The sequence below is a fragment of the Phocoena sinus genome, chromosome 3, assembly GCF_008692025.1.
Source record: "Phocoena sinus isolate mPhoSin1 chromosome 3, mPhoSin1.pri, whole genome shotgun sequence".
In the NCBI taxonomy this organism is placed as follows: domain Eukaryota; kingdom Metazoa; phylum Chordata; class Mammalia; order Artiodactyla; family Phocoenidae; genus Phocoena; species Phocoena sinus.
Genome location: NC_045765.1, coordinates 58,458,057 through 58,746,414, shown reverse-complemented (window position 1 = coordinate 58,746,414; position 288,358 = coordinate 58,458,057). Strand labels below are relative to the sequence as shown.

The 288,358-nt window shown below is 42.9% G+C and overlaps 4 protein-coding genes and 1 pseudogene across 9 annotated transcripts; 1 reads left to right on the top strand and 4 right to left on the bottom strand.

Annotated features, from left to right (window-relative positions):
- Window positions 1–25,332: 25,332 nt before the first annotated feature.
- SMAD5 (SMAD family member 5) lies at window positions 25,333–77,264 on the top strand. Of its 6 annotated transcripts, none has more exons than XR_004349241.1 (8): window positions 25,349–25,472; window positions 45,344–45,897; window positions 52,423–52,674; window positions 56,039–56,158; window positions 67,505–67,726; window positions 69,488–69,744; window positions 71,185–71,547; window positions 73,494–77,264. XR_004349241.1 is itself a non-coding variant. In XM_032627191.1 (8 exons), the coding sequence occupies exons 3-8, from the start codon at window positions 45,495–45,497 to the stop codon at window positions 71,326–71,328; spliced, it is 1,398 nt and encodes a 465-aa protein (XP_032483082.1). In that variant the 5' UTR covers window positions 25,398–25,472; window positions 42,243–42,415; window positions 45,344–45,494; the 3' UTR covers window positions 71,329–77,264. The 6 variants fall into 6 exon arrangements, 3 of the variants coding, with proteins under 3 accessions (XP_032483083.1, XP_032483082.1, XP_032483084.1); XR_004349240.1 differs by having other exon boundaries at window positions 71,185–73,160; XR_004349242.1 differs by having other exon boundaries at window positions 71,185–73,532; window positions 76,097–77,264.
- A 7,336-nt stretch (window positions 77,265–84,600) lies between these two features.
- On the bottom strand, window positions 84,601–86,274 carry SMIM32 (small integral membrane protein 32). Its single transcript, XM_032628617.1, has one exon. The coding sequence runs from the start codon at window positions 85,670–85,672 to the stop codon at window positions 85,361–85,363; it is 312 nt and encodes a 103-aa protein (XP_032484508.1). The 5' UTR covers window positions 85,673–86,274; the 3' UTR covers window positions 84,601–85,360.
- Window positions 86,275–104,892: 18,618 nt separating this feature from the next.
- On the bottom strand, window positions 104,893–248,251 carry TRPC7 (transient receptor potential cation channel subfamily C member 7). Its single transcript, XM_032628614.1, has 12 exons — window positions 248,027–248,251; window positions 229,386–230,163; window positions 195,745–195,927; window positions 162,760–162,924; window positions 157,242–157,458; window positions 142,189–142,422; window positions 136,571–136,835; window positions 120,326–120,521; window positions 114,963–115,184; window positions 114,243–114,323; window positions 107,164–107,239; window positions 104,893–105,184 (listed from the first exon to the last, which is right to left on the bottom strand). Coding segments are annotated over exons 1-12 (2,589 nt in total). The 5' UTR covers window positions 248,029–248,251; the 3' UTR covers window positions 104,893–105,014.
- On the bottom strand, window positions 198,485–201,943 carry LOC116750517 (annotated as a pseudogene).
- On the bottom strand, window positions 240,474–241,498 carry LOC116752041 (neuronal vesicle trafficking-associated protein 1-like). The gene is given in 2 exon segments (XM_032628615.1): window positions 240,474–240,623; window positions 240,626–241,498. Coding segments are annotated over 2 exon segments (555 nt in total). The 5' UTR covers window positions 241,035–241,498; the 3' UTR covers window positions 240,474–240,477.
- Window positions 248,252–288,358: the final 40,107 nt, after the last annotated feature.

Sequence of the window (288,358 nt, the reverse complement as noted above, 5' to 3'; positions counted from 1 at the left end):
CTGGTGGAGCGGACAGGTGCCTGTCTTCTGGTGGATGAGGCTGGATCTTGTCTTTCTGGTGGGCAGGACCATGTCCAGTGGTGTGCTTTGGGGTGTCTGTGAACTTATTATGATTTTAGGCAGCCTCTCTGGTAATGGGTGGGGTTGTGTTCCTGTCTTGCTAGTTGTTTGGCATAGGGTGTCCAGCACTGGATCTTGCTGGCCGTTGAGTGGAGCTGGGTCTTAGCGTTGAGACAGAGATCTCTGTGAGAGCTCCCACCGATTGATATTACGAGGGGCTGGGTGGTCTCTGGTGGACCAATGTCCTGAACTTGGCTCTCCCACCTCAGAGTATCAGGCCTGATACCTGGCCAGAGCACCAGGACCCTGTCAGCCCCACGGCTGTCTCAGTTCTGCTCTCCACCTCAACTTTGGAGCATGGAGAAGGAAGACTGGGTTTCCTGATGCAGAGTTTTTAATTGTGCTTGTTTTATAGAGGAGGAAATTGATGAAGTTTAGAGAGGTTCAGCACCAGGTCCTCGGTTATGGGACTGGTAGCTGCCTCTACATACTAGAAGCTGCTGCTCCTGATGTGAGAGCTGTAGGCATCTTTTCTAAACCTTTTTCCATCCAGACTGATCAAACAGAAGCAAAGCTCCCTCGCTTCAGGAGGGGACTTGATCTTTCATTTTCTGAGCCTCAGGAAGCACTAAAACACCATCTGAGGCTCCACCAGTAGAGCAAGGGTACATCTCAAAGATACAAAGCAAGTTAGTTTAACTAGAAAAGACTCAAAATTCACCCTCATCTTCTCGTTTTAGTGAGCAAAACTTTTCCCCATGACAACCACCTCCATATTTCAAGATGCCACATTACACCATAACGATACAGAGCAAAGCTGGGGCCACTGAGGAATTCATGACTCCAGTGTCCATATCTTTTCTTGGATCCAAAGGAAAATATCTCGCCACTCTCACATGCTGCTTTGTAAATGCCAAATAGCAAGATAAACAGCATGTTTTGAAGATACAGAACACATTGGAATTATTAAAAGTTTAATCAAGTGAAGAAAGGATTATCTCCTCTTGTGCATCAGGAGTAGCTGGGAGTTTCCGGGAGGGGGTGAACTGGTGCGAGTGGCTTCCAATTTAGGGGAAGGAGGGGAACGGGCAGCTGGTGGAGAGAGGGTTTTCTAATTAGCATCTGTAATCAGTAGGGAGTGGGAAAGAGACGTTGAAGGCGTGCTGTTTAGTACAACTGGTATGAACTTCTAATCTGTCACAATCCCCCTTAATGCAGGATTCACACACCAAAGAAACCAGTGCAGCTCGGGGTCTGTGTGCCAGTTTCTTAACTGGGGCCCAACTCTCGCATCATTTGGGATAATAAAAGGGACTGTTTCATAGTGTTGTCATGAGTGGTACATGACATAAGTAAGCAAAGTGCTTAGCATCGAGTCTGGTTTGTCATAGGCTTTCTGTACATGTTAAGCATTATTATTTCATAGCAGCAGTGAAAATGAGCCTTTCCTTTCTATTTTCATTATTTTTCTTCATACCTTAGTTATATTTTATGGAAACATGCTAAACTGGAGTGCATTGTCTTCCAGGCTTTTTCAATGGAACATACGAAATATAGTGAAGGCTTTTGATTTTGTTGGGCACTTGTGCTTAATATACTTCACTGTACAAATATAAGCAATGCAGGAGGGTGAAAAGTCGAAATTGCAAGTCTGCTGGGTCCGCTCCTATTCTCCAGATAAACACTCTTCGAGTTTGGGACGTGTCCTTTCTGATTTTGAATGTTCTTGAAGGTTTCATCAAATGCTGTGATGCGGGGCTGCTCTCATCTACAGCTGGGACAGTGTGTGGCACAGGTTGCCCGTATACTAACTGGTACCAGCCAGCCAAGCCCTCCAAGCTCCAGCCTGATTCTCAAGTCTTTCTGCCCCTCGATGGGAGCCTATGGCTTTCCACCTACTGCTCCTTCCCACACTAGGTATAGTTTATCATCCCCGTTGTTTAGAAAACAAAAATTCAAATCTATTATAAGAGTAAGCTACTAGGATAGCCATTTCAGCTATTTCAAATACATATTTCATATTATTTCTGAGTTTATGATTATACCATAAAAATAGGGGTAGCATCCCAGGAAAAAGCCTAAATGAGACTCTTCTGAGGAACTGATTTCTAGTCCTGGCCCTACTATTTAGCATATTGCATGAACTTGGAAAAGTCAGTGAATCTTATGAAGCCTCCGTTGCCCCACCTATAAAATGTGATTCGTTAATTAACTCGCCAAACTCATAGTTACTGATTCCTTCCTATGGGCCAGGCACATTTCTAGGTGTTGCACACACAGCAGTGAACAAGACAGCCAGGGTTATCAGGCCTTCCAATAAGTTTCATCAAAGGGTTTTATAAACTCTAGCACATGATATAAAGTATAATTTAATTCTTGAAAAACAAAAAAGTACTCATATATTTGTAATACCGAGCACCCAAGGTTCTGTGATTCTGAAAGGAGTGAGAAAGGGGAAAGGGGGATCCAGAAGACATGCAGCTGAGAAACGTCGCTTTACAGTTGATAAAATGCTTTGTCCGTACTTACTTCATCCCTTAAGTTTTCAAAATGTCTCCCAAATACAGTGGCAGAGAGTGAGATGAGAAAAGGAAGAACTTTTTTCCTACGTACAAAAGCCAGCCTTGTCTATTACGTGAGCTGGACCCCTCCCCTACCATTAGCACTGGAAAGCTCACCAACAGGAAATTGGAAGGTGACCCTGGACTGAAGCTCTGCAGTGTCCTTCGGCAGTGCCACCTCTCACGTGTTTACGGATCGTTTAGCACTTTAATGGTGGGAGAAATTCAAAGCAAAATGCTCCAGCCACCACTGATGAAGACCAGTGAGACATTACGATGAAGCAAATCTGGTAACATGATAGAGGCAGGTTTGCGTACCTCAGGTTAGGATTTCCATTTTATTGGAAAATAAAATGATCGTTCTCTCAAATATCCAGTGATTTTGGTATCACTCTCCAACTTTATAGGGGATAAAACTGAGGTTCACGGTAGAAACATCCTCCAAGCTGTGTTGCTGAATGTGCTTCTTGGTTTAGCAGCCTCTTTCAGAGTCTCCCAGGAGCTCAGGTCACACTGGTTTTCCTTTCGAGTCTCTGGGCCCCCTGACAATCTTGCCTGTCCCCAGAACTTCGCTCCTCATGCTTTCTCTCCTGGCCTACTTCCCCATCTGAATACAGGTCCTCCTATTTTTCTCTACCATAACACTTTCCTTCTAGGCACTTATGAAGAAGTAGCATTGTATTTTCAAATGCGTTAATTCGTGTATTGTCAGTCTTCATCATGAAGTCAAAGTTCATGACTGTTGGGTTCACTGCTGTATCCCCAGCACTGGGCACAGTGTTCAGTAAATATGTGTCAAATGATGAATGGAAGAAGGGAAGGAAGCCAGGCCAACTCATCACTTTTGTTTATTTATTTATTTATTTATGGCTGTGTGGGGTCTTCGTTGCGGTGCGTGGGCTTCTCGCTGTCCTGCCTTCTCTTGTTGCGGAGCACGGGCTCTAGGTGCGCAGGCTTCAGTAGTTGTGGCATGTGGGCTCAGTAGTTGTGGCTTGCAGGCTCTAGAGCTCAGGCTTAGTAGTTGTAGCGCACGGGCTTAGTTGTTCCGTGGCATGTGGGATCTTCCTGGGTCAGGGCTCGAACCCGTGTCCCTTGCATTGGCAGGCAGATTCTTAACAACTGCGCCACCAGGGAAGCCCCAACTCATCACTTTTATTTGAAGGTTCAAACATAGAATAAAAATTATTTCCCCTGATATCATGTTATGAAAATGTTCAGACGCATAGAAAGTTGAAAAAATTGTGTAGTAGCAATTCATCCATTGTTAACATAAGTGAAGGGCTATCGACTACAGTTCACTTCAGTGAAAATGGAATTTCAAGTTGGGTTGGTTGGTTGTGACACAAATAGGCACTGGACCAGCATCACTAGCAAATGCTTTGGAAAGCTCTCAGTTTCAAAGAATTGGTTCTACACCTTGCGGCCCAGAAACGGCACCTTGGACAGAAAGTTCCCCATGTGCCCACACGTGGGGCTCAGGCCTCTTCACAGTTCCTGGTGACTTATGAGGTTGGGCATTGTAGGGACAAGGACAAGTCTGGGCCTGGAAGCCTAATCAAGGCCGAATTACTTCTCTTTTCTGAGCCTGTTCCTTCTTCTGTGAAATGGAGATTCATATCCCAGGCCTGACCCTCATGCCTCACCAAGATGGGATGATGGGAATCACGTGTAGGACATTATCCTTTGTAAACGGACGAAGTGCTGTCGTGATGTAAGGGATTATTGCAGTCGGGAGCACACACAGAGCATCCGAGTATCTGTTTATTTTCCTTCTTGCTAATTTGCACTGTTAATGAAGAATCCCAGGTTAACTCCCAGCATCTGTTATCCGGCAGGACTTCGGATCAGAGCTGTACCGGCTCCTCCTGCAAACATGGCAACGAGCCAAGGGCAGACCTGTGAGGGCCGCTTAGATACCGCTCACTCCCCGGAAGCCGGAGTGCTTTGAATGTTTTGCCAAATTTCCATCCCACTCTTGGAAGAATATTTGAGCTCAAAGAATACCAGAACAGTTGTTTTTGCCCGCCCCTTCCCCCCTCCCCCAGCTGCAGGATTTCTGTCTCACATCTCCCCTCCTACTCTCTTTCTTCTCCTCTCTCCCAGACTCAATCTTGTAGGGGAACTTTTGCCTTGAATTTTAGCAGGAAACACAACCAGCAACCAGATGTCTGACTTCTTCACCCCATTGGCAAGGATTAGCCGTCTTCCCTGTAAACTTCCGGCCTTTTCTCCCCTTTAGCTCTTTCAGCTTCTTCACGCCCCATCTCCTTTGGCTCATACACATGAACACCCTCCAGAGGAGAAACAAAAGGTAGCCTGCAAAGTCCTGCAAATGTGCTGAGTATTTATATACCCAGTTCAGGAAGTGAGTGTTGCTGGATGTCATGTCGGAGGAGGTGGGGGTGGGTAGGGTCAGCTCTTGGATTCATCTGGTCCATCATTAAATTCAGATCCCATGAACAATAGGTGGCCTTGATCAAAGACAGAGGTAATTAAGTGAATTTGCAACTGAAAATAACACACAAGTGAAGATCAATGCAAATTCTGTTATCATCGAAGTGTTTGGGTGTGAAAAAATAATAGGTAAGGCAGCTTTCTCAACTTCTGGAATGACGAGAGCCCCGGATCTTCTTTGACCCAAAGCAGAGGACTTTGGAACTGGGAGAGACCTTAGGGAGCAGCCCAGCCTGTTCCTTCCCTTTGCAGGTGGAGAACCTGAGGCTCTGCCTGGTTAGGAAGGACTTGCCCTAGGTCCCTGTGTTGATGGCAACTCACAGGCTCACTCTAGGCTCTATTTATACCTCCCCTGAGATGTCTCTGGTAAAGCAGACTGACAGTCAAAGGTCTGGGCTTGGCCTGCCTACTGCCTCTGCCTCCTGTCCTCCTGCGCTTGGTGGTCTGGGTCTCCTTCTCAGGGGTCACCCTGATCTAGACAACCTCCGCCACGCAGCAGCAGCGGCTGTGATGGGGCTTCCAGCCACTCAATAAACACCTTTAGGGGGAGGAGACACAGAAGCCTTTGTTTAAACATAAGAGGAAATATACCTAGAAAAGACTCTGGTTTTCAAGTCAGCATGCTTGGACTATCTACAGGCCACAAGGATCAAGTGTTTCCCAAAGAAATCCATGAAAAGCAAGTGGTCATCACAGGAAGCCTTTCAAATGGGATTTTAAGGAATTTCACTCAGTTGTACACAGTCCTGTGCCCCGATTCCCCTTTCCCACAGACGTCTGTGTTCCCTGGTGTACATCCTCTTTCCTCCAGCCCCGGGTGTATGACTCCAGTCAGGTCTGCCCTCTCTGTGCCTTAGTTTCCTCACCTATAAAAGTGGAATGATAGTTGTTATTTGATATAGTTGCACAGGGATTATGTGAAATGAGGGCAATCACACTTAGTATATGTTTAATACATTTTAGTTCTCTTCCAGACCTCTTCCTTCCATAAGGGAGACGGTACATGCGGCCCTGAGGCCTTGGGTCCTCCCAGGACAGCCAGGTGTTTCTTCAGCAAGCCCCATAGTACTCTGTCTCCTCACGCACCTGCATCTTTGTCCTGCAGCCTCAGCTGCCTCCAACAAGGACTGATCTGGACCCTGAAGGATGTGTTTACCTTGTCTAGGTGGCCAGGGCCACCTGACAGCATCACTGTGGGAAACGTGTATCCCCTTCTGTCCTGGGCCCACAACCAGGGACTCTAGCCTGGTGTTTCTAATTGTTCACTTCACAAAACCTGAAATTTTCTTCTAAAAAAAAAAAAAAAAAAAACGAAGGAAAGAAACCAGGGCCCCAACATTAATATAAATGAATCCCAAGGGGTTCCTGTTAGCTTTGGGCCCACAACAATGAGTTAATTGAAAGTGGTAATGAGAAAAAACAGCTGGCACTCATAAAACCATGCGCCAATGAGCAGTTCAGTCCCTGGGCAGCGGGTGACAGCCGGGCTTTCTAGCCAACCAAGATGTCAATGGCTTCTGAAAATAATTGCCCTAGGAATACCAGGCTGCCAGCAGGGACCAGGCTTATCTACAGATCTTGTCACCTGTCTGGGAGCTACCTGTGATGGCTGAGTGCCCAGGGATTCAAGTCCTGAGAATACCCTGTGCTTTGAGGAAATATGTGAGAACTAAAGACAGTCAACTGGGGTGTCATGTGAGAAACCCCAAAGTCAAGGGACTTGCCTCATGGATTTCTTTGGGTGCATCTCCAGGCCTCAGCTTTCCCAGCTATCAGATAAGCCTGTTAATATGTTTCCTCCCAGACTCCCAGCATTGCTTTGTTTGGACATCAAATGAGATGATGTTTTTGGAACTTGGAATGCTCTATAAAATGAGAGACATGATGTGCAAACAGGAGAGCTTAGCAGGGTGAGCTGAGGGATCAGACTGACTGTTTCACTCAGGTTAGACTCAAAAAATAATTCATAACACCTAAGATTGATGAGAGGATTAAATTTAGTTGTATATATATATATATATAATATAAATATAAAACATATTAAATGTATTTGGAATGGTACTGAATCAATGTTAACTATTGTATATGAGTTATTATTTTCAGAGCTGCCTTGTCTTTTTTTTTGCGGTACGCGGGCCTGTCACTGTTGTGGCCTCTCCCGTTGCAGAGCACAGGCTCCGGACGCACAGGCTCAGCGGCCATGGCTCACGGGCCCAGCCGCTCTGCAGCATGTGGGATCTTCCCAGACCGGGGCACAAACCCGTGCCCCCTGCATCGGCAGGCGGACTCTCAACCACTGCACCGCCAGGGAAGCCCTGCCTTGTCTTTTAGTGACTAAGCCAAGCTCATGGCCAGAGGCCCAGTTTGGGCTTGTACTTTGCTTCTTTATCTAATCATTTCTGGTCACGTGGCTCAGATGCCAGCTCTTCCCGCAGCAGTCCTGCATCCTACAAAGAGGGGTAGGCGGAATAGACAGGGCAGTGGAGGATTTTAAAGACACCATGGTTCACAATGCAGCTGAAATCTAACCAGTCAAGATGCCATTTCTTTCCAGAAGCTGACAATCACACTGCATTGCAGGCTCACTACGCACCTGTCTACTTGCAGGGCCAAGCAGGGATATAATGGAATCTACATTGAGCCTTGGACTGTTTATCTGGATAATTGATGGAGTCCAGGGCACAGGAAACTGGGAAAAGTGACTGTGTGTGTGTGTGTGTGTGTGTGTGTGTGTGTGTGTGTATGTATGTGTATGTGTGTCCTGGAGGGGGAGTGCAGAACATCCAACAAGCAAACGTGGTTAAGCTCCTTGGATAAGAGAGAGGACGCAGGGGTCTCCCCAGCTATCTGTCTGTCCACCTCCATTCTGCCTGTGTCTCTCTCTCAGCGTTTCTCAGAAGTTTCCTAGGACCTTCTCATTACTTGCGTGCAGCCTCAAGTGGGACTTCCCGGCAGGTGCTGAGTGATGTCGCCCATACTGTGCTGAGCAGAAATCCCATGGCAAGGGTTAGAAACGGGGTCCATATAGTTGTGTTTTAGCACATCCCCCAGTAAAGCCAAGGATAACACTAAAGCACAGCTGAGTAATTCACACACTGCTAGTAGGAGTGAAAACTGCCACAGCCTTCTGAGAGCACCATTTGGAAGTATTTCAAAACTAAAGATGCACCTACCCTTTAACCCAGCTTTTATTTTTAGAAATCTGTCTTGTTGAGAAACAAACACACGTATGCACAGAGGAAGAGGCACAAACCTGTTGACTGCAGCAGGCCAGTAAAGGAAAGGAATCAGAAACAGCCCAAGTGCCCATCCCAATGCCATGTTTGGAATCACAGAAAAGAGGGAGATCATGCAAAATCCATTTATACGAGCTGTTTAAAATATTGAGGTGATTTAGTATACAGACTAGAAAGGCACGGAAAGGTTCCAAATATGTATTAAGTAGAAAAAGGTAGATTGCAAAATATTAAATGTAGTGAAATCCCCTTTGTTGGTATATGCTTGGAGACAAGGTCTGGATGAATAGATGTGGAACTATTAACAGTTGTTACCTTGATGGGGGAGGGCGGTAGCATACAGGAGCTTTGCACTTTAATATTTACTTCTATAATGCTTAACTTCTTCAAGCTGAAGATATATTAATTTTGAATTTTAAAAAACCCAGTAAAGATGATTAAGGAAATGCACATCAACAAACCTGAGGGTAAATAAATCTCAGGGGCTGAGGCTACATGTCCAGCCTTGGGATATTCGGCTAGGTTGGAGTGCAGTGTCAAGGATCCAGAGAGGTGGTTTGATTCAGGCTCTTTTGTGGGATCTTTGGTAGGAGAGGTCAAGTTTTGCTGGACCTGGAGCACAGGCAGCTCAAGGATCTGTTCCCCCACTGAGGGCAGCAAACGCCAACCAGCTTCAGAGCAGAGGTGCGGCGCAGATGCAGGGACAACCCCCTCCTTTTTCCTCCCGCGGAGCTGGCATGTAGGGAGGTTGTGGTCAGAGCCTGCTCCCCGTCAGGAGCAGATCTGGGTCTGAGCCAGATGGGAAGGAAGGGCTTCCTTAGGACCTGATCCATCTCGCAGGCTGGGAACTCAGCACAGCAACTCTTTCCTTCTTCCCTTCCTCCCAGAGGCCCCAGAAAAACTTCTGTGTTTCCCCTCATGACCCTCTAATTCTTAACATTTGGGTTCCAGATGAGCTGGTCTAGAAAACTCTGACCATACACTGGGGATCATCAGTTCTGGGAACTGACCTTCAGTCAGCATTCTGAGTATATAATAGCAAAGGGACATATGTGCTCTGAAAGATGAAACAGGTTCTATGGGAACCAAGAACGAAGGAATCCCTCTAGTCTGGGGATCGGGAAGGGCTCTCTTAAGGAAGTGATGCTGGGCTCTGAGAGGTGAGTGCAAGTGGGCAAGGGTGGAGGGGCGTGGGGAGGGAACACTCTGGTAGACCCTCCAGACAGAGAGAATGGTGTCATGAGCTGGGGGGGGGCAGCAGGGAAGACGGAGAGGGGTGGACAGGGGTGAGAAGGCGGGCAGTGAGAGAGAAAAGAAATTATTTTTATGGAGATACACTTGACTACAAGCACCACGAGCCCCTCTACACACACACACACACACACACACACACACACACACACACACACACACAGCCCCTGAATATCTTACTTGGAAGCAGATGGAGGGTGAACTGGTCAAGACCAAAGGATTCCTCACAGGGCTGGATCCCTTCTTTTACTATTCAATCCTTTACTGAGAGAGAAACTAAGAGTTGAATTGACTCAGGTGCCTGCTAATTAAGAACCAATGAGAAATCTACGTAAGAGGATCTGAAGTAAATATAGTAAAAATATACACCTGACTGCCTAGTTTTAATTTTCATCCTTTTTACTGGACAGGAAGCTGAAATGCCAGATGGTCTGGTTCAAGGCCATGCACTCCTTGTCCGGACTCCTGGGCCTCCTTCCTTCCTCAGGAAACGTAGGCCGTTGCCCTTGGACTCAGATGCCCAGACCCTTTTCCTCTTGAACCCAAAAAGCTCCCCACTCCAAGCCTCAGGGGTTCTCTCTGCCAACTTTCCTCTCGCCCTCGCAGACCCTGGCTCCATTCCCTCTGGTTGACGCTGCACAGCCCCTTCCTGATAGCACCTGCACCCAACCTCCAGCCTCCTCTAGCTGCACAGAGTCCTTCCTGGCCCAGCGCTTCACTCCACCATTTTATTTCCTTTGTCCCAGACCAAACTCCAAGGCCCCTCTGACCAGATCCCCCCAGGCTATGAGTAATGAGAGGGGAATGGGAAGGACTCTCTCAGGACCCCTGGGCCTCAACTACCCACCCACGTCCTGCCCCTTTCTCTCTGCCTCTTCCTCGGTAGCCAGCGGTCCATCAGATCCAGAGTGCCACCTGGGAAAGCAAAGGTGCTGTGAGTATCTGAAGATGCCTTCTTAGAACTGGAATCTCGGAGCTGTTTGGCCTGAGGAGTGGCACAGGTAGAAGGCCTGGTCTGGGGCTAGAAAGCACCTCTCTGTGAGTTCTGCTTCGAAGGAGCAGGTATCTCCCAGGGAGAACGCCTTCCAGCCCCATAGGAAGCTTCATTCATGGATTCGGTGGGCCACCGTGAGCCGGCTCTCCTTATGAGGAGATGGTCTGAGACGGTCAGACCAGAATGAGGCCACGGTCATCTGGGTTTCTGCAAGATGAAATAAAATATAAAGAATCTCTTTTATAAAGATAAGAGTTTCTTAGCCTCTTGGCGATCACAAACCCTTAGAATGGATGAAGGGTCCTCTCGCCAGGAAGATGTCCATGGGCAAAAGTGCCCAAAGCTCTGCACACAGCAAGGGGTCCACCCTGCAGAGGGCCAGGGAGGGACCGGGCCTCCAGATAAGCTGTGTGCCAGTGGGCAGGCAGGCACCCGAGTCCCTTTCCCCAGGCCAGAGAGGGCAAGGGTGACCTAGTCTTATCCTGGGTCCGGTGCCCAAGTCCTGGCTGCAGGGAAAGAGTGAGTGAATGAGCACCTTTCTTTTCTCTTTGGGGACAGTGCCATCACATAGGGGCCCTTGCTGTCTACCAACATTTCACTGCGGCAAGAATTTTCCTCCAGGTTGAGAGGTGAGTGAAATGCTATTTCCAATGCTTTCATAAGGGAAAAGTCTACAGAATTCACCCTATGGCCTTGAAACAGTCTGTTGACTCCTGACCAGCCAGCCAGATCTAGGGCCTTCCTCGGTCACTCTGAGAGGAAAGTACACTCCTAGACACACACAGGGGTCAAGAGACCAGTCTCTACAGTAGAAACTTGTCTGGGCTCCAACCTTTGCTGGAATGCTGACCAGGGCCAAATAAATTAGGTCTCTGCAATTCAAATAAACAAGCAAACAAACAAAAAAACCATGTCTCATAAGCGAATGAGAGCAAAGTCTACAGGAGCCCTGGCTTAGTCTAAGACTTCTCTATCCATTTAAATTTTTAAAACAATTTTATTGAAGTATAGTTGATTTACAATTTTGTGTTAATTTCTGCCGTATAGCAAAGTGATTCAGTTATATAATATCCTTTTTCATATTATTTTCCATTATGCTTTCTCACAGGGTATTGAATACAGTCCCCTATGCTATACAGTAGCACCTTGTTGTTTATCCATCCTATATATAATAGTTTGCATCTGCTCATCCCAAACTGCCAATTCTTCCCTCCCCTGCCCCCCTCCCCCTTGGCGACCACAAATCTGTTCTCTATGTCTGTGTGTTTTTTTCTGTTTCTTTGATGTGTTCATTTGTGTCATATTTTAGATTCCACATATAAGTGACATTATATGATATTTGTCTTTCTCTTTCTGACTTACTTAGTATGATAATCTCTAGGTCCATCCATGTTGCTGCAAACCCATTTCAATTTATAATGAACTTACCCTGCCCCAACCCAGAGGATAAGAAATGAAATTGTTTTCCCTGTCAATTTGGGACGTTCCTCCCACATTTTTCCCTCAAGGTAATAAGAGAAAAAATTGCCTTTTGTATGTTTTGCATTAGGATTCAATTAACAAACATTTACCGCGGGTCTGCAATGTACCACTATACACCAGGCATCACAGCAAAGAATTGGACAGATGTGTCCCTACCCCTTCCCTACACCACAGAAATAAGTCCAGGTGCAGTAAGTCTTCCCACAGGCGCTCCTGGAAGTCTTGTCATCTAGGAGTCATGGAGGAGTCCCCACCACCACCTTGGGAGGAAGTGACATTTAACACCTCCCAGAAGGGTGAAAGAAGCACGTGGGGCTCAGTCTTCCATGGGGCTTGTTTGCCCCAGACATACTTTCCCAGCTCTCCAATGTTCCATCTCACTCCTGCCCTTCCCATCAGTAGGTGTGCAGGGGAGTGAGACACAGTCCATACAGTTATGGGGCCACAACAGGAAGGTGGTACAAAGCCCCAGGAGTGCCAGCTGGGGTGGGTCTGGGCTGGCCTTGGATAGAAGCCACAGGTAGGACAGAAGTCACAGTCCTGAAATGTTGGTAGAGAGCTTGTCCTTCGAGTAACCCCATCTTCCGTTCTCCTTCCCCCCAGTAGCCCTGTCTCTTCTCGGGGAAGGCAACCACCTAAGGCGCAGCTCTGACATGTGGAGCACGTTAGGATAATGCCACATGCCAGCCACGGCCTACAAAGCCCTGGGTCATCCTGCCCACCTCTCTAGGCCCAGCCCCACTGGCTGTCTGTGTCCAACGTTGGTCTTCTCTCAGTCTCTAATTGTTACCACCACGCTCCTGTCCGTGGGGTCTTCACACACGCTGTTCCCTCCTCTGCCTAGAAGGCTTTCCCCTGACTCATCTGCACCCAACCTTCACCCTCACTTAACTGCCTCCTGTTCATCCTTCAGATCTCAGCTCAAGCACCATTTTGTCAGAGCAGCCTTCCCTGCCCCCTGCTTCTGTGTGCTCCTTGGCCCTTGTTCCTTTTTATACAGCATGGTTATTTGATCGATACCTGTCTGTCCTACTAGTTCATACAATCTGTGTGGGCAGGGACTGGTCTGTTTTTGGTCACTGTGTGTGGCATCTGTCACAAAGCCTGTTGCATAGTAGGCTATCAGTAAAAGTCTGATGAATGCTTGGATGGATAAATGGATCAATGAATGTCTTTTATGGAGGAAGCTGTCTGTACCAAGCTGATCCCCTGGCGCTTACTTTGTGTGCTGGGTTGGCAGTGGTGGAGTCCAGGGAGCCCAGGGTGTCTGCCATGCCCACAGCAACCTTGTCAGGAAAGTGGCCCGAGCCACTTCATTCCTGGAGAGGTCGTTGTGACTTGTGCCCTGTGGTTTGAGTGGAAGCAACCCTATAGCTCTGGCTACGGTTGCCCAGATGAGGTCTGACGCCCCTGCCAAGTGGCAAATGCGCTGGATGCGGAGAAGCCAATACTTTTTGAGGAGGATTGGCATGAAATTCTACCCAGTAGAATTCATTTTGGGTGATGGCAGACTTGGGAATTTCTCTTGAGAAGTCTAACTACCAGAAATTCTGGAAAAGTGAAAAAACAAAAGAGGGTCACTTTAGGGCTGGCTCCATCCCCAGCCATGCCCTGAGTTTTTGTTCTAGAAGACTGCTGGATAACCCAGCCTTGGTAGCCCCGGGAACGGAGTGACTCTGTGGCTGAGGAAACCACATCCCCTGCCACACTGCACTGCCCCATAGCCTTGCAATATGCCTCCTTTACCACTGGTGATTCATGTCCATCCCTTCCTTTCCATTTTAAGGAGTAAGAACAATCCTACTGTGAGGATGAGGGGTGGGTTTCTCTGTGTGTTTGTCCTCATAGTGTGCTGAGTAGAAAAAAAAAAAAAAAACGGACTTCTTTAGTTACTTCTTAAGGCTGTTCGGAGTCTCTACAGCAAGCAGCTAGGGACCACGCAGCACAAAGACCTGTGTCTAGTGTCTTTTCTTCCTGATATGCTCACGTAGCTGCTGCTCCAATTGTTCATGGCACCCTAGTAGTTCCAGAACTGTTGGGGTCCTTAAGGTGACATATCACAGCCCGGTGAGGACATGGCCTGTTTGTGAGTCAGTGGTAATCGCCAGCCCCCCAGGCGCTGAAGCTTTCAGGAGTCGATGCAGGTGTGGGTGCCTGGGTGTCTGGGTGCCTTAGTTACTCCAATTTGTTTGCGGTTATGTCAATGTTACAAAAATCAAAAAAGCAAGCAAGAGGTGAGTGTATCTATGTCCATGAGGTTGCTTATAGACCTAAAACATGAATTCCAGATGTGTGATGATGAGATGCGTAGAGGGAGGAAAATAATTTGCAGTTTAAAAGTTTAGCTCAGGCAGGACTTCCCTGGTGATGCAGTGGTTAAGAATCTACCTGCCAGTGCAGGGGGCATGGGTTCGATCCCTGGTCTGGGAAGATCCCACATGCCGCAGAGCAACTGAGCCCACAAGCCACAACTACTGAGCCTGTGCTCTAGAGCCCGCAAGCCACAACTACTGAGCCCGCGTGCTTCAACTACTGAAGCCCACGCGCCTGGGGTCCATGCTCTGCAGCAAGAGAAGCCACTGCAATGAGAAGCCCGTGCACCGCAACGAAGAGTAGTCCCCACTTGCTCCAGCTAGAGAAAGCCTGCGTGCATCAATAAAGACCCAACACAGCCAAAAATAAATAAAAAAGTTTAGCTCAGACAGTGCTGATCAGAAGAATAAAAGGGTGTCTTGGATCCATCTTAGTTAGGCAGACTGGAAAGGGAGCCATTTACGCCTGTTGTCCTGGCTTGTTTGCGGTCCATGTGAGCAGGGGCCCTGCCTGGTTTTGATCTCTAAGGCATTCCCAGCGTCTGGCCCAAGGCCTGGTACATGGCAAGCCCTCTACAACTGTTTGCTGAGTGAATAAATGGATCAGAAATTAGGTTTCAATCCTGAAGCCAGAGGTCAGAATAGACAACTGACTGAAGGAAGAGATAGGGAGGGAGGGTCAACGAGAGAGGCGAGTATTCTTTTCCACTGATATCTTTATCTCCAAATAGCCTTATTTTTCATGAAAAAAATAGAGGAATGTTTGGGACCTTTTCCTTACCATTATAGTGCCTGGCATATAATAGAAACTCATCCAGCAAATCATAAGCAAAGAAGATAAATATTTTAACCTGTATGACAAGTGGACTCCTTTCCTGTGGTCCTGAAAACCGGAAGCATTCCCAGATGGTTTTTGCTCAGACCCCAGAGACATCATAGCCAGGACCACATTGGAGCTCAGACATCACATTTTTGGCAGAATGACCCGGCAGGGGGCTCCCACTACTCCATCCACGACACATTCAAGGCAGGCGACTTTGTTGACTTCTTACCTCATTTTTAAATCGTTTGAACTCTGGTTTTTAGCACACAGTGCGATAGCACTCTTAACAAAACAGGTTTGTGGAAGCAACACAGATGAGATCAACCCCCCTGGACCGCTTAGCACAGCGCCTCTCTGCAATGGAAACATTACACCGCATGACTTCGGGTAGCCAGAGTTGGCTTAGAGGAGCTTAACTGATTTGATTCATCAGTTCAAATCACCTTTAATGTGGCACATTAGTGATGCCACCATATTGTAAACGATACATCCACAGAGGCATTAGTCACTATACAAATAGAATGAATAGGTTTCACTACACTTTAAGATAAACATGTTGGAACAGTAACTCCATTCACTCAGGGCCTTTTGAGCTTGTTCCTTCAGGGTCCTTACCTGACTGTTAGAATAAACACAGAGTTTTATGGCCTACTTGCTCTGTGTGACTTCACCGTCACCAAATGACACACATCCAGTTTAGAAATTGCATTTGTGTTCATCCACACGTTTATTTATTTGTTCCTTCATTCTTTTATTTAGTAACTGAGATTGTTTTCCAGCTCAGTTCAGAGAGTATTGTGGTTCCCTGGCTATTCTCATGAGTCACAGAAACCATTCTGTTGGAGTGCAAAAGTTAAGAATACTTCAATGCCGGTGAGTCAAGAGAGCAGGCAGCGTGCGTAGTAGTTAGAGCAGGAGTTTGGGTGTCAGACACGCCTGGATTTGAATTCTAGTATCATTACTAACAATCTGTATGAACTCAGACGTTGACTTCACTTCTCTGAGTCTCCATTTCCTTATTGTAAAGTGGCTGTGAAACATCTCACCTCCCACCATCTCTACATTGTATATCTCTTCCTTCTTATGCACCTCTCATAGGGTCAAGAATCACGTGAAGTCCATTCTCTATGTCTGCGTCTTTGGGATAGGGAGGGTGGGAGGGAGATGCCAGAGGGAGGAGATATGGGGATATATGTATATATATAGCTGATTCGCTTTGTTATAAAGCAGAAACTAACACACCATTGTAAAGCAATTATACTCCAATAAAGATGTTAAAAAAGAATCACATGAAGATCCCTGAGAGATCAGGAGGACCAAGCAGGCCTCCTGAAGGAAGCAATTAAGTTGCCCTGGGAAGGAAAGGTAGGACAGGGTGTCGGAGGGGCCATTCCCTACAGAGGTTACTGTGAAAGCAGGAGTGTGTTGATGGGAATGTGATGGCATGTTGGAGGGAGTGGGGACAGCAGAGACCAGCTTAGTGACGGGAAAGGCGGGTGGTGCAGGGGCATGGTGGGAGGAGTCAGAAGACACAGGGTCGTGGAAAGCAGAGTGCAAGACTTTGTAAAATGCACAGTGAGGATTGGGGCCTAGGTACAGAATATTTCAGCCAGATTCTGTTATATCTTTCAATGATCAGCAAAGCGTTTTTGCAAACATCAGTGCTTAAAAAAGACACCCTCCGCTGAGATGGAGTCAGGAACATTTCTGGGAGTTATAACCCCTAGCAGGCTGTAGAAAGATGTGCATTCACAACAGGTAGTTACTTAATGGCTTGTGCCTTAGTTACTTCATTGAGAAAAAGGAGGATGACGGTGTTAGCAATAGTAACTACATTGTAAATTTTCTGTGGTATTTAATAAAATATATAAAGCACACTTCTGTACTTAGCATAAAGTATGTGTTTGATCAATATTAACTATTATTGTACACATGAAGAGATGTCTGGCAAGATTTTCCATCAACTGATTAACCATGGTTATTTCTGTTTGTGTGATTTCAAGTAACTTTTACTTTTTTTTGTCTTTATAATTTGAATTTTTCTAAAAAACGTGCAATATTTTTTAAAAACTTTAAAGTATTTTTTTTAAAAATCCATACTTAGCAATGAAACATTTCAGGAGATGTAGTCTAGAAGGATGCAACTCTGTAACAGCCTTTCAAATGATCAAACTGAATAGTTTAACCCTTTAGCACTAAAAACTCCATTTCAGAAAAGCGTCTTGGTTTTTCATTTTCCTGATTGAATGGTCTATGATATGTGGGGAGGTTTTTACAAAAGAAGAGATCCTCAAAGTATGAAAAATCTCCTCCATTGTAAATACTTGGGCTTACAGCTTTGAAATGACAGATTTTGATTTTCTAGTTTCTGATTTTTCCATCAAATGTTCGAGGATTGTGAAGATAGAAGACAACCAAACATTCCCCCTGGAGACTATGAACTTCACTTCACCAGGGCAGACCTTTGTAGTCCCAGTACTTGGCCCAGTGCCAGAGACATAGTTGGTACTACATAAATATTTAAGTTGAATGAATAAATGCATGAATGAAACCTAAATCTAAGGGCTGAGTTTTTGCTTGGGAGGTGGGGGGAATGACACCCTATTACATATTAAAATTTGATTGGGAAATTTTAAAAAGTTAAATGCAAGCAAAGTGATTTTACTAGGAGTAAATGTAAAACCAAAATTGAAGGAGAAAATCCAATGACTGTTTATTGAGGGCCTATGGCACTCCAGGCCCTGATCTAAGTGTTGAGGATTCAGTTGTGAAGAGGAGCTTAACTCCAGTGGGGAACATAAACTTTGATCAAGTCATGACATGTGAGAAGAGAGTCCCATGAGGGAAAGGGCTGGATGCTCTGGAAGTGTACACAGGGGTGGAGGGGCAGGTGGAGTGGAGTGGCAGAGAAAGCTTTTGTAAGGAAGGGACCTTTAAGCTGAGACTTGGGTTGGTGAGAAGGAGTGAGACAGGTGAGGAGTGGTGGGCAGGGCATTTCAGAAGTTACCAAGGTAGAGGGCGAGAACAAGAAGAGGGAAGCACAGGTATAAAGCCTTAAGTTGGGGAGTAGCTCGTGGAGTGTGAGGAACAGAAAGAAGGCCAGTGTGGGCAAGGTGCATGTGAGAGTGTTGGCAGTGGCAGGGACCACATCACTCGGGGCGGGGCCATGGTAGAGGGTTTATCCTAAATGCAATGGGAAGACCTTGAAGAGCTTTGCTTTGAGAATGACCATAACCTCATTTACATTTTCAGCATGTGGTATCTATTGGGTGATCAAGGGATTGGAGCAAGGCTGAGTAGAAGCAGATGATGGTCCAGGTGAGAAATTATAGTGACCTGGACGAGGACGTGGACCTGGCTATTGGTGGCTGGTAGATGTGGAAAGAAGTGGATAGATTTAAGGTATGGCTTGAAGGTAGAACTGACGAGGCCCGATGCTGGATTGGAAGTAGAAGGATGACCTGATTGAACCCTGACTACTCCATCCAAACAGCAGCCGTTGTTCTTCCTTATCCCAGCACTCTGGCCCCCGACTCCCATTCGTGGTTTTATTTTTCTACCGAGTGCTCATTACCACGTGATATGCCAAATTTTACTTGTTTTCATATTTTTTAAAAATTATCTGTTTACTATCTGAGAGCCGGGATTTTTGTCTGTTTTGTTTAATGTCTTTTTCCTGGTGCCCAAAAGTATGCTTGATGCCTAATGGGCATTCAATAAACATCTGTCACATTCTTAAAACAGGGAGTTAACAAATGAATAAATAAATGAGGGTGAGAGATAGGGATAAGCAAAGAATGTTTTAGTTGGTTATTACAGCATACCAAACAACCCCAGAATATCAGTTGTATACCATAACAAACATTTTTTTTTCCCACTTACGGGTCTGTGAATCAGCTTAGGTAGCTGAGCTTCAGGCTGCAGGTCTGTCGAGCTAGGCTCCAGGCTGTGGGCTGGGATCAGCTCTGTTCTTTGTGTATTTTCATCCTCCTTGGACCAATGCCTACCTCAGGTCTATTCTCCTAATGGTAGATGGCGAAAGCACAAAAGACCAAGCCAAATTACCAAGCACATCTAAAGATTTATGTTCATGTCATGTCTACTGTCCGAAGTCAACATGGCCAAAGTCAACATCAAAGAGGCAAAGAAGTATGCGCCACCTTTTCTAGAGGAAGTTATGGCAAAGTCACATGGCAAATGGTATGGATGTATAGTGTGTACTCCTTCCACAACAGGGAGGGAGTGACGTTTTAGAACAATAATCCAGTCTATCACAGATGACTGCCAGGTATGAGCAACTATGTGGATAGAGCTGTTCATTGATATGGCAAAGACTGGAGAAGGACCAGGTTGGGGAGGAAGAATGAAAAACATCAGGAGTTACATTTGGACCTGATAAATCCAGTTATACTGCCAAGGGCAGACGTTACAAGTGGCAGACACATAACTAGCTTAAACTAAAGCAGAATGTATAGGGTAATGTGATTGGGAAGTGTAAGGGAGATCTGTTGATCTTCAGGAACAGCCAGATGAAGGGGCTTTGTCAGGGCTTTGTCTTCTCTCTATCTCGGCTCTGATTCTCTCTTTTGGCCTCATTTTCAAGCAAACTCCCTCTACATGGTGGCAGGATGGCCCCTGGTAGCCTCAGGGTCACCCTTAGCTTAGCAAGCGTGACAATAAGAAGGAAGGCTTCTCTCTCTCAATATCCATACATCAGTCTAAGAGATGACACTTGTTACTTTGCTTGAGTCGTATGTTCTTCTATGAACCAATCACAGTGGCCTGGCTAGCGGGGAACTATGGTAACCCTCCTGGGCCATGTACCCACCTCTGGGGTAGGGTGTCTGGTCCTGTGGTTAAAATAGAAAGGAAATGGTACCACAGAGGAAGCAGGAGAAACTAGATTGGAGAGTATGGCATGCAGACAAAATCCACAACTACTGTAGCTCAGCAGAGACGTTAAGAGCATTTAGGTTTAAGGGCATTTAGGTTGCTTCCGTGACCTGGCTATTTTAAATAGTGCTGCAGTGAACATTGGGGTGCATGTGTCTTTTTGAATTATGGTTTTCTCTGGGTATATGCCCAGTAGTGGGATTGCTGGGTCATATGGTAATTCTACTTTTAGCTTTTTAAGGAACCTCCATAGTGTTCTCCATAGTGGCTGTATCATTTTACATTCCCACCAAAAGTGCAAGAGGGTTCCCTTTTCTCCAAACCCTCTCCAGCATTTATTGTTTGTAGACTTTTTTTTTTTTTTTTTTTTTTGCTACGCGGGCCTCTCACTGCTGTGGCCTCTCCCGCTGCGGAGCACAGGCTCCGGACGCGCAGGCCCAGCGGCCATGGCCCACGGGCCCAGCCGCTCCGCGTCATGTGGGATCCTCCCGGACCGGGGCACGAACCCGCGTCCCCCGCATCGGCAGGCGGACTCCCAACCACTGCGCCACCAGGGAAGCCCTGTTTGTAGACTTTTTGATCATGGCCATTCTGACCGGTGTGAGGTGATACTTCATTGTAGTTTTGATTTGCATTTCTCTAATAACAGTGATGTTGAGCCTCTTTTCCTGTGTTTTGGCGATCTGTATGAAAATATATGTTTTTAAAATAAGTGCTTAAATATCGCTTGCTATATGCCAGGCACTGTTCTAAGTCCCTAACAAGTCTCTATTCATTTAATCCAAATAATAATCCTATTAAGTTAATTTTACTGTTACCTCATTTTACAGATGCCAAGACCGAGGCACAGATTGGGTAAGAAACCTGTTCAAGGTCACACACGTAGTAAGCAAGAGAGTCTATGTTCAAACCAGGAAGTCTAGCTTTGGAATGCTCACCACTACGGTTTTATCTAGTTAAAGGGCATCCTGGAGAACGAGAAGTTTCTGTCTCCTTCCCCTCTCCCCAGTTCCACAACACTTCCAGGTTTTCACCTGCTGCTCTGGATTTGCAACAGAGTGCACATGTGGTTTGGCTCATCAGAGACTATGTGTCTGAGGTTGAAAACTGAGAATGTAGAAGCGGGGAGGTCAGTTGAGTTAACTCAGAGGGTGTTTGCCATCAGGAGGGACAGATGCTGTTTAAGTCAGGAAGAAATGAGCGTTCACTCCAAGTCTTGCTTTAGAAAGCCTCTTTGTTTTATGACTCTGGGTGCATGCAACCCTTTTAATTTTGTGTTTTGGATTCCAGCCATAGCAGGCCTTCTTTAATGTAACAGATGGCTGGAGACGGGCAAGCGGGTTCCTACTCTCTACATGAAGCAGCCTTCCCTAGAGAGGAATCTCGCAATTATGTTGCTCTGCAAAAGAAAGGAGAAGAAAAGATAACTTAAAATGGACACATTAAATTTACACCACACGTAAAGTAACCACGGCTTTATGCATCTGCAGACATTTGGAGGTCAGGAAAACTTTTGAAAATCTGATGAAAACTACAGACCTTTTCTGCAGAAACTTTGTACATAGGTATATATACAGAAATGTGCATTTTCATTCCAGGGGGGCTCCTGGAGGCTCTGATGTCTATCCCTGAAGCTTCAGGGAGTCTCTGGCCCCAAGATTCCTGTGCTGCCAGGGGAGACAGCTGTTACTCTTTTACTTTACTTTTCCTTTTTCCGATACATTAAGATTCTCAAGTTCTGTGTTGTGAAAATAAAGGACCTGTGGACTATTAAGGGATCATTTCACACCAGGACACTCACATTTTACTGGAAAAAAATCCTGTCAAATATTGGATAAAGTCACTTCAGTGTATTCTCTGGTTGACACAGAACCTTGGCTCATTCTGTTAAAAACTAACGAAGTTTCTTTTGAAAATTGTAACATGATTTTTTTCTCTCTGGGATCGTGGGGTATGTCTTTGCAGATCATTTCTTTGCGACTTCACTCTTCTCAGAACTTTTCTCAGTTTAGCTCTGCCTTCTACACCGTTTCCAATATTAAGGATGTGGGGTGGGGCTAGTTTGTCAGTTGAAGAGCATAGAATTTTCAGAACTTGGAAAGGTGGCTTTATTGTTTCCTGGACAATGTCCAGAGGAGTCACACAAACTTAGACATTTCTTCCTTTGATGTCCACTTGCCACGACTGTGTGAGGAAGTGAGAGGTTTCTTAGGTGGCTACCAGGACGCTTTATGGATCTCTGTGATGTCATTCACTGATACTTCCACACTGGGTGACCCCTCTGAACATCACCACGTTCTTCCACTTCTACTGGGTGTGCACTGGTCATTTAGGGAGAATCTTCTGAGCTATAGCAAAGGGTCTAATTGAGATCTATATTAAATATATGGAAACCAAACCCAATTCGCCTCAATTACCCTACATTTAAAAATAAAAGTTTAAAAATATGGAAAGACTGAGTTAATTATTCCAGTTCTTCTTTTTCCATATATACTCCCACATTTCCTGAAAATTATCTCCATATTGGATCTGCAAAATTCAGGGTGGGAGTAGGTCATTGACCAAACATTTAGGCTGGTTCTTTACATCAAATGAATAAATAACACAGTTACTGGAAAAATTCAAAGAAAGGGCTCATTTTCTCCCTAAACATCAACTGAACTAGAGGGAAACTGTTTCGGGCTTAAATCAGGGTTTGTGAACCTCAGCACGATTGATATTCTGGGCTGGATAATTCTTGGTAGAAGGAGGCTGTCCTGTGTATCGTAGAATGTTTAGCAGCATCCCTGGCCTCTACCCAGTAGATGTCACTAGCACCACCCTCCTAGATGTGACAACCAAGATTGTTTTCAAATATTGTCATATGTTCCCTGGGGGGCCACAGTCACCCCTGCTTGAGAAGCATTGGCCTAAATTATCCAGAATTAGGTTTCTCTGTAAGTAATATAAAATTGAGTACTGAAGCTGCTTCTGTTTGATCTTTCTGATCAGGTGAATGCTAAACTGAAAAAGCAGATTGTCTATTTTGATGCCGCACTAACTATATGTATCTGTTCAGGTCATCCTGTTCTGCATTTGCTTTTAGATCCCATTTGATTGCCCAAAACAGGGACTTCCTTACTCCCTTCCTATGGCTCTGACAGGCCTGTTCATTTGCTGTTTGATAATCTTTTTCACTATACAGATCTTTAATGAGCTGTCTGATTTTTTTATGCCCTCTGAGGTCTGGGTAATGTCTCAGTCCTTTGGAAGGAGTTTGCCTTCCTGTCTTCTATGTTATCATCTGTTCCGATTTAAGACGTAAGCTGAGCCTACACAGCAACTTGGAGAAGTTGGTGTCTCTGGTTGATTTGATCAGTATTTGGACACATAGTTCAGGAAGCAAAACTGTTGGCTTTGAGATCAACATGTGATTGTCAGAAGGAAGCCCGTAATCACAAAATGTTCTCTCCATATGTAGGTGCAGTGACTGCAAGACAGCAAACAGTTTGTTTTGGGAAGGATTTTACTGGCTGTTTGAAGGCAGGAGTGGCTGAAACATACAAAATATTTAAACCAAATTTTTATGTCTTATAATGTTCAACAAAGCTCTCTGCAAACATCAGTTCTGGGAAAAAAATTTAAAAAGGCATCCTCCAAGGCAGGGTTATGGGCACTTTTGGGAGTTGTAAAGCCATGCAGGCTCCAGAAATATGTGCTTTCCAAGGGCTGGAAACTTCTGAATTAACAACAAGTAATCAGTGAGTGTGACAAAGAGTTAAAGTACACAGACTTTACTTTCACAAAGTTTATGATGTAGTAAAGAGTTTTAAGACGTAGACCTGAGATTGCAAACTGATGGCCAGCAGGCTAAATTGGGACCATGGATTTGTTTTACTTGGCTTGTACAGGGTTGGCCTCTTGAATGTCTAAGAAAGAAAAAAGAGTGAAAGAAGTTGCTAAACTGAGATTTTTGTATTAAAATCTGGATTTCCAGCTGTTTTTGAAAAATCAGAAGATCTGCCAACACTGGGTCCTTATTCCCACATTTCCCCATGGTGACATTTGGCTGGAGTGAAATAGCAGGTGCCCTCTCTAGTTCCCCACCCTGGCGCACTACATTCCCTCACCAGGCCTCTGTCCCTATCTGAGATGACTACCCTTAATGCAGAGACTTGGACAACATTCACCACGCCTCTTCACTGTGGAAACAAACTGCTAAAGCCTGGAGCAAAATAGCAGATTCCCATTTGTTTCAGGAGAGATGACCCTGGCTCAGGCCACCAGAGGCAGTGAGCAGCGGTCAGATTTGGGATATATTTTGAACATGGCATTGGTAAGATTTCGTGATAGTTTGGTTTAGGGAATGAGAGAGAGGATTTGAAAATGACTCCAATTTTGATTTTTATTTAGATTAATTTATTTCAAAAGCAAACCTACAGTGGAATATTGGAAAACCAGGATTGAACTTTTAAAATGAAAACAAAATTATTTAAAAGTTTTTCTTCACTAGTACTCTCCGAATTGGGTGCCCTAGATGGTACTATTACCCTTTTCTGGGAAATGCTGACACTTTGGGGAATTGGGGAAGGGGAGAGCATTGAGAAGAGCCCCAGTAACTACAAAAAGAGAATTCGGCTCTTGCCCCCAGAGACGGAGTAGAGGGACATCAGTCTATGGATGGCCTCTGTGCACCTCAGTGTCCCCACCTGTCCAGGACGGTGTATCTTGAACTACTGGGGTGTCAGTACGTGGGCAGGCCTACTTCAGGGAGCTACAAGGTCTGGCACTGCAAGAGCTGTGGGGATTGGTAGAGGCTCCAAGATTTCCACGTGGGAGGGGGCTTAGGGCATCCAGTAAGAAGCTGCAAGATGTTCAGAAGCTTGTTTTGTAGCTACTTTTTCACAAAAAGAGGACTCTCTTCTCTCAGATTTATATTACAAATCATTAAGAGTAGCAAAGTTGTATCCGAAGATGTTTTTATTTACACTTTATACGTGACTGGGAAAATCTCCAACTGTCCGTGTCGAGGACAATTATTTTATAATGTGGGTTGATTTGGTTAGTGGAGACTACTAGTGGCTATCAGGACGGTGGGAACTAGCCGACTGCCATTTCTGGGGCTGGCCATGGACGAGAGAAGCCTCCGGCAGATCGGAAGCCAGAGTTTGCGGGCACCGAGCCAAGCGCGGTGGCTTCCTTCAGCCGCTGTAGCTAGGAGGCCCTTCCCTCGGTGGGTCCCACAGCGGTCACTCGGCGGCTTGCGCGCATGCGCCGACCCCGCGGCGTCCTCCCCGGCTCCTTCCCTCCTTCATCCGGGTCCTGGGCGAGCGGGCGCCGTGCGCGTGTCCCGCGGCCGAGCTGCTAATAAAGTTGCGCTGTGGGGAAGCGCAGCTACGGCGCCGGGAGAGCGCGCGTCGCCGGCCCGTGAGTGAACGTGGGGTCCCGGGAGGGGCGGGCGAGGGGGACCGGGGTTGCAGGCTCTACCCGGACGCGGCTCTGCCCTAGCGGCCGGACTCGGGCCGAGGCGGGGGCGTGCGGCCGCGGGCGGAGCGGAAACCACCCGCCTGAGGGGCGGGAGGTAGGCCGAGTCCCGGCCTGCCGGGGTCCAGGCGGGCGGCGGTGGTGCGGCCCGTCTGGCTGCGGAGGCCTCGCCTGCCCCGGGGCGTCCCCGGACTGTGGCGGGAGGCGTTCAGGACGCCCTCGCGGGGATCCCCGGCCCCTCTTCTGTCCGGAGGAGCGGTTTGTTCTCCCTCATCCAAGCGCCACCCTCAGTACACACCCCTGGTAGAATTGCCGAGCTCGGCGGAGCAGCCTGGTCGGCTACATTGCAAAGCCGTCCAGTGGCTTGATGAATCCGTGCCGCCGTCGCTTTGTGTTTCAAAGATAAGGATCTACGCTTATCGGTGGAAATTACACTCTGGGCAGTTGTGACCTGCTGCTGCGCTCAGCTGGTAGTTAGACCCGGTTTCTGCCACTTGCCATGCCAGTTTTCATTATTGCAAAGATTTCTTCTACTTTATGTAAACTTTAGCTGCAAGGAAAACGACTAGCGAGGTCTGTTTGCCTTCACCATATTCACCCCCTACCGGGGTCCTTCACTTCAGTGTCTGTACTCATATTCCGGTCTGTCCCCCTCCCCCTCCGTCTTTCCTGCCTTCCCCTTTCAGCTGCTGTTATTACGTGGAGTTTGGAGCCTAAGCTTTGAAAACTCCCATGTGGCGCCTGTCTTAAGTCGGAGCATGCTCAGTAGCCAAAACAGATTTTGGTTGCAAAAAGAACTGGGGCGAGGATAGTCGGTTATTTGGACGTTTGCCCGCTTCCTAACAAAATGTTCCAATTCTGGTTTGGATGGCATTGGAGAGTGGAGCTGTAGGCCAGCCTAGAGGTGAGGAATGCCTGAACACCCTGGGCCAGATCTCTATCTTGATGGTAGAGACATTGTTTCCTGACCAGCTGGAGGTTTAGAGAGCGACTGGGGGGCCGGGGGAAGCATTCCTGGCTGCCTGTGAGTTTATATGGGTGTGGCACTCACTGTATCTTGTTTACCTTATCTTTCTGTGGAAAAAGTTTTGAAGTCTGGTTGGGTTTGTCACATCATGCCTGTTGCCTAGCACCACCAAAGGTGTTCTTATCTAACAACGAAGACTGGATAGGTGGAAGGTTGTGGTTTGGCCTCACAGAAGTTGAGAGGAAGGGGTGCTTGAGTTGCTGTTTTTTTAATTCTTATTTATTTTTGTTGTTGTTGATTCGGCAGGTGAGTTGTTATAAATTCTTTTTTAAATTATGTTTTTAAACGGCAGTAGTTAAAGTTCCTTAAATTAGAGTACCTGAATTGCCCAGAATGAATTAGTTTTTAACTTTAATTTGAAAGCTGAAAGGTTGAAAACCTTAATCCCAATAGATTAGTAACTTTCCAAGCAGTTTAAAGTTGCTGCTAGATGCCAGTTTTGTGGGGAAGACAGTACCTAGTAGACATGATGTGAACATTTATTGATCTGAATGTTTTTATGCAATTGGTGTGTTCCAGATTCAGTAAATAGGAATTATTTATAGCTCTGAACAAATTATTTTATATTCTTCCTTTTACCGCTACTTTGGTAACTTTTTTCCTCTAAGATGAATCAGAGGTTACAAGAATATGAAACAGTTCTTAAGAAACAAGTTAACAAAGTGTAACCTTCGTAAAGGTTGTATTTATTATGTTTAGATTTTTAAAATTTAACCTTTGCGTAATTGTCTCTATAGCATCCTCCGTTCTTCCCTCTCTACCTTGCTGCTCCCTTAGTCAGTGTGCCTTTCCTTTTCACATAGCTGCTGTTATCGCATACACTTTACCCCTTTATTTTTGTTAATAAAATCGATTTGTCATTTATGCTTCCATTCCTTTCCGATCACAGCTGAAATAGGCAATAAAAGTTTGATGAACCTTCCCAACTAACTTTCCTCTTAGATTTTTAAATGCATCCATATGATATGGTCTGGTTAAAAGAAGAGAACAGTGAACGGGAAGAGAAAAGAATAAAATATTTTTGTAGGTTCTGTGCAGATTTGATGGAATTATCTACTTGTCTGGTTCACTGCGATAGGCGCCACAAAAATGGGTATATTGATGTGTGTTGCATTTCTTTCCCCTCTGGCAAAGTCAGTTATTAATTTCAGAGGGAGACAGTGGCAGAATGTTGTTACTAATGAGGTTTGAATCAGATTGACTGGTTATGTAACATGTTGCTGGGAGTATTATTAAAAGTTGCCTTCTGTAGCAAGGTAGAGGCAAGTAAATTCTGCTTACCCTCTTCACTGGGTTTTAATTCTTGGCTGAACCTGAAGGCACATTAGACTATAACCATAATTATACCTGGGCAGCCTGTCTGTTTCCTGTTTTCATCATGAACCCAAACATTATGATTTGCAGTGATGATCTTTTTTGTCCCTTGCATTAAGCAGAGGCAGTACGTTTTTGCCTGCTTCTGAAAACAGATTTGTAACTTGGTCAAATCAAAGATACTGGCGTCTTAGTGTTTTGAATACTAGGCAGTAAAATATCAAAGTTTTAAATTTCTTTGTAACTTGAAATACTATCTTAAAAAATCTGTTTCACACATATTAATTGTAAATTTTAATGTTACCAGTAGTTTGTAGAGTCTTTGAGTAAGAAAGCCCTTTTTGTTTATGACTTACCAGTGTTTATTATTAACCAGATGTATATGTTGATTCAGGCAGTGAGCCATGCATTTGGGTGAATTTCATAGCTGACTTGAGTATTCTTCAGAATATAGCTGCCTTTATTCCCCTGGTTTATCAGTCTTCCCTGTTCGCTTTACTTCTAGAGGGTCTATGTTCCTTGTCTCTTCTTTTTTTGTGCTCCATACTAAGCACAAAAAAGAGACTGAAATAGTTTCTTTACTTCAAATGTTACAGGTGCTGTATACCCTATGGGTTTGCCAGTGTATTGATAAGGTCAAAGACATTGGAGAAGATTTCCTTTTGTTAGAGACTGTTATAAAAGGAAATCTTATAAACAGCCTGGGGGATGATTCTTATTTCTACCGGTCTGGATATTTTGGGGAAAAGAATATCTGGGAGGATAGGACCCAAGAAGACTGTACAGAGATAGTACGCATTCTCCACCAAAGATGATGATGAATGACCTCACAAAGTCTCTCCATGTTTTTTTACACCTTGTTTTTCTACTTCCAAAGTTAATAGAATAAAAGTGATTGAAATTCTTAGTGCTGGATTATCCAGTTCATTGCCATTACCTAGACCTTTGAATCTGAGAGGTGCATTTACTACTTGGAAGGTTAAGATATAAAATTCTCTTTGAAGAATTGTTAAAAACTAGATTGTTGTTAGGACCAGCTCGTTTTTCAGTCTCATATTCTAACAGCTTTTGTTGTTTCACAACTTTGAAAAGATGGCATAATTACAGAGTTACTAGGTTTTTCATAAATAATCAGCTAGTTCTAGGCTCTGTAGTTTTGATACTTTTTTGCCTTGGGCACCTAGGTGGGAGATTTTTGTTCCTTTTCTAGTAGAGAGGTGGTTTTAGTGACTTTTCTTATTGTATCCCTAACTTGGTTATGATAGTATTTTAGAAGAAGGAATTCTTTATTAGATGGTTCTGTGTGTGCAATACTATAATTGTAATTCACTATTGGAAGATGGTTGTTAAAGTACATATTGTAAATAGGGTTTGCTCTTGAATTCTTTGGTACACCAGTCTCTGCTTATTTTATATATATATATATGTATATATATTCATATGTGTATATATATATATATACATATATATATATACATATATATACATATATATATATACATATATATATATGTATATATAAAATTTACAGACTGGTATACTTTGGAAATTTGAAAATGGCCTTATCTGTTGTGAGATTTAACTGGATTTTTCTTTTTGGTTTCCGTTTATGTTGTTTTGTTATTACTGAAAATAATAGTAAGAAAAAAACTAGTGTCACCTCCCCACCTTTCTTTGAGCGTAGCAGCTGGAGTCCTGTGAACAGTCTTACACTTTTCAAATTTAACTGTGATCTCAGAATATGGCTGGTACTTTCAAGGCAAGTTTTGTTCTGTTCACTTCTGTTTTCATGATGTGTTAGGATTTGCCTAGCATCCTATCTGGTAGGCTGTATAACTTGAGATCTAGTTATTCTGGTTTGTGTATTTCCAGGAAAAGTGGGGTGCTGCAGAACTTTTTCAAAGCTAGTCTTCTGTTTTCTTTCCCCTTCCTCACATCATTCTGCCCACTTAGGTGAGTAGGTGACTTGACCTCTGGGGTACACATGAGGTATCTGGAAAACATCTTCATGAAGCATTGGAATATATGTTATGTACACAAGTTAGCACTTTGTACTCCAGAGACACATTTTATAAAGTAATGATTTGGTATCTGCCCTTGATGATTTTATAATTTAAAGGAAAGCACTATAAAGATTGACCAGCTCTGTGTCTATTCCTGTGCCTACAAGCCTCTACAGGTATACTCAGACACATCTGGCAGCAGTGTCAGAAATCTTGCAGGCTCTGGCGGTGAGTGATACATCTAGCTCAGGCTCTGCTTAATTAGAGGACTTAGAGGAGCAGGCGAGGTTTAAAGAGTGATTAAAAACTGGGAAACAAAAGTCTGGATGTAGGAGATTAAAAAGTAGAGACTTGTGTAGTCACAGAGAGAGACTAGGCGAGAGTATAATGGTGTGAGAAGTGTCAGGGATCATGAGTTCAGCTCCTGAATGGCTTTGAAATCCACTGTGAGAACTTTGGATGTCTTTGGAAATCGGGAGCCACAATTGGGAAAAGTGGTGATTTAAGTGTTTCTCTAGGAAAATGATTTTGATTTTACGATTGTGATTGTATTTCCTCCTCTTTTGTAGATGTTCCAATAAAGAATAGGATTTCTGAATCTAGGAGAGTTTTGGAGCCAACGTGCTCTTGGTTTCTTTCTGTTACTTGAGTGTAGTCATGGATGTGGCTTACGTGCTTTATAATAATTGTATACCTAGATCTAGGATTGGTTTGACAGTGGTGGTGGGGTGTCTACTTTTGCTGATACTTGGTGACTAAGGATGTTAGAACCACAGGGGTAAGACATTTTTAAAGCTTTACCCCTGCCAACCACAAAATGTTATCTTTGAATGTATATAGGCAAGTGACTTTCTCCCATTGCAGATGGTCCTAAGGGCCTTGGCTCTCAAACCTACTGCAGAACCTGGGACGCTTGTTAAAAATATGGGAGGTTGGGCTTCCCTGGTGGCGCACTGGTTGAGAGTCAGCCTGCCGATGCAGGGGACACGGGTTCGTGCCCTGGTCTGGGAAGATCCCACATGCCGTGGAGCGGCTGGGCCCGTGAGCCATGGCCGCTGAGCCTGCGCGTCCGGAGCCTGTGCTCCGCAACGGGAGAGGCCACAGCAGTGAGAGGCCTGTGTACAGCAAAAAAAAAAAAAAAATATGGGAGGTAGGGCCCTACTCTCAAACCTAATGAATCTGAATTCTGTGGAATGGTTATGAGGAATTTGCTTCTTTAAAGCCCCCACCTGTAATTCTTCTGTGTAGGTTTGCCTGAGACGATGGTGGCTTGTGACCCATATGCACATTTATTTGCATGGGTTGATGTGCTCAGGAGATTGCCTTTTGGCTAACAGTGTTGGGTGAAATTTTTGGATTGGTTTGCTTGCCTTTTATTTTGGATTGAAACAATTAGAGAGATGTCAGAGCAGAAAGTGAAGGAGCTGTTTCTATGAATTTACCACTGAAGTCTGGGCATGAGCAGTGTGTGTCTATGTGTCTGTCTGTCTGTTTGGGGGAGACTGTTGAGGGAAGTTTGTGTGTGTGTTTATGGCAGGTCGGAGGTTCTACTCAGGTAGTTTGAAGTAAGAACAAGACTTTTGGTTTTTTGACTTTAATAAAAATTCATTTGAATGGAAGCCTGGTAAAGTTTAACAACATTTTATTCATACACTTAATGTATGTAAAATGTAACTCCAGATCATCCTTTAGCTTCCCTATCAGCCTTTCCCAAACCATTTGATGACAAATCCTACTCTTTGGGTAGCTCAGGCTGACGCCTTGTAATCATTATTGACTCCTCCGTTCTCACATTCCCCGTTCTCTTCCATCAGGAAACCTTTTGTCTCCCAAAACATGTGAAATTGTCCATTTCTTACCACCCCACTGCTGTCCCCCTGTTCTGAGCCATGATCATCTCTTACCTAAATTGCTTCAACTCTGAACTGATCTCCCCACTCTTTACCCCTGCTGCCCACCCCGCCCCCATTATTCTTAACATGTGGACCAGAGTGATTCTTTAAAATAATAAAAGTCTGAAAATGTCATGTCTTCACTCAGAGTTCTCAAATGGGTCCACATTTCACTTACCATAAAAGCCAAAGCTCTTATCATATCCAGCATGGCTCTCTTACCTATTTGATCCCATTCCTTGTTTTCCCCTTCTTGTTTACTTATTCTCAGGCTTCATGGTCTTGCAGTTAACTTGAGTGTGCCAGGCATGCTCCCTCCTTGGGATTTTCACATTGCCTGTTGCCTTTGCCTGTACTAGTTTTCCCCTAGATATCTGCCTGGCTTACTCTTATTTCCTTAAAGTATTGACTCAGCTGGTACCTTCTCAGAGAGGCTCAGCCCAGCCACCTTAAAATTACACCTCCCCCACAGTGCTGCCCATCCACCTTCCTCTGCTTTATTTTTCTCCATACCATTTTTCACCTAACAAACTATACTGTATCACTTATTTATTGTCTTTTGTCTGTCTCCCTCCACTGGAATGTAAGCTACATGAGGACAAGGATTTTGGCTCCCTTTATTCACTTGTATATTCCCAGCTCCTAGAATTCTACTTCAATAAATAGACTTTTGAATGAATAACTTGAATCAATTTAACAAGTTCTCTGAATATGCTTAGTACTGTTTTTTAAAAATTACATTCTAGTGGGAGAGACAAAAATCAAGTAAACCAACGAATAATTACAAATTGGTAGTACAGTGAAGGAAATGAATATAGTATTGGATTAGAGATTAGGGAAAACTTACTTTATATAGCGTTAGATGATCAGGGAAGGTCTCTGGGATGATAGCTAAAGCTGAAGCCTCAGTGATGAGAGAGCTAGAAATTAGTGGTTGGAGCTTGAGGAAAGTGGTCCAGGCAGAGAATGGCATTTGTAAAATCTGTGAGGAATCTGTATGGTACAAATGCCATACAGATTCCAGTACAGGAAGATAAATGCTTTTGAAAAATGAATTCTTACTATTATTTATTGGAAGCAGAAAGTATTTGCCCCTAGTTTTTGATTGACTCTTAAATTTCAGCCTCCAAATTTAGTTCATGTTTATTTTAAGATGTACAGAATTGCATGAAGCAGAAAGTAAAAAGTACCCTGAACCCCACCCTACCCCCATGGCTAATATCTTTTCAAATGCTTTGTATTCACATTCTCTTTCATTCATTAGACAAATATTTATTGAGCATATGTATCACTAGGCTTACAGTGATGAGTGAAACAGATATGGCTCTTCTCATTTACATTCTTGCCAGGTTGTACAGGTAAATGTAAAAACATAGATATGTTAAGTGCTACGAAATAGAGGTATGTGAAGGAGTAAGTGTGTATAATAGGGGAATTTCACCTAGGCAAGGTAGTCTGGGAAGGCTTCCCTGAAGAAGGGATGCTTGAGCTGAAATAGAAGTAAAGTATGTGTGTGTGTGTGTGTGTGTGTGTGTGTGTGTGTGTGAGTGTGTGTATGTTTTGTAATGTGAAAGATTCTTTTGTAATGAATGATATCTCTTAATTTTATAAGATTTTCATTTATGGTTGAGATGCCACTCTTTTTCTTTGGATTTCCAAGGTACTGCTCTGTATTGTTATTGTCCAGTTGATAGCTGCAGTTTTTCAGAAGAATTTCAGGGAACCTAATACACACAGGGATTTCTGAAGCTCATAATTAAATCCCAGTTTTCTTTCTAGCTGTCTGTAATTAAATCCCAGTTTTCTTTCTAGCTGTCTGAAATGACAAAACCCATTAGTGAAAGAGTCATCTAGTTAGGTCTTCGTAAACCAGAGGTGAACTATAAAAAGCCAAGGTAGGGCTTCCCTGGTGGCGCAGTGGTTGAGAGTCCACCTGCCGATGCAGGGGACGCGGGTTCGTGCCCCGGTCCGGGAAGATCCCACGTGCCGCGGAGCGGCTGGGCCCGTGAGCCATGGCCACTGAGCCTGCGCGTCGGCAGCCCGTGCTCCGCAACGGGAGAGGCCACAACAGTGATAGGCCCGCGTGCCGCAAAAAAAAAAAAAAGCCAAGGTAATAGCAGATAATGTGTTCACAGTTTTCTTAAGTCCCTCCAAGTTCTGATGTACGAAGTAGCACACATTCCTATCTACTCAGTTACTGGCCTTCTGTGCTTGCTGTATATATTTTTTACTCTGTTTTAATACCCCATCTCTGTTGAGTATCGTATGGAAATCTATAGTAAAACTAAGTGATGTGCTAAACAGCATATGAAGCTCTTCATAACGTCTTCTCTTTTTCCCATTATTCTTTATGATCATTGAGATTACAGATAGTATCTTTTAAGCCTCAGTTCCTAGCACAGAGTATTCCTGGCTTACTAGGCACCCAATAAATTTGAATAAATCAAATTCAACTCTTCTCTTTGTATCATCCTCCAAATTTTTATATTCATTCCTCCTGTCTTGAGCTTTAAGTGTCACATCTGCTTGGACTTGGATCAGTACTTGCTTCCTTGTACCCCTCCACCATCACCTTTTTGCTTCATCTTGGCCATAACTAGAATTCCCCTTTTTGGGTGAGCGGTGTCTAATTCTTTCAGCTTTTAAACCTTTACTTGCTTTTTTTTTTTGGCTGTGTATGTGGTCTTAGTTCCCCGACCAGGGATCGAATCCGCACCCCCTACATTGGAAGCGCAGAGTCTTACTGCTGGACTGCCAGGAAAGTCCTCAACCTTTATCTTTCTTGACTGCCCCATTTCTCTTCTTGGTGGTCAGCAAGTCCTATGGATTGTTTATCTGTAATGTCCCTCATAACTCTTCCTTTTCTGTCTCTACTACCGTTACTACCTGGTCTGTGTACCACCACCCTGGTGCGACTTCCTCTCATAGTTGGATTACATGTTTTCCATTTACCCTCTCTGCCCCTTTTGGTTAAGTCTTTTCTTGGCTATGTGCTATTGCCATTTTTGTCTTCTCAAAATGGCTCTTTGAATATGTCTTTCTGCTTAGATAGAACTCTGTACTGCATATAGGATTACTTCTAGCAGCCTGACTCCTTTGCCTTATATTGTCTTTCTTTGTTTGGCTCTCATTCTGTGGTAGTATCTTTCCCTTTAGCTTCACGATCTAGCTGATTGTCTCCTCCTAGTCTTTCTTGCCTCATTTGGCTTAATGATACTTGGTTTTCCTTATTCTTTTCCTTTATTACCAACTGGATCATGAATTACAGATTGTCATATTCCTTTTTGGATCTTGTGATAGTCATTCCTAAAATCTGTGCTAATATCATGAGCAATTATCCACACCTAATCATTAAGGCTTTTTTTTTTTTTTTTTTTTTTGGGATACGCGGGCCTCTCACTGTTGTGGCCTCTCCCGTTGTGGAGCACAGGCTCCGGACGTGCAGGCTCAGCGGCCATGGCTCACGGGCCCAGCCGCTCCACGGCATGTGGGATCCTCCCGGACCGGGGCACGAACCCGCGTCCCCTGCATCGGCAGGCTGACTCTCAACCACTGCGCCACTAGGGAAGCACATTAAGGCTTTTATTCACTTAAGTGCTATGTGTGTGTGTGTGTGTGTGTGTGTGTGTGTGTGTGTGTGTGTGTGTGTGTTTGGGTGGGGGGAACAGGGAGCCTGTCAGAGCTAGGTTATTGTACGTTTGCTGAGCCCTCCCCTTTTTGTTGTCACCAGCCATTTGAAGCACAGTTAATTCCTTCTTAAGCAGTCGTATTCATAAGTGTGTAATCTTTTCACCTTTTCCTCCCGTTTTCCAGTTATATTGGCATAATTCCTCTTCCTTTCTGTTTTTATGGTTCCCCTAAATAGGTAGAAGTTTGAAAATGTTTGATAACTAGATATCATTATATTCACTTAAACTGCAATACTGATGAGAATTGACTTACTTTACACAGATTATCCTGTGTATTTCCTAATGGGATATTAGATTTTGGGGGAGTCTCTGGGTTTTAAGCTAGAAATAGAAATTCTCTGAAAGATATCTTGGGCATTGTTCAGTTTAGTTTGTGAGATTTGTTTGTTTGTTTTATTGACTTCTTTGTTAGCCTCCTGTGCATTGTTTTAAGAAGACTTGGCTTTTAAGAAGGCTCAGTTAATATTTAGCATTCAAAAAGGTTGGGTTAGTATGACTCCAGAAGAGCAAAAAGAAAACAGAATTTGTCTCTGTGCCCAATTATGCTATTGAAATATGGCTTTAACATTTATAAATAATAACTATTTTGAAAGAGCTTCTCGTGGAGGTTTATTGCAAAAGAAAATAATTCCATGATTTAAGTTCCTTGAAGCCTACTGATATTTTGGTTTTTGTAGGAACGAAATAAGTCACCTTTAAAGAGTAATAACAAATATTTTACTCCCAATGGTGTACTTTAGGAAAGCTTCAATGTATTAGGTGGCCCAGGATGAGGATGACAGAGGCACAAATAGAATTTGCTCAGAAGCCAGGTTTTCATGTAGGGTATTGTCTTACATATCTGGGCTGTTAAATGCATCTTCTCTTCTACTTAGAAGAAAACTCGGAGGTAAGCAAGCCCTGGAGCACTTGAAAGTACCAGAGGTACAAAATACGTACTCTGTGCTAAGTAGGTCCTTTTGGAGTTAGAAGAAAAGTTCATTTTCCTTAGGTAGTTTATACATCATTAGGTAGTAGCCAAGCTTCTCCAAAATCAGCACTCAGGAATGTGGGAGAAGCGGTGAGGAATGGAGAAAGGGGAGGCAAGAAAGGAGAATGAGAACAAGAAAGAAGGGAGAGCAGTAGTATAGTGGGAAGTGATGGGGAACGTCAGAAAAGACTTTGGGACAGGAGGAAAGAAAAAGCTGCCTTACTTCTTCTAGATATGCATTTTTCCCACCTCATAATATCTCTGAAATTGGTATGTGTCTTAGAGCCGATGGCATCTGAATATTGGTTTCGGCTAGGTGGCAGTTTTGATGTTGTCATTGCACGTGCATGATGTCTGCCTTTGCTGTTTGCATTGCTGTCATTTCTTTCATTTACACCTTCTGGGAAGATCAAGGAAGCAGCAGTATCAAAACTTGCAGGATGGGTGTCAGTGGCTTGAACAACAATCCTGGAGAAATATTGGAACACTCTTCAGACCTACAGTCTTGATGGCAGAAGGATGATATTATGAAGAAAAAAATCTAAGCGATGAGAAAGCATGGTGTGATAGTTTAATTTGCAGCCTTTTCTTCCTTCAAGGTTCATAAAATAATGGAACCTCTTAAGTAGATGGCTTTGTATATTTGATGAAATAAAGTAGCCCAGGGCTTCCCTGGTGGCGCAGTGGTTGAGAGTCCGCCTGCCGATGCAGGGGACGCGGGTTCGTGCCCCGGTCTGGGAAGATCCTGCATGCCGCGGAGCGGCTGGGCCCGTGAGCCATGGCCGCTGAGCCTGCGCGTCCGGAGCCTGTGCTCCGCAACGGGAGAGGCCACAACAGTGAGAGGCCCGCGTACCGAAAAAGAAAAAAAAAAAAGTAGCCCAGCTGTGTATTTAAAATCCTGAGCCTGATGTCAAAAAATTTCATGATTATTGCAATAATAATGACTGCAGTTTCCCTTTGCTCAGTATGTACTATGCCAGGCATTAAGTGTGTATCTCATTTAATTCTCAGAACTGATACTCATTATACAAAATAGGAAAAATGGATATTTAGGTGTGTTAGATTCAGAATTTGAACGCTAGTTCATTAGACTTCAAATCTGGTGTTTCTGTGTGTTACAATACGTATATTAATATCCCTGTGTAGATTAGCCTTATTGTATGTATCTAGTCAGTTTTCTTGTTCTACCACCTATGTTCCAGCAAACTGAACTGTAGTTTTTCCCCATCCTGGTAGATAAAAACTCTGATTTTATGTCTTTATCAGAATAGCATTTATGCCTAAGATACAGCTACTTCATGCTTTTTGTCTCCCTCCACTCCCTTCCCCCAAGGGCCATGCTCTGAATTTCTTTTAGCATCCTGTACACCCTAGGAGATCTGCCATTCTCCATGGTGTATTGCAGATAGGAATGGGCACATCTCAGTTGATTATTAATTTGTAATTCTTACAGTTAAGGTCTGGACCTGATTTATCTTTTAACACTTTAGCATCTAGTTTAGTGGCTTGCCCTTTTTAGGTACACTCAGTAAGTGTGTGTTGTATAAATAAGAGTATAAGTCTGCTCTTGAGTTTAGCATGGGTGGTATATACTTGTGCCTCAGTAGACCCTGAAAGCATTGTAGAAAGGGAGTACAGAGGGCCAAATTTAACTACCCAGCAATCTGTAACCTCTAAAGGCTGAAGTTAGTGAATATAGCCTTTTTGGACTTTTCTCTATTACTGGCATAGAGATAATATAGAAGAGTATTGTTGTTGGTTGTGAACACAATCAGCTGTTTGAATTGAGGATGGGTGTTCTCAGTGTTTCTAAATTCATTTTATTTAGTGAAAGGCAAAGGGGGTGCGAAAAATTGAACCAACTTTTCAATAAGAGATTTGAAATTAAACCGTTTGGGTACTCGAAAACCTAATCATACTTTTATTTTCAAAGGTATTGCAAGTTCACTTGGGACTCATATTGCATGTGCTAGTATTTGCAAATCAAAAAATTATTACTCTATTTTTTGTATACGTAATGAAAAAATTCTATCGTAATGGAGGACTTTTGTGAGGGTAGTAAAATAAATCTATTGCTCTATCCCAAGCACTCTGATACTTTTATTTCAATTTGTGGACCAATATCTGATTTTAAATATATATTTTACAGAAAAGATGACAGGAGAAAATTGATCTATCACATGGGTACCATAAAACAGTTTTACCGGGACTTCCCTGGTGGCACAGTGGTTAAGAATCTGCCTGCCACTGCAGGGTACATGGGTTTGAGCCCTGGTCCGGGAAGATCCCACATGCCGCGGAGCAAGTAAGCCCGTGCGCCACAACTACTGAGCCTGCGTGCCACAACTGCTGAAGACCATGCACCTAGAGCCCCTGCTCCACAACAAGAGAAGCCACCACAGTGAGAAGCCCACGCATTGCAACAAAGAGCAGCCCCCGCTCGTCGCAACTAGAGAAAGCCCATGTGCGTCAATGAAGACTCAATGCAGCCATAAATAAATAAATAAAATTTAAAATTAAAAAAAAAAAGAAAAGCTTATGCTATATTTAGGTCTTCACGAGCCAATGATAATTGGTTCAGGAAAACACCCATTTAAAATGAAACCACTTAAAATGCAGACCAGTATTTCATACTGAATTGTGAATAAAAGGTCTGATTCGGACTTTATCTTAAAAACTTAAAATTTTGGAAAATCATTAGGTTATAATTGTAAACATGCATTAAGTTTTATAACGAACAAAGGCTGAATTGAGTATGGATAGGCTTAATTTTTCTCACAAAACAATTTAGTAGCATGATATGACATCCTTCGTGTTTGACATTTGTGGTACTAATATTAAGAGCATTTTTATTTTTGTGAAAATATTCATAAAAATATTTATGGATTTTCCCATGGACTTCTGTTAATCCATTGACAGTGAAGTTATTATTGCTTACTGATAACTATAAAAGTGGTGAATTTCCCAAACTCACTGTTCATCATAAGTGCAAACCACTGCAGGAGTACCGTCCATCTGGGTCATATTGCAATATTCCTGTGGGTCTTAGCGGCAAAGGGAACCGCACATCTGACGCTTACATTGCTTGATGGGCCATGATTAATAAAGGAGTCTCATGTTCTTTGACAGTATGCATGAAACAGCAATAGACTTATTTGTTCATAGGATAGTAAGGTAAAATTAAATCCCAGACCTTGCATCTTTTGCTCTCATTTTAATAAACTTTATGAAATGTTACAATTTTTGCAGAGTTTGCAGTTTCATTTGTGGTTTAGAAGCTGTTACAGTAAGGGAGATGCTAGTGAACAAGAACTAATTATAAGTGATCAGTACACTAGTAAATTTTTAAAAGATTTTTAAAATTGAAGTATATCTTAAAGTGCACAAATCTTATGTGTATAGCTCAGTGAACTTTTATGTATGTGTACATCTATACCACCATCACCCAGATCAAGATGTAGAAATTTTCTAGCTCCCCAGAAGGCTGTCTTGTCCCCTCTTAGTAATATTCTTGCCTCTGATGCCATAGGTTAGTTTTGCCTGTTTTTGAATGTCATGTAGTTGGAATGATAAAATGTGTAATCTTTTGTATCTGACTTCTTCAGTATATCAGTGAGATTCATGCATGTTTTACATGTGTGTGTTCTTTTTCATTGCTGTGAAGTATTTTGTTGTATGAATTTATTACTGTGATTTATCTACCCACTCTACTGTTGATGAATATTTGGGTTATTTCCAATTTGGGACTATTACAAATAAAGTTGTTATGAACATGTACTTGCCTTTGGGTTGACATAGCACTTGTTTCTGTTGGATATATACCTAGGAATGGAATTGCTGGGTCATAGGGACCTATGTTTAGCATTAGTAGATGTTGTCAAACAATTTTCCAAAGTGGTTGGGCTAGTTTATATTTTTGCTAGCAATATGTAAGAATTGTTCTGATTGTCATGAACACCTTCTCTCTCTCTCTCTTTTTTTTTTTTTTAAGTCTAGCTATTCTGGTAAATGTGTGATATCTCACTGTCTTTGTTTGTTTTTTAAATTTCTTTGATAACTAATGCTGTTGAGTCCATTTTACCATCTAATGGCAATTTTGATATTTTTTGTGAAGTGCCTGATCAGGTCTTTTACTTATTCATTAGTGAATTTTTATGATCAATTTTGCTCCCTTTTTAAACTTTAGATAACAAGTACTTGGATTACTTGCGCATACCAGTTATGCAGTTTGGAAAGTTATAAAACATTTTTTAGAAAGAATTCAATTAAACATGTTTAAAATTTTTAATCATTTCATATTTAAAGAAGTGAGTGCAAAGTTTGTCCCTTCCCCTTTCCCAGTGCTAGAAGTTCATGTGTGAATAGCATGTTTGAGTTTATAAAGCATCTATTACATGTATGTATATGTATATGTGTGTTTTCAATACTTCAGGCACACATTATTTTATTACTTCATCATTTTAATGACTTGGGAACCATCATCCCTATTTTATAGAAAAATTAATAGGCTTAGAAAGAGTGATACCTGGTCATGGTCATATACCTAGTAAAGGACAGAATCTGATCCTCTTCTGTTTTCATTACATTGATAATACTTAAAAAAATTAAAAATAGTGCATTTTTGAGTTATAAAATATTTACATGTAGAAAAGTAGAGAAAATAATATATGTGATGATTTGTCAGATTTTCTTCAAATCTAGTTTTAAAAGAAACACAGCTAAAGCTTTTCCATTTGTTCTTCCACCTTCTTTCTTCTTTCACCAGAGATAGTCAGTATTCAGTATCCTGAGGTTGGTATGTATCATTTCCATGCATACTTTTATTCTCTTTTACTATATCTGTGCATGTCCATAAAGAACTCCTTTTTTATGTTTTAAATTTTACACAGTTGCTCTTATAAAGGTATGTATGTTTTTACAAATTGCTTTTTTTCAACTCTCTACTCACTCACTTATTTAATAAATAAGCACTATTCTAGGTCCAAGGGAATATGATGATGGATAAAGAAGACAAGGCTACCTGCCTTCTAACATTTCTGTGGGGAAAGCATGTAGTTAATAAATAAAATTGATATGATATCAGATTATTATAAATGTCATGAAAGAAAATTGAGCAGGACCAGGGGATAGAGAATGATGCAGGAGTGGGATGTATGCTATTTTAGATAAAGTGGTCAGGGAAGTCCTTTTTCAGAAGGTGACTTTTGAGCAGCAGAATTAATTGAGAGAGAAAGCCATGTTAAGATCTGGGAGTGGAGAATTCCATGGGAGGGAACATCAAGTGCAAAGGCCTTGAGGTAGAAATGACTTTGGAGCATTTGAGAAATGGAAAGCCTTCAAGTGTGGTTGTGTGCAAAGTTAGCTAGGAGACTGCTAAAAATGAGTTTGGAGGAGAAGCCAGAGGCTGGATCATGTAGGTCCTATAAAGTAATGTTAAAGAATTTGGATATTGAGTGTAATGGGAAACTGCTGGATGATCTTTGAGCAGAGAGATGACGTAGTTTGATATACTCTTAAGATTACTTTTACACTAGAATTCTGTGTATTAGAAAAGAATATGGAAGCTGTTTCTATATAGGTATGGAAAGATCTTGAAGGTAACATTGTTTATACATTTTTCTGTACCTTGCTTTTTTTCTTTTCAATATACCACTATTTGTGTGAAAAAAAGGTTATGATTATTTATATATCTGTATTTGTGTAAAATTTCTCTGGAAAGACATAAAAGACAATACAAGAGGGCTTGCCTGTGAGAAGGGGACCTGAAGATGGGCAAAACATAGGAAGGGAGCTGACCACTCTGCACTTTACATAACAGGAAAATATTTTAAAATTGTTAACAGAAAGTGTGTACATCTTCAGTATTCAGCCAGCCAAATTTTCACAAAGTGATTCTCTCAAAAAATCACCCAGAGCAAGATGAACTTTACCAGGATGGCAGAAATCCTCAAGCTCCCTTTCAGTCAATACCCCCACCCTTCCCTTTAAAGGGTAACCACCATCCTGAGTTCTAGTAGCATGCATGAGTTTCACCTGTTTTTTTGTACTAGCACTCTTAACTCCATTCTGTTCTATAGTAGATAATAGATTCTCTCCTATTTTATTTATTTATTTAATTTATTTGGCTGCATCGGGTCTTAGCTGTGGCACTTGGGATATTTGTTGCGGCACGTGGGATCTTTCCCTGCGGGGCACAGGCTCTCTAGTTGTGGCACGTGGGCTCCAGAGCACGCAGGCTCAGTAGTTGTGGCTCACGGGCTCTAGAGCGTGTGGGCTTAGTTGCCCCGCAGCATGTGGGATCTTAGTTCCCTGACCAGGGATCGAACCCGCGTCTCCTGCATTGGAAGGCGGATTCTTAACCCCTAGACCACCAGGGAAGTCCTTCTACTATTTTTATCTTAGCATTATGACTTTGTTAAAAGGTTAAAAAAATACAGAAGCATATAGAACAAATCATGCAGGACCCCTTTCTATTTTGCTTGTCTTCCATTCCATGCCTCTCCCCAGAGGTAACTGCAATGAATAATTTAGTATGTAGCCTTTTAGTCCTTGTTTTGGGTTTATATACACAAATAACTTTCCCCTTTTTTCTTGTTAGTACATAATATGGTTAGTATTTAATAGTAATAGTGATACTAGATTAGTAGTTAACATTTATTAAGCACTTTCTGGTGGTTAACTACTAATCTAGTATCTGGTCTTCAAGCTCCTCTGCTTTTGTCTCTCCGTTCTTCAACATATCATTGCTCATACATGCTCTCTCTCATACACATGCACTACTCTGTTTCGCTTCTGTTATATTCTAGTATTACAGAATAAGATCTCAGTCAGCCAGGCCTATCTGCTCTCTATCCTAGGAAATGCTCTCTTCATATCTGCCTATGGATTTTTTGGCTTGTGCCCCTTTTCCTTTGAAATTTTCCTTCTCATCTCAGACAACCAAATCATGCCTTTACTTTCGGACCCAGATGGCTTATCCTATATCCTTAATGTTGCTACAACTGAAGTAAGCCTTTCTTACAGTTTGTTTAACTCATAACACTTTATACTCTGTGACCTGTTACTGAAAAACGTGCTTTCATCTTTTTGTTGTATTTCTTTGGTTTAAGGTAGGCAGTTTTGCTTACCTGATGAAAATTATCCTGTGCAGCATTGGGAAAGATGTCCTGCATAGGGTTAAGCATATCCATACATACATAAGGAGTATACCTTCACTTCCCTGTACCCTTCCTCCCATGGTTCCAGCATGGCAGTCTGGATAGCCACTACTGAGCATCTGAGCACATGTGACTTCCCAGTGGCAGCAGGTTGAGTGGAATTTGAGTTTAGTGAAATGGGATGTAAGTTGTTCTCTGCACTTTGTATAGTCTGGCCTTGCAAGTAGGGAGAAGTCAGTCTAATTGAAGATTGTGCAGTTCCTAGTGACAGATGCCAAGAGGTTATGATACAGGTTTCTTGGGTGTGGTGTACAGTGTGAATAAATGCTTGCAGCTCTTAGCCCTTTTTGGTCAATTAAACACTTTTTAAAGGAGGAACCGTAATGTTCCATAGCTCTACATGTAACCCTTTTCTTCTAAAGAGGAGTCAGTCAGTGCTCCTATACTTTTACTTTTCTGGATCAGCACCTAGAACAGTGCCTGGCACTTAGTAGGCTCTTACTAAGCACATATTGAAAGAACGAATCAGTTGGCTCTTAAGATGAAATTATTTGGTATGTGACTTCTTTTTTTTTTTTTTTTTTTTTTAAAGTACCATCATGGCTGTTCACAGTACATGGCGACAAGCAATCAATACATATTTGATGAATTTAACTCTGTTTTATTTTACTTTATGTTTACCTGAGTTTTAACTGAGCACATGTGTTCTTTTCTGGGAAGATGCACCCCAATCCAGAATAGGCTTGATGCTAGAATTTGCTAGTATTTGTCAAAGACAGAGCTTCAGCATTATTTGGCAATTTTAGGCATAAGAAAGGAAGCATCTTTTGTTACTGACATCCTTTTTCCAAACATTACTCCTGCTATTTCACTAGCTACTCATTGTCTGTGGTTGGCTGTATAGTGACCACAGGGGATTTGTACCACTCTTATCGGTGGAGTACCACTGCATATTGCTTCCTCTTGTCACCATCACCAAGGGCTTCTTCAGGGTGTAGAATGGTGGTGTGTCTGGAGCAGGTTCATTAACTTAACATGCTTAAAATATCAGAGAAGACAATAGGAATTATGAAATTATAAACTATCTTTTTTGGGATTAAACTTTGAATTTATTCTCTTTAAATCTAGCATTCTTCATTTTAAAAGTAGATACCTCCCATTTTTCTGGCAGTTAAGTATGTTATAATTTAGTTGAGGGTTTGGTACATCTTACGACAACGTCTCATAAAATTTGCATCTATAATAATAATGTGACTTGAGTACTACTATGACTTTTGCCCAAATCTTACAAGTCTGTGGAACATTTTAAAGAGAATAATGACCCTAGGGAAGAGCTAGATTTCTCTTAAGACTTTTGTTCAAATCAGGATAATATCACATTCAAAACTGACACAGCACATAACCTGGATTTCAATGAAGAAAAATACATTAGAATCAAACCTTAGATTTGGGAGCTTCTGACCAAAAGAAATAAAGGTCTAGGGCTGTTTTTCTTTTGGTGGGGGGATAATACATAGAAAGTAGAGCACCCTACTTTGCTTTTGGTTATCATTTGGCATTGCCAGTGAATTATTTGTTCATATTATGAAGAAGGAAGTGAGTGGTCACAGGACTAAGAAAATTTCTCTTTCTAGACGTAGGTTTTTTGTTTTACTTTGTAATCCTTTTCTGCTGTTATTTAAAAGTAATATGCTTTTCAAATTATATTGATTTAAATGTATGTTAATTGCATTCATTTAAATTTTCCCCCTTTCTCTTTCAGGACTTGAACCCATGAAAGAAGCTTATGGCACTTATGAAGATAAATGTCACTCCTCCCTTTTTAATTGGAACTTTTGTTTAGGACTTGTATATGACTTTTCACTTGTGATCTGACTTTGAGTTGCAGGAAGGTTTCTGAAGATTTCAATCAAATGACGTCAATGGCCAGCTTGTTTTCTTTTACTAGTCCAGCAGTAAAGCGATTGTTGGGCTGGAAGCAAGGTGATGAAGAGGAGAAATGGGCAGAAAAGGCAGTCGATGCTTTGGTGAAAAAGCTAAAAAAGAAAAAGGGTGCCATGGAGGAACTGGAGAAAGCCTTGAGCAGTCCAGGACAGCCAAGCAAATGTGTCACTATTCCCAGATCTTTAGATGGACGCCTGCAGGTTTCTCACAGAAAAGGCTTGCCCCATGTTATATATTGTCGTGTTTGGCGCTGGCCTGATTTGCAGAGTCATCACGAGCTAAAGCCATTGGATATTTGTGAATTTCCTTTTGGATCTAAGCAAAAGGAAGTTTGTATCAACCCATACCACTATAAGAGAGTGGAGAGTCCAGGTAGGTTTTAACTCCTCTGGGAAAAATTATAAAAACTTTTCTCTTTCTGATTTGCATTTGACTGAATTTAGTAATTAAGAAGGTTGTTTTAGCTTTATGTTTCCTTCTTAGAGATTTTAATCTTGGGAGGAGTACTGGATTTTAAATTGAGCTTAATATATGGATGATACAGCTCCCAAGTGGCTTGTTCTAATTCATTGTTCGCTGTAAGCAGCCAGTCGTATATACACTCTGCCATTCCTCTATTTTATCTGAAGTCTAAGTTCCATGTGTGTACTACATCCCACTCCTTTTCGTTTATTTTTTATTTATTCCAGCATTGTACTTTCCCTCTCTGCTAGACTTTTTCTGAAAGCATACAAGCATGTCATGATACAGCCCAACTTCAAATAAAAGTTAAGAAAGAATTTCTGTCTTGACCTCAAGAATATGCCCCCACCTTCAGTCTACCTTTTATAGTAGTCTCCATGTTTATTATCTCCACATTACTTTCTTCCTGTTCTTTCTTGATACCCCTCTAGTTAGTCTTCCTTCCCTACCATTTGACTTGTCAAATTCACTAATGACTGCCTTGTTACAGATAGAGGGGTCATTCATTCTCAGTCCTCATCTTACCTGCCCCATCAACATCATTTGATACAGTTGCTCTTTTTCCCCGCCCACTCAAAACTTTTTTATATTGGCTTCTGAAACATTACACTCTCCTAGTTCTCCTACCTCACTGGCTGTTTTTGCTTAGTCTCTTTGTTGGCTGTTTTCCTGTTTTCACAGGAGTCAGTCCCTGGACTTTTTCTCCATCTATATTTTTCCTCTGTGTACTCTTATGTTATCACATGTCCTAAAACTATCTATAAGCTTATGTGCACATTTTGAACTCCAGAGTCAGCTTCTCCTGACTCTGTATCCAGTTGCCTACTTAACATCTCCACCCGAATGTCTAATAAACATCAGACTTAATATGTCTAGATAGGACTTTGGATTTGTTTTTCCCACCAAGTCTTTTATTTCCTCCAGTTTTCCCAGTTGAAGTATATGGCACTAGCATTCATGTAATTGCTCCCTAGAAGTCATCTTTTATTTCTCTCTTAGGTCCTGTGTTTGAGCTATGAGCAAATGCTGTTTGCTGTACCTTCAAAATATATCTTGAGCATATCATCTCACCATCTCTAACACCACTACTCTAGCACAGACCATCATCATCTTTCACCTTAAGTAGTCTCCTAATTGGTCTCTCTGTCTTTTTTCTTTCCCCCAACCCATTCTGTTTTCTATTATAGCATCCAGAGTGATCTTTAGAAAATATATATCAAATCATGTCAGTCCCTGCCCAAAACACTTTAAAGGCTTTCTGTCACACTTAGAACAGATTTCTACAAGGGCTTACATAACCTATCCTCAAACTTCCTCTGTTCCTTGGACTTGCCATATTCCTGCATCCAGGCTTTTTTCCAATGCTGTTTCCTCTACTTAGAGTACTCTCCCCCCAGGATCTTTTCGTGTCACATTTTCTCATTTCATTTTGTCCTTGCTCAAATGCCCCCATCACTACTTGACTCTATTAGGTATTTATTTTTTTATTGACTGATGTGAGAAGTACCTTCCTCTGGCTCATTCTGTACTGCATTCCCAGTGCCTAGAATAGTATTATTAACTTGAACTTAGTAGGGAGTGCTCAGTAAATATTTTTTTGTATTGAATAAATTATATACGCTGAGATACTAGCTGGGTACATTAGTTATCTATTGCTGCATAACAAAGTACCACAAGGTAAGTGGCTTAATACACGTTAATTATCTCACAGTTTCTGTCAGTCAGATGTCCAGGCATGGCTTAACTGGGTCCTTTGCAAGGCTGTACTCTAGGTATTGGTCAGGGCTTGGGTCTTACCGGAGGCTCACCTGAGAAAGGGTCTCCTTCCCAGCTCATGTGATTATTATCAGGATTCAGTTCCTTGCAGGCTGTTGGACTCTGTCTGGTTGTTGACTGGAGGCTGCCTTCATTTGCTTGCCGTGGGACCTTCTTCATAAGTAGCTCACATTCATGGCCACTTACTTCTTCAAAGCCAGTAAGAAAGTGTCTTCTCGCTAGAAGGAACATTGTATTCTTGTGGAACGTTATCGCTTACATCCTGTCACTTTTGCCATATGCTATCGGTTAGAAGCAAGTCACAGATAATATACTCAGAGGGAGGGGGATTACTCCAGGGGTAAATACCCAGAGGCAGGAATCATGGTAGCCACCTTAGTCTGCGGGCCTCGCTGGATTTCACTGAAGATAATATAAGAGCCCAGTATGGTAAAAAAAAGCTATAAAAATAACATTGATTGTGGAGACTAGCAAAAAAAAAAAAAATAGTAGTAATGGTGCTGTCAGGGAAAGTTCATTTTAAGGGCTTTAGAGCTGCCAGGTGGTATTTGAGGTGATTCTCAATTTCTTGTTGAATCCAAGGAGAGCTGTAGCCTGAGGAATTGATGAGGAAAGGAAGATGTGAAGATTTAATAGAGAAATGTAGTTTGAAAAATTCCCAGGCTTGATATTTGCTAGAAGTTGTTGGAAAGAAACTCAAGGAATTTAGTGTATTCCCCCACAGCTAGGGTGTGTCCAGTAATCAGTCAATAGAAATGTCTTATTTTTGTAATATGTTTTTCTCAGCTGTGATTCATTCTGTAGAAAAGACTGGGGCTTAGGCCTGGTATGCTTAAGCAAGTTAAGCAGCTGTGGCACAGGATGGATCACTTTATAGTACCAGTATTAATAAAGTCATAATAATAGTAACAGTAATAGTAATAGTAATGAACATTTATTGATAACTTAAGGACGAGACACTTTCCTAATACTATGAGGTTATTCCTTCATAGGGTTAGAAAATGGTACTAACATTTTACAGCACTCTAAGTTTACCAGTAAGTTTACAGATAAGGAAACCAAAACTTAATAGGGAAGTACCTTATATAAGATCACATAGTTACTTATAGGGAAGTAACTTATATAAGATCACATATAGTGGAGCCAGAAAGTATTGCAGAATGGTAAAAAAAAAAAAAAGGTTGGAAAATAGTTGGAAAGTGATAAAAAGAAAAATAGAGGGCCAACCCAGGTGATCCAGTGTTTAATAGGCAGTATTGTCTACTGGTTAAGACTATGTTCTGGAACCAGACTTTCTGGATTTGAATCCTGACTTTACCAATGCTATCAGTGTGACCACAGGCAAATTAATTAACCTTTCTGTGACTTCGTTTCCTCATCTGTAAAGTGGGGATAATAATATGTACTTCAAGTTAGTTACGAGAATTAGATGAGTTAATGCATGAAAAGTGCTTAGATAAAACATTAACTGGCTCAGAATAAGTTTCAAAGTAAATATTCCAATAAAATAATACATTCTAGAAATCAAGCATTGGAGAAAATGGGAAAGAGAAAATTATCAAAGAAATCGTCTAGAACAGTTCCCAGAACTGAAAATCGAAAGGGCCCAGTGACTGAGTAACCAGAACAAGGGGCAGAAAAAAGACCCACACATGAAATTATAGCATATCATGGATAAAAAGAAGATTTTGAAAGGTCTCAGAAAAGTCAGGGCACATAGAAAAGACTGGGAATGAGAATACTGGATTTCTCAATGCAGTTTTAGATTCTAGAAGAAAATGAAGCAGTGCCCCCCAAATTCAGAGATAAAAAGTTATCTATTCTGGAATCTGTCTGCAGATAAACATAAGACAAGGTATTTTCATATAGGCCAGGGCTCAAAATTTCTCTTCCTTACATCCTTCCGTAGGAAGCTCATAGAGAATGAGGTCCAGGAAATGGGATCCAATAGGAGAGAAGAGAAGGGGAAGTCCAAGGACCTCAGATTTGTAGGAGACTTAAGTAGCAGCCAGTCTAGATTATAGCAAAGGATGGGGGATCAGGGGAGAAAATGGAATTAATAGATTATTTGTATATTTGTGGGATCTGGAAAATAATATTGATGGGAATTTGATAGATCTGTTGGACTTCTGGAAATTAGTGGTACAGACTTGAGATTAAACAAATGAAGGACCAAGGCAATAATTAATAAAAACATTGTTCAAGGAAAAATATAATCATAATATATACTTGTATTTATTATTTATACATAATAAGTACAATTCAGCAGTGAATTGTATTTATATAATTTGTATAACATATAAACCCTGGATATTGATTTAACCAAAATTTTTTGTGTGACTTTATTGTGGCGAAGGGGAAGGGGAGTGGGATAGAATGGTTTAAGAAAGCTACTTCATTTGCCATAAAAGCAAGTCTACGAATAATGTCTTGACCAACCAATAACAACAGTATAAGCATATTACTTAGTAGTGCACAAAGTGAATGTTAGAAGAAATGACTAAGAGTTTAACTTTGTTGTCTCTGGAAGCAGTATGGGAGGAGCCTTAGAAATTGTTCTTTTTGTTTATAATCTCAAGTAGCATCTATTTTTTTAAACTATCCATGTATTATTTTTGAATGAAAATAAAATAATTTCTAAAAAAATGATGTGTATAGATAATATACAAGTAAGAGAGAAATCAGTGATTTTAGTTCTGCCTCAAAAAAAAAAAAAGTAAAGAAATCCTTACTGGATTGAACTCCTAAGTAGTTATTTCACTAAGTCTTTCAGATTACTAGCCAGCTACACATAGACATTCTTACTGTCTCACGCCCTACTGTCCAGTGGCATCTGTCCCATCATTTTGTAAGGGGAACAGCAGTTAGTAATACACTGTAGAACAAAGCGATTGTAATCAGATGTTAACTACATAATCACGACACTAATTCAGTAAAATGAAAAGAGATAAAAAAACAGTACAAATTACAGAGCTTCTGATTCCTCAGGTTCATTCTTATTTCAGGGAGGGGAAGTGTGACCCAGTTAACTTAAAAACAGATTGATTTTGTTGCTGCTGACTGATGTCAGAGTCAAAGTGAGATTTTCGGAAGTGAAATTACACTGACAAATATAGGAAAGTTATAAAAGAGATGAAATAGTACTGTAAGAGTTTAGAGAAATCAGGTTTGTTTCAATTTCCTGTAGGGAAAGGTGATCGGATATTTGTATGTGGTTGACACTTGGGTCTTTAGAGAAATTGAATATTTGAATAAAGTGAATGTGCTAAGAAAAAGTGTATTTCTTAAGATGTTTAGGCTTTCTTGTATATATTTCCATTATGGTCGTGTTTAGAAAAATTATTTTGAATGGAAGACCTCTACCTAGGAATTGTTACTGTTTTCAGTTGGGAGAACTTTACTGAAGAACATAAAATGCAAGATCTCTCAAAGAAAGAAAGATAAAATGTCCAGAATTGGAAACATGGAGACTTTCAGGGCATGTGCATAGCTGATCTCAACTTTAGTCTTACCTCCCAGTTCAGTGCTTAGGCCACCTGACTGTTCTTTCTTATCTTTATCCATCTCCTCCTTTACATTCTTTACACCCTCCACCCCTAGCACTTCTGTGTGAAATGCTTCCTGGTCTTTAAGGTCCAATCAGATGTTCTCTTTTCCATGGTATTTTGTTTGATTCCTTGCTAGCTGGGAATACCCACCTCTGTTCAACTCTCAGTGCATTAAATTCTCTGTATTATGATTGTTTTTAATCTATTTTTTAATTAAAAAAAATTTTAAGTTATATTAATCCATTATTTTATTTCAAATTAATATTAGCTTCTTATTTCATTAAAAGCATCCACAGTCTTCAATGGTAAAGAGCAAACATGCAAAGCAGTAATGTCATGGAAATAGCTACCTTGGTTGCAAACTAAGGGATGATACTTTTGTGCACATGGTTTAGGATGTGTTCCCTGTTGCATGTAGACAAAGCAAGACCAACAGCAGTAACATCTAAGGAGATGATGACATATTTACCTTTTTTTTTTTTTTTTTTTTGCGGTATGTGGGCCTCTCACTGTTGTGGCCTCTCCCGTTGTGGAGCACAGGCTCCGGACGCACAGGCTCAGCAGCCATGGCTCACGGGCCTAGCCGCTCCACGGCATGTGGGATCTTCCCAGACCAGGGCACGAACCCGTGTCCCCTGCATCGGCAGGCGGACTCTCAACCACTGCGCCACCAGGGAAGCCCCCTTTTTTGTTATAGGTATAGTTGATGTACAGTATTATATAAGTTTCAGGTGTACAACATGGTGATTCACAATTTTTACAGGTTATTCTCCATTTATAGTTTTTATAAAATATTGGCTATATTCCCTGTGTTGTAATTTTATGGTTGTTCTTAAATGTGCTTGATCTCTTACAGAATAGGAGTGATATCTTCTCTGCTTTGGATGTTCTGTCTTCTAGAGTATTTTATATAGGCTGAGTGCTTAGAGAATTTTTGGTTTAGTTATTTTGTAAATATAGATTGAAGGTTCTACAAAGTAGCCCTTCCTAAAAATAAATTGTTTTAATAGGTTTACAGTCTTCCCTGAATCCTTTCTGTCTTTCCCTTCATGTGTATGAGATATTTGTTTTAGTCGTTGCTGACAGATGACTTTTGATTTTTGTCTTTCAGTCTTACCTCCAGTATTAGTGCCTCGTCATAATGAATTCAACCCACAACACAGCCTTCTGGTTCAGTTTAGAAACTTAAGCCACAATGAACCTCACATGCCACAAAATGCAACGTTTCCAGATTCTTTCCATCAGCCCAACAACACTCCTTTTCCCTTATCTCCAAATAGTCCCTACCCTCCTTCCCCTGCTAGCAGCACATATCCCAACTCCCCAGCAAGTTCTGGACCAGGAAGTCCATTTCAGCTCCCAGGTAAGAATTTATTTTATTGATACAAAAAAATAATTCCTAAGAGTTAGCAGTTGTTTTAATACTGCTGATCCTCTGGGTGAACTGTTAATATGCCAAGAGCCAACTATTTTTGACTATTCTTTGGTAATTGGTTGATTTCCAGAAGAGTTTGGGATTTTATTTTGCCAAGTGCCATAAGTTTAAAAAAATGTAAGTAGACATATTTTTCACAAAATATAGAAGCAATCCTGAAATTTGTATAGAACCATAAAAGACCCCAAATAGCCAAAGCAGTTTTCAGAAACAAGGACAAAGCAGAAAACATCACACTCCCTGATTTCAAACTGTATTACAAAGCTGTAATAATCAAAATAATGGCATAAAAACAGACACATAGATCACTGGAACAGAATAGAGAGTCCAGAAATAAACTCATGCAAAAATGGTCAATTATTGGGCGGGCCAAAAGGTTTGTTCAGTTTTTTCCATAAGATGGCTCTAGTAGCACTTAGTTGTCTTTAACTTCAGTTGGAACAGTTTTGTTAGATTGTATTTGACAGCCGTCATATCAGCGTGCATTTAAAAAAAGACTTATCAAAATTGGTCAATTTGTGTTCAGTCATTTTAATATCGAAGATGGAAGGAAAAACAACATTTTCAGCATATTATGCTTTATTATTTCGAGATAGGTAGAAGTGAAACTGCAACGTGTTGGAAGTAACAAGTGTTGGTGAGGATCTGGAGATATGGGAACTCTTGTGCACTGTTGGTGGGAATGTAAATTAGTACAGCCACTTTTGAAAACAGTATGGAGTTTCCTCAAAAAATCAAAAATAGAACTACCATGTGATTCTGCAGTTCTACTTCTGGATATTTATCCAAAGAAAACAAAAACACTAACTCAGAAAGATATCTACCCCCCGCCCCATGTTCATTGCAGCATTATTTACAGTAGACATGATTTGGAAGCAACCTAAATGTTCACTGATAGATGAATGGATAAAGAAGATATGATAACACACATACACACATACACATGCAGTGGAATATTATCCAGCCATAAAAAAAGAATGAAATCTTGCCGCTTGTGACAACATGGATGAACCTTGACAGCATTATGCTAGATGAAATAAGACTGAGAAAGACAAATACTATATGGTCTCTCTCAAATAAGATATGTGGAATCTTAAAAAATAAATAAGAAACTAAGCTCACAGATACAGAGGACAGATTGGTGGTTGCCAGAGGTGGTGGGGGAAGTGGATGAACTGTTTTTATTTTTTTTAGTTTAAATAAATTGAATTTTTTTAAAAAGCAAACACAATTTGGGGGAGATCAGAGATTACCCTTTAAGAATAATGACAATAAAATAAGATAGAATTTAAAAATTGCACTCTCTCCTCCCAACCCACCTTCCCTCTCTCATTGCTTGATCTTTCTCTATAGCATGTATTACAATCCAGTATAGTATATGTTGTCTTTATTTACAGTCTGCCTTTCCCCAGCCTCCCCCGTCTTGACTATAAACTCCATGAAAACAGGGATTTTATAGCATCTTTTGTTTATTGCTACATACCGACTACCTATATCAGAATCTAGTATGCAGTAGATCCTCAGTAAATATTTGTTAAATGAATAGACAAAATTATAGCAACACATAAATACATTTACTGCTAACTATAGATATACCCATGTGTCAAGTGGTTGCCAGTGCAGCTTGAGAGATTGAAGCCAAATGGAGTTAATTTGAAAGGTTTCATAGAGAGGAGTCCTATATACAGTAAAGGCAGCGTGTAGTAAAAGCTTATCAAAAACATAAAGACAAAATGACTGATGAATGTGAAGTAAAGTAGCTAATCTGGAAACAAAATGTTGTTAGATGTCAATTGACCATTTATTGGACCAAATTACTAAATCCATATATACCATCAGGCATTAAAATTAAGTTCTACCAAAACAACAGCAGCAACAAAGGAAGTAGCTATATTTGACGTAAAGTTAAATATTTTCGTATAATTTATAATACCAAGTACCATTTATCAGGTGCCTTTTATGTAACTAATACTGTGATGAGAGATACCACATTAAATTTAATCTTCAGAACAACCAAGTGAGATAGATTTTTTTTGTTTTATGGATGGAAAACGAAACTGGTATTAACCCCAAGAGCTTAAATACCTTGCATAAGGTCGCACAGCTAGTAAGCGGGGTTCAGGCCCAGGTTTCTCTGACTCTAAAGTGTGTGCTTTTTTAACTTTGCTACATTGCTTGTCAAATCATTTTGTACTTCGGTAGGTTAAAATGAACCCCAGTTATCTTTAATTAGGTAACTGATGCGCCGATTTGCCTGAAGAAGGATCATAAGTGGATTTTTAAAGTTGCTAAAGTTTGTTAATGGCATGCCTGTCTTACGTGAGTAAATCATGAGGTCACTGTGTCAAGAAATATTGGGATGCCTACTGTTGTAAGTAGGGTCATATGTAAATATATACTTTGTAGTTTCTTTACTGCAGTGAAGTAGCAATTGATGAAGTTGTATTTTGTTGTGTTGTGTTTCTTTGAAGAGGATTTCAGTTCCAACTGTTTAACTTGCTGTTAGGTGTCTGTTCAAAAACTAATTTTCATCCTTTGTCCTAGATTCAGTGCTGACTGTAGCTCTGTCTCAAAATACATCTTATACAAACATTGAGGTGAAAAACAAGTTAAATTCAGTATTTACAGTATGAGACAAATAAGTATAGCTGTAGCTTTTATAAAGGTTTTCAACCACAAATGTTGGAACTCAAAAGATATTCTAGTTAACTTTCAGTTTCCTAAGAGCCACTTAATAGGATTTAGCCATTTAATAGGACAGAGCAACCATTTTAAGACATTGCAGAAGAATTAGACAGCTGCTGTTAGTGTTGGCAAATTTTGAAAGAGCATGGTTTTATTTTCCAGTTTTAAATAACCATACAGTATGTGATGATCTTGATAATTCAGAAATGTCTCTGTAGATATCTATCTAAACAAGGATAATCTGTGGCCTTCAGATTGACCTGCAGTAGTTGCAGTTTCTCTGAGCATATGATTCTAAGCAAATGGAGGCAAAATTCTTGACCCTGAATTCTATTTTAGTGAATTTTAGCACTGATCTTACTGTCCTGGATTGGAACAAATTCATGTGGACCTGCAGTAGGTTTCTGGTAGCTAATGGGTATGCTGTCTTTTCTCCTTTTCCCTTGCCCTAAGGTAGCATCCTACATTTTTGTGTGTCTCTGATGTTTAGTAATGAATCCTGCTGGTAATCTTAAGAATTTACAGATGCGTTTAGATTAACTTTGAGCAGGATGAAGATTTTAACTATTCTTTTGGGACTTAACTTGTCTCATTTTCTTCCCCTTAGCTGATACTCCTCCTCCTGCATATATGCCACCAGATGATCAGATGGGTCAAGATAATTCCCAGCCCATGGATACAAGCAATAATTTGATTCCTCAGATTATGCCCAGCATATCCAGCAGAGGTAAGAGAAATACAATACTTTGTTGTTGCTCTTTTTTTTTTTTTAACTTCTTAGCCACTTTTAACAACCAGCTTTATTGAGGTGTGGTAATTTATTTTTTAAATTTATTTTTTATACAGCAGGTTCTTATAAGTTATCTATTTTATACATATTAGTGTATACATGTCAATCCCAGTCTCCCAGTTCATCCCACCACCCCCCCCCACACACACACCCCCGCCGCTTTCCTCCCTTGGTGTCCATACGTTTGTTCTCTACATCTGTGTCTCAATTTCTGCCCTGCAAACTGGTTCATCTGTACCATTTTTCTAGGTTCCACATACATGCGATAATATACGATATTTGTTTTTCTCTTTCTACTTACTTCAGTCTGTATGACAGTCTCTAGATCCATCCACGTCTCTACAAATTACCCAATTTCGTTCCTTTTCATGGCTGAGTAATATTCCATTGTATATATGTACCACCTCTTCTTTATCCATTCGTCTGTCGATGGGGATTTAGATTGCTTCCATGACCTAGCTGTTGTAAATAGTGCTGCATTGAACATTGGGGTTCATGTGTCTTTTTTTTTTTTGTTTTGTTTTTTTGTGGTACGCGGGCCTGTCACTGTTGTGGCCTCTCCCGTTGTGGAGCACAGGCTCCGGACGCGCACGCTCAGCGGCCATGGCTCACGGGCCCAGCTGCTCCGTGGCATGTGGGATCTTCCCGGACCAGGGCACGAACCTGTGTCCCCTGCATCAGCAGGCGGACTCTCAACCACCGCGCCACCAGGGAAGCACTCGTGTCTTTTTGAATTATGGTTTTCTCTGGGTATGTGCCCAGTAATGGGATTGCTGCGTCATATGGTAATTCTATTTTTAGTTTCTTAAGGAATCTTCATACTGTTCTCCATAGTGGCTGTACCAATTTATATTCCCACCAGCAGTGCAAAAGGGTTCCCTTTTCTCCACACCCTCTCCAGCATTTGTTGTTTGTAGATTTTCTGATGATGCCCATTCTAACTGGTGTGAGGTGATACCTAACTGTAGTTTTGATTTGCATTTCTCTGATAATAGGTGATGTTGAGCAGCTTTTCATGTGCTTCTTGGCTGTATGTCTTCTTTTTTTTTCTTTTATTTTTTAAATTAAAAAAATTTTTTAACATCTTTATTGCAGTATAATTGCTTTACAATGGTGTGTTAGTTTCTGCTTTATAACAAAGTGAATCAGCTATACATATACATATATCCCCATATCCCCTCCTCTTGTGTCTCCCCCTCCCACCCTCTCTCCCTACCCCACCCCTCTAGGTGGTCACCAAGCACCAAGCTGATCTCCCTGTGCTATGTGGCTGCTTCCCACTAGCTATCTATCTTACATTTGGTAGTATATATAAGTCCATGCCACTCTCTCACTCTCTCCCAGCTTACCCTTCCCCCTCCGCTTGTCCTCAAGTCCATTCTTTACGTCTGCGTCTTTATTCCTGTCCTGCCCCTAGGTTCTTCAGAACCATTTTTAAAAAAATTCCATATATATGTGTTAGCATACTATATTTGTTTTTCTTTTTCTGACTTACTTCACTCTGTATGACAGACTCTAGGTCCATCCACCTCACTACAAATAATTCAATTTTGTTTCTTTTTTTGGCTGAGTAATATTCCATCGTATATATGTGGCACTCTTCTTTATCCATTTATCTGTCGATGGACACTTCCATGTCCTGGCTGTTGTAAATAGAGCTGCAGTGAACATTGTGGTACATGACTCTTTGAATTATGGTTTTCTCAGTGTATATGCCCAGTAGTGGGATTGCTGGGTCGTATGGTAGTTGTATTTTTAGTTTCTTAAGGAACCTCCGTACTGTTCTCCATCGTGGTTGTATCAATTTACATTCCCACCAACAGTGCACGAGGGTTCCCTTTTCTCCACACCTTCCCCAGCATTTACTGTTTGTAGATTTTCTGATGATGGCCATTCTGACTGGTGTGAGGTGATACCTCATTGTAGTTTTGATTTGCATTTCTCTAATAATTAGTGATGTTGAACATTCTTTCATGTGTTTGTTGGCAATCTGTATATCTTCTTTGGAGAAATGTCTCTTTAGGTCTTCTGCCCATTTTTGGATTGGGTTGTTTGTTTTTTTGATATTGAGCTGCATGAGCTGCTTGTAAATTTTGGAGATTAATCCTTTGTCAGTTGCTTCATTTGCAAATATTTTCTCCCATTCTGAGGGTTGTCTTTTCATCTTGTTTATGGTTTCCTTTGCTGTGCAAAACCTTTTAAGTTTCATTAGGTCCCATTTGTTTATTTTTGTTTTTATTTCCATTTCTCTAGGAGGTGAGTCAAAAAAGATCTTGCTGTGATTTATGTCATAGAGTGTTCTGCCTATGTTTTCCTCTAAGAGTTTTAGTGTCTGGCCTTACATTTAGGTCTTTAATCCATTTTGAGTTTATTTTTGTGTATTGTGTTAGGGAGTGTTCTAATTTCATTCTTTTACAGGTAGCTGTCCAGTTTTCCCAGCACCACTTATTGAGGAGGCTGTCTTTTCTCCATTGTATATTCTTGCCTCCTTTATCAGAAATAAGGTGACCATATATATGTGGGTTTATCTCTGGGCTTTCTTTCCTGTTCTATTGATCTATATTTCTGTTTTTGTGCCAGTACCATACTCTCTTGATTACTGTGGCTTTGTAGTGTAGTCTGAAGTCAGGGAGCCTTATTCCTCCAGCTCCGTTTTTCTTTCTCAAGATTGCTTTGGCTCTTCGGGGTCTTTTGTGTTTCCATACAGATTGTGAAAGTTTTTGTTCTAGTTCTGTGAAAAATGCCGTTGGTAGTTTGATAGGGATTGCATTGAATCTGTTGATTGCTTTGGGTGGTAGAGTCATTTTCATAATGTTGATTCTTCCAATCCAAGAACATGGTATATCTCTCCATCTGTTTATATCATCTTTAATATCTTTAATCAGTGTCTTATTGATTTCTTCTAGTGTATTTTTCATTTCAGTTATTTTATTGTTCATCTATGTTTGTTTGTTCTTTAATTCTTCTAGGTCTTTGTTAAACATTTCTTGCATCTTCTCGATCTTTGCCTCCATTCTTTTTCCCAGGTCCTGGATCATCTTCACTATCATTATTCTGAATTCTTTCTCTGGAAGGTTGCCTATCTCCACTTCATTTAGTTGTTTTTCTGAGGTTTTATCTTGTTCCTTCATCTGGTACAAAGTCTTTGCCTTTTCATTTTGTCTGTCTATCTGTGAGTGTGGTTTTCCTTCCACAGGCTGAAGAACTGTAGTTCTTCTTGCTTCTGCTGTCTGCCTTCTGGTGGATGAGGCTATCAAAGAGGCTTGTGCAAGTTTCCTGATAGGAGGGACTGGTGGTGGGTAGAGCTGGGTGTTGCTTTGGTGGGCAGAGCTCAGTAACACTTTAATCTGCTTGTCTACTGATGGGTGGGGCTGGGTTCCCTCCCTGTTGGTTATTTAGCCTGAGGTGACCCAGCACTGTAGCCTACGTGGGTCTTTGGTGGGGCTAATGGTGGACTCTAGGAGGGCTCACACCAACGAGTACTTCCCAGAACTTCTGCTGCCAGTGTCCTTGTCCCCACGGTGAGCCTCAGCTGCCCCCCTGCCTCTGCAGGAGACCCTCCAACACTAGCAGGCAGGTCTGGTTCAGTCTCCCCTGGGGTCACTGCTCCTTCCCCTGGGTCCCGATGCTCACACTACTTTGTGTGTGCCCTCCAAGAGTGGAGTCTCTGTTTCCCCCAGTCCTGTCGAAGTCCTGCAATCAAATCCCACTAGCCATCAAAGTCTGATTCTCTAGGAATTCCTCCTCCCGTTGTTGGACCCCCAGGTTGGGAAGCCTGACATGGGGCTCAGAACCTTCACTCCAGTGGGTGGACTTCTGTGGTATAAGAGTTTTCCAGTTTGTGAGTCACCCACCCAGGAGTTATGGGATTTGATTTTCCTGTGATTGCGCCCCTCCTACCGTCTCATTGTGGCTTCTCCATTGTCTTTGGATGAGGGGTATCTTTTTTGGTGAATTCCAGTGTCTTCCTGTCAATGATTGTTCAGCAGTTAGTTGTGATTCCGGTGCTCTCACAAGAGGGAGTGAGCACACGTCCTTCTACTCCGCCATCTTGAACCAGTAATAATTTATATACCATAAAATTTATCCATTTTAACTGTATGATTCGATGATTTTTAGTAAATGTGTAAAGTTTTACACCATCACCGCAATCTAGTTTTGGAAAATTTTCATAACCCTTTAGAAATATCCCTTGTGCCTATTTGCAGTCTATCCCCTCCTATCCCCAGCTCCAGGAACCTTCTAATCTGTTTTCTGTACCTGTAGATTTGCCTTTTCCGAACTTTTCATATAAATAGAATCACAAAATGCGTTGTTTTCAAGATTCATCCATGTTGCACCATGTATCAATAATGTTCTTTTTTATTGCTGAACAGTATTTTATTTTATGGATATACCACATTTTGTTTACCCATTTATCTGTCGATGGACATTTGAATTGTTTCTAGTTTTTGGCTAGCATGAACAATGCTGTAATCAACATTTGCAGATAGGTCTTTTTTTAATTTTTCTGCGTCACAGGGTAAATTTAAGTATTTACGAGAAACTACAAAATTACTGTAAAGTGAAAGCACCATTTTACATTTTTACCAGTACCATATAAGGGTTCTAGTTTCTCCGTATCCTCCTAAGACTTGTTATTATTTATCTTTTTGATTATAGTTATTCTGATGGGTGTGAAGTGGTGTCTCATTTGTTTTAATTTGTATTTCCCTAATGAGTAATGATTTTGAACATTTTTAACCTAGCCATTCATGTATCTTCTCTGGCTTATTTAAATCTTTTGCCTTATTTTTTTAATTGGGTTGTTTGTCTTATTGTTGAGTTGTAAGAGTGGTGTATATATTTTAGATAGAAGTCCTTTGTTTGTCTTATTATTGAGTTTTAAGAGTTCTGTATATATTTTGAATAGAAGTCCTTTTTCAGATATGTGATTTGCAAATATTTTTTCTCAGTCTGTGGATTGTCTTTTCATTTTCCTAATGGTGTCTTTTGAAGCACAAAAGTTTTTAATTTTGATGAAATTATCAATTTTTTTCTGGATTATGCTTTTGGTGTTACATCTAAAAAATCTTATGTCTATCCCAAGGTCATAAAAATTATTCTCCTGTGTGTTCTCCTAGAAGTTCTTTAGCTCTTATATTTATGTCTATGATTCATTTTGAGTTAAGGTTTTTGTATGTTAACGGTCTAAATTCATCTTTGCGCAAGTAGACATCCAGTTGGTTCTAGCACTGTTTGTTGAAAAGAGTATCATTTCTCTACTGAATTGTCTTGGCATCTTTTTCAGAAATCAGTTGACTATAAATTTAAGAGTTTATTTCAGGACTCTCAATTTTGTTCATTGATCTGTATGTCTGTACTCACCATCTTGATTACTAAAGTTTTATAGTAAGTTTTGAAAACAAGCAGTGTTAGTCCTCCAACTTTGTTCTTCTTTTTAAAAATTGTTTGGCAATTCTGCATTCTTTGCATATTTTCATATAATTTTAGTATCAGTTTGTCAATTTCTGTCCTCCACCAAAACTCTTCCTTGGACTTTGATAGAGGTCACATTGACTCTTTAAATCAACTTGGGGAGATTTGCTGTCCCCTTCTAGTACACAGACATGGAATGTCTCTCTTTTCTTTTCTTTTTAAATTTATTGCTAGGTGTGTGGAAGAATTTTTTAATTTCGAGTTTGGATTCTTCAGTGGTAGCTAGAAATAAAATTGATTGGATGAAGGCAGTCAAAAGGCACATACTTCCAGTTATAATATAAAGAAGTACTAGGGATGTAACGTACAACCTGATAAATGTAGTTAACACTGCTGTATGTTATATACGAAGCTGTTAAGAGAGTAAATCCTAAGAGTTCTCATCACTAGGAAAAAATTTTTTTCTGTTTCTTTAATTTTGTGTCTATATGAGATGATGGGTGTTCACTAAATTGATTGTGATAATCGTTTCATGATGTATGTAAGACAGATCATTATGCTGTATACCTTAAACTTGTACAGTGCCTTATGTCAATTGTATCTCAGTAAAACTGTATGAAAAAGACTTAAAAAAAGACTTGCGTCACCTGCATCTTTAATTGCTTTGCCAGTTTGAGCTGTAATTTTAGACATAATTTTTGCTACAAAGATTTAAAATATAAGAGCATTTTAACCACTCTAAAATTTAGAAATAGGAACTTGAGACAAATTAGATTTTTCTAATAGAAATATTCTGAGCCTAAAGCCTTAAAGGAGAGTAAGGAAACCAATTAACTTTAATTTAAATAATCATGTCTTAAGTAGTGAATGAACCAAGTTCTATTGTTAAAGAACAACTGTATTAAATCCCTGAAAGGTTAGTTTCAAAATGGCATTAATGCAGTGGTTTCAGGTCTAACTAATGAAATAAATTTCTATTGGTCACTGTAAAAAAATTTTTTTTAATTAAAAACATACAGTTGATTTTTGTATATTAATCTTGTAACCTGAAATCTTGCTGAATTCATTTATTAGTTCTAGTGATAGGTTTTTTGTGTGTGCATATGTGGATTCCTTAAGGTCTTTTAAATATAGGAGCATGTCATCCATGAATAAAGAATAGTATTTTTTTTTCCTATCCAATCTGAATGCGTTTAACTTCTCCTTCTCTCTTATTATTAAAGGGAATATATGAAAAACCTATAGCTATCATAATTAATGATAAAAAACTGAATTACTTTCCACCTATAATTGGGAGTAAGACAATGATGTCGGCTTTTATTACTTTTGTTCAGTATTGTTCTAGAGAGTCTAGCCAGCAAATTGTTAGTTCTCTTCTATTCCTAGATTGAGAATTTTTATCATGAATGAATGTTGGATTTTGTCAAAAGCTTTTTCTGTATCTGCTGAGATGATCATGTGAGTTTGTTGTTCTTTTTTTCTAGTAATAAGGTGTATTACATGAATTGATTTTCTGATGTTAAACCAACCTTGTATTCCTAGGATAAAACCCATGTGGTCATGGTGTATAATCCTTTTTTATATATTGCTTGGCTAGGTTTACTAATATTTTGTTGAGTATTTTTGCTTGTATATTCATGAGGGATATTGGTCTGTAATTTTCTTGTGATGTCTTTGTTTGGTATTGCTGTCAGGTAATAATGGCCTCACGGAATGAGTTGGGAAGTGTTCCCTCCAATTTTTGGAAGAGTTTTTGAAGTATTAGTATTATTTCTTCTTTAAATGTGTGGTAGAATTTACCAGTGAAGCCATTTCAGCTTGGACTTCTATTTGCGGGAAGATTTTAAATAATTGATTCAGTTTCTTTAGTTATTATATTGGTCTATTCAGAGTTTGTTTTTTCTTGAGTCAGTTTTGGTAATTTGTGTCTTTCTGGGAATTTGTCCATTTCATCTAAATTATCTAATTTGACATAAAGTTTTTGGTAGTATCCTTTATAATCTCTCTAATTTCTGTAGGAGTTGGTAGTGAAGTATTAATTCCTGATTTTGGTAGTTTGTGTCATGTTCTTTTTTTCTCGTTGGTTTAGTTAAGGGATTATCAATTTTGTTTACCTTATTTATTTATTTTTTTGCGGTACGCGGGCCTCACTGTTGTGGCCTCTCCTGTTGTGGAGCACAGGCTCCGGATGTGCAGGCTCAGCGGCCACGGCTCACGGGCCCAGCCGCTCCGCGGCATGTGGGATCTTCCCAGACCGGGGCACGAACCCGTGTCCCCTGCATCGGCAGGCAGACTCTCAACCACTGTGCCACCAGGGAAGCCCTTTGTTTATCTTTTGAATGACAACTTTTCCCTCTTCTATTGAATTCCACTCTAATCTTTATTTCCTTCATTTTTCTTGCTTTGAGGAATGCAAGTTTACTTTTAGTTTACTTTTCTTTTTGTAGTTTCTGAATCTTACATTATTAACTTGAGTTGTTTCTTTTCTAATATGGGTGTTAAAAACTATTTCTTTCCGTCTAATCACACTTTTAACTGCATCCCATAAATTTTTATTTTTGTTTGTCTTTATTTTTATTCAATTGAAAATATTTTAAAATTTCTGTTGTGGTTTCTTCTTTGACCCATGGATTATTTAGTAGCATGTTTATCAATTTCCAAATATTTCAAGATTTCCCAAATTTCTTTTTGTTGTTGATTCCTAATTTAATTATTTTGTGTGCTTTGAACATATTTGGTATGATTTCAGTTCTTTAAATTTGTTGAGACTTGTTTTATGCTTGTTTTTGTATAGCCTGTGACCTAAGAATGGTTTCTAGATTATTAAAGAATTGTTAAGAAGAAGAAGAATATATGACAGATAGTACGTGGCCTGCAAAACCTAAGGTATTGCATCCCACTTGGTCATGGTGTATAATCCTTCTTATATGTTGCTGGATTTGCCCATTTGGGTGGGTAGAAAAGGTTTGCCAACCCTTGGCAAAACATATAGTCTCTTTTAGACAATACTCCATGTGCCTTTGAAAAAATTGTATTTTCTGATGTCGTAGGGTGTCATAGGATCTCTGGATTTCAGTTAGATGAAGCTGGTCAGTAGTGTTCAGATCATCTGTATCCTTGCTTATTTTCTTTCTAATTGTTCTATCAATTATTGAGAATGGGAGATTAAAGTCCCCAGCTACTACCGTTGAGTATTTATTTCCACTTCTAGTTCTGTTAGTTTTTGCTTCTTGTACTTTGGGAGCTCTGTTGTGTACAATTCGGTAGCATTGAGTACATCCACAGTATTCAGCAAACCATCACTCCTATCCATTTCCAGAACTTTTTCATCATTTCAAATAGAACTCTGTACCTATTAAATAATGACTCCCCATTCCCCCTCACCTTACCTCCTTGGTAACTACCATTCTATAATTTACATTAGGATTCATTTTTTGTATTAACATTCTTTGGGTTGTAACAAATGAATAATGACATGTAGCCATCATTATATTATCATATAGAATAGTTTCACTTCCCTAAAAATCCTCTGTGCTCTGCCTGTTCATCCCTCCCTCTCTCCTAACCCCTGGCAACCACTGATCTTTTTATTGTCTCCATAGTTTTGCCTTTTCCAGATGTCTTGTAATCGGAATCTTACAGTATGTAGCCTTTTCAGATTGGCTTCTTCACTTAGTAATATACATTTAAGTCCCCCACCAACCATGTCTTTTCATGGCTTGATAGCTCATTTCTTTTTAGTGTTGAATAATATTCCATTGTCTGGTGTACCACAGTTTATTTATCCATTCACCTCTTGAAGGATATCTTGGTTGCTTTCAAGTTTTAACAGTTATGAATAAAGCTTCTATAAACATCTCTCTGCAGTTTTTGTGTGGACATAAGTTTTTGACTCCTTTAGGTAAATACCGAGGAACACATTTGCTGGATTGTATGGTAAAAGTTTGTTTAGTTTTGTAAGAGGTCAACAGACTGTCTTCCAAAGTGGCTGTACCATTTTACACTCTCACCAGCAGTGAATGAGAGTTTCTGTTGCTCCTCATCTTCACCAGCGTTTGGTGTTGTCAGTGCTTTGGATTTTGGTCATTCTAATGGTTGTGTAGTAGTGTCTCTTTGCAATTTTAATTTGCATTTTCCTGATGAAATGTAATGTGGAGCATCTTTTTATATGTTTATTTGCCATGTGTATATCTTCAGTGAGGTGTCTGTTCATGTCTTTGACGAGTTTTTCTCATTACCTTGTTCATTTTCTTGTTGAGTTTTAAGAGTTCTTTGTATATTTTGTGTAACAGTCCTTTAACCAAACGTGTCTTTTGCAAATATATTTTCCCATTCTGTGGCTTGTCTTCTCATTCTTTGTGTTGTATCTAAAAAGCCGTCACCCTATTCAAGGTCATCTAGATATTGTCCTCTGCTATCTTCTAGAGTTTTATAGTTTTGTATCATAGGTCCGTGATCCATTTTTGAGGTAATTTTCATGAATAGTGTAAGATATTGTGTCTAGATTCATTTTTTTGCCTGTGAATGTCAGTTGTTCTTATACTATTTGTTGGAAAGACTATCTTGTATCTATTATTGGGGAAGTAACCAAGATCCTTCATCAAAGATCAGTTAACTATATTTATGTGGATGTATTTCTGGGCTCTCTGTTCCTTTGATCTCTGTTCTTTTGCCAATACCACACTGTCTTGATTCCTGTAGCTTTATAGTGAGTCTTTAAGTTGGATAGTGTTAGTCTTCCAGTTTTGTTTTTCAATATTGTGTTGGTTGTTCTGGGTCTTTTGCCTCCTCGTGTAAACTTTAGGATCAGTTTATCAATATCCACAAGATGATTTGTTGGGATTTTTATTGGGATTTCATTGACTCTGTAGATCATGTTGGGAAGAACTGATATCTTAAGAATATAGAGGCTTCCTATACATGAACCTGGACTATATCTCTGTTTAGTTTTTCTTTGAATTCTTTCTTTAGAGTTTCATAGTTTCCTCATATAGATTTTATATCTATTTTGTTTGGTTTTTACCTAAATATTTCATTTTTTGAGTGCTGATATAAATGGTAATGAATTTTTCATTTCAAATTCTACTTGTTCATTGCTGGTATAGGAAGGTGATTGACTTTAGTATATTAACCTTACAACTTGCAGCCTTGCTATAAGTGCTTATCAGTTCTGGGAGGTTTTTTGTCAGTCATTTCAGATTTTCTGCATAGACAATCTTGTCGTTTGAGAACAGACAGTTTTATGTCTTCCTTCTCAATCTGTATACCTTTTATTTCCTTTTCTTGTCTTAGTGCCTTAGCTAGGATTTCCAGTGTGTTGTTGTAAAGGAGTGGTGAGCACAGCCTTGCCTTGTTACTGATCTTAGCAGAAAAGCTTCTAGTTTTTCACCATTAAGTATGACGTTAGCTGTAAGTTTTTTGTAAATGTTCTTTATCTCAAGTTGAAGAAGTTCCCCTCTATTCCTGGTTTGCTAAGAGGCTTACTTAGTTTTTTAGTTCAAATTTTTGTTTAAAATAATTTTACAGATACTGGTATAGTTAAGTCTTTCAGTTTGCTGAAACAGAGGTTTGTCATCTCAAATTTAAACCTGGATTAGATTCTGCTAGAAAAATAACTTAAAATGTGATGTTGCCTATCCGTGTATATGTATAATTTTGAAAATTGTTATGATCAAGGCATTTCTGATGTTTGTTTTTTTGAAAACAAACATACAAACAGACTGAAAGTCAGGAAGGACAGTGAGACTTAAGTGAAATATCTGAAAATTTTCTTTTTCATATAGTGCTTGGGTTGGGTTAAAGGAAACACAGAGTCTGGAGTTTCTGATAATCATTAAATATTTTTTCTGTCTGGTTTGTTCACAGATGTTCAGCCTGTTGCCTATGAAGAGCCCAAACATTGGTGTTCAATTGTCTACTATGAATTAAACAATCGTGTTGGGGAAGCTTTTCATGCATCTTCTACTAGTGTGTTAGTAGATGGATTCACAGACCCTTCAAATAACAAAAGTAGATTCTGCTTGGGATTGTTGTCAAATGTTAATCGTAATTCAACAATTGAAAACACCAGGCGACATATTGGAAAAGGTAATTTTGTCATTTTCCTACTTTCAGTTGAATTCAGTCATTTGTTGTGCTTGCTATGTAGTATGCATTGTGTAAGGTTCTGGGGCATACAAAGAAGCTTAAGGCATGGTCCTGCCCTCAAGTTGGAGATGTTGAAGAATGTATTAAGTAAAGACAGACTTCTTTTCTTTATCCTACCTACTTTTTCTTCATAGTACTTAGGGTCTGAAATCATACTATCCTGTGTTTATTTTTTTAATTTTCAGTCTTTTTGACTGAAATACAAGCTGTACAGAAATTTGCGTTGTTCACAACAATATCTTCAGCAACTAGAATGCTGCCTGGCTTATAGTACATACACAAGAAATACTTGTAGAATATATGAACGCTAGTGAAGGATTAAAATTTTAAAATTATGGTATTTGTGGAATATTTTGGGTTGATGACTTGAAAGAATTTCCATTATGTTAGAGGAGCAGGGTTACTGGTAGGATATCCAGTTTGAATGACGTAAGTCTTCAATGGCTTCACTGCCACTTCTCCCAGCTTTTAAATTCAGGTAACAGGGTTTTATGTATAATTCATCCTGCAAGATAGTTGCCACAGCAAACAAGGAACTTTTCACACTGCAGTGAAATGTCTCATGCATTAAGTGGTCAGAAAGGAAACCTATCCCAGGTAGAGCTGTTTGCCTCTCTTTTAAGAAGTTTTGTTTTTACCACTTGCTACTTTTTGCTTCTTTGACTTGAGAAAGTCTTGGTCCAAATTAGGAACAAAAGGTAAATAACTTTAATTGTAATATGATTTCTTATAGAAGAGATTCAGAAAAATAGTATGTACAAAAATAAGTTGGAAAGAAAGTTTCCATTCTTTTTTGACAGAACTGTCAACTTGCCATGATTTTTTTAGGTAAAATGCCTCACTTCTATGCATTGATACTTCATTCTGCAGTAGAATAATTTAAGAGAAATCTACTTGGTGAATTCTTAAATTCTAGAATCATTTTCCTCTTTTTTCCCAGTATACAGTTCTAGGATCCTTTCTTCCACGGCTCATTTTTATTTGCCCAGAAGCAAAACTAGTTTTTAATGTCATAGCCTGAAACTAGTCTGTGACTCACATGTGTGTACTATGATGGTCTTTTTAGTACTATTTGCAGTAGAGAAAAGTTGGGAACAACTTCAGCTCTAGCTATATAATTTGAATTTTTAAATATTGAACATTCATATATTATTTATATATTTTTTAAATACCCAAAACATTTTTTTAAAGGAAAGTAAAATACATCTGCCATTTAAAGGCTTTTCCTATGACCTGAAATTACATATGTGACTTAGCTTTTTTTTTTTTAAATGCTGCAGACCTTTCCATTAGCAAAAAGAGTGCAAAACTTTTTGCCAAACAACTATTCATAACAGTTGATAGCACTAAGAATTCCTTTGAAAGGACTCATCATAAGGTGCTTTTGGGGGACTTTTTTTTTGCCATTGCTTTCTTTGAGATGATAAATGATTGTTGGAAAAGGAAAAAAAAAAACCCTGAGAACTGATAACCTAATATGCTGCCAACTTGAGGCTTAAGTCTTAGTTGTTTGAGGATGATTTTAGATCTAGGCACATTAACCTCTTGATTATCTTTGGCAGCATAAGGCCATCTAGTGGCAGCTTCTGTCTGAAGACTTGCTATAGTGGAGTAGTTATTCTTGGTTGCACCTCATACAACTTCCTCGATTTCATTATACTGCTTTGTTAAGTTTACTCTTGTAATGCCTGTCTTTTTAAGGTGTTCATCTGTACTATGTTGGTGGAGAGGTGTATGCAGAGTGCCTCAGTGACAGCAGCATATTTGTACAGAGTAGGAACTGCAACTTTCATCATGGCTTTCATCCTACCACTGTCTGTAAGATTCCCAGCAGCTGCAGCCTCAAAATTTTTAACAATCAGGAGTTTGCCCAGCTTCTGGCTCAGTCAGTCAACCATGGATTTGAGGCAGTATATGAGCTTACCAAAATGTGTACCATTCGAATGAGTTTTGTCAAGGTGAGTGGGTTGTGACCTGTAGCTTAATTTGAGTCACTGTAAATATGTGTATTATATGTCTGTAGGTCATAATTTTAAAAAGTCTTTGTTAAATGAAAGGTAGTAACTATTTTTTACCTGATTTAATAGGTTTTTAAATAAGATTCTTGAATTTATAACTTAAACCACATGATTGGTCTAAGATTTTATTTTATAATCCAGACATTATAAAGTGCTCAATATTGATATTGAATAGGGACTGAGTTTATAAAAGAATTTCAGTTAAAGGCTAAATCGCTAGAAAGCATTTAATATTAAAATTGCTTTTTAAGTTCCTTAGCTTCAGCAGTTTCAGTCATTATTGGATCCCATTAGGTAGATGTAAAGAATTCTTTACCATACTAAAATTATTTTCCTTGTTTTAAGCTCTGTTATTAAGGATTTGAAAAGATCAAAGAACTTTTCAAATTTATCATTTGCTCTTGGCCTAATTTTATTGGTATTCCAAATGATGGTGCATAAGCAAAATTTAGAAAGAATTTTGGTGTTACATTTCAGCAACCTGTCCTGTACCTGCTTGTTCCTTAAGGATTTAGCCAAAGAAGAGCAATTGTCAAATGCTCTGTGTACCTTTTTTTCTTTTTGGCCCACAGCCCCACAGCCCAGTGTTTTCTTGCTATAGGCTTTGTTATAGGCCTGTTTATGCAGCAGTTTATCAATAGCCCTGAAGGCATTTCCCTTGCCTTCTATAGAAACATGGCTTTTGCATATTCAGTTTAGTCTCCCAGTCCACCCCTCATCACAGCTGCTTACTTTTCCTGGGCCAGGACTACTGTAAGCAGTAAAGCAGAGAGCTAGTTAAATTCAGGCAAGTAGAAGTGAAAAAATTCTGTTTTACTCTTTGGCGTTTTAGGCTAAAGTGGTCCAGCTCAATTCATCCCAGTAATTTCCCATCTTAAAGGATAATGATATGTGACTGCCACTTTAATTACATTTGTATGCATTGATCAGATTTACAACGCCTTATCTGATGTTTAAAAAGAACCCTGAAAATCAAAAACTTTTTGTTTACAAAATCTGATGTGAACTTACATGAGGCTATATTTGAGTTTTATTTATCCCATTAAGAGAGAATATAGCTCACTGCAGGAATATTAATATTTTAATTATAAGGTATTTTACCATTATTAACTTCCTAAAAGTAAAAAAAAAAAAGAATTCTGAAACATATCTTGTTCCAAGGGTTTCTATTAAGGGATTATATGTTATTATAACGATGCAGCTATTGTGCTGCTTTTAATTTCATGGTGAATGCTAAGATTGGTTTTGTGATAGTTTTTCCTTTAGGTGTGTCTATATAGCTCTACTGTTAAAGTTTATTTTTGTTAGTGTGTTGAAATTGGTTTCGACTGGCTGACAATTTAAAACGTGGCTTGCCATGTTATCTGTTCATTTTCATAGGGCTGGGGAGCAGAATATCACCGGCAAGATGTTACCAGCACCCCATGTTGGATTGAGATTCATCTTCATGGGCCTCTTCAGTGGCTGGATAAAGTCCTCACTCAGATGGGCTCCCCTCTAAACCCCATTTCTTCTGTTTCATAGTGTAGAAGTATTCTTTTTCAGTTATATTATTAGTGGACTTGTTTTAATTTTAGGGAAAATTTCAGTACAGATACTGTGAGCTTACGTGGAAAACAGATATTACAGCTTATTTTTTTTCTACATAATTGTGACCAATACATTTGTTTTTGTGATGAATCAACATCTGTTTGTATTCACGTTCATGTGATTAACTCTCAAAAGTGTTGTGAAAGACGCAGAGTGAGTATTGTGCCCCAGTTCAGAAGTTTGGCATTGATCTTAAACTGGAACATACTTTTGCCTTATTGTCCCAGCAATTTTTTTACTTGTTAAATTTTTTTGGAAAAGTAATAGATCACATGATGAAAATTATAACAGTGTAAGAAGGTGTTCAATGAGAGTCTTCCGTTCTATTCTTGATTCTCCAGAAGCTGTACTTTTACCAGTTTCTTAGTCCTACCAACTTTAAAAAAGTGTAATTCATTGTTTTTTAAAAGCATATGGTAGGGGCTTAAAGGAAACTATAAAAAAAAAAGTCTTTTATTTGAAGGAACACTATGCACTGCTCTAACAGGTAGTGTTCAGTAAAAGCCCAGTGATAGTTTTCTAAGTTACATAAAATTTACATTTAGTACAGCTAAATGTTTGTCAGTGTATTGTGACTTCACTCAATATTATCTTTTGTAAAATATTTCCTTTTTTTAAAAAAACTTACTGCAAACAACGGATCTCCAGTATATGTCATTTACTCAAATCTGTCATAAGTACTACTTTATAGCTAGTGACAGTGCATGCACGGCCTTGTTCAGTTGTGTTTGCTGCTTTTGGCCAATGTTGCAAGAACTCTAATTTTGACATGCATTAATCTTTTATTTTGCACTTTGATGGGTGATAGTTTTTAGAGTAACCTTTTGTGAAACACACTCAAGTGACTTGGACTTACATGTTCATCCTTGCTTCCTTGGTACCCCTTTTGTATTAAACACTGCAGTTTATAGATTACAGTTATAGGAAGTTATGCTTTTTCTAGCTTTTGTTGTATTTTCAACCTAGATTATAAGACTGTTATTCTGTAGCTCCAATTGAAGGTGCCTTTTTAATTCCCTGCAGGATGATATTAATGTTGGAAAATCATGTACTTCATCCCATTGCTCTTACTTGCGTCTCTTTCCCCATGCAAGGACCTGTGTCCTGTAGCCATAGGAGCCTCTTCAGTCTGGCCCCAAGGATGAGGCCACTTGTCTGATGCTTAAATGAATTGAGCTAGCTGATTTGAAAACATTCACATGTCAAAGAATACAGACTATTCTCTCAGTTACCATGGGTGCTCTTTTTCCATTTTTTTAGCACCTATGTGGATACCAGTCTCCACAATCCTCAGAGAGGAAAGACATGAAAACTCTAAAATGTTCATTTAATCAGTCATGCTTAAGGGCTTTGAGTAAAGGACTCTTAACCTCTTTTTCTAGGGAGCAGTCAGATGGACACCTAGTTATGGCATGAAGAACAAATACATTATTTTGGAAAAAAAAATCACCTAACTTACCTATTAGAAGAAGCTTATTTTCCAGTGCCTTTTAAAAATATGTGGAGCCATGTCAGTCTTCTGTTTAAAATGTTAGTTTCATTTGACTTTCTACTTTGCCCTTTGTGCTCTTATGAGGAAAAAAAATGCATTTTTTGAGTAAAGGAGAATGCAGTTCCTTTTGTTTTCCATAACATTATTTATTGCTTTTATAAAGTGCAGCCAATGGATGGTTTTAGTTCTCTCAGATGAAGTGCCACATGTGTTTCAGCTCACAGTCCTTTGCTAAGTAAAAGGAAATTTTCTGACAGTCACCTGAGCCTTAAACGTAAGTTTTACATGACATGCATTCTCAATCTTCCAGAATTGTGTCAGCCACACAAAAGAGGTTTATTTGTTTAGTGATAGAACTTAGCTACTTACATCATTCTTCTACTTAACAGGCTCATGGCACAATCTTTGGAACAAATTTGTAGAATAACTACCTAGGTTGACTGGCAGATACATGTAATCAACTTCAGTGGGCTTGAGCTGGTGGAAACTATTGAATTGTTTTATTGATGCTTACAACTGAGTTAATTAAAAATTGTTTTTATTCATGTAACAGCCTTTAGAGTTAGCAAGATTTTATGTGATTGGCTTTCTCTGTGTTTTCTCTAAGGAGCTGTGTCTCGAATGACAGTACTGAAGCAATTAACTGGTAAGAGTTTCATATAGAAGTATAATTAAGCCTGTTGTATTTCCTAAAAGTTGTTAACTCCACATCCCTGAGTTTTATATGAAAACTTCATTCAATCCAGCTGGTCCTCTAATTCCTGAGGATGCTCAGTACAGGAATGGATGGGAAATAAAAATTAGCCAGTGAGATTAAAAAAACTAAGTAAAATTCTACCAGTGAAAAAAGCACCTCTGAAAGAAACCATTTCGTAAGATTACAGTTTTAAGCTTTCATTTAATCTCCAGAATGGTTTATAGTCAAATTTATGAAAACATCATCACAACCAGAAAAATCACATTTTATAGCATGTACAACATTGAAATAAATACATGCCAGCTGAAAAGACAGAGTCTGGGAATGATAAAACTACAGCCAGTTTGGTAAATGCAAAAAGAGGAATAGAATCGAAACTAATCTCAGTAATGTAGTAAAGCAACAGAAAGATGCTGACTGGAAAAGGTAATTTAAGAGGTGCATTTGACTAACATCTCTACATAATTACCTGGCTTACGTTATGGAATATAAACTAGTAGGCATGTTACTGACCTACTGAAGTGAACGTTTTTTCTTTAGAGAAAATTTAAGGAAGACATCAATCTAAATGTCAAATATATATATCAGACTATAAATCACTTTTTACATTTTCTTGTTATGTAAGTAAACTATCAGTATGATAATAGAATTGTCTGGGTTTCTGAGGTGAAATCCACAGTAAGATTACTGTCAATAGGTAGTTCAATAAGTTATACTTAATAGTATGGAAAGAGGGTGTAGCTATTTTATACTTTTCATAACATTTGAGAGTAAGACATTCTTTTAGGATGTAAAATGATCAGTAAGTATTCAGATTTGGAATCTATTGTTAAGATAAGGACTGGGGCTCACATTATATAACCTTCAGTATTATCTTAGAGTACCTGTGGGAAACAGTTCCCCTGTAATAGTGTTCTTTTAAAGGAGAAAGTTTATACAAAAATGAAATCATGCCAGTAGCAGAGAAACTCTAAATTCAACTTTGATAGTACCTGTTTAAGTGTTGTATTTCTATTACAGAGAGCATCTAATATACCATTTTAGTTCCATTTCTTTATACTTTCTCTAGTTGCTTGCTTAATATTACTTTGGATCGTTATCATTCTCCTACTTAAAATATATTAATACCTTTTATACTTTCTGAAGAAGGAAAAATCTTTTGATAATTATTAAATTCAGCTTCCGATGATGGTTTAAATTTTGGACCTAGTAACTTTTAAGAGGCTCAGAGCTCTTCCTTGTCTTATTAGTTAAATCCTCACTTAATCTCTCTGGTAGGAATTATGAATGTGTGTCCTCATTATACCCATCAGCTAGATAAGCAAGAATCTTTTAAGGTAGTAGATAGCCTGCTGGTTTTAGAAGTGTTTGGTGATTTTTATTGGCGGGAGTTTTCCTAAGTATTGGTTTATGGGCATCTCCTCAGGTATTCAGTAGCGCAGCTTTTTGGGTGGTAATCTCAGGTTTGATGCCTGTTTCAACCCCTGGAGGGTAGCATTTTCCTCATTAAAACAGGTGGGACTGGGGAGGTTTACTTCTCACAGAAGATGCATGTATGGAGAGAGAATTTGAGGCATTTCTTCTATGTAAACAATTCTATTCAATACCTGCTAAACAGAAATTTAGCTAGTTCTTTGTAATTCACTGGATTGAAGTTTAGCATGTCCTAATTACAAGAGGTAAGAGTATTTGTCAAGCCTTTGTTATATTGGATTTTTCATAATAGAAACTTCTCTTCTAAAATGCAGTTATTATGATTGAGGTGTTACCCTAAAATTGGATGATTTACAAAAACCAATGAGAAGGATTTTACATATCAAATTTTTTTAAAAATAAGAGCTTATGCTGTAATATTTGCTGGTAGCAATTGCTGTAAAACATGTGGTGAATTGTTTTGTTGAAAAGATCTAGTCTCAGAGCAGGATTCTTCTGTTATTTATGACAGAGTGAAAAAGGTTTGTGTGGTTCTCGTCCAAATAATTCAGTTCTTAAAATTCCTAAATTCGTCATAAACCATTGTCCTTTAAGGATTTATTTGAAGATAACTGTTTTTTAAAAGTTTGAAATTTTGTGTAGAGGTAGATTTTGTTTTACCCCGTTGATAGGTAGTACCTTCTTAATACTAGCTGGTGTTAGCTATAACAAAACTCCAGTGAGGCCAAACAATCTCAAGTAAAGAAGAAGTCTTTTAGAGTCAGATTTTCCCTTCTAATACCATTGGAGATGCTGCTGCTTTGATTTATTCATAAAGTATTTTAACTGTAGGGACTCTTGGAGATAATAGTTGGGCAAGTGCTTTTCTTTTCAACGTGGTTGGTTAAAGTTGCATTTTGAAAATCACTTATGCTAAAATTGGGTAGGACTGTAATCATGAAAACTGGGTATTTGTATGTAATCCTGCCCATGTTCTCTTAAAAAGATATTTCATATGCAGATGATAAAGACCAAATCACTGGCTGCACTCTAGGTCTGCTTCTTACTTGTACTTGTTCTCCTTCTGTTTATGTTTGTAGAAAATGAAATTCTAGCAACATGCTTCAATTCTGTTATCTTTTTGATACTTATAAAAATGTATTAGGTTTTACTATATTGTGCTTTTCAAAGCCATAACTCTTAAGAACTTTGTTTTTGGATATTGTTTGCTAATACTTTATTTTAATAAATCTCAAAATCTGCTTAATGTGTGTTTTTGTTTGTTTTGGGGGCTATTCTTTTTTGATTTAACATGTTTCATTGAGTGAAGTTATAAAAAAGGATGAGATTATCAGTTGCTGTGACCGGCTGTGTTATCTGTTTGTGCACTAGCGATAGAAATTGAATATACTAGGCCTTTCCACCCAGCATGAGGTTTCCTCAGAAGGATCAGTATGTTTCTATTCTGTTTATAAGAGAGTTGATGTGTTTTTCTTTGTTAGTTTAGTTTTGTTTTGAAAAAGGATTTGAATCTAGAGTCTGGGGTTTTTTAGTTTAACCACTAATTTCCCTTCCCTAGCTCTATCTAAAATTAGAGGTCTTGACCAGATGATTGAGAGACAGAATAGTTGTTGGCAGAGCTGGCTTTGGAGTCTGCTTGCCTGCATTTGAGTCCTGGACCTCAGAGCTTCCTTAACTCTGTGCCCTTAGGCTTAACCACTCTGTGCCTCAGTTTCCTGATCTGTAACGTAAAAGTCTACTCGTAGGATTTGGGGGAAGTTTAAATAAAGTGATACAAATATAGTACTTAGTGCCCGCCACATCAGAACTCTTTTGTTATTATTATTATCATAACCATCATCTCTTACATTTCTGCTACTTCTTTGAATCAGAGGAATTATTTCTGATGCTACTTGACCTTGGTAGATTAATCCTTGATTACCCACTTTGCGAATTAGCCTTGCTTTTCTTAATTTTCTCCTTTTAAAAGAAGCTCAAAATCACAGATTAGTTTTGTCATCCCCACCAAATGCCTGCCTACTTTTACCACCTTCTGTGTTGTATATACAAGAAGTACAAACTTATTCTAATTAGAAGGGGATGGTGAAAATCCATGTGTCCCCACTAGAAAAACCCAAACTAAATATTTTAACCTGAAAGAATAAATATAAAAGCTCTTATTATTCTCTTTAGAGAAAAGGCTTCATCAAAAGATGAACTAATCTGCAAATTAGTTTCTTCTTAGGTTTTTTTTTTTTTTTTTTTGAAGTGTAAGGCGTTTAGTAGCAAGTTCACTGTTTTAGAAGCATACTTTAAAAACATTTGTTCTGGCAAAAGATTTCAGTGAACAGTGAGAGGTGGTGTTGGCTTCTCTCAGATTTAAGATAATTAGTTTTCAAATTGCCGTAGCCAAAACCGTTCAGGTGACAGGGATCAATTGTGACATCGGCTTCAATTTTCTTTTAGACACGAGAACTCAATGGCTAATGCTATTCCATATTACAGCAGTTTTGATGCAATTCATATTTTATAAATATTTATAAGAAGGCTATCAGCGGGCTATAAGAAAGTATTTCCCCCTCCCATTCAACATTTTAAATATTACTGTGTTTTTTGTTGTTGAATTTGTAAGCCTATCTTAATAAACTGACTTTTGTAAAAAAAAAAAAAAAAAGTCCTGTGTTCTTTCCGTCTAAATCACTTTTTGTGGTTGTATTTTAAAGGGGCTACAGGGAAAATATAAAGAAGAGTTTTTGGCACCTTGCTTAACTATCTCCATCTTAAAGTATGTTGCATGGGGGTGGAAGGAGGATTTAGGTTGGTGGTTAAGATTATTATCAATATTGTTTCAAGTGGACGTGTGTTATAGTTGCTGTGAGGGGTGTTTCGTGAGGCAGTTTTTTGATGTTTGGGATGGATTTTGAAAGCCTTCTTACACTTTTTCTTAATCTCTTACCCCTTTCCTGTCACCTTTTATTTCATTTTAAATAATAGTTTTATCTGAGATAAATGCTGAGAATTTTAATAGTACAGAAAAGTATGAACTAAAAATCCCAAACCAATAGTGAACCACTAAACATCTGTGCATGTATCCTTCTAAACTATTCAGGTAGTCATTCTACATCAGTCCTTTCCTTTCTTTGACAAGAATTTAGCTGATTATGGGTGAAGCTATAGCTCCTTTTTTGAAAGGGTTCTAAGAGAAATTGGTTTGGTTCCAAAGTGTTTCTTGAATTCTGTATCCCCAAGAGAGCATTGTCCTCTGAGCTGTCTCTTATTTTGTTGAATGGCAGACCTTTCCAAAACATATTACATCAAGCTTAGCTCTCCAGATATTTTAATGAGACTGCTGAAGTGACAGAAGAAGCCAATTGGGATTAATCTGGGAAGGCTTTCAGAAAGAAGGAAAATAAGACTTTGGAAAAGAAGGAGAAAGAAAAAAAAGTTTTTCATTCTCCATAGCATTTATCACCATCCAACATTCTACATGTTTTATTTCTCTACCCTGTTTATAGACTGTGTCATCTCATGGGAATGTAAGCTGTGGCCAGATATGTCTTCCCACTGCTAGAACAGTTTTTGATATATTGTAAGCAGTCGAATATTTGTTGAATGAATGAGAGTACTGAAACCAGATATGATTTTTTATACTAGAATTTAGCTTTAAATTATGTAATAAGACAATACTTAATTGAATGGATTGGAGCTCAGTACTTTATTAGATCTCTTTATTACCCACCTCATAGGAGAAGAAAGGGGGAAACTCAACTAAGAATGTTCATATTTATTCTTTCTCTTTGAGCTTTTGGACCTTTGCCCCAAAGTTATCAGGCTCCTGGACTGTTGCTTAGAGAACCTACAAAACTAACAGGCAACTTGGAGCTTTAACCTGTTGACATTTAATATTTTCCCAGAGAATCGAAAGGGCACAGTTTCCTTGATGTATTTGACGAGAGAAAATAACAACAACAACAAAAAAAGTGTGCTTTTTAGTTCATGGCTTACAGGGGCAGCGGCGGCAGTGTTAAGAACCCTGTAGTTTGATTTTAGTGCCCTGGTTTAGATTCCATAATATCACCCCCAACTGTTGTGCCTGAGGGTCAGGCCTTTAATTGCATTCAGGTGGGGCACCCTATGCAGTGCCTTTGAGAAACAGAACAGTGACCTGTGTTTGTACTTCAGAATAAAAGATTCATTTTGCTAAAGAGAGAGCGTGTGTGATTGTGGGGGGAGAAAAAGCAGAGGAGGGTTCGAAGGGCTATGCAGACATTAGTTGAGATTAATGGTAAACATCCCTTGGTTGTCTTTTCTTTACATAAAATTCTGTGAATTTTACAGAGTTTGTTTAGGCCAAGTTAGTGATGGCAGTGAAGGTGAAGATGATGAATGCAAGCACAAACTCGTTGTGTATGAACAGGGAGCCTGCAAAGATGATCTTCATATGAAAAGAAAGGTGCTGTCCTTTTACTGTCTGTTTAATAAACTGCTAGACGTTTACCATACCCGTTTTCTCTCCTTAATCGTTGGACACCTCTGTCCAGCTGCATACCACATTTCCCAGCCTCCCTTTCAGCTGTGGCCAGTCATGCGACTAAGCTGTGACCATTGGCATAATAGCAGAAATGATACGTGTCATTTTGGCATAATGCTCCACAGAGGAACCCTCTTGCTTTTTCCCCCCTTCCCTGTGGCTAGAATGCAGATAGGATGGCAGGAACTAGAGTAGCCACCTCAAGGTGGACACGGGAGCCAAGGGACGAGGGTGACAGAGTTGTGCTACTCTTGGAAGGTTATGTGGAAAAGAAACTTGGAGGTGGGGAGTGCTCTTTGTTGTAACAGTCAGGCTGTAACCTGGTGAGTCCTTACTTGCTTCTTCACTTACTCTCACCAGACCCTTATTGCGTGCTTACTGCAAGTCAGGCTTCAGGCTCGGCAGCAGAGCTGTCGCAGGGAGTCATTCCTGCCCTCGTGGAAAGTGAAACTGTAACATAGTTTAGTGGTTTCAGTCTCTATCTAGTTAGGGTCATTTGATCAATTTTGGAGGGTGGAGGAGGGGCAGAAATGGAGAATCAAGGAGACTTTAAAAAATAGGCTCTACTCCTGTTTTTCCGAATATCTGGATTTTCTTCTGGTCCTACGTGAGCAGGATCAGGTTGTTCGTTCACTTGTTGAACTAATATTTGAGGGCCTATTAGATGTCAGCTGAGGAGAAACTGAATAGAACAAAAATACTTTCTCTCAAGCATCTTCATTCCGGTTGATGGAGACAAAATAAGCCAAAAAATATACAGGGTAGTGGTAAGTTCTGAGGAGAAAAAGTAGGAGAGGAAGATTTGAAATGTCAGGGGTGGGAGAAGGAAGGTGGCTGAAGGTTTAGATCCAGAAACCAGAGACGGTCTCATTGAGAAGGAAATCTCTGATCAAAGTCCAAGAAGAGGGCTTCCCTGGTGGCGCAGTGGTTGGGAGTCCGCCTGCCGATGCAGGGGACACGGGTTCGTGCCCCGGTCCGGGAAGATCCCACATGCCGCGGAGCGGCTGGGCCCGTGAGCCATGGCCGCTGAGCCTGCGCGTCCGGAGCCTGTGCTCCGCAACGGGAGAGGCCGCAACAGTGAGAGGCCCGCGTACCGCAATTAAAAAAAAAAAAAAAAAAGTCCAAGAAGAGGTGAGGGAGTCAGTATGTGAAGTAGTGATTTAGTTGATTCTTAAGTCAAGGCAATTCAGAAAGCATATGAATGACATGGTAAAGAACTCAGCTTCCCTACAGGAAAAGGAGTAATTCAAGCAGATATAGCTAAAGGTACAGACTTTTTAGTCTCTGCAGGATACAATAATAACTGAAGTGTTACATAGATGGAGACAGGAAATGTCAGTTGCTAACAACTTGGTGGATTACTACCTCCAGGAAACAGGCCAGTCGGAGGCCCGATCAATGAGGAGCGTTCAACTCAATATTTCATCTGATGCAAGTTTAGTTTAAGGCAGCAAATCAAAGGTCAAGTGTTCAGATGAAGAACCCACAGGCAAGAGTTTACCTTAACCTCTAGCTGTCTTTCCATTATATTCCAGTCAACAAATACTTATTCAGTGTCTATTTTGTGCTTAATGCTATGCTGGGCCTTGGGAGAGCAGCAGTGAGCAGAGCAGGCACATGCTGTCCCTGACCTCATACAGCTTACATGGCAGTAGAGGGGAGACACTAGGCCACGAACTACAACACAGTTACTTGATGGCTGCGGTAAGGGACCTGACCGGCGGCTGTGAATGAATGTAACTGACCTCCTCTGAGAACTCAGGCAGATCCATTTTGAGGAAGAGATATTGAGACCTGAGGGATGAGGAGGCATTAGCTGGATGAGGGAGGGGGGACAAGCAGCTTAGGCAGAGGGGCTTTAGGGATCAACAGGACACTGTGTCTTGAGCCTGGAGTGCAAGAGGAGTGTGAGGGGATGAGGCTGGAGAGGTTGGTGGGGGCCGGAAGATGCTGCATCTTGTGGGCCAAGGTTAGAGTTTTGTTTTAAATCCTGAGGACAAGGAGAAGCCACTGGAGTGTAAGCCGGAGCTGGAGGCAGATACTGGGATTGGACGCGTGCTTTGGAGAGAGGCAGAAGTGAATGCTGGGCTTTGAATTCAGGTCACGTTGGTGGAGATGGAGGGGAGTAGATGGAGCAGAGTGGTGTCTAGGATGGACTGCACATGGCAGGATGAAGAAGAGTTCGGGGTCAGGATGACCACCATGTGCTTTTTACTTTGGGCAACCAGATGATGGCTCAGTTTACTGAGATGGAGAAGACTGGAGGAAGGTCTCATTTATATGGAAAGGTGAGGAATTTTAGTCACTGAGGGAAAGCAGTTGCTATTTTTGCTGCTGCAAACACTTCTGAAATGGTCATCCTGATGGCGAATAATAAGGATAGCTCACATTCGAGCACTTACCACATGTCAAACATGAGCTGAACGCCTTACCTCCAGTGTCTCCCACAATGGTGAAAATCCCACGAGCCAGGTACTGTTATCGTCTCCATTTTGCAGATGAGGAAGCAGGTTTTCGGAAATCGAGAAGCATGAGCGTGGCATGCAGTGGATGGCCAAGGTCAGGTTACCGGGCTCCAGGATTCTACATTATGCTGCTTCTCCTGGTTCCTGGCATCTTTAACCACTTCCCTAATTTCCACCCTACCCACCCTCTTACCCCCCATCAGAAATGTCTTCTCAACCCTCTCGCCTGCCCCAGTGACCGGTTACGGAAGAGCAGCCCAAAAACGTGTGTCATAGGTCCTATTCCTCAATTTAGCTTGCAGGCCCAGCCCTTCCAAGGTAACTCCAAGACATCATGGGCTTGATGGAAGAACAAAGGGCAGGAGGATGTGTGTGCATAGATCGACCTTCCTGATATCCATCTAAAGGTCCAGTTACCACGTTATAGTCCACTTACCCTGCATATCAGCAGAAGACAGACATGAACTCAGCCACATCCTTTCCAGGGGAGAATCTGGGTCTAGGTCCCACATGACAAAGGACCCATTACTGCTCAACTAGTCTAACACTAGCCTAGAGATGAGAATGCAATTATTTAGGGTCACCGTCCTGGCAAAAATCAGAACTCTAGTCCAGTTCCTCGTACTGACCCTGCTTGGTTTCTAGATTCCAGATCTACACAGCGCAATTCCTTAGGAATTTCTTCCAGAAGTACCTGTTCATTTGAAGAGGGCAAACCTTTGGCTTAGGTGGCTAAGACCACTGAAACCCTGTAGAGACATCAGAAAGATGGTTTCCAAGTTATCTCCATCTTAGCATTTTTTAGCTTTAACCTCTTGATGCCTTGGGACAGTATTGTATTAAGGGATCCCAAGAGCCTCCTGGATCACTCTGGCTTCAACTGGTTCTGGTCCAGGAACTTCAGATGACCTCTAAGCCAGAAGTCCACTGATAATCCCCCCCGACCCTCACCTTTTTTTGCCGTCACAGTAGAGCTGTGGTGAGAGCACATCCTGTTCGTGGGTCAGCTTCTCCCTTCGGCAGTGCTGCCTCAAGCCTAAGGCTCAGTTACAATAACAGCTAATATTTGAGTGCTAGCATGTTACACTGATTATGTCATTTGACATTCAACCCTGTAGAGCTAGGTGATATAATACTCATTTCACAGATAAGGAAACAGGCTGGGATAGATTAAGTAATTTGCACAGGTCACACAACCAGTGAGCAGTGGAGCTGGGGTTTAAAGCCAGACAGACTCCAGAGCTTGTGCTTCTGACCACTCTGCATACTGCCTTGAGATCTATCCATGGGGAGATGTGGAGGCGGAATACGCTGTCTCTACATTAGTCTCTTACCCCTCACAGACCCCAGACCAAAGCTGGAGGGTCCCGCATATCAGCAGTGTGTGATTTCATTATGCCAGCCAGGGCTCTCATACCTCCTTAAAATTTATTCCATTTTGTCTTCTCTGCAACCAAGGGTCACATGGATTAGCTGAGTTACCATTACTATAGGCTAGGAAGGTTTGGCTACATTTCCAAAAACCAAACTGTTCTGTGAGGTTATCATAGAATTAGCTCCATTAGGGCTTGGTTGGTGTTAGCTCTCCAAGGCATGGGTAATCAAGCCCAAGATGAACTGTCAGCTGCTCATCTCTGCTGCTTCATGGGATAGGAGCAGGAGGGGATCTTGGGCACTGGCTGAGGAGAAGTGGTGGTGAGGAGCCCTTAGCCTGAGACTGGAGCCGTAGCAAGTCTTTTCCCAGCCTCAGCTGGGGTCCTTAGATGGGTTTCAGTGTCAACCCTCACAAAAAGTTTGTAGCACTGTGTGCCTGTATGCATTTTGCCTGACAGGCGTCCTTAGTATTCTTCAGATTCTCAAAATCGGAGTGACCCCTAAATGGTTTAAAACTACTCGATTAGATAATCTACCAAATCTCCTTTAAGTCAAACATTCTCTAAGCTCCGGTGTCCTAATGAGCCAGGTGACTCCTGAAACTTTTAAACCCACCATAAAGAATTCTCCCTAGAATTAGATTAACTTTGAAAATGGTCAAGGTTATCACAATTCTTTCTATTCCCTCTCAGGTTCTTTGAAATCTGCTCCTCCAAGCTGGGGCTTATTCATCCATTGCTTTCCTGCTGTGTTTTCCAGAGCTGGCCTCCCTGTCTACCTCGGGCAGAAGTGCTGAGCAGCTGCCCCCGTTGCCTGACCCTCAGGCCCTTCCTTCACCAGGTGGTTCTGGTCCAGAAAAGGCTCCTGGAAGGGCTCAGGCCCAGAGAGGCTCTGAGAGCGACGGAGTGGATGCCGGGTGGGAGGAACCACCCCACAGGGAAGGTCTCCATGGAGCCCTATAAGAGGGATTTTTTTTTTTTTTTTTCAGCAGCTGAGGCAGCAATTCCTCTTTGAGACCCACTCGGAAGACACTTGCCAGAGCAAGTAACTGACTGACCCTGGGGAAAGGTGGAGCTGGAGAGGAGCAAGCATCATTAAAACTGACCTGGGCCACAGGGAGGTGGGAGGCGCGCTGCGCTTGGGTCTCAGCCTCAGCTCAGGATCGCCCTGCCCTTTATCCCCCTTTCCCAAGTGGCGCAACCAATGACCAGAGCGTCGTCAGCACTGGGTCTAATTCGGTGAGGTTTTATTGTAGAAATGCGGCCTCTGGAGATGGAGGACACTGTTTCCTGACCACAGGGTGCTGCAGGTGGGACCCTGCGCCTCTAGACCGGCTTCCCCTTTGCGCGTGCGGGCAGAGAAACTGGGTCCTCAGACCCGGGCGGGACCCATTGAAACTCGGGTCCCCTCCTTCCCCAGGGGACGAAGCTTCCGAGAGCCATCATTCCCAAGTCCGGCTGAGTTCACACTCAGATCCTAGTGGGACTCTCGGTGCAAAGAGTGGGAGAGGTGGTAATAGCCGTAAGAAGACGGCTGCAGGGCCGGAGACTCCGGACAGGCAGCTCCGGGCTGGCTGCGCGCTCGGGTAGTTGCGCGCTCACAGCGCCTGCCCCTTGGGTATGCAAAGTAGGGAAGTCAGCGCGCGGCGAGAAAGGCTCCCTTGTACGGGCAGGAGCGCCGTCTTGCAGGAAGGCATCCCCTGCCCGTCCCCGCCCCCCCCCCCCCCCCCCTTCAGCTGGGCCCGCTGTCCAGGGAAGACAGAGTCCTCCAGGGAAGCAGAACCTTAGTTCCCTGCAGCCACGAGGATCGGGACCTTCTACAGCCTCCTAACGCCTCCTACTCCCTTGACGCCGAGGGTGCTGCTCGAGGGCGGGAAGGGTGTTGGGGTCAGGGCGCAGTGTTCCCAGGGGCGTCAGATGCACCCTGCCTGGCTCACACCGACTGCTGGTGGCGAGACCGGCACCGGGCGCCTGCCGGCGTGGCTGGCTCCGCCGCTACACCGGCCGCATCTTCCAGGGCGCGCGGGCGTCCCGCAGCGAGCGGTCGTGGGGCAGCGCGGCGAAGGCCGAGTGGCGCAGCTGGCAGCCGATGAAGAGGACGACGAGCGCCACGGAGAGCAGCAGCAGGAAGAAGAGCAGCAGGTAGGTAGGCAGGTCGGGCTTGGCGGCCGCGCCGTCCCGCATCCCGCGCGCGGTAGCTAGCTCCAGCGGCAAAGCGCCCTCCGCCTTGACCGTGGTTGCCAGGGCCAGCGCGCCGCCTACCGCCGCTTCGGGGCCGCCCGTGGCGTTGAACACGTCGCCGTACATGGCCCGCGGGGCCGCCGACCCCGGCCCGACCGCCTCACTTCGCTTTGCGCCGCCCGGCGCCGCCCCGCGCTTCCATGGCGTGCCCTGCTCTTCCCGCTACGGGTGACTGACCGTGAGCCAGGTGCCTGCGGGGTCGTCGGAACCGCGGAGCCCCCGGGCCGCCGCCGCTCCGTAGCCAGCCGCGCTCAGCTGCCCTCCCCGTGGGGTGGTGGACCCCACGGTTCGGAGCTGGACGGCTCGGCGCCCGCGAACCCCGGACTTTTCGGGTTTTTCGCCGTCGCAACCCGCGGTCCCGAATCAGCGACCCGGGTTTACGGCCGCCCTCTCAGCTCGGACCCCAGCTCCGGTGAGCTCCGGGCTCCGGGGCGCCCCTGGGCTACAGCGGCGGCGAAAGCTGAGTGGTGAGTGTGACCGCAGCTCGGGATCCCTGCTGGGCGCCGCCAGAAGCCGAGTGCACTTAGGGCGCAGAAAGGGAGTCCTCGGAGTCCTCCGCGTCCTCCCTCGCTGCTGCCGCTGAGTCTCAGAGCAATTCTGCAGCCTCGAGTCCCTGTTGAGATGCCGGGTGTGCGGAGAACCTGTCCCCGCTGGCTTCGGCTGCTGCGCTCCTGTCTCGAGCTGGAGACTGAGCTCTGAGGCGCCCCGCGCGCTCAGGTCCAGGGCGGGGGGTGGGGGGGGGGTTGGAGGTTGGAGGGGGGCGGGACTGGCGGCGGCTGTCCCCGGGGAGCGGCTGCGAACCAATGAGAGCGAGAGAGGACAGGTATGCACCCCCCCCCACCCCCGCCGCGCCTGTCGTCACATCACTCTCGGACAGAAGGACACACAGAGAGGGAGGGAGGAAAAACACAGGGTCATGGAAAGACAGACAGACAAAGAGACGATTACAGACCTGAGAATAGAGACACACGCAAAATAAGAGACAATAAGGACAGCCAACCGGTTCAGAGACCAGGCTTAGATAGGCATGGATACCTGTGTTTGTTCTCGTGGACATTCTCCTTCCAGGCACAGCCTGGTTGGCTCCGAGTCCCAAGACTGTAGTTTGGGGAGGGCAGGGAGGCCCTGGGTAAGGGCAGAGGGCTCCCAGACAAGCTGGGGCTGGTTCCGTGGGCCCAGGCTCCTCTCTAGCTGAGGACACATGTGCTTCCCCACCATGAGCTCACTTTATCAGCGCCCTTGGCCTGTTCTGCTCAGGCACAGAGGGCAAGAGGAAGACGTGATGCTGGCAATGGCCCACCTGCCCTTGGCAGCCCTGGCAAAGGCTTGGTGGCCAGGACAGGGGTGAGCAGTCAGCAGAACCAAGGGGTATCTCCTTTCCAGGAGTCCACACTCTTCACTTCCTTTGCGAAGTTTTCCAAGCCCCCCAGATTAGAATGGGAACCAGTGGCCTGGCCACCGCAGCCCCTGCACTGTTCAAGAAGCACTGACTGCCCTGGACTGTCATGGTCTGGCACGAAGCTAAAGGAGGCAATCGCCCTCAAGGTTCTGCAAGTGTAGAGTCAGGAGGGAGTGTGCCTCCTTCCATTTTGCACCCTGGGCACCTCAGTCCTCACCCTAGTCCCAGCTCTGAGACCCCTACAGGGTCAGCCAAGGTCACAGCCTTGTCTCCCTCCCCCACACCTCCTTCTCCCATCAAGGGGTACAGGATATGGGAGAGCTTGGTGAGCACTGGCTGCAGGAACCTGTGGGAAGATGAGTTCGTTATTCGCCTCTTCCCCACTGCACCTCGCACCTGCCCACAGGCTTAACAAGAGCAAGCAAGGTGTGCAAGGCCATCCTCGGCCAGAGCGCATTCCCACAAAGCCCAGCTCAGCCCAGGAGAAACACCTCTGCGAGCTCTTTGTATAACACTGAATTGTGGGCCTGTCCTGACCCTACAGAGGGTTTGACTGCTTGCTAAGTGAGGTGAAGAAATGCTCCGGAGACCCTCCTGCAGTGTTTTCCTGCAGTTCCATGGACAAGGCCTGTGGGGAGCCTCCCTGAGCATGGGGGTGGGTGTGGGTGTGAGGTGGAGAGCGGGACCTGGCAGGACTTAGCATGACCCCATCTGCCCACCTTGGTCCTGGGGCGCTGCCCAATGTGCTCCAAGGGCATAGGGCCCTGAGCCCCTGTGCCCGGCCGCTGCTTAGGCCAACTTCTCATTTTCCAGATGGGAAAGCTGGCTCCGAGAGGGGCAAGGTTTATCCATGTCGGCACAGGACAGCCTCCATGTTAACAGTGATGCAGCAGCCGTGGATGTGGGCTGCTCAGGCAAGGAGTAGAGTCCCTTTCTCTGAAGGCCTGAGCTATTTGGGATAGCATTTTACTCAGCCAGCAGGATCTCAGGGACATTATGTGAAACCGGAAAAAGCTTCCTCAGGGACACTGTCAGCCAAGGGGAGAGGCAGCATGTGGATTGGATGGAGGGGATTTTATCCAGGTGAAGCCCCTGCTGTCAGTAACTCTCTGGGTCTTGGGTTTTTTGTTTGTTTTTTTAAGGTACAACAAAATTAAAATTTTCTTTTTCATTAAAGATTGTGCCCATCTGAAAAATATAAAATGAGGAAAAACATCAAAATATTTTTGGTTTGTAGCTTAGTTTGTGGTTTGGCCTGGAACTTCCTCCATATGTTTGTGTGGGGAGTCATGGTGGCCCTGCCGACCCCTGGCTTCCTCTCCACCCTGCTCATGAGGTCAGGGAAGACAACCAGGCAGTGGCAGGAAGGCTGGGTGCCTCAGCTGGGAGGTCCTAAGTGGAATCTGGGCCAGGCCTCAGCCTTTTGGGCTATAAAGTAAGGGTTTATGGTAAGTGATTTTGGGTTCCAAAATTGTGCTGTGATCATTCAGGAAGTGGGCAAAGAGCAGGGGGTGTCTGCAGAGGGCTTGGTGTGGATGGAGGGTTGCTGCAGCTCCATTGCTCCTGGTGGGGCAGGGAAATCTCTGCACCTGGGGTCCCTGGCAATGTGCATTCCTTCCTCAGAGCTGCTGCTTTTCATCATCATTTTGCATTTTGCAGGCCTTGCAGCCTGTGAATGGAGGAACTGGGACTTGAACCTGGGCATTGGGTTCCAGAGTCCGCACTGAACCACTACCGTGGGCCACCTCCAATTTAGAGCAGTTCTAGTAGCCACGGTTCACACCTCTTTCCGAAGGCCAAGCACTTGCTGCTCACAACAACCTGTGAGACAAACACGCTAGCACCTCCATTTTCCCAAGGAGGAAGCTGCCACCCCGAGAACTGGTGTCACCTGCCAAGGTCACACGGCTGGGTCAGGGTGCCATGGAGCCTCAGACTTGGCAGTCTGTACTCATCTACTCAGTCTTAAGCTGCTTTTGCTAGTGAGAAACTTAACAGAGAGTGTGGTCAAACTGCCTTTCCTGTTGGTAAAGTTGGAGGAGGTATCTTGCCCTTTTTAGGGGGTCCTTTGGTCCCAAAGTGGGAGGGCACTGTTTCCTTTCCAAAAGATGTTCAGAGAGGATGGTCACGTTCCCTGAACATCCCCAGGCAGGAAATTAAACAAGGTTGGTGCTGAGTAAATGCAGAGATGAAGTTTACACAGCTCTTTACACAAGCCAGAGCGACCTTCCATTAGGAAGCTTTGTGTACCCATACATTGAAGTCTCGGGAAAGATTATAAAGGGGCTTGGAGGTTGGCTTTGACAGGCAGAGGTCACAGGGCTGGGATCCCTGCGGGACCTCTTCCCCATTACGTGGTCGCTGAGTGACACACGCTCCCTCCCTGCTGGCCTGTCTGCGGAGAGACCAAGCGAGGCGAGGCAAGGGTGCCTTTCCTGCTGCGATGGGGCCATTTGTTAGCTGTTAAATGGAAACTTGGGAGACTGCAAGCATTACAGCCCCAGGATTTCATAAACTGTTGCACCGGCCCTTGGTGCCTGGTAAAGCTATTTTTATTTCTTCTGCTCACTAGGGGAATTATTATTAAAGCACTCAGCATCACCAAGAGGCTGGGGTGAAGATCAAGGGTGAAGTGTTGCTGTCTGAGGTTGGAGTTCATTGCTGCTGGTGTTGGTTTCCCTGTGTACTGTGAGTATTCAACCACTGTGGAGTGGTCTCCACATCCTCTGTGAACGCTGGTGATGCCCTTGCTTGCAGACTTTTATTTTAACCATCACCCTTGGCAATGTTTTTGTTTTGTTTTGTTTGGGTTTGTGTGTGTTTTTTGTTGTTTGTTTTCGTTTTTGTTTGGTACAGATGGCTTTGGCAACCATAGTGATTTGTGACTGAAGGTTGCATTTTAGAATGTCCATTTTAAGAACTGAATAGCAAGTAGGCCAAGCCCAGGCTCTGAAATGAAGTGATTTTCCAAATGGAAGCAGACAGCAGTGGGTTTGGAGAATGGTCATGCCAGGGCTTTCGAGGGGTTGCAGTCTGGTTTGTGAAGCAAGGAAAACTGGAGAAAGGATGGGGTATGAGGGAGAGACGGTTCTGGAAGGAAAGAGCTCACAAAAGGTCTCCAATCCCAGAAAGGGCATCTCCACCTCTGTCCTCTGATCCCACGGGCCTGTGGGTCTCTTAAGGTCAGGGGGTGAGATGGAGAGTCAGTGACATGATTCACGGGCTGCCTGGGACCTGGATGTGCAGGCTGTGGGTGCTGGCTCTGACTCTGGTGATGGGGTGACTCTGGGCATTTTTTGGACAAAGTCTCACTGGTTAGTGCCTCAACATCCTTCTCTTTGGTTTCAGTGACATGTGACCTCGCCTGCCTTTCTGAGTCCCTCTAGCTGTGTGGCTTCCAGCCAAGTGGGTTCCAATGACACAAGGCTTGCAGGCTGCTGAGACATATTGCCACCCCCGGGCGCCATCACCTAGCCTCCTGTGGGAAGGACAGGGGTTTGCATGAAGGTGAACCTGCACTCCTGCTGCTGCCTGGGCCCGACCGGGTGTTGGGTGGAGTCAGAGTAGGGTCATTGCACACTAAGGAACAGGCCACTGCTCTGGCCAAGAGTGGGATGTAGGAACAGGACTGTTGTTTGAGATTAGTAGCCAGGCTCAGGGGTACCTGGCCTTCTGGCTGGGGCCCTCTGGTCCCTGTATCAAGGCAGGGGGTACCTGGCCTGTGAGGTTACACTTGGAGGGACACTGAGAGCCAGAGGGGATGCCTGGGGCCCAGAAGTGGTGACCGGCAGCAAGGCAGGGTGGGGGTATGTTCAGTCAATTAAGAGGCCCCCCAACCCACCCCATCTGTGGCATGTTGGAGAACTACTTCATGCAGATGTCTGGGACTTGGTGGTGAGGCCAGGGCAAAGGAACTCACTCAGGAAGAGCTGGCTCTTTTTGGATTGAATTGCCTAAGGTCTGGTACGCATACATCAAGTGGGATGCAAGATTATTTTAGATGGCACGTGGGTACGGCATTAAACATCATCGAATCACCCAATGCGAAAGTTAATGTCTCATAATCAGCTTTAATTATTCTGATGATGGCAAGAGGAAAAATCCAGTTTGGTCCTGTGTCAGTTTGGATCCTCTGAGAAGCACATGCAAGAGATTTACTGGTAGAAATGCCTGTTGAGGATAAAAGGTGTGGGAGCTGGAGTACACTGGGAGAGCCTCCAGGTAACAGTGCGGGTCTGACACCTCTAAGAGGAGAGGGGTAGGAAGGACTTGGTAGGAAGCGCCGCAAGCTAAAAATGTCTCATGCAGGCCAGTGGGCGGGCTGTCAGAAGAGCCCCGTCAGGCAGGATGTATGCAGCTTTGCGGAGTTGGGCTCAGAGCGTGGTCAAGGGTAGCATCATCTGTCCCCTGCTGGGACTGGTGACCTTTCACCTGGGACTCTTGAGGCCTGAAGGAAGGGACAGCTGCCAGAGGTTGAAATCCTAGCCAGACTCACCTCTCCTCAGAAGCCCCCCCTCCTTGCCCCCAGCCCCTGGTAACCTTTCCTCTCTGGCCTCGCCCCCCGACAGTCTCCAGCTATTTACTGATGGCTTTGACTGGGTGCCTCAGATTCAGAGTCTTCCAAGGGTGAGAGTTGCACCCTTGGGTTCTGAGTCTGGGCTAAGGGCAGAGAGCCCTGGGTCCCAGCCAGACCCCCTCAAAGCCAGTGCTTTGTTTTTGTGGTCAGTGGTATAAAGTTCACGTGTGTCCTGTCATTGCCGTCGGCATTGCCGCGGGGGCTGCTTCGGCCCGGGTGCTGAGCCCCCTGCCCTGCCCTGTGCTCTGTGGTCCATCCTTAGGGGCAGATGCAGGTTTTGTGGAGCCTGCAGCTCCTGCATCTCAATATACAGCACAATATTAGTTTTTTTTTGTTTTTTTTGAGGTGCGCGGGCCTCTCACTGTTGTGGCCTCTCCTTTTGCGGTGCACAGGCTCCGGATGCGCAGGCTCAGCGGCCATGGCTCACGGGCCCAGCCGCTCCGCGGCATGTGGGATCTTCCCGGGCCGGGGCACGAACCCGCGTCCCCTGCACTGGCAGGCGGACTCTCAACCACTGCGCCACCAGGCAAGCCCCCAAATTAGGTTTTAAAGTAAATAATTATTTAGAATGAGAAAGAATCAAAATAAATGAAAAAGCTGACCAAGATCCAAAGTACAGGAAAACAATCCAGACTGGCTTCTGGGGCCATACGATTCAAACCATAGTTCCCTTCCATCATCACATTCCTTGGTACCCGGTGTTTGGTGACAACTCCATATCTGGTCCCCCCTCTGACCCTGCACCTTCGTGTCCTGATACCTGTGAGCTGAAGTGGTGGGAGTTCTCCTGGGATCCCCAGTGGAGGGCTGGCGGTACCTTACCTCTACAGTAACTGGAAACCACTTAGTTACATGCACTAACACTTGGAGGAAACGTATCTCCAACTTGGCCTCCTCTTAGCTGGATTGCCCAAGTTTCCACGTTCCCTTCAGCGCCACCCAACCTGAGGAAAAGTGTGATGGGGGAATTCGTAGTGGAAAACAATAGTCTTAGCTGTTGCTTTTGCAAATTTTATAAACCCACGACAGGTCAATGTGAGCTGCGGGGGGGGCGGCCCTGAAGCTTAAGCTTCATTGCCTCACCGTAAACCCAGCTGGATCCATCCTGAACATGTTCCTCTACCAGAGGGAACCTGTTATCCTTAGGTAACTGTCAGAGTCAGTGACCTACAGTGGCTCCCACTGACCTTTCTAAAATGAAACTCATTCCCCTTGATTTTTATTCTGGTTGTAAAAGTAGTATTTGGTCGTTACTGAGAAAATATAAACAAGGGTAAAGGAGACAATGAACGTCATCCTGGAGCAAACCCTGCAGGCAAGCAGTAACAATTTAGTTTCAGTCTTCCATCCTCTGCTAGGGGTTTGACAGGACGTTGAGACAGGTTGGAATGTCCAGACGTCAGCACGTGGGCTCGCATTGTGCTCCCCCTTTCAGCCTGGCTGGTTATTCTAGCACGGGGAGTGACAGGGTCCGGATCCTGGTCAGAGGCTACGAGCAGACGGGACCATGGATGTGGGGACAGGCCAGAGAAAGGCCCCCTGACTGAAGAAGCAGCACATTGGTGCTAAAGAAGGTGCTGCTTCACATGAAGAAACCTGAGAGAATGTCCTTTTTGCTCTGTCAGTTCTTCACAGGGAGGGAGGGACAAATACGCCCATGGCCTGATTCATGAGGAAATGTGATTATTTAAAAAAAAGTTTTAAGTGAGAGAACTGAAGCTGTCCTTTAAGTGGCATTTTAAAACCTAAATTAGAAACTACATTAGCATTGCCATTTGATGCTGAGGCACAAGAAATTTGACCTGTTCCTCCCCTGGGACTCAGGCTCCCAGGTCAGAAGTTAGGGGGTCTCCATCTGAGAAGGTTTCTTCTGGAGAGTCATGCGTGGTCCCTGCACCTCAGTACTGCTGGGGAAGGGGCTTTTCCCACCACTCCCTAAGGAGGCTGCCTGCAGGCTCTCTCTGCTGGATGGGAGAAGTGGGCTGGATGACTGGGAATCATCTGGCCCTTCTTTGAGAAAGCCTTTAAAATGACACTCCCCCAGATACAGTGTTGAGTGGATTTTCTCAACTGCAACCAAAGAGGGAAAACAGGAAGATGCATGGGGGTGTTAAGGGCATTTGAGAAATGACAGTCCCCCATCCAGCCCAGTGGGGTCCTGAGTTCACCGGCCCGGGCAAGTAAGGGAGGGTCCTGCACTGCCCCACAAGGGTTGCTGGGCCGTGGGGTAGTGTTCTCCAGAGACTGGGTCTGTTTCCCCTTATGGTACCCGTTCTCCCCAAACTCCTTCACAATCACCTGGGAGCTTTTAAAATGCAGGTTCTGTCTCAACCCTGAAGATTTGAATCTAGCATTTGGAGCTGGGAGTGCACATGTGTGTGTGTGTGTGTGTGTGAGATATGTCCTCAAGCACTGACCAAGGCGTCCTCCTGCGTGCCCTAACACCTGTGATCCTTGCTTGCAGGCAGACGGCAGTCAGACTGCCCAACATTAACTGCCTCAGGGAAGGGATGACAGATTTAACAGAGGAGTCAAATTACTGGTTTTTGAGTACCAAAAGTCTAGGCCTTGGTATAAAGTTTGGAACAAGACATGATGAGAAAAGGCAGGGCCGTGGCTGGCGCATAGGGCACCTGTGGGTGAATTGTGAGAAGGTGCCTTTCTGCTTGCCAGGGCAAGGGCAGATTTTAGCCTCTGGTTGTGCCCTACCCCACAGCAGGCCACATTTGTGCAGTGCACACACTGCTCAACCTTATGTGGTAGCCCTTAGAAGAGATCTCCCTGATTTGGGGGCACGGCCGGGAGGGAGGTGAGGAGAAGAGAGCTGGTGGGAAGACGAGGTGACCTTAGATGCTGGTGGGTCCCTGAGAAGGGAGCGCAGGGGCTCTCTGCCTTGGAACAGAGAACAGAAACGCAGAGGGTTTTGGGGAACAGGGTGCAGAGGGAGATAATAGATAGCTTTCTTGGGTAGAGCCCTAGGGAGGCAGAAGCCCCCAGAGTGTGGATGGCTCCCCCAGCCCCACCGGGTGCGAGGTGGTAGAATAACTCCTGCAGGCTCACCTTAGCATATGTGGAAGTGCCAGGGGAGGGGGCACAGCTAGCTTCCTTTGGCTCTACAGCGGTTGGGAGACAGAGGAGGGCTTCTGTGCCAGTGCTCCAAGGAGGCCATGAGAGTGGCAGGACGTGCCTGAGGACGTCTTTTGGATGGGAATGAGGGTCTGTGTAGCAGGGACTTGCAGGGCTGACCTTTCAGAAGCAGAGAGAACAGCGGTGGTGGTTGCTGGTGCAGGGAGGACCACCCACCTTCAGTCCGCAGAATTTAGCTCAGGGCCAGGAAAGTAGGTGTGGGGACTCGGAACTGAGATTTCTACCACTTCAGGGGCAGGATCCTTGCAGAAATCGACTCATGGAAAAGTAGCGGGACATTTCTTACCCACTTGAGGTTGTGGATTAAGACTGATATAATATGCAAAGAAAACCATAAGTAAACACCTCCTAATAATGATCTCTGCATGGTAGGATTAAGGGCAATTTTCTTTTTCTCCTTTTTGAGTGCTGAGGTTTTTGAAAATTTTTCCAGTGACCATGTTTGCTTATTTAAATGAGAATAATAATGTTTTAAAAACTGTAATTTGCTTTTTTATCTCTCTCCCCTCTCTGGGGTCCTCGTTCCTTAAGTGCCTCATCCATCACGCTTCCTTCAGCCCCTCTGAGCCTCCTCCCTGCCCCGACCTGGCAGGCACTGGCTGAAGGTGGGGCTGGAGCCCAGGAGGGTAGCGGCCCTAGTCAGGAGTCCTGGAGTCATGATGACACCGACAACACCGTCACCAAGGACACTTTCCCGTCCTCTCTGCACCCACTTGAGAGGACAGCCAGGGTGGAAGAGATACTCTCATCATTTTTGGCGTTGGGGAGATTGTCTCTCCTCCCCCACCCCAGGTAGGAGGGTCTAGGCTGGGCTCTGCTGAGCCAGAGGGTGAGTGGGCTGGGCCTTTCTACTGTCCAGACTCCCAAATGACACCCTTTCTCAGAATCTGCTCCTCGGGCCCCTCAGAGCCCTTGCTTGAGAAGGCCCATGTGGGCCAGTCAGGCCATTTGGAGAGAAAGGGAGAAGATGACAAGCCAGTGGGCCCCTTTAAGGCATCCCTGCCTGGGACGGGGGCCGGGATGAAAATAGAGTGGTGTCAGAAGCAGGGCGTAGTGAGCTGGAGGGAGAAACGTGCTGATTATGAAAGATCGAATTACCTGGGTCTAATTACAAACACACTTAGGCAGCACATTTCTTCCTGATACACAACAGAAGTGGCTCAGATTCTATCACAAAGAGTCGGAAAGGGTGATAAAAATAAAAAATGGATCTCAGCCCGTGTGTCTTTCCCCTCTCTCCCCCACCCCCCAATTAGTTGTGGTGGGAAGAGAAGTGGACCTCCCCCCGACCCCCAACCAACTTGCTCAGCCTGGTGGGAGCTTGGAGCGTTCTCCCTGCCATTTCTGTTGGCAGAACCCGCCTGCATGGGGATGGAGGAGATGGAGGGATGAGGGGTCCCTCCCAGGTGATCCAATGCCAGGACATCCAGGAAGCTTGCTGTCCTCACTGGGGCAGGTTGTCAGCTCAGGGCTCTGCTCTCTGACTCCAGGTGGGCCCTGAGATCCCAGGACAGAGGCATCTCTCTGCCTGTGCCCCCGTGCAGCCATGACATTTCCTCACCTCCAAGAGACAGGACACCAAATCCAAGCAAGGCCATCCCTGGAGAATGTTATTACCCAGCCCCTGTTAGTGTTTCCAGTCCCTTTACTGTGTTTTCACTTCATAATGATGCTGTTTGATAATGGTTATGCAACACGGGATAGAGTGGGGTTGAACTGCCCATCCCTACTTTTTTTCTTAGTGCCTCCAATTCTTTATGCCCCATCTTCTCTACATGTCCAAATGTTACACATCCTTCCAAAACTTCACCTTGGTGAAGACGAGAGAGCTAGCAAGAGCGCTAGACCACGAGTGCCCATCAGTCAAGCAACGTGACAACTAGACTGTTTGGCAACGGGGCTTCTGTAGCAATGGCGTCCACATACAGTCGACCCTCAGGAGCATCTTAAAATATAGATTCCTAGGCTCACTCCCTGTCTGGCAATCTATAGTATCAGCAAGTGTCCCCAGGGATTCTGAGGCAGGGAGTCCTAGGACTGCACTGAGAAATGCTCTGAAAGACTTGTCCCTCCTGCCCCAGGCTGCCTCCCAGGACAGGGCTTCTACACATGTTGTCCAGCCGAAGGGCACCCCTCCCATTCACCTGTGTTCCTGGGCACCCACCCTGCACCCAGTCCCGTTCACCAGGCTCAGGGGCCCCGGGGGTTGAACTTCCACTCAATGGGACCCTTGCATCGCATAAGCTCTTTTCTATGCAAAGAGGATAACAAATCCTGCCCTGCCCACCTGGCTGGGTTGTTGTTTTAATTGAGATAAGGGATGTGAAAGTGCTCTGAGAGCTGTAAGGCTGGGAATCGAAGGGAAGGTTATCTGTGCCTGCTAGGCAACGATTCACTGACTGTCTTGTGACATCGCCTCTGTACTGTCCACCACGCCTATTAAAAATCTCACAAATCTACTTAACCACTCCCAGCCGAGGGCTTGGCTTCGTTGACTGGCTGCATTCAGCTTGTTCAGCAAAGCCTGCCTCCTTCCACAAGATGGCCAGAGCGGCGTTGTTGGTTTCTGTTGGTGGACAGAAACAGGATTTCTTCCCAGGTGGAGCAAAGCTGACCTGGGTAGATGGGAACCCACACTGTGGCTTCATTAACACTTGCTGCTGACTTGTGTTCTTGGGCTGTTGATTGAGGCCCCAGGAGTAAGTCATTCTCTTGGGGTGAATGGGTAAGATTCCTCTCCTCTGGTGGGGGGACCATGCTTCGGTTCCTTTGTTTGAGTTATCTACCGCTTGGGTGAGACGCCACCTCCAAACTTAGTCTTAAAACAACACTCTATTGTTTCCCGTGATTCCGTGGTTGACAGGCTTCAGCTGGGCGGCTCTGCTCCCCGTGGCTGACCCGCTGCCGAGCCCACTCTCAGTTGGGAGCTTGGCTCCACTGGAAAGGACCAGAGGCTTCTCACCCTCCCAGGTTTCTCTCCACGGCGTCTGCACGGTGAGTTGTGGAGCCGAGCTTCTCCACGACGTAGCAGCCGCCTACCACGAGGACGAGGCCCTGCTTCCGGAGCCACTGCTGGTGCTCAGCCGGACCCCCCGAGTCACAGGACCAAGCCTAGCGTCCACATGGGAGGGGAAGAAGCAAAGGCAGGCGACCCCAGAGGCATGCGTCCTGGGGGCCCCTGATGTGCTAATTCCCCACAACCTCACTTTCTTTCTTGGGAAGTCACCCCTGTACATCATAGAAGAGGGCAGCAGCCAGGCTGGTGTCTACCTGCTCTCTTTCCACTGGCACCAGTGTTGCTGGGCTTGGAGGCCTGGGGTGTAACTTGGGGAAGTTCCAGAGACCCCCGCTCCTGTGCTCTGTGCCAACGGTGGCTTCTGTCCCTGGGCAACCACAGCCTGTACGGAGGAGACTCAGAGGCCCGGCAGGTAAGCAGTTTCTCTGTTACTTTCTGCAGTAGCACAGCTGCACACGCATGCTGCCTCTTGCATGTCAGTTCTGGTCTTCTCTTTCGGGGGGTGGCCTCCGCAGAGGCCTGTGGGAGCCCCTGCACAGGCCATGAAGATGGCGCCACAGACCTCGTCACTCTTCACATTTGCTTGGTTTGCCTCAGGTCTCTGCCGCCAGGGGACCCGTGTGACAGTGTGTGGGGGGCCCTGCCTCCTCTGGCTGGAGAGTGCTGGGAGCCAGATCCCACTCTCACCTCCAAACCCCTCTCCTCATGTCTCTGACCAAGTGGTGGGCACCGGGGGTGACCAGCGGGGTCTTGGCGTGCCTCGGGTCTCTTCAGAGTTGCGGGCACCTGGCCCGGGACCCTGTGGGTAGATGTGCACCTGGGCTGTGTGGGGAGTGACAGTTCCCTTGGTTTCCCCACACATCTGGGCTTTTGTCTCAAACCTTCGGCTCCGTTTTCTGGAAGAGGTCCCTTCTGTTTTACCTCAGGCTGAATCTTTCATGTCCTATGTATGTATGCAGGGAGAGGACAGACTGGAGGGTCTTTAAGAATCAGCAAAATGGTATTTCTACCCTTTGGGAGAAAAATTGAGGATGTGTCCAGAGTGACTAGAATACTGATCTGTACCAGCCTCTCGCTGCAGCCCCAGCACGATGGGAATCGCTCACCTCTGAGTCGCTGCCGTTCACCTGGAGGCTCGGAAGTCCCAGGGTGCAGGAAAACGTCGTGTGTCTTTGGAGGGGGACATCATGAGACACTCTGGCCCCCCGGCCCCATGGCCTTTGCTGAGGCTCAGAATACACATTCTGTTCATGCTTCTTGTGACAGACAGTGATGATGCTGTGAGCATCTTTACGTGAAGACGTGTCTGAAAAAGCAGCTAGGCTCTTAGAACATTCACCTCCAGCCGGGCTCCACAGGCCTTGGGGGCTTCTAATTTAGTTCTGCAGGCTGGGGAGCCACCAGAGGCTGTGGTTTGCTGGGGTGTCTGTCTTGTGATTGATTGGAGCTGAGAGTGAAACCCTGGGGCTCTGTTCTGTTGTACCCTTGAAGTGATCGGGAGTTGCTTCCTCCCTCGAGGAGACTGACCCAGCTCCGGTCTGGGGTGGTCACTGCTCCCCCAGCAGCACCAGTCTGAAAACCCTGTGAGTCACTGGTACAGCTGCTGGGATGCATGCTACTCTCAACGACCTAAGTTCACTGATAGCAGCACAAGCCCCCCAAATCCAATATTGAGTTGTGTTGTTACTTATGTAACCTGAATAGTCTACTTCACCAGCCTGCACCTGCAAGTAAGGCTACATTTCCTATTTAGAGCAGGAACCTCATTAGCCAGAAACTGGTTATCCTCAAACTCTTTGCTGGTTATTTTGGGGGTTTCTGAGTGGTTAGCCCCCCAAACAAGGGTGATAACTGTAGTCACTATGCCCGCTGCCTCGGCCCGCTTTCTGCTTTGGCCCCCCTTGGTCTCCCCACTACTAACTGCCGGCAAAGCTGTTGAGAGGTGCCTCACTGGGGCCACTGTCCATCACAGAAGTGCCCAGGGTGCCAGTTCTGGATCCTCTCCCGGTCCTGAGCTGCACCCATCACCTGGGCCCCAGAGCAGCCAGTATGTCCAGCGTCTTGTGGATTCACTCTTGAACAGTTTAACCAGATTGATACCATCACCCACCATGTCTTCTTTAGAGTCTCAAGAAGAATAACCCTGACAGTTTCTGGCCCTTGCCCCTCTAACTACAGAAATGCAAAACAGCCCCAGGGGGAGGATGGGGCAAATAAGTCCTGGAGTCATTTCTGTGTTCATCAGGATTCTGAGGATGTAAATGACATCCAGAAACCCAGTGGAAACTAGCATCAACAAACATGAGACTTTATCTGGCAGCGAAGCTGAGAAGGCTTCTGGAACAGCTCCTCAGATGTAGGAAGAGCTTCAGGAAGAAGGGTATCAGGGGTGGGAGTGTGGCACAGCTCCCCTCTCCACCTTTCCTCTCTTCCCTCTCCCTCTTTTTTTCTCCTCTCCCCACTCCCCTCCAACCTTTACTTCTTCCCTCTCCTTAATTTCTCATCTGTGACCTCATTTGCAGACAGCCTGTCTGTGTGGCAGGGAGGGGTCTACTGGTGTCCCAGATTCACATTCCCCTGTGCAGCAACCCTACTGGAAAAAAAGATCTCTCTTTCTCAGTGTGCGCATAGATATCTCAGGGCAGGCATGTGATCGCCCGGCTTGGGGCTGTGTTGGTTTCAGGGGCATGGGGTACTCTGGTAGGTTGTGTTGCGGTTGGGGTGAGATCTGTTTCCAGCCAAAGAGGGATCACAGCCACTACAAAGCCTGCACGCCCGTGCCCTCTCCCACTCCACTCCTGCCTGCCCTGCCTTCCTCTGCTTTATCCACGAGCACACAGGGCCCTGGAGGTGGTTGGGTGGAAGCGGCACAGTGAGCAGTGCTATCTACCCTGTGAGTGTTGAGTCTGCACTCAGACACCTGAACGGGTCCTGGCATGCTTTTATTTGCATAGACGAGGCCTTCTCTGGCCTTCTGCTTCCCCAGCGCACTGCTGGGGCGGCAGGCCGCTGGCCTGGGAGCGTGTGGGGTCAGTGCCACGGGACCCACGGCCTCGTCTGTCAGTGGGCACAGCTGATGGGCTCGCTGGGCCCAGTTATTCCTGAGGCAGAAACTCTGAGGACGTGGAATCCGCACTTTTTAATCGTACTGTAACGAGAGTGCCCTCCACGCCTGTCCCTCCTGCTCCGGGGGGCCCCATCCTTCCCCCTCATGCTCCTGCCTCCCTGGATGCCTACGGAGGGCAGCTGGGTGAGGACCTGGCCTTCCAGCTGTGGTCCCAACTCTATGGCCCTGAGCACTGTTCCTCCACAGGCAGGGCCAGGCTGCCTTGGCCTCTCAGCTCTCAGGCCCTCCCCTCCATCCCTCTCCTGCCCCCTCTGAGGGAAGCAGGGCTGGGTAGGGGAGAGCCCTAGCTCCTCAAACACCACTTCTCTCAAACGTTTTGATTCTTTCCTCAATCCTCTCTCTTCTTTAAAGACTCAGGCCTTTGGGAACCTAAGACCTAGACACCTTTCTTTTTTCCCTGCGTCTCTGTCAATTTTTCCCTGAGGTAAAGGGCCTGGGACATCCCTGTGGCTTGACCGCGGTGGGAAAGCAGAGGGAAAAACCCGGCTCATTTACCTAGGAAGAGCCAGCCAGGCGGCCTCTGCTTCGAGGCTGGGGAACCTCGGAAGCTTGCTGTGTCTGCAGAGAGGGCGGAAGGGGGTTTGCTGCCTGGTTAACCAGCCTGGGTTGACTGAGGTCCGCGTGCTTCTCCTGGAGTCCCTTCTCACTAGTAGATCACCCTTCAAGGGATAAGAGGAAGGGATGGGATAAACATAGAATGGGGCGTGGCCTGCCTGCCACAGGGGGATCAAAACTCTTAATTCCTGTCAGCCCCCCAGAGCCTCAGGCTCTACCCTTTACAGAAGCATTAATGAGTGCTTTCAGGAGTGACAGGCCGTGAGGCCGCTTATTTTTAACCAGACAACGGAGGCTGAGCTCCTGAGTGGGACAAGGTGTCTCAGCCTCCCTGAAGCAAGCAGACCTGGAGGTGTCTGTCCCGGGCTTCCCAGGCCTGCAGCCGCTGGGAGGAACATTTGCAGAGTCGCACCCAGGTTAGGGAATCTCCTTCGGCCTGGGCTGCTTTGGCCAGTGTTTTGTCTCCTGGGCCTCCTTGGGACGGAGGGAGGTGCTCTGTGATGGGCAGAGGAGGCCGGCTGTGCTTTCTCAAGTGTGTGAGCTCTCCTGCTTCAGAAATAGCTCTGGGTACTAATTGGGGGTTTTTGCCCAGGAAGTGTTACTAGGATCTGTCAGGTCCTACTAGGAACCATCGGAAGGTGACAAGTCGCTGGAGACCTTGACACTTAACCACTGGTTACCCAGAAACCTGGACAGGGCCGCCTCTCCGGAGCCCCACAGCACCGGGAGACAGGTTACAAGCATACACTAAAGTTACAGACTAAATAATGACTGTTGTGTAGAGGGCTGCGAGGGGACGGATCGGGTGCTTTGGGAAGTGTGAGTCTGGGGTGGGGGGGTGGTGCCTGGGCCCTTTCTCCTCCCCCTCTCTGTACTTGTGCCTTTCCCAGACTCCGTTCCTCTGTCTCCTGTTTCGTCTCTCCAAGAACTGCTTCTCCTGCCTGGCTAATTCCACAGGAGCCAAGGAAATGGGGGCAAGTGAGGGAGGTTGTCAGTGCCTGGAAAACCACTAAGCCCCTGCCTCCGGCTCCAGGCTGACAGCTCTGCCAGCCCTCAGGCCCAAGGCCTCTCCAGCAGCTTTCCATGAAAGAGACGTCCCTCCCCGCCTCCACATCCCTCTGGCAGCCATGAATCCATTCCTGGACTACCGTCACCCCCCCCAGATGTGGCAGCCAGGGCCTAACGGGCGCTGCTAGTTTTCGTTCCCAGTTTTCAGTTACTTAGTGGGACTTGTTTTCCTTTATCTCCTTAAGGGGCAAATTGGAGACTTGGGTTTGATAGGAAAAGATCACCCCAGGACTTGAAAAATAGGGTTGCCAGCGGCCTCTGGTAGAAAAGGCAGATAGGGAAATTGAATAATGCATCTTAGAAATGTTTATTAGCATTCTGATGATGATAAGTGAGGGATCTGAAAGGAAATCTTCCACAAGTGTTGGTCATTTGTCCCCTGGTTAGGGAGGCCGGTGTGCTTTGTGGGAAGAGTAGTTGATTTATCCCCCATTGGACACATGTGTGTCTCATGCCCGATACTTAGCAAGGGACTTGGGAGATTCTGCTGAAGGGATTCAGTCATCTTCTGCAGGCTTTTGGGGGGTGGTGGGGGTGGAGCATGGATGAGCATTTGAGAAAAGCTGCAGGTATTCTCTCCTTAACAACGCACCCTCACAAAGATAAGCTCACAATTTGATGGGCACTTCAGGATTTGCAGGTTCTTGGAAATCCATCCATGGACCCTCACATAGACCCCAGGTGAGAAACCCCTGGACCAGAGTTTACATCTGTAAGGCCCCCTGCACATACATACACGTGCCCCCGATCCCTGTCGGACGCCTCTGCCTCCTTCTTGCTGAGCACTGGGTACTGGTGCCAGGAAGGCCTGGGTTGGAGTCACATTTCAGGGCAACTTCTCCAGTCACCCATCTTGGCTGCCAAGGCCCAACAAATGTGGGCTTTTTTCCCCCTAGAAATGGGGAAGATTTGGCAAAACTGGGCCTGCATTCCTTATGGCAACAATTAGCTGGGCTTGGTGTCTGTGCCCGCTTTAGGTAGGGCGTGGCTGTCTGGGTTGTCATGGCCTCTTCCCGCCACCTCAATGCTGGGACCAATTCAGTTCTGTTTATCACCCCAGTTGATCTGCACTTTTCTTAGAGCAGAGTTAAGTAAACAGTTTTATCTCTGAAGATATACTGCATATCACAAAACACAAGTCTCCTCATACATATGCATATAGAAAACACTCATATATGCACAGGTACACGCACATACCTGCTTGGCCCATCCAGGTTGTCTGCAAGGCATCTGAATTTGTGACCTGATCCTCTTCCTCCTCATAGGGTTGCTGTGAGGCTTCAGTGGACTGATGCATGCAGAGCCTTCAGCACGGTGCCTGGTACACAGCAGGTGCTCCCTCAGCACATCCAGCTGGTGTTACTAATAAGTGATCCTTGGGGCCCAGTGGCATCTCCTCTAGCCCGCTCAGAATGGGCGTTGCTCGGGACTGGGGCGCCCTCTTGTGCCTGCTCTCCCTACTCACACCTAGGCCCCGCCGGAAAGATTTTAGGCTCCTTTCATCAGGCTCCCCTTCCCCTGCCACTCAAGGGGAGAGCGGGAGAGGTGGGATGGGAGAAAATGTTCCGCTTCCCTCAGCATTTCCTTTGCCTCCTTCCTGACCTTGGGGAGGTTGGGGTCACTAGGTCTGGAGACAGGAGGAGACGCTTGGAGGTGGGGGTCCTGGCTGTGTGACTCCCATGGGTGGTACGTGCCCCCTCCCACTTGCTCCTTCTCCTCCCAGAGCAGCAGAGGCCCAAGGCCACCTCCAGGGAGGACGCAGGACAACAGGAGGGCAGCGCATCCACAGAGGCTTCCCAGGCTATTATGAGGTAATTTTATTTCTTTCCATTTCAGGTAAAAATAGTAAATACAAGATAATTTTAATAAAGGTAAAAATACATCATTTGGATTTTGTCGTTGTTCTCTGAACAGTGCTACCTACAGTACAATTTTTGATTTAGGATTTTTAAACCTTTTTTTTATATAAACAAATAGAGCGATTTTGCTATTAGGCTATCTGTGTTCTCATCTGGCACTTAAGAATAGATCACAGGTCACCTCCCAGTTCCTTTGGATGTATGTGGGTGGTGGGGTGGGAGTGAGCAGGGCTGCATGGGATGAGGCATGATGGCCTCATGAGCCATGAGCCATCCAGGATGGCTTCCTGGATGCAGACAGCGCTGCAGTCTGTGTGCAGTGGGAGGGCACGAGTGTGCATCCGAGATGGCCCTTTCCTGCGCTGGTCACAGGGACATATGTCACTGTGACTGGCCTGAAGGTGTCACATGCATCGGGGGGGCACTTCCTCCCCTCCTCCTGTGGTCTAGTTTCTCACCCAACAGCCTAGATTCACAACAGTTCTGGGTCCAGGCAGGCCACTGGGCTGCAGATGTCAGCAAGGCTGGTCAGGACAGAGCCAGTTGGTCCCCTTAGAGTCCTAAAGGAGTGGCCCAGGACCCCCCCGACCAGAGCTGGTGGCCAGGGCATCCCATCTGGCCTTGGAATGCTGGTAGAAGTCACAGGTGCCGATGCAGGCTGTTAAATGTCTTTGCCCTTGTTCGCCCTCAGGTGGTCTTTGTTTAAGTTCTTTCCAAACTTCTCGCTGAGCTGTTGGATGAGGTCTGCCAGCTCGCCGGTAGCTTGAGATTTCTCTTCAAGGAGCTCATAGCGCAGGCTGGAGATATCTTGCTTGATTTCCTTCAGTTCGCCTGCAAGGACAAATGAGATTTTGGTGAGATGAGCCTGCTGAAGGGGCTCATCCCATAGGCATTTGGGGCGTGCATCCTTCCCACAGAATGTCAGGCTACTGGTCCAGCCCACCAAGGGTGGAGGTGAGGGGATGGGAGCTCTGTTTTGACCTAAATCCCACTCAGCTTCTACTGACGAAGGACCATTCATTCATCTGCTTAAGACCCCTCTCCCATTCCTGGTCATGCTCTCCATTAGGGGTTTGAGGTAGATGGAAGAATCAAGATCAGGGTTGTGAACTGCTAACACTGATTTATCACGGTTGTTAGAATGCTGGTTTTGGAGCCATTAGAAGCAGATTTCAAGACTCTAAGCAACACCCTTGTTAACTGAAACATTTTTTTCTCATTATGCTCCATGTTTTGTTCTGTCGTCTCAGGGAGGAGAAACTCCCAAGTGTCTGAGGACATCAGCTCAGGACAGTGGCTGCGGCTGTGGAGCCAGGCCTCCTCACAGGGGCAGGGTCTGTTCGCACCACGCAAGCAGCATCCCTCACCGGTGCACCACGGTAGGCCTGCCTTCTCCTCTTTCTCTAGCAAGGGACCACAGGTAGGGTCTTGCGCTTCTTTCCACAGCGAACCATGTGGTTAGAAATCCACATGGGCCTGGGCTGTGGGAATCTTCTTATTAAGTACAAAGGGGAGTCGAAAGGTTCTCTCCTGGTTTGAGAGATACTGGACTTGGCTCAAGTGTCACATTAGCCATATGTGTTTTTTAAGTATGCCTTATACACAGAAGATGCCGAGGTCTTAAAGGTACAGTTTGGCCAGTTTTGACAAAGGCATACATCCCCTATTTTTCCCTATTTTCTTTCTATGGGGGCTTCGTTGGGCCCCAGTTTCATGGTGTGATTCTAGTGGCGTGAACCTGGGCAGCCCCACCTTCTACCATCAGGTACATTCCTGTCAATCACGTTACACGCTGTGGGGAGCTGGCTGCCATGACACCCGGCAGTTTTGTATTTGAGACCCAACAGTAGGGGTGGGTAGGTGGGCTGCTGCTCGGCTCCTAGACAGTGTCAGCCCCCGGGGCCATTCGGTCATTGCTGACCTTGAGGCCGCACTGTGGATGTCCCAGGATGAAGCAGAGGGTCACTAAATGACTAGGCTCCTTCCGGAGGCCCCTGGGACCCTGGCAAGGGGGAGACTTCATGCCTTCACTCTTGGAGGAGGCTCTTTCTAGGTGGCAAATTCTTGTCCCAGGTGTCTCATGAAGATTAATTACCTGGTGTATGGTAATTTGCTTTTCATTTAAGAGTAACTGCTTAAAATAGACTGGAAGATAACCCACACAGGGAAAATAATGCAGTTTGCAAACTTCAGTGCACATCAGGATGACCTGGCATCCTTATCACGACGCAGACCCCCAGGCCATGCCGATTCATTAGGTCTCGGTGGGCTCTAGGTCCGCATTTTTATCAAGTGCTTCTGAGGTGGGGGATTCTTTGAGAAACTGCTGGTTGGTAGCTTCTTAGAGCCAGGAAGTTAGGACAGAGCTAGCTAGAACCGGGGCTGCTGCAGAATCTGAAAGAGGTGTACAGTCTGCTGCTGTCTGTATGTGTGCTCAGGGGATGAAGAATTCGGGGCCATCCTGAGCTCCAGGGCCATGAGGCCGACTCACGGCAGCCATGACTGCACAAGGCAGAACAACTGTTGTGAGCGGGGCTCCACGCCCTGTTGCCGGTGCTGAGATGGAGGCGCTACACGCCAAGACTGGGGGGCGGCTTTAAGGTCAGAGCTAAGGGCAGCCCCAGCTGATGGTCAGCCAGGGGACAGAGACCCCAGTCCTACAACTCCGTGGACCTGAATTCTGCCAACAGCCCAACGAGCGTCCCCAGGGCCTCCAGACAGGGACGTAGCCCCACCGCCAACACCTTGACTTTAGCCTGGTGAGACCACGTCTGGCTTCCGCCCTAGAGCAGATGGATCCAATCGCTTACCTTCATTGACTTCGTCATTTTCTCTATCCACCTGGGCCTTCAGGACATATCTTTTTATGAGCCGTTTCATGATTTTCTGAAATGTGAACATAAGGAAGGGATCAAACCAGCCCAGGTCCTGTGCTGTAGGTGTGAGTGCCTTCCCTCCTGCAGGGCGCCTGTCAGCACGGGGGTCCTCCCTTGTCTGATGCCTCACTTTCGAGGGGTGCCCTGCCTAGTGGGGAAGGTTCCAGTATCCCTGGATTCAATACCACTTGAGCCTGGGTTGTGAAAACAGGGTACTCTCAGTGGCAGAAGGCCCAGCCATGGAGAGAGACAGAATCACCTGAGAGCCACGGGCACTGCTTGAGGGTCCTTAGGCCTGCCTGTACCCTGGCCTTTGTGACCTTAGCCCATCATGCCCTCTTCTCGGGGCCTGAGCTCCGAAACACTTTCTTGTATTTCAACAACTGATGCGATCACAGGGCAGTAAGGAAATCTTAGCAGGCCAGTGCCGGTGGAGCTGCCTCCGTCAAGCTGCTGGGCAGGAGAGGAGGTTCGCTTAGCCCACAGTCAGGACCAGGCACGGAGGACCAGTCCACTGTACTTTGGAAAATTCCTACCAGAGGCAGAGGCAGATACAGCCTTGGGAGGGTTGGCCAAGATACCGCTTCCCTGAAGTCTCACCACGTGCCCAACACTGTCAGTCACGCTGGAGGTCCCACTTCTGCAGATTCTATGAGCCAAGGAGGCAGGAACACACAGTTAAGAGCCACCAAGAATAGAGCCAAGTGTAAGAAAGACCGCAGGCGGTGAACTTTGGATTTTGCCAGCTGGTCGGTCCAGGGTTACTGCGATATCGCAGGATTTAAAAATGTTCTGGTGGCCGAGCCTTCTGAATCTGTTAGGAGCCAAGCAGCACCGTGAAGGGGGGGCTTCCCTGCTCCTCGGCATCCCTCCTGGTGACCGACTGGCCTGCTCACTCTGAGGACCGAGGGGACAGAGGTGGCATTTGCTAGGTTGAAGGGCCCCGAATTCTGTCCCCAGCTTTGCTGTGTGAGGTCAAGCAGGTGGCTAAGTTCTCTCTGACTACCTGGGCTCAGGAAAAGCTTCTTGCAAGTAGAAGAGAAGTGAGCTGCCGGGATGCAGAGAGCTGGAGGATTGATCTCATTATTATCACCAACTGGTGGTCCCCTCAGGGCCTTTAATGGTGACAGCCTTGCCAAGGAGGCGTCTCCAGCCCTGTGATTCCATGATTCAGTGTCCCGGGACACTGAGCTCTGAGCCAGCTAATGTGGGCCACTTCTGCCCCTCCTCAGCCCCTGCTGGTGGTCCGCTTGGTTCTGTGGTTTGTGTCGTGCTCTAATTTCAGGCTGAACAGTTCATTAGTGAGTTGCCTTCATGCTGCTGCTTCTCTGAGAGGCCTGGGTCTTGTCCTGTTGGTGGTTAAACTGCAACACTAGATTTCTCACCGATGTTCTCGTAGTCAATAAGGCAGGTCACCTGAGTTTTAAGAATCTGTGCCTTTTGTGGGACTCGATGCTCTTTTCACTTTGAATTGGAAAAACAAAACAAAATCAACTTTGTCCTGAACCAGTTCTCATGGGGGAAAAACCCCAACAAACCAGATACCCGAGTATCTGACATTCTTACTGAATAAGAAATTTGGAAGTATTCTACTGCAAACTTTCAGGCCGACATAAGACATAGGGATCTAGTTAAAGTTTGTTGCCTTTTTAAAGGCAAACGTCAAGAATTAGAGGTCCTTCCATTTCTGGATCCATCAATTAAACAGACTGTATATTTACGACATAAAATTATAAACCAGAGAATGGAAGTGGAGAGCTCCCTTTTCTGTGATGGAGCTGAGCAGAATCCTTTCATAGCTACGGCAGCAGCTGTCATCCTCCTGGTTTCACGTGCACATTGTGTTTTAGTGCAACATGATTAAACAGATGACTTTAAAAGATTTCATAGTATGTGTTTATTATTAAGACAAATTTGTTGAGTACTTCCTGCAGCCCAGGAGTTGTGTTATCCCCCTTGACAAAATGACCTCATGGAATCCTCCCAGAAACCAGGTGAGATGGGGGTTGTCATCTCCATTTACAGATGAGGTCACTGAGGCTCAGAGAGCGAGGTGACTTCTCCAGGGTCACACAGCCAGAAAGTGGCAGATCTGGGATTTAACCAAAATGGAAACCAAAGCTGGGGCTTCGTCCAAGCTTCAGAAAAAGGTTAAGTGCACGATGGTTTTGGAGATGAGATGCAGGAAAGTGGCTCCTGTGGGTCACAGAGGGCTTGGACTACTTCTGGGTACCAGTCTGTCTTTTCCAAAGCACAAGGTCTTTTATGCAAGAAGAAGCCTCAGCTAGATTTCAGAGGATGGATTGTTAGCCCGCAGAAGAGGGTCACTGGTATGTCATTGTCCTAAATGCCCGAGGCTTGCTCTTGAACCCTGGCATGCTTGATCTGAGCTGTGGTTTCTGCAGATCTGCAGCTCCAAGGGGAGAGCAGCAAGGGTTTGCTTTTAAGCGTCTCACCACAGATTAGGATTTTAGAGGTTTAATGTGGAAGCAGAATCGCGTGAGCACGGCAGACGTGCAGGGACCCTCTAACCTTCCTCCGCACCCCAGGAGTGACATGTACCTTAAGCGAGAACAGTGTGACCACCTGTTGGTTGCTTAGAGACTTCATGCTCTGATGATGACCTAGCCTCCCCTCTGGCATATGCATGTTAGACCACTTGGGATCTGTGGGAGCAAGATGCCAGTCTCGTCCCCAGCAAGTCTGAAATGGTTAGAAAATGACCAAAGTTCTCTTAACGTGGATGCTACAGAGGATCTCTGTTTGCAGAAAAGATGGACATCAAAAGCCTCCCCTACTTCACTATGTGGAGGAAAAACATGGTCCTTTGTGATGAGTTTGAGACCCTTCCTGGCCATCTTCCACAGAGTTTTCACTTCATGGAGATAATAAACGTTCCCCAAATTAACACGCCCTCGTCAGTGCCAACTTGGCCCACTTTGCCCTGCGGCATTTAGCAAGTACTGGAGATGAGAATATTCAGTGATCTTACTCAGGAAAAGTAACTAATACTGAGGTGCCCGATGGGTAAGAATGGTTGTGACACTGAGACCCACATCCGGGAGGGAGGCGCACAGTTGCCCTGCCCAGACTCCAAGAGCCAGGTGGCCTCTGGCTGCTGCTGGTGAGGAAGGAATGGAAGGGACCGCTCTGTGCAGCCAGGGCAGCTGAAGACAGAGACAAGGGAGAGAATACACATGCTGAACATGGCAAACAAAGTAGCATCCCGAGGAAAGCAATGCTGCCACCTAGGGACAGAGAAATTGAGGAACATTTGGAAGAGAATGGACAAAATGGATCACAGGACAAGTCATCTGTTAAACTAGGGTTTATCAGACCCCAGAATGGAAGAAATCAGCACTGGTAAGCTGTCTATCCTGTTGGCTTTAATCTCCACAGAAAAGGTCATCTAGAAGGCAAAAAAGAGGACTCCCCACTGGGCTTTGGGGAAGGGATTGCATCATAAAAGTTGGGGCTTTTTTCAGTGATGGACTGTGCCTAGATTCTACGATTCGTTTGTGATGCAGCTTGTCTGCTTTGCCTATGAATGAAATGTATCCTCAGAGACTGAGTATATGAAGTCTGTACACACCCCAACAGGTGGACATGCCAGATCTTGGAACAGGTCAAGGGTAGCTTTGATAGGAAGCACACTTTGGCCATTTTGCTGGTATCATGGTTTTGTTCCATTGTTTGGTCTCATGTCCACAGAGCCCAGATTGGAAAAAAAAAAAAAAATTACAAAAGCAAGGAAGCAATTTTGTGAAAAATGACAATTCAGACCCCTGGAAGCCTAAGAAAAGCAAAGCACAGAGAGCCTCTGAAGTTTGGAGGAACTGCCTTCCCTTATAACAGAGAGCCCTAAAAAGTTGAAGGAATGACAAGCTTCAAATAAACACCCAACCTGCTAAGGTTGAGCAAGCAAGTAGATGCACTAGAGACACAAAGGAAACAAGCTTAACAACTACACACGTGTCAACGACGGGGCTTTTATCTTATCGGGATCAATGACGGGGCTTTTATCTTATGGGGATCGCTCCAGAATGTCTCAGAACCTCGATGGTGAGAGGCTGACAGCATAAGGGCTCCGAAGGCTGTTGGTGCAGCCTGGATGGTAAGAAAGAGGGCGTGAACTGGGTTCCTCACATTCTTGGCACTTTTGGAAGTTGCTTTGAGAGGAAAGCAATACAGCGTGGAAGGCCACCAGTGGGCCCAAGAAATCGGTTGAGCCATTTTTAGATCCCTGCCCAAATCCTTCGTTCTGTACCGGTTGCTGCCCCGTGATAGCAAAAGCACCTTCCGTTCCTAGCTTCCTCCCCACAGGCTCAGATAGAGCTCTTCCCAGGGGCTGTCAGACACAGACAGGGCAGGTTCCGACACTGTGAAGAGGAGTAAGGGGACAGTGCCCTGGCAGCGTGATGGGGTGCAAGAGGGGTGCCCTTCTGAGTCAGACAGATCTCACTTCAACCATCCGTGTGACCTTTGCCACGAAGCCTGAATTCCCTCAGCTGTTCAGTGGGGGTTACAGATCCTGCCTCTCTCACATGCCCTAGTGTCTAGTCTGCTCCAGCTGCCTGTCTGTGTCAACTCAGCGTTTACTCCTATTTGAGCAGATGATAGCTCAGGAAGATGCCCAGACTTGACCTTGAAGGACTGAGCAAGGTGCCAACGTACAAATGCAAGATGCTTTCTGCTCCATCCACTGTCCTCTCAGCCCTCCCCCTCTGACGCCCACTGGCCCAGTTTTTCTGTCTTCTTTCTGGTGATAACGATTTGAATAAGTCGCCCGAGGCTTTTCTTGCTGGATTCACAAAATACAGGGTGAGCCTGCTTTCCCAGGCCATCAGTAGCCTGAAGCTGCAAACCGGCTAATCTGTGTAATCATAGCAGGAAGCTCTCCGGGAGACTGAAGGCTGCAGGGACTCAGCCAGTGAAGATGAAAGACAGAAATGGGATTGCTCAAGACTGCTCTGGAACGGGGCCTCGTTCATAAGGGATTCATCCTCGGTATAGACATTCACCACATCAGCTGCCTTCCTCGATGTCAGCTGCTGATTCTCAAAACCCAGGAGAGATCTGGCCCTAATCCATTAGGGTTTTCTTTTCTTTTCTTTTTTTAAAATAATTTATTTTATTTTTGGCTACATTGGGTCTTCCTTGCGGCACGTGGGCTTTCTCTAGTTGCGGCGTGCAGGCTTCTCATTGCGGTGGCTTCTCTTGTTGGGGAGCACGGGCTCTAGGCGCGCCGTCTTCCGTAGTTGTGGCACATGGGCTCAGTAGTTGTGGCTCGCGGGCTCTAGAGCACAGGCTCAGTAGTTGTGGCGCACGGGCTTAGTTGCTCCGCGGCGTGTGGGATCTTCCCCGGGCCAGGGCTCAAACCTGTGTCCCCTGCATTGGCAGGCGGATTCTTAACCACTGCGCCACCAGGGAAGTCCCTGCTAGGGTTTTCTATCTTTTCTGTGGCACAGATAATCTCTACTTCTCTCCGAGAAGCTAAGAAATAAAAATCCTTCCCCTGACCAAAGGATTTGTCCTGTAAAATAAATCAAAGCAGATCAAACTGGTCAGGTCCAATTTTGTGCACAATTAAAGACAAGACTTGCCCTTTGCCAATTTTTAGCCCATGTCATCTGTTAAAACTATAAGTACTATGAGGGATGAGCTGTTTCTTAACTGTACACTTAACTCCTCCTAACTGCACAGCTAGCTTCTGAAATATGGATGGAGATTCAATTAGAGACCTGTGTCTGGAAGATACTAAGTCTGTAATGGCTCCCTCGGGGATGGTGGCACCAGGGTCATATCACCTTGGCCTGAAGGAGCACTCAGGACAGCTTCAGATTTACACCTGATAGGAGATGGTCAGCATGGGTAAAACTGCTGGTCATTGGGAGTGGGCAAGCAAGAAAAGTATGGCCTGCACTTTTATAATCAATAACCTGTAATAACCATTTATCACTGGCTGATGCAAACGGATACAGAGATTTTGCATTAATTTCCAAAAGCAAAGCAAGATCTGTACGCACATAAGTTCTCCTAATTTTTATAACAACAGACTTTGCCTGCTGGCAGTCTAAGGTCAGGTGCTTACTGGAAACATCAATATCCACCTGGTTGCTTAAGACAGATCCCTGGGAGCCATCCTGCGTGCCTGCCTCTCCCTACCCGGCGCCCGCTGGTTTGCATCACGTCCCTTTGGCGATGCATCCCAAACGTATATTGAGTCAGTCAGTCTTTCTCCCTCACCCTTCTCACACTCCAAGTCGCCATTCCTTGTACCTGGGTGACTGTCACATCCTCCTCACTGGTCTCCCTGCTTCCACTTTTGTCCTCACCTGTCTCTTCTCATTATAGCAGTTAGGTCGTCTTCTTAAAGCATAAATACAATTTTATCATCTTCTCCTTCCCCCCAAGTTAAACTCCTCCCACTGCCTTCCTGGGTACATCAGAGTGAAATCCACCTCCTGACCTTGCTCCAGGCCCCTGATTTGGACTCTGACCTCATTGCCCTCCCCTCTCCCCTACTCAGAGCTCTAGCTGCTGTGGACCCACCAAGCTTCTCCCCTCTAGCTTTTGCTGGTGCTCTTCCTCTGCCTGGAAGGCCCCACGTGGCTGCCTCCTTCTCATCTCTGAGGTTTTAGCTGACTGTCCTCTCCTTGAAGATACATCCTCTGACAGCCATATCTAAGCAGGGGCTCCCTATTTTTCTCCATTTTAACATCTGATTGTTTTCTTCTTGGCACTTTTATCAATTTGAAGTTACATATTTATTTGTGCGTTTACTTGCTCATTGTATCTCTCCCTCTATGGACTGGAAGTGCCAGTAAGATAGGAACCATGTCTGTATCCCCAGGAAGCAGCATGGTGCCTGGCATACAGTAGGCACTCTATAAGTATTTGTCGAATGAAGGAAGGAATGAAGCTGTGTTCTGGGGGGAGTGACACAGCCATGTGACTAAACCGGTGTCTGAATGGAGTCTGCTTCTGCCCATACCTGGGAAAGGGGTGGTTACCTGATATCTGGTGGGCTTGCTGTAAGTGTTATTTGCTGTCAGGTTTTCAGAATTCCTCATGCCAGCCTGGTAGCGAGTCTTCTAAGAAAAAAAAAAAAAGAAAATACATAATATATAATACATGATACACGATTGTACATACACACATGCTAGGACTCGAACAGGACCTGCATACGGGGCTGTCTCTAAAATGAGGACCCTCAGGAGGTCACTATACCCACTGCTGCTTGGCTTTCCAGAACGTGTTCCTGGGGCCTCTAGCTCTGTAGAATGTCAGTGGGTTACAAATTACTGTTTGGTCAGCTTTGTTTGGAAAGCACTCAGTTAAAGTGATGTGGGTGTCCTTCCTCCAAGACTCCCCAGAGATTTTAATATGCTAATAATTGAGAATCTCCAGGAGCGGGAGATAATGGGCAGGGAACCTTTCTTCCCAGTCATCATGATCCAGATACTTTCTGGGAAGAGCTAATCTGCTTCCGAGTCCACTAAGGAGTCCCTCAGTGGGGTCCCGGCTCGGCCCGCAGGAGGAGGGGCACTACGGCCGGCCGGCTGCCCCTGCTGGGACTGCAGCTTTGCTGATGCGCTGGCTGATTCTGGAAAGCACGGGGTCCCTCCGGGCTCCTGACTTCCCTTGTATCAGGGGCACCATCTGAACCAAACACACAGCTCCCCCTCCCCCTCCTGCTGCCTCTCTAGCCCCATAAGTCCCACACTACCTACCCTGAATTTAGAACTCAGCATGCCCATTTCAAGGTCATTTTCACAGCTTTTGGCCTTAGATTTGCAGAGTTTTATGAGGCACATCTTGATTCTCATTATGAGATAATAAAATGATTTAGGACTTGGCACTAGATTAAAAGGAGCAGGTAGAGTTCTTCCTTCATCAAAATAAGACAGCCAGAGCTTTGCTCGGGCAAACTTCCACTCCACATCTGCATCTTCCTGTGGGGCAAGGAAAATAACAGCACACCATCAGAGGCAGTGCTATCCAACAGCACGTAACGTCAGCCGCAGAGGAGAACCACACAAGGGCATCAAGATTTTCTCAGAGCCACATTATGAAAAGTAAAATGAAACAAGTGAAATTAATATCAGTGATGTTTTTTAAGTTAATCTGATAGATCCAAAATGTTACCATGTAATCATTATAAAAATTATTTATGAGATAGCTCAGATTTTCTTGGCATACCGAGCCCTCGAAATTGGCATGTATTCTACACTCATAGCACATCTCAATTTGGACTGGCCACATTTCGAGTGCTCAGTACATGTGGCTCGTGGCTACCATGTCAGACGCCATCATGTGTTTCCTATTAGAAAGTGTATTTCTCATTGGTCAGAGTGCTGTCAAATGATGTCACGAGGTCTAGTGTATGTAATTCAAGGGGAGCAAACCTGATGAGCTGGCAGCAGGTAGCCTGGCCATGCCCTCTTCCCTGGTGGTGGTGGTGGTAGATTTAAAGCCCAGATCTGTTACTTCTGAGTTGGTGGCAATGCCAGAAACGCTGAGTGGGCCCCCCTGAGAGGTAGCAGGTGTGTGTTTTCTGTAGGGAGGCTCCTTGGGCCCCTGTCCTAGGAGGGCAGTCTGAGGCCGGGAAAGAGGCGTGGGGTTTGGAATCAGCTAGACCCCTACTAGCTGTGTGATGTAGGCAGTGGTCTTGGGCTCGCTCCTCTGCTCATGGTGATAGCCTGCTTCCCGTAGCCCTGAGGTCGGCACTGAATATGTGCGCTGTGGGCAGTGGGCTTTTCTCCACACAGGCCCGAGCTATACTTCAAGGGGTCCACATGAGGCTGCTGGGATGTGCCAGGAGAGTATAAGGTCATTACCAGCAGGCTTGCTTTTACTGAGACCCCATCAGCACCTGGCCTGCTCTATGGGGACATGCTATACAGGTCGTTTAGACTGGAAGCTTTGTGAGGACAGGGGTCGTTCCTGATCTCGGCTGTACAGCAGAGAGGTGTGGGAGGGACTGCTGACCTGAGAGGAAGGGTGATGCAGTGGAGAGAGCACAGGCTCCGAAGCCTGGCTGGGTTCAAACCCTGCCTCTGTTCCTTACTAGCTGTGTAACCATGGCAGGTGACTTAGCTGCTCTGGGCTTCAGTTTCCTCATCTGTAAAATGAGGATAATAATACCTACCTCATAGGCTCTTGTGGGAGTTAAAGAAGTTAATGCGGGAAAAACAATGTCAGATACTTAGTAAACCCTCAGTAAGTATTATTTATATCTCCATAACTTAATACATTGCCTGATGTTCAACCTTCAGTCACTCAGCAAACCTCCTACTGTGTGCCCACCTAGTGCTCACCTACTGTGTGCCTGGCCTGTGCTAGGTAGGTATTGGGGATGGCAATCCTGCCCTCCTGGGACGCGCAGCCTGGCCAATGACACGAGTATGTTAACTCATCAGCTCTTTGTATCTAGAGCTGGGCTAAGAGCTGGGGGAGGCCCTGGGTGCTGGGGGTCCCGCCCCTGGGGGTCAGGGAAGGCTGCCCTGAGGGCTAGCATTTGAGCTGAGATCCAAGGGGTGAGTAGTTCTCAACCAGGTCAAGTGCGGGTGGGCTGGGGTGGAGAAGAGTAGCAGTTAATTAGTGGAGAGGCAGTGAGAAATGTAAACAACTCTTTGTAGGCAGTAAAGAGCAGGAGACAAAGAGGTTCAGAGCTGGAAAGTGAAATGGAGGGAGGATTGTTTGTAGTTACTTTTTTTTTAAAGATCAAGAGATGGGACTTCCCTGGTGGCACAGTGGTCAAGAATCCACCTGCCAACGCAGGGGACACTGGTTTGAACCCTGGCCCGGGAAGATCCCACATGCCGTGGAGCAACTAAGCCCGTGTGCCACAACTACTGAGCCTGTGCTCTAGGGCCCGTGAGCCACAACTACTGAGCCCCCATGCCATAATTACTGAAGCCCGTGCGCCTAGAGCCCGTGCTCTGCAACAAGAGAAGCCACAGCAATGAGAAGCCCGCGCACCGCAACAGAGTAGCCCCACCCCCGCTCACCGCAACTAGAGAAAGCCCGCAGACAGCAACGAAGACCCAATGCAGCCGTAAATAAATAAATAAATTTATTTTAAAAAAAAGATCAAGAGATGCATTTAAATGCTGACAGGCAGGATTAGCTAGAGAGGGGGAGAGGGTGAGGATGTAGGTGGGGAGGGCTAATGTGCAGTGGCTGATTCTGAGGAGGAGAGAGGGCAGGGGGCCAGGGCACCTGGCTGGGGCTGCTCAGGGGGAGAAGGCCTATCTGCCTACAGGAGGGCAATGGCGGGGGGTGGGGGGCGGGGCGTGGCAGGCACAGAGGCAGGCAGGTCCATGGATTCGGACGTAGGTGCTCAAGATCTGTTGAATAAATAAGTGTTCTCCTGTAAGAACTTACAAATACGTACTTCATTAAGGTTCATCATGACCGTGAACACTAGGCACGTCCCAGCAGCCGACCTCAGGGTCTTTGTACACGCATCGCCAATGAGACGGTGGGGACATTTGCTCTCACCAGACAAGGAGAAGCCCAGCGCCCAGTGGGTTGCAGTGGGCTCTCTCTGTCTCCTGGCACCGCCCTGTGGTGGATAACTTGACGTCATAAGCCGTGGGTTTGCTCACTCCTGCCCCAAACTGGTGGGCATCACTCATGCTAATCACGTGACTTCCCACGTTATGTTCATTTGGACCAACGCACAATGTGCTCGATAGGGTGGGGCAGAACACCTGGGGCGAGTGCTCCAGAAACCCATGTATTCCAGGGGCCATCTGGTTTCTCTTACATGTGGGGAAGCTGAGGCCCAGGAGGGCAGGGAGGGTTAGTTAGCAACAGCTCAGTATTCACATAGGTGACCAAGTCTGTAAAACACTTAAGTATATCTATATATGTATATATATATATGTTGTTTGTCTGCTGACGCAGTGCTGCGTTTTCCTGTAGGTGGCGGGGTGGCAGGGCGGTGAGGCTGGGGGCTAAGACTAAGGCTTCACACTGGCTCACCGCTTCCTCTCTCCTCTTACCTCTTTTTCTCACCCAGTCTACCCTCTTGCAGTGCAGTGCTGAGTATACCACATTGTTTTATCCCTCCCTGCCTTGGCACATGCTGTACCTACGGTTTAGAATACTCTTTTTTGGAGGGATTTTATGGACCAAAGCTTTCCCCTAAAATTCATATGTTGAAGCCCTGACCACAAGTATCTTAGAGTGTGATTATATTTGGAGAGAGGGCCTTTAAAGAGGTAATTAAGGTTAAACGAGGCTGTAAGGGTGGGGCCCTAATCCAATATGACTGGTGTCATCATAAGGACAGGAAGAGATACACAGAGGAGAGGCCCTGTGAGGACACAGCAAGAAGACAGTCATCGGCAAGCCAAGGAGAGAGGCCTCAGAAGAAACCAGTCCTGCCAGTACCTTGGTCTTGGACTTCTAGGCTCCAGAACTGTGAGAAAATAACTTTTTGTTATTTAAGCCACCCAGTCTGTGATATTTTGTTGTGGGAGCCCTAGCAAACAAATACATGGAAGTCTTAATTTTTTTCTATACACAGGTAATTGTTTCTTATAAAAGACTTAAGTACAGAGGTATACCAAGCAAACACGAAAGTCCTTTCAAATCTCCTTTCTTGTTTCACTCCCTTCCCCAGAGGATACCCTATTTCTACCTTTGCTTTCTGTGTCTGCACGTTTGTATTATTACGTACATGAGACTTGCCTATGGATATTTTTCTACAAGCTTGCATTTTTTCACTTAACAATTATCATAGAGATTTGCTCTGTCAGCACAGAAAGGTCTTTCTCAATGTTTATAAACAGTATTTTAAAGTCTGTGCTATATCAGTTTATTTAAATATTCCTATATTGATGGGCTGTTTCCAAGTTTTTCTTGTAATGAACATCTATGTAAAATCATATGTCTGCACGGATTTGCTGAATCAAAGGATCAGTGCATTTTATTTTGTTTTAATGTTGCATTTATTTATTTGACTTTTAATAGGTAGAACAATGACATGATTTCTAAGCATCAGAGCGTATAAAGAGAAAGCCTGTAAACCCACCATGACCTCTAACCCCTACCTCTCATCAGGCGCCCCTTGCTGTGCTCTTCTTGTGCGCCCTTCCAGGTTAGTTTTCTTTTTCAAATGATTATATGATCAAAAAGGAATACGTGTTCCTTTTTCTGCCTCTCTACACAGAGTACAATATATACATTGTTCTGCAACTTGCCTTTTCTCTACTTACCATTATAATTGGAGGTCTTTCCACATCAGAATATAGAGAAAGTCCTCATCCTTTTTAAAAGCTGCACGGTTTCCCACTGTTCAGATCCATCATAATCTATTTAACTAGATTCCTAGTAATGCTCATTTAGTTTGTTTTTCGTTTCTTGCTGTTCCAAACAAGGCTGCAATCAATAGTTCACGGTTTGTGCATTTTAGATTTTGGCAAATTGCCTCCTGATATACTGTCTTGACTCCTTTGTCTGTCTGGCAAAATCAGTCTTTGAACGGCCTTCAAGAATCACCTCTGCAAGCCTCGGCGCCCCCATCGTCATGCGCTCTCTCTATTCTGCACCTCCTACACCTTCTAGGACTTCTCTGGGTGCACTGGCGCACTGGTGCATCGTAATTTGTTGATTGATGTATCTGTTTTCTCTCACTGGACTGAGTGAGAATCTCTTCAAGGGCAGAGATCGTGTCTTGGTTATCTCTGTATCGCCAGTGCCTAGCATGGGCTTGGCATACAGTAGGTACTTAATAAATAACTCGGGAGAGGCAGAAGTGAATGTAGGGTGGAAGAAACAGTCATTCCCATTTGCCATGGGTCACCTGCATGCTGTCTTGCGGGGACACGTGTAAAAGAGCAAAGATTCGTGACCCTGTTTCTTTCTGCCCTCATTGGGCCATTGCATGCATGGTGCCTGCCGTGTGTCACGGCAGGTTGACTGGAAGCGCTTCTTGGAGCGATCCAAGGAAAATGTCTGTTGTTTGCTGTTCTGGCTTCACATTTAATAACACATGAGCTTCTGACGTCATTACCCCATTGCTGAAAACAGCGATGCAAATTAAGCCCAGGGAGAGAGAGCATTTTCAATTAACTGGTCTTACCTCAATTTCCTGATACGAGTTGTTGATCATGGCTATTAGCATGTTGAGCAGCACGACCACCATGGTGACATTATAAACACCGTAGAGAACATAGCCGATGTTCTCGATGAATTTGTGGTCATATTTCAGCACCACCGAGATCACTTCAGACAAGCCAAAGATGGACCAAAATAAGGTTTTGAAGCTTTCTTCAACCCTACAAGGAAACAGACAGTCCTATCAGGAGGTTTGCATCTGCTGGCACTTCTCACAGGAGAGGTGCCACTACCCAGACATCAGTGGTTTCCCTGGAGTAGGGCTGGGGCTGCTAGCTGGTACCTGTACTCTGAAGTCATGAGATATTCAGGTTTCTAAGAAGACTTTGAAAGAACATGGTAAAGGGTAGACTCTTTCTTTTCCATTCAACACTTTTATTGGGACCCTTGGCTGCAGCATCAGTTTTTATCTTGTTGCAATTACTTAAACATTTAAAATTAACCACCAGGGCAAATGTTTGTCCTTGTAGGTTATTAGCTTCAGAAAGCACACTCTTCCTTCAGTAGTCTCTTGAGTGTCTCTTCTCAGACTACCCAGCCCCACAGGAGAGGGAAGAGGATGGTGTTCGCTAATGGAGCCAGCATCACTGGCGACTGGGGCTTACTGGGCATTTGACACAGGGCAGCGCGCTTAAGCCCCGTGACCACCTCTGTGGTGGGCTGGCTTATTCCCTCCATTTGACAGCTGGAAGTACTGACGCTCAGAGCCTTCCGTGCCTTTCCCAGGAGCACTCAGCTGGCAGGTGGGTGCAAATCCAGGCATGTCAGAGGTTTTCAAAAGCAGGTCCTTCTAACCACTATGCTTTACCACCATCCTGGCTTTGGGTAGTGAGGCCAGCTACATATATCGGGTGCTCTAAACTGGGGATGAATTTTCAGGAATGAGAGTGATGAGTCAGATGTGTCCATGTTGATCAAATTCACCAGGTAACTGCCCAAACCTCACCCTGCAGCTCACTCAAAGTAGACACTGCATGTACTGTATAGGGCTGCCCAGGGAAGAGCTGGCTTTTAGGACACTGCTCTTTGACACTTGAGATTATCAAGTTACCAAATACACTGGTTTTAAGAGTAAGGCCCAAGCACATTTCACAGTCTATACTTTGTGGCTCTGACCCTATATCAGGTTTGTGACACAGAATCTAATTAGAAAGCTGAATTTTGGTTGGGTGGTTTAGAACGTGCCTGTGTGTGATAATATCTGAATGGTTAAGTGCAGGTCTTTTAGTTTGCATCCAGAGTTTGGGTCCTATTATGAGAAAGCACTTTCTTTTTTCTCTTTAACATTTCAGATTTTTAGCACTTACCACAAATGGCCAGGATTAGCTAGATCTCAGGAAAAAAAATCAGCGTTTTTTAAGGATTGGTATTTATTTGACAAGATGTACAAAAATACTAGTACTTGTCACTTTGACTAAAAGTCCAACACTGACTTGCATGAATTTTCAGCTCTCCTGTGTGTGTGAGAGTACGTGTGTGTGTGTGTGAGAGAGTACGTGTGTGTGTGTGTGAGAGAGTACGTGTGTGTGTGTGTGTGTGTGAGAGAGAGAGTACGTGTGTGTGTGTGTGTGAGAGAGTACGTGTGTGTGTGTGTGTGTGTGAGAGAGTACGTGTGTGTGTGTGTGTGAGAGAGTACGTGTGTGTGTGTGAGAGAGTACGTGTGTGTGTGTGAGAGAGTACGTGTGTGTGTGTGTGTGAGAGAGTACGTGTGTGTGTGTGTGAGAGAGTACGTGTGTGTGTGTGTGAGAGTACGTGTGTGTGTGTGAGAGTACGTGTGTGTGTGTGTGTGTGAGAGAGAGTACGTGTGTGTGTGTGTGAGAGAGTACGTGTGTGTGTGTGAGAGAGTACGTGTGTGTGTGTGAGAGTACGTGTGTGTGTGTGAGAGAGAGTACGTGTGTGTGTGTGTGTGTGTGTGAGAGAGAGAGTACGTGTGTGTGTGTGTGTGAGAGAGTACGTGTGTGTGTGTGTGTGTGTGTGAGAGAGTACGTGTGTGTGTGTGTGTGAGAGAGTACGTGTGTGTGTGTGAGAGAGTACGTGTGTGTGTGTGAGAGAGTACGTGTGTGTGTGTGTGTGAGAGAGTACGTGTGTGTGTGTGTGAGAGAGTACGTGTGTGTGTGTGTGAGAGTACGTGTGTGTGTGTGAGAGTACGTGTGTGTGTGTGTGTGTGAGAGAGAGTACGTGTGTGTGTGTGTGAGAGAGTACGTGTGTGTGTGTGTGAGAGAGTACGTGTGTGTGTGTGAGAGTACGTGTGTGTGTGTGAGAGAGAGTACGTGTGTGTGTGTGTGTGTGTGAGAGAGAGAGTACGTGTGTGTGTGTGTGTGTGTGTGTGTCTAGCCAGCTCTTTGCTCATTCCCTGTGCATCTCAGAGTCTGAAAACTGAACACTGAACTGAGTTTTTGTTGTCATTATTTGTTTTTGTTTTCTTTGAAATCTGTGAGTTTGGAATATTTAATTCATCTTAGTTTTAGTAAGAAGGAACTTAGTTAGGGGTTTAGCAATAAGGACTGGGTATCGAGCTATTATTTTAGAGTTCCAGATCCTGATGCTATTCTGAGAAAGGGGCAAAACTGTTTCCTCACTTGAGATGCAGCATCCATTTTGTGTGAAAAAGATGCCATTCAGTGTGTGGGCATGATTCACTGCAGGTATTGCCTTCCATTAAGAAGCAATCTTTCATTTATCACCCTAGTGGAAGGGAACAGTGGCAGAGAGAATCTAAAACCACTGAATGAGCCCCAAATCAAAACTGAAAGGAGATGGCAGGACATGATTTCTCTGACACTTGGTCCCTTCCTAGCAGGGTCAGGTGAAAACCAGAGGATACGCTGTCCAAGGGAGGGGCTGGGCAAACAGGTACTGGTGCAGGATAATGTACTTACCAGGAACAACTTAAGAAGTGGATAAAAAAAAAAAAAAAAGAAGTGGATAATACATCCAACTGAGGGACATTTAACAGAAATTCATTTTCCCTTTCTTACCTTGGAGAACCCCACAAACCTTTGGCTGACATAAATGAAGCGAGCAATTCTAAGCAATTCTAGAACACATCCATGGAAAACCTTCTGCATTTTGATTAGGGAAAATGGCCTAGATTCGGCATGCGTTTTGTTCTCATTTGCTTCTTGCTATGAATTTTGTTACTAAGCTCTGATTTATCCCTGGTGCCTTCCCTTAGGCATTGTGTGTTAATAATCTGGAGGGGACAGAGCCAGCCCACTAAGCAGTATGTGTTCCAGTAAAAGAAGAATATTCACAGATCCCTAAACCTATGCCTTTGCCCCTCCTCTAACACCCCACCTCCACCCCCAAGGCTTGGAATGCTGATCTGTTCAGTTTGTTGTCTGGGTGTCAGACAGTCTTCACACCTGTTTCATTTCTATTCTGTAGCTTCAGGATTCACCTCTGGACTAGTATTTGGTCATGACCTCCAAGAGAATCTAATTACAAGTGGCCCAGACTCACTGGGATTGCCTGAGTGGAAGTAACCCCCCTCCAAAGCAGTAATCCTCTGCATCAGGCTGGGCAGGAAGGGATCTTAGCCAAACTATGCCTTTTTAACAAACTCTTCTATGTTCTTTAGGGAGTGTCTATAGCCCTTGCTTCCTCTTATCATGGGGCAAAATGAGTTGCACTAACAAAGACTTCCTTTAAGGAAAAGCTGGGTTCATTGTCTTGGATCAACCATAATGGCTAGATTCACTTTTGGGGTCTCTTGGGACTTTCATTAGTACTCATGCCCCGTGACATGAACTTTCAGTGGACTAACTGAATAGACTATTTTTGCTGTTGTTGTTTCTCAGAGGGGACATTATGGGCTGAGTTTATGTCCAGTTAGCTGGGCTAAGTGGTAAGCAATACACTATTTTATCCATAGCTCAAACCATCTAACTAAATAAATTCTAAATGGAATTAAAGCATTTAATGTTTAAAAACTACATAGTCAAAGCCAGAATAAAATATTAGTAGTTATATAATCTTGGCCTGGGAGACATTTCAAAACTACAGAGGGAAAGTTTGAAAGATATGCTCATGTAAAACTTTACTTGTAGATATTGAAAACATATTAAGTAAACATATAAGGCAAAAGACTGAGGAAAGGATTTGTATTTGCAACACATATGACAATGGATTATGTCTTTCTTACATAAAGAGCTCTTATAAATCAATATGAAATGATAGACATCCTTGTTGAAAAATAAAAGGAGGACAAAATCTTTCAGGAAAACTTGATGGCTTTTTGTGGTGACAAGAGCTCCACAAGTAACTTGATAGGTCAGGTTAGTGGTGTCTTCTGGTTTAATATGTAGTGGGAAATAAGTGAAACGTGTCCTCACTGCGTTGTGTTACGTTGACCTTGGAAACCTATGATAATATATGCTTAGAGAGAAGGCTGGCCTTGGAGAGGAGTGAGTAGTACATTCCTCATCCCAAGAGCTTGGGCACTGGAGCGAGCCCCAATGTCTTGTGAAGTAATGATGCTCTCTGAGTCATGTACCAGCCATCGCCCATAATTTTCAGGAGCTATGGGATACAGGGCATTGTGCAGAAGACCAGTCACTGAAGAGGTCTGGGACTGTCTTTCAAGAAGAAAGTATCTTGCAGTTGACGTAGATGATATTCACCATGAAGCCACTTGTCTCACAAAAAGTCCCCGTTGTCAGATAGCTGGTCTCCAGGCTAAATTTGAGGTTCTTTACTGATAGGGGTGGTGGCTGCTCATTCCATATCCTCCTCCCACCCACTCTGGCTCTCTACCAAGTTTGCCACAGATTCCTCCAATTGTGTCAGTCACAGGAATCTTCACAGAGATAGCCGGAGGAGTAAGAAAGCAGAGGTGCATACCTGGTTCAAATCCCAGCCCCATCATGTACCGGCTGTGTGAGCTTGGGCATGTTACAAAACCTGCTTGAGCCTCAGTTTGCTTATCTATGAAAGGGATAATAGTACCTTATTATTAAGTTGCTGTGAAGATTAAATGGAGCAACCCATTTAAAGTGTATAGTAAGAGTCCAATAAATGGTACCTATTATTTTTATTCATGTGTTTATTTGCCAAACATTCACTGAACTCCAGCTATGTGCCAGGCACCATACAGAGCAGGATGCAGGGGGCACAGAACTTGTTTATCTCTGTGGAGGTCCCAGTCTAAAGCAAGCCCACTGGTGTGAGCCAGTGCTATAAGGCTGTGGGCAAGGATGCTCTGGTCGCCTTGCCCTACCCAGGAACAACATACAACCCCATCAACCTTCAGGTGCCTCCACACAGGGCTGAATGGAGTTAACAATTCAGCTGCATACTGACTTTTCTGAACAAGGCCCGTTTTCCTTCCTATCTGCAAGGATCATCACCAACCCTTGATTTCATGCAAATCCTCTTTCTGATTTCTCCAGCCTGTGCTGTCTTTGATTGTTTGACTTCTGGCTTGCAGTGGAAGGGGCTGAGGTTTCATCAATAGGCCACCCTAGCATAAGAACTGCTCCTAATGAAGTCAAAGGGGAAAAGTGCCTGAGAGTGATGTTGAATAGACCGTGATTCACCCTCCTCTTACCCGGTGGGGTGTGTGTGTGTGTGTGGGAAGGTTGGGGCTGACTTATCATGCAGAAGGCAGGAGCGAGGTAATCCGTTCTCTACCAGGTCTGTCTCGCCTGGATAACAGCACTTTAATAACGGGTTGTCTGAAGAGGCAGTTGTGTATGGGCCTCAGAGAACAAACGGATTAACAAGGCGAGGGTTTGGGGCAATTGTTATGGAAATTGCTGCTGCTTCGGGATGCCATGAGGCCCTCCCCTCAGTGTCATGGAACTCTGCCCCCCACCCCAAACAGTTCAGTTCAGGGTTACCTACCCAAATCTGCAAGTAGCAGCCTCAAATTAAGCAGAAGGAATCAGTTCCTGAAAGGCTGTTTTCTCAAGTTCAAAGACAATAGCTGGCCTTGAGCTAGAGTTCTGCTGAAGCAGAATCAATGCTCACTTGCCATCCCAGTGGGGACTGCTAGAAGGTGTTTGGAATCTTGAAAGACCTCCGCACCAGGGCTGTGCTTCTCTAATGCCCAGACCTGGAGACTGAGAGCAGTTGGACCAGCCTTGAGGGCAGTCAGGGCAAGAGTGTTCAATGCCTGAGGAAGTCTGGACCTCACCCCCACCATGGTCCTCTGAATCACCTCTTGGTTTATCCTGGGCCCTAAATGAGGCGTGATTTAGACAGTCCAGACGTAGAAGAGTCTGGCCCCAGAATCAGGGCCAAGGAACTGGGATGCACAAAGCCCGGATTTATTCATACTGAGGGTCCAACTCTCCCCCTGATAGCCTGGTTGCTCCTTGAGGGCAGAGCTATGTTTTCTTCCCCCTTGAAACCCCAAACCTAGTGCAGAACCTGGCACACTGAAGGTGCTAAATAAATTAATTGTTCTTTGAATGAATGAGTCCCCGTTGCATATTCTGATTCCCTGTTCCTGATCCCAGTGTTGAGGTGAAGCTGTTGTAAAACAGAGTACAGGTTCTGGGTTTAACTGTGAGCTTTTTGCTAAATAACTTTGTCTCGCTGTGCCTCTTTTTTTCTAGCTGCAGAATGGGAAAACAATAATCTCTACTTCACAGGGTTGTCGTAAATAAGTTAACAGAATGTTTGTGAGGGGTGCATAAAACACTGCCTGGCACAGTGCCTGAAAAACTCTTATACCCTACAATCAATTCTCAGAATAATCCTTTAAAAATATGAATCAGATCCTGCCTCTCTCCTTTAGCAGCTTTCCATAGGCTAAGAGTCAAACCTAGTCACCCAGCCAAGGCCCCCCTGACCTCACTCTGGCTCTCCCCTCACTCGGGGTGCTGTGCCCCTGACTTTAAACTTAAGTGTCACATGGTCAGGTCACCCTTCTCCGACCATGTCTGAAGGAGGTCCGTTTCTAATTATTCTTTTGCATGACACTTTTATTTCCTTCCTAGCTGTCAGCACTTAACCTAAGATGTTCTTATTTGTCTATTTGTTTATCATCATCATCATTGTTATTATTTTGCCTCTTTTCCCATTCACAGAGCATTGTGACCTCCACAAGGTCACGACTGGCTCACGGCTCTGCCATCAGTGCCCAGAACAATGTGTGGCTCACAGTGGGGGCTCAGGAAACATCTTTTGTCAATGAACGGTTGAAGCTGGGAAACTGAGGCATGGGGTGACGTGGTCTTAGCTTGCCTCAGACCCACTTAACAGCTGTTTTTCTGCTAATATTCTAGAGCAAACCCTGGACAGTCCAGTTTCCTTTCCCTGTCACTTTGAAGAATGACAGTTTAAACCTTATTCCCATCCTAGAATTGAATTTTAGTGACTAAAAGGTCAGAATTTCCCCGTTGAAGATGCTACACTCAGTCTTAGAATAAGATAGAGGACTTGAGTCCCTTAAGGATAAGATAGAGGGGAGTGCCTGCAAATATGCTGTGAAGGCCTCATCCAAAAGGGCACATTTTCTATGGACCATCAGGTCTTTTTCCTCAAAACTTTGTGGGCTTTCAGCCTGTTCCGGAAGCACAAAGGTACCAGGCTTTTAAAATTCATGTCATGAATTAACATGAGGAGAGGGTATAAATAAACATTATATGATAGTAGAATGTCTGCTGTAATAGGTACAATCATTCTAAAGTAGCTCAGGGAAAGATCTATATTTTTATCACTTATCGGAGAACTATGTGAAGATAAGAATTTACATTAGACCCAAACTATCTTTTTTGACACATAAAGGTCATTTCCAGATGCCCAGCCTGTATGAGCCTGACCTGGGCCACAGCATTGACCACTGCCGTCTCCTCCATCCAGTCTTAGACCTCGCTGTGCTAGTTTCTCCACATGAAAATGGGCATGAAGAGTTCTCTCATTCCCCCCAAACCCTTATGCCTAACTTGAATTCATAAGATGAAAGGTGAGATGATAACTTTCAAATATGATAAAGTGATGGTAATGCTTCTGTATCAGGGATGCCCATATTTCAACACGGGCCCAGGATCCTGGGAAAATCTCTCCTCGTTAAAGCCCAGGAGGCTGACTGCATTCCACATTCGCACCTGCACACGCGTTCAGCATGCTCAGCACAAAGCACGTGGCAGAGGCCACGGTCCCGTGATGCTGTGCTGATTTCTCTTAACTGGCCATTGGTTATAATGAGTTTTATGAGGGCAGACAGTATAATCCAGCCTTGGCTGCCCTAGTGGGACCTCCTCTGCAGGTGAATCCTCGTTGGGGCTGTGGCCCTTTGCTGTCAGAAGGCCCCTCTGGCTCATCACTCCCTTCTGGATGTTTCTGGGCCTGTATGGCTCACCTGACCATCTCCCTTTTCTCCCTTCCTTGGGCCAGGGAGGTCTCAGGCTCTTCTGTTTGTAAAACACAACATGGCATTTGTAGCTTAAGGGCCCCATTCACCCCTTCAGCAAGTCTCTGCTTGTCCCTTGGTGCTGAGGATGGGCCCTCTTTAAGGCCCCACTGCTCCTGCAGTCCTTTAGGATATGGACCACTTCAGCCATGCTTTGGGGAGGTAGATCTGAGTGTTTGACTTCAGCTCTGCTGGGTACGGGTCCTGGGGAAGGTCAAAGCCCCTATATCTTTCCTGAATCACCGGGACCTTGCCCTCTTCCCCATCATGCTCTCCTTGATTCCCTCCCCACATCCTTTTAGGGCCTTACTGATGTCAAAACCTGGAGGACGTCCTCCTACTCCCCCCCTCACCAGCCCCTGCCACGTGCAGGCAGTCACCGTGGTTCATCCACTCTAACCTCAGCCTCCTTCTCCATCCTCTGTCCACAGCCTCTTCATGGATCTATCAGCTCCCTTTGGGGCTGCATTTCCTTCACAACATTTGCTCAGTTGTAAACGAGCCCTCATTCCTGTGACTATTTGATTAATATCTGTCTTCCCAACCAGTCTGCAAGTTCCATGAGGGGAGGAATCCCGACTGCTTCTGCTCATCATAAAACCCCCAGCACCAAGCTCGGGCATCCCCTCCCATCCTCTCCCATCCCTTCCAACCCATCCTTCGCACCGTTGCCACAGCGCTCTTGCTGAGGGCAGATCCGACCATGCTTTTTTTTTTTTTCTGTACGTGGGCCTCTCACTGTTGTGGCCTCTGCCGTTGCGGAGCACAGGCTCTGGATGCGCAGGCTCAGCGGCCATGGCTCACGGGCCCAGCCGCTCTGCGGCATGTGGGATCCTCCCGGACCGGGGCATGAACCCGTGTCCTCTGCATCGGCAGGCAGATTCTCAACCACTGCGCCACCAGGGAAGCCCAGCAAGAGCTTACTTTTGGGCAGATTTCTTACTTGCACCTTGGCCATGGGGCTTTCCCCTCAGCCTTTGCTTTTAGCTCCTAGAGTTTCTTCTGCTCCTCTTTCTGTTTCTGCATGTATATTTTATCTCATCCATCTTCTTGGTCTGTTTCTTGGGCTGCTTTAGGGGCTTCTTCTTGCCACCTTTGTGGCCAGACATGGTGTTTGTTGTCCCTTCCCCAGACCCTGCCACTGGAAGCGGCTTTTGTTGTTAAGAAAATTTTCACGTATTATGAGGCATTGAAACATCTGAACAAATCCATATCTGGGCAATGAGGCAGCTGCTTTCTCCTTCACTTAAAAATGCCCTGCTCCTTTACCTTAAACAGGCTGGAGTGCCCTCCTCCGAGACCCTCCGTTTAGGGTCACCCCCTCCATGAAGCCTTCCCTGACCCTGCCAGGCAGAGTTCAGTGCTCCCTCCTCACCGTGCTGCCCAAGTACCCTTTGATGATGATCACATGGTGTAAAATAACTGATGCACCCCCCCCCCTTTTTTTCTGGAATTCCCTACTTGTCTGTGCATTCCTCAGGGATGGGAAGATTGTCTTATTAATCTCTATGACCCCAGGGCCAAAACAGAACTTGGCATGGAGTAGCTGCTTCATAATGTTTGTCAAATGAATGAGCACACTTTGAAAGAGAAACCTGCTTTACCCAGGGGACAATCACAGGCTGGTTATTGAGAGTTGAGATGTAGAATCATCAGGTTCTCAATGATAATCAAAATCTGCATCTAGTATGCTATTCTTTAGAATTCAGTGTCACAGGAAAGTGACCCAACTTTTAAAGGCACTCAGCTTCTACCTTAGAGCATAGGCCCTGGTATGGGAGTGGGGGAATTTCAGGTAAAAAGGTGGACGACAGGCTTGGAGCCATGCATATCTGGGTTCAAATCCTCTTTTGGCTCTGTGGTCTTGGGCAAGTCCAATATCTCACGGAGCTTCAGGTTCTGGGTAGTAGTATCTATGTCATTCCGTTGTTGTGTGGATTAAACGAGAGGGCAGATCATGTGTCTGTCATGAGTTGTTCAACAGCAGGGTGGTGCGGTGGTCCTGGGGTGGTGTATGTGTGGGCAGAGTCTCAAGGAGCCTCTGCCTCAGCCCCAGTGCCCATCTCCAGGTTCACTGGAAGGAGGAACTGGCTTTCCTGCAGCCCCACTGAGGTGGGTGGAGCTGAGTCAGTGCCTTCTGCCCCTGGTATGCATATGAGTCTCTCTGTAGGGTATGGAAATTTTCCATGACTGTCATGGAAAATAGAAGCTTCTAATTTTGCCTAGCACTGCTGAAGTTCCTTCCATTAAAATGATCCCTGGGGAACGGAATAACCTTAAGAGAGGTATTTTTTGATTAGCAATGTCTCCACCCGGCTATGCTATGAAGCTGACTCCACAACAGCCTTTAGAAAAGATTGGCTGGGATCATCTTTTGAGGGTCAGGGCCTACATTTTTTTTTTTTTTACTTTATTTTTGGCTGGGTAGGGTCTTCGTTGCTGCATGCCGGCTTTCTCTAGTTGTGATGAGCATAGCAGCGCAAAGGCTTCTCATTGCGGTGGCTTCTCTTGTTGCGGAGCACGGGCTCTAGGTGCACGGGCTTCAGTAGTTGTAGCATGCGGGCTCAGTAGTTGTGGCTTGCAGGCTCTAGAGCGCAGGTCCAGTAGTTGTGGTGCACGGGCTTAGTTGCTCCACAGCATGTGGGATCTTCCTGGACCAGGGCTTGAACCTGTGTACCCTGCATTGGCAGGCGGATTCTTAACCACTGAGCCACCAGGGAAGCCCAGGGCCTACATTTCATCTCCAGTCAAAATTAAGTGGGGGAGGCCAAGTTCACCCAAAGAGAAGACCAGGAGCCCATCCTGGGTTATGTTAGAGAGCCCTTCACTTCCCTGCTCTGGGTCCCCTCATTGCCCCCAGCCCCTCCCATTCTTCTTTGTGTACCTGTCCTGTTATGGTCACCAGTCCGAGTATAGGGAAGGCCACCCTTTTCCTACACATTCTCACCCAGCTGTATTTCATTAGTGAGCCAAGGATTTTTGTCTCTTTTTCCAACACTGAAACTAGAGTGCTGGACCCCAAGGTTTCCATATGATCTCTAAGCAGAAAGCCTTTGCCTATGGGACATGTGCATTCCAGCAAAGGTGGCTGCAACACAAAACTGCAAAAAGCAAATCCTATTTGTCTACTGACTTCCGTGATAAAAATCAAAGGTATGTTCCCAATAAGAACAAAATTTCTAACAGTGGGAATTGAGAACTTTAAGACTCTTTGAAAGAAAATGCATTTTCAGGCGATTTCACCTCCACTTCCTTACCCCCGTCTCAGGACACTTCGATTTTATACTCTGGGAGCATAAAACTAGTCTGCACACCTTCTCCTCCTCACCTCTGGTCATTTGCAGTTTCTAACAGAAGTGACTTAGAGACAGTGAGCTGCCAGCTGGTGCCCATCTGTCACGCGCAGGCAGGCCCAGCTCACCACCCAATAACCCGTGCGCACACGTGCCCCTTTTCCTGCTCCTCCCTTCACGCCAGCCCCCGACACTGAAGCAGCTGTGAAACATAACCAGACCTTTGGTTCTGAAGGGAGAGGAGGCTGGAAAGTTGCCTCCTAACTGCTCCTAGGATTTGACTGCAGACCATGCTCTCCGCTGGAATCTGGCTACGTATTCTGACTGCACAGAGCTTGAAATCCTATCAATAACACACTCACTCAGGTTAACGAGCTCTTTTTGTTTTTCAGTGTGCAGAGCTGAGCGTGGTCTGTCTCCCCATCTGAGTAATGATGAGGTAGAATCAGATCAGCATTTCTCACTGTGTGGTCCTAAGGCCACCTATATCAGAATCCCCCAGTGGATTGTTTGTGCTGACTTCTAGGCCTACCTGGAAAGGAGGTAACTAGGCTCTCTGAGGGGTGGGGTCCGGGAAGACTCAGGTTTAGCCATCTCCCTGGATGATTCTGGTGTGGTCTGCGGAACACTGGTCTCAATGAAGACTGTTCATACTGTGTATTTATTCATGCCTTGGGCAGAATTAGTTCGATCTGTCTGTTTTCCTCTACCTCCCCTCACTGAGGTCTGCCAGGTGGACGGGATGGGAATTTGGGGGTGGGGAGGGAGGTATGGTGATTCTGGAACTGGAACACACTGGTGGTTAGGGCAGGGCTTGGCTGAGGGTTGTGGGTCTGTTGCTGGTGGAGAAACCTTTCTTCTTCTCTTTCCTTTTGTCCCAGGTTGTCTCTCCCCCTTCCGTCTGGGACGGGACTATAACTCAGTGGGATTCGGGTGGGACTGGCTTTTGTGAGCTGGCCTGGGCCCACACTCCTAGGTGAACAGGGCTCTTGTGAGACAGCTAGCTGTCTGTTGGTTCCTAACAGCTGACTTTCAAAGTGGACTCCCTTAGGGACCCAAGCTGTCCTTGAACATGGCTGGGGTGGGGTTGAGGGGGGCAAAGATAGGGGAAGAGTACCCACAGTGTGCTCCAGCCCAAATTTCCTTTCTGTAGCCTTGAGTCTTCTGACTCTATAGAAGCAGATGAGAGGACCATCTTACCCTAAAGCTCTAAATTCCACACACAGACAGAGGGTGCCCTGGGGGTGGGCCAAAGGGATGATCCTGAGCTGGGCAGGGTGGCCCGGGTGTGGGCTGTTATGTAGCATTCACCAAGGGAGTCATTGGACTTCATCACCAACATTGCTGGCACTCAGAATAGCTCTGAGTCCCCCTCAAGCTTTTTGCTTATCAAAGATCTCTGGGGGCTGGGGGTGGGGGGCCATATCTCCAGAGAGCAGTCAAAAGGTAAGAGATGACATTTACAAAAATCCATTCTTTCCTCTCCACTTCACCACTCTGTTGACTGTTTTCCTGTTCAATCAAATCCTATTCACAGCTTCACATCCCATTTTAGGAGTTCCCAAGGCGATATCCTGTCCTTTCTTTACTGTGCTTGCTTTTGCCTTTTTCTCTCCCTTGCCATCCTGGAGAGCCTGAATCCTCTTTGGTTGGGTTTCTCACGTCTAGAAAGCTCCATTCAGTTCCCAGCAATGGGACAAGCCAATTGCTTTGGCCCTTCCTCCTGCTGTTACCTTTCCCCATGACTTTTCCTGATCCCAGAGACTCCCTTTATAGATTGGCTGTGCTGTGTCCAGCTGAGAACTGTGGCCTGGACAGCCCTGCTCTTAAGTCATGACCTTTTTCATGTGTCGTGCTACCAACTTTCGGAGGGACTGTGGGCTGACAGTACAGCCTCCTTGTAGGGGGAGCAAAGGGGGATTGCACAGAACACCCAGGGTAGGAGAAATGGGACAGAGGGGTCCTCGTGGTCAGATTCCTAGTCAACTGCTTATCCTACTGCCTCGAATCTGGCTTCCTTTCTCCTGTTGATTCCCTCATTCTTGTTTACGAAGCACTTAGTGAGCAATGCTATGTACAAGACATCGTGCTAGACTGGAAACACAGGAGGGACATCGGGGCTTACCACAGAGGGTGAGAGTCTTTGTGTATTGACTGACATCTTGACATCAATAAACGATGCATCCCACACTGAGTGTGTACAGTTAGCTTTGCCTCTAGCAGATCCAGAGCAAATTTGCTTTGGGGTGATTCAAGCTTATTTCATTCCTTCAGCAGTTAACCACTGAGTGTTGGAGTGCTATAAAGTAGTCCAACTGATCCACTATCGCACTTGGCCTGATCTGGTGGACAGTTGGTAGGCTAGGCCCCTGTCCAGAAAGGGCCTATAGAGCCGGTCGGTCCCCAGGTGTCCTTTCTTACAGCTCATCCTGCCCCCTCCTCCTTACTACTCATCATTTCCATTATGATCACTATTATTCATTGAAGGCTTATTATCTGCCAAGCACTATAATTCAATCTGATTTCTTCGTTTTGGAGCCTTACAACAATCCTGTGAACCTGGCCGTCTTGGTATTCTCGCTTCAGAGCTGGGGACATGAATGCCCAGGGGGGTTAAACACTTGCCCAAGGTCACACAGCCAGTAAGAGGAGAGCTCAGACTGAAACCTAGTCTGTCTGAGCCAGGGGTGTGTGGTGTGCTGAGACACAGAGCCAGGCACCCCCCGGGTGCATTTCTCAGCGCTGGCCAGGCACCTGTTCTCTGTGAACACAGACTACTTCTTTGCCTCAGAGAGTAACAGCTTTTGTGCTTCAGCAACCTCAGAGGCCCACCCTTCTGGGCAATTCTTCTCGGGCAGGGCAGTGCTGTCCACGATTCTGAGCTGAGGGGCACAGGGTCCATTGCACTTGGTCTGGGTTCTTCGAGTCATGGACCGTCCCTTGAAGGGTGATTTCTCTGGAAGAAGGGTCAAGTGGAGGCCCCTTGCAGGTGGGACCTGCTCAAGGAGCCTGCACGGTACGGCTCCGCCACTGTCACTGGCTGGAAAATAAATTCCAGGCCGCTCAGGGGTTCTTGGGGACCCGTGTCGGCAAGTGCTTAGCCCTGTGGGTTCCAGCTGCCATGCTTGTGTCTGGAGACCTGACTGTCCTTCCCTCGAGACTCTGGGCGGGAGCCTGATGAAGGCAGGGAGCAGTTCTGGGACCAGGTGAGCCTGGGGCAGGACCTGGACTGGAAACGCTTCTGAGCTTCAGGCACTTTACAGAATCCCTTCGTTTATGTGTGAAGGTATTTATGAACAAGGGTGGGAAGTCTTATTTCCATATTGCTGGTGAGGGCACGGGGGCTCAGATCAATCAAGTGACTTGGCTTAGGGTCATTAGCTATGAAATGCCGATGCCAGTGTAAACTCAGATTTGCCAGATCCTTCTACTAGACCACTGCTCACTGCTACTGATGGCCCTCCAGGAGACCCCCTGGCATCCCCCAGAGGGGAGGAGCGCTGGGTCTTTGTGGACATAGGCTCAGTGAGCTCCGACACCACCCCGTGGGGGAGGCCTTGGCATTGCTTGCTCTGCCTGCGGCAGCTCCTTTGGAACCCCGGAGTCAGTCGGCCTGACAGTGCCTTGTCACTCAGTCACACCGCGTGCCTCTAGCCTCCCTCGCCTGGGCCTTCCCTGCTGCTTCTGAGGCACGTGGTCCTGCAGGACTTGCTCGGTGCCTGTGCACAGCACTGGTTTGCCAAGTCAGGCATGGAGAGCTGCTGACCTGTGCCCACAGGCAGACCTACCTCCCATGCTGTGCAGATACGGCTTCCCCGGGGGCAGACCTAGAAGTGTAGGTACACTAATGTTCTGTGGAGTGAATTTGATTAATGAAAGACAAAAGACAGCAGATGGAAAAGGTCTGGCTGATAAATTATCTAATTCTATCCTGATGGGCTATTCTGAGATGTAGTACTATATGTCTCACTGTAGAAGTCTGTGGTGACCAAGTTGTATGCCTTGGTAGACGGTGGCCAGGTCAGCAACCTCTATGTGCTTTCCCTGCCCCCCCCACACGCCATTTTCTTTTTTCCTTTGATCTTATTTCATTTGGATTACAACTCCCTCTCTCCAGTGAAATATTGGCATGCAAGACCTGCCCAGGGCTTTGTTTTCTAGGTAACATAGCTAAGCCAATCATAATAGTAATAATGCCTCCCATTTATTTAATTTACTGTGTGGCAGCTAAATCAGCTCATTGAATCCTCACACTGTCCCTATTAAGCAGGTATTATTAGTTGCCTCATTTTAAAGATGAGGAAACTAAGACTCAGAGAAGTTAAGGAACATGCTCATGGCCACACAGCATGTAAGTGGCAAAGTGAGGATTAAACCCAGCCCTTCTGCTTTTCCAACTCCAGAACCTGAACTCGAAACCGCCCTTGAATAAAGTTGCCTTTAAGCTTTAGAAATGCCAAGGAAACCTGAGTCTCTGTGAGGAGACACTTGCAAGAGGCTGCCAAGGATCCCTGGGAAGCCCGGAGAGCCCCTTAGGAGAGAGCAAAGGGGTACTCACGTTGTAAACGCTGGGTTGTACTTTGCACCTCGGTAGTAGGAGTACAGATTGAACATCCCAATCATGAAGGCCACAAATACCATGATGAAAATGACCATGAACTTGAAGATATCTTTCACAGTTCTCCCCAGGGAGATCTGCAGGGGCCCAAAACTCTCGTTGGCTGGCAGGATGTACGCGATTCGAGAGAAGCTCAGCACGACAGCTATCGCATACAGCCCTTCCGATATGATCTGAGGGTCTGAAGGCCACCACTTGTCCCTGGCTAAAAGGAAACAATCTGGGTTACTCACTGGGCAACAGGATCTGCTCTGGAAGAGAAACCAGTTAGGCATCTTTAGAGGCCTCTAACCTCATCCCTTGCCATTCCTGCCCTTGTCTTTAAATTAATCCTAATGCATTGAAGGTGCCACCCTCCCTCTTGGAACATGCTGGCCCATCTGCCTGGACTCTCCCGTCACTTCAATCCCAGTCACCCTTCAAGACTCTGCTCAGGTGTCATCTCTTTCAGGAAGCCTTCTGTGCCCCCCACAGGCTGGGGCAGCCTCCCTGTACCCGTTGCTGCTCCCACAGTATCCCGTGTGCCCTCCTGTCATGCACTCGCCGTGCTGCTTGCTATCCTATCTTCCTTCCCAGTGTTTGAGCTCCACAAGCAGGGGCTGTCCCATTCACAAGGAGGTGGTGGGGAGGCACACAGACTTAGAGTCAGACAGACCTGAGGTCGAAAGTGCCCTTTCTACGCAGTGGCTGTATGTAAAATATGACTCTCGGCAAGTCAATTAACCTTTTTGTTTTGCTTTTAAAATCTTTTATTGTCATTTAAAAAATTTTTAATATTTTAATTTTATTGGACTATAGTTGATTTACAGTGTTGTGTTAGTTTCAGGTATACAGCCAAGTGATTCATGTAGTTATACATATACAGATATTCATTCTGTTTTAGGTTCTTTTCTCATATAGGTTATCACAGGGTAGAGTTCCCTGTGCTATACTGTAGGTCCCCGTCAGTCATCTATCTTATAAATAGTAGTATGTGTATGTTCACCCCAAGCTCCTGATTTATACCTCCCCTCCACATTTCCCCTTTGGAAATCGTAAGTTTGTTTTTGATATCTATAAGTCTGCTTCTGTTTTGTACATAAGTTCATTTGTATCTTTTTTAAAAATTAGATTCCACATATAAGTGTTATATGATATTTGTCTTTCTCTGTCTGACTTACTTCACTTAGTATGATAATCTCTAGGTCCATCCATGTTGCTGCAAATGGCATTATTTCATTCTTTCTGATGGCTGAGTAATATTCCATTGTGTGTGTGTGTGTATATATATATATATATGTATATATATATATATATATATATATATATATATATATATATATACCACACTTCTTTATCCATTCCTCTGTTGATGGACTTTTAGGTTGCTTGCATGTCTTGGTTATTGTAAATAGTGCTGCAATGAACATTTGGGTGCATATATCATTTCAAGTTACAGTTTTCTCTGGATATATTTTGGATTGGGATTGCTGGATCATATAGTAGTTCTATTTTAAGTTTTTTAAGGAAACTCCATAGTGGCTGTATCAGTTTACATTCCCACCAACAGGAGGGTTCCTTTTTCTCCATACTCTCTCCAGCATTTATTATTTGTAGACTTTGATGATGGCCATTCTGACCTGTGTGAGGTGATACCTCACTGTAGTTTTGATTTGCATTTCTCTTATAATTAGTGATGTTGAGCATCTTTTCATGTGCTTTTTGGCCATCTGTGTGCCTTTTTGGAGAAATGTCTATTTAGATCTTCTGCCCATTTTTTGATTGGGTTGTTTGTTTTTTTGATATTGAGCTGCATGAGCTGTTTGTATTATATATTTTGGAGATTAATCCCTTGTTGGTTGCATCATTTGCAAATATTTTCTCCCATTCTGTGGGTTGCCTTTTTGTTTTGTTGATGGTTTCCTTTGCTGTGCAGAAGCTTTTAAGTTTAATTAGGTCCAGTTTGTTTATTTTTATTTTCATTACTCTAGGAGGTGTATCAAAAAAGGTTACTGCGATTTATGTCAAAGAGTGTTCTGCCTATGTTTTCCTCTAAGAGTTTTATAGTGTCTGGCCTTACATTTCAGTCTTTAATCCATTTTGAGTTTATTTTTGTGTGTGGTGTTAGAGAATGTTCTAATTTCATCCTTTTACATGTAGCTGCCCAGTTTTCCCAGCACCACTTATTGAAGAGGCTGTCCAATTAACTTTTTAAGCCTCATTTTCCCCATCTGCAAATTGGGGATAATATCAATGTAGTGAGGATGAAATGAAATCATCTATGTAAAGTGCTTAGCTGGAAAACAAATTGCAGGCCACTCAGGGGTTTTGGGGGACAAGGGTCTGGCACACAGCAGGTGCTGATAAATGTTTGTTAAATGGCTGAATGAAATCCTAACCACAAGTTTAGCCATAAATCAGAACAAATGAGCTCACACGGGGGCCAGGAATCTGAAGGTTCTTGCCCGAGAAAATGCTCTTGGGTTTGGTTCCTCAGGCAGTGTGTATCTGTGAGTTGCTCCCTGACTGAGCTAAGGCCCCAAAACTGGTGACCAGTCGTCCAGGTTTGCTATGACTTCCCTGTTCCAGGTGGCAAGAGTCCTGGGACCTGTCTTGTGCTGGGGAGATTCTGCTTGTGGTCACTGGTGAGGGTCTGAGCTGCCCTGGGTACATATTCCTTCAGCAGAGTAAACCTGTAAGTGTTTCTATTGTAGTTCTAATGGTGCAAGGAGCAGCAGCTTTCTTTAATAAGCTGCCTTCTATGTGTCAAGACATACAGTGATTTTCAAGTGCGGGTAGAACCTTCCTCCTGGGGCAGAGTGTGTGTGTGGGCATCTGTGGTTGTCACAATGACTGGGTGGGAGTCTTATTGGGATGCTAATATCCTGCAATGCTCCAGACAGACCTGTTCCATAAGAACTGCCCTGCTGAACAGGTCAGTTGTGCCCCTGTTGAGAAATACTAAGTGAAACTTAAACTGAGAAACATAGAGAAACCTAAATTAGCCCCTACACTTATATTAACTGCAGTTTTCACAACAGCCCTGTAGAGGAGGTATTATTACTGACATTCTAAAGACTGGATTTGGGGTATGGGGTCCTTTTCAGAGCCAGGTAAATGCAGATAGCAAGGATATTACATAGTGATTCTTGGCACCTCAAGGGAGATGGAAGAGAAGAATTTTGTTCTTTATTTTCAAAGCTAGACTCTGTTAAACAATTATAATCATAAAGAGCAGTGAGAGATCTTTAGTAAGGGGAGCCAGGCCTCCATTTGACACAGACTTTCATGTAGTGCATTCTAAATTATATGCAGAAATATATAAAGTTGTAGACTTTATGTTCTCATCAAGGTCATAAAACTCAAAGACAAGTAAGGGGAGCAAATGTATTTTTCCAATATATCTGTTGCCCTCCATGGATAAATAACACATTTGGATAACATGAAATAGGACTCAGATTCTTCAAACAGACGCCAAAAGGAATTCCTTTTTTCTCTCCCCTATAATTTATCATCTTAAACCTCATTTGTAATAATAAAAGCCATTCCTATAATCAATATATTAAGATAGATTTAGCTGTTGTCAGACCCTGGTGACCCGGTCAGGACTTTTAGTGAACAGTACTCTACTTTGACTGGCTTGTAAGAATTTTGATGGGTGTAAAAGCAAACAGCACTTTGATGATTCAGACAAGGGATTTTCTTCCCCTTGGAGCTGTTTCTAGGAGAAAAATTGCCCTATTATAACCTGAAAAACACCTGCCTACTTGGTGCTGTGGAGGTTGGAAGGGAACCATTGCCTGGCTGACCACTAGAGGGCGCTCTGCCTCCATAACTGGGGCACAAGCCAACCCTTTGAGATGCAAAAGATTTCAAGGGTACCGGGTGAACCACAATGCAAGGGCAATAAACTGCAAAGCTTTGGGTTGGGTGAGACTTTAATGGGTGAGACTTTAATACAATCCAGAAAAGGAATAGAAGTCCTTTTAGAAGCAATAGGAATAGGAAAATTCCTATTCTATTCCAGAAAAGGAATAGAAGCAATACTGTGGTTTGAATCACAGCCCTAAGAAAAGTATTCAATGCAGTATCAAGATTCTCTCATCTTTCCTTAACGAACCCTGAGCAGCATAGAGGGGAAAATATGCAAACCCGTGCTTCTAAAATGTCTAGTTTTGCTAAACCAACAAATGAAGAGTGGATGATTTGTAATACTACAAGGCTCTCCATTGCTTAGTGTGTGTGTGGGGTTCCCTACCACATTTACATGTAACATAATCTGTGTAACACAATCTATATTGAATATGGGCAGCAACTCAAGTTTTGTGTTAAGTGGCCAACCTTCTGGAGATCATTGCTGTACCTGATCATGAAGATTCTGTGGTCATACACACCACGTGGCTTCCATCTAACAGGGACATTTGACATTCAAACCTTTCATGCCACTAGTGAGTGCCTATTAAATGTCCAGCTAATTTACCAGTAACAACAAATATCTATTGTTTCTTCTCCCCACTCATCTTTCTTTTAGTACAGAAGCTACAGTGATTGAGCCAGAAAACGACCCCAGAGGTAGTAGTGATAATAACTTGTTACTATTAGTGAGCATTTAATATTTCAGAACACAGTGCAAAATTCTTCATGTGCACTTATTTAACCCTCAAAACAAACTTTCTGTCATGTATTATCCCAGTTTTACATATGGGAAAATAGAGGGTCAGAAAAATTTAGTCAACAAGTCCTTACAGTAAGCTACAGAAATAGGATTTGAATCCAGGTCTCTCTAACTCCAAAGCCTGCGAACATAAACACTGTGCCATTCTGCATCGTTTTCATTTCATATTGGACCAGGATCCCTTGCTATCCAAGGCAGTACTGTATTTCTGGGAACATTGGAAGCCTTGCCATGAAAACCTGTTTCTTCCTCTCTAAAATAGGAACAACAACAACAAAATCCTTTCTGTGGGGCTGTTGCAATGATTGGAGTTTATGGTGTAAAATGTCTATACGGTTCCTGACACCTAGAGGACCCTTGATAAATGGATGCTTTAACTCTTATTACTAAAAATTCAATCTAGCATCTCACACTGTATGGCCTTGCGGTTTGAAAGAATTAAGGCATCTTCTAAGAACCTATCTTGCCATGAGAAAATAACTTTTGAACTGGGAAAGCAAGACTTATTTTTGCAGAAAATACAGGGATCCAATATGTAAGGAAAAGCTCCTGGATCCACATCAGAAATGAGATTTCTTTAAAAAAGAAAAATAAAAAAATAAAAGGATCCCCCCGAAACGCTCCAAGAACCTTCTCAAAACAAATCCATCCTTTCCAACACAAAACGATTCATTTCTCGTAGTCACTAATTACACGTTCTATTCAGCTGGTTGTATTGCAGGGACTAGGGCTTTCTTGGAGAGTGGCGGGGCGGTGTCTGCTTTGACAGTAGAAACCACCAAAGTTGGCCACACCCATGTTACAAACCACCAGCTGCGGGACAAGCCAAGCTGACGGCCCCTGGCCACGCCCCGGAAGCGCGCGGAGCGGAAGGCATAGCCGAACAGCCGCCGACTGGACTCACCGTAGGTGAAGTAGGCCACTTCTGGTGGAAGTGAGACGTTGTGGAGCGTGTCGTCCTGCACGTGCTGGTCCACGTACACCTGGGCCTCGCTGGCCTTCAGGAAGGCCATGAATCTTGCGGTGAAGGAGGCCACGAAGATGGACAGCATTCCGAAATCCAGCAGGTTCCACAGGTGCAGCATGTACTCCCGCGGCCCCTCCTCCCAGATTTCCTTGCATTCGGACCAAATCATTCCTGCGGGAGAGTGAGAAGGTGAGGCTCATTTTGCATTTCCGGGCGTGTGTGACCATAGGGGGCACGAAGGGAACCAGGGTACAGATGTAAATGTAGGTTCTTTGGAGCTGGGAACGTTGAGAGCCAGCAGCAAACGAAAACATGCCTTAAAAGGCAGATTTATAGTCAGGAAACCCACAGACGGCAAGAATTCGTGTCACCTGTCCCTCTGCTTGCAGATAAACCATCTCCAGGTGTGAGGAGAGAGTTCCTATCCGTTGACAGATTCTTAGAGGAAATATAGGAGAAATGTAATGGCTGATATTTATATATTTTAAGAACTGGGAGGTTATAAGGAATCATCCAGTTCACTGAGGTCCAGGAATGGGAAAGGGTTTTCTGAAGGTCCCACATATGTCCTAGAACCCAGTTCTCCTAACTCCCTGATTAGAATGCTTTCCTTTATATTTCTACGAATGTTTGAGTGAACATTCGTTTGGGGTTATTAGTTTTTCTTTTCCTTACTCTTTTATAACTTATTGGATTTTAAAGACATATGTCTTCACTGTTACATGTTGATGTAGAAGTCAAGGAGATGTTGCTACTTCCCCCATCCCACCTCTAAGCCAGCCTCGTGAGGTAGCTGAGACTAACAACTGGGTGTGTATCCTTATATACCTGTACTATCCAGTAGCCACTAGTCACATGTGGATACTGAGCAATTGAAATGTGGCCAGTTAAATTGAGGGATGCCGTATAAGTAGAATACACACCAGATTTCAAAGACTTTTTACAAAAAATGTAAAATATCTCAACATTTTAAAATCTGAAATGATATTTTAGATATACTGAGTCAAATAAAATCTCTTATTACTAATTTCATCTCTTTTTATAAATGGCTATTAGGAAATTTTAAATGAAATGTGTGGCTTATGGTGTGGCTTGCCTTATATTTCTATTGAATATTGCTATTCTCTACCTTTATCTTCATTGATTATTAAATTAGTTTAGATTATTAAAAATTATTTGGTAACATTTTGAGCACCTACTATGTGTACATATTATATCTGTTATAATATATACACATTATGTACATGTATGTGTACCTATTAACTCCCTCAAACCTTTGCAGTAACCCTATGAAGTACATTCTCTTATTATCCCAGTTTTACACCTAATATTTCCTTAGACATAGTGAATTGTAATGTGCCCAGATAGGAGGCAGGAGATCTGAAATTTGAGTCCAGAAGGTCTCCCCCTAGAGTCCCACGCTCTTGACCACTATGCTCTTTGCTTCTCCAGGAAGTAGAATTGAGTTGAAAGCAGATAATGAAGAAAAAAGACTCTTGAATGTTTTCTAATTAACATCAGAGAGTTTACATCTACTCAGACGTAGGAAAGATTTGATGCAGAACTAGCCCATTCTGTGTTACGCCGTGCTACACTTCACCTGCATACTTAGAAGGTTAATATGGTAAAAGAATCAGTAACTGATTGGTTAGTGAAACAATTCCAGCTCATTGACCACATATCCCCTAAAGGTTAACACTGCCAGCCCCCTGGCTCTCGTGCATCAGACATCATGGCCTGCCTTCCCAGGTTCCTCCTGCCTCTTCCACAGCTGTTTAGAGAAGTTGTGGCTTTGTTTGATGAAACAGATTCTAAGATCTGCATGTCTGTATCAAATTGGAGGGGGACAGCAGGAAGTGTCCCCAAACATTGCAGATCTGTTTACAAGACTACCCCCACCACACACACCTTGCTCCCCCCTTTTTTTCTTTAACAAAGCCATACTTCCCAAGCTTACACTTTGAAAATTTTTGTAGTAATTCAGTGAAGTAAAATTTCCTTAACAATGAAATGTACTTTCATCTGTGCCTGTTCAAATAGATATTTAAAATATGTTATTGGAAAAACCATTACAGGCTGGAAAAAATGTTTGTTGCTTTCCTCTATGCCCCTGCCCCCCAATTAAAATTCCTAATGTCTTAGTGGAACTGCTTCTTGCTGAGCACTAGGAGAATTACAGGCTATCAATTATTTTAATTCAGGAAGCCCTGGGTTCAGTTCTACCTTGGTCACTCTTACTGGGTATGTGACCTTGGATAAGTCCCTTGATTTTCTTGAGGCTTTGGGGTAATTTCCAGCCCTAAAAGCTCTATGAATCTGAAATGCAAATTATTTACAGTAAACTGACTTTTCTGACCAATACAGAGGCTCCTCACTGGGCATTGCAAATCACTTCCTCCCTGGTCCAATGCCCACATCAGTCTTCCTAGATTTACATATTAACTTACCCAGACTAATTTAAATTATTCCAAGTCCATGAGTAAAAGTAGCATGGGCCCAAGGGTTTGAGCAGCAGGAGTGCTTAATTAAAAAAGAAATGTGTGAAATTAAGTACTTCAGTGAGTGAAATTAGGTCCCCTGCTTCCAGGGTGTTGAGGGTAGTTCAGCATTTTCTATCCAACCTGAGCCCCCTGGACTTTTGCCTCTAGCGTGTCAATCAGACAAGTATATAGAGCCTAGGGGCTTAGAGAGTAAGGATGTTGGGCAGTGGAGCCTCCTTCAGGCAAACTCCCCCTCACCGAGGGATGCCTGGAGTGCAGAGAGCATGGTAACTGATAATTAATGAGGATGACTAGCAGAGGAACAGGTTGGGAAATGCTGGGAGGCCTTGAGGGAAATGAGTAGCTTTCTTTAGGCAGGTTCTAAGTAACGGCATGCAGGCTGCTGAGATGTGGGGCTTGACAGTTCAAAAGGTGGTTCACTCCCATCCCTGCCTCAGATGCTATTCAGAAGGGATCCCCCTTCAAAGTCCTGTGAGACTTAACTGTGTGCATTCCTTAAATGGTCATAGCCCCTTCCTCTACATAGGGCTTCTCTACACTGTCCCAGCGCTCCCTAACCACATCTTGGGAGGCTTGTCTTTTGTTTTGGGTCAACTTCTGGTCATTGGGTCAGGATATAGGTGTTCTGTTAACTCACAGGTGGGAGAACATCCCTAGAAGCCCTCAATCCTCAGGCCCTAACATCCAAACACCATCTCAGTGGCAGGTCCTTTGCAACAAATCTGGGCCTCACACACATTCAGGGTTCATTTGTTTTCCAGGCAAGGAGAGGATGTTAATAGATGCAAACATTTTCTAAGAAAGCTCATCCCCATCTCTAATTTTAGTAGCTAACCATTGTTGAGTACCTGCTCGGTGCTAGGCCCTGTGCTAAACACTCTTCCAACACTAAAGCTTCCTTACAGCTTGATAGCTACCGACTGTAATTATCTCCACTTTACAGATGAACAGGCTCGTGTATGAAGATGGCAAGTAAATTATCCAAAGTCACACAGGCGGTTCAGGGCCTTCTTTCCACTGTGCTATCGCTCACCATGGCCTCTACTAGGCACAGACTTACTGTCACTGGTCAGGAACTCATTTACCACTTAACGGACAGTGTTGAGCTCTGACTTTGTGCCAGGCACCATTCTGGGGATACCACAACCAAGAAGATGCTGTCCCTTCCCCAGCAAGCTCGGTCTAGTGCTAGAGACAGATGTGTCCACAAACAGTAGTGCTATAGGGTGAGAGATGCTGTAATAAAAACGTCCAGGGGACTGTTTGTGGATACACAGTGATAAGAGCAGTCAGTATTACAATCATGAGACCCAGCAGAGTGCCTGGAATAACATGTATCTGTTGACTGAATGAAGGAGGAGACACCTGGCATGAGGAACCAGGAGGTAGCAGGGGCTGAAAGGTGTTCCACGTAGTGGCTGTGGATGTGAGGGAGAATAGGCTGTTGTAGGGGACTGCAAGAGGCTTAGTGTGGTTTCGGGTTGGTGGGGGTTCGGGTTGGGGCTGGAGGTTGGCAGCAGGGAGGCTTAGTAAAGGCCCAGTAGATCCTGAAAGGCCCTCGTTCAGGCCATGTGTCACTCTAAGCTAGTTAGCTCCTAGATGTGATAAGTGGAGCAGCAACGTGGTCTGACTTGCTGGGAGAAATTTTGGCAGGTCGGCTGCAGTAGTCTACTTGGAAATCTTACCTAGATAAATGAGGAAACCATCAAAAGAATGATTTAGGTGAGGAACACAGCCCATTTGATTCTGCAGTTTTATTCTTGGTCAAACCTAGATGTGTGATTCTGGAGCTAAGACTTAGCACTGCCCTCGAAGAGTCTGTAACCCTTGGTGGGTGACGTGAACGAGCAGCTTGATCCTCACATTTTACACATGTGAAAGCTGAAATTCAGAGAGGCAGAGCCACCAAGGCAGAAGGGACACAGTCAGGACTGGGCTTCTTGATAATCAGTCCCAATCTCTTTCCTTCTCTCCCTCTCTTTAAGTGTATTTTCCTACTGTGCTAGGCCTTTACATCTCACTCCATCAATTGAGCTTTCAACTAGGGCATCTGTTTAAGAAAACACTGCCAGGTTCTCTGTAGGAGCTGGGTTGAGAGAGTCTTCATGACATAATTCTCTTCCTAGATGGAGAAATGACATGTGTGGTGAAGAGGCTTCCTGCCCTCCAAGCTCCATGGCTTTGTGTGAACCACTAATGTTGTCACAGTCCTCTGGTGAGTGTCTGTATAGACACACTTTCCAAGTCACAAGCTGTATTATAAGCTCTTTCCTCTACCCCAGAGTGGCTGCTCATGATACAGGCAAGAAAGATGTATTCCTATGGTATGAACTGATGTTGGAGATTCTCCAGGCAGAAGGATCTGTGATCTCTGGTTCATTTGGTACTCCCCAAAGCAAGTTGTCTTACAGCTCTGGAGAACACACACGTCTGCTAGCAAATTCACCCCTCCTTCCTCAGTCACGCTCTTCTCTTGGCTTCCTTTTTTTTTTTTTTTTTAAGTTTTTAAAAAATTAATTAATTAAAAAAAATTATTTGTTTGCACCAGGTCTTAGTTGTGGCTCATCTGCTCCTTAGTGGCGGCACGTGGACTCCTTAGTTGTGGCAGGCAGGCTCCTTAGTTGTGGCTCATTGGCTCTTTGGTTCTGGCACGTGAACTCTTAGTTGTGGCATGCATGTGGGATCCGGTTCCCTGACCAGGGATCCAACCCGGGCCCCCTGCATTGGGAGCATGGAGTCTTAACCACTGTGCCACTGGGGAAGTGCCTCCTGGCTTCCTTCATACTGTGTCCTGGTTTTTCTGCTACCTTTGCATGTGGTCTTAGGCTCCTTGTGGCTTCCACCTCCTCTGCCCCTGCTTTAAATCTCCTGCATTTACAATCTAGAAGTTTCTAAAAATTCTGCTAGTAATCAAGTAAAGCATCGGGAGTTCACGAAGAATATAGTTCTGATTGGGTTTGACCCTTCCACAGAATTGTACAGCAGAAGAGGAACAACCTACATATCCAGTAGGGGTCTGGGGAAGTAATAGAGTATTGTCACACTATGTGGCTATTGAGAGAGGGCCTTGGGAAAACCAGATACTTAACGTGCAGCAAGAGCTACCAGAAGATGAAAAGAATCAACTACAATTTGTATGATTAGAGAAATATTAATATTAATTGAGACAGGCTGGAAACAAAGGAAAGCATGTAGTATTTATTGTCAGAGATGTTAACTGTTAGGAAGAAAAAGAGAAGGGAGAATGAGAGGGCAGTGAGGATGGACAGACTTGCAATTTTAAACAGGTTGTTTAAAAAAGTCTTCACTTTGAGAAGGAGACTTTTCTTTTTTCTTTTTTTCATTCTCAGTTTCTTCTTTTTTAAAAATTTATTTTTTAACATCTTTGCTGGAGTATAATTGCTTTATAATGTTGTGTTAGTTTCTGCTGTATAACAAAGTGAATCAGCTATACATATACATATATCCCCATATCCACTCCCTCTTGCGTCTCCCTCCCTCCCACCCTCCCTATCCCACCCCTCTAGGTGGTCACAAAGCGTGGAGGTGATCTCCCTGTGCCATGCAGCTGCTTCCCACTAGCTATCTGTTTTACATTTGGTAATGTATATATGTCCCTGCCACTCTCTCACTTCGTCCCAGCTTACCCTTCACCCTCCCCGTGTCCTCAGGTCCATTCTCTATGACTGCATCTTTATTCTTGTCCTGCCCCTAGGTTCTTCAGAACCAATTTTTTTAGATTTCATATATATATGTGTTAGCATATGGTATTTGTTTTTCTCCTTCTGACTTACTTCACTCTGTATGACAGACTCTAGGTCCATCCACCTCACTACAGATAACTCAACTTTGTTTCTTTTTATGGCTGAGTAATATTCCATTGTATATATGTGCCACATCTTCTTTATCCATTCATTTGTTGATGGACACTTAGGTTGCTTCCATGTCCTGGCTATTGTAAATAGTGCTGCAGTGAACATTGTGGTACATGACTCTTTTTTTTTTCGAATTAAAAAAATATATTTATTTATTATTGGCTGTGTTGGGTGTTTGTTGCTGCGCATGGGCTTTCTGTAGTTGCGGTGAACAGGGGCCTTTCTTCATTGCAGTATGTGGGATTCTCATTATGGTGGCTTCTCTTGTTGAGGAGCATGGGCTCTAGGTGCACGGGCTTCAGTAGTTGTGGCACATGGGCTCAGTAGTTGTAGCGCATGGGCTTAGTTGCTCCGTGGCATGTGTGATCTTCCTGGACCAGGGCTCAAACTTGTGTCCCCTGCATTGGCAGGTGGATTCTTAACCACTGCGCCACCAGGGAAGCCTGTGGTACATGACTCTTTTTGAATTATGGTTTTCTCAGGGTGAATGCCCAGTAGTGGGATTGATGGGTAGTTCTATTTTTAGTTTTTTAAGGAACTTCCATACTGTTCTGCATAGTGGCTGTATCAATTTACTTTCCCACCAACAGTGCAAGAGTGTTCCCTTTTCTCCACACCCTCGCCAGCATTTATTATTTGTAGATTTTTTGATGATGGCCATTCTGCCAATGAGGTGATACCTCATTGTAGTTTTGATTTGCATTTCCCTAATGATTAGTGATGTTGACCATCCTTTCATGTGTTTGTTGGCAATCTGTATATCTTCTTTGGAGAAATGTCTATTTAGGTCTTCTGCCCGTTTTTGGATTGGGTTGTTTGTTTTTTTGGATATTGAGCTGTATGAGCTGCTTGTATAATTTGGAAATTAATCCTTTGTCAGTTGCTTCATTTGCAAATATTTTCTCCCATTCTGAGGGTCATCTTTTCATCTTGTTTATGGTTTCCTTTGCTGTGCAGAAGCTTTTAAGTTTCATTAGGTCCCATTTGTTTATTTTTCTTTTTATTTCCATTTCTCTAGGAGGTGGGTCAAAAAGGATCTTGCTGTGATTTATGTCATAGAGTGTTCTGCCTATGTTTTCCTCTAAGAGTTTTATAATGTCTGGCCTTACATTTAGGTCTTTAATCCATTTTGTGATTATTTTTGTGTATGGTGTTAAGGAGTGTTCTAATTTCATTCTTTTACATGTAGCTGTCCAGTTTTCCCAGCACCACTTATTGAAGAGACTGTCTTTTCTCCATTGTATATTCTTGCGTCCTTTATCAGAAATAAGGTGACCATATGTGCGTGGTTTTATTTCTGGACTTTCTCTCCTATTCCATTGATCTATATTTCTGTTTTTGTGCCAGTGTCATGCTGTCTTGATTACTGTGGCTTTGTAGTATAGTCTGAAGTCAGGGAGCCTGATTCCTCCAGCTCCATTTTTCTTTCTCAAGATGGCTTTGGCTATTTGGGGTCTTTTTTGTTTCCATACAAATTGTGAAATTTTTTGTTCCAGTTCTGTGAAAAATGCCATTGGTATTTTGATAGGGATTGCACTGAATCTGTAGAGTGCTTTGGGTGGTAGAGTCATTTTCACAATGTTAATTCTTCCAATCCAAGAACATGGTATATCTCTCCATCTGTCTGTATCATCTTTGATTTCTTTCCTCAGTGTCTTATAGTTTTCTGCATACACATCTTTTGTCTCCTTAGGTAGGTTTATTCCTAGATATTTTATTCTTTTTGTTGCATTGGTAAATGGGAGTGTTTCCTTAATTTCTCTTTCAGATTTATTGTCATTAGTGTATAGGAATGCAAGAGATTTCTGTGTATTAATTTTGTATCCTGGTACTGTACCAAATTCATTTATTAGCTCTTGTAGTTTTCTGGTGGCATCTTTAGGATTCTCTATGTATAGTATCATGTCATCTACAAACAGTGACAGTTTTACTTCTTTTCTGATTTGGATTCCTTTTATTTCTTTTTCTTCTCTGATTGCCGTGGCTAAAACTTCCAGAACTATGTTGAATAATAGTGGTGAGTGTGGGCAACCTTGTCTTGTTCCTGATCTTAGAGGAAATGGTTTCAGTTTTTCACCGTTGAGAACGATGTTGGCTGCGGGTTTGTCATATATGGCCTTTATTATGTTGAGGTAAGTTCCCTTTATGCCTACTTTCTGGAGGGTTTTTATCATAAATTTGTGTTGAATTTTGTCAAAAGCTTTTTCTGCATCTATTGAGATGATCATATGTTTTTATCCTTCAGTTTGTTAATATGGTGTATCACATTGATTGGTTTGCGTATATTGAAGAATCCTTGCATTCCTGGAATAAACCCCACTTGATCGTGGTGTGTGATCCTTTTAATGTGCTGTTGGATTCTGTTTGCTAGTATTTTGTTGAGGATTTTTGCATCTGTGTTCATCAGTGATATTGGCTTGTAGTTTTCTTTCTTTGTGACATCTTTGCCTGGTTTTGGTATCAGGGTGACGGTGGCGTTGTCGAATGAGTTTGGGAGTGTTCCTCCCTCTGCTATATTTTGGAAGAGTTTGAGAAGGTTAGGTGTTGGCTCTTCTCTACATGTTGGATAGAATTAGCCTGTGAAGCCATCTGGTCCTGGACTTTTGTTTTTTGGAAGATTTTTAATCACAGTTTCAGTTTCAGTGCTTGTGATTGGTAGAAGGAGACTTTTGAACATAGACCTGAGTAAGTGAGGGAGTGAGCCATGGTGCTGCCTGTGGGAAGAAGTCTTAGGCAGAGGGGACAGCCTAACTAAGTTTCTGAGGCAGAAACCATTTGAAGCAAGGAAGCCAGTGGGGCTGAAAGAGAGTGAATGAGGTGGGAGGTGATGGGAGATGAGGGCATAGAGGTGGGGTAGAGAGGTGGAGGGCTTTGTAGGCCTTTATAGTGACATTGACTGTCATGCTGAGGGAGAATGTGATATCACTGAAGAGTTTTGAGTCAAAGAGTGACAAACCTGATTACATTTTAAATGGATCTCTAGCTCCTGTGCTGAACATCTACTGAGGCACAGAGTGGGAAGGGCAGAAGCAAGGACACCTGGACAAGGCCCTTCATCTCTTAGTGGTCAACCTCTCTGTCCATCACTGGGGGACCAGTTTGAACTTGTTAGGGTCCTAAAGTCCTGTTCAGCTCTAGGGCTGCTCCTGGTGGCAAGGGAGTCATGGTTTGTATAGCCAGTCTGTCCAAAGGACTGCATTCATGAGTCATGGGGGAAGAGAACTGTGTGTTGTGTTTCTAGCTGCTCCAAGGCCTTCCTGGCAGTGCCCAGGAGTAGCATGTGAGGACTCGTTCAGTAAGGGCCTGTTACCATTTCAAGCCTCTCTGTGTCTGAGCAGAATATATCAGGTTGTGGACCTTAGGGTGTGCCAGCACAAAGAATGCAGTGAACACAGTGCTCAATGTCTTCCTCTTAAAAGTTGTTATTATTATTAGCAGTATTTTATAATTAAAGAGCTCCAGAAAATAGAGACAAGATAATATTAGTCTTATTTTATAGCTGCTTCCCCAGTATCTGGCACAGTGCCTGGTACATAATACAATGCTTAATAACTACAAAATATGGAGGAAAATAATTGAGAAAATAGAAATAGCACTATCAGAAAACTTGCATGTTGTAGTCAGCACTGCATTTACCAAGCTACCTGCTCTGTGCCCTCAACTCCACCTTCCTCCTGTTAGAGTAGATGAAGTGTCCACACTCCTGCTAAGGGCAAGTCCTCTGTTTGCCTGGTGGCTCCCATCCCCTCTTGCTACTCAGGAACTTTGCATCCAAAGTCAGTGGTCAAGTCTCAGGCCGCATGTTACTTGATCTGTCAGCAACACTCGACATAAGTGATCACTGCCTGGGTCTTGACACAGTGACTTTGGTTGGCTTCTGGGACACCACTGTCTTATCTCAGTCTCCTTTGCTGGGTAAGATACTTCTCATTTTCCCATCCTTGAAATATTGCTGTGCCCGAGGGCTTGGTCCTCGGGTCATCTGTCCACATTCACAGTTGAGGTATTGCATATAGTTTACTTTAAGTAGACTGACATGCCCAAATTTATGTTTCCAGCCCCATCCTCTCTGACCTTCAGCATCTGTATCCAGTTGCTACTTGACGTTTCCACTTGGAGATCTAATAGATAATCTCAAACCAAACTCTTGATTTCCATATCTACTCTCTCTCCAAACTGCTCCTCCCCTGGTCTTTCCTGCCTTAGAAGAACTCTCTATTATACCATTACTTGAGCTAAAAAACTTGGAATTTTCCTCGACCTCTCTCTTTCTTTCACACCCCACAGGCAATCCAGTAGTAAATATTATTGATTTTACCTCCAAAATCTAATAACCATCTACTACCTCCTCAAAACCAGCTATTTCCTGTCTGAATTACTGCAGTGGCCTCCTAACTGGTCTCCCTGCTTCTGCTCTTGTCCTAGAATCATCTGTTCTCTACACAGCAGCCAGTGATCCATTAGAAAATGAGGTCGTAGGATGTCACTTCTGTGCTCAGAACTGTCCAGTTTCCAGTCATACTCAGAGTAAAATCTAAACTCTGTACCATGGCCTCCAATGCGTTGCATGATTGACTCTGCCTAACCTGTGACCTCATCTCTGCCATCTCCCCCTTATTTCTTCTGCTGCAGCCACACTAATTTCGTTGCTGTTCCTCGAACTTGTCCAGCTTGCTCCTGAATGCAGGCCTTTAACACACACTGATCTGTCTTTCTGGAATGCTTTTCACCCAGATGTCTGCAAAGCTTGCTTTCTCTTTCCCTTTAGGTCTCTGTTTACATCTCACCTTATCAGAGGAGGGAGGTAAGAGAGCTTGCTCAACTACTCTGATAAGGTAAAATGTGAACAGAGACCTTAAGGAAGAGAGAAAGCAAGCTAGGATGTTTATTCAACTTGTCTTCTCAGTCAAAGCAACTTGAATACTGACTGGGTATTTGAAAAGAAATGATTCGTTTTCTTTTATGTTTGTAGTTCTGTTTTAGGAAAAGAATCCTGATTTCTATTACCAGTCATGATGGAGCAGTAAACTGGAAAAAAAAAAAAGAAACTATTTTCAGATGTTGGAACTAGCAGAGCACTGTGATCCTTGAGAGAAACAAGCAAGCTTAGCCACATGATAGCCCTGTCTTCTATTTATTTCTGGAAGCACATTTCAGTCTGCAGGGTATGGAGAAGGATTCCAGAAGCACAGAAGGCGGTCCCAATGAGTTGAAGTCACAGAGATTAGAGTTCAGGAAGGCTGAAGTGATTAGATGTTATATGGCAGAGTTCCAGAGAGAAAGGTACTATACAGAACCAAAACCCAAAACCAAACACAAACAAAAATAGTCCAGAAATGTACGTAGGTGTCCTTTTGAACGTTCCCTGAATGCTAAGTCATGAATGCATAGAGTAAAACGCCACAAACAACGGCAAGAGAGCTGCAAGCTGAACAGTTTCTAGAGCTCACCCAGAGCGGAAAGATGTTTGAGCTCTGACCATCCACAGTTGAGAATCCTTGTTGATTACCCTGAGCATTTAGTAGAGACCCAGATGTCTGTCTCTATAGTACAAGGATAATCAATCCTTATGGTAAAGTTTTTCCAGGTCCGCTCTAAGAAAGTTTGAAAAGGACCAAACTCATCTGTAAGAATTTAACAGCCTGTCAGAATAAAGCAAAAAAACTTTTTAAAGGAAGACAACAAAATCTAGATGCTCACCAGTATGACATGTAATGTGCCCATCATTCAATCAAAAATTACTAACACACCAAGATGCAGGAGAATATGATCCATGTCACGAGAAAGTTTAGTCAGTAACCCAGAAATGATAGAGATGATGAAATTAGGAGTTAAGAACTTTATAACAGTTCTTACTATAAATATGTACATTATGTTCAAGGATTTAAAGGAAAATACAAACATCACGAGGAAGGAAATGAAAGATATAAAAGAGAACCAAGTGGAACTTAAAGGGTTGAAAAATACAATATTTGAAATGGAAAATTCAGTGGTTGGGCATTAAAGTCACAGATAATGGAGAAAAATGTCACTGAACTTGCAGCACAGAAAGATTAGAGAAAAGTAAAAGGAAAATTATCTTTTAGGGTACACACAAAAATGTTTGTAGATGAAATTTTATGATACCTGGGATTGGATTCAAAATTCTACAGGGTTGAGAGAAGGGAAGTAGGATGAAACAAAAATTAGCTTTGATTTGCTAATTGTTGAAGATGAGCGATTGGTACAAAGGGTTCAGTATAATCTTCTCTCGAAATTTGCAGTTCTTAAAATTATTCATGATAAAAGTTTGAAAAATATAGTAAGAAAAAGTAGTTAGAATCTTTCTTCTGTCTAAAATGTAACAGGAAGTAGGTCAATGAAAAATAAGTCTTCCTCTTTACAATACTTCTTATGTAATGGTCTTGAAAACTCAGCTTTGCTTTGATGGGTAGAAGCCGGGACCAGACTACAAAAGCTGGAACCTCTGTAGCTAGAGATGCTTCCCTCTTATTGGGATAATGCTCTGACACCCAGGAAGAGAAATATGAGAATGCAGGAAGAAGTCGTGGGTCAGTAGGAGTACCATGGTTAACATATGGTAGCACCCACTGAATGGGGCGTATGCTTGGACTCACCTGTCTTCTGTTTGCAGCCCAGGTGGGGAAATGTGATGGATGAGTGATTGGTGCCATAAATACTTTGTTTTATCCATAAACCCAACATGTGAGTTTTTTTTTTTTTTTTTAACCGTGTCTTAGTTTGAGTTGCTATAACAAAGTTACACAGATTGAGTGGTTTATACACAACAGAAATTTGTTTCTCACAGTTCTGGAGGCTATAAGTCTAAGATCAGGGTGCCAGCATGTTTGGGTTCTGGTGTGAGCCCTCTTTCAGCTAGCAGACTGCTTGTTGTGTCCTCACATGGCACAGGGAGGGCGAGAGAGCTCTCTGGGATATTTTTTAAAGGGCAGTAATCCTATTCATGAGGGCTCCACCCTCATGACCTAAGCACCTCCCAGAGGCCCCACTTCTAATACCATGACATTGGAACTAGGGTCTTAACATATGAATTTTGGGGGATATAAACATTCAGTCCATTGTAAAGTGCCTAGTGTTAAAGTGCTTAATTTAGTTAAATTGAAGGTGGGGCTGGTATACTAGGGAGAATTGGGATAGACTCAACTGTGAAAGTGAAGCCACAGAACTTACTCTGCAACAGGCTTTAAAGTTCCTTTCCAACTTGAGTACCAGTGACTCTACAAAATGAACCTTTGGCTACAGACTTGCCGGTTGATTAAAAAAGCACCTGGGAAGCATGGTGTGCTTTCCTGTCTCTGCCCTTTGGGTCAAACCATTCTTCTCATTACCTTCTGCCTATCGAGAGATCCAGCTTAGAGACCATACTCCCAGTTGTTCTGAGTTTGGGGATCTATGGGATATTCTCCAATGGTTCAACTCTTGTGGCTCTCTTAGGCAATATCATTTAATTAGCACAGGGCATGTACTGGGCTGTCTTTTCAGGTATTTGTTCTTTTGTGAATTTGTTGATTGAAAGTACAGACACTTTGACCCTGAATACATTTTGACTCAATGTTTGTGAACATAAACATAATGAATATTATGCCAATATTGAATTTTTGTTAAGAAAAGCAATTGGGGGCAAATACCATTAGGACAGTTTAATTAATTGATAAAATCTTGATACTGCATATATTTTTTGCCTTTTTTATTTTCAGTTTTGTTTTACTCAAAACATTCCCGTCAAATTCAGATCTTCTTGATGTAAATCTTATAATTTGTTGATCAAGTTTTGGTTATTTACAATATCACTGATTATAGTTTTTGCAGTTTTTTATTGTTTCCTACGAAATCTGATTTTTTTACCAATAAATTTTGCAGTTTTCAGTGTTAGAAAAATCTGTAACACAGTTGGCCATGTACAATTTTAGCCATTGCCAGTTTTATCTTATCTTGCTTATTTCTACTAGTAATAGTTCTTGTGAGTTAGGCAAAAGAGAGATAGCCTTTCTTGACTTTCAGTGAGGCAATTTGGAAGGATTTCCTTGGCAATTCCTTGGCAATTCCAGTGGCAGACCTTGGCAGCACAAAATAGCACCACAAAGAGGAATTCCACAGCTTCATTACGTTCACTAACACAAATAATGAGAACACGTTACTCCTCTAACTTTTTAGATTTGTATTATTACTGTTCTACTATGTATCAGTATTCAGTGGTAACAAAAAATATCTTTGAAGCTATGCAATCTTATACTTTTTTCCAGAGGCAGAACTTGATTTCCTAAGGCTTCTAGTAGACTATATTTAAATGAGCAAAACCATATGTCCCCCACACACACACGCTTTACAGTCACTTTCAGTACACACATAAGGAAAGGTACAGAACGAATCTCCCCCAAACACCTCCTTTCAAAATTGGGATTTATATTACAGGTCTGTGCATCTTTTACACCAGCACATACAGAAGTTGACTTTGGCTTCCTTGCTGGTCATCTCCTCACCATTTTGTCTGCCAAGAGTGCATTCAAGAGGAGAGGAAGAGCTTCTGAAGTCAGGGTTTAATAATGTCCTGTTATAATTAGGGGAGGAGACATTAAAAGAGTGACTTGCTTACCCAAGACCCACTTCATGATGAGCATTTCTGTCCAGGAGAATTGTGTAGTTTTCACTCTGAAGATCTGTTTTGGGTAGTCTGTGAAGGTTTCATTGGGCAGGGTTTTAACACCTTCAAAGCGGTCTGATGCGTTCACAACTAACAATCCCAAGAAGATTGTAAAAGAAACTGCATGTGCTACAAATTTCATGAAAGGGCTCCTCAGGGTTCGTCCTAGCTGGAAACAAAATATATACAAGACATGTTAATCTGGCAGCTCCAGGCAAGTTCAGGGCTCTCTTTAAAAGGCTTTTGCTGAAAGTTGAACCAGAGAATCCTCAATTTTGGACAGAAGCTGCTAATTGAACCCACACATTTTCTCTAGAGCTTTTATGTGAGAGGCTGCTTGACCAAATCCATTTTTCTACTCACTTTAATTTTTTCTGTTTAGAAGACTTAATGGGAGTGGTAAGAGAAAGGAGTAGAACACACTAATATAACATCATTTTACAACATCATTTTACAATCTGACTGCACAGCTACCCCCAACCATGTGGATGTGAATTTTATGCCTTATGAATCTAGAAAAAAAATCTGTTTCAATAGAGTTCAGAATTTTTTAAAAAAACACTTTGGATATGCTCTGTTGCTCTTTTGTCTATTTTCTTGAGTTTTAGCTTAGATGACTTATTTTCCACATTTCTTATATCTTGGTAAATTTATTTAAAGCTATGCGTTTCCCACTAGGTACTGCTTTAGCTATGTTCCTATAAATTTTGACATGTAGCATTTTCCTTGATACTCAGTTATAAATATTTTTATAATTTCCCATTTGATTTCATTTTTAACTCAGAGGTTATTTAGTTTCCAGATATACAGGACTTCTCCCCCCTTGCTTTAAAAAATCCTGTTTTTATTGCAGCGTGTGTTCAGGTCATAGCCTCTGTGATACTACCCTAAAACTATTGAGATTTTCTTTGTGGCTTAGTACATGATTAACTTGTGCAGTTGTTCCATGTGAGCCTGAAGTGATCCAAAAGATGCCCTTTTAGGGAGTAGGCATTGGTCATATCTTCTTATCCCTGGCTTGCCATCCAAAGGCCACTTGGACTTTTGAGGACTAAATTGGGGGCTGCACAGTCAGTCTTTGCTGACCCCTGTAAATGAATTCACTTGGGTCTCTTCCAGGTCACTGCTGTCACCCTCACCTAAACACCAACTCTAACCCCTCACCAGGTATACTGATAAGACAAGAGCAAAGAGGGGAGTCTTTCCTGGATCTCAGTTCCTTCTCCAGGGCAAATGTTCAGTTATAGCCAGTGACTAGTTAATTGATGTTCATGTTCTGCCTCATTCAGGAGTCCTAGAGTGAAATGTCACCCAGCATGTAGAGTATTGGTTCAGCAAAAGATCAGCTATAGGATTTTCTCCTGGTAAAATTTCCCTAACTATCATTATGTTCAACATAACATTTATAAATCAGTTGGCTTGATAATGTTCTTTCAGTAGGCTTCAGTATGCTAATCATCCACGTTAATGGTGCCAGTAATTATTGTAACATTCTAATGTCATAGAACCCATCTGTTGAAATTTAAAAAGATAATTTTAATCTTTTTTTAAAAAAAGACTGCGTTTCAAGTCTGAACGTTGGAAATCCCTATTTGTGCTGGAAAGAACTTGTTCGGGTTCACCTGCGTTGTCAAATTGTCATATGGCACTAGAATAACTTCAGAAGTGTTGAAAAAGATGTTTACCTGAAAACTAGGGGGCCCACAAACATCTTATAAATGACATTTCTTAGTAATGTTTAACCTTATTATTTACAAAATAGGGACTGTAGATTATTTTTAGCCATAGGTAGATGTACTAAATTCAGAATGTAGAGATTAAATATAAGGACAAATAAAATACCTTACATAAATTCAGTAAAAAAAAACCCAAAAAACCAGAATCAAACGATGTCTCATATTGACCTATGTGATGTCAAATACATACTTTGAATTTTTCCATATTTTATCTGACTGTGTTGGCATCTTGGAGCCCCAATTCCCAACCAAGATGCTGGGATACTTTGGTGTATACAGGTGACATCCTTAGATAGTCATTGCATTGTTTCCTGTCACTGTGTCCTAGCTGAGGTAGTGGTGAGAGGCGAGGTAAGTTGGAGAATGACTGCAGAGTGGGGAGAGGAAAGGTTGAGGAGAGGGCAAGGGATACCAGATCTCTGTGTCCCAGCAGGGTCCCAGAAATGTCAGAAAAAGGTGGAGAACACGGAGGTAGACACAGCTCTTAAGGGATTGATGGCCAAGTTTCCCCAGTCCTTTATCAGTGGGCTCTATGTAGCATCTTCCAATGACTACCTGGATGAGGACCTGGAGACACCTCTCCATCTTCTCATCTAGGCAAGGCACCTGATGTCAGGAATCTGCACGCAGCTGCGCTCATGCTGGCCCTGGGATTCCCCATAAGAGCTGCTTTGAGGAATTTAATGTTCTCTTTGCTCCCTCCTTCAAGTTGTTATCTTCCGGCAGAAGATGCATATGTAAAAATTATTGTATTTATTGCAGACGATAAGAAAAAACCCTGATAAGGCCCTGCAGTGATGTAGAAGGTTAACCTGGGCTCAGTCCCACTTGATTTAAGCCATAGGGAGGAAAAAAGAGGTTAGGAATTGATGCACCTTTCCTATTTTTCTTCTGGGCTTGAAATCATCTTTTTAACTGGTAAAACTTTGATAAATGTCAGATGAGATCAAATCATTTCAGGGATTTCCTTTTTCTTTTTTTTTTGTGTGACATTCCATATTTATCTCAATTTTTTGAAGCAAATTATGCTTGGGGTAAACTTCCTCCTTTCACAAGGCCACCAAGTGAACCAAAAGAAAGGAGAAAAGTCAACCAATATATACCAGCAGTTCTTAGCTGGGGAATCATTAACGCTGAGTCAGGTAACAGCGTTAGGTATAAAAAGAGATGGTAGAGCTTTGGGAGACATAGGTCTTGTCCTCCTCTGCCTGAAGAGCAAAACTGGTGAGTCTGAAACATGGGCTAAAGCAGCTCTGTCATTACTTGGCCCTTATGAGCTGAGAACATATCGGGAAATCCAGGCTTGCTGTACTCAGTCTCTGGCTCAAGCCCAGACTTCCTGGGTACTATTCTTTTACTCTGGGAAATAGGTGAATGTGAGATAACTGAGTAGTGCTCCTGAATTAGCTCCAAATGAACGGTATTCTCAAGCCCTCAGGGTGGACACCTGCTTTTACTTGTTGACACACCTCTGTGTTCTGTGGCACTGGGCTCTTAGCCCACAAGTGTAAGCACCTAACTGGGACCTGGTAGCCAGTTGCCCACAAGGTAGGCCATGACTGCAGTAGAGCACCCAGAGAGTTTCCAGCATCTCTCCCCAGTCTGAACTTCCAGTCTTCCTCATCAAATGCCACCCTCTCTTGCCGCCAGCTGCCAGTGGCCACAAGCAAGGGCTTAGTGTACAAGCTGTTTTTTTGTCTTACTGGACATTCCAGGGACACAAAATGCCCGTCAGAATAGCCTCTGAACAGAGGAGAGGAAGCAGCAGCCATGGAGCCAAACTTTCCTGCAATCATTACTTCTAGAATATTCCAGAAGACACCATAGGTCTCACCCCTACGTTCCATGGTGGCATCAGTCTCTTGAATTTTCTGGGTCCCCAGAAAGTCCGGGATTCCTCCCCCGTCCACACATCCTTTTTTTTTTGCATCACATCTGCATGATATTGGCCAAGATTCTTCTCAGACCTACTGAAAATCTAAAAAATTTAGTCAGCAACTGGCATATCATCTCTTTCTGAATATTTCCCCAGGCAGGTAGAGGCAAACCAATTTGCTGGTGTTGCTTAGTCCCTGTTCCCTGAAAGCTGTCACATTTAGTTTTACAGCAAAAGTGAGGATTGGCAGTGTTTGGCTGTTTTTTTAATGATGGATGCCCTAGAATTAGTTTGTGGCTTAGAGAGTGTGGAGGCAGCGTCCCTGTCCATCTCTGGATGAAGGCAGTGATCTAACTTGCAGTACAGACTAGATAGTACTACTATGAAAACAAGTGCCTAAAACAAATGACCAGCGCTAATCCAGTTTTCAATCTAGTTAGTCTTTTTTCACTCACTGTGCTTTTTCCAGCTCATGATAAAGGACAGAAAAAAATAGCCTTACCCTACATATGTATCATTTGGGGAATACCGATTTAGAAATCTGTGTCATGGTAGAGTGCCATAGAAACAAAATCCTCAATAGATATGAGGTTGAACACCACAAATATTCAGTATGAGGACTTTTATTTTTAACACTATCCTACAGAAGAAGGAGTTTGAGTCCAAATTTCTTTCTCTGACACCCCTCCTACTCTAAGACAGTCAGTTCCTTGCCTGCCTGGTTAGGTGGCCTTGTTAGCAGATCTGAAGTCTTGGGCCTATCGTCCTGGCATGAGTTTTGTCTTGGTGGAGCTGACAAGAGGATCCATTCACTGATGACACTTTTATTAACTGCCTTAGCTGATCAAATTCCCTGTGGAACTAATCTCCCTGTAGTCATATTTCTTCTACTGAATATTGATTACCTAAGCTTAATTGCTTTTTTTTTTTTTTTTTACTATATCACAAAGTAAATGCAGCTTTGGAAACTTTAATGACCACTTAACCTACGAAATATATTTCAGAATTTCGACATGATTTGTTTTTATAGGCGCTAGCTCTTGCCTGAAGCTGGAGTGACTGCTGATGCCTTTTGTGGCTTTGGGTCAGATGGGCTATAGGGAGGGTGGAACAGGAAGGAGGGGCAGCAGCTTGGCTCTTGCAGGTTCCACTCCTTCCATTACAGGTGGGCACCAGACACTCCCCCTTCCTGTGAGAAAAGAACCCAGCTTTGCACCTTTCCAGCTCTCCTCCTTTTTCCTTTGTCTTTTTTCCTTCTAGTGACCTACTTAGCTGCCCATGTGGGCCAGAACCCAGACAAGGAAGCCAGGAAACCAGGAAGATGTTGAGATGGGTCTGCAGTGCCCCAGTATGAGAAGCCTTTGACTCTCAGCTCCTAGTTGTTTCTCCTTTCTGAGCCTGCTTAGAAAGTGTGTGCATCATAATGTAATTGAGAGAGTGAAATGAGGTGTTGCATGAAAAGGGCTTAGCAAAAAGAAAATAATAAATGTTGGCTATTCCTATTATCATTATTATAATTATTATTACTATGGGTTTGGAGGCCATGTTTAGGACATTGCATAATTAGAAAAGGAAAAGTGCCTTTATTCCCCCTTTATTCTGTTATTGATCAGATTATGCCTTGTGTGTATAAAAGTTTCCATTTTATCACTCCTCTGTCTTTTAAGAAAATGATTTAAAAAAGCAAATCTTAGCATTTTCCCTCTTAAGTGGCTTTCTACTTTTGTTGGGTCTCTCAGGGCTATTTTCTTTAAATGTGGGAAATGGTCAGCTGCATATTTGGACAAAATGGACTTTAGGTTATGCTAAGTAGAGAGAAGAAATAACCGCAAAGACATGCACCTTAAGCAGTCTGTACCTTGCTGCACGGAGCAATCCAATAGGCTATGGCGAGAAAAGGGAGGCCTAGGGAGACTCCAAAGACAGCCAGGAATTTCACAGCGATAGACTGTTGACGTAAGCCTGAGAGATTTTCATACCACATGGTAAGCAATTGCTGTTGACAGTTAGGATGAGCAACGAACTGTAAAAACAAAACAAAAACAAAAACAAAATGCAAACAGGAAAATGGCATCAGTAGCACTTGAACAGTATATGACCTGTGAGGAGCTCGGGGCTGACATGTTCCCCTGGGGAGGGTGGCCTGGGTGTTCGAGCCAGAGCAGCTAGGTCAGGTACCTGCTGGGCCCTTCTGACTTGGGGATGCTGGGGGTCTCTGTGCTATGAGCCCTCGTAGGACTGGCCCTCATAGGACTGGCTGCATCAGGGCTTGGTAAACTGAGGGCCTTGAGAAGTCTCAGGCACAGAAAATGACAGTCAGCTGCTGTGAAGATGCTTGTCTCCAATCCAAGGAGACTTATCTCCGGGCAGAGTTCATCTGGGAGTCAGCATATTGGAATGGATGGAGCATGAATGGGATTTTAGAGTCGACATGCGTTTGAATTTTGCTCTACCGTTTACTAGCCAGGTGGCCTGGAGCCAGCTACTTCACCTCTCTGAGCGTCAGTGTTGTCCTCTGCAGAACAGAGCCTGTCACATTGTCTTGTAGGGTTAAATGAGATATTGTAGAAAAGTTCCTCTCTCTTTTCCTCTGTTGTCTAAGAAAAAGTTCTTGCCGTGGAGTTTCCAGAGGACATGTTAAAACTCCTCAGTATTTCCCCACTGGATTTCAGTGGTATTTGGCTTGCATCCCTGTTGCTTATTGTAGCATGCTGGAGCGCTGACACATCGTATCCCCCATGCAGTAGCTTCTCACTGCCACCTCCCTCTCTTGGATCTGCCTTGCCCTCATGCCAGGTTACAAGGTGGGCCTTTTGTGGACATGTTGTATTGTTGACCTCACCCTTCTTGATATATGTTGGACCAGACTTAAACTGGGTCCATTCGGTTTTCTCAGCTGGCTATTTCTGTTTTATTCCTCTTTTTATTTATTTATTTTTATACATCTTTATTGGAGTGTAATTGCTTCACAATGTTGTGTTAGTTTCTGTTGTACAACAAAGTAAATCAGCCATATGCGTACACATATCCCCATATCCCCTCCCTCGTGAGCCTCCGTCCCACCCTCCCTATCCCACCCCTCTAGGTTGTCCCAAAGCACCGAGCTGATCTCCCTGTGCTATGCGGCTGCTTCCCACTAGCTAGCTATTTTACGTTTGGTAGTGTATATATGTCCATGCCACTGTCTCACTTTGTCCCAGCTTCCCCCTCCCCCCCGTGTCCTTAAGTCCATTCTCTATGTCTGTATCTTTGTTCCTGCCCTGCCACTATGTTCATCAGTACCATTTTTTTTTTTAGATTCCATATATATGCATTAGCATACGGTATTTGTTTTTTTCTCTTTCTTACTTCACTCTGTATGACAAACTCTAGGTCCATCTACCTCACTACAAATAACTCAATTTCGTTTCTTTTCATGGCTGAGTAATATTCCATTGTATATATGTGCCACATCTTCTTTAGCCATTCATCTGTTGATGGACATTTAGGTTGCTTCCATGTCCTGGCTATTGTAAATAGTGCTGCAGTGAACATTGTGGTACATGTCTCCACATAATTTTGAATTATGGTTTTCTCAGGGTATATGCCCAGGCTACTTGAGACTGTGATCGAGAGAGGCAGTCTTTTAATTTACTGAGGAGTTAACATGTAACCTTCAGGGATTTGGGCAGCTACCTTCCACTGTGTAGACTAAGTAGCAAAACAAGCCAGTTAAAAAGAGAGAAAGAAGGATGAAGTTGTATAGAAAGAGGTTCTATAGTGTCCTACCCTCTCTGAGGTCCAGCTCCACTCTGCACACATGGTCCACGAGACACCCCTAGATTCATATACAGCATCTTCCTTTTTCTGATAGATTCAGCAGGTTGACTTGAGCTTCTGTAACCAAGCATCCTTTTTCTGCAAATATTTGGTGCTACTTGGCCATTTGTTTTTAGTTGATTCTGAGTCTTGGCCAGTAGAAACTGGTAACAGGCAATACGTAAGTAACATTTATGGGAATAAAATTTACACTTGAGAACATTTTGCTCGTTAGCTTATTTCCTCCCTGTGACAAAGGGAAGCCATTATTTGCTTTAGGCAGCCTGCTCTTTGGCCCTGTCAGGATAGCCATATGCCACAGGAGCTGGGGCGCATGGACTAGAGCAGATAGACTGGGCATTCTTCAAAGAGACTGCATTTTCAGTAGATTACCCTGGATCATAATGTCCCAATTTTCATCCCATTTGCCTCATTGGGTATTAAGAGGATATATGCAGCAATTTCTGGGAAATGCGAAACATTCCCTTTTCATTATAAGAACAATATAAATAGAGCTATTTAAAAAATTCTCGACGCAGATGGCAACATCTTCTTGTTTCCAGTTTCTGGGAACTCACAGTAGCAACCAAATGGTTTGCGAGGACGCTATCAAAGCTTTATTTGGCCCTGCAGCAGCCCCTGGTGATACTGTTACTCAATCATTAGCTGCAAATGAGGCTTTTTTGCGGTAGCATTATTGGATTCATGTCAACCATTGTGGCTTTTCCCTTCAAGAACAAGAGTAACAGATTCTCCTCGACCCGGGTAGGAACCCTCAGGCCATCATATGCTTTCCTGTGCCCTTTCTGGCTCACAACAAAGTGGAGCAAACAACAGAACGTCATGCACATGTTTCAGTAATTCTCAGAGCCTGATCACAGCAAGTCGTCCCGTTGCAGGTCAACTTGCAGGCCTGGAGAGGGGGGCAGTCGGTTTTGTTTTTCAACAGTTAGCCTTCCCTCGGTGCTGAAATGGTCCTGCTCTGGAGAAACACACAGTCTCATGAAGTAGCGGAAGACCACTTGGCTCACCCTGTGGCTCCCTGCTCTGTAGCTGCTCTGGAAAGCCTCCTGTCCTGACCCCTGCCTTTGGCCTCTTTTTCTTTATCTGGGGAGAAGCCCATCCATGCTGCTTCTGCTGCCTCCTGCAGACAAATCAGCACAACAAATTGGGCAGCAGAGCAGGAGGGGAAGAATTCTGAGAGGGAACACAGTGGGAACAGTTCCCACTCGCCCTTACCTGCCTCAGAGGACAGTGGTCCCGACTAAAACAGGGGGGTCTCTCTTGAGACTCTGTCCTCTGATTATACCTTTGTTAATTTCCACAGTGGCCTTTCTTCCTCCATAATAAAGCAACCTAGCTCCAAACATGCTATTTATTTGTAGACAGACTTTATAATACTCCCAGTAAGCTGACGGCAGCTGATAGCTGAAGCCCAGATTGTTATTTATCTTTATGTGGGCACTTTTCTGTATTGGTAGCAGGACTTCGAAGATAACTTCGTGACGCACAGTTCAATGTGTATCAGAGGATTTTTCTCCACTGTGCTTTTGAAGCACAAAGAAACATCATTCCTGACCCAAGGAAGATGAGAGTAGCACGAGGCACACCATCAAGACGCAAAGAACACCCTAACCAGAAGGGCACTCAGTCAGGGAACAAAGGCAGGAGCAGGGGGAGGGTTTTTAAAAGTAGGGTCAGAGAGGAACAGAGGAAGGAAAGCCCACAGCTAGGTAGAACAGAGTGGGAACTCAGAAAATCAGTGTTGTCTTGGGCCAGATTTCTTTGGCATCTGGCTCACAATAGGATGGAATGATCTGGATCCTAACAAGAGGATTGCCCAGGCCATTCCTGCCCCTAAACCATTCTGGACTGAGAGCATGGTACGCATTTATGAAAGTTCTTCAAGGGAAGAACTGGTTTGACCACCTCAGCTTTCCCATCGACATGATTCACACTCTTCCTAGTAGGTAGTAATGGCCTGGAGCTGAGACTGTTAAGGTAGGCTTACATGGAGCAGAGCAGCCTATCAAGAGAATACATGTCAGACCAGACCCACAGCTGGGACGGACTGTTCCAGAGGACTGGGTTGGGGCGGGGAGCTAAGAAGTTAAATTGCAAAGAGGGATAGGAGGGAGCTCTGAGACAGAATTCCCTATAATGGAGAAGGAGACTGGAAAACAGGACCTGAGGGTCAGGAGGGCCTAGAATTCATGTGGCTGCCGGTTCTTGAGTCCATCTCAAGCCAGTTATTCTGGTGGCATGTTTGACCAGCCTTCATGTTTAGTATAACAACATTTGTACCCAAAGCTGGTTTTCTGTTAATATCTCACCTAAACTTCCTATTCCTCCCAGACCCTGGTGACAGTGAGAATATAATGCTGGCATATGGGAACTTTTGGGCATATTGGCCAAATCTTGGCTCTTTCTTTGCTTTCAGTTGGTCCATGGGCTACTATTTTTCTTCTACAGCCTGAAGGAAAATTATCCCCTTCACTCTTTTCCCTGCTTTATATTCATTTATAAGGAAATATCTGATATTTTAAGAATAGATAGTTGTTGAAGAGCTATCAACATTCCTTAAGTAACTATTGAGTATTTTTAGGGCTGTTTCATGGAATATTAACACCCTTGGGCCGTATATTCATATTACAACAGGGCTAAGACTTTCCTGATGGGGGGTGTTTAAGCGTGTGGACTGGTACATGGTTGCTTGGGTTCAAGTCCGGGCCCTGCCACACCCTGGCCATATGCCCTTCGATCGTTGACTCTTTCCATGCTTAACTTCCTTTTTCTGTAAAATGAGGCTAATAATGAAGATTGAGTGAGTAAGGATTTGTAAAGTGCTTAGGACAGTACCTGACAAATAGTAAGCGCTGTGTTAGTATTTGATAAATAAAAATAAGCCCGTGACTCTCCTTTCCTGTTTTTTCCTTTCCCTCTTGCTCTTGTTTCTCTGTCCTCCTCCTCACTCCCTGAGGTTCTACTCCACCCTCCTTATCTTTATTCTGACCTCCACGTTGTTTTGGCAGATTTTCTTGAAGTGTTGTTGCCTTTGGAAAGGTTCATGTAGCCTGACAGGTGCGTGAGGCCACTCCCTATCTATCCAGTACCTCCCTCCGTATCCTCCAATGAAAGCGCTTTATCCAGGCAATTAGGTAAAAATGGGCTGGTCTCTGCTAGGGCAGTCAGGGTCACTGTCCAGTCTACTCAGCTCCATGTTGATGCTCCCCCTCCACTCTGGAGCCCTCCATCAGTGAGGCGCAGTGCAGGTTCCTGAACCTGCAGAAGTACTTCTCCACCTTAAAAGCTGTTAAATCCTGCATTTCCCGTTTAGTGGGGAGGGGAAGAGGGCTACATCTGAGCTGAGGCTTTGAGGCTGCATGATTTCCATAATCCTTAAACACAGATTTTTTTTTCTCTGACACTGGGCCTCATTTACAGAATAATGTGATGTGGCAGTGCTTGATCTGATAAGCCGAAGAATAAATTAGCTGGAGAGAAATGTATGAAATCCAATGCTTATAGAGAAAATGACTTATTTTATACAGATAAACCATCAAAGGCTGATGTCCAGTGTGACTGTGGTCAGGATTTTCCACTTAGCTCATCACTAGCCTTTCCGTCTAGAAATCTTTTTTTCCCCCCTCTGGAAACTGTCTACATAGGCAAAAAGAGACAGATACTGTACCAGCTGTCAAGTGGCTGTTCTTAGTGTGGACAGTCAGACTGAATTAGTATAGTTCTGTGGTGCCACTTCCTGTCTGCTGCATCTCACGGGATTTGGTTCAATGGTGCTAATGTTCTTCCCTCCCATTTTGTCTTGGCAAAGCTCTCAAGTCATGGAAGTTGACGAGGGAAGAAGAGGAATGGAAATGTCAGTTGTTGACTAGTTCAGTTTGTTGGTTTGTCCATTCATTCATTCATTCAACATATTTTTCCTCACTGCTGCCCCTTACCAGGCACTGTGCCCAGCACTGGAAATACAGAGAAGTTGCAGTCCTTGTCCACAGGGAGCTCTCAGCTCTGTGAGTCTGTGCATGGAATAGGGCTGAGCAGTAACACCCACCAGTTTACGGAGTAAGCCTTCCATGAATGAACGAGCACCAAATGCTCATCCCATCAGTGTGCTTTCTCCTGGGTCCCTCCCTCTTGTGAGACCTACGATTGAGAGCCCCACATCCTTGGCACAGCTGGTTGCTTTGTCTACACTGATAACTTAACCTTCAGACTCTTCTTCTCTGTGCAGGCAGTTAGCGGAGTGGTTACATGCACAGGCTCTGAGGCTGGACCATCCTGGTTCAGATCCCAGATACGACATTTTCTAGCTGTGTGACCCTGGGCAAGCCACCTCACTTCTCCTAGCTTCGTGATCTACGAGAGAGGAAAACGTGTTGGGTGCTCAGTACGTGGCCTGGTACTTACACTTTAAGGTGGACGTTGGTGTTACTGCTGCTGCTGTTCCTACTACCACTTCTGCTCTCCCTCCAGGGCTTAAAATAGTTCTCTTTGCTCTTCCCTTTGCTGAGTTTATCCATCAGCAGAGGGTTGAGTGACCACGTGATTTTAGAGTTAAACATTCCTGAAGAACTTAGTATGCTTAATTACAGTAAAAAAGGAAGCAGAAGTTGCCATTGTTTTATTAAGTTTTCAATCAATAGAGCATTCTAGTATGGAACCAACATTGCCACCATGCCTACTGAACCTATTTATTTAGCCATGCACCTCCTGAGAGGCCACTACAAGAGTATAATCCAGGATAGTTCTGGGTGAGTGGTGGTGGAGAATGAGAAGGAAAAGGTGTGGGGCTTGGAGCTTTGGGTGGGTAGCCCCACAATTCATACCTCTTTCAAGTAGCCTCTAAGCACGGGCACTAGACAAAGTAAAATGTTTTAAAATCACAGCTTGAGTGTTTTTACTGTTAATAATTTAGGACCTAGTACATGAAGGAACTTTGGTTATGTTATCTGTAATCTTCACAATAACCCTCCCCAAAATGGATGTATTATCTACATCCTCATATACAAATGAGGATGTATTATCAACCCCGTCTTGCAGTTGAGGAAACTGAGGCTGGGTCAATTTAAGTCCCACAGCTAGAGAATGGTGTAGTCAGGGTTCCAGCTGAGGTCTGTCTGATTCCAAAGCCTGAGGTCTTTTCATGTGTAAGCTCCCTCTGAAATTCTCTTGATTTGGTTGGTTTGGACTCTAGCCCTTCCCGGTCTTAGTTCTTTGCCATAAATAAAACAGTAAAAGCAAACGCTTACTGAGCACTCATATGGGTCAGGCCCTTTGCTTGAGCACATTATGAACGTTGTCTCATTTAATCCATTATGCCCATTATAGAGCTGATGGCACTGTGACTGTCAGATCCAAAGTGGACATTTCTTAACCACTTCCTTATACTGCCTCTCTCAACTGACGTTGCCTGCGTCTTTTCTGGGTCAGGTCTCTGGCATAGTCTATCTGCCAAGCAGGAGGGCCTCTCTGTGAGCCTACAGATTTCACATGTGCTGCAGAGATGCTCATACCCCCAGCCAGAGTTTTGGGTGTCTCCTTTCACCCTGTGGCAGTGGGCTGTGTCCTCTTGGGGAGGACAGTTGATCTCTGACTTCCTTCTCCAGAGCAGTAGATGTTTTATGATAATCCCACATCCACTCCATTTGCACTGTTTGGGTTGGATGGGAGGATGGAGGGTTAGGGTTAGATGGAGGGCATTTTGGTTGGGGAGAAAGGAAGCAAGTGAAAGGGAGGGAAAGGAAGGAAACAGAAGAACAGAGCAAAGGATGGGAGAGTAAGAGATAGAGTTTAAAACCTGACTTCCAGCTGCTGTTCCAGCTTCTGCTCATTTCCTCCCCATCCCTAGTCTCTGGCCAAACTCCAGCAAAGCTGTTCTCAGAGCCTTCCCAAGCTTGACCATCTCTGAGCCTCTGGTCAAGGTATCGCTGCAACCTGGAGTGCTTTCCTTCTCATCCCCCCACAGCCAAGTTTTGTCCAGCTCAATAACTGTCTCTTCCGTGAAAGTTTACCCTGCCCATTCAGGTGAGAATCTTTCTTTCTCTCCTCTCAAGTCATTTGTAGTCTCTCTCATTAATCATAGTTATAATGCCTGTGTAACCCTCTACTGGAGAGAAAACCCCTCTGGAGGGCTCTTATGGTCCTTAGGGTGGTGCTCAATGCGTGGGGGGTACTCAGGCAGTGTCATCTGAACGCGTGAATGGTGCAGCAAGAAATTCTCCGAGTTCAGACTGCAAACCTGGTGCCATCTAGAGGACGAGAGTGGCCTTCCAAACATGGTCCCTGTGGTGTGGCAGAGTCCAGCACTTGTGGCCATGTGACCACATCTGGAAGACACACATGGGTACAAGAGGCTGAAGGTTTGCTTGCTCTCCAGGAGACATCATGAGCAGATAGATGACTGAATTCATGTCTCCACTGAAGTTGTTCTCACTGCAGAAGTGCCAGGAGATTGGAAAATGACGACAACAGCAGCAACAACAACAACTTCTTCATTTCCAGAGGTAACTGAGCTAGGAGTTCAAAGATCTTACCAGGAAAAAATTCATACCATCATCTGCAGGAGGTGCCCAAGAGTGGAGCCAGGGAGGCAGGCAGGGATTGGAGCTCAACTCTTGGGGAGTTCTGCTGCTGTGTTTCACGTGCCTTGCCTCTACACCTGCCTCCCTCTCCTCACCTGTTCTGCAGCGCTGTCTTCAGAATCCCCCATTTGCTAACTGAGTGTGTTTTAAACACTCCCCTCTTGGCTGGGAGATTCCATTTGGATGCCTGCACAGATGGCTTTCGCTCGATTCCAGCTTCCCCTACTTTCTCTTCCACTTGTGTATCTGCTAGCCCAGCCAACCCTGGTGTGTTCTTGGTTATTTACATAGCGGAGGGTCCTGCCAGGTAGCTGCTGATTGAGCCATTCTGGAAGTCTACAGGGCAGCAAGAGGAGATGGGCACTTCTGAAGACTCTTCACACCCACAGAGACAGAGATTTGATATCGTCTTTTCAGTTGAGTAGTTTGCTTGTTGTTCCCAAAGATAACTCTCTGTTCCTGTTTCCCAGGGTCAGCAGGACGTGGAAAATTCCTTGACCTCAAATTAGTCAAAGCTTGAATTTTCCGGATCAATAGGGATTACTTACACAAATGCCCCAAATTGGTAGGTTCTGAGGACTGTATCTGTGACTCAGCTGCATCTCTCTTGCCAGGGAAAGAATGATTTTCTCATGAAGCAGCCTGTGCTTGTCTTTGGGGTGCAGTGACCCAAACAAATGGTTCTGGGCTTCTCCCAGAGCTCTGAGCGAGCCACTTCCCGAGTGCAGACACAGTGGCAGCGGGCCTTGGCTGGCCCTCCTGGAGGCGAATGCTGACTGTGCGATTTTCTAGTGCTCCCGGGAGTCCTCCCACAGCACTGAGCCCTGAGGGTGCTGATGAAGTGACTTGGTTTCCAGTCTGGCTGTGTTGTCATGGCCAGAGTCACACTGTGTGTGGACGCAGAGTGAGCTTCCAGCTGGCTCCAGATGACTGCCTCTGCTCTTTCACAGTGTCACAAAGAGGCCACTCTCCATTCCTGGGCAGTGACTCTCTCGACCCCACTTAGGGCTGTGCCCTAGCCTGAAACTAAAGGAGAAATGGAAGCAGCTTCTAGCAAACCTTCTTGGATTATCTTTAACTACTCACGTTCCCGATCCCTCCCTTTCACCCAAACTGCTCTACATGCTGTTCCTAAACATGGCCTGTGTAGTAGCCCTCATGCCTGTTTCAAGGAAGGTCCATCTTGTTTCTCTCTGGTTCAGTTCCTAATCAGTCTTCAACATCCAAGTTTCTCTTTACTTTCAAGTCCTACCAAGAGTCCTTCAGCCCCCTGAGATACCTTGGACTCTACTGGGTCTTGTTGTACAGCCAACTCACTTGACAGTCATGGTCATGGGTCAAGCTGTGAATAGCTGTATTATTGTGTTTACATCTGATCTCTTCTGCTATTTTTAAGCTCTTTGAGGGAACCAACTGTCTTTCTGTCCCCAGGAGTGTGCAGCCTTATGTTTTGCACATAGTAGGTACTCAGTAAATATATTTTGAGTGATAAATTGTACTCTTCCGAAGCCTCTAAGATCTGCTCCATCATTTTCTCTGTGACTCATATTCCCAGAATGATTTCTAAATATAACACATCCTCTCTTACTCTCAGGGTCTGATGAACATTTAACTGTCTTCACGTCTTTAGTAGAGAGCAGACAGGGAGAGATGATGAAAACTAAACCAGGCTCTTGTCTTCTTGTGCAGGAGAAGATTGAAATGGGAGGCTGAAATAGGGTTCGAGGATTCTCTTTTGGATTGAATGAGGGTTGTTTAATTTCTATGTATGGCATTACCAAACTGACATCAATCTGGAAAATATGTAATAAAAATAGTAATAACTATTATCATTATAAAGAGTAGCTAATGTTTATTGATTATCTATTCTGTGTCAGGCTGTTTGCTTAACAATCACTGTTATTTAACCCTCATGTCAATTCCTTGAGATAGATATTGTTATATCCCTATTTTAAATATGGGAGCATGAGACACAGAGAAATTAAGTAACTTGCCTATAAACACGAAGGTGATATAACAGGGTATGGACTTGAAGCCAAAGACAATGTTTTGAACTATTATCCTGTATTTCCACAAGGCAGATTTTAAACACCAAATCATGAGGAACCACAGTGATTTCTCCAAGCTTACAGAGGCCAGGGGACCTCCTGATTCAAGTTGTTGCTAGACCTCTGATCTCTCTGTGCTTCTGCCTGTGGGCCAGCCAAGGCCCAGTAGAGATAAAAATCAGGAATACGCAAGGGGAAAGGCTTGAAGCCAGCTTCCTCGACAACCTCATCTTCCTAAAAGGAGCGAGTCATCATGCTAAAGATGAAATCCTGGGCTCTGTCTCCTGCATACAGACAAGAGTGGCAACAACTGATTCAGCCGTGGCCTAACTGCCTGGTCAGCACTTTGCTAGGAACCAGGTTAATGTGGACGTCACCTAAGCCCTGATTTACAGCCTTGAAACATACAGACTCCGGCCAAAAACCCGCTTTGCTAAAGGATCTTTTTAGGATCTCCGGCCTCTTGCCAAATCCCACCTGATGCTGACATTTTACTAGGAAGAGCTGTAGTTTCAGATAATTCTTTGAGCCTGAGAACTTGATAATATTCCCAAGTTGGATCCGTAACTCTTGTCCCTTAGGTGCAAGGTCGTAGAACATGCACAGGGTCTGGAGTCAGCCCACCTGGCTGCCAGTCTTGGCTTTACCACTGACTATTAAGGGACAGAGTAGCTTAAGTTTTCAGGCCTCAGTTTCTCCATTTATAAAATGACCATAAGCATGACTAACTCAAAGGAAGTTTCAGGGGTTCAGAAAATGCACTTTCAGTTTTTGGTTTATGGTTCAGTTCTCAAGTGCCACAATACTGTTTTGTTGTTGTTGTCAATACAATATTTTATTTCTGTAATAAAAGTCAGAAATGTAAATCATTTTTATCTTAAGCCCTGTCCAAAGAGTTATGTCACGCATTAAAATTTTTAGTCCTTCAAAAGTATGTCACTTACAGAGTATTCATCTATATATTTCCTATGATTCTTAAGTAGAGAAAGAAATTTGATTATCAATAACAGCAAAGTTTTCCTGCAAGAATAATTCTAACTCAAGTTCAAAGACTTCATCAACTAGGAGAACATACATCCAAAGGTATCGATATTGATACAGGAAATCAACATTTATATCCTTAATTAAACAAAAGAAGACAAAGACCAGAAATGCTTTCTTGAACTATAAACACAGCTTCCAGCCAATAAAAAATTGTAGTCCTAGGTTGATGGAGCTAGTGCTAAGTGGTAGGGTGAAGTAGTCATACATTTCTCCAGAAGATTTTCTCCCATTATGGAATGAAATATTAGATCAGTTGCAGATGAAAGAATCAGAGGGAACTGTCTTGAGTTTACCTGTAACTTTCTATTACGATTTTCCCGAATTTCCAGGTTTCTCTTGCAGAGTAATGTGTGTATAACTCAGCACACTTTACTTTTTAAAAATCACACGTTACGTTTTACTCCTACGTAATTATTTAAAAATAACACTTAAAATTAACTTCTCTCTTACAAATATATCGTTGATGTATGTGTGATATGTATTTTGCCCATGTTTTCGTTTTACTTGATGCTTTTATTTCTATATAGTTTTAAATTTGACACATGCTTAGGATTTTTGTGTCACTCTTTTAAATTTATGAATTCTCAACACTTAAAGAACGTTAGTATTACCAGTATTTTGATGATAATGAGAACCGCTGAAATAATGGCATAACCATTGGTTCGAGAATTAGAAGTAGCATGTTTGTGACCCACGGGTTCCAGATATTGGCAGCCGGTGAGCACAAACCTAGCCCCATTGGTAGGCGTGCTTGCATCCATCCACCAGACAGTAAGTGCCAGTTGATACTGTGCACCAAGCATTTTCAGACACAGAGGACACAGCAGTGAGCAAGATGGTCAACGCCTCTACCTTTGGGAAGCTTGTTAATTCCCAGATCTTGATGGTTCGTAGCCCTTTCAAGCTAGATGGCAGGGATTTTTTTTATGATTGCCTCTTCCTATATATTTCTGCTTGATTCCAGTATCCTACACAAGTCACTTTATCCGTCACTAAATGTTTTCTGAACTGTTCCTCGGTGGCTGGTCCAGTGCACAGGCACAGCTGTTCCTGGGCCTCTGTAGCCCTGCTCTGGCTGCCCCACCATCAGCTCTCTGATCTCCTGTTCTGTTTGCATTGAAGCCTCCTGGCTGGTCCATGCCTCTGAAGAGTGTGTCTGTCCTTCTGCTCTCTGCTCTCAGGGGCTGACTTTCTCCTGTAGTTCTGCCTCTGGGCCGGTGGGCTCCCACCTGGTGGTGAGTGCTGAATTCCTCAGGACTTTGAATGTCTCCTTGGCAGATGGGACATCTGCTTCCTTGGCAGAGATGACCACTTGCTCTCCATCATGCCTGTCTCCGGATCTCCATCTGTTTACCCTAGAAATGTCTGTCTCCTCTCACACTCATCTTTTCTAGAGGGCAGCACCCCAACAGAGTCCCTGGAAGTGATGCCTAGGGTGAAGTAACACCTTCCATTGTCCCGCAGTTTCTCCTTCTCAGGGTTCGGGCCTCCCTGATTCTGCTTCTGAGATCCTAAGTGGAGGATCACTTGTCATATTTCGTTTTACCTCCATTTGGCTATGAGTTAGCCTCCCGAAAGCTGCATGGAGAGAGGTGTTAATCCTGAGCCAGTACTCTTAGCTCCCTACACACAGCTCGTCTTGGCTTGTGGGGAGGCCAGGGATGCTCTGAGGACCACCGTCTGCTGAGCCCAGAACCCCTGCTTATCCCTCACACTCAGGTCTTGGCCAGACTTCTCCTCTCTTCTAGGAATTTTTCTCTCAGACCTTCCTTAAAAATTAACCTTATTTCCTGTTCTTCCACCTTCTGGCACCGACCTGACCAACAAAGTTAAGTCCCGTGTAGACAGTGTTCAAGTGCTCTTCCATGTGGCTCCAGACCCTGTGCAGACAATAGGGTGTGTCTGTTATGAGCACCCCTCCCCAACAACCAACGTAATTGTTCCCATCTAGAGCACACAGAGAACTTTTAAAGGGTGTCTCCTAATCCCATATGTCATACTGCTTCTTTCTGTCCTCTGATATTTTAAAGGACATTGGTACGTAGACAGAAAGCCAGGCACATACCTTAGCTAGATAATTAGTAAATGTTGGTTTCTTTTCTCTTGGTGCCTGCTGTCACCCAAGGCTTCCAGCCTGAACATCCTCAGTTGGTCCTTTCACTTCTCTCGGAAATGTGGAAATCCATCACATCCCAAACTCTGGGAAACATGCAGCGTTTATTTCTGGTGAAGGCACATTCTGGTCAGGCAGGTGACCGCTGGCTCTGTGTTCTTAGATGTCAGATGAGGGGTATGAATATTCAGCAAGCAATGCAAAGGTCCCCTTGACAATGTGTTTGGTATTTGAAGAGACAGTCGTCTCCTTTGTCATTCAGTGGCTAGTGATATATATATATATATATATATATATATATATATATATAAAATTTCTTGATAGGTTGAGTTAATTTTGGTCGTACTCTGAATGCTGGTTTTTATCAACCTCTGGCAAATAAAATCTCTCTTTAAGCATGTTCATATTCTTTAGAAGTGGAAACTGAGTCTCATAAGTTATCATGATATATTTAAGGTTACATCTATGTATACATAAATTTATGTTCATCCATCCATCCATCCATCCATCCGGAAAATACCTACGGAGCCAGATAGCAGGAACACAAAGTTTGCAAATAATGTCTCTCAGTATTGCTGTCATGACCCTCAAAGTCTGCTTAGGGAAACAGACAGGTAAGCAGGCAAATTCAGTGTAGCTCAATCAGTGCCATAACAGGGGTTAGCCGTGCATGCCATGATATAGCAGCCCAAGAGGGGATATGGAGGGATAGTGAGAAAAGGCTTCCTGGAGGAAAGATTCTCGAGCTGAGCCATGAAGGCTATAACCAGGCCACTGAGAGAGTCAGGAAGGGCATGATGAAGAGAAGCAGTTGCAAAGAGTTTGGGCTCGGGAATTAGATAGATCTTGATTTAAATCTCACCTCTGCCTCTGAGCTGAATCTGTTTCATCTGTAAATGGGGATGGCAGTACTGATGGTTTACATGGAATGAATGCATTCAAAACACTTCACATGGTGAAGGGGACAGATTAAGCACTTATGGTTGTTGTTATTATTAGTGATGCCTTGGAGCCTGGTGTGTCAGGAGAGGTGTAGGTATCTCAGGGTGAATGGATCATTGGGGAGTGATGGGAAATGGGAGCCTCTGAAGGGGTCTTGCCTCATGCTAAGATGGAAACTAAATATGACTTGGAAAAGCAGGTACCTGGGGAGCTAGAGAGAGTTGTAATAGACTTTCATTTTTAGATATATGGGCCAGATGCCCATAGTGTAGATTGTATGTGCACACACATTTGCCCCCACTTACGCCCCTGCTGTCCACTCATTTACCAAAGAGCAGAACAACGTCATTTAAATTACATCGTCAGACAGTCTCGAAAGGCTCCAGGGCCACCTGATTCATGGAACCTGCCTAATAGACAATGATAATTTATTGCAATGTCCAGGATTCATTTTGCAACCTCTTTAAATGATCAATAATGGGGAAAGTTCCTGGGCCAGTTGTGGGTTTAATTTAATTTACAAAGCCACCTGGAGCTATGCAGAATACTTTTTACATTTTTTCCATACCAAATTTGGATAGCTTCTAGTCACTGTAATGTCAAATGTATAGCAAAGACACTACCCTAAGGTCTGAGAATCTAGAATGGAAGCCAGGTGACCTGGGTAAAGGGACAGGAAGGGACAGAGTGGTAAGCAGAGGGAAGACCTCTGTTTGGTCAGGGTGGTCAAGGAAGGCTTTGGTGTGTTTCAGGAAGAATGAGGCTGCCGGTGGGCTGGATCAAAATGAACAAAGAGGAGAGTGGCAGGATGTGAAGTAGGCAAGAGCTAGATTATCCAAAGTCTGATAGACGTGGGAAGAAATGTGATGTTTGTCTAAGCATAGTGGGCACTATTGGTCTGGCCTCTTGTCCAGCTGTAGGAGGCTCAGTTCTTAGCAGAAATCCATCCTTCCTAGCCAGATAATGTCTCTTCCTTGTTCTTGGGGAGATGGGGGAGGGGAGGTTACAGAATCCACCATCATTCTTGCACTCTCATCCTCAGGTCACTGAGTGTTGGACAGGCAATCTCTCCTCCGTCCTCACCTCTTCTCTGCCTTGATGCTCAGCCTCTGCTCCTCTCCGTTCTCTGAGGAAGAAGCCTCTCTCCCAATCACAGCTGTGCTCTCACCTGTGTTCCTGACCTTCCCTATGGCTCCCAGACCATCTGAAGCCTGGCTCCTGAACCCTGCTGCAATGGATTTCTCAAAATTTCTTCTGATTGTCAGATCTGCGAGTCTGTTCTGTGTCTTCCTTCCCTCTGACAGCTCTGTAGTCCAGGCATAGCCTACCGCCTGCTGAATCATAAATGCCTTCTCCCTTGACCCCCTCTGTATCACTGGGTGTCTATATAACCTGCCTGGGAGAATCGAGCCTGTCTTGTTTTCTTGGCTGAAGGCTCATCATGGGAGAATGAGTGGCGTTTTGCCTTCTACCTCCAGAGGAGGTGGCCAGGAGGGCTCTAGTGAGCCAAGTGGTCCTAGCTCAGGGGGAAATTCACAGTTTCTGGGGGCTTTAGGGATGGCTTTGAAGACCATATGCTGGCCTTATTTTCGGATCAAGGCCCAGTGAAGGGGAAGGGCTAGAGGGGAGGAGGGTACCTGGTGGTGGAGAGATACTTCCTGAGACTAGGAGAGGGGAGTGGGCTTTGGGAGTTCTCTGTGGGGTGTAGGCATCAGGTTCTACTTGAACTGTCTGCCCTGGAGGTAGAAGGACCCCCAACAGGGGTAATTTCAGAGTGCTAGTATTGACAGTGGCCAAGAGGCTTTTTTTTTTTTTTGCGGTGCGCGGGTCTCTCACTGTTGTGGCCTCTCCCGTTGCGGAGCACAGGCTCTGGACGTGCAGGCCCAGCGGCCATGGCTCATGGGCCTAGCCGCTTCGCGGCATGTGGGATCTTCCCGGACCGGGGCACGAACCTGTGTCCCCTGCATCAGCAGGCGGACCCTCAACCGCTGCGCCACCAGGGAAGCCCCCAAGAGGCTTTTTAAATGGAAGTTCAGGAGAGGGTCCCGGCATCAGTCTGACCAAGAGATCTTGCTTCACTGGCAGCTCCATGAGGGCAGGGATTCTTGTCTGTTTTGTTTTTATTATTATATTCCCAGCACCTGCTATAGTATCTGGGATACAGTGCTCAAAAAACAATCTGTTGAATGAATAAGATGGAGCCACAGCTTGTGGACAGATGGAGGTGATCAGTGCGTCTTAGGGGTATCAGGTGTCTGCAAAGAGAAGGGCACAGGCTAAGAGCCCTCTTTGGGTATACAGGTGAGTCTTCAGGACTGTGATAAGACACAGAGGAGGATGCCCTAGACTGACTGAGGCAGGATTTCCTGGCAACCTGGGTGTAGGAGACACTGGGTTAGATCTGACATGATTTAGAAAAATTTAAAAATGATAAGAGCCAACATTTATGATGCACCAGACATTTTTAAGTGATTAATTTAATCCTCACAATAATCCTGTGACATAGGTACGATGATTAACTTTTTTTTTTTCAAATGAGGAAACTGAGGCATAGACAGGCTAAGTGACTTGTCTAAGATCACACAGCCAGGATGTGAACCACCCAGGAACTCTCACTCCAGAGTTTCTTCTATACCAAGTAGCAGTTAAGATGTGAGATTTCTTACCCCTGAGAGTCATGAATCAAATTCATACTGGTTATACTTGTTTCTTCACTAATTATATAACTTAATATTGTATATACATGTATAATACTATATGTAAAATTTTAGTAATATAATAAAAATAATTCTGACAGAACAGATTATGGTTAGAAATAGATAATTTGTTTTCTAGTAATAGAGTATAACAACTTGGAGTGAGCTGTGCCTTGTCTGCCAACCAGGTAATACGTAGCCAGCTCCCTAATTACTAGTACCTGCTACAGATCAGAATAACTCCTGAAAGATAACATTTGTAATGTGCTATACTAGTCCACATTTATACAGTACTTACTATGTACTGGAACTTTATAAGGCAAGTATTATTACGCCTACTTTCGAGATGAAGGAAGAGCAAGGTTAAGTGATTTGCCAGGGTGACCGCAGGCTGTCTCACTCCACAGCTCATGATTCTAACCACTGCGCCACACAGAATGTTTTTTTCCACATCATGTGGAAAGGTCTGTTTTTCAGTAGAAACATTCATTCTTTGATTATCTGGACGGGAGTCAATTATTTCAGGATGAAGTCTTTAACAACCACATAAAGAACCTTTAGGATATGTGTACACTGTTTACGAATATACAATTATAATAGAACACTGCATATACGTATATGTATATGTAATGTATATGTCTCCCACCCTGTCGGTTTTCACTGGGCAGTGGTCTGTTATCAGTTAAGGATTTGTAACTAGTGCTAATGGATTTGGTTGTTGGAATTTTGTTTTTATAAATCCTCCCTAATGGGTCTTAATTTTACTAAATGCCAGCCTGATGGTCACTGAAAGCAGCTTCCAAATTAGCAAACATTAAAAAATTTCTTTTAATGTTTAAGAGTGCTCCCCACTCTTTGGGGATCCCACTGGTAACCTCCTAGGCAGAGAGAGCCGGTCTTAGCCCTGTGGGTCTCAGCACAGTATGGTAGTTAAGAACAGAGGCTTTGGGACCAGGCATGCAGATTGAAGTCCCTGCCTGCTTCTTACCAGCTGTCTAATTTTCAGTGACTTACTCTCCCTCTCTGGGCCTTGGTTCCTTCATCATTTAAATGGGGAAAACATGACTGAGGCTTCTGTGAGTATGCAGCATGCAAATGACGAGTAGGAACAGGATTGGCATTCAATGCCAGAGAGCTACTCTATGTGCCTTCTTTTTTTTTTTTTGCGGTACGTGGGCCTCTCACTGTTGTGGCCTGTCCCATTGCGGAGCACAGGCTCAGCGGCCATGGCTCACGGGCCCAGCCGCTCCGCGGCATGTGGGATCTTCCCGGACCGGGGCACGAACCTGCGTCCCCTGCATCAGCAGGCAGTCTCTCAAACACTGCGCCACCAGGGAAGCCCTCTACGTGCCTTCTTTCTGAGCATCTCTCCTTGTCTTCTGAGTCCTGATTCTTTTTTCCCTGTCCTCTGCCCAGTCCTTCCCTCCATCCATGTGGGCCCAGGGCTCTGAGGTACCCCATCCTACTGCAAAGTCCTCCGAGCTCCTAAATAGCCTCCAATTTCATCCCTCACCTAAATGAAATCTCTGTTAGGGCAACTTAGAATCTGAGTAAAGCAATTTATCCTATGGTAGGCCAGACTCCCACAGAAGCTTCTAAGTTAAACTTGTGCCCTGGGTTACAAAGTCCTGTTTTTTACCTCCAAAAGAGCAGTTACACAGATTCCTTCCTTTCTTGGTCATAGCTACCACCTTACTTTATTTAGGCCCCCATCACCTCCCCCTGGTTCATCTAAAAGCATCTTAGGTAGTCCCCATCTCGTATACACCATCACGTCTTGCTACCTACAGTCCTGACGTATCATTGACTTGGCCACACACGTGTAGAAGTCTCTGTGTTGCACAAGAGCCATACACGTCAACACGGAGAAGATGAAGGGTCCAGTATGGAAATGCTAAAGGATACTGGTGGCGTGGTGTAGTGAGTGGCTGTGGGCAGGGGGAGTTCACATAGGAAATGCTTATCTGCCTAGTGACCAGGGGAATGAATTTTAAAATTTGCATAGGACAGTATTTTACATCTCTTAAATTAGAGGAAAAAATCCTAATAATACTTCATGCTTGCAAAGTATTGATGAAACGAGTTTAGTTGTATAATACTGTTGACATTAAGAAGTAGTATTGCCCTTTGGGAAAATAATTTTTCAGTGTGTTTCACAAATATTTATGTCCTTTGACCCGGTAGCCTCACTGTCAGAAATCCAATTTTAGGAAATAACAGAAAAGAAGGAAAGAAAGTGACATGTATGGAGATGATAGTAAAATATAAATAATGACAAGGGAATGTATAGCTAGTGGGAAGTAGCCGCATAGCACAGGGAGATCAGCTCGGTGCTTTGTGGTCACCTAGAGGGGTGGGATAGGGAGGGTGGGAGGGAGACACAAGAGGGAGGAGATATGGGGATATATGTATATGTATAGCTGATTCACTTTGTTATACAGCAGAAACACATCATTGTAAAGCAATTATACTCCAATAAAGATGTTAAAAAAAAAAAGTGAATGTTTACCAGTAGAGAAAATATAAACAATGGTACATCAATGTTATGCTGACATAAACATGATAATTATAGGAAACTGTTTATTTTGTAATGCTTGGTAAATCCAACCACAAAATTAGTTACCCTATAAGTATGTATTATAAATACATGCCTACTATGGGAAAGAATGGGAAGAATGTTAAACAAATGAAAGCAACTGACATATGAGGCATATGAATGTAGTCTGTTCCTTTCCTTTTAAATATTTTTCTTATTGTTAAAATGCTATTTGTACAATAAGTAAGATTATCAAGGTAAACTGCAAAGACAACTCAAGGATTCCCTTTCTGTTACGGAATGAAGGCGGAACACTTCAGCATGGCTTCTTCACAGCCCATCAGAGCTGGCCCTGCTTCCCCAGCAGGTCGTATTTCCTTCAAGCCCAGTCTCCTGAACAACGCCCACCGCTCCCCCGCCCCGCTCATTTTTGTCCCCTTCACCCCAGCCTTTCTTCCCATGTGTCCTTACCCTGACCACCTCTGATTCTCCAAACATTAACACAGCTTTGTGCTTTGCCCCACTGTTTTCTCCATCTGGAATCCCCTTTTCTTTGGTGCTCTGACCCACCTTTCAAGGTCTGACTCAGAAGCTACCTATTCTGCCTCCCTGAGGGTTTCCAACATCATTTTTTGTCTAAATTAATCTTTCCTTTCCTTGTTAGACAGAGGGCTGGAGTCAGAAGTGTGTAGCCCTGTAGGATGTAAGCTTCTGATGGCAGGGGCTAGGTCTTTTATTTTATTTATTTATTAAAAAATTTTTTTTATAGCAGGTTCTTATTAGTTATCCATTTTATACATATTAGTGTATACATGTCAGTCCGAATCTCCCAATTCATCACAGGCGCCCCCCTCCCCCGCCACTTTCCCCGCTTGGTGTCTATACATTTGTTCTCTACATCTGTGTCTATTTCTGCCCTGCAAACCGGTTTATCTGTACCATTTTTCTAGGTTCCACATATATGCGTTAATATACGATATTTGTTTTTCTCTTTCTGACTTACTTCACTCAGTATGACAGTCTCTAGATCCATCCGCGTCTCTACAAATGACCCAATTTCGTTCCTTTTTATGGCTGAGTAATATTGCATTGTATATATGTACCACATCTCCTAGGGGCTAGGTCTTTTAGTATCTACAGATTTAGCTGATAATAGGTGTCACATGATTATTCCCTCCTTCAAGCTTGCAAGTCGGCCTGTTCAGGAAGAGCTAACACCTATCAGAGGGGAAGCAAGCAAAGCAGTCAGATGATGATGTATCCAATGGTTTTATTTTGGAGTAATAAATACATATGAAAAGATTAATTGGGGCTTCCCTGGTGGCGCAGTGGTTGAGAGTCCGCCTGCCGATGCAGGGGACGCGGGTTCGTGCCCCGATCCGGGAAGATCCCATGTGCCGCGGAGCGGCTGGGCCCGTGGGCCATGGCCGCTGAGCCTGCGTGTCTGGAGCCTATGCTCCTCAGTGGGAGAGACCACAACAGTGAGAGGCCCGTGTACAGCAAAAAAAAAAAGATTAATTGATTTGTAATTTCTTCAGGATCCAACTTGCTGGCCAAATTGCTACTGATTTTATTAAACAATGGTATTTTGTATTTAAATGACCTTTATTTTTAAATAAAATAAGGCTATTAGTCATGATCTGAGTTTCCGTGGACTCTGTGCCAGTAGTTGTAGGACTTTAAGAATGAGACAAACAATGCCTAATGTCTAGTAGCTCATCATGGACTCATTTCCTATTTATCTCATTGTGTTTCTCAAGAGAACCCTGAGTTTCCTCAAAAGCTTTTAGGAATGCATCTCACCTTGAACGTGGGATTTTGTTGTATTTGAGAAAAATGAAAACTGGAGGAAAACTCAGGTATGGTACATTCATTCACTCAGTCATTCGTTTATTCAGTAAATATTTTTGAGTATCTTCTGCTTGCCTGGGTCTGCTCTAGGTTAGGAATACAGTGGTGAGCTACCACCACAGAGCTTACTGTGTTGAGGGAAATAGACAGTAAACAAGTAGACAAATGGCATGATAGTTGCTACAGAAGAGGGCACTGGGATAGAGAGTGGCTGATGAGGGAGGGAGTCACAGGGCAACACGTCTGCCGTGCTACTCAGTAGGGCTTCACTGAAACCACGCCTTAGCTTAGCTTCTCCTGCTTCGTCCTGCATCTGCCCCTTCATTGCAGGCTTCTTACTCACTTGCACAAGGACCCTTGTCTCCAACTCTGCTTCTGGAAGTGATGATCACTAGCCTCAGAACTTCCTGGAGTCAGGCACTGTGCCTTTCTTGTTCACTTTCAGATGCAAGGTTTAAGTGGGAGGCTGATGTGATCTGACTGTTTCAGAAAGTTCCCTGACTGTTGCTTGTGCGTGTTGGTGAGGAGGAGGGGAGGGTGAGGTCAGAGGCAGATGGATCAGTTGGAGGCTACTGTAGTAAACCAGGCAAGACAGGACTATGGCTTGCATTATATAAATTAAAGCATCTCTGTTAAGCAAAGGTTTTCATCCACAATTACACTTACAAGACTCCTCTTCCATCAAGAAATTTGTAGATGACCTTAGGCAGATGAATGTTAATAAAAGAATAATGCATTATGGTACATAATGGGAGGAATATATAAAAGATTAAATGCTCATTAAGACTCTGAATCCATATGTGAGCATTTAGTACAGAAATAATGAGACGGAAATGTGTAGTTGGTCTTTAGCTTAATCGCTGGAGTTAGTTACAGGTCCTTGGGCTGGGGGGACTATAATTTCTAAGATCTGTTTGACTGGGATAAAAGTGACAATTTGAAAATGACTCTTGTTCTTTCCACTTTGGGCTAGTAAATGCATTTGGTTTGCGTCTATTTCTTGGAGGCAGTGGCGACTTATGTTCCTTCGTTGAGTGCTCCTCAAATTCCTCTCTTCTTGTTAGTCCCTAACTCAGAATGTAATGATAATCAGCCTCTGAATACCTTAACAAATGCATCACATGATGGATATAAGGATAGGTAAACTAAGGCTACACAGCTTAGGAAACATGATAACCGAGAAGAAGAAAAATGCTTTAAAGGATTATCCTTCCATGCAAATATTTATATTTCAAAGAGCTGAACAGAAGGCAGCAGAATAACCAAAAAGGCAGTAGTTGTTTTGTCTGGTCGTGTGGACTTTGAGGAAGTGAAATCTCTTTTGCAAACGTGCAGTAGTATTTGCTCTTTAGAGAAAATTGTGTCAGATGATTCAACAGCAGGCCTGAGGAAGGGCAGAGAGGAGGCGTCAGACACTCTGCTTTTCCCTCTTAAAGCTGAGCCAGGCGGGGTGGGGTGGGGTGGGGTGGCCAGGTCAGCAGCTCAGGCCAGTGAGTGGAGGAGCACTCCTGAGACCCACTGTGGAACACTCAGTGAGCCGAGCTCCCCTGTGGAGGACAGAGGCCCCATTGCCTCTCCCTGCCGTGCGGGGCCACACTGAGAGCCACCTGCGGCTCTCCTCCATCCCTAAGACTGCCAGGCCAGAGCCACTGTTACGGCATCTCTGCACAGGAAGAGCTCTTTTCCAGAGTCACAAACCCAAAAGGGACACAGGTCGGCAATGGAGGGCATGGAGATGATGGCCCCATACTCTCAGGCCAGCCTGGGACATCATCTGATTTCTGTTATATGGATTTTTGATCGTGAGGGGAATTACAGATGTTTGGAGTACATTAAAGCCTGTGGCTTCACATTTTACACCCATCTGTCTATTCATTTGCTCACCATAGAGACTGCATATGATGTGTAGGGTGAGTACTATTTCTCAGTCTTCAGAGACCAAGATGAATGAGGAGAGGTCCCACCTGCCAGGAACTCAGTCTTTACAAAATTTAGAATCATTAGAGAGCCTTTTAAAAACACAGTCCCTGGGCTCCCACACAGGAGAATTGGATTAGAAGCTCTGTGGGTAGGGTACTGACATTTTTTTTTTTTTTTTTTTTTTTTTTTACAAAGCTCCCAAGTGGTTTCCTTTATGTAGCTAAGTATGAGAACTTAATTTGTTCTAGAGAGATACATTGAGTTTGATTTCGATCTAACGTTGGGTTTGGTCTAGACAGATGCAGTGCATCCTTGGGGAACTACAATCCCTGTCCTCAGTGGTTTACAGTTAAGGGGTTATAGCCTAGATCCTGAAAACTATCCCAGAGATTCTCAACAGGGAATGATTTTGTTTCCACGTCTTCCTGTGGAGACATTAGAGACCGTGTCTTGGAGACATTTTCGGTTGACAAAACTTGTGAGGAGGGTGCTACTGACACCTAGTACGTAGAGGCCAGGGATGTTGCTAAATATCCTCTAATGCACAGGACAGTGCCCACAGCAAAGAATTATCTGGCCCCAAATGTCAACAGTGCTGAGGTTGAAAAAGGCTGGTTTTGTCTTAAGGGTAGTTTCTGCTTGTGAAACCAACATGGCATATAGTTTCCATTAGCTAGCATTATGCACTAACTGTGTTCTAGCTACATAATGTGTTAATAAACATTGATTGTCATTTATTAGGTACTATTGTTTGTCCCCACCGTACAGATAAGAAAACTGAGCCCCAGAGATGAAATAACTTATCTAAAGCCACCTATCTAGTAAATGAAGGACTTGGGATTTGCACATATGTAGTCAGGTTTCCAGCCATAACAGTACGCTGCTGCCCAACAGGTTTTATTTTTCTTCTCCTGAGAGTTTTTCCAGGCAGAAAACGGGTACATACATACTTGCGTTAGTTCTTCTTAGGATTGTTGCTTGAGAAAAACAAGACTACTTTTCCTAGGCAAAAGATAGCCGCTCTGAGCCGAGAGATTAATGGACGTTGGTCATTTTTGTGCCAGCTGGGGCCACGAAAGTGCTGAGAGGAATCCCCGAAGAGGACACTGATTGATGCTTTCAATACCGATGGATTCCAGCAGCGTTTGGCAGCTCTTGGACATCCTGCAGCACAGTTTGGGGTAGTGCCTGACCAGCCAGACTGTGTTTGTGACAGCTCTGGTCTTCTTAACTCTGAGCATCTGTTGAAATGATGCCTCAGCAGGAAAACACAGTGGGAGAATGTCTGCTCAGAGCATGTGAGCGTCTGATTGGCCTCTCAGGCGTCCTCTAGAAAGCCCCAGTGTCCCCACATTCCCTTTGCTCGCTGGCCCTGTGCTCTCTGCAGGCGGAGGAAATGAAGCAGAGCCCCAGGAGAGGTCAGCTGCTGTCTCTAGTGTCCCTACCTGTGGTCACCACACTAGGGTGAGGGGTTTCAGCCAGTTCTGCATCTACTGCTGAGCCTCGTTGTCTCTCTTAGCACAGATTTAGGCCAGGAGGCTTTTGAGGGTTGGAGTAGCATCTGCCTTATCCAGGGGGCTCCTGCAGGCCAGCAGGTTAAGTGACTTGAGACAGGTTACTAAAGCCACATATTTAGTAAGTGGAGAGTGTGAGCCGGCATGCTCCTGGCCATGACACTATAAATTGCTACACGACACGTTCTGTTTTCTTCTTACGCGAGTTTTTCCAGGTAGAAAAATGGGCCAACTTATGGCATGACTGTAAAATGTGCACAAGATGGTGATTTTTGGAGGAAAGAACAAACAAACAGACTTATGCTGTTGTTAGAGGCCCTGGCCCAGCTTTAGACAGGGTGGTGATGCTGGGGGAATGTTCCCCCCACACCCCTCCCCTCTAAGGTTGCCCCTCCCTCCTTGGTATTCTCCTCTGTGGGCACATTTTGTGCACTTCTGGGCTCCATCTCTATGAAGGAATCTTGAAATGAAGTTCACAGCAGGGAATTGAGGTTCATGGAGGACACTGACTTGGTATGTTACCAGTTTTTGTAGAGATTTTCCATTTTTGTTAGGAGCACAGGCTGTTGCAAAGAATTTACAGTCTCTAGTATTGGCTGGGCTATTGGGTCTACTGTTCAGCTCTCTCTCCTCCCATCTCCCACAGAACTTTTCTCAAACCTTTTTAAAGAAAATTTTTTCAGGCTGCCTTCTACCTCAGAAGGTGATTCTGCTTCCGATTTATAGAGACGTTGATGCTTTTAATATTAATTTCCTCAACTTTTTTTCCTGTTGGTGGTCATTAGTGCTATTTACCAAATAGCTCCATTTTTTTTTTTCTCCTTTCAAACACATGGCAGGATTATTCAGCACTTCCTGGCCCCTTTTGTGGTGGGGTGGGTGATGTGACTAATTGTTGACAGTGAGTTGTAAGCAGAAACAATGTGTGTCACTTCCAGGTGAAAGCATTTAATTGCTGATGTGAGACTCTCCAGGGCTGGATTTCCCTTTGGCAGGGTGGAAACATTTGAGATGGTGGCATTTCTATCAGCCTGGGTTCCTGAGTGAATTCCTCTGAATTCTGTTGCAAGATGGAAATAGGATGAGCAATAAATAAACATTTGTGTGTGTGTGTGTGTGTGTGTTAAAAGCCAATACAACTTTGGTTTTGCTTGTTAACGCAGCTTGACTTCACCTGCCTTGATTAATAGTCTGTCCCTTTTGCTCAACAATATTGCTGCATCCATACTGACCCTTTTTTTTTTTTTTTTTTTCTTCGGTACGCAGGCCTCTCACTGTTGTGCCCTCTCCCGTTGCGGAGCACAGGCTCCGGACGTGCAGGCTCAGCGGCCATGGCTCACGGGCCCAGCCGCTCCGGGACATGTGGGATCCTCCCGGACCGGGGCACGAACCCGTGTCCCCTGCATTGGCAGGCGGACTCGCAACCACTGCGCCACCAGGGAAGCCCCATACCCACCCTTTTTGCTTTTCAGCCTTTCTCAGAGGCTTTCTATCCTGAGAAAACCACCCCTGATTAAATTCCTCTGATGGCTTCCTATTGTTCCTTAAAAAAGAACAAAAACGAAATCCTTTAGCATGGTCTACAAGCCTCTGGTTCCTGTGTGGTCTGGTTCCTGTGTGCCTCTTTAGACCCATCCCACACCCCACTCTTCCTCATGCCTTCTGACTCTGCCACATTCACATTCTTTCAGTTCCTCTTATAGGCTGTATTTCTTCTCACCACAGGGCCTTTGTACAGCTTTGAACATGTTTCTTCCTGCCAGAAATGCCCTCCCCACCTCTGGCTAACTTTTCTCAGAGCAAGCGTTGAGTTCTTCCGAGAAGCCTTTATTGACCTCCCCAATTAGGTCATATCTGCCTTTAGAAGTTGTAATACCATGTTTTTCTGCTTCATAACACTGACTTCAGTTGGAACATTACAATTTATTGGTGTGATGTTCTGATTAATATCCATCTTCCCCACCATGGTTCATATCACGTCATTTTTATTCACTACCACATCCCCAGTGATTAGCACGGCATACTTTGTAGTCACTCAGAGAAAGCGTGTTAAATGCGTGAGTGAGGATATATAGTCATACCGTCCAGTTTAGTAACCACTGGCCACATGTGCCTATTGAAATTTTAATTAATTAAAAAATTAAGAATTCAGATTCATAATTACATTAACTGCATTTCAAGTGCTCATTAACCATATGAGGCTAGTGGCTACCATATTAGATGGTAGAAAACAGAGCATTTCCATCATCATAGAACATTCTATTGGATAGTGCTGGCAGGATAAGGTCCAAGTTCCTTGTGCGTGACACATGATACCCTCAAGGATGTGCTGACAAACTCTCCAGTTTGTTTCTTTCCCACAATAGCACAGCCTCAGCCACACCCCCTCTAAACATGTTCCTTTCCTAAGCGTGCCACTCTTCCTAAGATACCTGTGGCTTTTTAACTTTAACCTCTCTCTACCTGAATTGCCATCCCTTCCAGAACCTCTCATCCTTTAAGCCCCACCTCAAGCATTTCCACTTCTGGGAAGCATTTCCTGAGGTCTAGACTGAGCTGGTCAGTGCTTCCTCTGACCCCCCGTGCTGCCCCCTTCCCATTCCTGTTTGCCTTGCTCAGACAGGATTGTGACCCTTTGTTCACACATCTCTCTCCAGTGCTACATGAACCCCCCTCAAGGACAAGGCCTGGGTCTTCTCAGTCTCTCCAGTGCTGAACACAGAGCTGGTGATGTAGTAGACATCAGTGAATGTTAGTTAAATGATGAGTCAGCCAGTGAATGAAAATCACAGGGGATATTATTTCCTGAGTACAGCAGTGTGAAGAAAAAGGGAGCTGTGTTACTAAGTAGGGCTAGTGAGGGTTCCGCCTGCATCCTTCCCCCTCCCGTGGTCTTGTCCCAGGTCTTGATTTCATGTGATACTAGCTTTCTCGTCCAGGAATCACCCAGGGGTTTGGCAGAGTCAGGAAAGGGCACCTCTGAAATTCTGGGATCTGGAAGGCTCTGCTGAGTGGTGCTGCTTCTTGAGGAGAGTGGGTGGGTCTCATCAGCTGGAAGGAAAGATAGCTGGTACCATAATTGCATCCTCCAAATCAAGCCACATGTCAAGACGCTAGAACTGGGGGCCACCTGGAGTCTGAAAGAGGCAACTGCTATGAACTCTCCTTTGCTCAGCTAGCAAAGTGCAGAGGCTGTTGCTGCTGTGGTCAGAGCCTGTCTGTCTGCACCTTACCCACCACACTGATGGCTCTCTGAGGGCAAGACTGTGTCTTACTTTCCTCAGGACCCCCTGCAGGCTGATCAGTGACTGTAGGGCTTACAGGCCATGGCTAAAACAACTTGTCAGATTAAACTAACCACCCTTATTGGTGACATTGCCTAATAATAGACATGCTTTCTGCAATGACAGTGATATAATTTTGGACAAAATATTCACGTGTTCCCATGTTTTTTGGTAGCAGACCTTGGCTTAATTATGTCCAGAGGGGCCTCCATCTCCTCTACAGCTGGAGTTAAGGCTTCTATTGTAGAAAATAGGACCTTCCAGGTCTCCTGTCTCACTGTCCTTTGGCGCTTTGAACCTGGAGGACACACGCCCACAAAGTTCTTTCAGTGAATGGAGATGCACCTAATCCCCATTAAGGCCGACCTGAAGTCAGGAAGGAGGAAGAGATGACATAGGGGAGAGAAAGGAAAATAGCCCCACTGTAAGCCTAGAAATGAAGAAGCGATAAAGAGGAGAGAGAGGAAGGGATGAGAGTGAAGGGCTCCGATGTGAGTCTTCAGTTAGACAAGTTGAAAAGGGCACGAAGCATCTTGTCTCTGTAACCAGTCAGTCAGCAATGACCATGTGCCAGACACTGCACTGATCTTTCTTTATGGGTGCAGACTGGGCCAGCTGAACCTGAATGAATCACAGACTGGTTAGGTCTTCCCAGTTGGTGTGACTCAGAGTCCCCAAGCATTTATTTAGAGTTGATGTGCAGGGGGAGGGGAGAGTCTTTAAGAAGGATATTTATGCATGTTCCCTGGAGACAGAGCTAGAAATGGAGGAGTCTGCAAGATGTCTGTTCACTCAGGTTGGCCCTGGGGGAGAAGTCCAAGGCCTGTATATATACTGGGGCTGTAGGCCAAAGCTGGAGGGATTGTTTTCTTTATCTGTGAAGCATAGGTAGAGTTGCTTCTGGGCTTAGCTGTGACTCAGTATGGGGAAGAAGCATCCTTGCTTCTTCATGAGGCATGCTTGGCTTCTGAAGGGACTGTGGCCTGTAAAGGCTTAGGGGGACTGAGGTGGATAACAGAAATGTCTTAAGTAATGTGAACACTGACTCTAAGCCAGTGCAATGTGTGTATTAATACTGCCTCATTTATACCCACAGGCTGGTGAGGCCTGGGGCTATTTGAGGCACACATGCTTTATTCCATTTGATTCTTATAACAATTCAATAAAGTAGGCATTATTAACCAAGCTTTATAGATGAGGGAAGTGAGACACAGAGAGGCTAAGTGACTTGCTTAAGTGACCCCATTAATAAGTGGTTGGACCGTGATTAACTTTTAAGGGTACCTTCTTAGCCACTTCTCCAACACTGCCTTCCAAACACAGTGGGAAGGCTGAGTCACCCTATTAATTAAGGCAGAAGTCATGGAGAACAGCCATATCCTCACAAGGCCTTTTGGTCTTTGGGGGAGGAGTTTTAGGCTATAGGGATGATGTCCTTACCCAGGGGGACATTTCTAGCATTCTCTGGGAAGATAACAAAGGACAAGCTAGGGAATATCTCTGGGGATAAAAGGACCCGTCTAGTCCCAAGGAAGGGGGAGCATAGCATTACTGAATGACAGTGATGATGCTTTCCTATGGAGCTGTAGAGACCTTTTCAGTTTCCAAAGCATTTACCCTCATATCAGTTCATTTGAAAGTTCACAGAAACCCTGTGAAGCAAAAGCGTATATGCCTATTTTTCAGAAGGGGAATGAGGCCCATAGAGCTTCAAAGACTTTTCCAAGACCATGTGGTCATTAAATGTAAGAATCATGCTAGAAATCTCCTGACATCCCCTTCATCATTCCTTCCTCTTTACCAGGTGGTCCCTTGTGCCATGGTGGGGTAATCGTCTTTATGTAACAGAGGCTGACATTATGGCTGAGGCAGCCAGAGGACCAGACATGAGGGTGATGCCCAAAGAGAGGCAAACATACAAATGAAGGACATGATCTGGGGTGCAGTACCAGCCACAGAGTGGTACCCATTTCACTCAGATCTATGCATTTCATAAATATAAAGGCTGATCCTGTAGTAGAGTTTCCCAGATACTGTTACATGGAAAGCTAGTTTTACCAGATGCTCCATGAGAAAGGGAGTTCTGTGGTCAAGTAATACACATTGTACCCTTCTTCTTTTAGAGTAGCAATGCGTGATCAAGGTTCTATAATGTCTTTAAGGGAAGAAATCTTTTTGACTCTGCTTAACTCAAGATCTCTAAATTTATTTGAACACAAAAACTTTTTTTAAGGTCACCTATTAGCAGCTCATGGAACTGCCAAGAACAACTAGTTTGTTTTAATCACTGAATTAATGGTTTGATTTGATATGCGGCAGAGCCTTAGGAATTGTTTTATGGTTTTATATTCCAGCCTTATGACACATATATATGTCCGGTGTAAATAAGCCTTGGTGCTAGTTGTTTCATAATTAAAAGACCCAGGGTTAGATTGTGCCCATGCAAGCATTCATAAATTAAGTTCATAAATTAAAAATGAAATCTCATTATAATATCAATAAGATTTTAAAATATTTTGTATTTTCGCTGGTAATTCACGATAGAATAAATGTCAAGGAAAGCTGTGAGTCTGCTCTCTATGATGGCATATGTGGTTTGAGAGAATTACCTATTGGAGATTTTTGAAATGAGCAAGGCTGACATTTTATGCAGGTCATTTATCATCTTCCTACATATGGATTGCAGCAGACACTTGACATTCATGATGAGTGTTTCTTGAGACCTTTATGATTCTCCTAATTAGCAAATACCACTAGAGTAAATAATTTCCCTCACAAAACCTCTTTATTCTGACCAAAGCTGTCATGTTCATAGAGTGTTTTCACTTTTTCTTCTCATCCATCACCAGGGCTGTTTTGTACTTGGCAGTTGACAATGAGAAGGAACATATAGGCTCTGAAGTGGTAGCCAAACTCTGGACTTGCTCAGTGATTTACCCTCAGTGACTGTGCTGCTCAGTTGGATTTATGTTTCAGAAGAATGGTGAATGCTTGCATTTTCATGGGCTGTTGGAATTGCTTGTGAATAGCCGAAACTGTGAACGTAAATCTGCAAATGCCAAACATCGTCTTTTCTTTGGGGTGTCAAATACATCTTCACCTTTCACCCTGTGTTGGGAAGCAGGAGAATACTGTGGCTTGGGGAAGGAAGGAAATGCTAGAAACTCAGGCTTGTTACCATTCATTACCAAGCAGTCTCTTCCGCAGGGTTTCTTTGAACCCCAAGATCATGGATATCTCAGCACCTTTAGGAAGGGATTGCTGTGCTTTGCTGAAGCGCCTCAGTGAGTCCTTGAGATAAGCTAAAAAGTGAGTTTCCCTACACTAAGTAAATAGGATTGTACATACTTGAAACTGCAGCCTGACTCCTCCCCTCCTGTAATTCTATGCTTCTGAAGATTAATCTAAGGCCACATTTCCCATGATTTATCAATTTTATCTTCAGGACTCAGAGTCTTTGAAAAGAGCTATTTTTCCTAGAATTTTTGATTATTATTAAAAGTAAAAGGACAGGAAGATTTTTATCAAACTTGGAAGCTCTCTCTAGATGAATACCACAGATATACATGGTTTCTTGAAGGATGGTTCATCCTACACAAATTAAGATAATCAGACAAGAGGAGAAATGCCAAGAGGCCAACTTGGGGGCATTGGAAATCCCACCCAGTAGTCACCCTGTGAAAGAGCTGGAATAAAAACCAAACCCTTAAAGACTGATCAGCCATCTTGCTTATGTGGAAAGCACATTGGTATTTAAGCATATGGATCTTTGGAGCTCTGCAGTTTTCATCAGGATGAATGATGTCGTCTAACATAAGAGCAGATTCTAAAGAATCCAGAGTATATCCAAAGTGGAACCATAATTGAATTTTGCTCCTTAGGGACTCAGTCTGACCAGCCACTGTGGGTGTGAGGGCTACTGGGTGCTGGTGGCCATTAAAGACACCTTGAGGTTGATTGAGGAGCTGGGACTTACGCTTTTGAAAGTCTAGTCATGCTTCCTATTAAAGCTTTTCATAAGCCTTGAGAGTGAAATTCCTCTGAGCCTCCCAGAACCATGGATCCCACAAATCCTCTACACTAAGACATTTTCTACACAAGTCCCCAGGCACACAGGGAAAGCTCAATAAATGCTGTTCACAGAGCTGAGTGATATGTTTTTCATGAAAGCTTGGGAATCAGCCTGCTAGCTGATGGGAGCGTTCACTGTAATCTTGTCCTTGCTAGTGGCTTGGAGGTTGAGAATCTGCTCTTTTGTTCTCCAGGCTTGAAGCCTGTTCACGGAGTAACTGTCATGATTCATCTCTCTCTCCTGGTGGGCTGGGGGTGAAGGAAGGAGCTCTGAGCAGTCCTGCAAGTCTGGAAGTTCCCTGTCTAGAGGCAAGTCGGGTACTCAGTGTTGTTACCATCCCCTTGTGGGAACAGAAAACAAGCATGAACACAAAGGTAGGCCAGCAGCCCTGGAGCTGGGAAGGCCGGGGGCGGTGGGGAAGCTTACCTTCTTGACTTCGTATTTAATGGCGAGTTTGATCCGGCTCAGACTTGGACGGTGGTGGTCGGACCAGACTTGGAAGTTCACATCACCATTTAAAATCGCTTCCACCTCTTCTGTGTCTCGGCACAGGTCCAGCACGCCCACCACAAAATCCTTGCATTGCATAGATAACTTCCTGTAATCGTTCTAACAGAATAAAGAGAAATCAGGGGTGTGTCACATTGAGCCCCACAGGTGGGCTTGCCTAGCATAGCAGTGTCGCTCAGCAAAGCTGTGCACCAAGCGCGAGCTTAGAGTGCGTTGGAACCAGAGGGTATGCTGGATCCAGAAGGCAGGGCAACTTCTCTTGACACAACAATCTAGAGGGCATCTTCTCTAAGCCAAGATTCGTCAAGGTGTGCTCCTCAGCCACCTCTATCAGAGTTACCTTGGGTGCATGCTATAACTATGATTTCCAGGCCCTGTTGCAGACTTACTGACTTAGAATTCCTGGCGATGAGGCCCAGGAATCTTTTAACCTCGTTCTCTAAGTAATTCTGAAGTCTGCCAAAGCCCACCCTGAGCTCTTTGAAAGCAGCAGTTCTCCTTGCCTAATTTTGAGCCAAATCTGAGGGAGGAGTGATAAGGAAATGCACTTTTAAGGCTGATGGAAATATCACTTAAATCATTTACTACCGATCTGTAATGGCAACTGCTCTACGCAGGAAGCTTACTGGAAAGATACGGCTGATATGCTAAATTTGGGGGGAAAATGTACACAGGTGTGCTTTCTTTTAACGTGCTGGAAAATCTGCTTGTAAATTATAAATTTAAAAATCAAATGTAATTTAAATCTAACAGAATCCTTTCCTACCACAGATCCTTTTGTACAGCGAATCACGACACCTTAAATTACTTGCCTGTTGAATAATCATTTTCAGACCTTGACCTCCTTTTTGTTTTGTTTTGTTTTTTTTAATGAGTTGCCTCTGGGTTTCTCTCATCTCCTCCCTAGGCATACGTTTCTAAATTATCTTTCAGAGGCTGACTGCCTTTCCTAGTGACATGCCAACTTCTCTCTCCCCTAAAACACACTGCTTCAATTCCAGATAATGATCGGAAATGTTGGACAAAAGAATGTTTCATGTCACCTTCAAACCACTACACCCCCAAAATATTCTCCCCTAAAGGCTTCCTTATTGGTTTCTTAGTTGAAACAAGTCTATTCAGAAGCAGCACAAGAACCAAATGTCACTTTCAGTGTTAATCAATGTCGAAAGCCCTGAGAGTGGTAAATAGTAGTTGGTAGATAGGAGTGCAGTTATGCTTTTCCAGAACCTGGATTCCTCAGCACATAGATGGGAGGCTGAAACACTGCAGAAGCTCAACAATTTTTCTAAATGAATGATTCGTTTCTCCTTGCAGCACTGCTGCTTCAAAATGTCCCTTTACGTTAGAGAAAGAAGTAAGTGTTGATAAATGTTTGTTTGCTGAAAGGAAAAGGGTCAAGAAAATGTTTTCAGACAAGAGTGGCTACCCTTCATTTCTATATATCATTTAGGGGTAAGCAGGGTGTTTTGGAAATGCTGGGTAGAAAAATGGCGCTCAGCTCAGGCAGACTGTCATGGGCAAGTCAGGCTGTGCCGTCCCAGAGCCTCTGCGCATTTCTGGGTTCAGTGCAGTTCAGAACAGAAGGTACCACTTCATTAGAGACTTTCACTTCCCTGGACTCTTTCAGCTAGCCGGGCCATAAAAAAGGGAGACACACCAGAGCAACCAAAACGGCTGGTTTGCTTTTTGCCTTCTGTATCAGTCTGGAAGGCAACATGCCTGGTGTCTGCAGATGGCTGGAGGAGGCAGGCCTGGGCCTGCCAGGAAGACAGAGATGACATGGACATGGGTAGATGGGACATGGGATAGATGCAGACGTGAGGGTCATGCCAGGCCCAGGCCTCCCAGAGAGAGCCATGGGCGCACATCTCTGCGGAGTTGTGATGATTAGGAGAAATGGGTCAACCCTGAGCTCAGCGAGCCTTTGAGCCACACTCTTCAACTTGAGTTGGAAAGATGAGACATATACCTAAGACTTCACAGGTGCCCTTTTACAAATAATTCCATAGTCCTGCACACTGAAGTCTGCCAGGCCCAGTGGGTGACAGCTGTTCTACCTCCATCATCTTACTTAATCCGTATAAAAACCTCATGTTAGAAGGACTGTCAGCATTTCCAGCTCACAAGCAAGAAAACTGAGACTCAGAGAGAGAAACTAACAGGCTGAATCCACTTTTCCTTACATTGGTCACTTACTCATCTCTGGTTACTCTGTCACCTTCCTTGAAGATTTTAGCTTCTGTCTTACTGTCGCTCTCCCAACATTAACTGCTGTTGTTATTGGTGGTTTCAGTACCCAAGAAGATGTCCCTTCCATTACCCTGCCCTCTCATTTCCTTGACGCCATCTTTTCCAGTGACCTTATCCTCAACTCCAACTCAACCATTCATTCTCTTAGTTATTCCCAGTAACTGCAGCTCCTCCACTACCCTAACTTTAGGTCTCCCTCTCTCTGACCACTACCTCCTATATGTCCAGCTTTCTTCATCTGGGATCCTAATTCTAGCAGTCCTTTGATTCCATGAAACCTACAAGCCATTGACCACACCACCTTTTCACTGGTTTTCATCCCCCTCAGGTCCCTGTCTCCCTCCTTGCAAAGCTTCTCTTTTATGGGTAGTCTTTATCATCATCCTTGCACACATCAACTCTCTTACCCTCCTCTTATTTTGTCCTCCTCACTGGATGAAAGCCTGACCTTGGTCGCATCTAGCTCTCCGCTACTCTGCTCCCGCCTCTGCACAGTTAACGCGGCTGGAGAGCACACACCTGCACCGAGCAGGCGTGCTGTAAACTCGCTACCTCCAACCTCAAGCAGTCTGTGGCGCTCCTGGGCAACTTACCCTCCTCCCTGTCCCAAACAAGCGTTTCATACCTCTCTAGTCTCAGTTTTCTAACACTTCATCCCCCTCCTAGTTTCCTATTTTACTTGGAAAATAGAACTCATTGGAAGAGAAGCTTCACATGTTCGCACCATCCACATAGTCTACTTTCATCTGTGCTCATGGACTCTCTTCCCTCTTCTTACTCTTGCTGCTCCTACCTAAGGCCAGCTCCTCCACTTGTGTGTTGGATATCAGTTCCCTATGCCACTCAAGGACATGGCTCCTGCGCTCTTCCTTTCTCTCCCCTGCACTGTTAATTTCTCCCTTTCTCTGTTGGCTTAGTATACGAACATGTTGCTATTGTCTTGTCTTAAGAAGGAACTCCTCTTGACTCCACTTCCCTCTCCAATTACTACTCTAGTTTTCTGTTCCGCTTTATAGAAAAACTCCTCATTAGACTTGTTTACACTCATAGTTGACAGTTGTCCTCCTTACACTCTTTCTTATTCTATTCAGTAAGGCTTTCATACTCTACCCATTGCCTCCACTGAGACTGTCCTTCCAAGGTCACAAGTGACTTTCATATGCTAAATCCAGTGGTTGGTTCTCAGTCCTCATCTTACATGACCTGTTAGGTGCTTTGACATAGCTGATCACTTCCTCCTCCTTGATACACATTCTTCACTTGGCTTCTAGCATAACATACTTTTCTGTGGTTTTTCTTCCTGAACGAGTACTTTTGCATCTTTGTTGATTAATTCTTATGTCCCCTGATGTCTTAGTTTTAGAATGCCCCAAAGATTGCCCAGTCCTTTGAATTCTCCTGTCTGTTGACACTCATTGCCTTAGTGATCCTGTCTAAGATCATCAGATACCATCCATATGCTGAGGACTTCAAATTTTATGTCTTTAGCTCAGCCTTCTCTCCTGAACTTGAGTTAAATATATCCAATTACCATCTTGGTATTTCCACTTGGATGCCAAATAGGCATTTCAAACTTAATGAAACTAACTCTGGACCTGGTCTTCTCCACCTTGTTAGTATTCCCCAACTTCTCAGTTGTCCAGGACAAAAAATCTTGGATTTATCCTTGATTCCTCTCTTCTTCTCAAAACCGACATATAATTTAGTAGCAGATCCTACCAGCTCTACCTTCTAAAAAAAATATCTATCTATCTATCTGTCTATATATATATAAAAGATCTGACCTCTTTTCACCAATTCTACTATTTCTACCTTGGTCTAAGCCATCATCATCTCTTGCTTGGACTAACCAAGAGACTCTTAACTGGCCTCCCTGATTCTATGATTCTATCCTGGTCTTCTATAGTCTATTCTCCATACATCAGTCAGACATTCAGGAAAAGTAGTCAGGTCATGGCACTGGTCTGCTCAAACCCTCCAGTGGCTCCCCATCCGCTCAGAGTAAAAGTGGCTTCATTATACTGTCCTATAAGGACATATATTATCTAGCCTCTCCATTCTCTCACTGGTTTCATTTCCTGTGGTTTTCTTCCTCCCTCAGTCCACTCCAGCCACTCTGACCCCCCTGCTATTCTTCAAACACAGTTGGCATGGACTAGACCATTGTACTAGTTATTCTCTTTACTTGGAATGCTCTTTCCCCAGGTATCTACATGAACAACTTTTTTAACTCCTTCAAGTCTTTGCTCAAATGTCACTTTCTCAGAAGACTTCCTTGACTGTCTTTAAAAAATTGTAACCCTTCTCCATTTGCAATCACCCTTTCCTGCTTTTTTTTCTTCATAGTACTTATGACTATATGACATCCATACATGTTATTTATTATAATTATTGTCCATATCTTTCACTAGAATGTAAGCTTCTCAAGGGCAGGAATCATTGCTGTTTTGTTCACAAATATATCATTAGAGCCTAGAATATTTCCTGGAACATGATAGGCACTCAGTAAATGCTTGTTGAATCTATTGGAGCAGTGTACTTGTCTAAGATGACATAGCGACTAAGTGGTAGAGCCAAGATTCAAGACAGGTCGGTCTGACCCAAATCCTGTTCTCTTCCCTCTCACCATGTTTCCTCCTCTTGGTGAGCAGCGTGTTCCCTTCTACTTAGCACACTTGAAACTAGAGACTTAATTGGGGCTGACTCTCAACTAACTTGGAGAAATAAAGGGTGGGCTGGGATATGGATATTTGAATACCCAGCAGATTCTGTAGTGTAGTAGATGAGTGCACAGGTTTTGAAGTCAGAAAGACCTAGAGTTTGAACTTCTTTTTTACTACTTGTCAGTTGTGGGAAATAGAACAAGCCATGTAACTCTTCTGCATCTCAGTTTTTAATCTGTAATACTATACATACCATATAATGATTGGGAGAATCAATACCAAAACAATGTAAAATGCTTAGTGTAGTTAACAGGAAATAACACAAATAACAAAATAAATAAAAACCTAAATAAATAAAAATTGATAATAAAAATAAAGCCTGTAAATGGTAATTTTAATTAGTTCCCACCTTAGTTTGACCACTGATTTCAAACTCTAGACCTCTTGCTTTCTGTGGTTTTTAGTTACTGGACTGGGAGCAAGACTGGCCCTTGGAGAGGAGAACACAAAATGCTGGAGAAACACTTGATTCTTCTCTCTCTCTCGCTCATGTCTAATCCATATATTAAAAATATACTCTGAATTTGTTCACTTCTCTTCATCTCTGGTGATCACATCAGTCCTTCCCAGGGTAGCACCTCCAGTTACCACACGCAGGTTATCAGTATTGAACTTGATTAAATCTGTACTCTTGCCCATCCCCAAGTCAGTCTGAATGACGTTCACCTTGATGAGATCAGAGTAGTGGGTAGTGTCAGCATCACAGCTTACCAAATGAGAGATCTCTCTTTGTACCCACAAAGATCTTTCTCATTTTGCACAACTTACACTTGGCCTCTTTAGGAGTAATACAGTGAACAACAAAGTGACCCTTGGTGTGATAGTCAGGTGGAAATTTTCTCTAGTCTTGTCAGTACTGATGATACCCAAAAAACCAGCAGAGTGGGTTATATCAGTATGGACCTTGCCATCCATCTCAGTGAACTGCTGTATGCACATCTTCTTTACTTAATCTCCTGTTAGGGCATACTCAAGTCTCTTCTTAAAGAAAGTGACAAGGGACCACCATTCTTAGCTTGTGGGGACTGCTGGATGGACACAGAGTTAGCAGACAAGTCAGTTTGTCCAGACTCAGGGCTTTGAAGCTGCTACATGCTGCAGTGCTTCTTGGGACCGTGAGCTGTAGCTGTGCTGGGCATGGAACAAAGAGGCCCTAGAGTTTTTCCTTTTCCAGAATGCCATATAAGTGGAGTCATATAGTATATAATCTTTTGAGACTGGCTTCTTTCACTCAGTATAATTCCTTTGAGATTCATCCATATTGTTGTGTGTGTTAATAGTTCATCTCTTTTTATTTCACATCTACTGCATGCACGTATCAGTTTGTTTATACGTTCACTCATTGAAGGATTTGGTTATTCCCAGTTTTTGACAATTATGACTAAAGTTTCTATAAACATTCATGTACAGGTTCTTGTGTGAGGATAAGTTTTTAGTTCTCCAGGGTAAATATCTAAGTGTGGGATTGCTGAGTATATAGCAAGTATATGTTTAATTTTAGAAGAGCTGCCAATTACCACCAACCAATTATGAGAGTTCTGGCTGCTCCATGTTCTCTCCGCGGTCAATTTATTTTCTGTGTTGTGGTATCTCATTGTGGTTTTGATTTGCATCCCCTAATGGCTAATGATATTGAGCGTCTTTTTATGTGCTTATTTGCCATCTTTGTATCTTTTTGATGAAGTGTCTGTTCAAATCCTTTCTTAGTTTTTTTAAAAAACTGAGTTTCTTGTTATTGAGTTTTGAGAGTTCTTATATATATTCTGGATATAATTCCTTTGTAAGAGGTAGGGTTTGTAAGTATTTTCTCTCAGTCTGTGGCTTATCTTTTCATTCTCTTAACAGTATCATTCAAAAAATAGAAGTTTTAAATTTTGGTGATGTCCAAATTTATCACTTTTTATTTTATGATTATGCTTTTGGTGTCATAAGCTAAGAAATCTTTTTTAACACAGGGTCTCAGATGTGTCCTCCTGTGTTGTCCTCTAGAAGTTTTATAGTTTACATTTTATATTTAGGTCTACGAACCATTTTATGTTAACTTTTACGTAAGGTGTAAGGTACAGGTCAGGGTTCCTTTTATAGCACATGGATATTTATTTGTTCCAGCCTCATTTGTTGAATTATTATTCTTACTCCATCAAGTTATTTTTGCACAGTTGTCAGAAATTGTTGACCATATTTGTATGGGTTTAATTCTGTGCTTTCTATTCTGTTTCCTTGATCTGTATATCTATTTTTTCAGTAACACCCACTATCTTTATTTTTATAGCTTTGTTAAGTCTTAAAATGAGGTACTTTGAGTCCTCCAACTTTACCATTCTTAAAAAAGTAGTTATGGCTTTTCTCATTCCTTTCTTTTTCATATTCATTTTTGGATAAGCTTGTTCATATCTACAAGAAATTCTGCTATGAATTTTATTGGAATTATGTTAAGTCTATATATAGTTTGGGGGAGAACTGACATCCTAACTGTGTTGAATCTTCCAAACCATGAACATGGTGTACCTCTCCATTATTTAGGTCTTCTTTGATTGCTTGCATTAGTGTTTTATAGCTTTCAGCCTCTAGAGTCTACATATGTTTTGTAAGACTTGTATAAATATTTCACTTTTTAACTATTGGAAATATTTTTAAAATGTTTGGTGTCTAATTATTCATTACTGTATATAGAAATATAATTCATTTTTGTATGTTAACCTTATATCCTATGACCTGGCTAAACTCACTTACCTGTGCTTTGTAGATTCTTTGGAATTTTCTACGTAGGTAAACATTTTGTTTGCACATATGGATTGTTTACTCTTGAACACCTAAGCTTAGAAGCATTTATTAATATGACTAATAAAATGGTCATTTAGATGCTTTTACATTGGTTTGAAGATTTACAAAGTATTATTTCTAGGAACAAAATGTTGCTAACAAATTTTTGCTGGCTTTCAACCCAAACTTATTTGCTCAGAGTGTTTTATTTGGTCAGTGTATTGAACAGTTTTTAGAATATTCATTCACCATTTATTTCTTGTGCTCTGCTCAACACAGATATTAACAGAGATTCTTTGATTTTTGATTGGCCCAGAATTTCTTCCCTTTCCTTTTGGTCCATACATTTCACAAACTCACTTATTATTGAGATGAATCTCTGGCTTTAACACAGAAGACAGACCAAAATGACCTAACATGTTATTTTGGTACCTTGAATTTTTGGTGCTGAAGCTATTGTTTTGACAACACCAATTTTAGGAAATTATTAGTTTGTTTGACTTTGGTTAAAAACCCCAATTCTCAAACTTTTTCAAAGCTACTGACAAACTTAAATCAGAAGAGAGAGAGAGAAGCTCATTATTCTGATTGGTCAAAGTTAAATGAATTTCTCAGACTGATGCTGTGGAGACACCCACACAATACAGGATAATTAACACTTATTCCTCCATGGAGACCTTAGAAATTAGATTGAAAAAGAGTGTGGGCCTCAAATCCACACACCTCTCTCTTCCCTTCAGAGACCCACTTATGGGGAAGGAGTGTTTATTGAAAGCTGCAACTGAAATACAAACGGAGATAAATCAACATATGTGTGCAGGCTGTAAACCTAGGAAGTTTTCTGTTTTTGACATTTAGACTGAGTTTTAAAGAAATGATCACAATAAAAGTTTTCTAAGCATTGTAGTATTTCATTAAATGGTCACAGTTACCTTATAAAGCTGATAGTATAATATTTTTCCCAAATAAGAGGAGGACAGAGAATTGATCATTGGATATAGCAACTTGGAGGTCATTGGTCACCTTGATAGGAGCAGTTTTGAGTGGAGGGTGTGACTGGTGAGGATTAAAGAATGGGAAGAGAGAGAAGAATTGAAGCCAGTAATACAGACAGAGAGGAGTTTTGTTTTTTTTTTTTTTTTAAATTATTTATGTATTTATTATTATTATTATTATTATTGGCTGTGTTGGGTCTTCTTTTCTGTGTGTGGGCTTTCTCCAGTTGCGGCGAGTGGGGGCCACTCTTCATCGCGGTGCGCGGGCCTCTCACTGTCGCGGCCCCTCTTGTTGCGGAGCACACGCTCCAGACGCGCAGGCTCAGTAGTTGTGGCTCATGGGCCTAGTTGCTCCACGGCATGTGGGATCTTCCCAGACCAGGGCTCGAACCCGTGTCCCCTGCATTGGCAGACAGACTCTCAACCACTGCACCACCAGGGAAGCCCAGAGAGGAGTTTTGAGGAGTTTTATTAAACAGGAAGGCAGAGAAATGGATAAGTAGCTGGTGTGAGAAGTGGAGTCAAGAGAAGCTTTCTCTTTTCTTCTCTCTCAATCTTCCTCCCTTCCTTCTTTCCCTCCTTCTCCTTATGGGAGAAACCATAATATTTTTTATGTTGCTGGGAACTTTCCAGTAGCTAATTATGCTGGTCATTGTATATGATATCAGTATATCATTGTATGAATCCAGTAATTCAACAGTGTATATGACAGAAGATTAGGTATAGTGTATAAATAGAGGAATGAATTTGGATAGAATCACATGCGGTTTATCTGTGGTGGGAGGGAAGGTCAAGTATGTGAGTGAGGATGCTAGTAGATGGATGCATTGGTGGTAGGACTCTGTAGACGTTTTCTTTCTATTGTTTCAATTTCTTTTCTAGTGAAATAGGAAGAAAAATTGTCAGCTGAGAGTAAGAATTGGGGAGAAAGTGATGGAAGTTTGAGGAGAAGAGGTCTGAAATAGATTTTAGGGAGATTTAAGAGTGAATTGATTAAGGAGACAGGATATTATTGCTGAAGAACAGTAAGAGCCCATTTGAAATTCATGGTTAGAAATTTAAAATGAGACCAGCTAATGTGGTTGATTCTCTGTAACCACATTCCAGCAGACAATTCGATTTTACCAGGATTCTATTTTTTTTGCCAAAAGATAGAAGAAATCAAGAGAGAGGCAGAGGAACTGACATGTATGTGGGGGAGATTGTAATGATAGTCCATGGAATTGAGGCTGGTATGAAGGGAGGCAAGACTTCCAGGGAAGAAGGAATGTGGAAAGACCCAGCTATATGTTGTCTACAAGAAACCCACTTTAAATATAAAGTTGGTGGTTTCCTACAAAATGAAATATACTTTTACCATATGATCCAACAGTCGTGCTCCTTGGTATTTACCCAAAGGAGTTGAAAACTATCTCTACACAAAAACTTGCATACGGATGTTTATAGCAGCTTTATTTGTAATTGCCAAAATTTGGAAGCAAGCAAGATGTCCTTCAGTAGGTGAATGGATAAATAAACTGTGGTACATCCAGACAGTGGAATATTACTCAGTGCTAAAAAGAAGTGAACTATCAAGCCATTAAAAGACATGGGGGAGCCTTAAATGCATATAACTAAGTGAAAGAAGCCAATTTAAAAGGCTAAAAAATACTGTGTGATTCCAACTATATGACATTCTGGAAAAGGCCAAACTATGGAGATAGTAAAAAGATCACAGTGGCCAGGGGTTGGGGAGTGAGAAGGATGAATAGGTGGACATAGAGGGGTTTTAGGGCAGTGAAACTACTCTGCATGATACCACAATGGTACATATATGTCATTATACATTTGCCCACATTCACAGAATGTATAAAACCTGGAGTGAACCTTAATATAAAGTATGGACTTTGGCTGCTAATGATGTGTCAGTGTAGGTTCATCAGTTGTAACAAGTGTTCCACTCTGATGGGGGATGCTGATAATGGGGGAGGCTATGTGTGTGTGAGGGCAGGGAGTATATAGTAACACTCTGTACCTTCTGCTCGATATTGCTGTGAACCTAAAACGGCTCTAAAATATAAGGTCTATTGAAAAAAGATGGTTAGATTAGTGAGTTGGAAGTCTTGGGGGTAGGCAAAAGATTGACAGAGTTGGGATATTAGAGGGAGATATAAAAATTTGAGCTAGTAGCCAGAGATTATGGAGAGTTTGCATTTATTGATCATGACAGGTATAGGCTCAGGTAGGCTCATCGTGACTAAAGTAAGACCACTGGAGGAGATGAGCTCATAAAACTGAGTCAGGGCGTTAAAGGATGGTCTGTGTATATATTAAAGTATCAAGAATTTAAATAGCAGTAACTAAAACCATGGAGAAATGACAGGCATTGACCCATTGTTGCAGATTCCAATGATATGGAATTATGGGTGACATAGTCTGATGAAATATGGTTCAGAACTCAGTGTTCTTAGGGAGGAGAGAAGGAGAAAGGTCTGGAAGTCATAAGGAACAGCAAGAGAGATATGTGCTCCCTCCCCGCCTTCTCTGGGCCCAGTGGTATGAGGACTGTGAGAGGAAAGCCAGCCCCCCGCCTGGGAGGACTGCAGGGGAAGTGTGTCCTTAGGGGAGCCTGTCTGCAGAAAGAGCAAGAAGGTGACGCATCTCTAAGAGGAGGGGGCAATGACACGGGGGGTTTTGCTGAGGGGAGACTATGCTTTTTGGAGGGTCAAGTAGGAGCGTATCTGGAGATGAAGAAGCAGGGTGTGAGGACAGAGCGGGGCATACGAGGAGCCTTGTGGAGAATCAAGTGCAGGTTCTGAGGGGTTACCTGGGAGGCAGCAATGACATAAGAGAGTTTAAAACAATTACTGAAATTATATTGTGAGGATTTAGTGAGGTAAAGCAGGTGAAGTGCATGGCATGTGTTGGGCACATAGGTCTGGATCAGTACAGTTTAGCCAAGAAAGGACTTCAGAGCCTCATCCTGCCCTCCACCCCTCCCTTCTGCACATCTCCCACTCAGCTGATGGATGAGAAAACTGAATGTTAAGATTTAACACACATGGCTGGATCCTTGTTAATTGTAACTGGAGTCACTGAAATAATTAATGGATGTGAAATGCAGGGTAAGAACCTGAGCCTAGTGCTCATTATTGCAGATGAAAATTGAAGAGTTTCAATCCATGTTTTAGCTTTCATGCATACACTTGATTGTTTCATTAACCTTCACCATATAAATAAGCCCGGGCTCCGGAGGATCATAAAAGGCAAATATCCTTCAGTGTTTAATTTCCATTTAGGAGCTCAGATCCAAGAAAGGTGGTTCAAGTCCAGCACATGAATCAGCTAGCCAGCGTTTCTTGCCTTGGCTTTCCCAGGGGGATTTACACAGCCCCTAGGTCCTCAGAGTCCAGGGTTCTGACCCCAGGGTGGGGTGGGTAGGGCTGGCTCCCTGCTCCAGTGACCCTCTCAAAGGCGTGACTCTCAAACTCTGACACTGGTTACTCCCTCCCTCCTTGACTTTATTATCTGTAAAATCTGCAGGTGACTGCACCGCCTTTCTTAGCCAGGCAGTGTTGACAGTGTCTCTGTTGATACTTTGGCTTCTGCAGGAGGCCTTCCCTTATCCATCCTAGACTTACTCCCTGCATTTCCTAATGGGTTCTCTGTGTCCTGAGTGTTTCAGAATTTGGGAAGGATGATTGTATATGAGCCATTGGTGATCTTAGAATTTCTTGGGACGGGGCTGATCAGTCTTTGCATGAGAGAGATGACTGGGTGATTAGTGTTTGGTTGGGCGCTAGAATCAGAGTGTCCGAGTTCAAATCCCAGCTCTGCTGCATACTCTTTGTGTTTGCGTGTATAACTTAAGCTTCCTCTGTGTTCTAGCTTAACCTGTATACTGGGGATTATACTGTTTTCTGCCTCATGGAGTTGTTTTAAACTAAATAAGATAATCCATATAAGTTGCTTAACGCAATATGTGACAGGTATCAGCCAATATTAAGATACATGTGGCTTGTAGGTTAGCAGAGAGTGTAAACATGGAAAATTTGTCTCTTTCAGGGTGTTGGTCTTCAAGTGCCATTTCTAACAAAGCAGACACACCCATGGTTGGATTTAATTTTGCAGCTTCACCTGTATCAGTCCTCAGGTGGAAGGTGCAGGTAGCAGGACAGAAGCTTGGAGCAGGGCATTGGAGCAGAGTCCTTGATAATTCACAATGAAGGTGCAGGCCCCTGGGTGCTGAGCTGAGTCTGCAGGTGACTGCACCGCCTTTCTTAGCCAGGCAGTGTTGACAGTGTCTCTGTTGATACTTTGGCTTCCATCCCGATTTTTGGTTTACTTAATTGGCAGCTACTGACATCGTTAAGGGGCTCCTTAAGCCATCACCATGACGCTGTGAAGTCCCAGAAGTAATGGATTGCTCTGCTTGTCGGTTTTATAACAAGTCCCCTCTGATGGATTCAGAGGCTTGCCTAAGGAGAATAGAGGCTGCCTTTCAAGGAGACAGATGAGCAACTCGAGTATTTTATTCTAATTCAGCAGGTATATTTGAGCACCCACTGTGTGCCGGGCACTGGGGATAGAGACCTAAATAAAATACAATCCTTGCCTCTGAGGAACTCAGGGTCTTGCTAGAGAGAATGACAAGTGACTAGGTAAGGACCACAGGGTGACATAAGTGTCTTGGGATATGCCACCCAGCTACAAATATGGGGGATGGGGGACTTCTAAGAGGAGGCAGAGCGTGAGCCCTGAGGATGGGTAGAAGCTAACAGGGGCGAGGCAGGTGTGGGGAGGAGAGTAACAGGGAATGGACGTTCCAGGAAGAGGGGCTGGCAGGTGCAAAGGCCCAGAGGGCAGAGAACATTCACCAACGGGTGGACTGTGATGGGTATCAGCTACTTTACCCACAGATGGTTTCGCGTAGGTTATGCACATTATCCAGCGTTTTACATGACTTCTCATAATTAGATAAACACGAACACGCTCATGTATCCAGAGAGGAATTCACATACACTCTGCACATCCTTATCCAGATTAAAGATGCTGCTTGGTTCTCATTTGCTGAGCTCCCAGAAGAGCCCTTCCTCAGCTTTCTGCTTTTTCAGCTGGAACCACAGGGAACAGACACAGGAAGGCAGGTCTGCCTGTGTGAACCTTGCCCCGCCCCAGCACTTGACAGCTCCAGGCCTCCCTGGAGGCTCCAGGGCTCTCTTCCCTCGCTCTGCACACTCTCTGTCTTTGTCTCTCTCTCTATCTCCTTCTCCTTTCCCTTTCTCTCTCTTTCTCACACATAACTCTGTCAACCACAGGTCAGTGCTCCATGGTAGAGGGATTGCTCAAAGCTGTGACTCAGGAAATTAGCCAGGAGGTGTGAGTTGCAAGAGAAGGAGGGACCCTCAGGAGGCCCCATGGTTCGCTTACATAGAAGCAGCCCCACCTTTCCCCTGCCTTCCTGTCCTACCCCCGCACGGGGTCGACCTAAGCATGATTGGTTGGTCTGGGAGACCAACACTGGGAGACAGTGTTAAAGCATATGAGTCTTACAGTTTTTGCTACTGCGGTATTATTTACTGAATGCTTACTATGTGCCAGACCCTGGACTGAATGCTTTACATATTTAGCTCATTGAATTCTCATGACAAACCTAGGAAGTAGATACAATTATCATTCCTCTTTATAGAGAGGGGAACTGAGGCCCAGAGACTTCAGTGGCAGCTGGGATTTGAACTTGAGTATGGCTGACTCCACATTCCATAATTCTAACACTGGGAAGTGCTCATCTGATAAAAATACCAACTGCTCTGGCACGTGCTCTAAAACCCTGAGCGCGACCCTGAAGGGGCAGGTTCAGGGTCCTTCCCGGTGAAGAGGAAGAGAGAGATGAGGGCCTGTTGCTAAGAGTCAAAGGTGCTGAAACCGTGTGAGGCAATACCCTGTGTATCCACACCCAGGGGCAGGGAGTAAGACTGGCTGAGCCCAGAGAGCTGAGTTTGCCCCGCGCTCTAAGTTACCAGCAGGTGCGTTGGCATCAGAATGTTGGGGGAAGTCATCCCTAATGGGATGTGCCATTCCTGTTGCTCCCAAGGCCCTAAGCCTCTTATTTAAGTGCCAGTCTGTCCACTCCCCCCACATCCTTTTCAGTCTTATGACTTTCACCAAGGGGCCATCCACCTCTATTCTGTAACAGGTCCCCCTCCCCCATGCAGGATCACTGTCTTCATGGTGAGAAGTTATGGGAATGGGTGGGAAGCAGAGGGTCTGCAGAATTTCCCCCTGCGGTGGCTGGGACACCTTGCAGCTCAGATACACAGAGAAACTGAGAGTGGTGGGATGAGGCTGCATTGCTTTTGCCATCTGAATTCCAAAGGGGGGCAGCACGGTGACTGCTGTTCATGGTGCACTGGCTTTTAGCAAGCATGATTTTTGGGTCTGTTTGCTGTGTTGGAGCTGAGGCATACTGTACAGCTGCAGAGTGATGCTGAGTTAACAACTAACTCTCTGTTCCTCGATCCTTCCAAAGCTTTCGTCCACAAGCACACCTAAGCCACTTTGGTCCGTGGATTGGCTCATAAAAGAACTCATGTATTCATTTATTTATTCATTTAATCAACAAAAATGAATAGCGCATTTACCCCATGCCGAGCACTGTGCTAGCACCCTGGAGATAAATGAGGATTAAGGCAGGCGTGGTCTCTTGCCCATTAGACCTGCGTTTCTTTACACTCAGCCTCATAGTAATTCCTGGGAAAACATTACCTTCCAAATAAACCCAGTTGGCAAGCAGTAGAAACAGTAAGAGTCTGTTAGATGGAAAGCTTGAGTGCTTTCCAGTAATCCATCCTTACAAAATGTTCCAGCCAGTTCAGCCTGTGCTTACTGTGCTTTCTGTGTCCTAGAAGCTGTGCCCAGCACTGGAGATGCAAGGAGAAGTGAGATGTGGTCATTGCCTACCCATGGTGAGACTAGACGTAACCCGGTTGTTCTAATATTATATGGCAGTGCTGGCCGCTCATTCAACAGTCATTGAGTTCCCACCCTGTTCCAGGCACTGTTCTCAATCTTTGAATACAGCCATAAGCAAAACAGACTCCCTGCCCTCGTGGAGCTTATGTTTTACTGGGGGCCTGGGGACTTCAGGTTTCTGTTTTACATTGGTGGTTAGGCAGGAACTCCCTGAAGAGGTGATTTTGTACAGAGAGTTGGTGAAGGAGGGAGCTATCTATGTAGATATATATGAGGAAGGAGCGCTCCAGACAGAGGGTCATTGGTACAAAGTGGGAGAAGAGTGCAAAGCAGAAGAGGGAGAGCATCTGGTGTTTCTGAGGACCAGCAAGGAGGCCAACTACTGGGGCAGAGTGAGAGGCCAACTACTGGGGCAGAGGAGAACGAGGGAAGAGGTGAGGCCAGAGCAACTGCAGGAGACAGATGGCCAAAGCCCTAAGAGGCACTTGTAGCACTGTGGCTTTTTCTCTGGTGAGATAGGGAGTCACTGGAGGGTTTCAAGAAGCGGCGTTAGCAGGATCTGGTGTATGCTTGAAGGGGATCACCCTGGCTGTTGGGATGGGATGAATTGTAAGGGGCAAGAGCAGAAGCCTGAAGCCCCAGTAAGAGGTTGTTGCAATTATCCAAGGGAGAGATGAAGGTGGCCTGGACCAGAAAAGTAAGTGCTCAAGGGGGAGAGAAGTATACAATTCTAGAAGTCTTCGAAGGATAGAGCCAAGAGGATTTATTGATGGATTGGACATCAAGAAAAAGGAAGAGAAGAGTTAAGGATGAATGAGGTTTTTGGACCAAGCAACTGGAAAGATAGTTACCATTTATGACGTGAGCACTGTGTTAGATGAGCTCCTTGTTTAGCAGATGTTTCCTTCTTCCTTCCGCATCTCCTTGAGACGAGCACACCTCCTTCCCCATTGGTAGGGAACTTGGTCATGGACTTGCTTTAGTTCATGAAACTACAGTGTGTGACCCTTAAACTTAGGGCTTAAGAGGCACCATGTATTTTCCCTTGTCTCTGTGGGAGTTCTGACCTCTGCCCTTGGAGTGCCCTTGGTTTCCACTGTCCATGCAGCCTGGATCCCAGAATAAGACATGTAGAGCAGCCTCCTCCTCTGACCCAAAGACTTGTGAACCTGACAATAAATGTTGACATGTAGACTGCTGCGTTTTGGGGTGGTTTGTTACACAACATCATTGTGGCAATAACTGAATGATAAAGGGACAGAAGTAGGCTGAGTGCTTCGGGACATCATCATCAAAGATGGGCTCTTAGCCCTGCCTGGGTATTCGGGGAAGTTGCCCTGGAGAAAATAAGTTGTGACTGGATCTTGAGGGATAAATCAGAGTTACCGAGTTCAAGAAGTGGAGGAAGCGTATTCCAAGTTGAGGACATAGCATAAACAAAAGCACAAAAAACATGCTATATGAATATACAGGAAACTCTGCAAGTAGAGGCACAGGGCAGCAGAAGGTGAGTCTGGGGAAGTAGACAGGACCATGGAGGGCCATGGAAGGTTTTGTCTTCCATGATAATAAGCTTGAACTTCATTCCACAGGCAGTGGGGAGGCACCAAAGCTTTTTAAGTGGGAGAAAGGCACGGTCTGATTTGCACTTCAGTGGGATCCTTCTGGCCCTATGTGGAGGACAGCTTCACCTATGTGGTGGAAGCTCTTGTGATCATCTGATCAAGAAGAGTGGTGGTAAGGATGCAGGGATGAAAATGGATTGGGGATACATTTAAGTTTTAGTACCAGCAGGATTTAAGGTACAGAAGGAAAGCAAGGACTCAGTATGTGGTGTGCTTTGGACGTCAAACACTGGAAGGAAATTAGTATCTGATGGGATTATAACATGGTAGTATCTGATGGGATTATAGGTGAATTTTCTTTTTCTTATAAAGTTTCATTTTCTACATTAATTGCACATTTACCAATATAAGCAAAAAAATTTGAGTGAGTTATGATGTTTAAACCTGCCTGTTTTCCTTTGGGTGAATTTGCTAAACCCTTAAATCTCAGTGTTGGAGAGGAGTATTCACCCTTGGTGCTGTCTTGGCCAGGACTGCAGTCTTGTCTACTTGATATCTAATAACTTTGTTGTTTTTAAACATCAAATTAAAAGGAGATCCAAAATGAGATTCAGAGCAAATATGACCTATGCATCTTATTTGTACTTACCGTATATTGTGAAAACATTTCAGAGAAACACTAATTTAGAATTGGCATTAGCAGATAACATACCCTTCCAGAGGATTATGTCATGATTCACCTGATTATAGATTCAGAATAGTAAATGTTCAGGAAACTTTTTTTAAAGAGTAATTATAGCACAGCATATGTATAGAAATATTTTTTTTTTAAATTTACTTGTGATTGCTGAAAAATGCTATTGATTAAGAGGGGCTAATGACTAGATGGCAAGGTAGGAATTAAAAAAATGTAGAGCCCTGCTAATTATAAAACAAAACCCCAAAACCAAATTAGGCAAATCAGTACTTATGATTTCTCTGATCAAAAGAGCATACACCGTTCTTTTCACCTCAGTGCCTTTGTCCGTTGTGTTCCCAAGTCTGGACTGATGCTCCTCTTTACTTCCTCTAAGAACCTCTACTCTTCTTAAGACCAGGCGGAAGGTAACTCCAGGATGGCTTTCCTGATATCCCTGGGGAAATCCACTGTTTCATGCTTGGACCCCCACTGCATTTTATTCTTAGGGTCCAGCAGACCTGTCAAAGTGCTCTCTGTATTTTTGACACGTTCATACTTGACTAATTAACTTCATTAATTTGTATATCTCAGCCCAGGGCATGCCACATTATAGGACTTGATAAATGGTGCATAAAATGACCATACATATACTCTGATTCAAGAATTTTATTTATGGGAAGCTGAGGCACAAGTAAGTGCTGGTGTGTGGCTACCAGGGAACAGATCTAGGAGGTGCGAATGGGGGTCTATTCTTGGCTCTCAGAGATGGTCTTGGAGCCAGACTTGCCTGTTCAAGGCTCATTATCTTGTGCATAGCAAACTGCACTGACTTTCTAAAAGTCCCGGAAGACACGGGTAAAAGATGAGTAAGTGATTGCATCTAAATAAGTTCAAATCTAATCAGGAAAATAAGATTCTAGTTTTTTGACTGATTTCTCCAAAGAATGACTTAATAACACTTGGAAGTAGGACTTAAAGCTGTTTTGTAAAAATATAAAAAGAGAGAGACCGAGGCTTTGATATGCTTTCATTTCTCTCTACAGCTTCCATTGTTACCCGTGTGCTGATGAGTCCAGGTTTTTACCTCCAACCCCAACCTGTATTCTAAAGAGCAGATTTCAATATCCAACTGCCAAGTGGTCATCTACACTGGTAAGTCCCACACACACTTCAAACCCCGCATGCCCCAAGCTGAACACATGGGTCTTCCAAACATCCAAACCCGATGTTCTGCTTTCTGCTTCAGGAAATAGAGTCCCCATCCACTCAGCCTCCTAAGGTAGAAGTCCTGGGTTCATCTTTGTCTTTGCCAATTAGTTACCGAGATCTATGGATTCTGATCTAAACAGTCTCTACTGTCTGAGCCCTACTGCCCACACTCACAGTCGTGATCTTAATTCAAGTCCTTAGAATTTGGTCTCTAGGCTTTTGAATTAGCCTCCTGATTGGACTGTTTACCGACAACAGTTCCTTCTACCCTGATGCCAAACCACTATCCCCTTGGTTAAAAAGCTACAGGATAAAATCCATGCATCTTTATTACCATATTTCAATGTACTTCCCTAAGATTAGCCCCCTTCCCTTAAACCCATCCAGCTGCACCTGTCCACCAAGAACACTGGGCCGTTCACGCCTCTGCACATGGTATTTGTCTGCCTTTATGTCTTTCTTTCCCTTCTCCATTTGCCAAACTCATCCTTCAAGAACCACTTCAGAATATCATCTTTTCCAGGAACCCTTGTCTCACATCACCAGGCAGTTTGCTGCACTCTTCTTTGTGTTCTCATAGCATATTGCTCCTACTCTACTATGTTGTATTTATCCCTCAACACTCCAGTCTCTCCCATTGCTTTGAGGACAGAGTTCAGGTCTCTTCCACACTTGTAGACCTAGTACCTAGTACAGTATCTGGCACACAGAAAGAAGACCACCATTTGCTGAAAACCATTTAACCATTCTCAGTCCGTTTCCTCAACTGTAAAATGGGAATAATCATCTCTTCTTAAATCTCAGCTTAGATGTTGTTTATGAAAATGCCCTGTAGAAATGAGAAGCAGAAAGGCCTAGAGAAGTGGGGACTCAACAAGGGATTGTTAGTAAAAGTACCTGGTCTTATGCATGAGGAAGATGAGCTGCAGAGAAGTAAAGTGACTGAGCCAAGGTCACAAGTCAGTTCCTGGTGGAGCCCCAGGTCTCCTCACTCAGCGCCCCCCATGCTAGCATTGCCCCCGAGGATCGTCTTTTATGGTGGCAAATCACCTGTGTGACATATGCTGTGCCCTGGGCAGAGTGTGACCACAAGGCTCCAAGCTATTTAGTTCCCTCAAGTAATCTCTGAAATCTGACTACCGAGGGCACACTCCTCACATATTTGCTTTAGGTAAAGAAAACATCCAACCCTGTGTTTAAAATCTGCTTTCTACTTTTGTAATCTTAGAGGGAATACCATTTGGGGAAATAAACTCTTGCTCCTAGTTTTTCTAAGCCAAATTAAAACATTTTTTCCACATTTCCTGGCTCTCATCTCCATGCTTACTTTAAAATATCAGGTTTAAGCACATAAAAAAGTCAAGTTTCTGATGTGCTGCAGGAAGGTATTAGGTGAATTCTTAGAATAAACTTTAAGCAAAATTAATAATCACCAGGAAAGAGAGGTTGTCATCAGAAAGATTCTTGAGCTACTGCTTTCAAAGTATATGTAGGAGAAGCTGGAGAGAGCTATTAACTCAACAGGCAAAGCCCTGGTCTTCAACATGTATCAGTAAAAGGCGTGCTATCCTTCCCCAAAATGCAAACATGAATTCTGATGCCCCAGGTCCAAGGACCTGTTTTACTGTAAATGGAAGTGTATTGTATTTCCAGGATGTGTGTGTGGGGGGCGGTGAAGAGAGGAAGAGAGAGAGAAGCTTAGCATCTCAGCATGGCCCTTCTTAATGTTCAAAGCACTTATCCATCAGTAATTAGTAAACCTGCTCTGCAGCCCAGAAGAACAGGTCATTATTATTAATTTCACACTGTAGGTATGGGAGATGGAAAGAACATAATAATATGAAAGATAATTGTGCTGCCAAGGAGTTGGGGAGTGCTTTTCTGTTTGAGAATTGATAGTATTTAGAAAATTTTAGCCTCAGTCATTCTTACATCACTGTAATTTTAGGACTAGGTACACAAGATTAGTTTCCTTATTTTTCCTGGGCCTTATACCATTCTGCATCTGCGGTGACCGGAGCCTGTACTCCCAACTCCTCCAGGCTCCTGGGGTCGGCAAGAGTGCAGACGGTACCATACCACCTGATCTGTCTTACTGAGAGCTGATGGAAAAGTCCATGGCCTCCTAGTGCTAGGGTAATACACGTTTTGAAAGGAAGCCTGTGCCAGGATATTAAAAGAGTGTTTATTATCCCTACACTGTGTTTGAGTGTATAACACTTACGGTAGGTACTGATCACATAGTTTATAAATGAGAAAGAAAGGGAGAGAGAGACAGTAGTTCATCAATGCCTAGCGAGATTTCTGAATGATGGAAACTTTTTTCCCTTTGCAATCAAATGCAGTTCTCTCAGTTTTCCTAATGGGTACTAAATGGAACTCTACCTGGAATCCAAGAGCTGCTATGGTATTTTCCAGCTTCTTACAATTCATGGGCTTGAAGGGTAGCAGAATCTGCCACCCTAAAATGGGCCACTTTGTCATAAGGATTCTTTTGAGCTAAAGGCAATTAAGAAGAAGCAGATACAAGAAAAGCTGTCTGCCCTCTCCTATTTGGCTAAAAGCAGAGCATAAATTTGTAAAGGGTGTCCCTCCTCCACTCTCTACCAAGAAAAACAGATGTTAATCACCAGAGGCAACTCTAGACCCTTACCAGCCCAGAGACAGCACCAGAGGTATCTAGGCAACAACCTTGTCAAAACTAGCTCTCATCTACCATTAGTTTCCCCATATATTTACCTTCCCACAATTTGATGCCCTTAGAAGCTCAGAGTTCTTTTCTGTTGTCTTGTCATGTGTCTAAAAATTTATCCTTTTGTTACGATGTTATATAAGCCCAAGTTCTAACTACCCCTTTGAGTTACTCATCTCTGAGTTCTCTCATCTGTTTGCATGATACACTTGAAAAAACAGCAAATGCAGAGAGAGGCTTTCTCTGAATGCCCCTTTCTGCCTCAAGACAGATCCTCCAAAAGGAACTTGATGGCCATAAATCCCTTCCCTGGGAGCTTCTTGAACCAGGGAAGATGGGCTCTTGTCACAGGAGAGGAGGTACTATACCCAGACAGACTTTGTCACAAACTGTCATACCTCCCATCTATTCTTCTACGCGCCCATTCGTATTTCCTAAAATTCATTTACTCTCCCATAAAAGGCCTGCACCCCTGCCCCCATCCTCCATACCTTTACCCTATTAGATGGTATTTAATCCTGAATTCTAAGCCGCTTCAGAGAGTTACTCATTTTTCCCTGGGTATTTCTCATGTATACACAGGTATATGTGCTTCTCTGTACTTGTGTTTGTTTTTCTTTTGTTAGTCTTTATCACAGGGGTCTCAGCTCTGCACTCAGAAAGGTGGAGGGAAAATTCCTCCCCTACACAGGCAAATCTGTGTCTCCCTGGGCACGACTCAGAAACCCTTCTTCACATGGCCCTTCCTTAGTCCCTGGGGCCCAGCTTCACCTCATACTGGTCCACAGGAGTTCTGTGATGGGGCTCAGAGGTTTAGTTTTCATGAGTACGTGTAGGCACTCTCAAAATCATCAAAATGACATGAAGATTATTTTAAGTTAAAAACATCTGAACAAACAGTAACTAAACTTCTTTTGCTAACTTGAGGAGAGCCTCCCAAAAATACAGTTGCCATAAATCTCCTCTGTGGAGGGGCTGGGGGCGTGGTTTACAGCCAGAAAGGAGACTGACCACCTGGATGAGAACAAACTTCACGAACCCTCAAGCCTTCCCTTTGTATCCCTAAAAGCCCATGTGTTTCCTAAACATCCTGTTTTTCCTTAAACCCTTTTCTCCTCTTCCTTACCCTGTTAGGTTGGTATATGAACCCCTGTCTTTAGCTGTTTGGGGAGCCACTTCTTTTATGCACTTCTGTGTGCGTGTGAATAAACTCGGTCTTTTCTCCCGTTAATCTGTCTTTTGTTAGTCAATTCACAGGCCCCCAACCATTGCAATCTAAGATGGTAGTGGAAAAGTTTTCCTCAGGACACATGACACTAAAATTTTCTAGGAACTGTTATTTGTAATGTGTTGATATCACATGGGGGAATGCCACAATATTCGGTGTAAATACATTAAATACATTGAAGTGGGTGCTTTTTTGGGGGCTGAGGGAGAATAGGGGGTAAAGTATGAAGGGAAACAAAAATATGATAGTAATGATCCATCAAGTAGTTATAGTATTAATTCAATTTTTGTACCTGGGGGTAGAGGGAGCACTAGGAGCAAACGCGGGCGTCTCACTGCTGCGGCCTCTCCCGTTGCGGAGCACAGGCTCCGGACGCGCAGGCTCAGCGGCCATGGCTCATGGGCCCAGCCACTGCGTGGCATGTGAGATCCTCCTGGACCAGGGCACGAACCCGTGTCCCCTGCATCGGCAGGTGGACTCTCAACCACTGCGCCACCAGGGAAGCCCAATGCTGACGTTTTTGTTCCCTCTACTTTTCTATATTCTCTAAAAGTTTTCTAATCCGTGTGTTTTATTTTCATTATCCCCAAACCCAACACTTGAAAATGTTTTTCTCCTACTGGATAGGGGTCGTGGCCCATTACTGTCTCCCCCATTGCTTCTGTCAGCTACCTCCCACTTCTTAGCCACCCTGCCTCTCCTAGACACACACACGCACACACACACATGTACATGCACACACAACCCACACACGCATACAAACGCGCACACACGCACACATACATGTGCACACGTAGGCACGCACACACATGGAGACACATACACACATGTACACACGCACACATGTGCACACGTGTACAAACACACACGTACACGTAGAGATGCACACACGCACACACACGTACGTGCACATGTACGTAGACGCACACACATGCACACACACGGAGACACACACACGTACACACACACACACACACACACACACACACACACACAGGCTTTTACAGAATTAGCCTGTCTCAGCTTGTGCCTTGGTCAGTAGAACGCATCAATAGTCTCTGTCCTTTCTTCCAGAATGACCTCCTAGTTTTAGGACTGTCTTTGGTTCCCGGAATAACTGACCTTTGCTCTTTTATCCTGCCCTGCTCTGCGGGTCTGCCTAGATTCCTGGTGTCAGCCTTCCTCAGTTTCTCAGCCTGCTGCTACCTATTGTATAGAGTTGAGTAGTGTCCCCGCCGAATTCACATCCTTCCTAGAACTCCAGAATGGTACCTTATTTGGAAATAGGTTTTGCAGGTAAAATTAGTTAAAACAAAGTCCTACTGGGATAGAGTGAGCCCTTAATCCAAAATGACTGGTCCTTCTAAGAATGTCCTTGCAAGAAGACGGCAAGAGACAAACGCACAGGGAGATCACTATGTGACAACAAAGGCAAAGATTGGAGTGACGTATCTATAGGCAAAGGATTGCCAAGGAAGCACGTATCCTACCCTGGAGCCTTCAGAGCCAGCTTGGCCCTGGTAACACCTTGATTTTGGACTTCTGACCTCCAGCACTGTGAGAAAATAAATTTCTGTTGTTTTAAGTCACCACATTTGTGGTACTTTGTTTCAGCAGCCCTAGAAAATTAATATATCCACCTAGACTCAACTGGGATTTCACCAAGGAGGATTATGGGTACCCAGAAGAGCCTCATCTGCCTCCAGTATCCTCCTGGTCTGGTATTCTCAACATCCGGAGTCTTGGAGGAAGACGAGGGAGCGGTCTCCTTTGTGCCTTTATTTGTGCTAAAATGAGCTCCAGTTGAACACAAATCAGAGATGAGATCAGATATTTTCCTCTACTTTAATGTAAACTTTACTTGGGCCATGCAGCAAGCACAGGGAGAAAGATGTCTTGAGAATCTGGAAAAACGCACTGGAAAGATTGAAATCTAGTGGAAAACTTTTTATACTGGGTTTATCACTTCTGAACCCACTTTCCGATACCTCTGTGCTGGCGGTGCTATGCCGTGAATAGTTTGGCCAAGCCTGGGGCACACCCTTCTGTACCTCCAAAGTTCAAGGTAGAAAATCAGAATCCTCATCACTGTCCTGCCCTCCTGCTACTCCACTGGGCTTCCACCTTGGAGAAGAAATAAAGAGCTGGCTCTGTTCTCCCTCCCCTCCCTGTGTCTCTCTGGAGAGCACTGAGAGGCCCTAGGGACAGAAGAAGTTCCTAGATAACTAGAACTCCTAGATAAGACAGCTGTCCTGGAAACAGCCAGGAGCCGTCTCCTTCTCTGACTGTGCTGTCACTCCAACTGCAGTGAGTCACCTGCTGGTTGAGATGTGCTGGTCCTTCTGCCACTCCCCCCGCCCCCTTCCTGGGAGGACTGCCCCTTCCTACAGCAGTTGTCCAACTCCTGCCAGTCTTGTCCCCTCCAAGCCACTTAGTACACTAGGCAGAGTGGATCTTTCCAAGCTGAGTCACTCACTCACCTGCTGAAACCTTCAGATAGCTCCCCATTCACCCTACAGTGAATTCCAACTTCTTACCGAGGCTGCCAAGTGGTAAGGCCATGGCTGAGTGGTTCTTTAGCACCTCTGTCACCTGTCACCTCTTCTGTTTACTCCCTATGATAGGGAGCTAGTCACAATTCTCTACACAGGCCTCTCTTTTCCCTCTCTTCACTAAGCTTTTTCATGTGCAGTTGCTGTGCCTGGAACCACCTTTCCCATTCCCTGCTGTCTATCTGTCTCATACCCTCCATTTTCATTTCAATGTTGTCATCTCTGAGAACTCGTGCACACACTTACACCGGGTCAGCTGTCCCAGTAAGTCAGTGCTTTTAAAATTGCTCTTCTACTGCTTAGCACTCAGCATGATTTGTAAAGCTATTTGTGTGATTATATGAAGAACGCCTGTCTCCTCCACTAGACTGTAAGGTCCTGAGGGCAGGAACTTATCTTTTCATCATTTCATCCCAGCACCCAACCCAGAGCCTGGCTCATACTAGAGGCTTAATTAAGTATTTTTTGCATGAATGCTGAATTTTCAGATAGCTCTGTAACTAGGGTCCATCCAGTTCTGATATCCTACAGGTCTACAGACCATATTTCCATCCACCCTCCTGACATATATTTTCCACATTTAATCTACATGTGAATTTGCTGCTAGTAAAACACAGGCCTCCCTGTTGTTGGTATATTATGATTAATTTATATATAGAACTGTAACTCTTTTTCAGAGAAAAACTCTACATTTTCATCATTTCCTTTTGATATAATTTGTGCTACTACTCATTGCCTGATATCCTCTAAGAACTGCCTCCATTTTCTCCATATCTCTGATATTTCAGACTGATAGTTGCACTTGTATAGGAAATGATTTTTTCCCAGTTTTTTTGTGTGTAGTGATGAATCTTTAACACAGAGATATTTTTCAAAAAATAATCTCCATCTGTACTTGGCAGGAGCTCAGCTTGCCCATTTTCTCCCTCCCCCACTTTGCAGCCTCTGTCTTTCCTGCCCGTGTTGCTTCTTTTCACAGCAATATTTTAGCAGCACGCCAGGCTTCTTCAGTTTCAGTGGTCTGCATTTTTCCAATTGGAAAATACTCCCTTGACCTGTTGTTAATCATGGAGCTCATACGCACAGCCTGTACTTTTTCTTATTCTGGAAATATCTTTGGGATTGGGGAGGGAAGCTTAGCAGAAATCAGGAAGACCCTCTGAACAGAGGAGGTGTTGGAATTTAAGTTGTGTTTATTGGGAAGAAAAGTTGTGGTGCTGAAAACCCAGTGGGCTTTGGGGAACAAAAAGGGATCTCCACTGCGATCTCTGGGGAAAATTATGTACTTACTATGGGTCAGGTCCTCTGCAAAGAGTTTTATATTCTTCATCTCATTTAATCCTCACCAATACCCTCGGAGGTCATTATTCATTAATTCACTCACTGACTCATTTATTTACTGAACTAATATTTACTGAGTACCTAATATGTGCCAGGACATTCTGGAGGTTGAATGGAATGAGGCATTGAAAGCTCATAACAATGGGGTGAATCGAGATGTCATTTACAGAGATTAGGGTCAGGGCAAGTGTTTGGGTGGGGAAAACAAACATTCCATTTCCCACACGTTGCAGTTCTTTCCTAACACTTGTTCCCTCCCCCATCTCCATTTTTCAAATAAGAAAACAAACTTCCAATAGATGCCCAAGATTGTATGGTTGCTAGGAGAAGACTCTGAACTGGAACCCAGGTCATTCTGATTCTGGAGCAAAGCTCTGTGCTTTCGACTCCATAGCCTTGAGAAAATGAAGCATGGCTGCACTGGGTGCTCACCCAAAGCCTGTCCCCTGTCCTTGTCCTCGTCTAGCATAGTGGCCTCCTTTTTCCCATCTGAATACCTGTCACCCAACTTACACTGTCTCCCTGTATTTTAGAGGCTAATACTCTTGGCATAAAGAGTAGAAGAGGAAAGATCATTTAAGGCATTAGTTGTGACCCAATGAAAAACTGTCATTAAAGGACACATTAATTAGCTCATTTTCCTGTGATGACTCATTAATGAATGCTCTGGTGAAAGTGCTCCTCCAGACACTTAGGTAGAAAAATAGAAAAAGACAAAGCTAACGTGGGCAGAATCAACTCTGTCTCTTCTCCTGGGATAAGCCAGTCCCTGGATCTTTCTCTCAGGTATGGAGACCAGCGCACATGCTCTGGCCGCATTTTACCTGTGCGTGCTTAGTGGGGGGGCTGTCCCATTATAGCTCATCACCTGACATCTGTGATCTATCTCTTCTGTGCTTACATTCTGCATCCTCAGATGCTCAAGCAGAGGGATTGGGTGACACAGTCAGATCCCTGAGGGTCTTTTGGATGGTATATAAACGAGTGCTTTGAGGAGGTTTCTGCCTGATTCTCTTAAATCAACAGCAAAAACAACTTGCTTTTAAGACCTGTAGCCTTCACAGCTTAAAAATATTTTCCCAAAGGGAAAGGAAACAATTTTCAAGTCATTTCCTGCATATTAAGCAGGCATTTGTTTATACTACCAGCCAAGCTTTCAGACTTCAAGGAAGTGTATTTTCCCAGGATGTTGGTCTATAAAATTTAAAAATCCAAAAAATATTCAAAGCATATGAGAAACAGGTGCAAACACAGATTCCTCCGGAGGCTGGGGGCAATGGGCTTGTTCAGCTTTCAGTACTGCCCGAGGCCCAGAGAGGGCTTTGCTCAAGCTTCATGGCTCCAGACTCCAGGGTTCAGATGTGTTCCACAATACAAAGTCACTCCTTCACCTTCTCCCCTTCTCTTCCCTTTTCCATTTTGATAAGTTTGCAAGCAAATTGCAAACTGTCATCTCAACATCTTTACCTTCACAATGGGATCTCACTAGAGATCGTAGCAGGTGGCAAATTGGTCCGATTTATCATTATTTGCATTTTTAATTTGTGGTATTTTAGGCCCAGAGAGTTTTTTGTGGGTCTTAAAATGGCAACAGAAACCTTGATACATAATTCATTATCTATTTTTCGTAATGCATGTAGTTAACAACCCATCGACAAACAGAAAAGTCATCAGCACTTCAAGCAAGATGAAGTTACAGCTTTAGCTTTCTTTCCCCCCTACTCTTGCCCTCTGTGGTCTCTAAGAATAAATTGCTTGTATCTGAAGCACAGTCTGCAGCCGCCATGCTGATGTGTTGTCAACAGGAAAAGCCTTCTCAGTGCAGCTTATTATTCAGAATGACCAAATCTTAAATAACTAAGGTAAAGGGTTTGCTGGGCTTCCACAGTTTCTTGACTTGGGAACACTGGGTACTTTTTCAATTTAAGCAAAAGGTGAGAAAGCAAGAGGAATACCTCCAATCCTGATCCTGCTTTCTCTTTCCTTCCAGACCCCTAAACCTCCCTCTACAGTATTCCTTTGTCATACTTTCCTTCCCCACCCCCTCCCCACTCCCACCAGACATTGCTGTTGGCATAACTCTAAGTTGGAAGAAAGAGAAATCCTTTTGAAACACATCTGTAATCCTTTTGAAATAACAGCTCCACAGATAAACAATACACCTAGACAGGATGCCCAGGAATTTGACTGGGAAGATACCGGCAAAATAAAGGGGACCTTGAGCAATTTTATCAGAAGGATGATCAGTGAAGAAAACCATGCAGGCTAATTCAAGAGAAATGTAAAGACCTTATTGTGTTCATGGTGGCAGAGCTGTAACTCAACTGAGATAGGCAGATTCCTTATTTTTCCAGGCTACTCCGGGCACCTCTACACAGAAAGCCCATTCCAGCAGGATGAAACACCTCTGAAAAGTCTATCCGATAGAGGTTCCCTTTCTTTGTCTCCTACTGTGTAGATAAATCAGTTAACCAAAGTGCCATTTGTGGGCAGTGCTCCAAGATGACACGTGTTCTGCTCTGTGTGGGCAAGACCAGGAAAGCACTCTCTGCCCTCCAGGAGTTGAGTGGTCATCGACACCAGACGGTGCAGCATACAATTGGTCTTCAGTTATGTAACGTGTGTTAGTTTCCAACCACCTTGTAATCTTTAGAGCTCCCTCATTTCACCAGGTCCATCAAATACCTCTGTTAAATCCATAGTTGCTGGAAGAGTTTAAATCATAGATAAAAGTAATCACTTGCTTCATCAGTGATATGATTATCCTTCCAGGATTTCCTTTATTCAAGGATTTATGGAGTGCTTACTAGATTACTGGGCACCCTTCATGGCATTAGGGAGGCCTCACTGCCACATCAAGTTTTAATATCTTTGTAGACCCAAGAAGATTAGAGAGACGTAAGAAAATATGTGCATAATTTCCACACTACAAATAATGGCTTACTAGCAGGCATCTGACTCCAGCCAGAATTTACTGGAGACCTTGACATTGGCTCTACTTATTGCTAATGACTAAACTTTCTTCTGGTGGTAAATTAAAAAGACTCTGAAAACAATAGCTTGGGGCTTCCCTGGTGGCGCAGTGGTTGAGAATCTGCTAATGCAGGGGACACGGGTTCGAGCCCTGGTCTGGGAGGATCCCACATGCTGCGGAGCAACTAGGCCCCTGAGCCACAAGTACTGAGCCTGCACGTTTGGAGCCTGTGCTCCACAACAAGAGGGGCCGCGATAGTGAGAGGCCCGCGCACCGCGATGAGGAGTGGCCCCCGCTCACCGCAACTAGAGAAAGCCCTCGCACAGAAACGAAGACCCAACACAGCAAAGATAAATAAATACATTAATAAACTCCTACCCCCAACATCATCTTTAAAAAACAAACAAACAAAAAAACCCGATAGCTTGGGCAACTGAATCCAGGTTTTCCTGCATGATATTTTCTAGTCAGGAAGAGTCACTCCCAGAATGAGTGTTTTAGAGGATCTAGAGGATGACTTATGACATCTCCAGTGAGAACCTGATAGCTTTTTTACACGGTTGATGGCATTGGGTCATCTCCATAACACATGGCTGCACTCATCAATGTGTAGTCCCTCTAAAGAAGAACAGACTCCTGAAGAGTACATTGTAGAACGCATCACTTGCTCTTTATTCTTTTATTGCAGTTTGACTTCCCTCTTGCTAATAAGCTGCTCTTTTCTCTGGGAAGATTTATAATGTCAGGAATGCACATGTAAGGACAGTTTAATAAATAATAAAGTTCTAAAGGAAGGCTTATGTTAATTTATAATGCACCATTTGTCGACAATCTGAAAGACATTATTTCAAACAAAGGTAGCTAGGGGGATGTTAATAGCCAGCAAATGTATTTATGCTAACTCTTATTTATTGCATTGTAGAAAAGATTTGTCGTTATGTTAGTCATGTTCTTAATTGTACATAATTTTCATAATTTCCTTTTTTTTTTTTTTTTTTGCGGTACGCGGGCCTCTCACTGTTGTGTCCTCTCCCGTTGCGGAGCACAGGCTCTGCACGCGCAGGCTCAGCGGCCATGGCTCATGGGCCCAGCCGCTGCACGGCATGTGGGATCCTCCCGGACCGGGGCACGAACCCGTGTCCCCTGCATCGGCAGGCGAACTCTCAACCACTGCGCCACCAGGGAAGCCCCATAATTTACTTTTTAAATCAAAATATCATAGTAGATGCTTTCAACAAACTTCCAGTTTTAGATTATTATATATACTAAAATATGCCAGACTTTGGGTTTTAGTAAAGAAAACAAATGGCTCAGATGTACTTCCAAATGTTAGTTTAGCATCATTTTATTTAGTAAGGCTGGCATGCTCCCAGATTGCAGATAAATAGAGAATTGGGCAATTATCCAGATAATCTGATCCGAAAAACATTTTTTTGCTTGAATTGTTTTTTTCTTGGGCAGAAATATCTAAGTTAATTGGCTTAGCCATTTCTTTTATATGCTTATGCATATTCAGTCTGAAGCCTAGGGAACAAGCAAAATTCCACTAAGCTTCCTTGGGACATCACTGGACATGTTGCTGGTAGGTGGAGTTTATTGTACAGAAATAAGGAAATGAGAGGCAATAGCCACATTCCTTGGGAGCTTCTTTGGTTAATCTCTACATCTACATCCACCAATTTTTCTAGATGAGGCTATGAATGTTACAGGGTTTATGGAAGTGGCTCCAGTTCAGTAGATGGATCCAAGGTAAGGGGACAGATGGAGTGAAATTAGTTTAATTACAGGATTTTTCATCTATTCATAATTTGCAGTGCCCTGCAGCTTCCTGTAAGTCTGGTTCTTCAGTGCCTGGCTGTGGGTGATCCCATTCCTACAGAGAGGCTTCAATGACCTCATGCATGCACAACTAAATTGTCCCCCTCTTCAGTCTCAGTGTCTCACACTCCAAATCCTCTAATTCATGTTACCTACCAGTCAAGTAAATTTCCAAAACCCTAGCTTTCATTTTAGTCTCCTAATCACAAACTTTCAGGGGCTCTCCATTTCTAAGAGGATAATATCCAAACTGCTCAGCTTGACATGCAGGGCCCTCTGAGGTCTGCCCACTCATCTCTTCAGCTTTCCTTCTGGTGCCCCTACAGGAAGTCTTTACTGTAGTCACATGGAGTATCTCGTCCATCCCCTGCCTGCTGTGGGCCATTCTGGACCTCACCTTCACTTGCCTCCTCTGAATGCCTACATCTCTCTTCCCACTGATTCAGTTCCTTCTGCTCCTTAAAGCCTAGCCCAATTCTGTTTCCTCCTTTGAGATCTTCCTGAACAGGATGGTCCATGAGGCCTCCTTTGCTGTGAGTTGGTACCAATCCTTTGCCACCTAATTGTGTCCCGTGCAGGGGCAACTCTTGCCCTGACATCTTATTTGGACAACGAACTCCTTTCCTGCCAGTGACATCTTGTGTCAGCCCAACATGTGAAACCTTTTTGCATGCTTCATGGCATCATAGGCTGTGACTGAATGGCAGGATGAGAAATTATGAGCCCAGTTGTATTTTCTACTCTTTCAGCCACACCTTCTGCAGTGGAAGGTATCTTTCAGATAGAGACAAGTGAAACTCTGAGAAGCGCAATGTATGAACAAGGCCTCTGACTCACAACTTCCCAGAATGGCTAAGAGCTGGCTCTGCGGTCTGAGTGCCTAGATTAAAACAATGGTTTTACTACTTATTGGCTACATGATACCTCTCCACCTCTGTGCCTTCATATAAAATGGGCACAATAATGGTACCCATACCAATGGTTGTTGAGGGGATTAAACAACATCATATAGGTAAGGAACTTAGTGCTTGGTACACAGTAAGTGCCCACTAAATATTTGCTTTTAATTTATTATTAAACTGTCAAAAGAATTAGGTCCCAGTTTTCTCTTTCAGGGGGAGTGACAGTTGACAGTAAAAGCACAGGACCAGTATTGAATAATGGACTTTGGAGATGGGTCTCCATCTCCTGGACTAACCTGGTAGTTCCAAGTATTCTCAGGGGGTGTCGCCTTGGGCCCATCTACTGGGATGACAAGCCCAACTCTACAGAGAGAGTTTTATTTTTATTTTGGTGTACCTCCTCCTCAGCCCTTTGACATAACTGCAAGCCTTTCTCAATTCAGCAAGCTATTGCTATTGAATCTAGGGTCAACACAGTAGTCTAGGATGGGTTAGAGCTATGAACAAAACAAATGTGAAAACTGTACAGGTGAGACAATCAAGAAGTCCAAGACCTGGACTAGGAAGCAACCAGAAGTATCCTAGACATTCCTGAGCTGCCTGGGGCAGAGCTGAGACATTTATGCTAGAACCACAGTATAATCTTGCCTGTGTGCTGCATGTCTTTTACTGTATGGATTTGCATTTACGTCACCTCTTTACCACATTTATGTGGTTTCAAATATTTCACCTAATGGGCTGCTTTTCCTTCAGGCCTACATCTGCCACACCTTGAGGAAGTTCCCTTCCTCCCTGTGAGCCTGAATAGGCAAGACCCAGTGTTAGACCAGAAGACAACCCATTTGGCTCCTGGACACACCTGGAAGAGCCCACAGGGCAATCTGCCTGCAGGGTGGTAAGTGGGAGAGTTACCTTGAATTCAGTCTCAATGTTGGCTAGTCTGGCTAGCTCATTGCTTAGCTCCAGCGCGGTGAGGACAGGGTCTTCGCTGGACAGGGACAAGTAGGCAGCACTTGCCAGTCCCTTGTAGGCATTCATGCGGGAGCGCGAGTGGCTGAAGGAGTCCTTCCGCTGCTTCTCGGTGCACTCATTGCACTTGCAGAAGTAGTCGTGGGGCCGCTCGATGCGCGCGCCCTTTAGAAGGAGGATATGCACGATCTCATACTCCTGGCAGTGGGCCGCCAGGATGATGGGCGTGATGTCGTGGGAGAAGCGCGTGCCGTCCTCGTCGTAGGCGTAGAAATCGTCGTCGCGCAGCTCCTGCTCCAGCGGGCTGAGCGTCAGGCGCTGGCCCTGCGCGAAGGCCGGGTGGCTGAGGATGGCCTCCACGATGCGCACGTAGCCCTTGCTGATGGCCAGCAGCAGCGCGTCCCCCACCCGCGCCAGGTTCTCCTTCTTGAGCAGCAGCTCCGTGACCTCCAGGTGCTCGTTGCCCACTGCCAGCTGCAGCGCGTTCTGCCCCATGTAGTCGACGCAGTTGAAGTTGAGGGTCTTGGACTCCTCCAGCATTTTCCTGACCACCGGGATGTTGCCATACTCAGCCGAGTCCAGAAAGCGCTCCTCTTCGGGCGTCAGGCTAGTGCCCTTCTCGTTGAACATGTAGGCGGGACCGCGGATGGCCTGACGGCGGCCCTTTTCCCTCAGTGTCGTGTGCCGGCGCTGCATGTTTCTGAAGGTGCTGCTTCCCAACCTGTGGGGTGATAAGGCAAAGATGCTAGTTACTCTCCCAGGATCCTGCAGGTTCCCCAGGGGCAGAGCAAACAAAAATTGTTGAGATGAAAAAGAATATCGCGATTGGAATATTTTGAGAAGTTATGAAATCTTGCTAGAAATTATTGTCCTATCACTGAGATTAAGACAAATTTCATAACCCGAACTATTCTTATACTAATGGAAGAATATTGGTTAAGTTACACAGCAGTCTATCCGCCTTGGGTGGAGGAGTGTCCGAAAAGCTGAAATGTGGGTTTAGGCCAAGCTAATGGTGGACGTGGAGAGTGTGAGGTCATGATGTGGTGGAAACAGGCCAATGGCTGTATGTTTTATTTCCATTTGTGCAAAGTTGAGAATGTCACTTAACTTCTCTGTGCTTTAGTACGATGCTTTTCTGTGCTTTTACCTGTACAATGTGGATAACTTTTGTGTGCCATAGAGTCCGTAGGAGGATTAAATGAGGTAACGTGCATGTAGAAAGTACTCAGTCCACGTTAGTTTTATTGTCCCTTCCTGCATGTTGATGTGCCTAGTTCTTCAGGAATTCTGCCACAGAAATGGCCACCATGGATACTGCTGCCTTTGCTTCAGGTGTATTAGCACACTGAGCTCCCACACTATGACAAAACTGCAGCAACATGCAGGCATGGCCACACACCTCTGTTTCAGCGCTATACTACAGCGGGACTGTGCTTTCGTGCTCGTCCCCATGCAGACTGAGCACCTACTCAAGGGCAAGTATTGCACGGAGCAGGCCTAGACTCATTGCTGCTTACTGATGGCCGCTGAAGCAGCCTTCCTGAGGAAATTCAGCCACAGTTTCTTAGGATCAAACCTAGATTTTTATGTGGATAGAAAAACAGGTTAATTTATATGCTGGGTACATTTCTTTCTTTTTTTTAAAATTTAATTTAATTTAATTTTTTTAATACAGCAGGTTCTTATTAGTTATCAGTTTTATACATATTGGTGTGTATATGTCAATCCCAATCTCCCAGTTCATCTCACCACCACCATCCCCGCCCTGTAACGCCCCACTTCCCCCCTTGGTGTCCATACGTTTGTTCTCTACATCTGTGTCTCTATTTCTGCCCTACAAACTGGTTCATCTGTACCACTTTTCTAGATTCCACATATATACTGTATGTTTTGGAAGCACATTTCAGGAAACAGTAAAGGAGTTGGCCATGACCACCATGCTTGTTCGCAACAGGTCTTGCACTATTTGTCATTTATTTTTGGTCTAAAAAAACAGTGAAACTTTTGACATGTCCACCAGAAATAACACATTTAAATAATGTGGAAAAAATGTCCATGAATGTCTTTTTTCTGTTTAATCATCTTACACACTTAGTTTATCTAACTGGCAATTTCGTAAACATATACTTTACTGTCAAGATTCAGGTTGAAACATAATTATCTTAAAAAGATTGTGAATGAAAATGTCATAATTGGACTTGCAAGGTGCGACGCCAGCCCTCCTCCTAGGCTTTCCTGCCTGTTTCTTTTCTTTTTAGCATCTTTATTGGAGTATAATTGCTTTACAATGGTGTGTTACTTTCTGCCTTATAACAAAGTGAATCAGTTATACATATACATATGTTCCCATATCTCTTCCCTCTTGCGTCTCCCTCCCTCCCACCCTCCCTATCCCACCCCTCTAGGTGCTCACAAAGCACCAAGCTAATCTCCCTGTGCCATGCGGCTGCTTCCCACTAGCTATCTATTTTACGTTTGGTAGTGTATATATGTCCATGCCACTCTCTCACTTTGTCCCAGCTTACCATTCCCTCTCCCCGTATCCTCAAGTCCATTCTCTAGTAGGTCTGTGTCTTTATTCCCATCTTATCCCTAGGTTCTTAATGACCCTTTCTTTTTTTTTTTCTTAGATTCCATATATATGTGTTAGCGTACAGTATTTGTTTTTCTCTTTCTGACTTCACTCTGTATGACAGACTCTAGGTCCATCCACCTCACTACAAATAACTCAATTTCATTTCTTTTTATGGCTGAGTAATATTCCATTGTATATATGTGCCACATCTTCTTTATCCATTCATCTGATGATGGACACTTAGGTTGCTTCCATCTCCTGGCTATTATAAATAGAGCTGCAATGAACATTTTGGTACATGACTCTTTCTGAATTATAGTTTTCTCAGTGTATATGCCCAGTAGTGGGATTGCTGGGTCGTATGGTAGTTCTATTTGTACTTTTTTAAGGAACCTCCATACTGTTTTCCATAGCGGCTGTATCAATTTACATTCCCACCAGCAGTGCAAGAGTGTTCCCTTTTCTCCACACCCTCTCCAGCATTTACTGTTTCTAGATTTTTTTTTTTTTTTTTTTTGCGGTATGCGGGCCTCTCACTGTGGTGGCCTCTCCCATTGCAGAGCACAGGCTCTGGATGCGCAGGCTCAGCAGCCATGGCTCACGGGCCTAGCCACTCTGCGGCATGTGGGATTGTCCCAGACCGGGGCACGAACACATGTCGCCTGCATCGGCAGGTGGACTCTCAACCACTGTGCCACCAGGGAAGCCCTGTTTCTAGATTTTTTGATGATGGCCATTCTGACAGATGTGGGATGATATCTCATTGTAGTTTTGATTTTCATTTCTCTAATGATTAATGATGTTGAGCATTCTTTCATGTATTAGTTGACAATGTGTATATCTTCTTTGGAGAAATGTCTATTTAGGTCTTCTGCCCATTTTTGGATTGGGTTTGTTATTGAGCTGCATGAGCTGCTTGTAAATTTTGGAGATTAATCCTTTGTCAGTTGCATCATTTGCAAATATTTTCTCCCATTCTGAGGGTTGTCTGTTAGTCTTGTTTATGGTTTCCTTTGCTGGGCAAAAACTTTTAAGTTTCATTAGGTCCCATTTGTTTATTTTTGTTTTTATTTCCATTTCTCTGGGAGGTGGGTCAAAAAGGATCTTGCTGTGATTTATGTCATAGAGTGTTCTGCCTATGTTTTCCTCTAAGAGATTGATAGTTTCTGGCCTTACATTTAGATCTTTAACCCATTTTGAGCTTATTTTTGTGTATGGTGTTAGGGAGTGTTCTAATCTTATACTTTTACATGTACCTGTCCAGTTTTCCCAGCACCACTTATTGAAGAGGCTGTCTTTTCTCCACTGTATATTCTTGCCTCCTTTATCAAAGATAAGGTGACCATATGTGCATGGGTTTATCACTGGGCATTCTATCCTCTTTCATTGATCTATATTTCTGTTTTTTTTGCCAGTACCATACTGTCTTGATTACTGTAGCTTTGTAGTATAGTCTGAAGTCAGGGAGCCTGATACCTCCAGCTCCATTTTTTGTTCTCAAGATTGCTTTGGCTATTCTGGATATTTTGTGTTTCCATACAAATTGTGAAATTTTTTGTTCTAGTTCTGTGAAAAATGCCAGTGGTAGTTTGATAGGGATTGCATTGAATCTGCAGTTGCTTTGGGTAGTAGAGTCATTTTCACAATGTTCATTCTTCCAATCCAAGAACATGGTATATCTCTCCATCTATTTGTATCATCTTTAATTTCTTTCATCAGTGTCTTATAATTTTCTGCATGCAGGTCTTTTGTCTTCTTAGGTAGGTTTATTCCTAGATATTTTACTCTTTTTGTTGCAATGATAAATGGGAGTGTTTTCTTAATTTCATTTTCAGATTTTTCAAATTAGTGTATAGGAATGCAAGAGATTTCTATACATTAATTTTGTATCCTGCTACTTTACCACATTCATTGATTAGCTCTAGTAGTTTTCTGGTAGCATCTTTGGGATTCTGTATGTACAGTATTATGTCAGCTGCAAACAGTGACAGTTTTACTTCTTCTTTTCCGATTTGCATTCCTTTTATTTCTTTTTCTTCTCTGATTGCTGTGGCTAAAACTTCCAAAACTATGTTGAATAAGAGTGGTGAGAGTGGGCAACCTTCTCTTGTTCCTGATCTTAGTGGAAATGGTTTCAGTTTTTCACCATAGAGGACGATGTTGGCTGTGGGTTTGTCATATATGGCCATTATTATGTTGAGGAAAGTTCCCTCTATGCCTACTTTCTGGAGGGTTTTTTATCATAAATGTGTGTGTATTTTGTCAAAAGGTTTTTCTGCATCTATTGAGATGATCATATGGTTTTTCTCCTTCAATTTGTTAATATGGTGTATCATGTGGATTGATTTGTGTATACTGAAGAACCTTGCATTCCTGGAATAAACCCCACTTGATCATGGTGTGTGATCCTTTTTAATGTGCTGTTGGATTCTCTTTGCTAGTATTTTGTTGAGGATTTTTGCATCTATGTTCATCATTGATATTGGCCAGTAGTTTTCTTTCTTTGTGACATCCTTGTCTGGTTTTGGTATCAGGGTGATGGTGGCCTCGTAGAATGAGTTTGGGAGTGTTCCTCCCTCTGCTATATTTTGGAAGAGTTTGAGAAGGATAGGTGTTAGCTCTTCTCTAAATGTTTGATAGAATTCGCCTGTGAAGCCATCTGGTTCTGGGCTTTTGTTTTTTGGAAAATTTTTAATCACAGTTTCAATTTCAGTGCTTGTGATTGGTCTGTTCATATTTTCTATTTCTTCCTGATTCAGTCTCGGCAGGTTGTGCATTTCTAAGAATTTGTCTATTTCTTCCAGGTTGTCCATTTTATTGACATAGAGATGCTTGTAGTCATCTCTCATGATGTTTTATATTTCTGCAGTGTCAGTTGTTACTTCTCCTTTTTCATTTCTAATTCTGTTGATTTGAGTCTTCTCCCTTTTTTTCTTGATGAGTCTGGCTAATGGTTTATCAACTTTGTTTATCTTGTCAAAGAACCAGCTTTTACTTTTATTGATCTTTGCTATTGTTTCCTTCATTTCTTTTTCATTTATTTCTGATCTGATCTTTTTTGTGTGTGTGTGTGTGTGTTACGCGGGACTCTCACTGTTGTGGCCTCTCCTGTTGCGGAGCACAGGCTCCGGATGCGCAGGCTCAGCAGCCATGGCTCACCGGCCCAGCCGGTCTGCGGCATGTGGAATCTTCCCGGACCGGGGCATGAACCAGTGCCCCTTGCATCGGCAGGCGGACTCTCAACCACTGCGCCACCAGGGAAGCCCTGATCTGATCTTTATGATTTCTTTCCTTCTGCTAACTTTGGGGTTTTTTTGTTCTTCTTTTTCTAATTGCTTTAGGTGCAAGGTTAGGTTGTTTATTCGAGATGTTTCCTGTTTCTTAAGGTAGGATTGTATTGCTATAAACTTCCTTCTTAGAACTGCTTTTGCTGCATCCCATAGGTTTTGGGTCATCCTGTCTCCATTGTCATTTGTTTCTAGGTATTTTCTGATTTCCTCTTTGATTTCTTCAGTGATCACTTCATTATTAAGTAGTGTATTGTTTAGCCTCCAAGTGTTTTTGTTTTTTTTGTTTTTTTTTGTTTTTTTTTGGCGGTACGTGGGCCTCTCACTGCTGTGTTCTCTCTTGTTGCGGAGCACAGGCTCCAGACGCACAGGCTCAGAGGCCATGGCTCACGGGCCCAGGCACTCCGTGGCATGTGGGATCTTTCCGGACCGGGGCACGAACCCACGTCCTGTGCATCGGCATGTGGACTCTCAACCACTGCGCCACCAGGGAAGCCGTCTCCGTGTGTTTGTATTTTTTACAGATTGTTTCCTGTAATTGATATCTAGTCTCATAGAGTTGTGGCCAGAAAAGATATTTGATACAATTTCAATTTTCTTAAATTTACCAAGGCTTGATTTGTGACCCAAGATATGATCTATCCTAGAGAATGTTCCATGAGCACTTGAGAAAAATGTGTATTCTGTTGTTTTTGGATGGATATCCTATAAATATCAATTAAGTCCATCTTGTTTAATGTATCATTTAAAGCTTGTGTTTCCTTATTTATTTTCATTTTGGATCATCTCTCCATTCGTGAAAGTGGGGTGTTAAAGTCCCCTACTATGAATGTGTTACCATCGATTTCCCCTTCTTGGCTGTTAGTATTTGCCTTATGTATTGAGGTGCTCCTATGTTGGGTGCATAAATATTTATAATTGTTATATCTTCTTCTTGGATTGATCCCTTGATCATTATGTAGTGTCCTTCTTTGTCTCTTCTAATCGTCTTTATTTTAAAGTCTATTTTGTCTGATATGGGAATTGCTGCTCCACTTTCCTTTTGATTTCTATTTACATGAAATATCTTTTTCCATCCCCTCACTTTCAGTGTGTATGTGTCCCTAGGTCTGAAGTGGGTCTCTTGTAGACAGCATGTATATGGGTCTTGTTTTTGTATCCACTCAGCCAATCTGTGTCTTTTGGTGGGAGCATTTAATCCATTTATATTTAAGGTAATTATCGATATGTATGTTCCTATTCCCATTGTCTTAATTGTTTTGGGTTTGTTATTGTAGGTCTTCTCCTTCTCTTGTGTTTCTTGCCTAGAGAAGTTCCTTTAGCATTTGTTGTAAAGCTGGTTTGGTGGTGCTGAACTCTCTCAGCTTTTGCTTGTCTGTAAAGGTTTTAATTTCTCCATCAAATCTGAATGAGATCCTTGCTGGGTAGAGTAATCTTGGTTGTAGGTTTTTCTCCTTCATCACTTTAAATATGTCCTGCCAGTCCCTTCTGGCCTGCAGAGTTTCTGCTGAAAGATCAGCTGTTAACCTTATGGGGATTCCCTTGTGTGTTATTTTTCCCTTGCTGCTTTTAATATGTTTTCTTTGTATTTAATTTTTGACAGTTTGATTAATATGTATCTTGGCATGTTTCTCCTTGGATTTATCCTGTATGGGACTCTCTGTTATTCCTGGACTTGATTAACTATTTCCTTTCCCATATTAGGGAAGTTTTCAACTATAATCTCTTCAAGTATTTTCTCAGTCCCTTTCTTTTTCTCTTCTTCTTCTGGAACCCCTATAATTCGAATGTTGGTGCATTTAATGTTGTCCCAGAGGTCTCTGAGACTGTCCTCAGTTCTTTTCATTCTTTTTTCTTTATTCTGCTCTGCAGTAGTTATTTCCACTATTCTATCTTCCAGGTCACTTATCCGTTCTTCTGCCTCAGTTATTCTGCTACTGATCCCTTTTAGAGTATTTTTAATTTCCTTTATTGTGTTGTTCATCCTTGCTTGTTTCCTCTTTGGTTCTTCTAGGTCCTTGTTAAATGTTTCTTGCATTTTCTCTATGCTATTTCTGAGATTTTGGATCATCTTTACTATCATTATTCTGAATACTTTTTCAGGTAGACTCCCTATTTCCTTTTCATTTGTTAGGTCTGGTGGGGTTTTACCTTGCTTTTTCATCTGCTGTGTATTCTTCTGTCTTCTCATTTTGCTTATCTTACTGTGTTTGGGGTCTCCTTTTTGCAGGCTGCTGGTTCGTAGTTCCCATATTTTTTGGTCTCTGTCCCCAGTGGCTAAAGTTGGTTCAGTGGGTTGTGTAGGCTTCCTGGTGGAGGGGACTAGTGCCTGTGTCCTGGTGGATGAGGCTGGATCTTGTCTTTCTGGTGAGCAGTTCCACGTCTGGTGGTGTGTTTTGGGGTGTCTGTGGCCTTAGTATGATTTTAGGCAGCCTCGCTGCTAATGGGTGGGGGTTGTGTTCCTGTCTTGCTAGTTGTTTGGCATAGGGTGTCCAGCACTGTAGCTTGCTGGTCGTTGAGTGAAGCTGGGTGTTGGTGTTGAGATGGAGATCTCTGGGAGAGTTTTGCCATTTGAAGTTACGTGGAGTTGGGAGGTCTCTTGTGGACCAGTGTCCTGAAATTGGCTCTCTCACCTCAGAGGCACAGCACTGACTCCTGGCTGCAGCACCAAGTGCCTCTCATCCACACGGCTCAGAATAAAAGGGAGAAAAAGTAGAAAGAAAGAAAGAGGATAAAATAAAGTAAGATAAAATAAAATAGTTATTAAAATAAAAAATAAAAAATAATTATTAAGAAAAAAATTTTTAAGTAAAAAAAACAAACAAGAAGAAAAAAAAACTGGACGGACAGAACCCTGGGACAAATGGTGAAAGCAAAGCTATACATACAAAATCTCACACAGAAGCATACACATACACACTCACAAATAGAGGAAAAGGGGAAGAAATAATACATCGTTGTTTCCGAAGTCCACCTCCTCAATTTGGGATGATTCATTGTCTATTCAGGTATTCTGCAGATGCAGGGTGCATCAAGTTGACTGTGGAGATTTAATCCGCTGCTCCTGGGGCTGCTGGGAGAAATGTCCCTTTCTCTTCTTTGTTCGCACAGCTCCGGGGGTTCAGCTTTGGATTTGGCCCCGGCTCTGCGTGTAGGTCGCCTGTGGGTGTCTCTTCTTCGCTCAGACGGGATGGGGTTAAAGGAGCAGCTGCTTCGGGGACTCTAGCTCACTCAGGCCGGGGGTGACGGAGGGGCACGGTTTGAGGGGGGAGCCTGTGGCGGCAGAGGTCAGCATGACGTTGCACCAGCCTGAGGCGCTCCGTGCGTTCTCCTGGGGAAGTTGTCCCTGGATCACAGGACCCTGGCAGTGGCGGGCTGCACAGGCTCCCGGGAAGGGACTTGTGGATAGTGACCTGTGCTCGCACACAGGCTTCTTGGTGGCTCCAGCAGCAGCCATGGCGTCTCATGCCCGTCTCTGGAGTCTGCGCTGTTAGCCACGGCTCGCGCCCGTCTCTGGAGCTCCTTTAAGCAGGCTCTTAATCCCCTCTCCTCGCGCACCAGGAAACAAAGAGGGAAGAAAAAGTCTCTTGCCTCTTTGGCAGGTCCAGACCTTTTCCCGGACTCCCTCCTGGCTAGCCGTGGCGCAGTAACACCTTCAGGCTGTGTTGACGCCGCCAACCCCAGTCCTCTCCCTGGGATCCGACCTCCGACCTCCGAAGCCCGAGCCTCAGCTCCCAGCCCCCGCCCGCCCCATCGGGGGAGCAGACAAGCCTCTCGGGCTGGTGAGTGCTGGTTGGCACCGGTCCTCTGTGCAGGAATCTCTCCGCTTTGCCCTCCGCACCCCTGTTGCTGTGCTCTCCTCTGTGGCTCTGAAGCTTCCCCACTCCGCCACGCGCAGTCTCCACCTGCGAAGGGGCTTCCAAGTGTGTGGAAACCTTTCCTCCTTCACAGCTCCCTCCCACTGGTGCAGGTCCCGTCCCTATTCTTTTGTCTCTGTTTATTCTTTTTTCTTTTGCCCTACCCAGGAACGTGGGGGAGTTTCTTGCCTTTTGGGAGGTCTGAGGTCTTCTGCCAGCGTTCAGTAGGTGTTCTGTACGAGTCGTTCCATGTGTAGGTGTATTTCTGATGTATCTGTGGGGAGGAAGGTGATCTCCGCGTCTTACTCTTCCGCCATCTTCCCCCTCTTCCTGCCTGTCTCTCACATCAAAGGAGTTCCATCTGTCCCACAAAATAAAAATTAAAGTAGCCTTGGCTTACCAGCAATTACACTTTCACTTTTCTCACCCAGCTAATTAAAACTAAGTAGCTAATACGGCTGTTGGTGCAAACTTATTTGTAATAGATGTGAACAAAAGGGCCAGTAGGTTTCATTCCTACTCAGCCCATCACAGAGCAGACGGACTAACTACAGGGAGATGGGTTCTGCAACCTGTGGGCCCGGATCCCTTCTTCCTAGAGTCCCCACCTCACATGCTCTGACCCATTCCACATGCATTGAGGGAAACATGGCTCCCCTGCCCAGTGGGCGCCCTCTGTACTGAGAGGGAGCCTTCTGCCCACAGCAGTGACCACGGCCCGAGCCGACCTGCTGCAGCGCCTGTACACTCAGTAGTGAGCACGGGGCAGGCGAGGGCACAACTGTGACCTGATGGCATCTTTCCTTCCTTCCCTCTGCTGCTCACTATGGTGCATCTTGACCATTGGCACTATTGCCATTGGCGGGCGGTAGGAAGAAACGTGCAGTACATCTTGCGCTTAGCAAAGCAAGGGATCACTCTAGATATGGCTATGGAGTCAGGTTTGCAAACGGCAAGGTAGTTTAAAAAAAAAACAATCCCACAAAATGCATATTTATCTGAAGTTGAATCCCTTGCATATCCAGTGTAAATTTATTTTTTGACAGCATCCAATAAATCCCAGTAAAGTCGCTAAATTAAGATTCTTTAACATGGCAAGTGGTGTCAGAGCTCTTTAAGCAATGCTGATATGCCCTTGATTTTATGCCATGGTGGTCTGCAGCAAGCTGTATTTGCCAAGCAGCATTAGCAAACAGAAGCAGTTGCACCATACCTGAGTAACCTCTAAATTATCAGTAATTACATTTAATGAAATGTCCCTCAGAGTCCCTTTGTTACCTTCCAGTGACACTGTAAGGAACCTGCCCATCTCGCTAAGCAGATTTCTCAGCAGCCTCAGTCTCCTGCTCTGAGAGCTTCTCTTCCGACAGAACTGACATCCACGGCGACACCGAGCGGGTGATGCTCTGCTTGGCCAGGTTGTGGTGGTTGATGACGGTGTAAAATTTCTCCTGGGCGTGGAGTCTTGCTCCGCATAGTAGCTCTCCAAGCCTCCTGGGATGCACTGGGTGTTCTTGAGGGTGAAGCCATCGGGATAGGCATGGTCATAGTCGTACACCTTGTAGATGACCAGGAAGATGACACAGGTGAGAAAGACCAGGGCAAAGAAGACCAGCACAGACACCTTGAACCTCTTGGTAACACCCTCAGTGATGCTGACAGTGAACTTGGCTATCTTGGGAGGACGTGCTTTGCCTTTATTTTGGTCAGGTTCATTTTCAGTCTTCGTTTTCATGACCACCTTATCCAGGGGCGGGAACTGCAGCTGATTGACATCAAGGGGCATCATCAGGGGTATGGTGTCGAAGCCATCCTTCAGCAGCGGCTGCTTGGTGCCCTTCTCCGTGAAATTGTTTCCCACCTTCACCATGGTTCCGGGAGACCCGAGGCTGCCACCCCACGCCCGGCTCCGGCAGGTCTGGGCTCCGACCGTGCTCTGAGCCTCCGTGTTGCCCGCTCCCGCTCACAGCAATCTCAGACGAAGATCTTGAGACAAGTGGGCTGAGAGACAGGCTTTCAAGTTGAAAGGTCTAGAGTTGGAATCCTGGCTCCACCTTTTGCCAGCCTTGTGACTCTGGACAAGTTACTGAACCTTTTAGTTTGTCAGGGTTTTAAAATGGCAGACTGGAGATAATAATAGCTGTCATGTAATTTGAGCTTGAGCTGGATATCCCATCTCTAGCTCACTTGGACTCCTTGAGCAGGTTCCCAGTTCAAGATGCTTTAACTGTAAAATAGAGAGTCTGGACCAGGTCCCTAAGTCTCTACAAACTTGAACCTCTCAAACTTTTTTATTCTCCAGTTGGCCCTGCCCACATTTTCTAGCCTCTTTTTCTAGTCTACCCACACTCATATTATTCAAATAATATTAAAATGGCATACATTTCAATAAGAAAGAATCTGTTCTAAAGAGTAAGCACTTGGGGGTTGGTTTTGAACTATTTTCCATCTTCCCAGTTGTCTTTTTGTTATTGGTCATGTCTCCGTGCATTGAGTACTTCACTGAAGTCATTTGTAAAAGATAAACAAAAGTAGTCACAGAAGAAGGCTTTTAAAATATACCTAGTATTTTGAGATTAAAAAAAAAAAGTATTGTCATTCAGTCTTGTGATTTTCAAAAATTTGGGCTCTATTTAGTTTTCTGCTCATTTTACCTTCTGACGTGCTCAAACCCTTCTGGTGTTAGCTCCTTTTGGGGCCCCAATCTGGTAAAAAGCAGAGACTTGGAGGTCAGACTTTGTACCCTGATCCTGCTTAGGCCTGAGTCACACTTCTTGAGAGAAGCTGCTAAACGATTCAGTGGAGCAGCTTCTTCATTTGCAAAAAAGTAAAAGGAATAATGATGGGCAACTCCTTCAAAAGGCAACTGTGGGGGCTTCCCTGGTGGCGCAGTGGTTGAGAGTCCGCCTGCCGATGCAGGGGACACGGGTTCGTGCCCCGGTCCGGGAAGACCCCACATGCCGCGGAGCAGCTGGGCCCGTGAGCCATGGCCACTGAGCCTGCGCATCCGGAGCCTGTGCTCCGCAACAGGAGAGGCCACAGCAGTGAGAGGCCCGCGTACCACACAAAAAAAAGGCAACTGTGGGTGATAAATCCTGATAGAGTGCTCCTCTCTTCTTTAGGAAGAGCTTCTGAACTGCCATCCACTTTTCTAAATTGTACGTTGATAAAAAATTGCTAGGGAGGATTCCCAGGATTCAAGTTTATGAGCCCCTCCTGAGCCCATTTCTCTCAACACTGCCATCATTCCAGGGAGGGAGGGTGCTCGTTGATGCCAACGCAGACCGTAGATTGGGATTCCAAAAGAGATCTTTACAGGAGAGGGAAAGACTCACAAATTGGGCATAGTGTTTATTATTATAAGTTCTTTTAGAAGGAGAGGAGGTAACTTTGTTGAAAGCTAAGCAGTCACCTCATTTGTGTCCCCAAAGGGCCTTGTTTCAGAAGAGGATGTGAACTCAGTTTCAAGGTCTGTTATCTGGGGACACACACTCAGGTGGGAATTAAGCCCACAAAAGACTAAAACTCTTTCTCATGGAATTTCTCAGCCTGTCCTATGATGAGGCTTCTCCCTTCTCAGGAGCACCTCTCTGGACTTGCCGTCACAGCTCAACCTGAGAAAAGACTCAAGAGCACCTGAGCAGTGTTTCAGAGATGTAACAGTAACTGTCCTAGCAGGAGCTGGAGCTTGAGCTTCATTCCACATCACTTTTCCACTGGAGGTCTGCTCAGGAGGGAGAATAGGTCAGGTGCCAAGGTTAAAAGTACACAACTGTTACACATCAGTGAGCCGTGGAGAGTTTAATTCAAAGGAAATATAATAACTACTGAACCGAGTCAGAGCAGAGAAAAATTTCTCAAGGAACACATAAGTACCCAATCTAAATTCAGAGTCCATATGGATGTCATAGACGCTGTAGCCTACAAACTTAAAGGATGTTAAAGCATCGTTCGTTAATTCCCTTCATTAAATAAACAAACAAACATAAAAAACAAGGTGTTAACGTTCTCATTTTCAGGTGGAGAAACTGAGGTAGATGAAGCAAAATGACTAAACCTCAGGGCAGATAATTTCTGTGCAAGAGTTGCACATCATATAAATCTTGATGTTTCTGTAATAATCATGTTTTATCAAAGAAAAAAAAATGTGTGTGGCTAGTATTTGTCAGAAGTTAAAATGTCTTTATTACTTCCCATTCGTTTTCCTGAATGACCTTGAAAGCAGACACTCAGATATAGTAAGAAATAAACAAGCCTTTCTTTCCCATCCTTAAATACCTCAGCTTTGACTTACATTTGGATGCTCACAGAATTGTCAGTTCAGCTCCTTTCCTTACAGAATCTGGTGTTGATGAAACATTATGGGCCTTCAAATCATGTATGCATACAAGAGTATACTGGGACATTCCTACTCCATGGGATTACTCTTAACATAAGGGGTTTCACAGCAAACCCTGGAGCTACGTGAATTGATTCAGATATTGATGGAGGCCTTTTAGCCTCACTGGGAGTCTTATTAGCTCCGATTTCTATTCTAATGATACTTTCAAAACACTTGTTTTATTTTTTCAGCTTTGTTAAGGTGTAATTGACAAAATTATAAAATATTTAAAGTCCACATTGTGGTGATTTGATATATATTTATATGTTTTGGTTAGAACATTTAAGTCCTCTCTTAGCAGATTTCAATTATATAATACAGTGTTATCAACTATAGTTACCATGTTTTACATTAGATCTTCAGACCTTATTCATCTTATAGCTGAAAGTTTGTACCCTTTTACCAACCTCTCCCTATTTCCCCCATTTAAACATTTATATACCTATGAAAATACTTAGCCACTGTATCCTTGCCATTTAATCTTGACACAATAGATAATCAGGCTTTAGCCATACTTTTCATATGGGTTGGAAAGACTCCACAAAAGATGATATGTCAGAAAGATAGTCATTTGGTCCACAATAGCTGGAGGACAAAGCTCACACTCATGAATCAGATGTGTTGCTCTGTTGGACTCTGGGGATCCTGTCAGTTTTACTGCCAATAATGAGCAAAATGATTCTCCCTAAAATGCAGTTAGCATTTAATTGCCCCTTCTTTAATTTTTTTCTTAAAAATGAACTTTGAATGCACATGCCTTTTTACTTGCATATATTATTGAGATAAGTGATCAAACTCATCAAACACCTCAATTAAGATACTGTGTATCTTTTCCATTTTCCATAAATGCATACATTGACATTTGATGTCATTGAGAAGAAGGGTTTCAGTGGAAACAAAACCATATTTGAGAGGAGAACTGATTATTAAACTCCCTCTTGATCCCTTGGTTGCTATTTTTATCAAGCTGCTCTTACAGATGCATCAGCCAGTCTGAAGGAAGCCAGATGTCAGTGATCCATAAAAAGTATGAATTCTACACCCTAAGTCCCGCTGCAAAAGAGCATGACCACAGCGCCTTTTGGAGACAGGGACTGTGGTTAATTACTGGTGAAGCAAAGGCCACACTTAATCACAATGTCTTTTTAGCGATATTTGTCGTAGTTTTTATAAAATTGCTACATGCACCATAGGTCTTTGTAGAAATTATCCAAGCCTGAAACCAATTTAGTCTGTAACATTCCACAACTTAGAACCAAATAAAATCCAGGAGTCAGGTCAGCCATCCAGGAAAACCTAGTTCTGGTCTGTACATCCTCTTTCAAGTGTACATATTGTGAGTTTTAGTTCAGAGCAACAGTGATGAAATAGTCAAGTGATTTCGAGTTTTCTCCTAAACCTCAGTTCCCTTGCCAGTAGAAAGGAAGTGTTAAAATCCACCCTCCATGGGCCTCAAGACTACAGTCAAGATGAAATAATGTGTATCAAATGCCCTGGATACTGTAAAGCCTTATACAAATGTCCATGACAATAATGATGAACACCTTACATATCAGTACATTTAAGTAAATGATTATAAATTGGCTTACATTTTACTCTACACTGATATATAAAGCTTAGCTATTTTTCTAAATAATAGCTAGAGGTAACATATATTACACATTTGCCATGTGCCAGATAACTGTGCTAACTGCTTTATATGAATTGTTTTAAATTCACACAAATCGTATGATAAGCTTGGCTATTGTCCTTAATGACTAATCATAATGATTAACACTTATTACACATTAACCACATTGCAGGCACCATGCTGAGTACTTTACATGCATTATCACTTTAAATCCTCATAAACTATATGATATATTTGCTATTGTCATTCCCATTTAACAGATGATAAAGTGAAGCTCAGGTAAATTAACCGCTTTTGCCTATACAACTTGTGAGGCTGAATAATTTGTGAGTGGTAGACCTACTGTTAGGAGTCTAATCTGTCTGATTTCAAAGCCTGTGCTTTTAGCTGGTATGCCACTGCCGTCCATCTTCCTCATGCATTTTTTCTAAATTTCCTTAGACTGTAAATTTTCCCTCTAGAGTGCAGGATCCTTGAGGGCAGGGGAATTACTTGTTTACATGCACCAATGCTTGGCATACGGTGCATGGTCAAATAGCTTAATTCTTAAATACTTGAATTTGGGTTGGTTATTAAAGAAGGCCAATAAAACAGAGGTATTAATGTTTACTAGTGTCCTCTTTCTTACAAATACAGGAGCCATGTAATCCTATAAATACTGTTCCCTGTTTGTAACTGACAACTTTTAAAATAAGGTATGAGTTGCAAAGGAAAAATTAGTTTCCAATTAGCTCCACTATAAATAATGGCCCATAAGTTGCTAGGTGAGACTGCTCATATCAGAGGGTGTATTAAGTCTTGTGGGTGACTTGGGCAGATGACTGAAGCAGGTGTTCCCACTGCTTCAGAATACTCCTAAATGTTTTTTAATGTATTTCTAAAGGCATCCAACTTATTCCTAAAGTATCATCTTCCTTATTTTGTCAAAGTTGAGGTGAGATAGTACGTATAAATTACAGTTTAGTAAGTGCTCTAGTAATAATTGAATAATATTAACTATTTTAGCTTAATACATTTATAATAACTGTGGATTCAAAGCATTCAAGTTCCCACCTAAGCTAGTGAAAATAATTTGCTTGTGCAACACATATATTTTGAGTAAAAAAGATATTCACTTATTTACTCCATGAATATACGTGAGTTCATATTCCTTGCCAGTCAGGTTCTACAGGAAAGAAGCAAAGTATCCTTCTGCTACTCATTACAATACATGATATTGAGACATACTTTCCAAACACTTCTGCTAAGGTGGGATTTTTTTTTGCCATTGCATCTTGGATTGAAAAACATTATCCAGTGTTCCTGAATGTTAATAAATGATTTTATCATCCATTTATCTTTCACCAAATACCATCATTTAGAGAAGAGGTTATTCTCAGTATTTTCAAACTACCCTATGTATTAGCCATGCAAGTATAACTAGTGCTTTGTGTGTGCTTCTTTTATTTCATTTTTTTTTAAAATCCTCAGTGGTCTCTTTGGAACTAGGGAGTTGTGAAACTGAATATCTATATCTCATTGTGTATAGCTCCAGGTAGAGCTGAAACAGTAAGTTCTAATAGTTACATATTTTTTTTCCTCCGAAGATTTGTCTTGGAATACAATAGATATGTGTAACCTTTTGATTGTTTATTGACCTCTGTGACAAAAGAGTCTGAAATAAACATCTAGTACCAAAAAAGTAAGAGAGGCTCTTAAATCATGAAATGCAATACTGAGAAAAGTAACATGCTGAACATTTATCTGGGGGTGGGGGGCAGTGTTGATTGCTTTTCCTAAGCAAGAGATCCTCTCATCCAGGCTACCACATGCATGTGTAATTAGCCTCAATGAGGCTTCACATAGTTTTGAATTTTTTCTGGGTTAATTACTGCCTAAAGGAGTTAGCTCAAGTGTTTTTAGAAATAATTGTTTTGAACTTATAATTGTGACATAGAACCTTAGTAAATTGTTAAATAATTGAACCAATGTCATTGTTTAAAAGATCTTAGAGAGTGAGTTTGAATCATATCCATAATGAATATTCTGGATTTGATGTGAATTCATTCATAAATCTGATGTGTGCCCAGTGCTTCAGAAATAGGACCCACCAGCAGGTGGCATTCTGAGGCAAAAATTCACTGAATGCCACCAGACAGGGTCATTCATTATTGCCTCTTTCAAATCTACCCTAAATCCATTAAGCCTTTAAGTCGCAATTAATGGCAGTAGCATCCTGGTTATGTCTACCCAGTTATACTTAAGTGAATTTACAACTTCAAAGTTAAAGAGGGAGGTTCTGTGTTCCAGAGTTTCAAAGCTTGTGTCAAAGCCCTGACAGATTACATCTCTTTTATTAAAAGCATATTTGTTATGCTGAAATGGTTGTCTAAAGGACATGCTTTCAACAACGAAAAGGAACGAAAGGTAATAGCCTCCTTCCCACCTGTAGTTCTTTAGTGGTGGCAACTTATGAGGATATAGCTTTTTCCTCCTCATACCCCTGTATTTATATTAAGATAAATACAACCACAAAAAATCAAAAAGCTCTCAGTAGTGAAGTAGGAGGAGAAGAGACAACATGCATACTCTCTTATAGGAATAAAACTACACTCTAGCACAAAACGGCTGGGCTACCAGCATGAGTTGCCTATTTCTAAAAGGCTTTGTAAACTTAGACTTTCAATGAAAAAGTAAACAAAAAAATTCTCTACCAACCCAGCAAATAAGAGACTTCAGATCCAGATTTACATCTAAAAATCTAAGCAATGCACAAGAGGGAGAGGGCTAATAAAAGTTTAATTCCATATTTCAGCGAGAAAACAAGCTGTACTGGAAAAATCATTATGAAAGAATCATCATAGCTGCTTACATTGAGGGTGAAATACGCAGGCTTGTCCTTCTCTAGATGACCGGAATCCGGTGTTGAGTCGTGGGAATCTGGCTCCCCATGGGTGGTAGCCGAATAGATGCCACTCTCCGTGGTGCTGAAGTATGAAGCTGGTCGAGTGAGTGGAGTTGAGAGGATGTGAAAGCGCACTCCAGTGTCCTTTGTGTTTGTTGTAATAGTAAAAACTCGCCTTCCGTGGTAGACCCGCTTTACTGTTCTTTTCCTAATCTGGGGGAGATTTCCCAGGGAACATGACGGAGAGGGATCCGTGTGTGAGACTGGCACGCGGTGTGGTGATGGGTTCTTATAGTCCCCACCCCCTCTCCAGTAGCTTTGAAAGGGAGGTAGCAACTCTGCCTTCCTACCACAGCTCCTAAGGATTTCTGCCGGCCCTCACTCAAGCCCCAGAACGGCGCATAACACACACACACACGCACACGCACACGCACACGCACACACACACACACACACACCTCAATTATATAAGGTAGCAGGTTCTGGCTCCCGAAGCAGAATATTCATCTGTTAAATGAAAAATGAGGAATGAACTGGTTTTCTACCTGTTGTATCTGTGTGTGTTTACAGAGGGAAGGAGTTGAGAAGAAAACTAAAACCAGAGGAACCTTAAGAATAACAGAAGTAGTTTACTTTAATAAGCTTTAAGGTCACACCCCACTTTGTCTTCTGTGAGAGATACATTTTCTAAATGTAACCTTTTGTTTCTTGATCTTTTAGCCATTGTCTCGGGTCAGGAAGAGGTCAGTGATGTAGAGCAAGTCTGATACTAGTAAAAAGACTTTAAAAGGGTTAGCTTTCATTTGTAACTTTCCACTTTTTGAAAGGAAATTCCTAATGCAAAAACCCATTTCCCCACATTCCACCCTCTCACCAGTTGCTTTGTTAACAAATGATCTATGATTTTTAAACACCAAGGTATTTTGATGGCCTCAATGGAGAGAAACCTCCTTAATTGAAATATTACCTGTGTGAGAGAAACCAGGATTACTCCCAGGATCTATCTGGGTCACTGAACAATGAATCAGAAGCCTTATTGTTTGAAACCAACTCATGGTTAACAACTGACAGTCTGTATACTTAGGATTAAAGAGTTGGCTTCAATATATTTTGCACAATGTCATTCTAGGTTTATATGCAAATCAGATTACATTGGTTCATTAACATGCTACTAGCATTTTCTCTGCATATAACATGGTATGTGGGAAAAGACCCCGGAATTTTGATTCACTTATTAACTGTGTCACCTTGAGCATAATAACCTTACTGAATCTCAGTCTTCTTGTATGTAAATGGTGGGTGAAAATGGGTAACAATGCTTTTTTCCAAATGCATGCATTTAAGAGATGCATAATAAGTTTGACTGTTCTTCCTCCCCTCCTTGTTCAAGAGAAGTTAATTATCTAGTTAAAACTCTAAAAAGCTTGACAACAAACTAATTTGATTCCTATAAGCCTCTACACAAGCTCTCCAATGTTAATGATTGTGGTTTATTGGATAAAATACTATTTTAAAAAGAAATTTCCTTAACATGAAGACTTTTTCTTTAAAAATTTTGCAGTCTTGAGGGCAAGGGAATGTTATTTTTAATTAGAATCAGCAACAAATACATTTAACTCATTTTGCATAAAATGTTAATAAATTAAGAGCTATTTAGTATTACATTTTTTTGTAGAAAAAAAATGTGAAGCCAACAAAAGTGTCTTACACAATCCCAGAGTTAGAAGATTAGCTCTGACACTGATAATACTCCTTTGATTGGGATCCTCATCATCGTGATCAGTGAAGCAGTGCAGAATAAGATACTCTTAATTATAAAATACTTTATGAAGACTACTGGGTTGTGGCTTTTAGTTGATAATGATGGAGTTGAATTCTTATTATATTTGTTTTGAATACATAACCAAGATAAATTGTGACATGAACTATGTACTTGTTTCCACTATGATGAGCTCATAAAAAAACCCGCATATTTTTAAAAATGTGCTAATGACAGTACAACAGTCATATATATGGAGGACATGAGCTAATTATTTTATAGATATATAATTGAAGACAGGTCAGAATCAGCTCTTCAGAAATGATGGGATAAGATGATGTTTTATGAAGAATCTAACCTGCAGTGTACACATTATTAGAGAGCTTTATCACTTCTGGAGGATATTATGCACAACATTTGGTTCAATGGGTAAATACTTGTAATCTGAAAAAAGTTATGTACATATCAAAATATTTTCAATATGTAAAATGCAGAAGTAATTAGGTTCTTACTATCAGCAGTGAAAGTTCAGAAGATGATAGATGTCTAAGGTTCCTGTGTAAGGTCTCGAGCTTTGTTTTTTCCTAGGCTCATAGCAGAGTACATAGCACTTCTTGTCAAACTTTTTGTGTTTTAATTCCAAATATTCCATTCCCCAATGTGTCCCTTAGTTTTATCACCTATAAAATGAAGGTAATAACAGTCCCTCACTTGTAGAGCTACAATGAAGATAAAATGAGAGAACTCACATAAAATGCTTATAGCAATGCCTGGCATAAAGTCAGAGCTCAGCATGTGTCAGCTTTCATTCTTTTTTTAAAACAAAAAAATTTTTGAGTTATAATTAACATACAATATTAGTTTCATCTGTACAACATAGTGATTCGATATTTTTATATAAATGCTCACCACAGTAAGTCTGGTGACCATTCATTGCCATACAAAGTTGATACACTGTTCTTGACTATTTTCCCTATGCTGTACATCCCTGTGACCTATTTTTAAATAACTCTTAGTTCTCTTCATCTATTTCACCCATTCCTCTAGCCCATCCTCTCTGACAACCACCAGTTCTCTGCATCTATGAGTCTGTTTCTGTTTTGTCTGTTTATTTTGTTTTTTAGATTCCACATAAGTGAAATCATATGGTATTTCTCCTTCTCTTTCTGACTTATTTCACCTACATAATACACTGTAGGTTTCTCCATGTTGTTGCAAATGGCAAGTTTTCATTCTTCTTTATGACTGAGTAATATTCAATTGTGTGTGTGTGCATGTGTGTGTATGCCCACCACATCTTCTTTATCCATTCATTTATCGATGGACACTTAGATTACTTCCATATCTTAGATATTGTATACAGTGCTGCAGTGAACATAGGGGTACATATATCTTTTCAAAGCAGTGTTTTTCTTTTCTTTAGATAAATACCCAGAAATGGACTCACTGCACCATATGGTAGTTTATTTTTAGGAAACTCTTTTTTTTATAGGAAACTCTGCACTGTTTTCCATAGTGGCTGCACCAGTTTACATTCTGACCAACAGTGCATGACATCCTCACTAAAACTTGCTGTTTCTTGTCTTTTTGATAATAGCCATTCTAGCAGGTATGAGGTGGTTTTGATTTGCATTTCTCTGGTGATAAGTGATGTTGAGCACCTTATCATGTGCCTGTTGTCTATTTGTATGTCTCCTTTGGAAAAATGTCTATTCAGGTTCTCTGCCCATTTTTTAATCAGGTTGTTTACTTTTATGATAGTTGAGTTTTATGAGTTCTTTATATATTTTGGAATTTAGCCCCTTAGCAGATATGTAATTTTCAAATATCTTTCTCGGTTCAGTAGGTTGCCTTTTCATTTTGTTGGTGGTTTCTTTTGCTGTGTAAATGCTTTTTAGTTTGATGTACTTCTGTTTGTTTATTTTTACTTTTGTTGCCCTTGTCTGAGGAGACATATCCAAAAAATATTGCTAGGACCGATGTCAAAGAGGTTACTGCCTATGTTTTGTTCTAGCAGTTTTATGGCTTCAGGTCTTATTTTTAAGCTTTTAATCCATTTTGAGTTCACTTTTGTATATGGTGTTAGAAAGTGGGCCAGTTTCATCATTTGGAAGTTGCTGTCCAGTTTTCCACCACCATTTATTGAAGATACTGTCTTTTCCCCATTGTATATTCTTGACTCCATTGTTGTAGACTAATTGACCATATGAGCATGGGTTTATTTCTGGGGTCTTTATTCTATTCCATTGATCTTTGTTTTTGTGAGTACCATACTGTTTTGGTTACTGTAGCTTTGTAGTATAATTTCAAGTCTGGGGACATGATACTTCCACCCTTGTTCTTCTTTCTCAAGATTGCTTTGACTATTTGGGGTCTCTTGTGATTCCATACACATTTTAGGATTATTTGTTCTAGTTTTGTGAAAAATGCCATTGGTGTTTTGATAGAGATTGTATTGTATCTGTAGATTGCTTTGGGTTGTATGGGCATTTTAATGATATTGATTCTTCCAATCCATGAATATGGCATATTTTTCAATTTAATTGTGTCATCTTCAATTTCCTTCCTTAGTGTCTTATAGTTTTCAGAGTAAAGGTCTTTAACCTCCTTGGTTGAATTTATTCCTAGGTATTTTATTCTTTCTGATGCAGTTGTAAATGGGACTGTTTTCTTCATTTCTCTTTCTAATATTTCATTATTGGTATATAGAAATACAACAGATTTCTGTGTATTAATTTTGTATCCTGCAGCTTTACTGAATTCATTTATTAGTTCTAATAGCTTTTTGGTGGAGTCTTTGGAGTTTTCTATATACAGTATTGCGTTATCTGCAAATGACAGTTTTACTTCTTCCTTTCCAATTTGGATGCCTATTTCTTTCTCTCTTTTTTTGCCTAACTGCTGTGGCTAGGACTTCCAGTAATTTGTTGAATAAAAGTAGTGATAGTAGATATCCTTGTCTTGTTCCTGGTCTTGGGGAAAAAGCTTTCAGCTTTTCACCATTGAGTATGATGTTAGCTATGGGTTTGCCGTTTATTGCCTTTATTATGTTAAGGTATTTTCCTCTATACCCACATTGTTGAGAGTCTTTATCAAACAGAAATGTTGAATTTTGTCAAGTGCTTTTTCTGCATCTATTGAGATGATCATATGATTTTTATCCTTTGTTAATGTGGTATGTTACACTGATTGATTTATGGGTGTTAAACCATCCTTGTAACCCTGGAATGAATTCCACTTGATCATGGTTTATGATTATTTTAATGTACTGTTGAGTTTGGTTTGCTAATACCTTTTTGACAATTTTTGCATTTATTTTCATCAGGGATATTGGCCTGTAATTTTCTTTTTTTATTGTGTCTTTGTCTGGTTTTGTTATCAGGGTAATGCTGGCCTTGGAGGTCTTCCTCCCTCTTCAGTTATTTTTGGGAATAATTTGAGGGGAGGTATAAACTCCTCTATAAACGTTTGGTATATTCACCCATGAAGCCGTCTGGCCCTGGATTTTTTGGGAGTTTTTGATTACTGATTCATTTTGTTGCTAGTAATTCATCTATTCAAATTTCTTATTTCTTCATGATTCAGTCTTAGAAAATTATATATTTCTAGGAATTTATATATTTCTTCTAGTTTGTATAACTTGTTGGCATATAATTGTTCATAGTATTCTCTTGTGTTTTTTTTTTTTTTATTTTTGTGGTGTCAGTTGTAATTCCTCTTTCATTTCTGATATCATTTATTTAGGCTCTCTCTTAATTCTCGATAAGCCTGGCTAATGGTCTGTCAATTTTGCTTATCTTTTTAAAGAATCAACTTTTACTTTCATCTTTGCTATTGGTTTTTAGTCTCTATGTCATTTATTTCTGCTCTGATCTTTATTATTTCTTTCTTTCTACTAGTTTTTATGTTTGCTTGTTCTTTTTCTAGTTTCTTTAAATGTACAGTTAGGTTGTTTATTTGAGTTTTTTCTTATTTCTTTAGGTAGACCTTTAGTACTGTGAACTTCCCTCCTAGAACTGCTTTTCCTGCATCCCATAGATTTTGGAAAGTTGTGTTTTCATTTTTATTTGTCTCAAGGTATTTTTTGATTTCCTCTTTGATTTCTTCCTTGATCCATTGATTGTTTAATAGCATGTTGTTTAGTCTCCACATGTCTGTGTTTTTTCCAGTTTTCTTCTTATATTTGATTTCTAGTTTCATACTGCTGTGGTCAGAAAATATGCTTCTTGTAATCTCAGTCTTCTTAAATTTATCAAGACTCATTTTGTGGCTTAACATGTGAAAGATCCTGGTGAAACTTCCATGTGCAATTGAAAAAAATGTATACCCTGCTGCTTTAGGATGGAATGTTCTATATATATATATATCTGTTAAGTCCATCTGCTCTAATGTGTCATTTAAAGTGAATGTTTCCTTGTTGATTTTCTGTCTGAATGATATGTTCAATGATGTAAGAGGGGTATTAAAGTTCCCTACAATTATTGTATTGCTTTCTCTTTCTCCCTGTATTTCTGTTAATATTTGCTTTATATTTTTAGATGTTTCTCCTCTGGGCTCATAAATGTTTACAAATGTTATATCCTCTTGTTGGATTGATCTCTTTATCATTATATAATGCCCTTCTTTGTCTTTTGTTACAGTCTTTGTTTTAGAGTCTATTTTGTCTGATATGAGTATTGCTAGCTTTCTTTTCTTTTCCATTTTTATAGAGCATCTTTTTCATTCCTTCACTTTTAGTCTGTGTTTTTAGAGCTGAGGTGTCTCTTGTAGGTAGCATATAGATGGGTCTTATTTTTTTTTGTTCCTTCAGCTACTCTCTGTCTTTCGATTGGAGGAGTTAGTCCATTTACATTTATAGTTAATATTGACAGGTATCTACTTATTGCCATTTTGTTAACTGTTTTCTGGTTGTCTTTGTCATTCTTCTTTGTTCCTGTCTTCTTGGTTTCTTCCTTTGTTGTCTGATGGATTCCTTTAATGTTGTGTTTGGATGCCTTTCTCTTTATTTTTTCTGTACCCATTATAGGTTTTTGGCTTGGTTCATATGTATAGACCTGTAAAGGTAGCTATCTATTTTAAGCTGGTAGTCACTTGTTTGAAGGCATTCTAAAAGCACTACATTTTTACTCCCTTCCCTTTGTTGTTGTTTTTTTTTTTTTTTTTTTTTTTTGCGGTACGCGGGCCTCTCACTGTTGTGGCCTCTCCCGTTGCGGAGCACAGGCTCTGGACACGCAGGATCAGCAGCCATGGCTCATGGGCCCAGCCGCTCCACGGCATGTGGGATCTTCCTGGACCAGGGCATGAACCTGTGTCCCCTGCATCAGCAGGCGGACTCTCAACCACTGCGCCACCAGGGAAGCCCCTTCCCTTTGTTTTTGATGTAATATTGTATACCTTTTTATTTTGTCAATCCTTTACTTATTGTAGTTAGAGTTGATTTTTCTATTTTTGCCTTTTTACCTTCAATCTAGCTTTTTAAGTGGTGGATCCACTGCCTTTACTATATATTTGCCTTTACCAGTGAGATTTTTTTCTTATATATATTCTGATTTCTAGCTGTGGCCTTTTCCACTCCAAGAAGACCCTTTAACATTCCTTGTAATGCTGGTTTAGTGGTGATAAACTCCTTTAGTTTTTGCTTGTCTGGGAAACTCCTTATCTCTCCTTCAATTCTGAATGATAATCTTACTGGATAGAGTGTTTTAGGGGCTGGGGCCAGGGGCAGTTGCTGGGGAGTACTGCACCTAAGGCCACCTTGATGGGATGGATGGAGCTGGAGTGGGCACAGGCTGGGGGGAGTTGCAGGGGCACTCAAACAATGGTGCTTACTGGTGCCTCTGGCCCTGGAGAGGGTTTTAGAAGTTCCCTGCCTGTTGGCAGAAGCTCTGGGGTTAGTGAATGGATTACCTTCCAGGAAGTCTAGGTGCCTTTTAAACCCCTATTTTTTTTTTCCTGTGTTCCAGGGTGAGGGATTTTGTGCTCAGGCCCCTCAGCAATATTCCTCCCTACTGCAGGTTGTCTCCTTTAGGGATGGGGTTCCTTTGGATACCATGCCTCCACCTTTCCTACCCATTTCTATGTGGTTCTTCTGTGTGCAGTAGCTGTTCAGTCAGCCCTCAGTTCTTCTTCAGGAAGAATTGCTCTATATGTAGGTGTAGATTTGGTGTGTCTGTGGGAGGAGGTGAACTCAGGGTCTTCCTACAGCTCCATCTTGGACCCCTCCTGTAAGCTTTCATTGTTGCTTAACAGCTCAGTCTATAACTGAGCAGTGAATGTGCTGTTGATCTGTGGTTGTCAGACTTTGTGTGCTCCACCTGTTAAAAATATAAAAATACAAATGTCTGGTGCTCCTTCCCCAGAGAATTTGCATTTTTCCCCAAGGTCCTCTGGTGATTCTGATGCAGGTGATTCATAAATCATACTTTGAGGAAACACTGCTCTTGTCTGTTGGAAGACTAAGCTGTTTCAGAAACCACAGCCATGAATATGAAAGTCTGTTTCAAATGATTGAATTCTTTGAGACACACATTGTCTCTCTTTTCCCCCTTTCAGAATGTTCCTTAATAGTGCATGCTACTTTGTTTGGCTGTTGGACAGACCTGGCTATTTATCCTTGATAGGAACAACAATATACTGTTATATAATATAAGCATACTTCTTATACTTTTGATTTAAGAAAGTGATGCAGATCAGTCTCATAGAAAAAAAATCCTGCTTGAAATTGCCAGAAGTCACTATGTTAAGCTCATACTCAAAAAGAACAGGGGATCTCTTTCTTGTTTTGGTTCATGGCAGTATCACTACAAAACTTCTGCAGAGTGGGCACAAGATCTAGTCAAAATCCTATGCGCTAGACTGTTCTCAAGCCATGAAAATTGTGTCTTTATTTGCAAGCAGGTGGGAAGTGACTAGAAATGGCACAATATCTCAAAGTGATGATGAGAATAATGCTGATCTAATCCTATTCATTTATGCATTTTATGGCAAATTACTGACCTTCCAGTTTGAGCTGTAACTTTTGGATTTCAATGGTTGTACCTTTACAGGATTTACATCAGCAATAATCGACCAGTAGCCTATGAAAGTTTTCTTTAAAAACCAAACAGAAACTAGTATGAAATGATTATTAGCACACCGGGAATACTCTTTTAAGGAAGGACTTGCGTGGAGATAGCAGTCAGCTGACAGAGTCCAGCTGTCAGTTCCTTCAGGGTCTGCCTCAGCTGCAAAGAGCCATCTTATTTGAGGCCACATATTTTCTTCAGCAGCCTTTATCTGGTGACTGAGCGAGTTGGGAGTATACAGGCCATTTTAGGGACACTCTTCTGAGCAATACTTATTCCATAGCTCACTGGTATATTGGCCAAATTATCATAGTTTGATTTCTCCCTCTGCCCAGTCATTCTTCCTCTCTCTTCCTTTTATAAATGTTGATCTCTAATAAGTATCTTTTACCTCAAATGCTGTCTCAGTGCCCAGAGAATACAACCTGCACTAATTGGTGACAGCTGTGGTTTAAGAAAGTAGGTGATAAAATGGATTTTGAAGCTGTATCACCACTATCCAGATGGCAGTGTGGACCACATCATGGGTCACGTGTGAAGCACATACAACTCCTGGAACAAGGTAATGGTCCTAAACTTCACCTGTGCTTAATTGGGAGGTTGTACTGGTAGAAGAGAATATATTAACAGGTGTGATGTGTAATGTATTTGAAACTTACAGGAGAAATAATAATGACAAGCACAGTGGTATTGGATGGCTGTTAATAGATGCCACTGATGCCCAAGAAAAAGATAATGAGTGGATGAGGGTGTACAATAGGCAATTGAAATCCAGGTGTAAAAGCCAGAGGACCTCTTGGTTGCATACCAAAGAAGCTCTTATCAACTCTAGTGGGAGGGTAGAGAAAGTCAAGGTCTGAGCCTAGCAGTTAATACTTAGAGGACTGAGTTTCAGAGATGATTAAATGCCCAACCAAATTAAGTCTGTCATGCTGAGGTTAGCACCTTGGTTGGGAAAATCCAGGACTCTGATGGTATAAAGATGTCTTCATAGATTTCCCTGAAGATTGTGACTTCTCATACACCTCTGAACCCTCTGAGACTGCAGACGTGGCCCACTCATCCCTGTTAAGAGCAAGTACCCACCATCTCACACTGGAAGGCATATATAGGCCTCACCCCTGAGGGTACCATATGCCTGCCTCAGGACTCACACCACCTTCCCTGTTGCCCATAAGACCTATAACTAGGGTTAAGTTATACACAGGATCTGAGTTGACATTAATTCTAGAGACCCATAATATAGCAGAGGATGTTCTGAGATAGATAAAGCAGGAAAGGGATGATGCTCCAAAGGAGGTACAAGAACTAGCCAGCATATACTGGAAGGGGTCAGGGGAGTACGTGTGGGACTGCATTCTGAGGGTGCTTGATCAAGAGGGCCTGAAATAAAAATTGGATAGTAAAGAGTTTATTGACTCTTGAATTACAGGATTTAACATTCTGGCAAGGATCCCAGGAGATGTCATGAAGTTACTACTAGGCTGGTCCCTGGAAACATGAAAAAAGCAATGGCTCACAATACACAAAGTTGAAATGACAGAATTTCCATGTCAGAGGTTGGAGGAAGGGAATAAAAAGCTTGTAGATGTGGGGATGCCATAACTATTGTAACTAGTTGTAACTATTGTTAGAAAGCCCATGATATGATTATGTTCATGGGACCTAGAGGACACATCTTTTACTAAGGGCATAAGGAATGCATTTGTTAGAAAGGCACCAGTATCACTAAAATTTTCAGTGTGGTTCTTTTCTGTAGACCAAGGCTGGTAGTAGGATAGTTGTTATAGAACTTGGCTCGCTGATAGCAGTGGGCTTAATAGAGCCCTGAAACAATGGAGTCAGGTGTACTTAAACATCCCAAGCCAGGCTGTTGCAATATTGTAATGACCAGCAAGACTGGAGGGTCAATCCAGATTATAACCTATAGAGTTATAGAAATTGTTAATAGAAAACACTACCTGTAAGGACAAAATAGATGGGTAGCTGACTAAGATGCTATTCAGTTTGTGCCTGTAGAACAATCAAGAAGGGATAACTGGTAGGCTGAGTGTGTTACTTTAATAAAAAGTCATGATACTTTAATAAAAAGTCATGATCCTAAATGTATATTACTTAGTGAAAGGAGCCAGACTGAGAAGGCTACATACTGTATGATTCTAGCAATATGATGTTCTTTAAAAGACGAAGCTATATAGACAGTAAAAGGATCGGTGATTTTCAGGGGTTAGCAGGGAGGGAGGGATGAATAGCCAAAGCACAGACGATTTTTAGGGCAGTGAAACTATTCTTCATGATACTGTAATGGTGGATACTTGTCATTATACAGTTGTCAAAATGCATAGAATATATGACACCAAGAGTGAACCCTAACGTAAGCCGTAGACTTTGGGTGATAATGATGTGCCAGTGTAGGTTCATCAGTGGTAACAAATATACCACTCTGGTGGGGCATGGTGATGGTTGGGGAGGCAGTACATGTGGGGGGGGGCAGGGCATATATGGGAATACGGTACTTTCTGCTCAGTTTTGCTGTGAACCTAAAACTGCTTTAGAAAATATAATTTTTTAAAAAACAAGGTCAAGGGCTTCCCTGGTGGTGCAGTGGTTGAGAGTCCGCCTGCTGATTCAGGGGACGCAGGTTCATGTCCCGGTCCGGGAGGATCCCACTTGCCGCGGAGCGGCTGAGCCCGTGGGCCATGGCCGCTGAGCCTGTGCTCTGCGACGGGAGAGGCCACAGCAGTAAGAGGCCCGCGTACCGCAAAAAAAAGAAAAAAAAGAAAAAACAAGGTCAAGATTCCTTACCCAGTTTCTGGATCTGATACAATTTTCAGGCCTGGAACCCACTGATTAAAGAGGTGGGAAAGAACACCTAGGATCTTTACATGGTAATGATTCCTCTAGTCCTTCCCGAAAGGGTCCTATGGTCATTTACCTGAACAGCTTTGCACTAGGGAAAAGAGAAATGGGAACGAATGTCCAGGCGTTTTGAGATCTGCTGGTTGCAGTGTCTGAGTTGACATTAACACCCAGGGACCCAAAGCCTCATCATGGCCCCCTTGTTAGAGAGGTAGTATATAATGACTAGGCGATAAATGGAGTACTGACCAACACTGAGCTTACAGGAGATCCACTGGGTCCATGAACCCGCCTGATGGCCATTTCCCTGGTCCCAGGATATTAAATGAGTTTGGCATACTTGGCAGATGTAACCTCCACATTAGGCTGTAGTCATGTGGGGTAAGAACTATCACAGCAGGGAAAATCAAGTGGAAGGCTCTTGAAGCTATCCCCCATACCTCTTACACTGATAGTAAAATAAAAAGCAGTAGGGCATCCTGGAGAAGAAAAGTAGTGCGGATTAATAGCACTCCTTAGGATTTAACAAACAGAGGTGTTAGCCCTCAAGGTACCTCCATTTAACTGATCAGTCTAGCACCTGAAGAAGCCCATGGTCCCGGGGTGACAACTGTAGGCTACTGCGAGTTCAAGCAAATAGCAGTCCCAATCACAGCCTCTGTACTAGATGTGGTATCTTTATTGGGGTAGATTAATAGGCCTCAGATATGTTGTCATCGTTTTGGAAAATACATTATTTTCTATCCCAAATCATGAAAGAGGATCAGATATTCACATTGAAGAGACAACAGTATATATTTATAGTTTTGCTTGAGGACTTATATTAACTTTACTGCTCTCTGTCATAACGTAGAACAAAGTAATCTGGACTCCCTAAGCATACTGCAGGACATCATATTGATTTATTGGATTGGAGATATTATGTTTACTGGGCCAGAGGAGCCACAGGTGGTCAGTGTGTTAGAGGTCCTGGTAAGACACATGTATTCCAGAAGGTAGAAGATGAAAACTGTGAAGATTTATGGGTTTCCATGTATATAACATATTTAGGGGTCCCAGAATCAGGAGCACGCTGGGACATTCCTTCTCAAGTCAAAACAACTTACTGTGTCTTGCGGTCTTCTATCCAAAGAAAGAAGCACATTGATGGGTAGGCCACTTTGGATTCTGGAGGCAGCAAGTTCCACATCTGAGGATTCTGCTATAACGTATTTTTTTTTTAACATCTTTATTGGAGTATAATTGCTTTACAATGGTGTGTTAGTTTCTGCTTTATAACAAAGTGAATCAGTTATACATACACATATGTTCCCATATCTCTTCCCTCTTGCATCTGCCTCCCTCCCTCCCTCCCACCCTCCCTATCCCACCCCTCTAGGTGCTCACAAAGCACCGAGCTGATCTCCCTGTGCCATGCAGCTGCTTCCCACTAGCTATCTATTTTACGTTTGGTAGAGTATATATGTCCATGCCACTCTCTCACTTTGTCCCAGCTTACCCTTCCCCCTCCCCATATCCTCAAGTCCATTCTCTAGTAGGTCTGTGTCTTTATTCCTATCTTGCCCCTAGGTTCTTCATGACCTTTTTTTTTCCCCTTAGATTCCATATATATGTGTTAACGTACGGTATTTGTTTTACTCTTTCTGATTTACTTCACTCTGTATGACAGACTCTAGGTCCATCCACCTCACTACAAATAACTCAATTTTGTTTTTTTTTTATGGCTGAGTAATATTCCATTGTATATATGTGCCACATCTTCTTTATCCATTCATCTGTTGATGGACACTTAGGTTGCTTCGATCTCCTGGCTATTGTAAATAGAGCTGCAATGAACATTTTGGTACATGACTTTTTGAATTATAGTTTTCTCAGGGTATATGCGCAGTAGTGGGATTGCTGGGTCATATGGTAGTTCTACTTTTAGTTTTTTAAGGAACCTCCATACTGTTCTCCATAGTGGCTGTATCAATTTACATTCCCATCAACAGTGCAAGAGTGTTCCCTTTTCTCCACACCCTCTCCAGCATTTATTGTTTCTAGATTTTTTGATGATGGCCATTCTGACCGGTGTGAGATGATATCTCATTGTAGTTTTGATTTGCATTTCTCTAATAATTAATGAAGTTGAGCATTCTTTCCTGTGTTTGTTGGCAATCTGTATATCTTCTTTGGAGAAATGTCTATTTAGGTCTTCTGTCCATTTTTGGATTGGGTTGTTTGTTTTTTTGATATTGAGCTGCATGAGCTGCTTGTAAATTTTGGAGATTAATCCTTTGTCAGTTGCATCATTTGCAAATATTTTCTCCAGTTTTGAGGGTTGTCTTTTGGTCTTGTTTATGGTTTCCTTTGCTGGGCAAAAGGTTTTAAGTTTCATTAGGTCCCACTTGTTTATTTTTGTTTTTATTTCCCTTTCTCTAGGAGGTGGGTCAAAAAGGATCTTGCTGTGATTTATGTCATATAGTGTTCTGCCTATGTTTTCCTCTAAGAGTTTGATAGTGTCTGACCTTACATTTAGGTCTTTAATCCATTTGGAGTTTATTTTTGTGTATGGTGTTAGGGAGTGTTCTAATTTCATACTTTTACATGTACCTGTCCAATTTTCCCAGCACCACTTATTGAAGAGGCTGTCTTTTCTCCACTGTATATTCTTGCCTCCTTTATCAAAGATAAGGTGACCATATGTGCGTGGGTTTATCTCTGGGCTTTCTATCCTCTTCCATTATCTATATTTCTGTTTTTGTGCCAGGACCATACTGTCTTGATTACTGTAGCTTTGTAGTATAGTCTGAAGTCAGGGAGCCTGATTCCTCCAGCTCCATTTTTCGTTCTCAAGATGGCTTTGGCTATTCGGGGTCTTTTGTGTTTCCATACAAATTGTGAAATTTTTTGTTCTAGTTCTGTGAAAAAATGCCAGTGGTAGTTTGATAGGGATTGCATTGAATCTGTAGATTGCTTTGGGTAGTAGAGTCATTTTCACAATGTTGATTCTTTCAAACCAAGAACATGGTATATCCCTCCATCTATTTGTATCATCTTTAATTTGTTTCATCAGTGTCTTATAATTTTCTTCATACTGGTCTTTTGTCTCCTAAGGTAGGTTTATTCCTAGATATTTTATTCTTTTTGTTGCAGTGGTAAATGGGAGTGTTTTCTTAATTTCACTTTCAGATTTTTCATCATTAGTGTATAGGAATGCCAGAGATTTCTGTGCATTAATTTGGTATCCTGATACTTTACCAAATTCATTGATTAGCTATACTAGTTTTCTGGTAGCATCTTTAGGATTCTCTATGTATAGTATCATGTCATCTGCCAAGAGTGACAGCTTTACTTCTTCTTTTCTGATTTGGATTCCTTTTATTTCTTTTTCTTCTCTGATTGCTGTGGCTAAAACTTCCAAAACTATGTTGAATAAGAGTGGTGAGTTTAGGCAACCTTGTCTTGTTCCTGATCTTAGTGGAAATGCTTTCAGGTTTTCACCATTGAGGATGATGTTGGCTGTGGGTTTGTCATATATGGCCTTTATTATGTTGAGGAAAATTCTCTCTATGCCTACTTTCTGCAGGGTTTTTAAAATAATAAATGGGTGTTGAATTTTTTCAAAAGCTTTCTCTGCATCTATTGAGATGATCATACGGTTTTTCTCCTTTAGTTTAATATGGTGTATCGCATTGATTGATTTGCGTATATTGAAGAATCCTTGCATTCCTGGAATAAACCCCACTTGATCATGGTGTATGATCCTTTTAATGTGCTGTTGGATTCTGTTTGCTAGTATTTTGTTGAGGATTTTTGCATCTATGTTCATCAGTGATATTGGCCTGTAGTTTTCTTTCTTCGTGACATCTTTTTCTGGTTTTGTTATCAGGGTGATGGTGGCCTTGTAGAATAAGTTTGGGAGTGTTCCTCCCTCTGCTATATTTTGGAAGAGTTTGTGAAGGATAGGTGTTAGCTCTTCTCTAAATGTTTGATAGAATTTACCTGTGAAGCCATCTGGTCCTGGACTTTTGTTTCTTGGAAGATTTTTGATCACAGTTTCAATTTCAGTGCTTTTGATAGGTCTGTTCGTATTTTCTGTTTTTTCCTGGTTCAGTTTCACAGGTTGTGCATTTCTAAGAATTTGTCTATTTCTTCCAGGTTGTCCATTTTATTGGCATAGAGTTGCTTGTAGGGTCATGTCGTGTATATGGTAGGATTGGAAGGGAGTCCTCCTTCCAGAAAACCAGACAATTAATTTCAACAAGTACTGCCTCCAATTCGATCACCTGAAAGCAGCACTCAATGAAGAGTGTCCAGAATTAGTCATTAGAAAACACATAATCTTCCATCAGGATTATGCAAGACTGCATGTTTCTTTGATGACCAGGCAAATACTGTTACAGCTTGGCTGGTAAGTTGTGATTCATCCACCATATTCACTAGACATTGCACCTTCAGATTTCCATATTTTTAGGTCTTTACCAAATTCTCCTAATGGAGAAAATTTCAATTCCCTGGAAGACTGTAAAAGGCACCTGGCATAGTTCTCTGCTCAAAAAGATAAAAAGTTTTGGGAAGATGGAATTATGAAGTTGCCTGAAAAATGTCAAAAGGTAATGGAACAAAAGGATGAATACATCATTCAATAAAGTTCTTGGTGAAAATGAAGAATGTGTCTTTTATTTTTACTTAAAAACCAAAGGCACTGTTTTGCTAACCCAGTATATTCCAGGATGCACGAAACATTTCCAGCTTTGAGTGCATCCCAGAGCAGGAAAAGTCTACAGCAGGACCAGGTTGTAGTGCAAGTAGCCCCACTCTTGGGCCACACACTCTGGCAGACCAAATATGATTAGGGGTTATCATTGATGGGAAAATATGTCATATATAGTTTGTGTTAAGCCCCAGTGAGAGAATCATAATGTAAACCTTTCGGGTTCTGGAGCATGGCCTTGCCATTTGCAGCGGAAAATTTTATACCATTTGAAAAACAACTTCTGGCATGCTACTGGGTCCTGGCAGTGATGGGTCATTTGGATCCATTAGTTTGGATCATGGCCAAACTAATTGACTTTATGTCCAGAACGGTCCATCGTGAACTGGGTCCTATCAGATCCACAAATCATAAGGTCAGATGGGCCCAGGAACAATTCATTGAAAAATGAAAGTGGTATATCTAGGACTGAGTAATATCAGGACCAGAAGACACATGCAGAATGCATGAGCGTGAGCAGTAGCTCAGATCCCCATGGCATCCACCAGTGTGGCACAAGTGATCCTTCCTCAGCTTATGCCAATGGCTGTATGGAGAATTTAATACACCAGTTGAAAGAAGAGAGGACCTGAATTCAGTATACAGATGAGTTGGCTTCATATATGGGTACAAGTCAAAAATGGTAGCTACACCAGAATCTCATTCAAAGATGGCCTTGAAAGATAAGGGAAGTCCTCTCAGTGCACAGAGGATTGGTGGACCTGGTTACCCCTTTTGCGTGGAAAGAGAACTAACCTGAGATTAAATGTATGCATACTCATGGACAGTAAGGAGTGGCTTGGCCAGCTGATCAGGGGCCTGGGAGGAGAAAGCATGGAAGATTGATGACAAGAAAGTCTGGGTTAGAGGGGTATGAATGGACGTATGAGAGTGAGTATGAGTTGTGAAGGTCATCGTACCACATGTTGCTGTCCACCAGATAGTATTTACCATGGCAGTGATACTAAACAACAAAGTAAACAAAATGACCTGTCCAGCTGCTAGCAGCCAGCCTCTATCATCAGCCATCTCAGTGCTGACACAATGGACACATAAATCATGGTAACAAAGGATATGCAAGGCCTCGACAGCCTGGACTCCCATTTACCAAGGCTTGTCTAGCTATGGCTACTGCTTAATATCCAGTGTGCCAGCAACAGAGAATAATATCAAAATGACACCATTGATCAAGAAGACCAATGATCCTGTAGCTGGCAGGTAGACTATGTTGAACTCATTTTATTCTGAAAGGATTCACTGTTTATTTTCACGTCTCACAGGAATGGACATGTATTTTGGGTATGAGTTTGCCCTTCCTGTCTGTATGGTCTCACCCAGCACTACTGTCCAAGGGCTTATAGAGGGTTTGATCCATTGGCATGGGATCCTGTGTAACATAGCCTCAGACCAAAGGACCCCCCTTTTTAGCAAAGGAGGTTCATGAATGGGTCTGACTGTGAGATTCACTGGCCATATCACATTCTACTCCACTCATAAACTGCTAGCCTGATAGATCATTGGAAGCTCAGAGGCAGTGCTCTACAGGAGTGAGATGCCATCTTTTAGAATGCTTTGAATTAATGACCTTTATATGGTGTTGTGTCCAGTAGGAAGAATACATGAACACAGGACTCAAGGGGTGGAAACAGTAGTGACCCCATTTACTATCACTCTCAGTGACCTACTGAGGGTCATTGTGTTTCTTTTCACCACAATTCTGGGTTCTGCTGGGTTAGAGCTCCTGCTTCCCAAAGGGAGCACACTTTCTCAAGGGCACACAGAAAGAACCCCATTGAATTTTAAGCTTTAGTTTTCACCTGGGCACTTTGACTTCCTTCTGTTTAGGGACCAAAAGCAAGAAGAGGAGTCCCGATCTTGGTGGGGTAATTGACTGATCATTTGGAGGAGATAGGGCTGGTATTACACAAAGGAGGAAGGGAGGAGTATGGGTGGAACTGAACTGGTCCACTTGGACCTATATTAGTACTCCCTTGCCTAGTGTGGCTGTAAGTGAGCTGGTACAGTGACCCCAGCCAAAGGGCATGGTAACCGTAGGTTCAGGTCTTTATGGCTGAAGGTCTGAAGCACATTAATAGGTAAGCAGAGGTGGTGGTTGATGGTTAATAGAATCTAAAAAGGATAGTGGAAGGAGAAAATAATGAGTATCTCTTGGGACTCTGAGACCCACTTCTACTTCAGGCCCTGTAGTTATCGCGTTAATATCTCTCTTCTAAGCTTCTTTTAGGAGGAGAGGCACCCCAGGCCCCTGGAGAAGCTTCTCTTCCATCCTGTGTGCAGTAGGGGATTGGAGTAGAAAAAGGTGGGGATGGCAGCTTCCCCAAGGGAGGACTTGCTGCCGGCTGCGAGTGTTAGAATCAGCAGTCTCCACGTTTCAGCTCCGTCAGTCTCCCTCAGCTCTAGAGGCCCACCTTGCCTGAGCTCCCGTCCTTGTGGGGGGCGGAGGGGACCTATTTCTGGTGACTGACGGTGGGGGGGAGTATACCAGCCATTATGGGTTGGCACAGGACTGTACTCACTTCACCACTTCACAGAGCCCTGCTAGGCTGGCAAAGGTTTGATCAGGCCTGCATTTTCCCTCTGCCCAGTGCTGCTTCCTCCTTCGTCTCATCACAAGTATTTATTACAAAGGAACATCTTGGACCCCAAACGCTATCTCTGATCTGTTTCTAGAGAACCTGCAACAGATGATTTACAGGGATAAATAAATCACGAATCAAAATTAGACATAGTCGAAAAAGAATAGGACGTAATAAGGATAGGACATAAACTGCTTGATTTAAGCTAACATGCAGATATCTCTCTGAGTCCTATCCACAGGCTATAGACAGGTTCCAGGTCTTCTAGAAGCCAGAGTGAAATAAAAAGCCAAGTAGCCAGGGGAAACCATGCGATCAGATGAAGGGCAACAATTCCTCATCCTAAGAGTAGAACTTTTTTTTCTTGAGAAAGGACACTGTGTAATGAAACGAACAACCTTAACAATTACAGTTGTGCTGCTTGGTTGACTAGGTGGTGCATCCCCATTTGTTACATTTCTCTGAAATGGAATTACAATCAACCACATTATCCTGAGCAGGTTTATGGTTTGTCACTCACGCTCCTCAGGCTCTGGATCAGTGGGCATGTATTAGTCACTGGGACCAATTATCCAAGGGTGTTTGATTAAGGTGGTTTTATTGGAGATGGAGTGTGCAGAACCACGATGACTAATGGTGCCTCATGCACTATTATTTATTTCATCCTCCTATGCACCAGAATGTTTTTGCTTGAGTTGACTTATTTACCCTTTTGATTCTCCTTCCCCCAAATGGTGATGTTCTTCAGTGCAGAGGAGGACACAGGCAAGTAAGAGAAGGGAGGAAAGAAGAGGAGAAAAAGGAGAAGAAATAAGTGGAACATTGAGAGGCCCAGAGAATCCTACAGCTGGAGAATTCTTTCTTGAGTACCTGAATCACAAGTCAGCAAAGCGTTTGATTTTGAGCCCTTGATTTTCTATTGAACAGAGATACATTACCGGTTTCCTTACAAGAAAGTGATCTTATCTCATTGGACTAATTCTGAGAATAAATCATTGCTTCAAAAACTCAAAGTATTTCTTTTATGGCAACTAACAAACCTTCAAAATTGGGGTTATATTTGGATTTTGCTAGATTAGGTGTAGAAATAGTGTAATGGGTTTCTTGGGGTATAAAATAGATCATTAGATTTATTAAAGTTCATATTTCTAAAATCATTACATTAAAATGCAGCACCTAGAGAAATTTTAAATGATTAAAAAGAAGTTTTTGCCTCTGAGTATCTAAACTCCTGCATTCATTGTATATGGCTTATAATTTTTCTTTTTTAAATTCAGTTTTAATTCTTTTAAAATGAAAAGTAAATCTTTTTTATTCAGTTGTTTCCAGTTATTACTTTTTTATCTCATTTTCAGTTTCTTGGATGCTTCTGATTTCTGCAGAGCTAATTCTATTTTTTAAATCTTTCTAGTTTCATCCCCACACTCTTGATTTTCCCAATCCTTCTTTATCCAAAACATATACAGTTGTCTCTTGGTATCCATAGGGGATTTGTTCTAGAACTCCCAGGGTTACCAAAATCCACATATGCTCGAGTCCCTCATATGAAATGGTGTAGTATTTGCATATAATTTACGTAAATCTTACCGTGTACTTTACATCATCTCCAGATTACTTATAATACCTAATACAATGTAAATGCTAGGTTAATAGTTGTAAGTACAATATAAATCCTTGTAAATAGTTACCTGCATGCAATAAATTCATGTTTTGCTTTTTGGATCTTTCTGGAATTTTTCTGTTGAGTATTTTCTATCCTTGGTTGGTTGAATCTGCGATTGTGGTACCCGAGGATGTGGAGGGCCAATTATACATAATAAAAATCTCACTGATTCAGATTAATTTCAGGAGCAATGGTTTGAACTAAGAAGAAGATTGTATTACAGTCTGTCTTCAAACCCATGTATGCCTTTACATTTATTTACTTTACGTATTGCTGGAATGTTAATAAATTACATGATATCTTCTGGGAATTTATTTTAATGAAAAGATAAAGAATTCTTATATTTTTCACTGAGTATTATGCTGGCACTTTGCCCTCAGAGCAGTTCTTCCTCCTTTGCCATCACCGTTTTATTTTGCAAGGGATTTAATCTCTGCAGGATGCATTTCTCAGGCTCCCATTAGCTGGCTTCCATCTGGGTGTGGCCAATCAGAATCATTGGTGGGAGATTTGAGGGCAGGAGCAAAGGGACATTTCTATGCTTGTCTCTAAGCTTAGGCAGCAAGTGCAGCTCTTGGAAGGCTTCGGGTCTCATTGGACAGACTGCTATGGTTTCTATATTTGCTTGGTGGCCCTAAACCCTGGATTTCAGGAACATTTTCTTTTTCCTTTGATGCTTTAACCCAGAGCTGATGATGGTTTCCTGTGGTTACCAATCTCTGAGCTGTTTCATTGCCCCCTGTTTGACTTCTCAGCTCATCCGTCACTCATAAAACCAATTCTCAAATTCCTTCTGTTTTGGAAAATATGGACTTCTAAAATAAATGGTTTGGGGACAACTGAATAGTCATTTGGAAAAAAAATAGCCTATATCTCATACCAATTGCTGAAACAAATTCCAAATGGATCAGAGATTTAAATGTAAAATATGAATCCATATAATAATAGAAGAAAACAAGGGTGATTTATCTCTTGAACTGGGCATGAAGAAACTTTCAAACTATAATCCCAAATCTAGAAACAATAAAAGATTGATAATATCCATTAATTAATAAATAATAAATAAATAATAAAAAAATTTTTACATGGCAAAATACCACTTGCAAAGTCAAAAGACTAATAAAAAATCAAAAGATTTATGGCCAAAGGACTGATTAATAATAAAGAATTCTTAAAAATTAATAAAAATATCACAAAATATGATATAAAGTGGACAAAAACCCCAAACAGTTCACAAAAAATATAAAATGGCCCTTAAATACAAGAAAAGATATTCAACATTACTCATAATAAAATGCAAATTAGAACTTTATTGAGGGACCATTTCTCATCTATCAGAATGGTAAAACATGTCAAAATCTAGATAACACATTTGTCAAGGCTGTGGAAATTCAGTTACTTTCGTCCATTTCTGGTGGGAATGCAAAATGACAGCAGCCCCCCTAGAGGGGATTTGATGATATTTAACAAAATTATATATGCATTTACCTTTTGAACCAGAAATCCCAGCTCTGGAAATTTGTCCTGAAGAAACACCTCCACAAATATGAAACAGCATATGTGTAAGGTTTGCATTCAGGAATGAGTTGTAATAGCAAACCATTCCAGTTAATCTAAATGACCACTCAAAGGAAAGTAATCGAATTAAATACAGTGCTCCAGACAATGGTATACGATATGGCCGAAGAGGAAGAATGAGGAAGCTGTCTCTGAATCCAGGATATAATGGAGTGCGTATAATAGGCTACCTGTCATGTAGGAAAGAAGGGGAAATTCTTCATTCTTCCAAAATGAAACAGGGTATATCAACCAGATATCAATGAAAATATTTACTTACAGGATGTGTTGGGATGGTGAGGAGAGGGTATAGGGCTGAATGTGAGATTTCTCTTAGTAGACCATTTTTATGTGGTTTTAATTTTGAACATGTGAATATTGTAAATATTAAAAAATCTAACAAAACATGAAAAGGCGGACATTAAATTTGAATAAGTGAGAAATAACCTACTTTATGTCAAATTGATAACAGTCACACAGAGAAAAGAATTAAGTAACCTGAACACAAGACTTTGACTGTATACTAAACAGAATGTATTGTAAAGCAAAAAAGAACTATCGATACAAAGAACTGTTGACATTTGCTTAGCAGCTTTGTTCTTGATGGTAGTGTTTGGTGGTGTAATTCTGAAATTGTTTTGTGTGTATAATAGGATAAAGCAATTGAGTAAATGTATCGATGTTTTGGGGAAGCAGAGTTTTTACTTTCATAAGTAAGGATAACATATTGTTGGATTTCAATAAGAGATATCAATATGAGCTCATTATTTATATTATTGGGTTGGCCAAAAAGTTCATTTAGGTATTTCAGTAACATCTTACAAATGAATGAACTTTTTGGCCAACAAAATGTATTGTATTATAGTATAGTATATATTTTGATAGATAACAGGAACACGTGTACACTTCCTAGTTCTGTCTGCTGAAAGGAATTTAAGCGAATCTACTTCAGTAGCAATGAGTACAGCTGGCACCTAGATCTGGATTTCTAAATACCAGTCACCACTAAAGTGCTTCCTAGAGAAATGGGTATTTCCAGGCCCAGAGCAGGGAATTTACAAGGTAAAACTGAAAAATCTCATATCAAAAAGCAAGTAAGTGCACAAGGACTAATAGGTTCATTACAAAGAAAAGTGCAAAAGCTGGCTTGAGACAAGTTACACATCAAAAAGAATGATGATAATTGATTGTAACATGTTGAGTAAACTGAATTCATGAGTTCCTCACGTTGAGAAGAGAGAAAGAGATACAAAGAGAGACTGAGAGAGAAGAAAAGCTCTTTTTATAAAAGAATGCTAGCTAATAAATGTAGGTGGGATAACACTATTAGGAAATAAGTGTTTTCACTCCAATTTAATAAATTATTAGTTATCAATTAATTATTAGTTATTCCAACTAGGATGATCAGTGAATGCTGAAACTGTTGGGTTAGAGATTGTTGAGGGATAGGATATTTATGTGGTCTAAAAGTACATCCCAGAGATTATTTGGGGTAAAAGGAAAAATATACTTTTATAATGGACATATCTGATGTTTCACACCTTAACCAAGTAATCAAACCTGGCATCTCTAAAAATGGAATAAGCTAACATTATGTGCCTCCTGAAGTAATGAACTGAGATGTATAAGACATCATCTAGGTAGTATATTTGCTAAAAATATTTAATCTAAATCTTAGGTCAGTTTTGGTAAGTTGCATTTTTTGAGAGATTTGTCCATTTCATCTAAGTGGTCAAATTTATTGTCATAAAGTTATAATATTCTCACCCTTTTAACATCGGTAGATTTTTCAGTGATGTATAATACTTCTTATTAATAATATTGGTAATTTGTGTTCTCTCTTTTTCTTGATCAGTCTTAGTAAATGTTTACCAATTTTTTTCAAGTAATTTTAAACTATAATTTTCTCTTTTTCAGTTTTATCACTTTCTATGCATATTTATTATTTCACCCTTTCTGGTTACTTTGGGTTTGACTTTACCTTCGGTTACTGACCTAAGACCTTTCTTATTTTCTAACATAACTATTCAAAGTTATAGATTTCCCTTTAAGCAGTGCTTAGCTGTATCCCACAAATTTTGAGATGTGTTTTCAATGTTATTCAGTTTATTTTCTATTTTATCTTAGAATTTTGTCTTTGACCTATAGATTGTTTAGGTATATTGCTTAATTTTCAAATATTTGAGAAAATTTTAAATATCTTTTTGATATTAATTTCTAATTTAATACCAGTGTGGTCAGAGGACATCCTGGGTAAGATTTCAATCCTTTGACATTTTCGAGAGTTGTTTTATGGCCCCCACATATGACTTACCTTGGCAAATGTTCCATGTGTACTTGAAAAGAATGTGTGTTCTGAAGCTGCTGAAAACTTAAATCTAAAATGAGGAAAATAATAGGCATATTTAGAATCTGGTTTATTCTACAGACTAACTGGCCTGGAGTCTTCAAAAGTTAATGGTGTAAAAAAACAGTTAATACACAAAAACATTCAGACTTGTCTAGATTTAAAAAGACTAAAGAGCCAAAACAGTAAAGTATATGAACTTTAAGTGGACCCTGGATCAGAAAGTAGAAAAACAATGCAAGTATAGAGTAGCATATGAACCTTGAGTGGATCCTGGATCAGAAAGTAAAAAAACAATGAAAGACATTTTGGGGACAGTTGAAGAAATTTAAGTATGGACTGAATAACAGGTGATATTATTGAATCTTTTTAGGTGTGATAATGCATTTCAGTTATACTTATAAGAGAATATCCTTATTCTCTGGAGATGGATGCTGAAGTATTTAGGGGTGAAGTATTTAGGCATGATGTCTGCAACGTATTTTCAAATGGCAGAGAGAGGGAGAGAGACGCCAAGTATAAACATTGGTGAATCTAGGTAAAGAGAATGTGGTTATTCATTGTACTATTCGTTAACTTTTCCTTGGGTTTGAAATATTTCAGAGTGAAAAGTTGGGGGAAAAAGCCTCCCTCTGTGTAAATAATTAGGGTAATTTTCATTATTCCTAGTTAGACCCTACTAATAAAAGCATCAGGTACATTGATTTAGTTCTCAGCACGACCAGTACTATTGTCATCATCACTGTTTTGCTGTGCCATAGAGAAAAATAAGGTTAAAGAATGTTTCCAGCATTGCAAGAGTAGTAAGAGCAGTAAGAGGGGGCTCAGGGGCTCAGACTTGAGTTTGATGAACTCCAAAGCCTGAGCTCTAAACCTCTACCCCATCTTTCTCTTACTTTGACCTCCCAAGTGCTTGAATTCCTAATTTTTTGGTTGATACTGTTATCTTCCTTTGCATAATAAATGTTTTCCCCATTAGGTAGACTAAAGTTAAACTTCTGCCCATTCCATATCGGGCTTATGACTGTCAGAGCAAAAATTAAAGAGGTAAGAGAGACTTTATTCAAGGTTACTGCAGTAAGAAAGAGAGACTAGAACCCAATGAGTTCTACTCCACTGAAACAAAGGGCTGGAAAGATTTTAAGAGCTGGGATGGTGGGTGGGGAGGGTCATAGGCCATCCATGTTTGCTAATTGACCTTACCCAAAGGAAAAGTAAACTTTCTGTATCTTCATGGCAGAAAGTAGTTCTACAACTTGGAACAGGGTGTCCATGGGAAGTTAGACTCCATCCTCCCACAGAAACTAGGAGATAAAGGAGCTGTCTCCCCTGATGTTTATATTTCAAAGGGATGGCTCCGAGGTCCTTGAGAAAGATAGTACAGGCTTGTAAAATTGGTTAAGAAGCTTTTTAAAAGATTTACATCTCAAAGAAGCAGAGAAAGGGTTTGCAATTATAAGTTTTCAAAAGTAAATGCTTTAGGAAAAGGGAAGCCTATCTGAAGTTTAGTTAAGCTGGAGGAATTATAAGGCCATTTTGGTCATGACAATGCAGATTTACAGGGGTCTGACTGAGAGCTGTGCAACTTGTGTTCTCACCCCAGCCTTCACTCGGATTCCCAACTCTCCCTTGGTCTGCTCATGACTCTACACAAATCCTTCTTCTCCTTTTGAAAATGCAGAAATACTTCTCTTCCTCTGCTCATACATCTTTCTTCTTCCCACCTTAGTTCTGCCAGAGGATAATCCCTTTACAAGCCCATGATTCTCTTCTCTTACTTTCTTCCTGAACTTTTAATCCTCTTCTTTCCTCTTCCCCTTCATTCTTTCTGGGGGTAGGCCATCTCTTGGCTCCCTTCCATTTCTAAGTCTCTATGGGTCTCTGACTCTCTCTCAGGGTCCACTCAGGAAAAAGGAAGTAGGGCTATACCAATGCAATAAAGAGTCTGGCTCTTCTCAGATGTTCATAAAAGGCAGTGATTGAAGAGATTTTCTCCAACTTATGCCGCAGGAGTAGCAGAGTGAATTGGTGATGGGCAGGAGTTATGGAATTTGCAACATACTGTGTAGCTTTGAGTAAGCTTGATAATTTCTCTGAGCTTCATTGCATTTGTTTCCAAAATAGGACTAATATATATAATTTTAACCATAAGAGTTAACTAAGGTAATGGATATAAATCCACAGTGTCAAGTATTGATATTTACTAACTTATCACTGTTTCTTTGAAAAGACAAAATAAGTCTGCCTACAGAATGCTAATAACTGTGTTGAGAAGATCGAAGGTGACATGTTCTCAGGTGAACTATCTGATCACTCCCCTCTTGTGCTAGATCTGCCCTCAAAAGCAAGTGTGGTAGTTTTGTATTGTGTCAATTTAGCTAAAACTAAAGTTCCCAGAATTCCTTTCCCTGTATAATTCTAAATCATTTGGGCCGTGTGAGGCATTTCACAGGAGGTGTGGTGGGTGGAAGTGAAGCAGCAGCCATGTTCTTTATGCCTGGAAGGTCAGTGCAGGGCATGGTACTGGTATAGCCCGCTGCATCTTCTCACATGCTGTAGCTGATCTCCTGGTTCACCTCCAGCTCCTACTGCCTTCATGCTTCTCTAACTCTTGGACCCAGACATGTGATTAGTTCTTTGATGAAGGGTGCCAGCTTCCCCTGCAGGATACCTCCATCATCAGAGTAGGAGCTTGGAGGCAGTGAGAGACTGCAGTGGGTACTAGTCCTTTCTGCTCATCCTCATAGGTTCCAACTTTTCCTTGCTTCCCCCATTTCCCATCTGTCTTCTCTTTCGGATGGTCTTGTCTGCAGATTTAGGCTCTAGTACCAGAAGAAGGTAGAATAGTTTCACATAGACTCTTTAACCTGCTCCACCAATTGTGTAAAGTCACATCCCTGATTCATCTTTTAATGTATCTGATCTGTCATAGTGGTTTTGCTTCTCTAATAGAACCTTGTCAGATATAACAGGTAATGAGTTTCATCAGAGCTACATAGATCAGGCTTGATATCTCTCAGTGACTAGGACAATTCAGTAAAAGATGACCATTTCCTGGGGTGTAAGAAATGAGGCTCTGTCCCTGGGCCTTTAAGATCTCCTTCCTTGTATAGTATGTGGAAATATGTCTCTTTTCAATTCTGACTCCTTTGAATCAGACTAATTCTAAGATGGTGTTTTCGCTCCATCAGTGATTACAAGCTATAATGATAGGCTTTCCTAATGTGGTGACAAAATATCACAAAACTTTGCTGATGTTACTTTGGTAATTTCTAATACAGACATTGAATGATTTATACAATCTGTGTGTCAAACTGCCAGTTTTCACATTTTGAACATAACATGTAAAAATAGTATCTTTTACAAGATAAGATATGCAGTATAAAATATAATAAAAAAAATCATTTGTCCATATGTTTGGTAAAAGGTAGTCGAATCTGAATGATCTCTTTAGCTGTTTTAAATAGGGAAATTGGAGAGAGAGTTTCCTTGGGAGCCATGAATTGCCAGAGAAACCAAGCGGGAGAAACTAGAAGCTATTACTTTGGTTGGCCTGTTCTACTGTAATGCTGGGTTTGAACTTCAGTCAGTGGCTCAGATTTGAAAAAGGGTGCCTGTGCCAGGACAGAAAGCATAAGAGAAATTCACTTTGTGATGCTGAGAAGCAAATGTTCCTAAATTAATAATACCAGTGGTAATAACTAAACAAAATTAAATAAAACCTAAAAACACCCCAAACATTAGATATTTCTTTGTAGTCTTTATGCATAGTACTGTGTATTATCTTAATCCTCATACAGCCCTATGGGAAAGGCAATTTCCCTTCTAACTATGAGGAAATAGAAGCACAGAAAGACTGTTTCACTTGCCCGAGGTCACAGGCTGGTATAATGAGTTAGAATCCCCATTAGGGTCTGGTTGAGTCCATAGTCTACATTGTTAGGTGACTTTTCTTTACTGTCATGGGAGAGGCCATTCACTGGCTCTCTTTCCAAGAGCTTGGCAAGCTGTGAAAAACCTGTGAGACCTGTACGTATGGACTTTGCAAAGGTGTCCTTTTGCTATTGGTTTTTAACGTTATTGCCTTGTAGTTAGAGAATTCACTGTTCTGTATCGATAGCTTGGTAGAAACTTCTTTTGTGGTCCAGAACATGGTCAATTTTTGTGAATTATCCATATGTACTTGAAAATAATGCATCTACTTTATTTGTAGGATATGTCTGCTGGATCAATATGGTTTATTTTGCTGTTCAAATCTTTTATCACCTTATTTATTTATTTTTGCCTGCTTGATCTATCAGTTTCCAAGAGAGATGAGGTAAAATATCCCATGATGATTCTTTGATCAATTTCTCATCGTGAGTCTACTTATTTTTCTTATAAAAAATCAGTGACTATGTGGTTCATTTATACTGGATCAGGATTGTCATATCTTCCTGATGAATTTTAAATTTCATCATTAAGTAAGATCCTGTTTTATCCCTAAAGATGCATTTTGCCTTAGTATAATTTGATATCAGTATTATTATATCATGTTTCTGTTAATAGTTTCTTGCTTTATCTTTCTTTACCAAACTTTTAAAAATATTATAAAAACAGGTCTCTGTGTGTGTGTGTGTGTGTGTGTGTGTGTGTGTGTGTGTGTGTGGTGGGGTGCTTTGCTTGGTTTTGGGAATTAAGTTAATTCTGAAATTTATGCAGAGCAGCAAAAAAGCAACGACAGCTAAAACATCCCAAAGGAGGGGATTGGCCTAGCAGATAGCAAGATTTATTTTAAAGTTATAAAAAGTAATTTAGTGAGTTATTAGTATATGGAAAGAAAAATAGGCCAATGAATCTGAATAGAAAATCCAGAAATAGACTTTGTTTTCAGACAGACTGGAATTGCAGATTAGTGGGGGAAAGGATAAGCTTTTCAATAAATGGTACTGGGCTCATTTACATATTGATTTCCTTCCTAAAATATGACAATAAGTGAAGATGAAAGTTCAAACCGTATAACTTTAGGAGACAATATTGGAGAATATGTTATGACTTTGGGGTAGGAAATGACTTCTTAAAATGGTGGCAAAAATTCCAAACTAAAAAGGAAAGATTGTTACATTTGACTACAATAAATTAAAAATTTTTGTTCATCAAAACCTGCTATAAACAAAATTAGGATATTTGTAATACATGTACTTGGCAAAGAATTAATGTCTAGAATATATAAATAACTGCTCAATAACTCAGTAGAAAAATGGACAAAAGATAAACTGATATATCACAGCAGAGGAACCTTAAGTGGCCAATAAGCATATGAAATGATGATCAGTCTTATTAGTAATCAATTGCAAATTAATACCACAATAATACCATTTTATATCCATCAGTTAGTAAAAATTAAAACATCTGAAAACATCACATTTTGTAAACAACTTACAATACCTTATGACCCAGCAATTCCACTCCTAGGCATATGTATTATATATACCCTAAAAAATGCTTGTTTTTGTGCACCACGAGACTTGTATAAGGCTTTTCATAGCAGCAATGTCTGTATTCATAAAGACCAGAAATAACCCAAATGTCTATCAATTGAGAATGAACAAATAAATTTTGGTGTAATTATACAATGGAATACTAGGTAGCGGGGATTCTATATCCCTGTGACATCTCTGTTCCATGGAATACTGTATCCCTATAATATGGGGCTGTGGCCCCTTCAGGAACCCAGGGTTCCTGAGGGTATCTTAAAACCACAACTTCCAGTCCCTAAAGCCTATGTATGGTCCTACACTCCCTTAATCCACCATGACAGTTCCTTCCCCTTACTGCTTTGCTTATTCATTTCTGACCCTTGGGGATTTCCTTTTGTGTCTTTGACATTGATCTTTGTGAAAGAATTTTATATTTTGAATTTTAAATTGTGTGAAGAATGTTTTGTCAAGCATTTCTATGATTTTATAGAAGAAGGAGGCTTTTCTGCATCAACAGTGTCACAAGAAGCCACTGCCACCCATCTGTATTGACTTTGCCTATTCTAGGATTCAGTGCTTTGCTATAAAGTCATGTTGCTTTGCCCAAGTTCGGCTGTTCAGTCTGCCAGCAGACAGGAATGTGTTCTTCTTGAAATCCTTTTAGAGTTTTATTCTATTTATAAGTTTGTTCCTCTTACTCAAAAAGACATACAAAGTTTACAGTTTAGAAATATAATTATTTCCTCTCTCTTTTAGACATAGCTCTGTTACTTCCAGACCAGCCTGTATGGTGACTTACCATGATAAAGCCATTTTCAAAAGGCTTTTCTTATATCAGGTATCTTGGTGCATGTGAAGAATTATTTTCAGCTCTTCTAGAGGGCTGAATGTAGAGTTGTGAAAAGAGACCAGGAATGACAGCAGAGGTATTCTTAAATTACATCTGCAAAACCAAGATTTTAGGATACAGTCATAAGCTTGAACATTTGCCTTCCCCTCCCCTCCCCTTTATACTCCTCTTTCACCTCCTTCTCCTCTTCTTTTTGCATTAAGATTTTTTATTGCACTCTAACATCTAAAACTCTTAGAAAAGTATAGACCACAGAACACATCCACCTGAGAATTATGTAAATTTAGTCATTGTGGGGAAGCATTTTTGAGATATCTTTGATACAATATATTTGTTTCCACTTGAAATTCCATTCCAAATTTGGTGTGTCAAATGCTGAAACTCCCTCATTTCGTTATACCCAGTCTCTGTTTTTTTCTCCACTCTTTCCTTTTCATAAAACACAAGAGTCTGCCTGGAGTATCTCCCATTAATAGAAAGCCTTATGATACTTGAATGACCCCAGAAAAAGAGGTTTGAGACACCTTCTCCACAATAGTAATAGATGGTATCTATTTGCCAGATACCATCCCTGATTCTAGCCTTTGATCCCGGACAGATAAAAAAGAAAAATTTTCAGATTAGCTGTTGGTATATTAAAAGTTGCCTTATCTTTAAGACCTTTTGGGTCATGCAAACTACTGCTTCATTTTAAACTCCAGATTAGATGTTCCTCATCTGATATCACAAATCCAAGAAAATAAATGAGCTGCAAGCACAAGAAATATAAATAAAATTACAGCACAGCACATAATCAGTTTTCTCAGAATCATTAATAAAAAGTTAAAAGCAGCCAGAGGAAAATGAGACCCTTGTGTACAGAGAAATAAAGACACCAGAGAATTTCTCATCAGGAACAATGAAAGTGAGAAAAAAGTGGAAAAACATCTTTAAAGAACTGAAAGAAAAATACTGTCAACCTAGAATTCTATACCCAGTAAAAGTATCTTTCAAAAATGAAGGCAAAATAGGGACTTCCCTGGCGGTCCAGTGGTTAAGACACCACGCTTCCACTGCAAGGGGTGCAGGTTCGATCCCTGGTTGCTGAACTAAGATCCCACATGTTGTGTGGCATGCCAGAAAAAAAAAAAGACATGAATAAGTAAGTAAATCCTATGGAGAATATCGATATTTAAGGAAAGAAATGAAGGCAAAATAAAGATGTTTTCAGGCATACAGAAGCTGAAAGAATTCACCACGAGCAGACCTCCAATACAAGAGATATTAAAAGAAGTCCTTCAGACAGGAGGACAATGATACCAGATGGAATGTATATACAGGGAAAAAGCGCACAACAAATGGTAATTACATAGGTAAATACGATTTTTTATTATTTAAATCTCTTTAAAAGATAATTGATGACATAAGCAAAAACAATAATGAATTGGGGAGTTTATAATACATACACACATATGCAAATATATGACAAAAATAGCATAAAAACCTAGCAGTGAGAAATGAAAGTGTGCTTTTGTTAAGTTCTTATACTCTGTATGAAGGGGTATAATATCACTTGAAGATAAACTATGATAAGTTAAAGATATGTACTATAAACTCCAAAGAAACCACTAAAACAGCAAAGCAAGAGTAACAGCTAATCAGCCAACAAAGCAGATAAAACTACATTATAAAAAAATACTCAATCCAAAAAGATGCAGAAAAAGAAGAAAAGCGAACAAAGGACAAAGGGGACAAATAGAAATAAAAAAGCAAGACGAAAAACTTAAACCTAATAGTTCATATTAAATGTAACTACTCCAGTAAAGCAGAGGTTATGATATTGGATAAAAAAGCAAGACCCAGTAATATGCTGCTTACAAGAAATGTAAAGGCACAAGTAGGTTAAAAGTAAAAGAATGGGAAAATGTATATCTTGGTAACAGTAGTCAAAAGGAAGCTGGAATGGCAATATTAATATCAGACACAGTATATTTCAGAGTGAAGTCTATTACCAGGGATAGAAGACAAAGAAGGTAATTTCATAATGATAAGTAGGTCAATACATCAGGAGGACATAACAGTCCTAAATGTTTACATGCCTAACAACACAGCTTCAAAACACATGGCAAAAACTGATAAACCTTCAGGAAGAATGAACAAAAGCACAACTATTGTCAGAGATTTTAATACCCCCACTCAAACACACAGGCAAAAATTCCTCAAGGACATAGTAGTCTTGAACTGCACTATCAACCAACCTAAGTTGATTGGTATTTATATGGCTCTCTCAATATCAATAGAATACACATTATTTTCAAATTCACACAGAACATTTACCAAGATAGACTATTGGGCCATAAAATGAGTCTCAATAAATTTAGAAGGATTACAATATGACCTCTGATCATAATAGAATTAAATTATAAATCAGTAACAGAAAGATCTGTGGAAAATCCCCAAATGTTTGAAAACGGAATAACATACTTCTAAATGACACAAAGATCAAGGAAGAAATTAAAAGAGAAATTTGAAAATATTTTGAAATTAAAGTGAAAAAAAAACGCTATATGAGAATTTGTGGGATGCTGCTGAACAGTATTTTATTTAGTGCTATTTATAGCACTAAACATCTATATTAGGGAAAAAACACAAATCAATGATCTCACAAATCAGTGATATCCACCTTAAAAACAAAAGCAGAAAAAGAAGAGCAAGTTAAACTAAAGTAAGGAGAAGAAAAGAAATAATAAAGTTTAAAGCCGAAATCAGTGAAAGAAAACCAAAAAAAGAGAAAAATCACAATGAAATATAATACTACATGTATTTGAGAATATCAATAAAATTAAGCCTGTAGCCAGACTAATCGGAGGAAAAGAAGACATGTGTTAACCAGTATCAAGAATGAGAGAAATGACATCACTATAGATTCTACAGCTATTAAAAAGATAATATGGGGGCTTCCCTGGTGGCACAGTGGTTAAGAATCCTCCTGCCAATGCAGGGGACACGGGTTCAAGCCCTGGTCTGGGAAGATCCTGCATCCTGCGGAGCAACTAAGCCCGTGCGCCGCAACTACTGACCCTGTGCTCTAGAGCCCACATGCCAAAACTACTGAAGCCTGCGTGCCACAACTACTGAAGCCTGTGCACCTAGAGGCCGTGCTCTGCAACAAGAGAAGCTACCGCGATGAGAAGCCCAAGCCCCGCAACAAAGAGTAGACCCCGCTCGCCGCAACTAGAGAAAGCTGCACAGAGCAACGAAGACCCAGTGCAGCCAAAAATAAATAAAATAAAATAAAAATTTAAAAAAGGATAATATCGAAATGTTATTAACAGCTTTATGCCCATAAATCTGACAACATAGTTGAAATGGACAAATTTCTTGAAAGACTCAAAATACCAACATTCACTTAATAAGAAGCAAATAAACTTGAATAACCCTACTTAAAATACTGAATTTTTACTTAAAAACTTACCCATAAAGAAAAATTAGCTCTCAGATGGCTTTCTGGTGAATTCTACTAAACATTCAAGGAAAAAGTTGTACTAATATTATATGAACTCTTTCAGAAAATTGATGAGGAAGAAACACTTCCCAACTAGTTCTTTGAGGCTACCCTTAACTTGTTAGCAAAACAAGTTATCTTGTTAGAGAAAGTCATTACAAGAAAAGAAAACTACAGACCAATATCCCTTATATGAGCATTTTAAACAAAATTTTAGCAAATTGTATTCAACAGTATATAAAAAGAGACCAAGTTGGCTTTATCCTAGGAATTCAAAGTTGGTTCAATGTTGAAAAATCAATGTAATTCATCATATTAATATCTTAAAACTGAAAAGCCATATGATCAACTCAATATATGAGAAAAAGCATTTGACAGAATCCCAAATCTATTCCTGATAAAAACTTTCATCAGAGTAGAAATGGAATACAACTTCCTCAACTGAAAAGTTGTACACAAAAATACCTACAAAAGACAAATACTTAATGATGAAAGGATGAAAGCTTTCCCCTTAACAGAAACAAGACAAGGATGTTTGCTCTTACCGTGTCTTCTCAGCATTGTACAAGATGTTCTAGCCAGTGCAAAGAGGCAAGAAAAAAAAAAAGGCATCCATGTTGAAAAGTAAAGCTGTCTTTATTCACAGATAACATTTTTGTCTTTGTAGAAAATGCAGTGGAATATACAAAAAGCTTCTAGAACTAACAAGTAAGCTTAGCAAGGTTGCAAATACAAAATCAATATGCAAAAGTCAATTCTTTTTCTATTTTCGAAGAAACCAATTGGAAATTGAAGTAAAAAATTTTGTTTACAATAGCATCAAAAAATGGAAAATACTTAGGGAGAAGTCTGACAAAAGAGGTGAAAAATCAGTACATCAGGAAAAACTAAAGTAGTCTTAAGGATGTTGAGAGGTATACTGTATTTACGGGTTAGGCAACTAAATATAATACCATTGTTAATATAATACCATTGGTCATCAGCTATTGTTAAATGACTATTCTGCCAAATTATTTCATAGACTTAATCCCCAATAAAAATCCAACCAGGCTTTTTTTTTTTTTTAAATGGTAGATGTTGACAAACTGATTCTAAAATGTTAATGGAATTTCAAAGGACCTAAAATAGGCAAAACAGTTTTGAAAACAAGAACAAAATTGGTGAACTAAGACTTATTATAAAGTCACTATAGTTAATATAGTATGGTATCACTGCAAAGACAGACAAAGAGAAAAATGGAACAGAGTAGAGAATCCAAAAATAGACTCACATATATATGAGGAACTGATTTTTAATAAAAGTGCAAAGGCAATTCAGTGGAGAAACAGTAGTCTTTTCAACAAATGGTGCTGGAACAATTGGGCATCCATATGCAAAATAAAACTAAACAAAAAAAAAAAGGACTTTGATCCTGCCTCACACCATATGAAAAATTAATTCAAAATAGATCGTAGACCTAAATGTAAAACCTAAATCTATAAAAGTTCTAGGAGAAAATATGGAAGAAAACCTTTGTAACCTTGAAATAAGCAAAGATGTCTTAGATATGACACCAAAAAGATGATCCATAATAGAAAAAAATTGAGAAATTGGGCTTTATCAAAATTAAAACTTCTGCTCTTTGAATAACACTGTAGGAGACTGAAAGCACAAGCTAGAGTCTAAGAAACTGTTTGCAAAACCGATATCAGATAAAAGTCTTGTATCCAGAATAGGTGAACTCTGAACTCTGAAAATGCAAAAATAAGAAAACAACCCAATAAAAACATGGGCAGAAGATTTAATCATACACCCCAATGAAGAAGATGCATGGAGAAGATGCATGGATGGCAAATAAGCACTTGAAAAACTGAACAACATAACTAATCGTTAGGGAAATGCAAGTGAGGATCACAATAAAGTACTTCTACACACTGATTATAATGGCTAATATTAGATTGACCATATCAAACGTTGGTGAGGATGTGGAGGAACTGGAATTCTCATACACTGCTTGTAGGAACGTAAAATGGTGAAAGCACCTTGGAAAACAGTTTTTTAGTTTCTTCAAAAGTTAAACGTTACCTATAACGGATGACCCAACCATTCTGCTGTTAGGAGTGGAATTTACCTGAGAGGAATGAAAACATATGTCTATATGAAGACCTGTATACAAATGTTCCACACAACTTTATTTGGAATAGTCTAAAAATGAAAACAACCCACATATCTATCAACAAGCAAAAGGATAAACATACTATGCTATATCCGTCCAATGGAATACTACTCAGTAATAAATATAATGAACTACAGATTCATACTATTATAACTCTCAAAATAGTTATGCTGAGTGAAAAAGGTCACACAAAAATAGAGTACATACTGTATGATTGCATTTATCTAAAATTCTAGGAAATTCAACCTAATGTAGAATGATAGAAATAAAACCAATGGTTGGTTGCCTGAATTCATAGGTGGGGGTAGAATGGGGAGGGGGAAGAGAGAGGGATTACAGAGATGTATAAGGTAACAATTGAGGGTGAATATGTGTTCATTACCTTGATTGTGGTGATGGATTTGCAGATGTATAGATATGTCAAAAATTCCCTGAACCAAGATGGTGGAGTAGAAGGACGTGCTCTCACTCCATCTTGTGAGAACACAAGAATCACAACTAGCTGCTGGACAGTAATCGACAGGAAGACACTGGAACTCACCGAAAAAGATACCCCACATCCAAAGACAAAGGAGAAGCCACAATGAGATGGTAGGAGGGGCACAATCACAGCAAAATCAAATCCCATAACTGTTGGGTGGGTGACTCACAGACTGGAGAACACTTATATCAAAGAAGTCCACCCACTGGAGTGAAGGTTCTGAGCCCCACGTCAGGCTTCCCAACCTGGGAGTCCAGCAATGGAAGGAGGAATTCCTAGAGAATCAGACTTTGAAGGCTAGTGGGATTTGATTGCGGGACTTTGACAGGACTGAGGGAAAGAGAGACTCCACTCTTGGAGGGCACACACAAAGTAGTGTGTGCATCGGGACCCAGGGGAAGGAGCAGTGACCCCATATGAGACTGAACCAGACCTACCTGCTAGTGTTGGAGGGTCTCCTACAGAGGCGGGGAGTAGCTGTGGCTCATCGTGGGGACAAGGACACTGGCAGCAAAAGTTCTGGAAAGTACTCCTTGGTGTGAGCCCTTCCAGAGTCTGCCATTAGCCCCACCAAAGAGCCCAGGTAGGCTCCAGTGTTGGGTTGCCTCAGTCCAAACAACCGAAAGGGAGGGAACCCAGCCCCACCCATCAGCAGTCAAGTGGATTAAAGTTTTACTGAGCTCTGCCCAAGAGAGCAACAGCCAGCTCTACCCACCACCAGTCCCTCCCATCAGGAAACCTGCACAAGCCTCTCAGATAGCCTCATCCACCAGAGGACAGACGGCCGAAGCAAGAAGAACTACAGTCCTGCAGCCTTTGGAACAAAAACCACATTCACAGAAGGATAGACAAGATGAAAAGGCAGAGGGCTATGTACCAGATGAAGGAACAAGATAAAACCCCAAAAAACAACTAAATGAAGTGGAGATAGGCAACCTTCCAGAAAAAGAATTCAGAATAATGACAGTGAAGATGATCCAGGACCTCCCAGAAAAAGAATTCAGAATAAGGATAGTGAAGATGATCTAGGACCTCGGAAAACCAGTGGAGGCAAAGATCGAGAAGATGCAAGAAATGTTTAACAAAGACCTAGAAGAATTAGAGAACAAACAGAGATGAACGATACAATAACTGAAATGAAAACTACACTAGAAGGAATCAATAGCAGAATAACTGAAGCAGAAGAATGGATAAGTGACCTGGAAGATAGAATGGTGGAATTCACTGCTGCACAACAGAATAAAGAAAAAAGAATGAAAAGAAATGAAGGCAGCCTAAGAGATCCCTGGGACAACATTAAACGCAACAACATTCGCATTATTGGGGTCCCAGAAGGAGAAGACAGAGAGAAAGGACCCGAGAAAATATTTGAAGAGATTATAGTCGAAAACTTCCCTAACATGGGAAAGGAAATAGCTACCCAAGTCCAGGAAGCGCAGAGTCCCACACAGGATAAACCCAAGGAGAAACATGCTGAGGCACATACTAATCAAATAGGCAAAAATTAAAGAAAAATTATTAAAAGCAGCAAGGGAATAACGACAAATAACATACAAGGGAACTCCCATAAGGTTAACAGCTGATTTCTCAGCAGAAACTCTACAAGCCAGAAGGGAGTGGCATGATATACTTAAAGTGATGAACAGGAAGAACCTACAACCAAGATTCCCCTACCTGGCAAGGATCTCATTCAGATTCGATGGAGAAATCAAAAGCTTTACAGACAAACACAAGCTAAGAGAATTCAGCACCACCAAACCAGCTCTACAACAAATGCTAAAGGAACTTCTCTAACTGGGAAACACAAGAGAAGAAAAGGACCTACAAAAACAAACCCAAAACAATTAAGAAAATGATAATAGGAACATACATATCGATAATTACCTTAAATGTGAATGGATTAAATGCTCCAACCAAGAGACACAGGCTCACTGAATGGATACAAAAACAGACCCATATATATGCTGTCTACAAGAGATCCACTTCAGACCCAGGGACACATACAGACTGAAAGTGAGGGGATGGAAAGAGATATTCCATGCAAATGGAAATCAAAAGAAAGCTGGAGTAGCAATACTCATATCAGATAAAATAGACTTTAAAATAAAGAATGTTACAAGAGACAGGAAGGACACTACATAATGATCAAGGGATCAATCCAAGAAGAAGATATAATAATTATAAATATATATGCACCCAACACAGGAGCACTTCAATACATAAGGCAAGTGCTAACAACTATAAAAGAGGAAATCGACAGTAACACAATAATAGTGGGGGACTTTAACACCTCACTTACACCGATGGACAGATCATCCAAACAGAAAATTAATAAGAAACACAAGCTTTAAATGGCACAATAGACCAGATAGATTTAATTGATAGTTATAGGACCTTCCATCCAAAAACAGCAGATTACACTTTCTTCCCAAGTGCACACGGAACATTCTCCAGGATAGATCACATCTTGGGTCAGAAATCAAGCCTCAGTAATTTTAAGAAATTGAAATCATATCAAGCATCTTTTCTGATCACAACGCAGTGAGATTAGAAATCAATTACAGAGAAAAAAATATAAAAAACACAAACACATGGAGGCTAAACAATATGTTACTAAATAACCAAGAGCTCACTGAAGAAATCAAAGAGGAAATCAAAAAACACCTAGATACAAATGACAATGAAAACACAACAATCCAAAACCTATGGCATGCAGCAAAAGCAGTTCTAGGAGGGAAGTTTATAGCTATACAAGCCTACCTCAAGAAACAAGAAAAATCTCAAATAAATAATCTAACCTTACACATAAAGGACCTAGAGGAAGAAGAACAAACAAAATCCAAAGTTAGCAGAAGGAAATAAATCATAAAGATCAGAGCAGAAATAAATGAAATAGGAACAGAGAAAACATTAGCAAAGATCAATAAAACTAAAAGCTGGTTCTTTGAGAAGATAAACAAAATGGATAAACCATTAGCCAGAGTCATCAAGAAAAAGGGAGAGGACTCAAATCAATAAAATTAGAAACAAAAAAGGAGAAGTTACAACAGAAACCGCAGAAATACAAAGCATCCTAAGAGACTGCTACAAGAAACTCTATGCCGATAAAATGGACAACCTGGAAGAAATGGACAAATTCTTAGAAAGGTATAACCTTCCAAGACTGAACCAGGAAGAAATAGAAAATATGAACAGACCAATCACAAGTAATGAAATTGGAACTGTGATTAAAAATCTTCCAACAAACAAAAGTCCAGGACCAGATGGCTTCACAGGTGAATTCTATCAT

Excerpts from the sequence above, each read along its gene's own strand:
- TRPC7 (XM_032628614.1), bottom strand. Across the intron at positions 195,928-229,385 it reads ACATTGAGACTGAATTCAAG|AACGATTACAGGAAGTTATC; the intron begins GTAACTCTCCCA and ends TTATTCTGTTAG. Across the intron at positions 105,185-107,163 it reads AAATGACGAAGTCAATGAAG|GCGAACTGAAGGAAATCAAG; the intron begins GTAAGCGATTGG and ends TTGTCCTTGCAG.
- SMAD5 (XM_032627192.1), top strand. The coding sequence starts at position 45,495 with ATGACGTCAATGGCCAGCTTGTTTTCTTTTACTAGTCCAGCAGTAAAG. Across the intron at positions 45,898-52,422 it reads TAAGAGAGTGGAGAGTCCAG|TCTTACCTCCAGTATTAGTG; the intron begins GTAGGTTTTAAC and ends TTTGTCTTTCAG. Across the intron at positions 67,727-69,487 it reads CAGGCGACATATTGGAAAAG|GTGTTCATCTGTACTATGTT; the intron begins GTAATTTTGTCA and ends TGTCTTTTTAAG.
- SMIM32 (XM_032628617.1), bottom strand. The coding sequence starts at position 85,672 with ATGTACGGCGACGTGTTCAACGCCACGGGCGGCCCCGAAGCGGCGGTA.